The following is a 288,358-nucleotide window of genomic DNA, read 5'->3' on the forward strand; positions in this document are numbered from 1 at the left end:
TTTCTGCGATTCCCCAGTTAACAGAGGGGCCACCTGTCCAGCCCATTGCTCCTTAGGCCACTTTTCCCTTTCAGCAGTCCTTTCAAATGTGGTCAAAAACACCTCCAGATCATCCTCTCCAGTCATTTTTGTCAATAAACAGCTCACACCAAAGGATGCGGTATTATTGTAACCACTTGCTTCATTGGTCTGCGGACGTTGCTGTATTAATGTCTCTATTTTCTGTTGAAAATTCTGCTCTTGCTTCTGCAACAGGTCTATGAAGCGGGCTTCAGATTGCTGCTGGGCTTGTTGCTGAGCTTCCAGACTCTGCAGGTGAGCTTTCTGCTGAGCTGCAAGGCTCTTTTGTAAAGCCGCATTTGTTTGCTGCTGATTTGCATTTGCTAGAGCCAGCTGTCTCAGTATCTCCTCCATGCTGGCCTTTAAAAAAATTGAAAAAAAACTGCCAAAATTCTCCACCAACTGTGAGGGGTTAGCTCGGCAGCGGGTGTGTGTGACCCCCTGGATGGGTTCACAACACAAAATCAGGCACAGCAGACAGCGTTATAGGTGCAAAAAACAAAAGATGTGGTTTATTTATGCTACATGCAGTGATACATATAACAGCCAAACAAAAATAAAACATGAAAATAAATCCTGGTCAGCTTGACCTCTAACTACACACTTAGATTCCCTGTCTAACAACTGAGTGCAGCCTTGTGCTGCACCAGTCCCTGTCTCTGTTGTAGAGGTTTGCCACACAGGCGTTAACTCACCGCACAGAACAGATATCACACTCCCCAGTCTATACAACACAAAACTGGTTCCAGGATGGAGCATCTCCCTAAGCATGTTGGGGTTTTTTGTAGAGGTCTTAATGAGCCCACTTACTTCAGCTGGGCTCATTAACTCTTCCCCTCTAATTGTAAAGGTCTGCATAAAGCCTGAATCTAGGGCACACATATTTCCCATCCTGGATACAACCAGGTGACTTTACCTGTGTGCTGCCACATACCCCCCCCCCCCCTCTTGTTTCAACCTTGGGGTTGTAACACAAGCAGTCAGACACGCATGTATCCGAGACAAAACATCCACATTCCCCATTTTAACACCAGGGCGATGCTTAACTGTAAAGTTAAATTCTTGTAGGGCCAGGAACCACCTATTTACCCTTCTATTGGTCTCCTTGTTCTGAGCCATCCACTTTAAAAGAGCGTGATCAGTCACCAGGTCAAAGTGCCTACCTAGCAGATAGTACCGAAGGGAATCTAGAGCCCACTTCACTGCTAAACATTCCTTCTCAATCGTGGGGTAATTTACCTCATGGGACTTCAACTTCCTGCTGAGGTAAATGACTGGGTGCTCTTCCCCGTTCCAGACCTGGGATAACACTGCTCCTAACCCAACGTCTGATGCATCAGTTTGTACAACAAAGTCCTTAGAGAAGTCTGGTGAGTACAACACTGGCTGGCTACATAAGGCTGTTTTTAAGGACTGAAATGCTTCTTCAGCCTCTGGGGACCATTTAACCATAACAGACTCTTTCCCTTTTGTCAGGTTGGTGAGGGGCACAGCCTGAGAAGCAAAATGGGGAATGAATCGTCGATAATAGCCAGCGATTCCCAGAAAGGCTCGTACCTGTTTCTTGCTGTTGGGACGTGGCCAACTCTGTATGGCCTCGACTTTATTGACTTGGGGTTTTATCACCCCCCCTCCCAATAGTGTACCCAAGATATTTGGCCTCCTCCTGTCCAATGGTACACTTCTTTGGATTGGCCGTAAACCCAGCTTCCCGGATAGTCTAGGACTGCTTGTACTTTTGGCAAATGTGAGACCCAGTCTGTGCTATGGATAATCACATCATCCAGGTAAGCTGCAGCATATTTCTGATGGGGCCTCAGAATCTTATGCATTTTCCGCTGGAATGTTGCCGGTGCATTCTGTAACCCAAATGGCATTCTCTTATATTGGAATGCCCCATCTGGGGTTACAAACGCAGTTTTCTCCTTAGCCGACTCGGCCAGGGGAATTTGCCAATAGCCTTTGGTGAGATCAAGAGTTGTCATATATCGGGCTGTTCCCAGCCGGTCAATCAACTCATCTATACGCGGCATGGAGTAGGTGTCAAATTTTGTAACTTTATTTAATTGTCGAAAATCGTTACAAAACCGCCAGCTCCCATCAGGTTTGGGCACTAGTACGATAGGACTGGACCAGTCACTCTGGGACTCCTCTATCACACCCAATTCCAACATCCTTTGAACCTCCCCACGTATTGCCTCCCGTCGGGCCTCTGGTATTCTACAAGGTTTTAGTTTTACCCTTTCTCCTGGCGGGGTGATAATGTCATGCTCTACGCCAGATGTTTGTCCCGGAAGCTCAGAGAAAATCTCTTTGTTACGAAGTACAAACTCTTTAACCTCCTGTTGTTGGGGTTTCGATAAGGTGTCTGCTATTCCAACCTCAGGAACTAAGCAATCAGGCTGTACTTGTGACAAAGTCTCTGCGACTAGGGATTCCCTATCCCTCCAGGCTTTCAGCAGATTGACGTGATAGATCTGCTCCGGCTTTCGCCTTCCTGGCTGTCTAACCCTGTAGTTCACCTCACTAATTTTTTCAATTACTTCATATGGACCTTGCCATTTGGCCAGAAATTTGCTTTCAACCGTAGGGACTAGCACCAAGACCCTATCCCCCGGGGAAAAAGTACGGGTCTTGGCCCCACGGTTGTACACTCTCTGCTGTGCTAACTGCGCTTGGGTTAAATGTTCCTTTTTCAATTGGCATTACCTGTGCAATTCTATCTTGCATCAGGGCGACATGCTCAATCACGCTCCTGTGAGGAGAACTCTCATTTTCCCAAGTTTCCTTGGCGATATCCAGCAGCCCTCTTGGGTGTCTCCCATAGAGCAACTCGAAGGGTGAGAAACCCGTAGAGGATTGGGGTACCTCCCTAATGGCAAACATTAGATAGGGTATTAGACAGTCCCAATTCTTTCCATCTCTATCCACCACCTTCTTTAACATTTGTTTAAGGGTTTTGTTGAATCTTTCAACCAACCCATCTGTTTGGGGGTGATACACAGATGTACGCAATTGCGTCACTTTGTACAACTTGCATAATTCTTTCATAACTCGGGACATAAAGGGTGTACCTTGGTCCGTAAGCAGTAACCAGTCTATACAACACAAAACTGGTTCCAGGATGGAGCATCTCCCTAAGCATGCTGGGGTTTTTTGTAGAGGTCTTAATGAGCCCACTTACTTCAGCTGGGCTCATTAACTCTTCCCCTCTAATTGTAAAGGTCTGCATAAAGCCTGAATCTAGGGCACACATATTTCCCATCCTGGATACAACCAGGTGACTTTACCTGCGTGCTGCCACAATATATATATATATATATATATATATATATATATATATATTGTATATACTTCTATAACAGTGCTGCCCACCATCAATGTGGCTGTTTATTTTGTGACAGTATATATTTTTTTGGTTTTACTTATAATACGTTAATGTTCTTTAGATTGATTTAGACATTTTCTTTGTTTCTTTATATTTATCTATAGTTCTATAAATGGCCTTACCTCTTTATTTTTCACTGGTTGGTTCTCCTCTTAATGGTTTACATATTTGATCCAATACTACGTAAACGGGTGACCCCGCCCCCCTCTGACATCACGGGGAAAGCCATAGGGAAGTTCCCGTGCGTCAAAGGAGAGCAGGGTCACCGGGAGTGTCAGAAGAATTGAAGTGTCACACGGCTGAAGACTCCCACTGAGGCGAATCGTGCAGACAGAGCAGAGAAGAAGCCAGAGCAAGATGCGGGACGAGAAGAGTAGAGGAAGAAGAAGATGAAGAAGATGGAGGAAGAACAACACGGAAGGAAGACCAGAAGAAAGAAGATGAAAGAAGAAGAAATTAATAAAGGACTTGTCAAAAACCGTCTCTTGTGTTTTTTAACCTTTTTGTCACTTTTTTTTGTGAAATGGTACATTTGTACCCCATTACCAATTCACACAGGGGGGGGGTGCCGGGATCTGGTGGTCCCCTTGTTAAAGGGGGCTTCCAGATTCTGATAAGCCCCTCGCCCGCAGACCCCTACAACCACCGGGCAAGGGTTGTGGGAATGAGGCCCTTCTCCCCATCAACATGGGGACAAGGTGCTTTGAGGGGCTACCTCAAAACACCCTCCCAATGTTGAGGGCATGTGGCCTGGTATGGTTCAGGAGGGGGCGCACTCTCTCGTCCCTCCTCTTTCCTTGCGGCCTGCCAGGTTGCGTGCTCAGATAAGGGTCTGGTATGGATTTTTGAGGGGGGAACCCAAGACTTTTTTTTTATTTTGGTGCGGGGTTCCCCTTAAAATCCATACCAGACCCTTCAGGTCTGGTATGGATTTTGAGGGGGCCCCCACTCCTTTTTTTTTTTTTTTTTTTGGCATGAGGTTCCTCTTAATATCCATACCAGACCTGACATTTTGCTGTCAGACTGTTCTAAACACGGGAAACATGTGCCACTTTATAGGCATACTATAGACACTCCCCAGGTTTGAAATTTAAAGGAATATTACACTTTTATTGTTTCACTTTAACCACTTCAATACAGGGCACTTAAACACCTTCCTGCCCAGACCAATTTTGAGCTTTCAGCGCTGTCGCCTTTTGAATGACAATTGCGCGGTCATGCTACACTGTACCCAAATGAAATTTTTATAAATTTTTTCCCACAAATAGAGCTTTCTTTTGTTGGTATTTGATCACCTCTACGGTTTTTATTTTTTGCGCTACAAATAAAAAAATACCAAAATTTTTGAAAAAAAAAAAGTTTTTTTTTGTTTCAGTTTCAAAACTTTGTAAATAAGTACGTTTTCTCCTTCACTGATGGGCACTGATGGGGCTACACTGATGGGCACTGATAAGGCGGCACTGATGGGCACCAATGTGGCACCAATGAAGTGGCACTGATGAGGTGGCATTGATGGACACTGATATGTGGCACTGATAGGCGGCACTGATAGGCGGCACTGATGGGCAACACAGATGGGCGACACGGATGGGCGACACGGACGGACACTGATAGGTGGCACAAATTGGCACTGATAGCTGGCACGGATTGGCATGGATGGGTGGCACAGATAGGCGGCACAGATGGGCATGGATAGGCGGCACAGATGGGCATGGATGGGCACTGATGGGCGGCACAGGTAGGCACTCATAGGCGGCACAGGTGGGCACTCATAGGCAGCATTGGTGTTATAATATAGTAATGGATGCCAATCAGTGCCAAACAATAATGCATGCCAATCAGTGATGCCCATTGTGGGCACTGATTGGCATCCATTATGGGCACTAATTGGCATCCATTGTGCTGACTGGCATCCCTGGTAGTCTAGGGAGGATTACCTTTTCCCTGGTGGTCTGGTGGCGTCCCTGGTGGTCCAGTGTGGGCATCCTCGGGGGGCTGTGCTGATAATCGATCAGCACAGACCCCCCCTGTCAGAGGAGCAGCTGATCGGCTCTCCTCTACTCACGTCTGACAGACGCGAGTGAGGGAAAGCCGATCATCGGCTCTTCCCATTTACACTGTGATCAGCCGTGATTGGACACGGCTGATCACGTGGTAAAGAGTCTCCGTCGGAGACTCTTTACCGAGATCGTAGTTGCCGGGTGTCAGACTGACACCCCGCAACAACGATTGCCGCGATGCGCAGCGGCTCATAATCCTGATCACGTCATATGACGTCCGGTCAGGATTATGAAACCACTTTGCAGCCGTCAATTGCCTATAGAGCGGGTGGCAAGTGGTTAAGCATTATTAAAATCAGTGCTCCCGAAAAAAATGCAATTTTGAAAACTTTTTTTTTCATTGATAGCCAGGTCCCCAAACACTTTTTATGACAATACCATGCACATAAGCCTTTACAATTAGAACCTCTGATTTCTCCCATAGACTTTGAAAGGGTGTTCTGCGGCTTTCGAATTTTCGGCGAACACCCAAAATTGTTCCCTGTTTGGCGAACTGGCAAACAGCCAATGTTTGAGTCTAACATGATTTCGACTCGAACATAAAGCTCATCCCTGGTGTGCAATACCAATCTATCCAATGCCTACGATTTTACACTATGGAGGCCTTATCTCTTTTTGGGGTTCATATGTGATCAGCCCTTCCGGGTTGTGGATGCTTGACAGAGGTTCTCTTGGATGACCAAAGGCCTTGGCTGGGTATATAGCCACAAGTGAGAAAGACCTCCTGTAGTAGGTCACAAGGAGATGGTAAGCATCCATTCTTATGAGGTGGAGACTTTCTTTGAAATTCACATACTACTTTGGTGAAAGTGTTAAGCACTGAGGGATTCACTGGACATCACGTCATTATATGGACTTCCTTCAATGTGTTTACTTTTGTTTTAATCATAACATTTTTTATATACTTTAGTGCAATTTATTTTTAGACTAAATAAAATTATAAGCCTTAATGCTTTTAACAATTTCTCAAAGAGTGTCTGTAGAGGTACACCAAAGAATAGCAACGTGGTTTGCCAGGCCTAAAAGTTACTGAATCGTCGAAACCAGGGCTTGCAAGGCAATTCCTCAAATCATAATAATAGGCACCATAATATATCAGCTAAATCTGCAGAGATGAACAGGAAATCAGCATTGTTTGCTCACCTGATTAAATCATTTTCAATCCATTCATATTTAGAGTGATATTAAAGTGGAGTTCCGCCTGGGTGAAAAAAAATTAAAAGTCAGCAGCTACAAATACTGTAGCTACTGACTTTTAATATAATAACACTTACCTGTTCACTTACCATTTGCCTGCGATGTCGGTGGCAAATGTGGCACCCAGTAAATCTGCTATTTTTAAACTTAACTTAGCAGACCAAGCTTGTGAGCAGTGTCATCCATGCCCATGCATGCGGGGGTACCTTTCATGCAGAGCACGCTCATCAATGCTTGAGACCAGGCGGAGACTGTGGTCATGTGACTCAAACATTAAGGCAGAGTCCCGAGCTTTCACACTGTGTGCAATAAATATAGAGTTTCCTCTGAAAAGCGAAACTGTAACTAATATATGTTGCATTCGGAAGGACATGCTAAGCCTGCGCCCACCCCGCCTGTCCAGTGTACCTCTGTTACCTCACACCCAGCAACAGAAAGAGGTCCCAAAGAGCACATAGCATGGACCTGATGCATGCTCTCACTTAACTCCTCCCTTCCTATACCTTGCGACCAGGCCATAGAACTCCTGAACGCGGGTTTGGGTAAAGATAGTTGAAAGTCTATTATGGCATTGTCCTTGGCTGGATGTCTTCCAAAAACGCTGGTGTCTTTAGTGGTCCCCGAACGATTCCACTTACAGGTAATCTGGAACCCACCAGACCCCGTGAACTCTTGTTGAGCCTCAGTCCCCCCCGCCTTTTTTGTATAAGAGGTGGGCTGGCTAGGACCAAAAGCCCGGGAACTGAGCTTGTAAGATTTAACCCTCCCCCCAGCCTGGACCAGCCACTGATTCACTATAACTAAGCACAGTTAAGCCTGTCTACAAGCTGTTGGGACAAAGTAGCAGTTAAAGTGTTGAGAACAAATATTTACCGCTGACATGGGGTGCTTACAATGATCAGCTTAAAAAAAAAAAAATAGTTTGCTGTAAATGTTTAGTGTTAGCTGTTCAGCCTCAATTTGCTTAACCATTTCCTGCCTGGCCTATAGCAAAATGACAGCCTGGGTGGACATCAGGAACTACGGCATGGCTGTGTCCATCAGTGTACTGGCTCTCTCCCACTACCGTGGGACCGCTGTGACCAATCACAGAAGATAACATGTCAGTTGTAAACAATGGCTTCCTTTCCTGTCATGTCCATGGCTTGCTTTCCTGTCATCCATTGTGTACAATTTTGTTGCTAGCTTGGTCAATGTGATCGCATTGTTTTTTTTGTTTTGTTTTTTGTAAAAGATAAAAAAAAACAGTGGTGACTAAATACCAACAAAAGAAAGCTCTAGTATTGTGAACAAAATAATAAAAATTTAGTTTGGGTATAGTGTTGCATGAACGCGCAATTGTCATTCAAAGTGCGACAGCGCTGAAACCTGAAAATTGGCCTGGGCAGGAAGAGGGTAAAAGTGCCCTGTATTGAAGTGGCTAAAATTCTGTTCAGATTTGCTAATCTAACACTACTCTCCCCCAGACTGCCAATGCTACTGTCCAAAGGTGTCAGCTTTACTACTTCATTCAGAATGTAGATGACCTAAATCTGGCCATAGATGGATTTAAATGTGGCTGGTTCAGCAGGGACAGAACAAAATTTGAATCCATCTATGGTCATTCCCATTCCAGAGAAGTTGATCTAATGATTGATTTCTCTCAAACCAGCTTCGATCAGCACTGTAGACAATAAGCTGCAGCATTGTTCAGTGTATTTTGACAGCGATGAAGTCCCCACTGTCAAAATACAATAACACAGTGTGATGGATTCCTCTCTCTCTACCTCTCTCTCCTGTGGATGGGGGAATCTGCCCAGTGTTTTTCCATCAGCCTGCTGGCTTATCAAGAAAAAAAAAAAAACTGATCCTTGTACAGTATGCCCAGCCTAAGACAGGAAGTATGGTATGACATAAAAAATAAATAAATAAAACTATTGCAGCCACCACATCCACAAATTTGTAAGCTACAATATCTTACAGCTTTGTTTTTATTTAAGTTATCACACTCCATTTTTCATTTTGTTTTTCTTGTTAAGAAAATATTAATAAATTTGATATACGCAAACATTTATAGAGCATCTTGGTAATGCATATTCGCATATCTTTAAAATCATGAAGAGGCACAAGCTTCCTACATGAGGACATGTTATTAGCTACTTTCAGAGTCTGCTGTTTTACGCATAGCTGGCACACAAACAGAGAGTTGTGTTACTGTGCGCTATTTACTTAAGCATAGGGCAGGAGGTCCAGGGTAGTCTAAATATGAAATGTATTCAGATTAATTTCTGACCTCATACAAATGGTTTGTAAACACTAGCCTGTAAAGCATCAGATTACACAAGGCATTTACAAAGCATCTGACAAGCTTTAGGAAGTCTATGTGGAACCTTACACTTCATGTTTGGAAGTTCTTCAAAGCTTTCTAAAAGTCTTCAGAAGCCTGATAAAAGGCCTCGTACAGGAGAGCAATATGAAATAAAGGGAAAAAAAGAAAATGATTGCAGCCACCACATCTAAGGATTTGTAAGCTGGAATATATTACATTTTTGTTTTTGGGTTTAATACCGCTTTCAGTTGCCGCACTCCATTTTATTATTGTGCAGAAAATATCAATACATTTGATATACACAAACATATGTATAGAGTAATGCATATTCACATATCTTGAAAACCATGCACCAGCAAACATATTTTGAGTGAGAAAATTAACATTTTATTTGTGGTTTCCTACTACATTTTGTGGTTTTCCTACTACCTATGAGCCCCCCACCCCTTTTACCACATCTGTTACTGCTACCGTCACTGACCAACAAACAAACACCGCCAACCCCCCAGCTGTCATGACGACCATCCTCTCACGATCCTGCAATGACAACATGAAATTTTAACACCAAAAACACAAAAAAATATTAACACCAAAAACACAAAAAAATATTAACATCAAAAACACAAACATAAGGGAGGGTGGGTGGGAAAACTGCCTCCTCGTGTGCCCACTTCCTCCGGACTGCCCTCGCTCAGCTTCGCCCCCTTTTATATGGCCGCTCCTCTTGCTCCGACCCCACCCCTTGATCCACCTAACCTACGCCCCTTATTCAAAGTGTATCACTAAACACACTGTCATGTCCGGACCTCCCCTACGTTCCCCTGCCGTCCACTCTCGCTCCGGTCCTCTCTGTACAAGTGCTGACAGAGGTGCACATTTCTAATTTGAAGCTTACCAGAGAAAAGAGGAGAGAAAGAGAAAGGAGCAAGCCCACTGGCAGGGATATTTTCACCCAAGTTTAAGTACCTATGCGAATAACAAACAATTCTGCCTGCTGAATGCATGTGATATGACTTCCTTAGAGTTAAGATGTAGCCCTATAATCACAAGCGATGATCAAAATCAGGGATACTGCTTATAGCTATGATTGTGCATAATAAATAGTGTAGCACCTCCTTACCCCTAGGCAATAGTGGTGAACTGCCTGGTGACAGCGGTCTAGTATTTCACATCAGGGCAGAATTCTTAACTCTTTGTGGGGGTGGAAGAAATTGGGGGCTGGTCACTTTAGGAAAATTTAACAGAGTTCATAATAGGACCATAAACTCAGGTGGAGAGAGATTAGGGCAATGGCTACCCATAAACATTTGCAGACTCCAAACTCTACTTTCAGTCAATACAGAACAAGGGCCATTAAGCTGGAACTGGCACTCTGTACTCTTCAGACTTTATAGCAGGTTTAAGGCAGCACATGTACACCTTATGCTGCGTACACACGATCAAACAATCGGGTGGAAAAGTCCGGCAAACTCAAGTCCGCTGGACAATCCCCCCATGTGTAGCCTCCGGCGGACTTTTTTTTACCGGAAAGTACGGCGGACTTAGAAAGTATTTTTGCACTCCAATCTTTCCGCCGGACTTGCATTTCGGTGGACAATTCGGTATGCCAGTCCGCCGTACTTTTGAAATGAACGGACTTTTCCCGCCCAGAGAAAAGTCCGCTCATTTTGAGCACGTCTCCAGGTAGGCAGGGCCCACGACGCATCCTTCGTGGGCCCCGCCTACCTGGAGACGCGCTCAAAATAAGCAGACTTTCCTCCGCGTGTGTGGGCGAGTCCGTTCATTTCAAAAGTACGGTGGATAGTCCGGCGGACTTAGTACGCCATATTAGTCCGCTGAAAAAGTGCCGTGTGTGGGCAAGTAGCCCATTCGGAAAGTCCGGCTGACAGTCCAGCGGGAAGTCCGCCGGATAGTCCGCTACGTGTGTATGCGGCATTAGAAGAACCTCCTGAAAGCCCCACAATGTTCTCTGGCAGTATGTAGGTAGGTAGTAGTTACATAGGGTACAGCTTGGGTCCCTAAGCACATTGGGGTATGAAGATAATGGTACAAGAGATAATACAATGGTTACCAAGGGTACTGAAGGTCTCTCTAGCAGCCTGTCATAAGCATGTACATGTGGCAGTGAGGAAGATGTTGTTGGCACTCCTTCAGCAGCAATGGGAACAGATCTGAACTGCAGGGGGCCTCATCCTGTACACAGGTAAGGAAGAGAAAAAGCATTAGTAAACCCTTCCACATAAATTACGATTTTCACAATATTATGAAAGAAATGGTAATTACGATTTGATTGATCACTTTAAATATATATAAAATTTTGTTCTTACTGCATATATTCTTTATCTTGTCAAAGTTTATTCAGCATATTAGCCGGCGCCATCTCCACTGTGGTCTACCACGTCTGAATGGATCTGTATTTCTGCCCACAGTACATACTCGTCTTGGTAATCTCGCGCATGCGCACTAATAACAAATTATTCAAGCCTCTTGAAACTTGCGGCATCTGTCTCTTCTCCACCCTGTGATGTATGAGTCACAAGGTAACCATGATCCTCATGGGGAAGAATTCAGAGAAAGCAGCGCGGGATGTCAGGGTTGACGTCTACAACAGGAAATGACGCAGCCCTAACATAGACACAGAATTTTTCCGGCAGGCTGGGCTTGCCGGAATTATCGAGGATATGGCGCACGCATCTTAGACGTCATTACTCAGCAATATATCGATAAGTCGGAAAGGAAGCAGGTAGAGTAAACATGAATAATGGCAATACATTGTTATTATTACGATAGAAAATAGATTTTGCTGCGATTTGCGTTTTGCGGTTTTAGTTTTTTTTTTCTTTGTTGTTTTTTTTTAGCTGTACATTCACTGTCTATACAGTTGTGCTCATAAGTTTACATACTCTGGCAGAATATATGATTTCTTGGCCATTTTTCAGAGAATCACTTTTTCACACAAAAACTTTTCTTTAACTCATGGTTAGTATTTGGCTGAAGCCATTTTTTTATCAATCAACTGTGTTTACTCTTTTTAAATCATAACGGCAACAGAACCAATTACCCTGATACTAAGTTTACACACCCCAGTTCTTGTGTATTGCCCCCTTTAAAATCAATGACAGCTTGAAGTCTTTTGTGGTATTTGTGGATGAGGCTCTTTATCTTCTCAGATGGAAAAGCTGCCCATTCCTCTTGGCAAAAAGCCTCCAGTTTCTGTACATTTTTGGGCATTCTTGCATGAACTGCACATTTGAGATCTCCCCAGAGTGGCTCAATGATATTGAGGTCAGGAGACTGAGATGGCCACTCCCGAAGCTTCACTTTATTCTGCTGTAGCCAATGACAGGTCAACTTGGCCTTATGTTTTGGATGCTTTGGATCATTGTCATGTTGGAATGTCCAAGTACGTCCCATGCGCAGCTTCCTGGCTGATGAATGCAAATGTTCCTCCAGTATTTTTTGATAACATACTGAATTCATCTTGCCAACAATTTTGACCAAATTGCCTGTGTCTTTGTAGCTAACACATCCCAAAAACATCAGCGATCCACCTCCGTACCTTTCATCATAGGCCTTGTTGACTCTTCTCCAAATGTAGCGTTCATGGTTGTGACCAAAAAGCTCAATTTTGGTCTCATCACTCCAAATGACTTTGTGCCAGAAGGTTTGAGGCTTGTCTCTGTGCTGTTTGGCGTATTGTAAGCAGGATACTTCATAGCATTTGCGTAGTAATGGCTTTCTTCTGGCAACTCGACCATGCAGCCCATCTTTCTTCAAGTGCCTCCTTATTGTGCATCTTGAAACAGCCAAAACTACATGTTTTTAGAGAGTCCTGTATTTCACCTGAAGTTATTTGTGGGTTTCACTTTGCATCCCAAACTATTTTCCTGGCAGTTGTGTTTGACAATTTAGTTGGTCTACCTGACCATGGTTTGGTTTCAACAGAACCCCTAATTTTTCACTGCTTGATTAGAGTTTGAACACTGCTGATTGGCATTCTCAATTCATTGGATATATTTTTATATCCCTTTCCTGTTTTATACAGTTCAACAACCCTTTCTTGCAGATCCATTGACAATTATTTTGCTTTCCCCATGACTTAGAATCCAGAAACATCAGAGCAGCACTGGATGAAAGATGCATGGGTCTGTCAGGATTCCAGAAACTCATTGACCTTTATACGCACACACTAATTACAAGCAAACAGATTACAGGTGAGGATGGTTACCTTTAATAGCCATTCAAACCCCATTGTGTCATCTTGTGTGCATATTATCAAATCACCAAGGTATGTAAACTTTTGATCAGGGTAATTTGGGTAGTTTCTGTTGCCATTATGATTTAAAATAGTAAACACAGTTGATTGATAATGAATGGCTTCAGCCAAACACTAACCATGAGTGAAAGAATTTTTTTGTGTTATCATTCACATTCTCTGAAATATGCCCAAGAAATTATAAATTCTACCAGGATATGTAAACTTATGAGCACAACTGTAAGTGGTTGCTAAGGAGGGGGCTGGGAAGCCAGCCGCCATGTCCTTGTACCCCATACTCATTCCCATAGGGGGGAGACGGGATCTGGGGGCCGCCTTGTTAAAGGGGGCTTCCAGGTTCCGATAAGTCTCCCACCCGCAGATCCTGACAACCACCGGGCAAGGGTTGTCGGGAAGAGGTCCTTGTACGCATCAACATGGGGCAAGGTGCTTTGGGGTGGGGAGGCAGAGCCCCCCTGCCCCCATGTTGAGGGCTTGTGGCCTGCTATGGTTCAGGAGGGGGGACACTCACTCATCCCCTCCCTTTCCTGACCGTCCAGGCTGCATGCTCAGATAAGGGTCTGGTATGGATTTTGGGGGGTTGATCCTACGCCATTTTTTTTTATTTTGGCATAGGGGGTCCCCTCCAAATCCATACTAGACCAAAGGGCCTGGTATGGACCTGGGGGGGAGGGGGGCATGCTGTTTTTTTTTCAAGATTTTTTTTTTAGCTGGCAATTTTTTTTTTTTACATTCAGCGGGGAAGCCTGCTGACGGCTGATGACTCATTGGTTGTTAACGACGCGCCAGCCACTTCCCGGCCCCCTCTTTAACAACCAGCTATATACACTGTGAAAAAAACGCAAATCGTGGCAAAATCACTGTAAAAACATGCGCTTTTCACTGTGCGTTGCGGTATGTTGTGCTGCACTAGCAAAAACAGTGTCTGCCCTGGAGGAGCAAAATGTAGCCTTGCCAGTCCACACCCAAAAGAGGAAGTTTCCTGAAAGCTAGACATATGCCCTGCACTGTCCCTTCTCCTCTGGAACCTGTCTGTATTTATAGTACTGTTCCTGACAGACAGGGTTCTTTTCTCTATGCTAGTCACTCGCAAAAAGAATGCCGAACCCAGGAGCCGGAGACTTAAATAGACTCAGCCTGACCAAAATGGGCACCAGAGTCACATGGGGCGTCGGCATTCAATCGGATGGATGCCTCCCCGTAACCAAGGAAATCAAAGAGGAGCCAAGTTCCTCTCAACTTGCTCCCCCCACCTGTATAATCATTGTGGTAAAGCACCACCTACAGTGGAGAACACAGACTGCACCTGCCTACACACTCAGCCAAGTTAAAGGAGTTGTAAAGGCAGATGTTTTTTTTTTAACTTAATGCATTCTATGCATTGAGAATAAAATACCTTCTGTGTGTAACAGCCACCCCAGCACTCCCCAATTACCTACCCGAGCTCCTTCTCTCTCCAGTGATGTCCATAATCCGCTCAGCCATCCAGTACACTCCTCCTGATTTGCTGAGACAGAGCAGTGGCACCATTGGCTCCCGCTGCTGTCAATCAAAGTCAGTCAGCCAATCAGGGCAGAAAGAGGCCAGGGCCAGGTCGGGCTCTGTGTATGAATGGAAAAACAGAGCTCTGACTCGGCTTGGGTGCCCCCTGTAGCAAGCTGCTGGCTGAGGGTCACTCAAAGGAGGGTGGGGCCAGGACCAGCAAAGAGGGACCCGAGAAGAGGAGGATCTGGGCTGCTCTGTGCAAAACCAAATGCACAGAGGAGCTAAGTATAACATGTTTATTATTTTTAAAAGAAAACAAAATGAGCCTTTACAATTACTTTAAATGATGTGACCCCCTCAACCATAAAGTGAGCTAATAAAGGCGTCCTTTGGACCTATTCCCAGTTTAACCTGCTTTGGGCACGTTACTCCCATAATCTTTTTATATGGGTAAAATATAAAAAAACTGATATTTCTTAATTACCCTTTTGCAACCAGTAGGGTGCATGTACAAATTCAGCTGTTTTACTACACTGTGAATACAGTCCTTAAAGTCCCTAAAGTGGAACCTCCGCTGATCGGATCCCTCCCCCCCTCCGGTGTCACAATTGACACCTTTCAGGGGGGAGGGGGGTGGAGATACCTGTCAAAGACAGGTATTTTCACCCACTTCCGGGCATAGACTCCTGTGGGAGTCTACGCCATTTCTTGCCCTGCCGCGCTCGTCCCAGTGACAGCACGGAGATTTCCTATTGCGCGCCGCAGCTCGCGCATGCGCAGTAGGGAACCGGGAAGTGAAGACGATTCGCTTCACTTCCTGATTCCCTCACCTAGAATGGTGACTGCAGCAGCCGAAAGCCGAGCGATCGATCGGCCTCGGCTGCCGGCATCGCTGGAACCCGGGACAGGTGAGTGTCCATTTATTAAAAGTCAGCAGCTGTAGTATTTATAGCTGCTGGCTTTTAATATATTTTTTTTTGGTGGAATCCCTCTTTAATAGCAAGCTCTGAGGTTACACACACACAGCCCTACATACAGGCTTTAGAAATTATAAGAGAAGTGTAAACAGCAAGCTTCAAGCAACGTTCTTGAAGCCTTTATAGCCCCCTTTATTTCTGATTCTAGGATGTTAAAAGAGAAGTGCGGAATATAAAAAAATTTGTTTGAAGGTTGTTGGCTCCAACTTGTCTTGCATACACATGGTCACATAAATGTTGGCCAACAATTACGAATGTAGTGACGTACAAGATGTACGGCGAGCCGATAAAAAGGAAGTTCAATAGTTATGTGCCACCCTTTGGGCTCCTTCTGCTAATATTGTGTTTGGTGAGCATTGATTCTGAGCATGCGTGTTTGTACTTTGCACTTTGTCTGACAGACTTGTGTACACACGATCAGAAAGTCAGACAACAAACATTTGTTGGCGGAAAATTTGAGAACATGCTAGCCAACATTTGTTGTCTGAAAGTCCGACAACAAATGTCCGATGGAGCATACACACAGTTGGAATTTCTGCCAACAAGCTCACATCCAACATGTGTCGGAAAATCCGATCGTATGTATGCGTCAAAGACCGTTGATCACTAAAATATTTGGAAAGAGTGAAAAAAAATGTTGGTCACTCAGTTCTTTTGTCTTCACTGAGCAGAGAGCCTCTCTAACCTGCCCCTCAAGGGCTCACAGGTGCCCCAAGTTGTAAAGGGGAGCGGCTGGCTCATGCTCATTGACTGGCTCAGGCTCTCAGCGGCATGCTGAGAGCTTAAGCCAGCTGCTGCACAGGCATTTGAGTGGATCCTGTCATTAAAGGCAGATCTCTGCAGAGTCAGGAGTGATGTCAGCTGGCAGCAGACTTTACCATAGCTCCCAACTGTCCATGATTTGGAACTATGTCCCTCTGTCCCTCTTTCCTCTTCATTTGTCCCTTATTTTGGTCTGATCTATACAGCTTTATATTTGTCTTTCAAAAAGTGTTTCCCAGTGCTAAACCTTTTATCCAATTTCTAAATGCATTTGTAAATTTCAAAAGCCAGTATAAAGGAATAGTAGTGGCAAAAAAAACTAACATATTTTTTGTTTAATTCTCCTTAGTTCTATGCCTACATACTTTAATAGGTGCCCCTTGTTACCATTTCAAAAAGATGGATCACTGCCTGTGATTATCGCTGCGCCAACTTCCTGGCGGGCTCCGCACATGGAGTATGCGAACACGCCTGAGCTCATCCTTAGTCCAGAGTTTTCTGAAAGTGCACCAAAGTTGCCACATGCGGGACCTTTGATGCACTTTCAGAAAACGCACTAAAAACACAGAACATAATATAAGTCTATAGTGCGTACATGTCGCTGTGGCTAAATCGCAGCAGAGCAGTGTGAAAGCGCCCTTAGCTCTGGTTCACACCTATGCATTTTTTAGTGCATTTTCAGTTTTGCAGAAACACACTACAGTTCATTTAACATGGCTTCCTATGGATGTAGTTCAGATCTTTACATTTTATGGAAAGTGCCAGGAATGTTTTTCCAGTTTTTGGTTCCATAGACTTCATTAGATCAAAAACATGTACTGAAAAACGCAAAATGCATCTGAAATATGCAAACTGCAACCTGCATAAGTGTAAATCATGCCCAAGTGTTAAAGACTCTGAACTATCTTCAGTGGAACAGTGAAGAGGTTAACAATTTAGGTTAATGAGGTCTACTTGAACCTGTGTTTGGAGAGACACAGAGACAGCGAGTATCATGCAGCCAGTCAGGTAATAGTTTATTTTCAGGTTTCCTAATTAAAAGTAAGCATACTGTATATTAGTAAAAGAAAAAGAGAGAGAAATCTCGTAAACGTATTGATCCACAGAGCATAATATTTTTTTATTTTATTTTTTACAAAGAAATAGTGCATTTAAATGAAGGCATTTGCTCCCTTTGTATCCTAAAGGCTGGATTCACACCTGTGCATTTTTAGTGCATTTTACATATTTGCACTACAGAACGTTTTCCATAGAAAACCGTGTTAAATGGACTGTAGTGCAAATATGCAAAAAGCACTAAAACTGCATTGGTGTGAATCCAGCCTTAGAGTAGTAAATGCAGGACTTCAGAGGATTGATGCAAAAACTTTAATCTTGTCAAGAGAAACATACAACACAAGGTGTGAATTCAGCCTTTCTTTTAGGGAAAGAAAAGCACGTCTGCTGTTTCCACTGCTGTTTTTACTGCTGGCTTTTAATATACTTTCCAACTCTCTCTCATTTGGAACCAAATCCTGTTTCCTCCTCAGTTGTCCCACTTTTTGGTTTTCTACATAGACCTTTTTATGAAAAAAAATAAAAAAATAAAATAAAAAAAAAACACAATTTAACTACCAAAGATGTTAAACTACACTTAGGCTGGTGGGTCACATTTATGCGATGCCAGACCTTGCATGTGATTTGCATTGCTGTGCGATGCAAATTCAGCCATACAGTTTGTATGGCTGAAATCGCATTGCATCAAATTGAGACCAAAAAAAAGGAGCCTTTTTTTTTTTTGGTACACACTGGAATCAGATCGTGTGGGTGTTTAGACCCATGCGATCCAATTTCACAGTTTGCATTGCATTCTGCAAACTGGTTTGGAGGTGCTGTTAACGTTACATTGACACCTGCAGCAGAGAGCAGTGTGAACTGCCTGCAAGTCAGACGCAATGTGGGAGCCTGCACAGGAATCGCTGTGGTTCCTGCATTGCATCAGTGTGAACCCAGCCTAAGGACCGTTCACACTATAGGCTCTATTTACACAGCTGTAATGACCTCTATTTTAGACATGCAATGGCAAATTTTAATTCATGTTGGACTTTGCTGAAAATAACTTGCCTTTTCTTTAAAATATGTATTGTTATTCTGGTGTGTTTTCTTTTGTGAAATAAGTTGCATGTGTTAATGCAAAACATTGTGCACTGGGAGACCCTGCATTTAGACAGCTCCTAAATGGGCATGTGCACTGTGGTGTGCTGCAATGCAGGTGCCTTGCACTATATCATAGTACTATGTTGGGGTGCTATTCAAAATGAATGTCATTGCAACGCACTACACCATGGGTTTATGTGTTAACATTGCGGTAATGTATGGTAAAGCACAAATTTTGTGTGCTATTGTACTACATCAGTATGAAAGGGCCCTAAACCTTTCATCCACTGTATAATTTACTGCATTTGCTATTTTTAAAAACTCGGTAAAAGAAAAAGCAGTGGTATGGATTTTGAAAAACATTTTTTATTTTTTTTGCATATTGATTATTTGGCGAGTGTAACTTGAGGTGTGACAGACCTTTTTCCTTTACTAACATACTTTCTTCTGACAGATGTCCCTATTTGTCATCTAAAAAAGTTGTGTGGTATGCTTTTAAGGGCTTGTTAACGCTGGGGGGGGGGTTGGTAAAACCATGCAGTTGATTTGCATTTTTTACTGCTCCCTCACCTTTAGCTGGAAAAACAGCAAACAGAGATGTTCACATGCTGCAGCCGTGATGTTTTGCCTCCCACCTCGAATGTGTGGATGGGGGAATCAGGTCAGTGTGTTGAACGAAAAAAAAAAAAAAAACAATGTATGGGCCGCATTAGGTCGTTAGAAATCCTCAAACCTGTACGTGTGTGGTGTAGCCTTTAGTGATTTGTATAAGCATCTGTCAACCTGTTAATGGATTTTTACTATAATAAACATAAAACCACAGCATGCACACCTAAAGACAATTTGCCGAAGGAGGGAAGTAGAAAAGAATAAATGGGCTAAAATAGAATTTTTCCTTTTCTCCGCACTGCAGACAAATGTTTACATTACAAATAAGAATACACAGAGTAAGGTCTTGGAAGTTCCCAGCACTAGACGTAAAGTGGATGTAAATCTAGCACCATTTCATTTAGTTTTGGATAGAGTAGGTAATGGTTAAAATACTACTAGATGCACACTGATTAATTTACATTATCCCTTCTCTTTATGTATATGGATGATATTTGTTTATTTGAATAAAAAAAAAATCAAAAAAAAAAAATCGAAGTGCCTTTTTTTTTTTAATAATCAATATACAAGGAAACATCTGCGGGAGGAGCTTTAGTCCTCTGCTGCTGGTCACAAAAAAAAAGGGGGGGCCCTTTTGATATAGAGGAAAGATACATAATTAATATCAAATGTTTAAAATCATTATACAAATACAGGAAGTCACCGAGTTACGAGCACAATAGGGACTGTAGGTTTGTTCGTAAGTCGCAACACTGCATTTGTAAGTGTTAGGGCTGATTCACACCTATGCATTTTTAGTGATTTTTGCAGTTTTTGTACTACAGAATATGTTCCTTAGGAAACCATGTAGTACTGCAATATGGGATGTGTCCGGCGGTATCCAGGACCAGCGTGGAGCACAAGTGCCCGGCATTTGAGGCCATTCGTAACTCGGGTGTTTGTAGCTCGGGGACTGCCTGTATGTATTCACTTGCTTACTGGGCACCTACAGTAAACCCCCTTCCTGCCCTGGCCAATTTTCAGCTTTAAGCGCTGTCACACTTTTGACAATTGCGTGGTCATGCAACACTGTACGCAAATTTAATTTTTATCATTTATTCCCCACGAATAGAGCTTTCTTTTGGTGGTAATTAAGCACTAGGGATTGGCCTAGCATAAGCTTGGGCAAAACTTTTGGTTGTTCGGGTGTTATGCAGAACACCGAACAATATGCAGTGTTTGGGGCAAATTCGAAAGCCGGCGGAACACCGTTAAAGTCTATGGGACATTAACATGAAAAGTGTTAATTTTAAAGGCTTATATGCAAGTTATTGTCATAAAAGTGTTTGGGGACCTGGGTCCTGCCCCAGGGGACATGTATCAATGCAAAAAAAAAGTTTTAAAAACTGCAGTTTTTTCGGAAGCAGTGATTTTAATAATACTTAAAGTGAAACCATAAAAGTGAAATATTCCTTTAATTTTCATACCTGGGGGGTGTCTATAGTATGCCTGTAAAGTGGCACATTTTTTCCCGTGTTTAGAACAGTCCCTGCACAAAATGACATTTCTAAAGGGGAAAAAAAGTAGTTTAACCACTTGCCGACCGCCGCACGACAATATACGTCGACAGAATGGCACGGGCAGGCATATGGGCGTACCTGTACGTCCCTGCCTTCCCGTGGGTGGGGGGCCCCCCCCGGTGCCAGCGGCGGTCGGTATCCGTTCAGGAGCGATCCGGGATGAGGGGGCGGCCATTCATTCATGGCCACCCCCTCGCGATCGCTCCTGACGATAGGAAGTGAAGCATTGCATCACTTCCTCTCCTGTAATGTAAACACAGGCAGAGGAAGTGAGGTAATCTCTCCTCCGTGTCGGTATTTTTCTTTCCGGCACCGAGGAGAGAGGATCGGTGAGTTGCACCAACACGACACTACACAGTAGACCATGCCAGGCACACTCACACCCCCCCAATTACCCCTGCCCCCCCCCCCCCCAGTCACAGTGACACCAATTGCATTTTTTTTTTTTTTGCATTGGTGTCATTTGTGACTGTAATAACTGTTAGGGCAGTTAGGGTTAGCCCCCTTTAGTTCTAAGGTACCCCCCTAACCCCCCCAATAAAGGTTTAACCCCGTGATCACCCCCCCCGTCGCCAGTGTCACTAAGGCTGGGTTCACATTGCAGCGGTTTATGAGAACGGATGTGATTCGCACCGCACTGTAGTGCAAATCACACCCGATCTCTGTGCGATTCGAGTTCAGCCATACAGATAGTATGGCTGAATTCGCACCGCACCCGCCGCAAATTTGCACGGGACCCTTTTTTTGGTCCGCAGCAGAATCGGATCGCATGCGATATGCGAACTGATCTGGGGGTGTCATTAACATTTCACTGACACTCCCAGCAGTTCGCATAGGGCAGTGTGAACTGCCGCCGGGAGGCATGCGATGCGGGAACCCGCCACGGATTCGTGGCGTTCCCGCATCGCTCCAGTGTGAACCCAGCCTAATAAGCGATCGTTTTTCTGATCGCTGTATTAGTGTCACAGGTGACGCTAGTTAGGCAGGTAGGTATTTAGGTTCGCCGCAGCTTTTTATAGCGCCAGGGACCCCCATATACTACCGCATAAAGCCCCCTAGTTAACCCTTTCACCAGTGATCACCATATAACTGTTACAGGTGACGCTGGTTGGTTAGTTATTTTCAGGGCACCCGCCATTTATTACCTAGTCTCACTAGTGTACCCCTAAATTTAGGGGTGTCTACTTTCCAAAATGGGGTCATTTGGGGGGGGGGTTTGTGCCATCTTGGCATTTTATGGCCTTCAAAACTGTAATAGGTAGTGAGGAGTGAAGTCAAAAATTTACGCCCTTAGAAAGCCTGAAGGCGGTGCTTGGTTTTCGGGGCCCCGTACGCGGCTAGGCTCCCAAAAAGTCCCATATATGTGGTATCCCCGTACTCAGGAGAAGCAGCAGAACTTATTTTGGGGTGTCATTTCACATATTCCCATAGCATGTGTGAGCAATATATCATTTAGTGACAACTTTGTGAAAAAAAAATAAGTTTGTAATTTTCCCCGCAACTTGTGCCAAATATAAAATATTCCATGGACTCAACATGCCTCTCAGCAAATAGCTTGGGGTGTCTACTTTCTAAAATGGGGTCATTTGTGGGGGTTTTGTGCCATATTGGCATTTTATGGCCTTCAAAACTGTGATAGGTAGTGAGGAGTGAAATTACAAATGTATGCCCTTAGAAATCCTGAAGGCGGTGCTTGGCTTTCGGGGCCCCGTACGCGGCTAGGCTTCCAAAAAGTCGACCACATGTGGTATCCCCGTACTCAGGAGAAGCAGCAGAATGTATTTTGGGGTACAATTCCACATATAACCATGGCATGTGTGAGCAATATATCATTTAGTGACAACTTTGTGTAAAAAAAAAAAAAATATTTTTTTGTCATTATTCAATCGCTTGAGGCAAAAAAATAAAATATTCAATGGGCTCAACATGCGTCTTATCAATTTCCTTAGGGTATCTACTTTCCAAAATGGGGTCATTTGGAGGGGTTTTGTACTGCCCTGCCATTTTAGCACCTCAAGAAATGAGATAAGCAGTCATAAACTAAAAGCTGCGTAAATTCCAGAAAACGTACCATATCATTTTTTTTCAAAATTTGCGGTCTTTTTACGTTTATATCGCAAAAAATAAAAATCGCAGAGTCAGTCAAATACCTTTAAAAGAAAGCTCTATTTGTGGGGAAAAAAAGGACGCAAATTATGTTTGGGTACAACATTACATGACCGCGCAATTACCAGTTAAAGCAGCGCAGTGCCAAATTGTAAAAAGACCTCTGGTCATTGACCAGCAAAATGGTCCGGTCTGAAAGTGGTTAAAACTACTCGCAGCTATAATGAATTGTCAGTCCCAGCAATATAGATAAGTCATTGAAAAAACAGCATGGGATTTCCCCAGTCCATTACCAGGCCCTTTGGGTCTGGTATGAATATTAAGGGGACCCCCCGAACCAACAAAAAAAAAGCGTAGGGTCCCCCTCAAAATCCATACCAGACTCTTCAGGTCTGGTATGGATTTTAGGGGAACCCTGCACCAAAAGAAAAAATAAAAATGGCGTGAGTGTCCCCCCAAAAATCCATACCAGACCCTTATCTGAGCACGCAACCTGGCAGGCCGCAGGCACATCCCCCCCCCCCCTCCTGAACCGTACCAGGCCACATGCCCTCAACATGGGGAGGGTGCTTTGGGGTAGGCCCCCCAAAGCACCTTGCCCCCATATTGATGGGGACAAGGGCCTCATCCCCACAACCCTTGCCCGGTGGTTGTGGGGGTCTGCGGCTGGGGGGCTTATCGGAATCTGGAAGCCCCCTTTAACAAGGGGATCCCCAGATCCCGGCCTCCCCACCTGTGTGAAATGGTAACTGGGTACAAATGTACCCCTACCATTTCCCCAAAAAAGTGTCAAAATGGTACAAATGACAAGACACGGCTTGGAACAAGTCCTTTTATTAAAAAATGTAAAAAATAAAAATTGTTCCACGAAGTCCATTCATCTGCCGACAGACCGAAAAAGCCACAAACGACCCGCCTCCATGGGAGGCACCCACAGTATGACACTTCAGCGCTGATGACAGTTCTTTTTATAGCTGAGGGCGGGGCCACACGGTGACGTTCCTGGGTGACCCCACCTCCTCTGATGCATGGGGACTTCCCCATGGCTTTCCCAGAATGTCAGAGGAGGCTGGGCCACCCAATTATGTAAACTGTCAGTGAGAGCAGAAAAAAAGCCGATTACCGATCTTTTGTTTATATCACGTGATCAGATGTAATGGGCTGACAGCTGATCACATGGTAAGGGGCCGGGATCGGTAGCTCATGCATGGGAGGACGTCTACTGACAGCCTCCCGACAATTAAGGTCCGCTCTGTAGCCATCATTCTGCTATATCGCAGGCAAGAGAAGATTCAACTTTAATCTTTATTTTTGTGCAAAAACGTGGTGTGGGCTATCTACCCAGGGCCGATCCTGGGTGGGTGGGTGGAGTGCTCTGCACCTGGGGCGACACAATCGGTTTTGGGAGGGCGTTGAAGTGTCTGAGTGCTCCCATCCTTCCCTCCTCCTCTCCTTGTCCTGTGAAGTAGCATCGCTATGGGGAGGCGGTGCAATCCGTCAGTGGACACAAGTGAGCCGTGGGATGTAAGCATATCTCCACTGCTCACCCCCCCCCCCCCCCTTCTCCTGTCAGCAGAGCACGGCTCTCATCTTGTTAGCTGCTCAGCTTGGTTGCCGATTTGCTTCCATCCCCATTGGCCACAGTGGAGGGCCAATCAGAAGATGTTAGCAGTACATCATGGGACATATAGTCCTGGAAGATCGTCTGCCCCATTGTTGTCCACAGGCAGCAGACTTCAGTCTTCAGCATGCACTCTGCTGGGGGAAAGAGCGAGAGGAAGAAAGAAATGAAGACGCTAACTACTAAAGGATAAAGAGAAGACTGTGCTGGGGGAAGCCAGAGATAGAGAGAGCGCCACCGCCACGCTGTACCCGCACCAGCAGAGAGAGCGCCACCGCCACGCTGTACCCGCACCAGCAGGGAGAGCGCCACCGCCACGCTGTACCCGCACCAGCAGGGAGAGCGCCACCGCCACGCTGTACCCGCACCACCAGAGAGCGCCACCGTCGCGCTGTACTCGTGCCGCCGCCACACTGCACTCGTACCACCAGAGAGAGCTTCACCGCCACGGTGCACTAGCACCACCAGAGAGGGAAAGACTGAGCCACTGCCGGGGTACAGACATGCTACACTACTGAACAGAGTCACCCTGGACAACCCAGAGTGAGCGAACGTCCAGCCAGAGGGATCACTGCTGCAGTTTCGCTGGGTCTAATAAGAGGGCCTGTTGGCCATTATCCATTACTGCTCCTAGGGAGTGAGAAATATGCAAAGTGTGTAACCTGATATCCTCTAGGCCAGTGGTTCTCAACTGCTGTCCTCGGGACCCACTAACAGGACAGATTTGCAAGATAACTGAAATACATCACAGGTGATATCATTTGCTGCTCAGTGATTGCAGTAAGTAAGTACTTAAATTCTGGCCTGTTAATGGGTACAGAGGACTGGAGTTGAGAACCAGTGCTGTAGGCCTTGCTGACTGCTGCAACATGCACCAATGAACTCCAATGCTGGGCTGCTGGCCCAAAAATAGGAGGGGGCTGACGCCATGTTTTACCGCAACAGGTGACACCAACCCTAGTGATGCCACTGCATGTGTGGGTCCCACACACTGCATGTGCTTTGGTTTGCAATGCCCAGTGCCACTGTAACAAAGTCCCACCTCCTGTGAGATAGACAGAACACTGATCCAGTGGAGTAAAATTGAATTGGTGTGACCTGTATCATAGAAGCTGCAAGCTGGTCTAGGAGGTGGAACTTTGTTACAGTGGCCTCCCAGGAGATTCAAATCCAAGCTCCGTATCAGCAGGAGATCGTCGCCGCTCTGTGATCCAGGGGCACTGACAGTCTGCAATTGGTGGCCACTGACAGGCTGCATTTGATGCATTGATATCAGTCTCTGGCCAACCTCGATTTGTATCATGTCTGTAGTCTCTGACCATCTCATGTCTGTAGTATGTCTGGGGGCTCTTTCTACCAGACTCTCTAACAGAAGCCCTCTCTGTGTGTCCATCAGAGAGACCCCCACCCCCTCCCAGTGTACCCTCTTCCTGTAATTTGTTTATTAAGAGATCATGGAAGAATGCCAGGGTAACGAAAACTCCTTAGGGGAGCAGCTCTGTGTTTGAGTTGTTGCCATAGAAACATTTCTAATGGAGAGGAGTTGGTAATATGACCACGCCCATGTGGGATTGCCAGAAATATTTCTGCACCCAGGCGTCAAGGACCCTAGGATCGGCCCTGGTTCTACCAATCGCAGCCTTTGTCACACCCTTATAGCTTGTTTCTATTGTTTGTATGTGTTTAGTATTAGAGGGAGGCGATGCCTACTTAAATCTACATGTAATGTCCCGCCCCTATAGTGTACAACTGTCTTTCGTGGGCATTGATGAGGGAGGGAGTGGGCTGTCATTTAATCAGAGCGTGTATGCCCGCATTTGTGTTTCTATAATCGTGTGGGCTACACGTATAAGAAAAAGGGGGACATTTACAACTTGGAAGTGAAGTGAAACTGAAGCATGCTCAGATGTGGCAAAGACGAGTCTACACATTCTCAGGTTGCAGCAGGGACACAGACAAGGAGGAAGGGACAGTGAAAAAGCAGGATCTACCAGTGTTTTGCAGAATACAGAAAACAAATCCCATAGTGAATGAGTATGAACAGAATGTACGGACAGCTTGTAATAATGTGGGTTTAAAGACTGTCAAAAAACAACAAACAAAAATTCCCAACTTACCTGCCAGCCTGCAACAAACTGAATTTACCTTGTCTAACAGTTCATGTTAAAACCAAGGGGTTTAGTTTGCACACATTTTGTAAATACATGCATTAGCTGCAGTGGCCACGTCACAGCACCCCAGTGTACTGCAGTCCTAACTCTATACTTTTGTGTCTCCTGAATTGGAACACACGTATAATGTATATTTTAAGGGCAGGTATGCCTGGAGGGAGCCCATCCCTCCTTTAAAGGTACAGGGATGCGCCAGATACTCAGCAATAGAACAATGGTCCTACAAAATGACCTCCAGCAGGCCAATGGTGTGAATATCTCTGACCAAACAATCAGAAACAGACTTCCTTGAGGGTGGCCTTAGAGCCTGACGTCCTCTAGTGGGCCCTGTGCTCACCAGCACTGTAGAGCTTGATTGGCATTTTGCCATTGAACACTAGAATTGGCAGGTCCGCCACTGTCACCATGTGCTTTTCACAGATGAGAGCAGGTTCATTCTGAGCACATGTGACAGATGTGGAAGGGTCTGGAGAAGCCGTGGAGAATGTTATTCTACTTGTAACATCAAGCAGCATGACCGGTTTGGTGGTAGATCAGTAATGGTCTGGAAAGGCATATCCATGGAGAGACACGCAGACCTCTAGAGGCTAGACAATAGCCCCCTGACTGCCATTAGGTATCAAGATGAAATCCTTAGACCCATTGTCAGATCCTATGCTGGTGCAGTGGGTTCTGGGTTCCTCCTGGTGCATGACAATGACCAGCCTCATGTGGCGAGAGTATGCAGCTGCCTCCTGGAAGATGAAGAAATTTATACCATTGCAATGGCACCCATGCTCGCCTGACCTAAATCCAATATAACCCTTTTGGGAAATTGTTTCGGTCCATCTTACGCCGCCAGGTTGCAACTCGATCAATTCTGGAGCTCCGTGATGCTCTGGTCTAGATCTGGGAGGAAATACCCTAGGACACCATGCGTGTGTCTCATTGGGAGAATGCCCCAAAGTTTTCAGGCATGCAAACAAGCATGTGGGGGGCCAAGCAAACTGAGTACCATTTTGAGTTGCTGCAATAAATTCCAGCAAAATGGACTAGCCTGCTGCATCTTCTTCCTTTTTTTTTTTTTTTTTCACATTGATTTTTGGGTGTCTTTGAATTCAGGTTGATTTTCGTTTCCATGAAACAATGTGTAATTTTTTTCATTCCTAACACATTACCCAGTCCGTATCAGTATACTGCAGATATCCAGCATGATATTTTTTCCCCATTGAGATCTGATGTGTTTTTCAAAGTGTTCCTTTAATTTCTTTGAGCAGTGTATATTTTGCAAAGGAGTCTGGTTTTGGGCAAAGAATGGGTTCTCTTAATCTTTAATCAATTCTTGGGTCTTGTTGTGTTGGCGGAGGGGGGGGGGGGGGGGCGACTTTGTACTAATTGCACTTTTTGCTTAAAGTAATTCAGACAAATAGTGGCTGCATTTTAGAAAAAAAACATGCCATTGTATATTGTGCATATTATGCGGCTGTCTATTCAGTAAAATAGCAGGTCCTTGTTGTGGGAATTTATAGAAGAAAAACAGGTTGAGTAGAGCTGCAGCAGTCAACATAGACTTGACAAGCCTAAGAGGTATTTACTTTCTTTAGCTGCCCTGCAGTTTCTCACATTGTGGACACTAAGATAATCTAACAGTTTGTGTGTGTGTGTGTGTGTTTGTGTTTGCATTTTATGTAATCATGAAATTAGGTGACTCGTAAAAGGTAACCCATTGATTGGCAAATATCTCCCTTACACGGTGCGACCCCCGATCTGTGTCCGCGGCTCTTTAACCATGTGATCGGCTGTGTCATGTAAACACGGAGATGCCGGTAATTGGCTCTCCTCGCCTCACACTGACAGAGTGTAAGGAGAGCCGAGCCGATCAGCGGTATCTCCTCACAGGAGACAGCTAGGGAAGTAATCGGGGCACTGATCATCAGTGCCCTGATTACAATATATAAAGTGTAAAAATACAATGACCACCGATGCCAGTGATCGGAGCCCACCAGTGGCAGCAATCAGTGCCAACAAGTGTCACACATCAGTGCACATTAGCCATGCCAGTCAGTGCTGTCCATCAATGATGCCCATCAGTGCCCATCTGTACCACTTATCCATGCTGCCTATCAGTGCCTGCAGCTGTCGCCTCTTAGTGCCCATCAGTGCCACCTAACAGTTCCCATCAGTGCTCATCAGTATCGCCTATCAGTGCCCATAAGTGTGGCATATTAGTGCCACCTCATCAATGCCTACCAGTTCAGCCTATCAGTGCCCATTGGTGCCGCCTCATCAGCGCACATCAGTGAAGGTGAAAAATTACTTAGTTACAAAATTTACTGACGGAAAAAAAAAAAAAAAATTCCAAAATTTTTGGTTGTGTTTTTTAAAAAAAAACAAAAAAAACCCCAGCAGTGATTACCACCAGAACAAAGCTCTATTTGTGTAAAGACTATGATAAAAATTTGTTTGGGTACAGTGTAGCATGACCACGCAATTGTCATTCAAAGTGCGTCAGCGATGAAAGCTGAAGAATGGCTTGGGCAGGAAGGGGGTGTTCGTGCCTGGTAGGCAAGTGGTTAAACACCCATGGCTTGTCCCCTTTAAGAGCCACCACAGTAATGTTCTATGAGCAAAGCTTTGCATTTATTCTCTTCCCTGGCATGTAGGAGCTCTGTGGATAAAGGTCCCTCAATATAACAGAGTGATGGGGAGGAATGTAATTAGCTGTTGCTGTGATGTAGCATTCTATGTGATCCAGATAATGGGTATCTGTACACAGTATTCAGGTGTGGTATCTTGTGGAATGAAATAAGTTTCTGGGCAAAGCCCTCACCAATCCTATATGCAATCAGTGGTCCTCCACAGATCTATCGACCGACTCTCCTGGCCGCAGGTGTGTCACAATGGCGTTCTGTCTCTGAGCTGTTGAAACGGCCAATTCCGTGAACGTTCCACGCGGCTGCAGAGCATCCAGCTGGAGCATGCAGGTTTTGTTCCTCTGGGCTGGGCTGTAGACTATGTGCCCCTTGGTAGGCTGCAATCCCACTCACACACAGCAACAGAGGGGATGCTCTCCTGATGGGATTTAGGAATAAGGCTTTTTGGCCTAGTCCCTCAGTATCTTAGTCTCTCCCACAATCCTCCTGACTCTGAGCAGTGCAGCCTGGGATTTGCAGTCCTGTGTCCTTGCACAGTTAATCAGGCTGCCCTTTAGACTTCATATTCCACACTTCCCCACTGCTGTTTCCTGGTGATTGGCTCTGTCGTGTGTGTGTGTGTGTGTGTGTGTGTGTGTGTGTTAGGCAGCTTTTTCCCTCATGGATTCAATCAGCCTGCTGCACTTGCACAAAGTCTACATAACCCAGGGAAGCAAGTTTATGGTCTTTAGGTAGGTGAGCAACAATCCAATCATAACAAAGCATGCTGAAATCAGGATGTCACATGTGATGAGCAAAGTGGTTTTTGACCATGTTTGCAGTTGCACTGCTGTAGAAATGATGATTTATTACTGTCCAAGCAGTAGTGCAAACACATTTTGAATTCCATTATGCTTGGTATGCAGAAGCTAAAAAGCTCCAAACTGAGGTAGAAGTGACAGCACTGTGGACCTAGAGAGTGTTAGAGAATGACCGTACAGTGACATTAATTGTTGGCAAGGGTCACCATGGAATATGCAAACTGCCCACAATCTAAGACTCCCTTCTTAACTATAATGACTAGAATGATAGTTTTTGAAAATATATGCATGGTACAATAACAAAAAAAAAAAAACTCTCCAAAAATACTCCAGTGCTAGACCCAGGGGTTTTCACTTTCACAGTGCTTCAATGCGCAATGCCTCTTTAGACTGAAGCCCTGCGTAGATTTGGTAATTTTCAACAAACTGCAAAAAACACAGAGGATGGCGCAAACACCTTGTGCGTTACCAGAGACATATTTATTTCAACATGAAAGACAAATGGATACTAGCAGACAGTAAAAATCAATAAGCATGAATCACAAATGCTTCGGCCAAACGTGATGTGGCTGTCTTAGGACCAAATCTGATTGGATGGTTAACATGTTTTTTGGGGACATACCCCCCCCCCTTCCTCAGAGCTAACAAAAAAAATTGTAATGCACAAAATGTTTGGGCCCTTCTTTTTGTATTTTTTTGCAGTATGGTATAATAACCACATCTGACAGGGTCGTACAGATAGTCACAACAATATATAGTCACAGTAATGTAATGGCAAAGCCAAAAGTGAGCATGCCATGTAAACAAAAAGGCTTTCCCTGAAAAATTTGAGGGAGTTTAAGCAAGTCAACTCAAACTAGTAAGCAGCAACCATTTTTAAAGCATTGGATAAAGGAGGAATGACACCATCTCTGGGCTGTCCATGGCTGCCAATTCCTATTAATGTGTCAGCTTATACATAGGCAGTACAGCCTTAATTGAATTCTCCCACAGAGGGAGGGGAGGGTGCATTCCACTTGCAGAGTATTTCTTTTTTAACCACTTCCCACCCGCCCTATTACAAATTGATGGCGGCAAAGTGGTTTCATAATCCTGATCGGCTGTCATATGACGTCCTCAGGATTATGAGCCGCTGCGATCGTTGTTGTGGGGTGTCAGTCTGACACCCTGCAACTACGATCTCGGTAAAGAGTCTCCGACGGAGACTCTTTACCACGTGATCAGCCGTGTCCAATCACGGCTGATCACAGTGTAAATAGAAGGAGCCGGTGATCGGCTTTTCCTCACTTGCGTCTGTTAGACGCGAGTAGAGGAGAGCTGATCGGCTGCTCCTCTGACAGGGGGGGCCTGTGCTGATCGATTATCAGCACAGCCCCCCCGAGGATGCCCACACTGGACCACCAGGGACTCCACCAGACCACCAGGGATGCCCAGGATAAGGTATGCCACCCTAGACTACCAGGGATTCCAGTCAGTGCCACAATGGATGCCAATCAGTGCCCACAATGGGCATCACTGATTGGCATGCATTATTGTTTGGCACTGATTGGCATCCATTAGTACAGTATATTATAATACAATGCCGCCTATCAGTTCCCATCCGTGCTGCCTATCCGTTCCCATCCATGCCGCCTACCCATGCCCATCCATGCCAGCTATCAGTGCCAATTTGTGCCACCTATCAGTGCCCATCCGTGCCACCCATCAGTGCCGCCTATCAGTGCCCATCAGTGCCGCCTTATCATTGCCCATCAGTGTATCCCCATCAGTGAAGGAGAAAATTTACTTATTTACAAAGTTTTGAAACTGAAACAAAAAAAAACTATTTTTTTTTTTTCAAAATTTTCGGTATTTTTTTATTTGTTTAGCAAAAAATAAAAACCGCAGAGGTGATCAAATACCACCAAAATACATCTCTATTCGTGGGAAAAAAATGATAAAAATTTAATTTGGGTACAGTATAGCATGACCACGCAATTGTCATTCAAAGTGCGACAGCGCTGAAAGCTTAAAATTGGTCTGGGCAGGAAGGTGTTTAAGTGCCCGGTATTGAAGTGGTTAACATAATACAATAAATGGGATACCAACACATTTAGTGCAAGGAGACCTTTGCTCATCATCTTGGATTCCCATCGGGAGACACAGGAAGGGACAGTTGAAGACTAACCTTAAGTTCAAAGACATCAGTCCAGAAGTGTGCCACCCTAGGACAACTCCAGAACATGTGGAAAAAAAAGTACCAACAGCTGATTGACAGTGCAGGCAGGAGACCTCTGAGGATAGATTCTGTGCAATCTTCGGGGAGTGTAGTACATCTTTTTATGAAAAAATTCAGCTTGAATGAATTTGTCTCTAGAGGCAATAACTAGTAGGGATGTCAGCCCTCTACTCCTCCCACAACCTCTCCATTTTGGGTGACTCAAGACTAATGTCAGGTAAAGAGAGGGTAAAGATTAAGCGAGGAGGTCCAAACTGAGATCCATCATCAACGTGGGGGGGGGCGGTAACTGAACTCAAGCGGCATGACGTAGCTGAAAGTAGTGAAAGTACATCCATCTTGGTAACCCAAATTTGTTGGAGAGATCCCGGAAGCAAAACAAGACACCAGCAGGCATGATATCCTGGAGTATTTTAATTCCTTACTGAGCCCATACCTATCATCTGTCATCAATCTAAATTGTGGTAAGCTGGGGTTACCCCATAATGGCTTATATGGTGACCAATAATAGAGGTTCAAAAATCATCTCCTAGTAGAGGCCGACACCCTAAGGATCATCCTTGTAGGATGCGGAAGATCAGCATAAGCCTTTGGGCCCCTGTATACCAGATTACTAAGCTCCTTCAGCGAACTCCGCAGGGCAGCCTCCAAACAAACCGCTGCATTAGCCCGAGACCCTGTAAACCACCATCGGACTGAGACCAAAATAGCTGCCCAGTAATATAAGAAGTAATTGTGCAATGCCAATCCTCCACACTGCACAGAAAACCCTAAGTTAGATTTAGGCAGGCTAGGGAGAGCGCCCACTTTTTTATAAAAAAAAAAAAAAGTTGGTATCCAAGTTGCACAATTATGGTAAAGAGACACAGGGCACGCACCACTCCAAGGCTATTATGGACTACTTAACTAAATTTGGGACGGGAAGGAGATTAATGCAACCCGTCAGTTTCAGTGGTAGGGTACCCCAAGAGGAGCATTTGTCACGTAACAGTTGTAGACTTGGGCCATAGAAACTCCATTGGATCCCATTGAACCCCAATACCCAGGTATCTAAACCCGTCAAGCCACATCGGTGGAGTGGCTGCTGCGGTTTCCCACACCTGGAGATCGAGAGGGAAAAGAAACAGACTTCGACCAGTGGATTTGGATGCACGGAGGGTGCAAGCGCAGCCCGTAAAGAGGAATCTGCATCATGTGTAGATACAGTGAGGGGAAAAAATTTATTTGATCCCCTGCTTTACATTTTGATTTAATTTTTAATGGGTGAAAGTATTTGAACCCTTCGCAAAACATGACTTAGTTGGTGGCAAAACCCTTGTTGGCAGTCGGAGGTCAGACATTTCTTGCAGTTGACCACCAGGTTTGCACACATCTCCGGAGGGATTTTGTCCCACTCCTCTTTGCAGATCCTCTCCAAGTCATTAAGGTTTTGAGGCTGATGTTTGGCAACTCAAACCTTCAGCTCCCTCCACCTATATTTTCTATGGGATTAAGGTCTGGAGACTGGCTAGGCCACTCCAGGACCTTTCATCTGCTTCTTCTTGAGCCACTCCTTTGTTGCCTTGGCCATGTGTTTTGGGCCATTGTCATGCTGGAAGACACATTTTCAATGCCCTGGCTGAGGGAAGGAGGTTCTCGCCCAAGATTTGATGGTACATGGCCCATCCATCAGCCCTTTGATGCGGTGACATTTTGTCCCTTTAGCAGAAAAACACCCCGAAAGCATAATGTTTCCACCTCCATGTGTGACGGTGGGGATGGTATTCTTGGGAGTCATAGGCAGCATTCAGTGGTGGCCCGTCCATAGAGTGAGCATGGGTAAAGCGCCCCTTTGAAAAAAAATACAAAGGTCCTTAAGTGCACTGTTTGGACGCTGGACACTGTGCACTTATGGGAAGCGCCACGTCTATTCAATCACGAGATTGCAGATGCGGCGCTTCATTTGCAGGCTTTTATCCCCGCCTCGCAGCGCTTTTCGAATCGCCAAGTAGCTTCCACCTGGCACTCATAGTATCTATTACTACGGCCAGGCGGTTTGATTGACATCGGAGTTTGATGTCCCTTCCTGTTTTCTCTCTCCCGTTGCCCCCTGTATGAGAGGTGCGGACCCCTCTATCGCCGCTGTGGAAGGAGACACCGCTGGAGAGGACAACAGGGTAAGTACCGCCGTGCTCCCTCAGAGAACGGGGGGGGGTTGATGTGACACAGGCTGCATTTTGTGGGATGCAGGCTGCATTTTGTGGGATGCAGTCTGCATGTAAGGAGGGACTCCGCTGGGGACACCTGATGGCATCTGGTGGCAGGCGACATGACTAGTGACACGCTCAGGGCTCCCACTGATTCTGCATTATGGTGACTTGAATGAATTCATTTTATATTAGAATGTAATAATAGAAATAATGCGCTTCAATCATCCTGACACCATAACAACCATGGTGCGGGGATGATTGAAGTACTAACACCAGGTGTTTGGAATATCTTTATCTGCTGATTCGTTAAACTTTCTAGAATACACATTTCTACTATTGTGTGGGATCTGGGTCTGTTGTCCCTCTCTCCCTCCATCCCTCGTTCATCTTCACTGAAACCATGCCCATTTTCACAAAGTGGGAGGAGTCAAAAAAGGGCGGGGTCTGGCGCCCCCCATCCTAAAATGTCACCAGCCGCCACTGGCAGCATTCCTCCCCCCTCTTCCAAACACAGCGAACTGAGTTGATGCCAAAGAGCTCGATTTTTGGTCTCATCTGACCACAACACTTTCACCCAGTTCTCCTCTGAATCATTCAGATGTTCATTACTAAACTTCAGACGGGCCTGTACATGTGCTTTTATGAGCAGGGGGACCTTGGGGTGCTGCAGGATTTCAGTCCTTCACTGCGTAGTGTGTTCCCAATTGTTTTGTTGGTGACTATGATCCCAGCTGCCTGGAGATCATTGACAAGATTCTCCCATGTAGTTCTGGGCTGATTCTTGAAACTCCACGAGGTGAGATCTTGCATGGAGCCCCAGACCAAGGGAAATTGACAGTTATTTTGTGTTTCTTCCATTTGCGAATAATCACACCAACTGTGGTCATCCTCTTGCCAAGCTTCTTGGCGATGGTCTTGTAGCGAATTGAAGCATTGTATTGGCCCAAAATCGTGTCCAGACATCCTTGGACAGCTCTTTGGTCTTGGCCATGGTGGAGAGATTGGAATCTGATTGCTTCTGTGGACAGGTGTCTGTCTGTCTTTTATACAGGTAACAAGCTGAGATTAGAAGCACTCCCTTTACGAGTGTTCTATACAGGTAGTGAGCTGAATTTAGGAAGACACCTGGGAGCCAGAAATCTTGCTGTTAGGGGATAAAATATTTATTTAATTTATTAAAATGCAAATCGATTTTATGACATTTTTGAAATGAGTTTTTCTGGATATTTTTTTTTGTTTTGTCTCTCCCTGTTCAAATAAACCTACCAGTAGAATTGTAGACTGATCATTTCTTTATCAGTGGGCAAACAAACTAAATCAGCTCGGCATCAAATACTTTTTTCCCTCACTGTACAAAAGGGCATCATCGGCATGAAGCAAAATCTTTTCCTCTAGAGGATCGACCCGCAGCCCCTGAAGCCGAGACCAACCCACAGCCTCTGAACCAAGATGGCCAAAGGCTCCAATGCCAAGGCGAAGAGGGAAGGAGACCAGCAACCCTGAAAAGTCCAACACTGCAAAGGAAAAGCCTCCAGAGACCCTGCCATATATATATATATATATGTATACGAGCGGCGTCCGGTAAAGCATACCTAACCATCTGAGAAACCTATGCCCAAACCTGCGCATCACTTCCCAAAGGTATCCCCAGTCAGCCGAGTCATGACAATTCCATTTTTATATATAATTTTTTTTTTTTTTTCTTGAACATTTTTGCACTTGGGTGTTGCGTCATCCGCCTCACACCGGTAAGTTGTCCTTGCACTGGGATATAACCTGTTCGTTATGCTATGCCATTGTATATCTTGCATTATAAACTGTTTTGCTCTACTAATTGTTATCTATTAGAATGCAAATTCTTCTATATTAATACTCCTGATGAAAGGGCTTTGAACCTGAAATGCATCAGGTACCGTAAAGTCTTCCTCGGATACTGAAGAGTAACTACTTGACATGTATACCAACATTTTACTGCAAGAACATATGTTTATTGTCTTTGTGTGTTTTTAATAATCATCATAATTGTCTTTTGAATTTATTAATTTTTTTTATCATTTTTTCAATAAATACCAATTTTATATACTACTTTGTGTTGCCATTTAAAGTCCCACTTTAGGAGAAATTCATTCTTTCCAGTCAACCGAGTCAAATCCCTTCTCGGCGTCTAAGGAAGCAATGACTCTTGTTCACGTCATCCAGGACCCCTGACGATTGGTTTGCAAGGATTTTGGCCAACATTGAGCAAAGAGATTGGCCTATAGGAGGCACAATCTTCAGGGTCTTTGCCTGGTGTGGGCAGCACAATAACTGGCTTCAGACCTAGACTCCGGTACATAGACACTAGGTGCTAATAAGTCCTGATAGAGTAAAATTCCACAGGGATCTCACCATTCCCATTGACCTTACTGGGCTGGAGATGGGCTATAGTTTCCTGTACATCTTCAAGGGATTTATCCTGATCTAGTTTGGCACTAGCATCCGGGTCAAGAGTGGGGAAGATCAATCTTATTGAGGTAAGCACTAAAGTCAGAGTGGTCCTAGTCTACGTGGGTGGAATATAGTGACTGGTAGTAAATGCAAGAATCTGTGAATGATACGGTCAGGGGCTGTAAACAGACTGCCCACCATGTTCCTAATCCTACCAATATGAGTAGCAGAGAATTGCCCCCTGGCCAACAGCCTGCCATTTTTATCACTATACTCAAACACCCGTTGGGTTGTGTAAAGCAGAGATTTAGGGGTAAGTTCAACATGAAGTAACACCCCGTAAAAGGTAATAGTAAGGTCAGCCACATAAGCGGCCTCAATCTGTTCTACCATAGAACCCCCTTTAACCATAGTTATACAACACATATATTCTCCAGGGAGCCAAGGCTTCCCACGTAACCAGGGACTGACCATGCCCTCATTAGTTAACCAGTACTGACCTAAAACCTCAGGCATAGCATCTTGAATTTTCTGATCCATAATCCAGTGTCTGGACAGCCTCCACAACCCCTGATGCACAGATGCGTGCAGCAAAAGACTAACTGGTAAGGGGGCATGGTCTGAAATGCCTATACAGGAGAACGTCTGAAATGTGGAGGAATGGCAGGTAAATTCTTTACAAGTGGGATTAAAGTGACACCAAATATCAGTTAATGCAGAGGTAGATGCCCACTGTGGGAGGCCACAAGACCATCTAGAAGTGGGGTGGAGCCTGTCAAATGTCAAGCAGGAAAACCAGGTTAAAATCACTCAAAACCTGGGTTTTAGCACCCCATACTATAGTACAATCTGCATAATTATGTACAATCGAGTAAGTTTTCACCTCAAGGAATTGAATTTGAAGAAACCTGTGCACCAAGATACTCGCTCCCCTAGAGAAATTAGAGCATGTGGCATGATGGTGGGAACCTACCTTGGCTTTTTAAAAACTAAGGATATGGAAGCCCACAAAGTGAGTGAAGAATACACAAATGGGGGGCAAATTTTTGGAGATGAATACCAGGGACCGCCTAACAGCTGAACTAAATCCATGGATATTCCATGATGGAATTGAGAACTTAACCATACTGTGAGAATTGAAATGTATGAAGGCACATCTCTGTGAAATCCTTAAACTATAGATAGTAAAGACCATGCTAGGTAATAAAACCAAACCATCTGCAATAGTTTATCAACCCCCCATCCCGCATGACCCTCAAAATGGGGAAATGCTTGGATCCCAAAAGTAGCCCCATAGAAGCAATAGTAATCTAGAGGCATGATACAACAGTGAGATATTAATGCCTCCCTCTACACAGTAGCAGTGAGGTCTATATGAACTGAGTGAAAGGAAGACCCACAAAACATTCCCAACAAGAGATGCTGGAGACAGTAGAGAGATATTGAACGTCCTATGAGTCATTTACACCTGGTCCAAACCAGGGGCACAAGTTTGAGTCAGTTGCAGAGAGAAACTTAAAGTCCAACAGGAACAGAAGTAAGTATCAGTAAAAGAAGTTGCCCGCTGACAGTCGCTACATTGAAGTTTTGGGGGCCACTGCAGAACTCGGGAACAGAGCAGGCAATATAGTAAGGCACTGTGGGAAGATCATCACAGCTGTAGACCAAACTATAAATATCAATCAGTACCTTGGCAAATGAGGGCAAACGAGAAACGTGAAAGGGCAACAAGCACATTCACTTTAGCAGGAGTAGAGTCTCAAACCAGGTTGCAGCATCTTTTAGGTGTGGTTAAAATTCATCTTCTCTCCATCCACTAACTGCAGCTTAGCCAGGAATAGGATACTACACTTGATTCCCTTTACCTAGTCAAACAACCTGCACAATTTATGAGAACAGCTGCAATCTTCCATTTTGGTAGGAGAGCTCCCCAACTGTGCGGGTGGCTCTCAGGATCTCCTCCTGGTCTCTGAAATTTAGCAGCTGCGGTATGAGTGTTTAAGGGGTGACCCCATGGGGCCTGGTTGAGGCGGAATATGTTGTGTCAACTCCACAGTAAAATGGAGGGGGGACCTGGGCAGAATGTAGCAGGGACTGCAGGAGCTGCTCCATGAACACACAGTTGAGTTCTTGCCCTCTGGCAGCCCCATCACAGCCTCAACAATACGAAGGTTGTTCCAACTGCTGTGGTTTTCAGAGTCTTCAGCCCAGTACTCTGGGTCCTTTCTTTTTTTTTTTTTTCTCCAACATGCGGATAACTGTTGTGTGCTCCGCTGCAGCATCCTCCACATGGCTGACCCTCTGTTCGACATTGGTTAGCTAGGAATGGACCTGATTCAGATCTTGTCTAATCAGGCCTATGTCAAGCTGCACCGCCTTGATCTTGTTGGTAAGAGTAGCCTGACTGGCAATAATGGCCGGCCTGACTTCAGGAATCTCAGGCTAAGAGGGAGCAGCATCCTCCACAGGATCCATTTGAGAGGCCATGTTGGACCCTGTCCATGGGTTTCCCACCTCCTCAGGACCCAGCTCTTGGATGGGCTGAGAGCTTGTGAGGAATCCTAAAGTCCAAGCACCAGTGCGGGGATAGGAAAAGTCCAGGTTAGGAGAAATAAACAAATCTCTACCAAAGCTCCAGGAAGCGTGGCTGCTCACTCTGCTGTCTTGGTTCCTCATAAACTTTAGAAATATGGCAGCTTGGCACAAAGCAACACTACTGTAAAGCCAGAACAAAGCTCTGTACAAAGGGAGCAATCTGCAAAGAAGGGATGAGAAACAGATTTAGTAGTAAAAGCAGCACATTTTACACACATTACATATAGTAAGGCACACATGTCACTCTTTGGGTGACCTAGATTTAAACCCCTTCCCAGCCAGTGTCATTGGTACAGTGTATAGTATTATCACTGATCGCTGAATTGATGTCAGTGGCAGTTGGTATCAGATTGTCTACCGCGCTATTGCAGTCCCATTTTAAGTCCCTGATCGCTGCCATTAGTAGTAAAAAAATCGGAGTTGCCGAAACAACAGATACAACTAACATTAAAGACGCAATAAAGACTTGGACATGACACAGACTTGAAGTGTGCCTTGGTCAGTATGTCTAAAGGGGGCAAAAAGAGGACCAGGTAGGAAAATGTCTATTGAACAAGTTGCATCATGGGTTAACTTAGTGAATGCTTGTGATATTTAAACCTGAGAGTTTTGAACGTAACAGGAAAAGCAAGAGGACCTTCACCTGCCCAACCTCCTGATGTGAGCCGGAACTCTGTGCCTGGATGCAGCTGATGGTGCACTCATGCGGAATGATTGCCCCGAATACTGACAGGGGTTAAGCCCTAAGTTTTATGGGTGAGATGGTAGATGCACCAACTAGAAATACTGCATCTACTGATTACCAACAATACAGACCTGATCACGCATGTGGAAATGCAGGACAATTTAGGTAACGGTGATCACAGGTCAATTTGCTTCAGTATAAATCACACAAATAGGAAAAAAGAAGGCCTTCAAAAAATACAAGGTTAAAGGATCATCATCAGCATTCAAACTTTTTATAAAGAATGCAACAAGAAATGTAAGGGTGCAATAAGGACAGTTAAGACAGAACATGACGCACAGCGGAGGAGAGTAAAAAAAATCCCAAGAAACGTTATTTTGTTACAATGGGACTACGTTCACGCTAGTAGCCAATAGCATTGGTGTAGGAATTTGATCTGAGCATGCGTGGCACTTTGTCCGATCGGAATTCTCTACACATGATCGGACAAGGTCCGATCGGACCAGTTTGTCGGAAAATATTTCCAACAAGTTGGAAAATTGGGTCCGACGGATATTCCGACGGAAACAGTCCGATGCATACCACACAGTCGGATTATCCGACAAAACGGTCCGATAGGACACATTCCGTCTGAATCTCCGACCGTGTGTACAAGGGCTTGGTCGTCACAAGGGAATGGGGGGGGGGGGGGGCTTCAGTAATCAAACCTGCAATGTTTATCCTTATGACACATCACAGGAAACACCTCCATGGTTAACGGAGGACAAAATTTAAAATTAGACTTGGGAAGCTTGACATTAATAAATCACCGGGACCAGATGGCTTGCACCCAAGGGTACTTGGGGAACTCGGTCAAGTAATTGCCAGACCATTGTTCCTAATTTTTACTGACTGGAATGGTACCAGCAAATTGGAGAAAAGCCAACGTAGCAGCACTATTTAAAAAGGGCCCCAAATACATCCCTGGGTATTAGACCAGTTAGCCTAACATCAATAGTATGCAAGCTCTTGGAGGGGATGATAAGGGGCTATATACAAGATTTTAGTAATGAGAATTGTAACATTAGCAGTAATCGGCATGGATTCATAAAGAATCGTTCTTGCCAAACCATCTATCTACTAACCTTCTATGAGGAGGTGAGTTGCCAGCTAAAGGAAGGCCCATAGACATGGTGTATCTGGATTTTGCAAACGCATTTGACACCGTTCCCCATAAACGTTTACTGTACAAAATAAGGTCTGTTGGCATGGACCATAGGTTGAGTACATGGATTGAAAACTGGCTACAAGGGCGCGTTCAGAGGGTGGTGATAAATGGGGAGTACTCAGAATGTTCATGGGTGGGTAGTGGGGTCCCCCAGGGTTCTGTGCTGGGACCAATCCTATTTAATTTGTTCATAAATGACCTGAAGGATGAGGTAAACGGTTCAATCTCTGAATTTGTGGACGATAACTAGCTAAGCAGGGCATTAACTTCTCTGCAGGATGTGGAAACCTTGCAAAAAGATCTGAACAAATTAATGGTGTGGGCAACTACATGGCAAATGAGGTTTAATGTAGAAAAATGTAAACTAATACATTTGGGTGGCAAAAATATGAATGCAATCTATTAGAGCTGCATGATTAATTGTTAAAATCGCGATCTCGATTCACCCCCCTCCCCCATCTCTCCTGCTGGGAGTAGGCGATTCTTTTCATATAAACAAGCGGAGAGATTATCTGCTCACTCAGCTGTCAAAAGAAAGCATCCCGGCAATCTGCCAAGTTTAGAACTTGAAACATTGTAACTAATGCTTATTTCTTAGATCAAAGGGATAGAACTTCTTGTGTAAACAAATAATCTGGGCAGTCTGGCAAGCTTTCAACCACCTGTAAATGCAGGAAGTTTTAACCACTTAAAGTCTAAATCTTTTTCTGACACTTTTTTCTTAAAGTTTAAAGGTGTCCCTTTTATGAAGCAGTGAAATCTATTCACTGCTTCATTCTCCGGCATTCACAGAGGAGATCTTTCTCCTCTATGTGCCAGTTTATGAAGCGGAGTAGATCGCTTCACCCTTGGAGTGAAGTGATCTACAAACGCTTCTAACACTGGAGAACGGCCCCTGATACTGCAATCTCGTGAGACTTTACGAGCTTACAGTACTAGAAATGCACAGAGATGTGTGCATAATATATACATAATATATACATGTGTATATACACACACATTCTATATACGTGTGTGTGTGTGTGTGTGTGTGTGTGTGTGTGTGTGTGTGTATATACACACATAATAAATAAAATATATAAAAATGTGTATACACCTACATCTGACAGGGGGACATGGTTACTGTCTTGGGGGGTCTGAACGAGGCATAAGGAAGTTAATTATCTTCCTCTTTCCTCCTCAGATCCCCCACATTCCCTCTTCACTCCCCGATTCTCCACCTCTAAGATGGTGAATTGGGGAGGTGAATTCTGACACAGATCACCAGTGAAGCACTGAGATCGCAGCTTCATAAACTGCCGTTATTGTGTCATTCAATGAGGATTCTCAGTGTGCGGAGATAATCGGCGGGAGAACAAGTTCAAACAATTCTCAACCGATTATCTCTGGTTCATAAACTGTTTATGGGCCGTGATCCGCAGCGATCCTCGGGATCTCTGCAGATCACTGCTTCATAAACGGACACCAGAATCAATATTTTTTGCTAGAAAATTACTTGGAACCCCCAAAAATGCAATTTTTTGGGAAAAAATACAGTTCAATAAATAAAAATGAAACAGTAAAGTTAGCGCAATTTTTTTTTTTTTTTTTTTTTATGTGAAAGATGTTATGCCATGAGAATCGTGATCTATCTTCTAAGCAAAAAAAAAATCATTATTCTAATTTTAGCCAGAATTGTGCAGCTCTACAATCTATACACTGAGGGGAGAGCCTCTGGGGGAATCTAGGATGGAAAAGGACCTGGGGGTCCTAGTAGATGGGTTCAGCAATGGCATGCAAGCTGCCAAGCTGCTGCTAACAAAGCAAACTGAATATTGGCATGCATTAAAAAGGGGGATCAACTTCAGAAATAAAACGATAATTCTCCCTCTCTACAAGACTCTGGTCCGGCCTCACCTAGAGTGTCCAGTTCTGGGCACCGGTCCTCAGGAAGGATGTACTGGAAATGGAGCGAGTACAAAGAAGGGCAACAAAGCTAATAAAGGGTCTCGAGGATATTGTTTATGAGGAAAGGTTGCGAGCACTAAACTTATTCTCTCTGGAGAAGAGACGCTTGAGAGGGGATATGATTTCAATATACTGTTGACCCCAGAATAGGGTTAAAACTTTTTTTTTTCTCAGAAGGTAGTTTAACAAGATTCGTGGCCACTCATTAAAATTAGAAGAAAATAGGTTTAACCTTAAACTATGTAGAGGGTTCTTTGCTGTAAGAGCGGCAAGGATGTGGAATTCCCTTCCACAGGCGGTGGTCTCAGCAGGGGGCATTGATAGTTTCAAGAAACTATTAGATAAGCACCTGAATGACCGCAACATACAGGGATATCCAATGTAATACTGACATATAATCACACACACACACACACACACACACACACACACACACACACACACACACACACACACACACACACACACAGGTTGGACTTGATGGACTTGTGTCTTTTTTTTTTTTCAACCTTGTCTATCTATGTAACTCCCCTTTTTTTTTTTTTTTTTTTTTTTTTTTTTTTTGTCTTCTCTTCTTTTTTTATTCTTCTTCTTTTTCATACAAATCTGCGAATGGGCAAAAGCGTGTATGATGGACCTAATACGAGACAACTTGCCAAGTGGAAGGCTGGCCTGCATGGAATGGGTATTTAATGAAATGCCTAAAAAGGGTGATGGACTGTGAAGGACCTACCACTTTTGTGTTCTGTGATGGGCACGTTGAGATACCAAGACTTCTTTTAATCCGCGGAAAACTGTGGGGGTTCTTCAGGCCTCTCGATCATGCGAAAATGGTTAAATGAGGGATGACCCTCTGCAGAGCAAAGCATTGTAGGATTTGTAGTTCAGAACGCTGAAGTTTCCATTCCAGTGGGACTGGCTTGAACTACAAAATCCAGATTGTTGGGAATAGAAGAACAGACTGCTGGGAGAGGATATTCAAAGGGCTGCAGTGGCCTGCATAGATCTCTTGGGAGGCCTGTGTGAATCTGCCAGCAGGGTGCTCTGTGTCATTGTGAGCTGCTGCCGACTTGTGGCCTAAACAGCGGGGAGCCATTAAGCTGTACTCGGAAGGACCTCTGCAGACAGCATTGTTTCTCTTCTCCAGCAGACTGGAGGCTGTTCATTTATCCAGCGACGCCTGAACTTCAGATTCAGGTAGGCTGCAGCGTGGTGTGGTGGACTGTGGATGCCAGATGCCATTTCCCAGAGCCAGGATCCAGAGAGAGTTCCTGGAAGTCTCATCCATTGCCTTTATTGCTCCAGCAGCTTCTTTATCCAGGGTGGTGAGCGGGCATAGCCCAGTTAGATTAAGAACACTGCATACAGACATCTATTTCCTCTGCCCAGGTACCCTGGTACTTGTGTCACTGGATATTGGCATACAGTGTCCTAAAGAATAATATATTGATATGCATGCCTGTTTACATCTTTGCTACTAAATTTTACCAGATACCACACACAAAATCATACAGGAGTTTAGAGTAAAATAAGGATCCACTCCAGATCCACTAAATCTCTTATACACTATTGCCAAGGATACCTTTGATCACATGATTACAAAGCTAGCTGAAGACTTCTGGATTTCACCTGCTCAAGTTACTAAAGTTTGGCATGGAAAGTCTGCTATTTTTTTCTCTGGAACTTTATTTAACCACTTCAGGACCGCCGTATTGCCAATGTACGTCAACACAATGGCACAGGCAGGCACAATCACGTAGATGTACGTGCCTGCCTTCCAGCGAGTGGGGGGTCCGATCGGACCCCCTCCCGCTGGTTACGGCGGTCCGGTTCGATCCAGGAGCGCTCCGTGATGAGGGGATGGCCGTTGGTTTTCGGCCACCCCCTCTGGATCGCTCCTGGCCAATGAGAAGCTTCCTCCCACTGTGTATTGTTTACACAGGAAGGAGGAAGTGATGTCATTCTCCTCGGGGCGGTCTTTTTGACCGGACTACGAGGAGAAGACTAATAGTAAGTGTGCACCAACACTACACTGACATGTAGGTACACACAGGCACACAAACCCCCCCCGATCCCCCCCCCCCCCAGTCACAGTGTCACTGATTGCATTGATCATTTCTTTACTGATCAATGCATTCAGTGTCAGTTGTGACAGTAAAAACTGTCAGGACAGTTAGTGTTAGGTCCAGGGTAGCCCCCTATCACCCCCCAATAAAGATTTAACCCCCTGATTGCCCCGAGTTAACCCTTTCACCCCCTTTTGCCAGTGTCACTAAGCGATCATTTTTCTGATCGCTGCATGTGTCGCTAGGTAGCTAGTTATTTTTTTAGGTTCACCGCCAGGTTTTTATATCGCTAGGTACCCCGATATACTACCCAATAATGGTTTTAACCCCCTGATTGCCGCTAGTTAACCCTTTCACCCCCTTTTGCCAGTGTCACTAAGCGATCGTTTTTCTGATCGCTGCATTAGTGTCGCTACAGTCGCTAGGTAGCTAGTTATTTTTTTTAGGTTCACCGCCAGGTTTTTATAGCGCTAGGTACCCAGATATACTACCCAATAATGGTTTTAACCCCCTGATTTCCGCTAGTTAACCCTTTCACCCCCTTTTGCCAGTGTCACTAAGCGATAATTTTTCTGATCGCTGCATCAGTGTCACCAGCGATCACAGTATAAGTGTCACTGGTGACGCTGGTTAGCCAGTTAGTTATTTAGGTTCCCCGTCAGGTTTTTATATAGCGCCAGGGACCCCCATATACTACCTAATAAAAATTTGAACCCCCTGATTGCCCCTAGTTAACCCTTTCACCACTGATCACCGTATAAGTGTTACGGGTGACTCTGGTTAGTTTGTTTTTTATAGCATCAGGGCACCCACCATTTATTACCCAATAAAGGTTTAACCCCCTGATCACCCGGCGGGTGATATCAATTAGGTTTTAGGGTCAGGGTCTGCGTCGCCCCAGGCAGCGCTAGGTTAGTGCCAGTACCGCTAACACCCACACGCAAAGCATACACCTCCCGTAGTGGTATAGAATCTGAACAGATCAATATCTGATCTGATCAGATCTATACTAGCGTCCCCAGCAGTTTAGGGTTCCAAAAAAACGCATTGTTAGCGGGATCAGCCCAAATACCTGCTAGCACCTGCGTTTTGCCCCTCTGCCCAGCCCACCCAAGTGCAGTATCGATCGATCACTGTCACTTACAAAACACTAAACACATAACTGCAGCGATCGCAGAGTCAGGCCTGATCCCTGCCATCGCTAACAGGTTTTTTGGTAGCATTTTATATTCAAATCCGGAAGGCAGTGCTTGGTTTTCGGGGTCCCGTACGTGGCTAGGCTCCCAAAAAGTCCCCCACATGTGGTATCCCCGTACTCGGGAGAAGCAGCAGAATTTATTTTGGGGTGTAATTTGACTTCTGCCCATAGCATGTGTGAGCAATATATCATTTAGTGACAACTTTGTGCAAAAAAAAAAAAAGTTTGTAATATTCCCGCAACTTTTGGCAAAATATAAAATATTCCATGGACTCAACATGCCTCTCAGTAAATAGCTTGGGGTGTCTACTTTCCAAAATGGGGTCATTTGGGGGGGTTTTGTGCTATTTTGGCATTTTATGGCCTTCGAAACTGTGATAGGTAGTGAGGAGTTAAATCAAAAATTTGCACCCTTAGAAATCCTGAAGGTGGTGATTGGTTTTCGGGGTGCCGTGCGCGACTAGACTCCCAAAAAGTCCCACACATGTGGTATCCCCATACTCGGGAGAAGTAGCGGAATATATTTTGGGGTGCAATTCCACATATAACCATGGCATGTGTGAGCAATATATCATTTAGTGACAACTTTTTGTAAAAAAAATTTTTTTTTTTTTTTGTCATTATTCAATCCCTTAGGACAAAAAAAATAAATATTCAATGGGCTCAACATACCCATCAGCAATTTCCTTGGGGTGTCTACTTTCCAAAATGGGGTCATTTGGGGGGGATTTGTGCTGCCCTGCCATTTTTTAGCACCTCAAGAAATGAGATCGGCAGTCATAAATTAAAAGCTGTGTAAATTCCAGAAAATGTACTCTAGTTTGTAGACGCTATAACTTTTGCGCAAACCAAAAAATATACGCTTATTGACATTTTTTTTACTAAAGACATGTGGCTGAATAAATTTTGCCCTCAATGTATGACTAAAATTTAGTTTATTCGATTTTTCTTATAACAAAAAGAAGAAAATATCTTTTTTTTTCAAAATTTTCGCTCTTTTTCCATTTATATCGCAAAAAAAAAAATCGCAGAGGCAATCAAATACCATCAAAAGAAAGCTCTATTTGTGGGAAGAAAAGGACGCAAATTTCGTTTGGGTGCAATATTGCATGACCGCGCAATTACCAGTTAAAGCAGCGCAGTGCGAAATTGCAAAAAGACCTCTGGTGTTTATTGGTCCGGAGCTGAAGTGGTTAAAGGAGCCAGCCAATGCTAACACACAAGTTTGCATATTGTCTGTCGGGATGTAAAACTGTTAATAGCCTGTGGGTTGAGGACAAAGAAGGGAGTGAGTTTGACATAGGAAATAAAGTGCTAATTCCGCTAATGCTTATATAAATAAATCTAAATTATGCACAGGATTGTTCTACACAGCGGAACAGTTAGCACACATAATTACAATGGATAAAAAAACACTTTAATTCATATAAAGCAAAACAGAAATTGAGTTAAGAAAGGAGATTCATTATAGAAGACCATATGAATATACAAAAATATTAGAGTTAATGATAAAGGAATTGTCTATTGCGAATATATTATTTAGAAGTTAACTAATTTAATAAGAATGATAATATGTATAATAATAAAGGCTAATAATATGAAAATTAATGGGTAATGATTAGGAATACCTCAACGATCAGGAATTATTAAATGTATTATTATGTAAAATATATGAAAATAATTGAATTTAAGCTATTTTTAATATATTCAATAAATTGAATATTTTTTTGTCTGGGGAAAAAATGGGTATAGTGCCATTTGGATATGCACATATGAAAATTATAAGAATTAATAGTGGGTACAAAAATAGTGGAAAAAATATATATATTGCTTAATTCAGACATAATTATGAAAAAAAATTATAAAATTCAAAAATAATAAATGGAAAAAATTAGAGTGAAAGTAAACAAAAAGGCCAAACAATAGAAATAGAAAATGGAGCAATGAAAAAAAAAAAAGAAAAAATCAATAAAAAATATATGGAAATTAAATTAAAATGAAAATAGAGATAGAAATAGGCAAATAACTGATTGGCAAATCAGTAAAAGATACACATGAGAGAGAACAAACATGAAATATTATTGGGATATATGATGTATGAAAGATGTGGTAAGTGGTAGTAAACGAATAAAAATAATGGTTAAGGAGGAATATATTACAGGAAAAAGGAAGAGTGTATCTGGGCTAAAGGAGAGCAATATATAACCCAGTGAAGGGCAGGCATATACGCCCATACGCCCCAAATAAGTGCATATTATATATGCATAATATATATAAATGCACATATGTATAAATAAATACACTTCCATGCAAGCCACACATCGGGATTTAGATGACAGTATTGATTTATATTTCTTCGTTTAAGCCATGAGGTGACATAGTATTCAAAGACTATTCAAAGACTCTTAAATCTCTCCGCTGGGGTGAATTTCTCTGGCATTGATTCAATTATCCAAACATTTAAGATCTGTGTTTTTTTTTTTTTTTTTTTTTTTTTTTTTTTTATTCTGATGATGTGCAGCAAAGTGTCAAGCAACACTATACTTAGGATTTCCTGCTTGGACAACACGGCGATGATCTTGAAACCTTGCCCGTAAGGCCCTGATGGTTCTACCTACGTATAAAGGGCCACAGGGGCAGGAGATGCTGTAAACCACATATGAAGTGGAACAATTTAAAAAAGGAGCTTGGGGTATAGGTCTTACCGTTCATTGTAAAAGTTTTCTTACCATGAGTGACATGCATACAAGTGAGGCAAAGTGCTTTTTTGCACTGAAACATGCCTAAGAGTGGGATTAGTGTAAGCTGTTTCAGCATACCATTTTTACGGGAAATTGAAGATTTCGTTTTGCTGGGAGCAATCTTGCTCTTAATGTTTGGGGCCCTGGGGTAGGCAAACTTTGGTTTGTCATGTATACAGTGAAATAAATGTGGGTCTTGTTTAAGAATAAACCAATGTTTTTTGCGAATGGACTCCATTTTTTATTTTTTTTTGTAACTTGAATAATATTGTGTAATGAACCGAGTGGTGGGTGCTGTGTTCTGTTTTTTAGAATCTGGTAAATTTTCATTTTGATACATGGTACAGGCCTCTTCCTTGAGTTTAGGCGGATAACCTTTTATCAAGAAATTTTTCTTTCAGTGATGTGCTTAGGGAAATGTAATCGTCCAACCTTGTACAATTGCGTCTTAGCCTATGATATTGGCTTTTTGGCACATTTATCCACCTGGGGTGATGGCAGCTGGAATAATGCAGAAACGAATTTCCAGCCATTGGTTTTGTGTAATTTTTGGCTATGATAGTGTTGTCAGAATGAGAATTCCAAATCCAGGAAGCATATTGATTCAGAATCCATAACAGAAGTGAATGTTAGGCCGAAGTCATTATTATTACAGTAAGCAATGAAATCGTTGACCGAACTTACAGGGCCATCCCAAATAATAATGTCATCAATATATCGGCCATAGAAGACCAGGCGTGTCGAGAAGGGGTTATCTATCCCTACACACCTGGTCTCCCACAGCCCCATGGTCAAATTTGTATAGCTGGGGGCAAAATTTGCCCCCATAGCTGTGTCCTGTTTTTGCAGATAGAAGTCACCATCAAATATAAAGTAATTATGCTCTAGACAAAAACGGGTGACAAGGAGAATAAATGAAATTTGTTGTATATTGAGAGAGGGGTCATCAGTGTTGGTCATCTTACTTTAAAAAAGTAATTAGTTAAGTTACAAATTACTTCTCCCAAAAAGTAATTGCGTTAGTTAACTCAGTTACTGAATTGGAAAAGTAATTAGTTACTCAGCAAGTAACTGCCTTTTTAAAAAAAAAATATTCTAAGAGGCTGGTCTAGTATTACTGTAAGCAAGGGGTGCGTTCCCCCCTGCATGTCTGTTCCCCCCCCCCCACACATATATCTGTTCCCCCTCTGTACCCCACTACACGTCTGTCACACCCCCCCACAAACATATGTTTCCCCTCTGTACATCTGTTCTCCCCCCCCCCCCCCCCCAAACTCAAGGATCAGATCATTCCTCAGATCAGAGTCACGGATTGGATCATTTTTCGGATCAGCAGATAATTGAATTTGCAAAAGCCTGTGAAAATTCTACCCCCATATAGTCCCCACTGTAATATATTGCCAGGGTATTGCCAGGGTATGGATGCCATCCAATTTCTCCCCTCCGCTGTACAGATCTGTACACAGAGGGGGAGAGGAACCGGCGTCGTCATGACGCCGGTTTGTTAACAAGTGATCGCTCCATTATTTAACGAAGCCACGGCCTTTCCTAAGGCCGAGGCCGCAGAGTGCTCCAGCACGTGGTGCACGACCATTCGTTGCGCCCCTAGTGGCAGTAGATGTAATTGCGGTAATGCCACCCAAGTAATGGGAACAGCGTTAGGATGAGGGGAAGAGTAATCAGTTAGATTACTTGTTACCCTCTAAAGTAACAGCGTTTACTTTAACTCAGTTGCTTACATCACTGGGAGTCATTATCAAGGGAATGGGCTACAGCCTGGAGGCCAACCGTATGGGGTATCGTGATGTATAAAAATCACACGTCTAGGGACACCCTCCTGTAAGCTGGTTTCCAGGTGTATGGACTAAGTAAATCTATCGGGTGAGTCCCATCTCGAATAAAAGAGAGGAGACCCTGAGCCGGGGGTTAGAGGAAATGGTCTATGTAGAGTGAGAAGCTGGTAGTAATACTATCCATAGAGGCTACTATAGGACTGGTGGATTATTAGTATCTTTGTAAATTTTTGGTAAGTGATATAAATATGGTACTTGATAAAATGGTATACCTTCAGCAAGAGCGTGTGTGACTATAGCATTAGATTCCTCTATGAACCTAGGTAGGGGATCTGTTTTCAGCTTTTCTTAAGTTTTGCTATCGGAAAGGAGTCTGTATGCTTTCATCATATAATCTGCCTCATTTTGTAACACTATTCCTCCACCTTTATCCGCTGATCTTATGATATCTTGATTATCGATTAAGGCTTGGTATTCCAGGGGACTAAGATTATTGTGGAAATGATGAAAATGATTGTGCATCCGAATCCTCCAGGCCCTAAAATCTGTGAGTTCTGAAAAGACAACTTGGTAAAAGGTGGATAGGTAAGGACCTTTTGACTGAGTGGGATTAAATATCGATTTTTGGCCTAAATGGAGTATGTACTATAGGAGTAGACTGGGAATATTGGGACCACATTAGAAGGTCATCATCTTCATCTGAACTCCAAAGATCACAAAGATCTTGGAATGCCTGTTGTTCAGCAGAAGTATCCATGGAACTGGTTGTTTCTTCGGAAGCCGTACTGGTGGTAGTATTGGATTTCATATTATAATGCCTCTTCAAGGTTTAATTGTGAATTAATTTATTAAGATCTTTAAATATAGTAAAAGAATTGGGGTGTGTGGTAGGAGCAAAATTTAAACCTCTAGATAGTAATGAGATTTCATGTGTATTTAAATTTAGTGAGGATAGAGTGTAGATTTTCAGTTTCCGAAGTTTGTCCAGATTTATGTTTCCTCTTCTACGTGTTCTTTCTTTTTGATGTCATCGGCGAGGGACTGAGAAGGGTGGTCTGGACTAAAAAAGAGGCCGGAATAAATATTAGAGGGCCTCCAAAAGTAACAGGAGATGTATTGGAGACAGTAGATCTTTTCTGTATACAGTCTGAAGAGCATGCGTGCAAAGCAGTATTGGGTTCAACACTGGCCACTAATTCAGTAGGTACATGATTAGGGTCAGCAGAGACCATAGGCTTAGTAACTGGGGGTGTGTTGGGTATTAAAACTGTAGTAAGCCTACCTTTTTAAGCATGGACCCATTCTGAGAGATTTAAGCATCTCTGTAAACAGGAGACCTATTGGATATTTTCTTTGAATACTATGTCGCCTCATAGCTTAAACGAAGAAATGGAAATCAATACTGTCATCTAGATCCCGATGTGTGGCTTGCATGGAAGTGTATTTATTTATACATATATGCCTTTATATTATGCATTACATAATATGCACTTATTTGGGGCGTATGTGCATATATATGCCTGCCCTTCACTGGGTTATAAATTGCTCTCCTTTAGCCCAGATACACTCTTCCTTTTTCCTGTAATATATTGCTCCTTAACCATTATTTTTAGGCGTTTACAACCACTTCCCACATCTTTCATACATCATGTATCCCAATAATATTTCATGTTTTGTTCTCTTTCTCACATATATCTTTTACTGATTTGCCAATCAGTTATTTCCCTATTTTTATCTTTATTTTGATTTTATTTTCCATTTCTTTTTATTTTTGTTCATTGTTCCGTTTACTCTATTTTCTCATATCGTCTTCCAGGACAGCCTCTGAGATATAGGGCTCCTCCCTCCAGGACAGGAAACACGTCAACCCAACCAAATAAAAGGTGTGGTCCTCCAGGCCCTCCTCAGTTTTTGTGTTTCCTGCCGGACGGGAAGGAGCACGTCGGAACTAGTAAGGGGAGCTCCTTCTCAGGGGTTGGTCCTGGGGGGAGCACCTGGTGGACCTGACCATTAGCACCCCTTGGTCCGTTCGGAGGGAGGAGAGGGTAGCTATCAGTCCCCGCTGCCATTTAAAGGTTCGGAGAGAACGGGACCCCGATGGGCGGCAATCTCCCCCCTCTGTAGCGCTAACCGCTCATACCTGGTCGGTCGGATGGTGGGCGAGAGATGTTCGTTTCACCGGCTGGCGTTCGGGTACTGTGAGCGGTGCGTTCGCAAGGAACGCAACGGCGTTGGGGCGGAGTCTTTGCGTTCCGGCATCCGGAAGTGGGAGAGACGCACTTCTGCCGGATTCGCGTCATCTGGGGGCGCCGCAGGACCTGTTCCAGTCCTTTGGGCGCGGCGGTGTGACTACAGGGTTGCCTGGAGCGGTGTGAAGGCTCAGAGAGACTGAGTGAGACACAGGAACCATGGAGAGTGCAGTTGTGCAGGTGGACTCCGGTTCAACAGGCTCCAGTACCTCTCAGGTAAGCTTGGTGAGGGCAGACCAGGACTTACACTGGGGGGTGGAGGGGTCACTCTGACCTTAGTACCTTCCCGGGGTGGAGAACCTGCTGGTGAAGGGGGGCACTTCCTAGGCAGACCCTAGAAGCACAGTGGTGTGGTCAGGGGTGGTATTGTAATGGGACCCTGTTTTTTCGTTGTTTTTTAGGTTAAACAGGACAGAGCCCAGATGCCTTTGCCCAGAAGGAAATGTGCTGTGTGCGGGGCTAAGTTAGGCACCGGTTGGGAGAAGCCGCTTTGCCCGGATTGTGTCAGTAGCCTGGTGAAAGAGGACTCGGTGGCAGCTTGTCACAATGTTTTGACGTCCGTAAAGGATGAGATAGCATCCACCTTCCAGTCGTTTAAGAGCATGATGGATAGGGTGCAGGGTCCTTCTGTCTCTTTACCCAGGGCCGTGAGTATGCCCTCCTTATCCGAACCAAGTCAGGAGGAGGAGGTGGATAGGGAGAGGTTACCTAGGTCATTAGCCTCCTCTAGGACAGAATCTACTTCTGAGGGGGAGGAAGAATCCATTAGATCGGCCAGATACAAGCTGTCTTTGGACGATGTGGGTGACCTCCTCAAGGCTATATATGACACTTTGGAGATCAGGGAAGAACAGGTCCAGCTTTCAAAACACGACATGATGTATCAGGGGTCGAGTGTGCTGAAAGACAGGGTATTCCCCGTCCATAAATCGCTAGTTGAGGCGATTCTGCTGGAGTGGGAACAACCGGAAAAAAGGCAATTTTTTTCAGGTAGCCTTAGAAGGAGGTTCCCTTTTGAGACGGATGCGGTGCATCCCTGGAACAAGGTTCCCAAATTGGATGCTCCCTTGGCTAAAGTCTCTAAGAAGACAGATTTGGCCTTTGATGATATGGGTTCACTCAGGGATCCTGTGGATAAGAGGGGAGATGTGCTGCTTAAGAGAGCCTGGGATGCCTCTTCCATTGGGCTTAAACCAGCCTTAGCAGCTACCTGTGTGGCCAGAAACTTAGAGTGTTGGCTTACACAGTTACAATCGCATATTTCTGCGGGCACTTCTAGGCAACAGCTGTTGAAGTCCTTTCTGCTACTGTTCAAGGCAGTGGGGTTTTTGGCCGATGCCTCTGCAGAATCAGTCAAATTGGCTGCTAGATCTGCAGCACTAGTGAACGCTGCCAGAAGGGCCGTTTGGCTTAAAACCTGGTCAGGTGACGCAGCTTCAAAATTGAAGCTATGTGGATTACCCTTTTCAGGGGACCATTTGTTCGGGCCGGGCCTGCAAGAGGCGTTAGAGCGCACGCAGGATAGGAAGAAAGCTTTCCCAGAAAGGAAAAAGAGACCTGAGGGGAAACGCCTTTTTCGAGGCCCTAGGCAGCAGAACCTGCAGGAAAGAGAGGTTTGCCCCAAAAAGCATTGGACGGGTCACAAGGGAAGGGGTAGAGGAGGAATTTTATTCAATCCTCCTCAACCCTCCCCTAAAACCCAGTGACTCCTGCGTCCCGGTGGGAGGAAGACTGGGGAAGTTCCTCCCACAATGGGATGCTTCAACCGAAAGTCCGTTCATTCGAGATGTAATAAGGAACGGCTACAGGTTGGAGTTTGGTTCAGTTCCCCTCCCAAATTTTCAAGTAACAAGGTTACCAAGGGACCAAGAGACGGCAAAGGCTCTGGGTCTTCTTCTGGGGATCTGGTGGACCAAGAAGTACTGGTGCAGGTGCCTCAGGAGGAGCGAGGCTTGGGGGTTTACTCCCACGTATTCGTGGTAAAGAAACCTTCGGGAAAGTTCAGGCTAATACTGAATCTCCGCCCCCTGAACAGATTCATAAAATACAAGCGGTTCCGGATGGAGTCAATCTTCTCGGTAACCAAGTTTCTGTTTCAGGGCTGTCACATGGCCACCGTGGATCTCAGGGATGCATATTTGCATATCCCGATTCATCTGGAATCTCAGAGATTTCTCAGGTTGGCGGTGAGGTTGAACACGGGTGTGTTACACCTCCAGTTTCGAGCTCTCCCTTTCAGGCTTTCAGCCTCACCAAGGATCTTTACAAAGGTTCTGGCAGAGGCACTGGCCCCATTAAGGCTCAAGGCTATAACAGTGATTCCATATCTGGACGATCTACTGTTCATAGCCCAGTCGGCCCAACAGCTGCAGAAGGATGTACAGGAGGCCTTGGGTTTCCTGCGCTCACTGGGGTGGCTAATAAACCAGGAAAAATTCCAGTTGACCCCCTCACAGGAGGTCCTGTATTTAGGATACAGGATTTCTTCGGTGGAGATGAGGGTATTTCTTCCTGCGGAGAAGATCAGCAAGCTAGAACAGGCGGTAGCCCAGCTTCAATCAGGTCGGGAAGCCCAGATCAGGGAGGTTATGAGAGTCCTGGGGTTGATGACATCATGCTTTCCAGCGGTGGCCTGGGCAAGGCACCATCAGCGTCCTTTACAGAGACTCATGCTCCGTTATTGGGATGGCAGGCAGCAGAGCCTGGATCAGGTTATGCCCCTATCCTCGGCAGTCAGGAGGTCTCTGTGGTGGTGGCGGGCCCAGGTCAACCTAGACAGGGCTCTTCCCTGGTCCCCACAAGCTACGGTGGTGGTCACGACCGATGCCAGTGCGCTGGGTTGGGGTGCCCACCTAGAGGGAATCTTAGCCCAAGGTACCTGGTCGAATCTAGAGACAGGTCGTTCCTCAAACCAGAAGGAGCTTCTGGCGGTTTGGAAGGCTATAGAAACCTTCCAGTCCCAGTTACAGGGCAGGGACCTGCAAGTTCGTTCAGACAATGTAGCAGCAGTAGCCTACCTGAACAAGCAAGGGGGAACCAGAAGCCCTGCGCTGCAGGTAATTGCGGACAGAATCTTCTGCTGGGCAGAGAAGAACTTGTCCTCAATATCAGCCATTCACCTGAAGGGAACTCAGAATTTGCTGGCCGACTTTCTCAGTCGCCAGAAGATAGGTCAGGACGAGTGGTCCCTCAACAAGGAAGTGTTCGAGGAGATTGTGTCATGCTGGGGAAGGCCAGAAATAGACCTATTTGCAACAGAAGGCAACAGGAAGGTGACGCAATTTTTTTCGGTTCACCCACAGGATCGGGCCAGGGGGATAGACGCCCTAGCCAATCCATGGCTGTTCGGCCTGTGTTATGCCTTTCCTCCTGTAAGGATGGTGGCGGAGGTCCTGCAGAAGTTCCGATCGGAAGCTACGGACCTCATTTTAGTGGCTCCTTTCTGGCCAAGGAGACCCTGGTTTGCCAGCATAAAGAGATTGGCTGTTCATCCTCCGCTGTTTCTACCAGTCAGGGAGGATTTACTTTCCCAGGGGCCGATCCTGTATCCTCAGAGAGGCTCAAGCTTGCGGCCTGGTATCTGAGGAACAGATCTTAAGATCACAGGGTTTTTCAGAAAGAGTGGTTAAGACCTTGTTAGAATGCCGTAAACCAGTTACTAGGGCAATTTACGCCAAGATAGGAAAGAGGTTTAATTCCTGGTTGCGAGAACAGGGGATTGCAAGTCCTGGGGTCCTGGCAGTCCTAGATTTTCTACAAGCAGGGGTAGAGCTGGGCCTATTTATCAGCACTCTAAAGGTACAGGTGGCGACCTTAAGTGTTTTCCTTCAGTCCTCCCTTCAGCAGAATCCCTTTGTCAGGAACTTCTTCAAGGCTTTATCTAGATCCAGGCCTGTGAGAATGAAGACCTGTCCTACTTGGGATTTGGCCTTGGTTCTTAGGGCTTTGACCCAAGATCCATTTGAACCATTAGAGGGAGCATCACTTAAGTGGATGGTACTAAAGACTGTGTTTTTGATAGCGATTACGTCAGCTAGAAGGGTCAGTGATCTGCAGGCGCTCTCGGTCAGAGAGCCATTTTTGTTAATTTTAGAGGACAGGGTAGTACTTAAGACTGACCCTAGTTTTCTTCCTAAGGTTGTGTCCACTTTTCATAGGACACAGGATATTATTTTACCAACATTTTTCTCAACCTCAGGAGAGGAGGAGGCGAGATCTTTAAGTTTGTTAGACGTCAGGAGAAGTCTATTAATTTTTTTTAGAGGCCACTAAGGCCTTCAGGAAGTCAGACTCACTTTTTGTTAATTTTTCGGGCGCCCGCAAGGGCTGCAAGGCGTCCAAATCATCTATCGCCAGGTGGATACGAATGGCGATAGTTAAAGCCTATGAATTGGAGGGGAAGCAGGCACCCTTAGTTAAGGCACACTCTACAAGGGCGTTTTCCGCATCATGGGCAGAGAGGGCTGGAGCCTCTCCGGAGGAGATCTGCAAGGCAGCAACGTGGTCCAGCTACTCAACGTTTGCAAGACACTACCGTCTGGATTTATGGTCTGATAAAGAGCAGACTTTTGGACGTAAGGTCCTCCAGGCAGTGGTCCCGCCCTGTCAAGGTGAGCTCCTTGCTTATCATCTCAGAGGCTGTCCTGGAAGACGATATGAGAAAACCGGAGTTAGACTTGCCGGTAACTCTTTTTCTAGGAGTCTTCCAGGACAGCCTGGTTTCCCACCCAAAGTTGTTTAAGTTGGACTAAGTGGTGAGGATGTGTACTAACGTGATTGTTAGTGTGTTATGTCTTTCAGAGCCTTCCGGCGGTTCTTGGAGTAAAACTGAGGAGGGCCTGGAGGACCACACCTTTTATTTGATTGGGTTGACGTGTTTCCTGTCCCGGAGGGAGGAGACCTATATCTCAGAGGCTGTCCTGGAAGACTCCTAGAAAGAGTTACCGGTAAGTCTAACTCCGTTTTTTTTGGTCGTTTTGTTTACGTTCAATTTTATTTTTAATTTTTTTTATTTTTTCATAATTATGTCTGAAATTTATATATATATATATATATATGTATATGTATATGTATATATATATATGTATATGTATATGTATATATATATATGTATATGTGTGTATATATATATATATATATATATATATATATATATATATATATATATATATATATATATATATATATATAAATATTTTTTTTTTTTTTTTTTTCTTTTTTTTTTCTTTTCCCCCCTATTTTTGCATTTCATACCCACTATTCTTATAATTTTCATATGTGCATATCCAAATGACATTATACTACAAGAAAATATTCCATTTATTGAATATATTCAAAAATTGCAAATTTTTTAATAATTCATGATAGTCGTGGTATTCCTAATCATAACCCATTAATTTGCGTATTATTAGCCTTTATTGTTGTACGTATTATCATTATTACATTAGTTAACTTCTAAAAAATATATTTCCAATAGACAATTCCTTTATCATTAACTCTAATATTTTTGTATATTCATATGGTCTTCTATAATGCACTTCTTTCTTTTTTATAATGAATCTCTTATATTTTTTTTTTACTCAATTTCCATTTTGCTTTATATGAATTAATCTTTTTTTTTTTTATCCATTGTAATTATGTGTGCCAACTGTTCCGCTGTGTTTAATAATCCTGTGCTAATATATATATATATATGTCCCACTTCCTACTCTGACCTATAGAACTGAGGAAAAAATGGAATTCACGCAGAATCAGACCTCGACCCCTACAACCCTGGCAAACAGATGACACTAGAATTCTCAAAAAACGTAGTCGCGCTCTTGAGCGTCTGTGGCACAAGACCAAGTCTCTCAAAGACTTCAACCAATACAAATCTGCCCTTCAAAAATACTACTTTTTCCTCCACACTGCCAAGCAGACCTACTTTACAACTCTTATTAACGCTTCCTCGTCCAGTCCCCGTAAACTTTTCTCTACGTTCAACTCTCTACTCTGTCCTCCGCTGCCTCCACCCACTGACTCACTCACTGCCCAGGAGATTGCTAATCACTTCAAAAACAAGATTGATACAATCCGTGATGAAATCTCCACTCTACAGGTATCTTCCCCCAGTTAAGACCCCACTACAACAGGTACTCTCAACACTCCCCTTATTCAAAACTGCTACTACAGATGAAGTTGCTAAACTCCTTTCTAACGCCCACCTAACCACCTGCCCCTTGGATCCTATTCCCTCTCAAACACTACGGTCGCCATCTGACTCTATACTACACTCTCTAACCCACCTCTTCAATCTCTCCCTCACCTCTGGCATTTTCCCCAATGCTCAAAAACATGCACTGGTCACCCCCATACTTAAAAAGCCATCCTTGGACCCTACCAATCCTAACAACCTACACCCTATCTCCTTGCTCCCATTTTCCTCTAAACTCCTTGAGCGCCTGGTTTACAACCGGGTGACTACCTCATTAAAAACAACCTTCTTGATCCCCTTCAATCTGGATTTCGCCCCCAACACTCAACAAAAACTGCTCTTTTAAAACTCACAAATGACCTACTAACTGCAAAAACCAACGGACACTATTCTGTACTCCCACTTCTGGACCTTTCAGCTGCCTTTGACACGGTTGACCACCCTCTCCTCCTCGAAAAACTTTACTCCCTTGGTCTCCGTGACTGTGCTCTCCAGTGGCTCTCATCCTACCTGTCCCAACGCACCTTCAGTGTCACTTACAATTCTACTTCCTCCACTCCTCTTCCCTTCTCTGTCGGAGTCCCCCAAGGTTCTGTTCTTGGACCCCTTTTATTTTCAATCTACACCTCTTCCCTGGGTCAGCTGATAGCCTCTCACGGCTTTCAATATCATTTCTACGCTGACGACTCACAAATCTATCTCTCCACCCCTCAACTCACTCAATCAGTCTCCTCACGCATCACCAACTTACTAACAGACATATCTGTATGGATGTCACAACACTTCCTTAAACTCAACTTGTCCAAAACCGAACTTATATTTCCTCCCCCATGCGCCTCTTCCTCTGACTTCTCTGTCAAGAGTAATGGCACAACCATCCACCCATCCCCACATGTCAGGGTTCTAGGTGTTATCCTGGACTCTGAACTCTCCTTTCAGCCCCACATCCAATCGCTTTCCAAAGCTTGCCGCCTCAACCTCGGCAACATCTCTAAACTACGTCCCTTTCTAACCAATGAAACCACAAAGCTCCTGATTCACTCCCTGGTTATTTCTCGCCTTGACTACTGCAACTCCCTCCTCATTGGTTCACCTTTAAATAGACAATTTCCCCATCAGTCCATCATGAATGCTGCTGCCAGACTCCTACACCTTACAAACCGCACAGTGTCTGCTACCCCTCTCTGCCAATCCCTCCATTGGCTGCCACTTGCCCAACAAATTAAATTTAAAATACTAACACTTACTTACAAAGCCATCCACAACTCTGCCCCCAGCTACATCACTAGCCTAGTCTCAAAATACCAACCTAATCGCCCACTTCATTCCTCCCAAGACCTCCTCCTCTCTAGCTCCCTCCTCTTCTCCTCCCATATCCACCTACAGGACTTCTCCCGAGCCTCGCCCATCCTCTGGAACTCACTACCCCAATCTGTCAGACTGTCTCCAAATGTATCCACTTTTAGGCGATCCCTGAAAACTTTCCTCTTCAGAGAAGCCTATCCTGCCTCCATCTTAAACTTCACTATTGTCTCCATTAGCTCATCCCCCACAGCTAATACCCTTTTTAAAAAATAGCGCTTTTTTACTGCCAACGCTGCTCCCACCCCAGTGTGAAAGGGGCCTAAATGACTCCTCAGAAAAATACCACTCCAGCCCCCCAAAATTATTATAGGCCTCCAAAATATGGTACAAATACTGAAACAGACCACCACACACTTCTGGGTGCTTCTCGGCCATCACTTCAGCGTAGATACAAAATGCCTGTAGCCAATTATGAAAAGATCTAGGTACCGGTCTGCACCTATCCCCCTCCTGCTTGTCCTCTCCTCTTCTATCTCATGTAAATGGGAAATCCTTATGGAAAGGGAGAAGCGACAAAATCTCTATAAAATCCCCATCCTTCCATATCTTCTCCTTCACAGACTAGCTTAAATGATAACCTAGGGGAGAAATTTCACACGGCATTACATCCTTCCTTCATATAGGCTTCAGGTACACTACCCCTACCCGCAGCTGCCTGCCCTGTGCTAGAATTGTGTCCACTATCCTGCACTGACCTAACCAGGGCTGAGGCAATCTGTTGTAGATTAGAAGCAAAGCTAGAAACAATAGCAGGGGCTGAGGAGAGCAGAGCATTAGGAGCAGCAAGGACAGGGTTAACAGCAGGAGATAAAGATTTCACCAGAGAGGACATGGAATCCACAAGTTCAATAAGAGCATGAAACTGTGTACACTCTCCATTTACTGGGGGCTGCCCTGTACCTTGCTGAGCCATCCCTTCCAGCAGCAAACTTTGCATCGGGACCCACGCTCTCTGGCCTAAGTGCGACCTGCCAGAACACCTATTGTAGGTGTGCTGGCCCCAATTAGTGCACCCCCCCCTGTCAATTCATATCCATTGGGTGGGCCGTACCACTGCCAAACATAACCCATTCAAGTAGTTTGCATTTGTAACATAGCAGGGCTTTTTTTTCCTCAGAGAATAGGTGCAGGACCCCCCCCCCCCCCTTCCGAGTTGCCTCTTCTTGTCTTTGCCCCCTCCCACCCCTGAGAACTGTTCTTTGTTTCCACTGCCCACCCACCTCTCCAGTAGCTCCCCTTTTAGAGAATAGAGCCAAGTATCATTTTGTGGTGCTAAGTAATTTGTATGTAATTTGTTTATAATAACAAGTGTAGCACCTTCCTAGGTGCTAGAAGAGAGCATTGTTTTGGCATTTTTCTGTTTATCAGGAAGGCTGCCAGATAACTTTTAGATGCTCTCTGCCTACCAGGGAGCAGGGATCCATTGATGGGGTCTGCTCATGGTGCTGAGATGCTGCTCCGGTTGTCTGAATCCAATAGGTCCAATAGGATAGGGCATATAGGACAGTGGGAGAAAACCTGCCAAATGAGAGCATAGGCATAGTTACAGCCCTGGCCATTGACGGATGCCTCAATGCATGCTGGGTGACTGTATATATGCCAAGGGAACATGTGCTCGGAGTCTTCGGATGAAGAGCGGGTGGTGAGTGGCGACTGCCCCTATGCACAGGCTGCCATGCCCCCTCAGGTGGTCGATCTGAGGGCCTGAATCTGAGTAAAGTTGCAACCCACATGTCCTGCAAAGCTGACTGAAAGGAAGACAAACCAGAAAGAAATGGTTCCTGCCTAATGCGAGTAGAGATCTGTGTCATGGGGCCTGTCCTGTGAGGGCCATCCCTTCAGCTAATAGTCAGTGGACAGGTGTTGGCCAAAGGGGATTCTAGTGAGTGCCCTGAAGATAAAACCATTTCATCAAGTCTGCTGCCGGAGCAAGCAAATTACTTATTTCTCCCATAGGAGTGCAGTATGGTATAGCAGAGGGTCTGCTACCACATACAACCTGGTGATGCCAAGTGAGAATTGTCCTCATCTGTAATTGGTCTCAGTTGGAGTATTCTACTATTCACTTCTCCCATCCAAGTTCCAACTATAAAATACAAAAAAACCAAACACCGTCGATTGATTATTGGATAATGAGCAGATGAGAGTATGGTTGGTCGTGTGAAAATGCCTAGTTACTGGCTGTAAGATAAAGGGGGGGGGGGGGGGGGTCCAGGGAAGTCTACACACAGCAATCCCTACGGAGCAGTGCTACACATGAAAAGTAGTCAAATATATCCCCCACAGCCAGCAGCAATAGCCCCCAGCAACAAGAGAGTTGCCCAGAAACAATGGACCCCACAACAACATACCACCCCAGCAGCAACAAAAGAGTAGACGGCATCAGTAGACTCTCCAGCAGTCAACAGTAGCCCCCCTCCCTCAACAGTAGATCCCTCCCAGCAACAATTGACCTCAGCAACAGTAGACCTTTCCAGCAGCAATAGGCCACCACGCAAAAATAGACCCTCAAGCACACCCCAGGACCCCTTACCATTATATACATTTAGTGCTGGAACTGTGTTCCCCCCGTGTTCTCGCTAAAAAAGCCTTGCAACATAGTATTCCCGTTCAAAATAAACAGCCATTCAGAGGCGGCAGTATCGCCACCTGGCATCTGTTGCTCTACCACTCTCTGAAAAGCGATTCACCACATCACTTTTTTTAGAGTGGTGCTCATGTGTAAAATTGAAAATGAAATGCTTCACAGTACAAATGGCTAGAGAGATCAGGGATGGCTTGTTTTAGGGCCCGTTACATGCGATAAAATGCAGGCATTGCAGTGCTCTGGATGGCACCGCATGTCACTGTAACGCACTGCGTTGCCATGCAGTGACATGAATGAAGTGTCACTTGGTGCACTTCAAGTAAAGACCAGATAAAAAGGGGGGGGGGGGAACTGTGTAATGCGTTGACTGACAGCTGCTCACACACTAAACTTCTCTCCTGTTTAGTGTGCCGGCAGTGTGAATTGGCCCTGAAAGCTCTTTTACTGCTAGTAAAATATGTAAAAAATGTACCGCTTCAAACCTATGTGTAAAACAAATGTTAATGCCTAAGTTCAATTTTGCAGATTTGACTTGTGTTAGTAAAAACCGTATGTAGCGGTGGCTCCTGAAGAGCCCGCGCTATGGGGCTTTTCATAGTTAAAGTTTTGCCTGACCTGCAGTTTGGTTTAGGTACAATTATCTAAATTAGACTGCAGCATCTGTCTGACTGGACTGTGAAATGTTCAGCCTGGCCACAGGGGGCACTGTCTCTTCTGGCAGGCATGGAACTATGGTCTGGTTAGGTGCTTAAGTTGCTCTCTCTTGGAGCCTGCCCAGTGGGAGTGACGCTCACTGTGCTTTCTGGGAGAGGGTATTTAAGATGTGGATGTCGCGTGGTTCGGGGTTCCGGTCCAGAATGATGTACTGACTTCATGGCCCTAGTCCTCCTGACCAGCCCCCAGGAAGGCTATAGCCTGGGGTGCGGATCCACCCGATTTTGATGTCTTGGGGCTGGCTAGCCCGAGGCAAGGAAACTAAAGAAGGATTCTGAGGTGATTGGGTGCCGTCTCCGGTTTGGGAGAGACCCAGTAACTTCAAGCATTCCAGGGGAGGACTCTTCAGAAGAAGACCACATATGGGTTGGTTTCTTAGGAGCCTGGAAGGGCTGAAGTACCCGAGAGAATCCGGTCTTGTGGATATCGTCAAGCTGGCTGAAAGATCCAGGTATCCTACACGTGTTTTCAAGCTTAAGTTTCCCTATGTGTTCTACAATGTCTGTGGCAGAGACATTATCTTGTACGTTCTATGACAACGTCTGTGGCAGAGACTTGTTCCTGAGTAACCACCTTGTTGGCTGCTAGGCCTTGTGAGAGGGGGACTGTCCAACTTGAGTGATCATCCAGTTGCGAATGGCTATTCTCTGGATGCAGTCAAAGTAAGCAAGTTCTTCAACATTTTAACTTTGACACTAAGCCCTTGTACACACGGCCGGACATTCCGATAACAAAATCCGTCGGAAAATCCGATCGTTTGGAACGTGATGACGTTTGTTTCCTTACCACTGGACTACGTTGCGGCTAGTAGCCAATAGCTTTGGTCTCGTAATTTGATCTGAGCATGTGTGGCACTTTGTCTGATCGTAATTCTCTACAAACGATCGGACAAAGTCCGATCGGATCATGTTGTCGGAAAATTTTATATCAAGCTCTCAAACTTTGTTGGTCGGACACTCCGACGGAAAAAGTCAGATGTAGCCCACACACGGTCGAATTATCCGGCAACACGGTCCGATCGGACCTTTTCCGTCAGAATTTCCGGCCATGTGTGCATGGGCTAAGAGTGCCTGAATTCCCTTTCCAACCCTCTGCTCCCAATTTAAGAGATTGTTCATTGTTTACATTTGCAAATAAAATCCATTCAAGTGTATCTGTTGTCGGTCTCTTAAGTTACTGGGCCATTTACCACGGAACACCCCTAGACGTGCAACAAGGAAAACAGAAGGTAAGTCCAAATCTAGCCAGCAGCTCCGTTGGGGGTTAGTGCTACATGTATATATCAACATAACTACTTTGTGCATCCAGGTGGATTACAGTGTGTGTGTGTGTGTGTGTGGGGGGGGGGCTTTTTTATTTTGTTTTGTTTTTTTTCCAGGACAAATTGGGCTTTCATTTGCAATGTATCTGTTTCGTCCATTCACAGAGACAGAAGACACCGGGCAGGCTTCATGACTGATCACAGTGATTGGGTCACCCGGAATCGGACGTTCTGGGTCCCAAACATTGAATCTGGGCCCGGGGCTCTCGGTGGGAGCACTAGCAGCACAAAGGGAGATGCGCAATTATGTGGCCCCATGGCAAAAAGCTCCAGTGAGAATGCATATTTGCGCACGGTCGGTGTGAAGCGGTTAATGTCTGTTGTCTGGGAACAGGTGCACTTTGTTTTTTGGAGGACTGACCTTTTTTAGCAGTTAGGTTTGAAAAGTAAACCCAAAAATGTAAATGTTGTAATGCAAATTAAATGTCATTTTTGTTATGCTTGCAAACATATAGGATGATTTATTTTATGTTTTATATTTTTCAGATCTGTAAAATGGAAGTCCCCTCCAACTGGGTAACTTTTATTCAACTTCATTTTATATGCGTTTATCATATCATGCTTAATGGTTAACTTAGATTATAACATAATAAAAAGATTGTGTATCTGTACAACATTGCATACCAAACGTTTTAGCTGCACCTGTACCTTAATGCAGCAGAGCAGACCTACGAGGTATTTGTTTAGATTTACATGGATGAGAAATCTTATTTAACGCTTTTGCTAACTTTTTGTGTAACTACTGTACGTGCCATTTGTAGTTCGCATGTGATATTGGTGACTCGGTCTTCTTTTCTATTGCAAGCCGCATTACCTACTGAATTTGAATCGTAAATTGTTAAAATGCCAGATAAATAGAAGAAAAATGTACATTGATAAGCAGTCAGGTATTTGGAGACATACAATGCGGAAGTTGTGTGACATTTTATGAGTGACTGCAAGAAGGAGCGACACTGCAGGACTTTCTCCTCGGACACTGCTGAGTAAGATAAGGTAGGTTTGCCAGCCAAGCAAGACGGCCTACGTTATGCATATGTTTCATAGTGCAGAACACTAAAAGGCAAGAGAAGGGGATTAGATCAGTGTGATTTGGTGTTTTAATTGCCGTCTAGCAACTTTTTTTAAAAATTGTATCCCAGACACAACATAACTACTTGGTGACTAGTCACTGGCCTCTGCCAAGGGAGGGGCGCCACTCCTAGTCGTGAATGGAATTTGCACAGTTCATTGAAGGCTCACTTCTTTGTTCGTGTATGGGCTATACAAATACGTCACCACGGGCACTCAAGAAATTGGATGCAGAATCTGGAAGTTCAGTGATACAGTTGTACAGTAATGTTTTTTTTAATTTGTGTTGCTTCTATTTTTTTATGATACTGCTGCTACTAGCTCTTATTAATTCTGACACTGCCAATTAGCCTATCAAGTCTGCAAGGAAAAATTAACTGTTTATCAACTTTGTGCTACAAAAAGGATGTGCAAGCACAAACTAAGTGGCTGTATTTTACATTATTGGATGGTTGACATCAATTCTTTGCACTTTAGAAAATCAGGTCCATATAATCCCCCCCACCCCCAATCCACGGGTTATAGGAAGAGAGAGGTTTACTCAAATCGATACCCTTTTAACTCACACCCTTAGTCGTAAAGCTGTGAGTCAGTCCCAGGGCTGGGCTCACAGGTAGTTATATTGTCAGCGTAAAATAGGAAATGGCAGTCACCATGAAATAATAGTGTTTTCCATGTACAATATTCCAGTTTCGCTGGGTATGACAATCACTTGTCTCTCTCTGTTAAGCCTTAATATAAATTTTATTAAAATCACCAGTTTCATTTTCATGCCTATTTGAAAAATGTCCATGATCTATTATAAAATCCCTTGTCTGTGCACCCTATTAACCACAGAGAAAATGTCTTAAAAAAAAAAAAAAAAAAAAAAAAAGTCTGTCTAGGCATTACTGTGAGGGATAAGCTGATGGGAGAAATAAGATTCAGTTGTTACAATGCCTTGAAAAAGTATTCACACCCCTTGAAATTTTCCACATTTTGTGACGTTACAACCAAAAATGTCAATTTTTATTTTTTTTGGGATTGTATGTGATAGACCAATACAAAGTGGCACATCATTTTGAAGTGGAAGGAAAATGATCAATGGTTTTCAAATATTTATTTGGAAAAAATTTAGAAAATTGTAGCGTGCATTTGTATTCAGCCCCTTTTTTTATTCTGAAATCTCTAACTAAAATCTAGTACAACCAATTGCCTTCAGAAGTCACCTAATTAGTAAATAGAGTTCACCTGTGTATAATTTAAGCTCAGTATACATACGGCTGTTCTGTGAAGCCCTCAGGGGTTTGCATTATGAAGGCCAAGGATCATACCAGGCTAGTCAGGGATAAAGTTGGGGAGGGTTAGGTTATAAAATAAATATCCCAAGCTTTGAACATCTCAGAGAGCATTGTTCAATCCATCATCCGAAAATGGCAAAGGGTATGGTACAACTGAAAACCTACCAAGACTTGAACGTCCAGCTAAACTGACAGGCCGGGCAAAGAGAGAGTTAATTTAGAGAAGCAGCCAAGAGGTCCATGGGAACTCTGGAGGAGCTGTGGAGATCCACAACTCAGTAGGAAGACTCTGTCCACAGGACAAATATTAGTCATGCATTCCACAAATCTGGCCTGTATGGAAGACCGGCAAGAAGAAAACCATTGCTGAAAGCCTTAGGAAGTCCAGTTTGCGGTTTGTAAGAAGCCATATGGGGGACACAGCAAACATGTGGAAGAAGGTGCGCTGTTCAGATGAGACCAAAATGGACATTTTTGGCCTAAAAGCAAAACGCTATGTGTGGCGGAAAACTAACATTGCACATCACCCTGAACACACCATCCCCACCGTGAAACATGGTGGTGGCAGCATATTGTGTGGACGCTTTTCTTTAGCAGGGACAGGGAAGCTGGTCAGGGTTGATGGAAAGATGGATGGAGCCAAATACAGGGCAATCTTAGAAGAAAACCTGTTTGAGACTTGAGACTTGAGACTGGGGCGGGGGTTCACTTACAGCAGGACAATGACCCTAAACATACAGCCAGAGCTACAATGGAATGGTTTAGATCAAAGCATATTCATGTGTTAGACTGGTCCAGTCAAAGTCCAGACCTAAATCTAATTGGGAATGTGTGTCAAGACTTGACAATTGTTGTTGTTCAGATGCTCTCCATCCAATCTGACAGAGCTTGAGCTATTTTGCATAGAAGAATGGGTTCAAATTTCACTCTTTAGATGTGCAAATCTGGTAGAGACGTCCCCAAAAAGACTTGCAGCTGTAATTGCAGTGAAAGGTGGTTCTACAAAGTATTGACTCAGGGGGGCTGAATACAAATGCACGCCACACTTTTTTCATATATTTATTTGTAAAACATTTTGAAAACTATTTATCATTTTCCTTCCACTTCACAATTATGTCCTACTTTGTGTTGGTCTATCACATACAATCCCAATAAAATATATTTAAATTTTTTGTTGTAACATGACAAAATGTGGAAAATGTCAAGGGGTGTGAATACTTTTTCAAAGCACTGTCCCTGAAGGCAGGATAGGCTTCCCTGAAGAAATGCATTTTCAGGGATCCCCTAAAAGTAGGCACAGTAGAAGCCAGGCAGATTGGGGTATTGTTTGAAATGATGCACAAGGCTCTGGAGAAGTCCTGGAGATGAATATGGGACGAGGAAGCTAGAGAGCAGGAGGTCTTGGGAGGAGTGGAAAGGACTGTTTGGGTGATTATGCAGAGAAAATTTTGGTAATGTAGCTTGAGCCAGAGTTATAACTGGCGTTGTATGTTAATATTTTGTAAGGACACTATGCTCAAATGTGAATGGGCACAACTGAAAAAAAGACTTTTAGATGTTGAGTGTTTTTGGAGCTTCAGGGTACAAATCACTTGTGTTTGAACGGGACCTAAAGCCGGCCATAGACAGGGCAAGAAAATTGCTAGATTCCCCCACCAACACAGTCAGTGTTGATGGAGATTCCCTCCTGAGGAGTCATTGCATTCTCCCAGTAAGGGGGGGGGGGGGGCAGGGGAAGCCATCCCGAGTGGAAGAACACAGTGATTACTGCTAGCGGCAATAATGGCTGGCAGCAATAATCGCATGAAAAATCAGACCAATCTGTCAATCAGTGTGGGTACTTTTCAGCCTGTCCATACATGGCTCGAATCTATGCTGGTTCTTGCTGAACCAGCCAAGATTCGAACATTGTATAGCTGGCTTAAAATGGGAGTAAACTGGTGTCTGCCATTTTTTAACTACAGTTAAGCTTATAATAAAGCTTACCTGTGGAGGTAAAATGAATATCTCCTAAATGTCCACTGTTTAGAAGATATTCCATGGAGCAGCAGCCGGTAACGTCACTGACGCATGCGCTCCTGAAGGAACAGCATATTGTGCAGTTCCTTCAGAGGTTTGTACCATAACCAATGACTCCCGTATGCATGCACGGGAGTGACATCATCGCGGCTAGTCCAGTCAGGCGGCCGATGTTCCCTAACGCTGAAGGAAGACCGGGTGAAGATGGAAGCCCTATCAGCAGCAACAGCTTGCCACTGGATTGCTTAATTTTAAGGCAAGTCTCTCACGATGTGCTAGTATGCAATACATAGTTGAGTTTTATTTTTTTTCCGCAAAGTTTACTAGTGCTTTAAAGTGGGTTGTAAAGGCACAAGGTTTTCTACATTCATGCATTCAAGTAAAAAACCTTCTGTGTGCAGCAGCACCCTCTAATACTTATCTGAGCCCACTCTTAGGGGGCGGGGCCGCACCACTGTTCCGGGTGTGAATGGACACACAGAGCCGATGATCGGGAGTGCGGCTGCTTGGGCACCCCCATTGCAAGCTGCTTGCCCTGGGGGCACCTGGCAGGAAGGAAGGAAGGGTCAGGAGCTCCAGCAAGGGATCTGAGAAGAGTTAGATCCGGGCTGCTCTGTGCAAAACCAACTGCACAGAGGAGGCAAGTATAACACAACAAAAAGATTCCACAAATAATTTAAGTTATGTGTTTTTTTTTTTTTTTTTTTTCTTTTCTGTTTTCTTTTTATATGTGGGCTTTTAAAAGAACAGTTTTTTAGAGGAAAAACATGGCGCTGTCATTACTGTTTCCTTCCACAAATACAAGTATACAAGTAGCATTCTGCAAATACTAGTTTTCTGGATGTCATACTGGACTTTGCAAACGTAGAATGTAGTATGGAAATAAGATTTTTTTTGTTTTTTGTTTTTTCTTATGTATACAGGGTCAGTGACTCTGAAAGTATTAATGCTATCTTTTTAAAAAGAGGTCTGGAAAGTTTTTTTACTTTCATTTACTTGCATTTTTAGGCTTGTTTACATGGACAACAGGGGGGTGGCAAACATAAGGTTGAGCCATGGTTGTACTGCCCCCTTACTAGCAGCGTAAACTAGGACATGCAGCCACTCAGGGCTGTACATATATTACAGGAAGAATGAAATGGCCTGTTGCTTTCAGCTGGTGGTACCGCTACCAAATGGGACCCATTCAAATGGTGCCATGCAGCAACTGCAGTGCAATTGGTTGCAAGGTATGGCATGGTGGGCATTCCTCTTCACTGCCAGTCAAACATCCTCTAAAAAGTGATCCCATGCAGTTTAAGACCTTTTCTTAAACTCACCTCCTGCACTGCCGCTTCAAAAAACAGTGTGACTCCAAATATCCACACTAACAGCCGCCAACACCTATATCTCACATACTGTATGTACATGACTTTCAAACCAAATAAAAAAATGTAGTGCTATAATCACACTATTTATCCCAAAAATGAAGTGTCCATGTGCAATTAGTCTCTCTTCAGTCCTTCTTGTAGCGTTTGTTCATTACACTTGTTCACCTTTATATGCCAAACATACTCCACTAGTTACATTTACGACCCACACTTTTAAAGTAACGTCATAAATAGCTTGTGTCCCTTTTTAAATGGGACCCTTCTTATTCCAACTACTTCTCTCCTCTCTAACTAAAAGAGATGCCTGGTCCCCTTTGTAAATGCAATCCTCTTGCTGCACCAGGTGTCCTTACTCCTCTGTTCCCCCCAGGATAATAAGGGATCACCACAAAGAAAAAAAACTGTGGTCCACTTTACATACTGTACACTCTATTCCAATGTGCATAAGCGCACTACTTGTTACAGCCTTATCATGTTATTGACGGAATTCAACTGATAGATACCGCACTTTGGGATTCCGTACTGTGCATTGACTTCATCCAAAAGCTCCACCCAACGTGTTTCATCACAAACACCCATGATCTTACTATTACTATAAGACATCTATACCAAGAGAAAGGACTGCCTCTCCAACCACCTTGATTTTAATTGAGAAGCAAAGCTTTAGTTCAGGTCATAGCACTGAAAAATTGAGTGCCAAATATTTTTGTCAACTAAAATACAGCTTAAGCTAAAATTGCATTTTAGTCAAGACTATAACTATGACTAAATTGAAATTAGACTGGCCCCCCTCTGACATCCACAGACTGGCCCCCCCCTCTGACAGATCCCATCCACAGACTGGCCCCCTCTGAAATGACATCCCATCCACAGACTGGCCCCTGAAATACCGTTGTTCACGTTGCCACGCGGAGACTAACTTTGAACTGTGGTGCTGTCCACTGCACATTACACACACACTGGCAGTGGGGGTGGGCGGCACCACAGGTTCTCTATTGAAGACCAGCTTCTGGTCTTCTTAAAAATGGCGGCCGGCGGAGACATTGTCTCTCCCGGCCGCGGACCTCTAGCGGCCAGCGGTGAAAAACGGGAAATTTGAATTTCCCGGGACATTTCCCGGGACAAAATTAATTCGGGACAAATGTCCTAATCCTGGGAATGTCCCGGGAAATTCGGGACCGTTGGCAACTATGGTCTTCCTAACTGACGTGCACATGGAAAATCCCCAGGGCAAGGTTTGATGAAGACCTGGCAAACTAGCGCGGTACTACAGCTGACACGCTTTCTCCCCTTGTCTGTCCCTGCTTCATGCTGATTTACTCACTGTGTCTCCTTGCTCTCTCCGCTGTCTCTCTGGCCTGAATCCCTCTAAGTGCCTCCTGTGGTGAGATCCTTCCAGGTCGGCCTCCCGAGCTCCAGCCCAAGGCACCCCCCCAGTAAGGGGTCCCTCAAGGGCAACTGAAGGCCTCCCTTAGCACTGCTTCTCCATCCGACTCTCCTTCCCAGCATGCCTCCAATCCTCAGTCCCCTGCCAGGCCCACTCCTGGGGATTGACTAAGGACCCATAAATATGAAGAACAGCCCCTCCTCACCTCCACCCACTAGTTCTGGAGTGTTCTCCAACTTTCCAGATATCAGGGGGAGGCACCTGAGGGCCTCTAGTAACCCTGACCCAAATTCAATGACTCAGGTGTAGCCTAGAGCCAAACTATATTTTGCCTGTACCAACACTAGAGGGTGCTACACATGTATTGAAGCTCACTGCATTTTGTCGAGACTGGATTCTTAGCAAATGGCAGTAAAGGGATGCAAAGATGCAAAGACGTACAGTAACCAACAGCAACTAAATTAACTACTTCTGGACCACCCACCTCACATATACTGCGGCAGGGTGGCCCGCCTGCGCAAACCTGTACGTCGGTCCATGCGTTCGATAAGGCAGAAGCTTGCCCGCGCATCCGGAAGACATTGGAAATTGTAGAAAAGGAGAAGTATAGCCAAAACTAGTTTGGGATCAACCCAGATGCCTGGACTGGCAGCTGGCTCAGCCTGCCTCCCCCCCCCCCCCCCACAGCCCAGTGCTCCAGTGGGCTTTCTGCTCCAATGAAGGCTGAGAACTGAGCAATCTGCAGTCTTTGATCGGTTCTCAGTCTCAGCCCCCCCGTTCACATGGGCACGCAGCCTATTACTGGCAATGGCACTGTCCCAATAGGTGTGTCGCCGACTTTGCGGCGCAGCATCGACTTCCTAAAGTAGTCCCTGCACTACTTTTGGCGACTTTGGGGGGCGATTTCAATAGACATCTGTGCATGAACCTGCACAGATGTATTTCAAAATGCTCCCGAACGGAAATGCGATTTTGAAATTGTGAGAGTTCAGCTGAATTCTAAAAGAAAACCTCTTTTGGACAACGTCAAGAGGTAACTGTATTGATGTCTGTGCCCCAGTAAGGAAGATTTACCCTCTCTATTTGTCCTACTTTCTATTACAACTGAGAGTGAAAGAGGGTTTGACAGCCATGTGGGTGCCAGTCCCTGAAAGCACACGGTCTGCGTTGGGTAAGGTAACCAGATTTTCAAAATGAAATCCGGGGACATATTTTTAAAAATTTTTTATTGCCAAATGGTAAACTATTTTATATGCATATTTTCCTCAAATGATATAGGCAGTGTATGTGGTATGTGTTTATGGAATTCCCCCCCCTCCCTCCCCAGTCTGCACAATTCCCTCCCCTCCCTCCCCAGTCTGCACAATTCCCTCCCCTCCCTCCCCAGTCTGCACAATCCCCCCCCCCTCCCCAGTCTGCACAATTCCCCCCCCCCCCTCCCCAGTCTGCACAATTCCCCCCCCCCTCCCCAGTCTGCACAATTCCCCCCCCCCTCCCCAGTCTGCACAATTCCCCCCCCCCCTCCCCAGTCTGCACAATTCCCCCCCCCCCTCCCCAGTCTGCACAATTCCCCCCCCCCCCTCCCCAGTCTGCACAATTCCCCCCCCCCCTCCCCAGTCTGCACAATTCCCCCCCCCCCCCTCCCCAGTCTGCACAATTCCCCCCCCCCTCCCCAGTCTGCACAATTTCCCCTCCCCCCTCCCCAGTCTGCACAGGGGGAAAAATTAAATGAGAATGGAAAGACGCAAAGAGGTCTGGGGAGAGAGGAGAGCTGTTCATGGAGAGGATGGCTCACTCACCAATTATGGCCCCCTCTAAGGCTGGTTTTTGCAAGTAGGCTGAGCACAGTGCATGCATTGCTTGTAGGGGGCTGCAGTGTGGGCATGGTTGGGCGGACACCAATTTGAGGCAGATTGTCTAATTGGATAGGTGGCGGAGTGAGGAAGGAGCCAGGAAGTGCTGATGGGATGGGCAACAGGCGATACAGCCTGACTCCCATAGCTAAAATGCGCAAGCGCCTGAGACTAAACCGAAAATGGTGCCATGGCTGCTGCCCTGCCTTTTTGGGGACATATTCCGTCCGGGGAGAACGGGGATGTCTGGTCAGCCTAGCGTTCGGGGGCACGCACCCATATGAATGCCAGATTGGGAGCAGTGACTGTCCATGCAGCCACTCAGACCCACCTGACTTGAATGAGATTGCCTGCATGGAACACCTGTGCATCACTGTGCGGGCGAAATTGCCCCTTTCATGGGCATGTGCATGGAACTGTTGGTGTGCCATCACCTATCTGAATTTTTGCACTAGTTGTCAGTGATAAGCTGGACAAGAACCCCTTTGAAGCGGACTGACAGAGCGACACTTTTTATGTACAACGATGCAATTTGCACCTTGTTATTTAGCTTAATAAATCTGCATCTAAAATGTAAAGGGAAATATAGTTGTCTATGTTCTAAATAGATTAATTAAAATGTAATGACTGCAGTTTGCCATATGCCAATATCTTGTTCACAATCGCAGGGAACCCTTTCGAATTAGAAAATAAAAACAAGAAGAGTGTGTGCAGGCACTGTGCCTGCATTGTGTAGAATGTGCTGTGCTCAGGTGAATAAAGCTGTCATACCAGAGGCAGGGCTAAGACAACAGATATTTAGGGCGTCACCAGCAACCACAATACTTCTGGGTGGAAAAAAAAGAGAGAGAGAGGGAAAGGTGTGTCTGGCTTTTCACAGGAGAGTGCTGGATAAGACCTGCCACCTCCTACTCCTCCCCCAGTCTCTGGCTTCAGGCTCTCCCTGATCAGAGGCAAAGAGCTGCACAGCAAACAGGACGAAGCTCTCTGCTTGGTTTTTGTCCATCCTGCACATACAATAGATTTTTTATTTTGGCTTCACGCTCTTCTGGTTTCCAATTTCTCGCCATACCTGGGAATTGTGGCCTTGGGTTGGGCAAGCCTACCTGTCTAACTACGGACGCGTACGCAACTTCTTCTTTTCTTAGGGCAAATGCTTTGCTAGTCGCTGATCTCAGAACAAAATGAGTATGAACGGGTCCCACACTCGGATCAACACCCTAGGCCGGCTGACCAGAACAGAATCTGGCCAGGATCTTTCCGGCAGGTATGATATGATGAACAACCACAAGATGACTGTTGGAGGAGGAGTGCCGCAGAAGATGTACTATGCCCAACAAAGTTACAGCGAACAAACCGGAGATAGCTACGGGTGAGAGATAAAATTTTACAAAATTTTGCTTTGCACAAATTGTGTATGAAATTGCAAATATTTAAAGGGAATATATAATCAATTCCGTCGTCTTTACATGTATATGATCTATACATTTAACACAATTGATCTACTACTACTACTACGACTAACTACTTTTACAAATAAAAATTCTATAGCACTGTGCTCCCAGGGTTCTCAAGGCACTTGTCAGGTTGATGCTGCCATCTTTGAAGAGGATTGGTCAGGTTTTGTAAAAGGTGTGGGTGAAAAGATGAGTCTTGAGGAGTCCTTTTTAAAAACTTTCATGGAGGGAGCTTCCTGAACAATGGATGACAGCAGGTTCCAGGTTGTAGGTTCCGAATGCATAAGATCCAAAAGATTTTAGGACGAACAAGAGGTGTGAGCTTAATCTATAGTTCTAAAAGTTGTTCATGTTTTCAATACCCTATGGGGTTTAGTTACGAAAGGCAGATCCACTTTGCACTGTAAGTGCACTTGGAATTGCAGTCGCTGTAGATCCAAGGGGGACATGCAAGGAAATTAAGAAACAGCATTTTTGCTTGCACATGATTGGATTATAAAATCAGCAGAGCTTCCCCTAATTTCAGAGCTCCCCCTTGGATCTACAGCGATCTACAATGACTGCGCTTACAAGTGCACTTTCAAATGCACTTGTAGTGCAAAGTGGATTTGCCTTTAGTAAATCAACCCCATTATCTAAGCAAAGTTGTCATTGCAAAGCACGTTAGAACAGCCATGTTTGCTTGTTGCATATGCACACTCTGCTTCCAGCTATGTTGTGAAACATTTGGTTGTGTTTTTACTGCTCCTGATCACAGTGCAAATCTATGGGTCAGCCAGTCGACTGAAAACAATGCACTTTTTATGTGACTGATATCTTAGCGTTAGGTAGGGAGGCTAAGTGACTGACTGCCGTGAAATACAGAGCTCCCTCTAGTTGCTAAATCTCTATATTTAACACAACAGTAGCGTGGTTCAAGGAGCATGTAGAAAAGTAAAGGACGTATTAAAAAAAAAAATTACCTAAAGGAAAACTCTGCAATCATACAGTAATCCAAATATGTGCTGACTGCAAATACTCCATACACTTCCTTTTATTGCCAATGAAAATGTAATTATTTGCATGCACATGGGGGGGGGGGGGATTATTTACAAAAGGCAAATCCACTTTACAAGCGCAAAGTGCACTTGGAAGTGCAGCCGCTGTAGATCCAAGGGGGACATGCAAGGAAAATAACAGCATTTTAGCTGGAACGTGATTGAATAATAAAATCAGCAGAGCTTCCCCTCATTTCTGATCTACCCCTCAGATTTACAGAGAATACACTTTCAGTGCAATTTCAAGTGCACTTTGCACTTGTAGTGCAAAGTGGATTTGCCTTTCGTAAATAACCCCCATAGTGTGCTTTGGAATATGTGAAGGCGGCAACATACTACCAGGGAATCTCCACAGGGGTAGGGCATTATCATTTTTAGAAGTTTAAACCTCGCAATTAACATGCCTAGACAAATAGTGTTGTGTCTGTTTGCGTGTCTATTGTCATGCATATACTATACAAATACTTTTTGAAAAGAAACCTGTAGGAAGAATGAAGGCTGACCCTCTGGCTTCAGTACTTTCTGAGCAACTGACCCAGAGCAAATATGCTGCACAGTAGTTGTTAAGCTGGTCATACATTTATACAATTTTTCTTGTACGATTTCTGTGCAATTTCCTTTAGGTTTCCCATCAACTATGTAGTGCAAGGGCCTACCTGATTGCATACAAATTTAAAGTGTTGTTTAGGCTTGAACTCATATTTATTTGGTCTTTGGTAAATGTAAAGGAAAATTTATACCAGAAAATTGTATAATGTATAAGCAGCCTTATGATGGCTATACACTGGTTCCTGCTGAACTGGCAGAGATTCGAACCGTTAATGGGCAGGCTGAATGTACCAAGTTGATTGATCAACTTGGGTACAAGCAACCTGTAGGATTATCTTATGAAAATCGCTAGTGGCTACTATAGCCACTAGCAATCATCACTATCTTCTCCTGGCGGGGACTGGTTCCCCTGTCAAGAGAAAACAATTGCTGATTCCCCTGTCAGCACTATCTGTGTTGATGGGGGAATCGTGCAAATTTCTTTCCTGCAACCTGTGGTTGCAGAAAAGGATTCGCACTGTGTATGGTCTGCTTTAGGTCTCATTCACATGGGATGTACATACTGCGAATACATTCATGTCTATAGGGACATAGCGGCTACATGGATACATCCACTGTGTCCAAATATGACATCTGTGTAGATGTGTATCCCAGAATGCAGATAGCGTGAGCTCTGGGAAACTCTGCTACATCCCCACATGTCAATATGGGACAGCCTGCACAGGGATGCACAAAGCACCTGTGTATTCCCATTTGGTTAAACATGGCTCTGCACTGGCATATGGTATAGTACGCCCCATGTGAACGAGGCCTTATTTCTGCATGCTTGTTCTGGATCAGTGTCTTTGAAATTTTTAATGCCAGGGAAAAAGCATTTCCAGAAGGATTTTAGCATTGGCAGTCTCTTTACTCCTCTTTAGTAGTGGTCCAGTGCAGTCGTATTCCTTTTAGGTTGTATTTTATTACTCTTGAGTCTTTATAAATGTAAATTTTGAAGGGCTTTACAACATACTGCCATTTTATGGTGGAAGTAAACTCCCATAGATTAATTTTAACTATAGGTAAGTTTTCATAATGAGGCTTACCTATAGGTACTGTAAATATATCCTAGGAGATATTTAGAGTACATACAGTCGGTAACATCACAGGCATGAATGCGCTCTGACAGAATGGCCACCCAGAGCCCTATGCTGTAAACGGTGGCTCCCGCGTGCATGTGCGAGAGTGGCATCATTGCGGCTCCGGACACTCACACAGCCTGAGTCTGCAAGGCCGGAAGGAAGATGGGTGAAGATGGAAGCCCAGTCAGCGGAGACAGCTTGTCGATGGTAGGGCTTTGTTCTAAAGGCATGTTTCACATGCGATGCATACTAGCGCATTATAACTTTGCTTTGCAGGTAAAAAAAAATAATCGCTGGCGGTTTACTACAGCTTTAAATGCTAGACATGAAAGTCTGCAGCTGACTGTTAAGCCCCATACACACACTCAGATTTCCTGCTGATGTTTTTTCCTTCAGATTTACCAAAACCATATAATATGAGGTCAAACCTTAGGACTTTCAATTTGTATGCAATCAGGAAGGACCTTGCACTACTGGGTTTTGGTAAATTTGAAGAAAAAAAATTGTCAGAAAATCTGATAGTGTGTATGGGGATTTAGGCTGTCATAGTTGGCTCAAATTTTTGATTCCTGTTGAAAATTCAAGCAGTGGATGGCACTGTCGGCATCAACCAGCTTGACGAAACTGCCAATAGTATCTGAACCTGCTGTGCTTCTCTCTAGCTTTTCACCTCACACAATGCTGCACCCCCTTCCTTCCTGTACACAGGTATATAAACAGGCTCTGCATAGTGCAGCTAATTATTTTAGATGAGTATTTGCATGTGTATACATCAATGATCATGCATTTACATGTATATGTTACACAAGCTGCAGTATAAATGGATTATACACATTGTAGCTGCATACTGTACCTACCCATGGACAGCAACAGCAGGTGTACAAAACATTAACTTGTCGGCCTTCTTTATTAGACCCCTTTCACACTGAGGCAATTTTCAGGTGTTTTAGCGCTAGAAATAGTGCCTGAAAACCGCACCCTATTAATTTCAGTGTGACTTTTCACACTGGGGCGGTGTACCTGTAGGACATTAGAAAGTCCTGCAAGCAGCATCTTTGAGGTGGCTTTGGAGTGCTGTATACAGCACTTCCAAAATGCCCTGCCCATTGCAATTTAATAGTCGGCGCTTTCAAAGCGACTGAAAAGTGCTCTGTAAGTGCTTTTAACCCCTTCAGCCGCTAGCGGGGGTTAAAAGTGCCCTGCTAGTGCCCAAAAAGTGCCACTTAAACAGCGGTAAAGCACCGCTAAAATGAGCAGCGCTTTACGGATAACGCACGGCGGCCCCTGTGTGAAAGGGGTCTTAAAATTCTTATTCTTAAATGTCACTTTGGAAAGTTTATGCAAACTCTTAAGAATATACTTCTCTTATTTGTTTCCTTTTGGACTTAATATACCATTGCAAGTGTTCTGTTTTTATTTGACCAAAAATATCTTAACAAACTCACTATCCAAAGGTGACAATGTTTCTCAGTACAGTTGGCACCCTAGGACTGGAAGTGAGTTACCAGGTTCCACCACATTGAAGAACTGGTAATCAATTTTTGGTCTTGGGTTTAGATGGACTTTAAGTACACTTATAAATAAAGTGGTTTGGTAACTGTAAACTTTTCAAGGCGTTGATATGATCTTAATATCATAACACTGACATATGTCTCTGATCGTGTTTACAAAGGTTGTGGTTGGAGAGCAGTAAAAACAGACTGTTAAGAAATGTTTTTTTACCTCATGCCTTAACCTACAAAGGTAGCTGGATGGGGTTCTACACATGCTTTGGCAAAAATGTATACCCCCATCGTGTGTGTTAGGCAATACCGAAATGAATAGGGCTGCACCACAACTGTCCTGCAACTGTGTGTAATTCACACAATTTTGGCAAGGTGCTGAGGCATTTATAGGGCTAAATCAAGCAGTGAGGAGGCGACTAATTGCTTCCTCACCAGCTTGTCAGCTTATATGTACGTTCTATATTCCTAAGCTACAGAATGAAGATACAGTACATGTATTTGTAGGTTGTATAGAAAGATCCAAGAACAGTCTGAGTTGTTTAAAGTGGACCACCTAACTAATCTTAAAACCGTCCACCCCCCCCCCCCCCCCAATTCCTACTCTGACTAACCTATGTAAGAAAGATCTCTAGACTTGCCTATTGACAGGCCAATCCTGTCATGTGACTCGGCTTCCCTGTGTCAGCTATTGGCGCTGCAGGGGAGAGGGTCTGCTGACAACAGATGAGCCATTGAAGCCTATGGGTGATATCACTACACCCAAGCATTACTAGCGATTATTGCTCACTATATCGTCTCTCCCCTGCAGCTGTCCCTGGCTGACACAGGGGAGATCATGTGACTGGACCAGCCTGAAAATAGGGAAGTATATAGATCTTTCTTACACAGGTTATTCTGAATAGGTTTTGGGAAGAGGAGGGGACAGATTTAAAAGTTAGGCGGTGACTGGAATTTCCACTTTAAGCGATGTTTACATATCATTCTTTTTATATTCTAGCTAGAGAACTGCCAGGCCCACTTGAATTTTCAGCAGTCCTGCTCATGAAATTTTACATGTAAGGCTTATCACTGACTACACTGCAGGTGGTGACTCTTTTGTTCCCAAGAGCCAACTTGGCAGGGCCAGGTAGAAAGCACGAATCCCCCCCCCCCCCTCCCCATCTAGGTAAAACCTGCAGGTCAGGTGACCAGTGTTTTGAGATCACAAGGCCCTCTTTTTTTTCGAGCAGCTGCTAAGCAGACAGGAATTTTTATCTTGCTCTAGGCTTCCTCATAGGGCAGATAGTGTGTAGGAGGTTTGGCAGGTTTCCCCGTATCTCTCCTTTTCCCACAAGATATCAAGCACTCCCTCAACAATCAGACAAATGTGCAGACTTTGTTGCATATGATTCACAGTAGACATTAGACAATATGAAGGACAGGTCTATTTTATTCAGAGAAGCTTGTGATTCATCTTATTCTTCCTCAAGTCTGAGTCCTTGGTTTCATGCTCTACACATAGTTGAGCAGCGGCATCTTTGGTTGGTTTGTTGCGCTTTTTTCAATGGAAAGCTAGTTACTAATAGGAGTCAATTATTAGGTACTCCTTTTTGAAGTCTGAGACCAAAAAACGTGCAAAACTGTGTGACAGAAAATGCTTGGATGTGGACATCTAAAACAAAATAACATGGAAATCCGAAGCACTTCTGCAAATGTGCTCCAAATAGCTCAGGTGTGAATGGAAGCTTTGTGGTGGATTGGCCATTAAAGCTATCAGATTGCCCTCTGCTGATACCTGAACCTAGGAGGGCATGTTTACTAAAATGAGGGAGAAGCCAATTTATTTTCTTCTAAGGTGTAGGGAACCTTGGCTCAACAGCTGTTTTGAAACTACAAATCCCATCAGGCCTCTGCCTCTAGGAGTCATGACTGTGATTGTTAGGGTCTTGCAATTTCTCATGGCACTTGTAGTTTCAAAACAGCTGGAGAGCCGAGGTTCCCTACCGATTATTCTGCACAATAAAGATATATATATATATATATATATAGATAGATAGATAGATAGATAGATAGATAGATAGATAGATAGATAGATAGATAGATAGATAGATTTTAAAAAAATGTAATTCCTGTTTTTGTGTCTTGTATCCTCTGGTTAGATTCTCCTGGATATTTAGTTCTAATTGTACCAGTGTTGACTGTCAGAGAATTTGTAGTAGTTGTTATAGCTTTTAAGTTGACCATACCCATGAGAATATGAAAACTCTTTCCCTGGACATGCATATCCATTGTGTTTTGGACAATATCTTTTTCTTTATCAGCAGAGACTTGGACAAAATTAATAATGCTAATAAATAATTTGCTTTATCACTTAAGTCACAGACCTCATCTCCCAAATAAAATGTTTCCATGCCATTCACAAAGAAATTGTTGGATGATAGCTTTTATTGTGCAGCATCGTGTTTGTGTGGTACAATCGATAAATAAAAAAACAGACCACTCAGAAACTTTATTGTACTATCTACCAATCATAATTGTGATACTAGCGAACTACATGCATTTACATGTCTGTAAATGTATAACCCAATCCCAAAATGTTTTTTATGCCAAAACATAAACAGAGATTTTGTAATTTCTTTGCAAAAACTGCTGAAAAAAATATTTAGTCAAATGGATTTTGGAAATTCATTGATGTCAGGTAGGGCAGTTTTTTTTCACTTGTCTTGCTACCCCAACCCCCACATGTTTTAGAGGCAATTTTAATCTCTGGATGTTTGGATGATCTTTCCTTCTGAATGTGTTGCTGCTGTTAGGGTGACCTTACATTCCAGGACAGTACTCGCCCTCCCCGCCTCTAACAAAAGAATGTGTCCAAGCTAAAATGGACTGCACTAAATCTCAAGGCACTTTTCTTTGTTTTGCAAACTTTGTGACTATGTGATGCATGGTTGAAAGATATTCAGTTGTGAGTTTGCAGTAACTGAAAAAGGCAATATTTTCAAGGCTTTTACCACTGCTATAGCAACCACTTTCAGTTTTACGCACAACAATCCTTTTAATGTGCTTAGTTCAGCACATTGAACTTTAATGTATCACTAACTAGCTCTATCGTAATGAAACTGGAATGTGATCTTTGTTCACTGGCTTTTACAGAGTCTGTGATGGTTGAGAAATTCCCAGTATGGACAAAACCCAAAAAAAGATTATAATCTTGAATCCCGGTTAGCTTTTAAATAAAAATGGCATCAATATAAACCTGAGATTACAATACAAATAAAATAAATAAAAACTAAGCTAGTGGCGGTTACAACCATTTCAGGAAATGAGATTGTGACTACGATTTATTGGCGTGATCAGCAGAGAAATGCAATGGAACTGATAAAGGGCAACTCTAATCAAGATAAAAGTCAACAAATATCTGAATGAGCTATAAAACATGCAAAGAACCTTGCTATTGTGATCAACATTTTAAGAAGATCATGGAGAATGAAAACATGTGCTGAAGTTTAAAGGCTACCTTTTGGAGATCCTGCCCTTCTGAAAATGTTTTTTTGTTCAACTGTCATGATGCTGTAGCTTCAATATTTTCAGTCACTGACCTAGAAGGTGCATTCTGGTTCCAAATCAGGGAGCCAGAAATTGTAGTGGTTAAAAGATTAGACTAGCCATTTTTAACCAGATTGCAGAGAGAAGAATTTCTTAAATGGTGCCTGTAGCTCCACTCTACAGCCATTGTCTGTGGAAAAGGTTAATCAGCTAGGTTAGAAAAGTTGTCCTGACAACTATTCTTGCCATTAGATAAGTGGTGTTGTAGACATCATTCATCTCCTCCCTCCCTTTCTTGTTCAGTAGAAATGTTCTGCCAGGCAGACAGCATTTGTTTATGGTTCCTCCAGCCAATCTTGTTGCCCAAAGGTTGACAGGTCACACATTTTTTTTTGCAGGAAGGACATTTTCTTTTTTCTTTGTTTGGAAACAGGTGAAGTTGGGAAGAAAGGCCAATTATCCAAGATTGAATTTCCCCTCAATTTTGTTTGGAACTGTAACTATGGGGTTGATTTACGAAGGGCACCTTGTCTGCGCACTTGCTCTAGATCTGAGGGGAACATGCAAGGAAAATTAAAATTTTAAAATTAAAATTTGGCTTGCGATTGGATGATAGAAATCAGCAGCGCTTCCCCTCAGATCTTGAGCAATTGCACTTGTGGGTGCAATTGCAGTGCACAGTATTTTTGCCTTTAGTAAATCAACCCTTATGAACGTTTTAAACGGTCCCAATAGCTCCACCTCCTCCATTTTTAAAAAACCTCTGTTTCTGTAATCTAGAAGTCTAATGAATTTCAAAGCAATCTTGCACATGTTCCCAAACATGTACATACATTTTGTCAAATTGCTACTGCAACCGGTTTACTTCACTGTGCAGCAGGACAGCCTACGTCCCCCTGTGCCACTGGGCCTTGTAGCAACTACATTGCCTGCTATGTCTAAAAGAAAAGTTCAGGAATATGTACAACCCCAATTCCAAAAAAGTTTGGCGGCTGTGTAAAAGCTACATAAAAACAATGCAATGATTTGCAATCTCCTAATCCCATATTTTTATGCACAATAGAAAATGGAAATCATACCAAATGTTTAAAATGAGAAAAAAAAAGGTAATTTTGAAATTGATTGCCGCAACACATTTTCAAATGTTTTCTATTAATAAAATATGGGTTTAAGAGCTTGCAAAACATTTTGCATTTTGTTTTTATGTAGATTTTGCTGTGTTCCTACAGTGTCCCAACTTTCTGGAACTGGGGTTGTAATATAGGGTCACTCTATACTTTTGAGAAATCTTTTAATTTTCTGTTGTGTATCAGGGAAAGGTATTAAAAGGGAAATATCCACAGGAGTTTAACAGTTCCGTTCCTTGATATAAGTTTTGTCCTTGTACTTCAATGGTAACTGAACCGTAAATAATGCCTTTTTATAATTGCTTTATAAGCTGTTAAAAACACAAAACTGTGCTTTGCATAATATGATCCAGATATTAAACCAGAATCAACCTGCACTGTAACCTTTTGTAGGAAAAGCTTCCACAACTCCCACATCCTGCTTATTTCCTACCCCTGTCTAATACTGGCAGACAAATACACTTTACATCATTTACACAAGAATGTTTGATAATAAAGCCCCAGAAACTTTACAGTGGACTGATATGACCTAGTATATCTATGGTCAAAATGAATCGTATCTTCATTTTCACATTGTATTTAGGTGATTTCTAGCATAGTCCTAATAAAAGAAGTGTGGGATTACAAAAAAAAAAAAAGTTGTACTCGCTTGTGTGGATTTAGCATCGAACCCCCACCACCCCTAAGACCGAGAACTGAGCGGTCAGGCGCAGCTAATCGCTCCGTTTTCGGTCTTTAGTGAGCACAGAGGAGTGATTGTCATTGGTTCTCTGCTCTGCCTCTTCAGCTCTTACTGGAGCTGCTGGCTCAGACCTTCAGTGCCGTGCTAAGAGGCTGAGCCACCTGCCAGTCGGGCATCTGGGCAGATCCCTTCATTGATGTCAGGATCCCTCCAGAGTCTGGAGCAGCTGAGTGGTGATAGCTGACAGTGGCCCGCTCTGGGTTAAAGAAGTGCAGAATGAAGTGTACTCCTGTGACCCAGAGGACAAGTGGAAACAAAAATAACTTTGGCCTTGTTTCTCCTTTAAATTTGATCTTAAAGTACAAGATTATCTTTACAGAAAAGGTGAAATTACATTGGACCCCCTCCCTATATCCTGGGTCCCGCTAACATGGAGTCCGGAGATCCCCTGTACTGACAGCTCGTATCAACGCTGGACCAGTCCGGGGATTTGAAATCCCGCGGCTTTATCTCCTCTTCGCCCGCAAAGGCGGGTCCTGATTGGTCAATGCCGCCCAATTAAAATTCTCCTAAACGTACCTCTTGACTAGGTACATTTTGGAGATTAAGCTGTGGGGGAATTCTAAGCCCTGAAGCGGCGACCCAATGTCTCCTAGCGGGTGATCTCCATGCTCCAGGTCAGCGGGACTGGGGGGGGAGGTTACAAGGACGTCCTGTAAGTTCACCTTACAGATCTTTCTGTAAAGTTGCTTTCTTATGATCCCCACACAATTACTTCCTTGAATTCTGAGACCTATTCGACCTATTCGCTATGCTATGTGAGTAAGCACTGCTGTGTCACAGAAGTCAGGACCTTCCTTTTGAACTACAGAGGTGTTGAGAGGTGGAGTTAGTACAGGAATCACAGCTTGAAGGTGGCGGCAAGGTACCATGGTATAGGTAGTCCTTAGAAATTGAAGGTAAACAGCAGAAGAGAAGCTGCAAAGCATGCAGGGAATCCAGAAAGTTGTGGAAAGAGATGGACAGCAGACAGGCCGAACTCAGAACTCCAAAAAACATTTTCCAAGTAAGCTTATATTGGATTGTCAAAAACTGTTTTGTATTGATATTTCAATGCTAATATAATTAAAGAAAGTCTATTCTCTCAGCATACACTTTCATTTTAAGGATGCCATAAGGATGGAAAAAGTAGGAATTAAGTGTGTGCATCTTCATATCCGTATCCCTATAATAAATATATATATATATATTATAATATAATATGTGCTGCATTCCATGGGGGCACTCGTGTGGGCATGCTCCCGAGTCCTGCTGCTGCGTTCATCAACACAGACTGCAGTCAATATGGCTCCTGCTGCTATCAATCTATCCAATGAGGACCCGAGACATCCGCTGGAGCTGCTGGGTTCGTTCTCGTTCCTGGAAAGATCAGGTTCAGGTAAATAAAAGGGGGGCTGCTGCAGCACAAAAAAAGGTTTTTCACCTTCATGCATAAAGGTGAAAAACCTTGACATTTTGCAACTCCTTTTAGGGGGGGGGGGGGGGGGGAATGGCTCCTCGCATATCAACACACTTGAAAATGCATATTTCTGAGTCTGCCAGTGACCAGATGAAAGAAGATCTCCGAAGGAGGAAGCAATGTATATACGTTAATTGACCTTTTAACAACATTCCACTGGAGATACTTTGTTTGAAAACAGTTAAGGCCTTATGTATCAACATGTTAAGAATTGCAATTATTTCCCCAGAACCAGTCAGATTCAGACTTTTAGGCTAGGCTTACACCTTCCCACACCCTCTCTAAAAAATGCACTGCTGTTTAGCAGATGTGTGGGGTTGACACACACTAGAAATTGCAATGCGGTCTCCTGTGCTGGGAGCTGCAGAGCACTGTGCGGTTCCCTGCGGCTGTGTTTTTGAAAACGAAGCAGGGACACTTTCCCTACGTTTTCTGTAAGTTCTAACAAATGGGCTGCTGTGCCCGCGCCCTCTGGAAAACTGGCATAATGTGAACCTAGGTCTTCTGCTACCTTTTTTAAACCTAAGATTTTTTTTTTATATGTTATATTATGTGATGTGTAATGTAAATATAAAATGATATGGTAACCAGGGCCATATTTACATCTCAGGAGCCTATAGGCAGATAACTATGAAATCCCCCCCCCCCCCCAAAAAAACAAAAACAAAATACTTTTTTTATATCTTGAGAAAATATTATAACTCAGAACAAAAATGAAATATTGCAAGTTTACAAACCATCAAAAGGACAAACTTGTGCAAAATCCTCATCCTCATCTCTCTCCACAATGTAACTCCATCCTCACCTCCCCCCCCCCCCCCCCTCCAGAATCATCCTCGTGCCTCTCCACAATGTAACTCCATCTTCATTCCTGAATTTTCAATACACACCTATCCTCCTCATCCTCCTCATCCTCCTCTCCAACTTCCCTCTCCATAATCATCCTCATCCCCCTCTGCTTTGTAACCCAATCATTATTATTTTACAGGATTTATATAGCACCAACAGTTTACGCAGCGCTTTACAATATAAAAAGGATCCTCCTTATCCTTTTATTTTCTATCGTTCATCTATTATCACCACGTGATCCATCTTCATGCCGCTTTCCATCACCATCCTCATTCCTCCAGCAGTCTCTATCCATAATCGCTTAACATCCTCATCCCCACCATCCTTTTACCATCATCTTCTCATCCCTGACCCTGTACCATGCTTACAGTGCCTAACTGGACTTCAGCTTTCAGCGTAGCTCCATTCTTCATACACCCAAACTTGATGCCTTTCTGGGACAAAGGAGGGTGATCATGTAAACAAGTAAATTCCTTTAGAAGCATAAAGACAGAGAGTGGGTCAATCTTGGTTCACTGCTTTTGATCCTCCATTAATCTAATGGTAAGAAAAGCATTACCGTGCCAAAAGCAGTGGTCTACGCTAACAATTGTTTTGCTTGATTCAAGTATCACTCAAGTTATCTAGCTCAGTGTTTCTCAACTCCAGTCCTCAAGGCGCCCCAACAGGTCATGTATTCAGGATTTCCCTCAGATGAAACGGCTGTGGTAATTACTAAGGCAGTGAAACAGATCAAATCACCTGTGCAAAATAATAGTGAGCCTGAAAACATGACCTGTTGGGGCGCCTTGAGGACTGGAGTTAAGAAACGCTGGTCTAGGTTAATAATGCAAAACAAGACCCTGTAGTAGAAGATCTTTGTACCTTTCATGATGGTACACTTTTTACAAAGCATTACATCATCCCTCCCATACAGATAGCTTTTGTATTTATTGGTGTGAGTAACATACCTGCCTCCACCCCTGTAAATGAATCCTGTATTAGTCCACAGCGTGCATTGCAGTGAATCACCATTTCTCGGGGGAAGCAACTCCCTCAGAATCAGTTTCACAGGCCCTGTTTTACATGTGTTAAATGTAGAATATCTGACTTATTGTTAATAAAGTGTGAAGACTGTCCTATTCACAAGACTCTTTCGGTGGATCTGTTACAAAGGTAGTACTGGACAAACTGGCTTTGCGTATTTTGGTCCCACCATAAGAATTTGGGCTATGGCTTTTAATTTTGTATAACGGCTTTACTTTTTTAGGTGTAATTGTATTAACTTGACATTTGTTTGGTGTTTTTTTGTTTTGTTTTTTTTGTTTGTTTTTTTAACATACATATTCCAATGAGTATTTGTTATTGTAGTTTCTCACTAGAATTCTTAGTAGGTCAATACATGAAATGACTGTACAATGAGTTGAGTTGAATCTAATCTTGATATAGCGCGGTCTTACTTTCCAGACTTGGATGTACCTCCTCCTTACTTGGGTTCTCTTGAGCATCATACAGTGATTGAAAAATCGTAGTAACCGGTTCCTTAAAGTGTCTGACTAATTTTCTTTGACACGAGAAAGTGCTTCTCCATACAACTTTTTTTTTTTGTCCAATTTCAGATGCTGGGGGAAAGGTTCGAAATGCTGTCACGTTTACTTTAACATTTGTGTCCCCATTGAGAAGATTTCCTTTTACTGTCCAAGTATACTTTAGCATTTGTCTCCCCATTGATATTTCCTTTTACTGCCCAGGTAAACATTAGAATTTGTCTCCCCATTGAGATTTCCTTTTACTGTCCAAGTATACTTTAGCATTTGTCTCCCCACTGAGGGATTTCCTTTTACTGTCCAAGACAGGACCATCACCAAGATAAACCATGAAGGTACATCTCCCTGCCATGGTCCACACAGAAATAAAATATGATGAAGGTCCTGCTTTCACTTTGCTTAAAAAATATGTTTTTTGATGGAAAAATTTCCAAATGTCAAAAAACTAACTAAAAAAAAGTTTGGTTTTTAATGAAAAATGCTCCTCTCAGTGTAATATTGAATACATAGTAAATGCTAATTTAGCATTTTAGTGAAATTTTAAATTCTTTTTCAACTGCCAACCAGCTCTGATTTTCTATTCTTTGTTTTTATATATAAATGTCAGTTCTCGCAGCAATGGCAACCTGGGTGTTCCCTGTTTTGTAAAATATGCATACAGAATACCCCTAGCCATGTCATTTAATTGTATCAATATATTTGCTAGTAGCTTTACTTTTCTTACTTTGATGATATGATTTTAGCAGATGGGGACCCTCTAATTAGTACAAAAGCAGGTAAGGCCTCATGTACACTGATTTCTGTTAAACGGGCGTTTAGGAGCAGTTGGGCATTTTTTTTCAACTGCCTCTGAACTCTCCTCTGTTATGTTATCAGTACATGTACATGGGGTCATTTATAGTCGTTTCTAGGCAGATGAGTTTAGAGGCCCTTTTGGAAAGCAAAAATATGAGTTCAGAAGCTCAGTTTAGAGGCATTTCAAGCGCCAAACACTTCTAAACCTGGTAAGTCACATTTAACCACATTTCATTTACCGGCATTTTTTCATTTTTGGCTATTTTGAAAAAAAATAACTTTTGCGTTTTTAGAAGCATTTGAAAAAAAAAAACGCAGCAAAACAAATATTTTAAATGTGGGTTACAATCTGTCAAGTTAAATTGTTCAGAGGTTGTAAAAATGTCCTGTGTACATTAAAGTGGAAGTAAACTCCCCCATCGTTTTCAGCCAAGGAAGCTGCCATCTTTGCCTCTGTTTAATCTTCAACTGCTATGGTGCTGCACATAGTTTGGCTGAGAGCACAGCCAATGTGCTGTTAGCATTCCCGGCATGCCTTTTTTTTTTTAACTGTTTAAATCGATGGGTTCACTTCCACTTTAAGCTAGTCTGCAACAGTTTTCCAAAATCTTTTAATGTATATAATTTTCCTACTGAAGCATTTCCTTTTAAGTGAATGTCCTGCCCATTTTTTAAGGTACTCCTCCATGTAATCATTATACCCAGCAGTCTTGACTGCATCTTTGGATAGTTGTTTGCATGTTTGCCAGAGATTACCGTACTACCTTAAATATTTCATCTTGTACTTTGTAGCAGTGATCCTTGGGTAATATTACATTGCACATTTTATATTCTGGAGGCAATGGTGTTTACATAGTGAATATTTAAGTAGAAAGATTTTCTTATCCACTTTGTTCTATAAGCTGCATGCAAATATGTCAAACAACGACTGCTGTTTGTTTTAGGAAAGTTTTTGGTTTCACTGCAAGTGGCATCCCTGTCCTAAAACTAGTATGTGACCAAATAAATGGAAAATAATTACATTTGCACACTGAGCATGTGATATCTGATTCCCTTCTGAATAGTCGGGGCAACAAAACACTATGTACAGGGAGTCCCCGAGCTACGAACGGCAAGCGGTGGAAAACTGAGTTTAAACATCGGAAACTCCGTTCTGCGCATTCACGTCTGGATTACGAACAAATCCGACTTCAGAACGAAGAGGCAGTCCCTAACCTGTTCATAACTCGGGGACTGCCTTTATAAGCTATTCTTTTCCAAAACAAACGTCAGCAATTTTATTTATTTTATTTATTTTGTAGGGTATCGGAATGAGCAGTGATGGCATGTGAAATGCAGTATCCCACAGCAACCAAGCTTTATATTATTGTTGTACGATCAGACATTTATCTCTGGGTGCTATGGGAAAATACATTTTGCAATTGTTGTATTCCTTTTTTACTAAACAGGCCAGCTTGTGTACTTTTTACATTACATTTTACAAGTTTTTTTTTAAACTGATGTTTTAACCTAATTTAATTATTTTCTGTAAAATCTTAAATTTACAGTTAATCATTTAAAGGGAAAACCTGTTTTCCATTTTGTAGAGTAAGGGAGGGTTATAACCTCTGTCCGGGTTTTTCTTTCTTTTTTTTTGTTGCCATCTCTGCCTCACAAGGGAGATTTCCCTTTCATTTCCCGCCCCATGGCGGAATAGGAAGTGGAAACCCCCCCCCCCCCAGCAAATTTAGGGAATCCATTGGGGCCTTCCAGGTCACCAAAACGTCTTTCTCTCTCTCTCTCGATTTTCTCTCTCTCTCTCTCGATTTTCTCTCTCTCTCTCGATTTTCTCTCTCTCTCTCGATTTTCTCTCTCTCGATTTTCTCTCTCTCTCTCTCGATTTTCTCTCTCTCTCTCTCGATTTTCTCTCTCTCTCTCTCGATTTTCTCTCTCTCTCTCGATTTTCTCTCTCTCTCTCGATCTTTCTCTCTCTCTCTCTCTCTCTCTCGATTTTTCTCTCCCTCTCTCGATTTCGATCTCTCGATCTCTCTCTCTCTCTCGATCTCTCTCTCTCTCTCGATCTCTCTCTCTCTCTCTCGATCTCTCTCTCTCTCGATCTCTCTCTCTCTCGATCTCTCTCGATCTCGATCTCTCTCTCGATCTCTCTCTCGATCTCTCTCGATCTCGATCTCGATCTCGATCTCTCTCTCTCGATCTCTCTCTCGATCTCTCTCGATCTCGATCTCTCTCGATCTCGATCTCTCGATCTCGATCTCTCTCTCTCGATCTCTCTCTCTCGATCTCTCTCTCTCGATCTCTCTCTCTCGATCTCTCTCTCTCGATCTCTCTCTCTCGATCTCTCTCTCTCTCCAATAATGTCTTGGGGACAACCCAAAATGAGGGAATCTAGAACACCAGAACTAGTGTCCCCATTGGAAGATTTTTCCTATATTTCTGTTCTGGTGTCAACCTAAAATTTTGGGATTTACTTTCAGTTTAAGTGATAACTGTAAACAGACAGACAGAGAGAGTAAATCTCCCTAACGGGCACAGACAGAAATAAAAATGGACATATTATCTAATCCCTCTCCATTCTATCCAGAGATTAAAAAACAATTTATAAAAAAAAAAAAAATATATATATATTTGGTCTTTACTTTAATACAGAATGCACTCATGACACTGGTTTGGCAGAGCATTCTGTTCTACAGCATGCAAAGCAGCAGCTTCTCCCTTGTGTTGACGTCTCCAGTTGACATACAGAGCTATACGTATCGGGAAGGGAGGCAATATTTCATTTAGTTATGTGTTTGTACTTTGAGCGTCATCTGTTTTCTTGTCGGGCTGGCCGATCATTTTCTCTAAAGTTTAGGAATCTATGTATTAAGAGACCATGCCCTCCTCCCTGTGAGAAAAGAGTTGCATCATCCTTACTAGGTGTGTCCTAAAGCATATATAGCATGGGAAACCAAGCTGTATATATTAGCTAATACACCAGCCATGAGTCTCAAGCACTAAAGCACAAAAAAAAAAAATACAATAAAGTGGCATTCCCGACATGACTAAACATGCATGAAATGCACATATGAGAGCAGTTTTACCTGCCATAAGATTTGTATTTCTGTCTATCCAGTTCTTAGAATTATACAGCTATGCCACACAGCTCAGCCCCGTCTGGCAGAGCAGGAAACCTGATTTATTCTTTTGCAGTAGCGAGCAAATGACCCTCTGGGATTGAGACTATGTAGGCACTATCCAAAAATTGTCAAGTAATAATTAAATACAACATTTATTGATATAAAAAAAACGCATCTAAAAGTACACATTGTGGCAATAGGGATATAGATAATAGTACTGTACATAGAAATATAATACATGACACCGTGTCATTATTTCTACATACTAGTACCACTTCATCTGTATCCCTATTGCTGAAATATGTGTACTTTCAGATGTGTATTTATCTTTTTTTGTATCAATAAATGTTACATTTTTTAATGCTTGATAATTTTTGGATCGTATCTACCTACCGGTAGTCCAAATCCCAGAGGGTCATTTGCTCACAACTGGCACAGTGGTATGGTGGATAGAACTTTTGCCTAGCATTAAAAAAGGTTGCTGGTTTGAATCCCAACCACAACACTACCTGCCTGGAGTTTGCAAGTTCTCTCTGTGCCTCTGTGTGTTTCCTCCCACGCTCAAGACATGTTGGTAAGTTAATTGGATCTTGTCTAAATTGTCCCTAGTACCGTATGTGTATATATGAATGTGTGTTAGGGACTTTAGAGTGTAAGCTCCTTGAGGGTAGGGACTGATGTGAAATGTACAATTTATATGTAAAGCGCTGCATAAATTAATGGCGCTATATAAGTACCTAAAGAATAAAAATAAATAAAAAATCAGGGATGAATTGTATTTAGCCGATTTTGTTGTATTCTGCTTTTCTCAGACCCGGTTCACACTGAGGCAGCACGACTTGCAGCGCGACTGCCTCAGGCGACCGGGATCCGACTTTAGCGGTGGCTTGCAAAATGACTTCTGTATAGAAGTCAATGCAAGTCGCCCCAAAAGTCGTACAGGAACCTTTTTCTAAGTCGGAGCGACTTGAGTCGCTCCGATTTAGAAGGGTTCCATTGCACAGAATGGGACGCGACTTGTCAGGGGGCTAAGTCGCCTGATGAGTCGCCCCTGTGTGAACCGGCTCTAAAAGTGGGTTATTTTGAAAATTATAAAATAAAGATTATATATAAAAGAAAATACAATTCAAGGCCAGATTCCTTTTTTCTCTTTTTTTTTTTTTTTTTCTTCTGCAGTACTACTACTTTCAGGGTTTACTCCTTGCCCTTAGCCTTTTCTCCTATGACGACACCATAAAAGGAGAAGCAGTGATCTGATCTCACTTTTCTTCCATTCTGGACTCTCACCACTACCAGCCTGTCTCCTCTTAGCACATTAGAGCCACAGTAAGCTTACTTGCTGCTTCTCCTTCCTCCAGTCTATGCACTGCTGTAAGCAGATTGCAAGAGGCTCCTACAAAGACAGATTAAGAAATAGATTTTAACAATACAATTAATGAATATAAAGATGCTATAATTTGTGACTGTGTGGCATCTATCCAAATTCTAAAGCAGAACTCCAGACAGAGTGGGAAATTACAGCAACAATCAAGACATTCCTTCTATAAGGATGCAAATAACAAGAGGTTCTAACCTTTTCCAACCTTTACCTAACACCCAGATCTAGATTCATATGGATTTGACTCTCATGGTGTCTGACTCTTGGAGCTGTGCAACACTTACTTCTTGAATAGTGCACCCATTTTCCTGCCTTTTGTAGCCACCATATTGGACACACATCTCCTGGCCATAGGCCCACTTACAACATCCACGTCCAGAGGCCTTAATGTTCAGAATAACAGAATGTGATTGCACAAATGCATTTTCAGCACTTTACTACATCTTCATGTAACTTCCCGTGACATTTCACATTTTACATACTATCAGGATCTTTGGCTCAGATCGTCATGTGCAAGGTTAAACATTCTGAAGCAGTCACTTAAGTGCGGAGCACAAGTACACATCTCTTAGTTAAGCCAACTTCCCTGTTCTACTTCGGGAGCACAATAGTAGCGGGACCTCCTCCCTGTGTATACTACGTTTACAACCTTCAGCTTCCATCACAAAGTCACAGGACCACAGCTGAGGCTCTCAGGGGGACCAAGGTGCTATCGTTATTATAGTCATCTCTTCCTAGTGTCCCTTCTATAGCCTGTCCAGCCAGGCATGCTCCCAGATAACAATCACATTTCCAGGCTTCCACCATTACTCACATATGAGAACTCTGTTCCAGGCCCTATGGCCTTGCACACCCCTACAGGACCTGCAGAAGGAGGTCAGGGAGACAGGACTTCTTCAGCTAGTTCTCCCATGATCTGTACCACCTTGGGACAGCGCTTGTCTCCAGTTACCAGCACTTGCCTGAGGAAGGTGGGACGTGTCTGCCTACTGTCCCTCTGCATCCCTCTTGCTGGTGCTTCCCTCTGGCAAGTACTGGGAGCTGGAGAACGGCACTGCAAAGCAGCTATCGCACCTAGACATCATTTCTAGTATTACAGGGCACCTAGGGAGATGAGACGAGGCACTACATGTACTTTGTAGCATCAGGAACTCAATGTAGGAAAATAAAAATCTTTCTCGTATGAACATGGTGATGTACTTTGTCAACTTCCACCTTCTGACTGGACAGTGAAAGCACAGCCACAGTCTGATAGTCCTCTTCCTTTCTCACATGGTTTTCTCCTCCGATCAGCATGTTTCTTGGCTGCACATTGCAGGGACACCTGATTGGCTCCCAGTCCTGTACCTCCCTCTCCCAGTCTAAGTGCTGCTGTGTCAGTGATTTGCAAGAAGCTAACACCAAGTTTAATTCAGGTACTTGAATGCTGCTAGCATTGAAAAATACTTATTATGTGCTAATAAATCTGCCTGGAGTTCAGATATAAATTAAAAACATGGGTATGTGGGAATTGAAGTTGAGATGTTTGTATTCCTTATTATGGTGAAGCCTGCTGTGCATAAGCCAGTGGTCTCCAAACTGATACCCGAGGGCCGGATGCAGCCCTTTTGTATGCCTTTGTCAGGCCTTTGGGGCACTATTCTGCCCACTGATTCTGGACTCTATTCTACCATCTGACACCAATAATGGGGCACTGTTCCTCCCTCCCTATGATACCAATGATGGGGGAACTATTCCTCCCCCTAATACCAAATGTGGCAATGTTTACTCCCACTGATGCCAAGAAAATTTCCACTGCTGCTGGCCAAAGTCTGGCCCTCCTAGAGTATGAAGGACAACAAACTGGCCCTTTGTTTAGAATGTTTGGAGACCGCTGGCATAAGCCAAATCTTGAAAATAGTAGGTTTCAATTTGTTGTACAGACACTTGGCACGTAGACCTGAGTAAGCAGCACACAGCTAATATTCTCAGCACAGCTGTCCAGCCCCGTTTTAGATTTCTCCTCCATACACACCTCTTCAATTATATTCATCAGCAAAAACAGAGTACAGCATATAAAATGTATGACTTTTTTTTTTGTTGAGGAGGGAGTCAGGATATCATTGGCTTTCTAATGACTAGCTTTTACAATCCTCACTGACACAAGTGTTTTATGTGATTTTATATTTGTGATAATAAGTGGTTATGCATCTCTATAATTTCACAACTAAACGCCAAACAATATGACAATTTTTTATTTTAAAACTCGATGTAAGCAATTACAAAATAGCTATATGGATTTCAAGGCTTTAACTAGCAGGGGAGATTATCCTAAATAAATGCTATGTGCTTCATGGTAAAGAGCAATTCATCTTCGTCAAGTCTATATGGCAAAGAAGGCTGTATACTAAATTAGAGGTGGTGGATGGGTTATCAAAGTGCTGTTCTAGATGGGCTTGACCATGGATTTTTTTGTGTGTCCGTTTTTAAACCTCTAAACTGATTACTGACTGCAAACTTTAAAATGAAATCTGGGATGCTTAATTGGTAATAAAGTGGAAGGCAGGTCAAAACCTAAACTAACCTTAGGGGCCCTTTTCACACTAGTGCATTTTTACCTTGCTGTAAAAATGCAGGAAAATTGTTTCCCTTTTCAAACCCTATGGAATAAGGGGTTTAGGAGCCTTATCCCCAACCAGGGATCACCAAAGACAGAAGTGGAGCAAGTGAACCATCTTGGAACAATGCAAAAAAGATACAATTGAATGTATAGACAATCATATAAAATTTTGAAAAGTTTATTACGGTAATACATAATGCATGACAAAGAGTCAGTAGCAAATTAAAAACATAGGGGACTTGGTCATGGACAGTGTTTCAACCAAATTCAAGTGTTTTTTCCTGATGAAGCAGCCCAGTCCGCGAAACTAGTTGAAACACTGTCCATGACCAAGTTGCCTATGTTTTTGTTTTTAATTTGCTACTGACTTTCTATATCGTGTAATATGCATTAATAAGCTTTTCTAAATTTTATATGATTTTCTATACATACAATGCAAAAAAGATACAATTGAATGTATAGAAAAATCATATAAAATTTTGAAAAGTTTAATACATAATGAAGATACAATGCAAAAAAGATGCAATTGGATCTTCATTATGTATTAATAAACTTTTCAAAATTTTATATGATTTTCTATACATTCAATTGTATCTTTTTTGCATTGTATCGTGATGATCCACTTGCTCCCCTTCTTTCTTTGGTGAGTCTTGGTTGGGGACCAGGCTCCCAAACCCCTTATTTCTTTAAGTCTTGGATGATGGTAAAACCCTTTTTTTAACATACTTATTGATACTGCGCTTAGAGGCTACCCATATTTTTCGAAATCCTATGGGACTGTAAACACCATTGTGCCGTAGGTGCAGTGCGATTTTGAAAAATCCTAATTTCAGCTTCTTTGATGCGGTTTTCAAAACTGCTCCAAAAACACAGGTCACTGTTGAAATGGGGCTTCAGTGTAGAGGAGGGACAGTAATCAATTGAAAAAGGGTGTAAATTATTGTTTAAAAAAAAAAAAAAATTAAGTGATCCTTTAAAATGCTGTTAAGGTAGCCCATGCATTTGAATGGGCTGTGAATGCACCATGGTGAACAAAAACGTAACTTCATTTTTTTTCCCCTGAAGTATTTCAATTCTGGTTTCAGAATGCATGGCATAAACCGATGCATGTAAATGGCATTACAGCAACACATTGGTATGAAGGGGCCCTAAAAGTAGTATAAGCACCTGAATATGTCTTTATCACCTCTTCTGTAATTCTTTGAACAGCAGGAAAGCAGCGTAAGAGAGGGAAGGGCATTACTCTGAGACAGTCAGGTCTCTTGTGCTTTGCATATTGTTGACAGTTCTGCTTCTTTCCTGAGCATGCTTACAGACGTGATGGAGTAGGGATGACTTCATCACTGCTGCTCCTTTGTTGTCCAATTTTAGGTTGGAATGGGCAGGTGACATAGTTCACTAGTACAGCTTTGGTGCCTGGTAGGGGTAATTAGACTACTTGTTGTTTTATATGTATTTTAACTGTGTTATTAGCTATATTAACTGATGTTCCCCTTTAAGCTGCTGTGAATAACTTTAATTCGTCACTGTTCTCCCTTGAATTTATTTTCCTCACCTTTTCTGTTAAATCTATTATCCGCAAAATGCATAATGCATGGAAATGCCCAAGAGCCCTTTCACACTGGGGCATGGACCACATTAGCGGTAAAGCGCCGCTCGTTTTAGTGGTGCTTTAAGAGGAAGTAAACCCTGATGAGTTTACTTCCTCTTTCATTCCCTGCAAAGGCAAAGCATAATGGACTACTATGTATCGCATAGTAGTCCATTATGTGTCACTTACCTGACACAGGAGCCAGCGATGTCACCGCTGTCCCCTGTAGTCCGGCGCATCCATCTTTTCAGTGTGGTCTCGCAGCTCCGTCGCTGTCATTCGGCGAAGCCGTGATGACGTTACTCCCGCGCATGCGCACGGGAGCCGACACGCGCGGCAGCTCCATTGTTGGAAATGCCGCGCTCAGTGCGCTTGCACGCCGCTGTCTACAGCGCCTGCGCCGTAGACAGCGGTGCCTGTCTTCGGGCAAATATCTCCTAAACCGTATAGGTTTAGGAGATATTTCTTGGACCTACAGGTAAGCCTTAATCTAGGCTTACCTGTAGGTCAAAGTGGTTTGTAAGGGTTTACAACCACTTTACTGGTGCTGTGCGGGTGGGGGCGGGGTGCTTTTAACCCCAAAGAAGGGGTTAATAGTGCTGCTGCCGAAGCACTTTGCAGGTGCTTCGGCAGCGCTGCCCATTTCTTTCAATAGCAGGGGCGGCGCAGGAGCGGTGTATACTGCGCTCCTTCACCACCCCAAAGGTTCTGCTTGCAGGACTTTTTGTAACGTCCTGCAAGCACACCACCCCAGTGTTAAAGCACTCAGTCTTTTACATTAGGGTGGCATGGGAGGCGTTTTTCAGGAGCTGTTTTTAGCGCTAAAACGCCTGAAAAATGCCTTCAGTGTGAAAGGGGTCTAAATATCAGTTACTGGGAACCTTCAACGGCCATTTATCTAAACTCTAGTCCATGTCTGCCTGCTTAAAGCATTTGTTATGCTAAAAAAAAACATATTCCCATAGCCACCCTGGTGGTATGATTAGGTCAGATTTTTACAACTCAAAGCGGTACAATCGTTTTGCATAGCAATTTGGCGTTTTTATATTGTAGGCCTGTAATTCTTAGTAATAACACACTTAAATCTGTCCAAAACGAGTCTAGTAGACCTCCCGGGTATGATAACGTTTGAAACACGATATCATAAATTATAATTAAATTATTTAAAAAAATGTTTTTAATTTCCCCAAGATTCACTATTGCTCAACTCTGCAGGTGTTCTAATTTACTATTGCTGTTTTCTAGCTGCTCTAAAAGGGCATTGGACAAAGCACTGGGGACAAAAGGGATGTGAAATGAGAAATGATTTCATACAGTAATGTAATCTGTAAGAGACTGTACAGTATGTGTTATGAATTTAGTACTTTTTGAATTTGCTGCCAGGCTCCGCCCCTGTGCATTGTGATGCTCTCAGGGAACGGAGCCTGGCACACAGAGGCAGAGGACATCGCATCCTGGGGACAAGGTCAGTATACTGCACCAGGATCCTGCAATGCAATACCGAGTGTGGCTCGGGGGTTACCGCTAGTGGTACCGAAATTTAACCCCGAGCCACACTCAGGATTACCGCCAGGGAGGTTAAAGCATGAATACCAGCACAGTGTTTGCTGTGTAATTTGGCCCTTTGTAGCACCTAAAGTACCTGTCTGGTTCTGCCCTCCACTCTGTAAACTGACCACAGTGTATCATGGCTGCTGAGCCCTGACACCATGGTAAGTTTACGTGCCTCCGTGATCTGCAGTTCTCCCGGGGGGGGGGGGGGGGGAGAGGCTGTCCTCTCTCCTCCCTGCCTGTTGGTTGTGTCAGTCAGCCCACCCCTCCCTCCTCTCCTGCAGAAATAACTGTAATTTTCAGACACTCGCTTGTCTTCCTTAAAGCTATGTGCCCAGTGCATCTGTTTTTTATTTTAAAAAATGCCATCCTGTACTGTTTCTGAGCGGTGCTCACATGACCGGCCGCCTCTCTCCTCCTACTCGCCACTAATATCAGCGGGGGATTCTCAGCCCCTCCTGCTGTAACTGTCTAATTGGGAGAGGAAGCAGGGACCGGTCACGTGAGCGGAGCTAGGAAATACCGTATAGAACAGCATTAAAAAAAAAAAAAAAAAATGATACATTGGGCACATAACATTTAAGGAAGGCAGGTAGTGCCTGAAAATGACCAAGTGGGGTTACAACCACTGATGGTGCATGTGGCCTTTGCATTATCAAGTAGGTGTATGTACCAAACTAGCCACTGTGGGATTGATTTACTAAAGGCAAATGGGCTGTTTATTTTGCAAGGTAAGTTGCACTTTTCAAGAGAATTTTCCCCAGAGCTTAGTGAATGTGGTAATATTTCACTTTTGCAAAGGATACCCAATAACGTGAAAGGTTTAAAAAAAAAAATAAAAAAAAAAAAAATTTTTGCTTGCATGTGATTAAATAATGAAAATCAGCAGGTCTTTACATGATTCAGTAAGCTCTGGGGAACATTCCTTTACAAAGTGAACAGTCCATTTGCCTTCATTAAATTAACCCCTGTGTGTTTTTATGGGACATGGTGCATTTTTCATTTATTGTCCATTGTCAAACCTGGATATCATAACCTATGGCTTTCAAAATTCTCTCTAAGCAAATGATCACTAACCTAGAATCTGGTTTCTTTACATATAATATGTTTTACATGGCAGTGGTCATTGGATAGGTTGATACTAATAAAAAAAAAAGTGACCTGGAAAAAAAACAGAATTTACGTTTTTTCCAGGTGGGATGGGACTATACGGGGACACTGTCACTTTGCCTTGAATATGTGTATTGATGACATTCACTCCTCCTTGGTTTTGGCTACAGACGTACTCCTGGTATAGATAAGTAGATGGACACACTAGCAGGTGTCAATTGCCTTCTTTAGGCTTGATTCGCACCTATGCATTTTTAGTGCTTTTTGCATTTTGCAGATTTGCACTATATTCCATGGTTTCCTATGGAACACGTTCTGTATAGCAAATCTGCAAAAAGCACGACAAAAATGCATAGGTGTGAATCAAGCCTTATGATCTCTTTATAAAACATACCTGCTTAATAACCATTTGCTATATTTATTGAAGAGGAGTGTGCAGGGAACGCCTGCATAAAAGTGGAGACCCATTGAAATTGGGTAGCTGAACAAACTCTCCTATTGTGTTTTTAGCAAAACGTATTGTCAAGTCAGGATTTTTTTTTTTCCTCCTTTTTTTTTTCTTTTTTTTTGCCAATTTATGCTCAGATTTGTTCTTCAAATCACTTCATTGGTTTCAGTACCAGTTACTTAAATGTGGATGTAAGTAAAGCAGACTTTGCTGAATATTATAAAGCTCCTCTAATCTGCACATCTTTTAAATGAGTCAGCATAATAAATCAGGCTTTTGTTGCTTGCAAGTTGAGACATTGTTCAAATGAAACTATGCCCACCCACTGCAAACCAGCAAAGGCTTGTTTTGGCATATGTGTTCGGCTTCTATGCAAGGTTTTTTTTACGTCAATGAATATTTGACAAAGTGGAAAACTGCATAATGTTCATGTTATTGTGTGACATCATCCAAACGCAGATGGTGTATTAGCATTATCAGATTTGTGTGTTTATTTTATTTTTTTGTTTTGTTTTTAGTATAGTGTAAACCTTGTTTTCACATTACAAAGTTTGAAAGCATTTTACCAATTATTTTCTTAAACCTCCCTTGAAACAGTTGTAGCCAAAAAAAATTATACTACATTGTATAAACCAATAAAATCAAGCAACTGGAGAAATACTTTGTAAGGCCTTATGAATACTGAGGCTCAAAAACTCCTATTTCACAGGTGTCTGATGTGTTATTTATTTTTTTGCCTGCCTCTAAGCCTTCTTTCACATATTTTGAATATGTTTAATAATAATATTTCCTGCTTTAAAAATTTTTTTTTTTGCTAGTTTTTTGCAATTTTCTGCTTTTGAATGGGCTGTCCTACAAATGCACCAAAGAAGCTCCAGGATCTTTTCATGCATGGCACTTCTTTTACTGTGTGTTCTGTAGTGTGGCAAAACAAGCATCCTCTAACTGTACTTTGGGTGCCATTAACAATTTCCAGCGCATTTCCAAAATGCAGGCAAAACGTGCATTTTCTCTGGGCTTTATCACATGTTCTAGAAACACCGCATGCCAATGGAGCCTAAACGTTCCTCCATGGTTTCTTTTTGCTTATGTGGAGCTAGCTGGAAATATATTCTGGATGTGAATGCTGCAAGCAGTGCTTAAAACCTAACTCTCTTCTTGTCCTCACAGAAACTGAGGGTTATCTTCCCCCCCCCCCCCCCCCCATAGCTATGTATGTGGATAGCAATAAAACGGCTTAGAGTCGCACTGCCTCCTGTTGGCACACCTTCAAGAACAGTATATGGACTTGTCACGTGCTGCCTTCCTGCTTTGTCATTATAATGGATCTGAGATTCTGGGTATGGAGGAGGAGAGTATTCAACCTCTGCTATATGACAGTACTCGAGCCTGAGCAGTCTTTTTCCAGACCCAAACACTTTTGTGGGGGCAATGAAATCCATATAATATTCAATACTGGTGCTTACTTGAGATGGAATCCTACAACATAGGCAAGGGAGTTTAAATCAGTGAATATAGTTTGCTGGGGGAGTAAGCTATCAGGAGGCACTGTCTATCTGTCCTTATCGGGCAGGTGATGACAGTCCTTTAAAATCTGTTGCTTAGTATATATGGTATATTAAATATAGATCATAGTATTTCATTTCAAATCCTCTTGTGCTAATTGAGTATTTTTTATTTTTTCTGTTTTCTTTTAACAGACAAATTGGCACTATGACCCGACGGCCCAATACTGTTCAGGATATGATGCAGAATATATCCGCCAGCTTAGCAAGAGCAGAGATGATTGTGCAGCATGTAAGTAATCTGATTTAAAAAAAATTTTTTTTTTTTTATTTCATTGTATTCCATTGGAATTTTCCTTTTTAAGCAATACTTATCTTGCCAATTTAGAACTGTAGTAAATGTTAAAAAGTGTCATTTTTGACAAACCAGGCATCCGTTTTCTATGTACGTAAAAGATTTATTTTCAGCGCTCTTAGAAAATGAAGTAAATAAAGGCTAATGTAACTATGGGAACGTGAATATTGTGAGTGAAATTTAGCATGCTCCTGTGTAGTGATGGACGAACTTCCGACGGGACGTTTCGCGAACGCGAAACGCGAACGGACACAAACGTTCGCGAAAACGACCGTTCGCCGCGGGCTCCATTGACTTCAATGGGAGGCGAATTTCGCAAACCTTTAGGTCGAATTTGCGGCCACGGGGTAATTATTAGGGGGTAGCACGTAGTCCCACCACCTGGACAATAGCATAATACATGTATGAGGTGAATTTGGGATCGATAACTACAAGCATTTTTTTTTTATTTGGGAAATTGTTCTGACAATTCAGGACTATGGAGCTAATGAAGGCAATGGAGGAGAGGGAAGGTCAGGGACCAGGGTAGGCAAACAAGAGGGTGCAGGAGATACAGAGCACTGACAGCAGCACCGTAATACAGAGCACTGACATCAGCACCGTGACATACAGCGCTGACAGCAGCTCCGTGACATACAGCGCTGACAGCAGCTCCGTGACATACAGCGCTGACAGCAGCTCCGTGACATACAGCGCTGACAGCAGCTCCGTGACATACAGCGCTGACAGCAGCTCCGTGACATACAGCGCTGACAGCAGCACCGTGACATACAGCGCTGACAGCAGCTCCGTGACATACAGCGCTGACAGCAGCTCCGTGACATACAGCGCTGACAGCAGCTCCGTGACATACAGCACTGACAGCAGCTCCGTGACATACAGCGCTGACAGCAGCTCCGTGACATACAGCGCTGACAGCAGCACCGTGACATACAGCGCTGACAGCAGCTCCGTGACATACAGCGCTGACAGCAGCTCCGTGACATACAGCGCTGACAGCAGCTCCGTGACATACAGCACTGACAGCAGCTCCGTGACATACAGCGCTGACAGCAGCTCCGTGACATACAGCGCTGACAGCAGCACCGTGACATACAGCGCTGACAGCAGCTCCGTGACATACAGCGCTGACAGCAGCTCCGTGACATACAGCGCTGACAGCAGCTCCGTGACATACAGCGCTGACAGCAGCTCCGTGACATACAGCGCTGACAGCAGCTCCGTGACATACAGCGCTGACAGCAGCTCCGTGACATACAGCGCTGACAGCAGCTCCGTGACATACAGCGCTGACAGCAGCACCGTAAGCAGCCCCAGGAGGAAGTCAGCACAGCACAGGGATGGTGTGATCCCCTCATAATAAGAACCCCCAGGAGGAAGTCAGCACAGCACAGGGATGGTGGGAGCCCCTCATAATAAGAACCCCCAGGAGGAAGTCAGCACAGCACAGGGATGGTGGGAGCCCCTCATAATAAGAACACCCAGGAGGAAGTCAGCACAGCACAGGGATGGTGGGAACCCCTCATAATAAGCAGCCCCAGTAGAAATATGACACCGCTCAACCTCTTCAAAGAGGAGGGTAGGGGCATATAGTACGGTGTGCTTTTTTGGGTCAGGGAAGTGAGCCAAATGAATTAAGAAGGTCTGTGTGCTTGATTCCAAAAATTGTTTATAGACATATACATGGTCTACTGATCACATGTGTTGAATTCCTCCGAGATCCATGCCTCATTCATTTTTAGAAATGTGAGGTAGTTAACACTGTCGTGAGCTAGGCGAGTACGCTTATCGGTCACAATCCCCCCTGCTGCGCTGAACGTCCTTTCGGACAGGACACTGGATGAGGGGCAAGCCAACAGTTCGATTGCAAATTGGGCAAGCTCTGGCCAGAGGTCAAGCCTGCCCACCCAGTAGTCTAGGGGTTCATCACTCCTCAGAGCGTCCACATCGGCCGTTAACCCAATGTAGTCGGACACCTGACGGTCTAGGCGTTCCCTGATGCTGGATCCGGATGACACCTGTCGATGGGTCGGCTGAAAGAATGACCTCATATCCGAAGTCACCAACACATCTTCAAACCGGCCTCTTCTTGCAGGCGCTGTTGGATTGGTACCCGCAAATCCTTCTCTGGGAGTGGGAATTGCTCCTCTGCCAGCGCACGCAAAAGCAGAATGCAGCATTTCTCGAAGCAAGGCCTGGAAGTGCTGCATTCTGACAGCCCTCTGCGACGGCGGTAACATTTCCGCCATTTTGTGTTTGTACCGGGGATCTAAGTACGTTGCCACCCAGTACTGGTCCTTGACCCTCATGCTTTTTATACGGGGGTCCCTATTAAAACACTGGAGCATGAAGGCCCCCATTTGCACTCAAGCGGAAGGTATGTGGTGGTGGTGGTGTTGTTGGTGGTAGTGTCTTTGGGGGTGCACATAGCAGAGAGTGAAGAAGAGGGTGCAGATCGAGAGGATGAGGAGGGTGCAGAAGAATAAGGCTGAGTGAGCCACTCAACCAAGTCTGGTGCGTCCTTTAAAGTAATTGAACGCACCTTCTGCAACTTCCCACTTTGGCTCAAGGCTGTTGCTCCTGCCCTACCCCTACCACCCCTGCGGAAGGGCCTGCCTCTTCCTCTGCCTGTCATTTTTTAAATCACCCTGTGACAAAACTCTTAGTCCCTATACCGCTGAAGGACTGCTGCAGTATAGGGCAGCGGTCAGCAGTAGTGCACGTCAACCCTATGTATTGTGGACCGATAGCGGTCCTTACAGAACAGCAGACTGTACTGCACTCAGGCCTATGTACCGTAGCACCCTATACCAAGTTACCAGTCCTTATAAAAACTTTTGTGGACCAAGCAGGTTGTGTGTTAGTGATTAGCAGACTGTACGTCAGTCCCTATACCAATGAAGGACTGCTGCAGTATAGGGCAGCGGTCAGCAGTAGTGCACGGCAACCCTATGTATTGTGGACCGATAGCGGTCCTTACAGAACAGCAGACTGTACTGCACTCAGGCCTATGTACCGTAGCACCCTATACCAAGTTACCAGTCCTTATAAGAACTTTTGTGGACCAAGCAGGTTGTGTGTTAGTGATTAGCAGACTGTACGTCAGTCCCTATACCAATGAAGGACTGCTGCAGTATAGGGCAGCGGTCAGCAGTAGTGCACGTCAACCCTATGTATTGTGGACCGATAGCGGTCCTTACAGAACAGCAGACTGTACTGCACTCAGGCCTATGTACCGTAGCACCCTATACCAAGTTACCAGTCCTTATAAAAACTTTTGTGGACCAAGCAGGTTGTGTGTTAGTGATTAGCAGACTGTACGTCAGTCCCTATACCAATGAAGGACTGCTGCAGTATAGGGCAGCGGTCAGCAGTAGTGCACGGCAACCCTATGTATTGTGGACCGATAGCGGTCCTTACAGAACAGCAGACTGTAACGCACTCAGGCCTATGTACCGTAGCACCCTATACCAAGTTACCAGTCCTTATAAGAACTTTTGTGGACCAAGCAGGTTGTGTGTTAGTGATTAGCAGACTGTACGTCAGTCCCTATACCAATGAAGGACTGCTGCAGTATAGGGCAGCGGTCAGCAGTAGTGCACGGCAACCCTATGTATTGTGGACCGATAGCGGTCCTTACAGAACAGCAGACTGTACTGCACTCAGGCCTATGTACCGTAGCACCCTATACCAAGTTACCAGTCCTTATAAGAACTTTTGTGGACCAAGCAGGTTGTGTGTTAGTGTTTAGCAGACTGTGCGTCAGTCCCTATACCGCTGAAGGACTGCTGCAGTATAGGGCAGCGGTCAGCAGTAGTGCACGGCAACCCTATGTATTGTGGACCGATAGCGGTCCTTACAGAACAGCAGACTGTAACGCACTCAGGCCTATGTACCGTAGCACCCTATACCAAGTTACCAGTCCTTATAAGAACTTTTGTGGACCAAGCAGGTTGTGTGTTAGTGATTAGCAGACTGTACGTCAGTCCCTATACCAATGAAGGACTGCTGCAGTATAGGGCAGCGGTCAGCAGTAGTGCACGGCAACCCTATGTATTGTGGACCGATAGCGGTCCTTACAGAACAGCAGACTGTAACGCACTCAGGCCTATGTACCGTAGCACCCTATACCAAGTTACCAGTCCTTATAAGAACTTTTGTGGACCAAGCAGGTTGTGTGTTAGTGATTAGCAGACTGTACGTCAGTCCCTATACCAATGAAGGACTGCTGCAGTATAGGGCAGCGGTCAGCAGTAGTGCACGGCAACCCTATGTATTGTGGACCGATAGCGGTCCTTACAGAACAGCAGACTGTACTGCACTCAGGCCTATGTACCGTAGCACCCTATACCAAGTTACCAGTCCTTATAAGAACTTTTGTGGACCAAGCAGGTTGTGTGTTAGTGTTTAGCAGACTGTGCGTCAGTCCCTATACCGCTGAAGGACTGCTGCAGTATAGGGCAGCGGTCAGCAGTAGTGCACGGCAACCCTATGTATTGTGGACCGATAGCGGTCCTTACAGAACAGCAGACTGTAACGCACTCAGGCCTATGTACCGTAGCACCCTATACCAAGTTACCAGTCCTTATAAGAACTTTTGTGGACCAAGCAGGTTGTGTGTTAGTGATTAGCAGACTGTACGTCAGTCCCTATACCAATGAAGGACTGCTGCAGTATAGGGCAGCGGTCAGCAGTAGTGCACGGCAACCCTATGTATTGTGGACCGATAGCGGTCCTTACAGAACAGCAGACTGTAACGCACTCAGGCCTATGTACCGTAGCACCCTATACCAAGTTACCAGTCCTTATAAGAACTTTTGTGGACCAAGCAGGTTGTGTGTTAGTGATTAGCAGACTGTACGTCAGTCCCTATACCAATGAAGGACTGCTGCAGTATAGGGCAGCGGTCAGCAGTAGTGCACGGCAACCCTATGTATTGTGGACCGATAGCGGTCCTTACAGAACAGCAGACTGTAACGCACTCAGGCCTATGTACCGTAGCACCCTATACCAAGTTACCAGTCCTTATAAGAACTTTTGTGGACCAAGCAGGTTGTGTGTTAGTGTTTAGCAGACTGTGCGTCAGTCCCTATACCGCTGAAGGACTGCTGCAGTATAGGGCAGCGGTCAGCAGTAGTGCACGGCAACCCTATGTATTGTGGACCGATAGCGGTCCTTACAGAACAGCAGACTGTAACGCACTCAGGCCTATGTACCGTAGCACCCTATACCAAGTTACCAGTCCTTATAAGAACTTTTGTGGACCAAGCAGGTTGTGTGTTAGTGATTAGCAGACTGTACGTCAGTCCCTATACCAATGAAGGACTGCTGCAGTATAGGGCAGCGGTCAGCAGTAGTGCACGGCAACCCTATGTATTGTGGACCGATAGCGGTCCTTACAGAACAGCAGACTGTAACGCACTCAGGCCTATGTACCGTAGCACCCTATACCAAGTTACCAGTCCTTATAAGAACTTTTGTGGACCAAGCAGGTTGTGTGTTAGTGATTAGCAGACTGTACGTCAGTCCCTATACCAATGAAGGACTGCTGCAGTATAGGGCAGCGGTCAGCAGTAGTGCACGGCAACCCTATGTATTGTGGACCGATAGCGGTCCTTACAGAACAGCAGACTGTAACGCACTCAGGCCTATGTACCGTAGCACCCTATACCAAGTTACCAGTCCTTATAAGAACTTTTGTGGACCAAGCAGGTTGTGTGTTAGTGATTAGCAGACTGTACGTCAGTCCCTATACCAATGAAGGACTGCTGCAGTATAGGGCAGCGGTCAGCAGTAGTGCACGGCAACCCTATGTATTGTGGACCGATAGCGGTCCTTACAGAACAGCAGACTGTAACGCACTCAGGCCTATGTACCGTAGCACCCTATACCAAGTTACCAGTCCTTATAAGAACTTTTGTGGACCAAGCAGGTTGTGTATTAGTGTTTAGCAGACTGTGCGTCAGTCCCTATACCGCTGAAGGACTGCTGCAGTATAGGGCAGCGGTCAGCAGTAGTGCACGGCAACCCTATGTATTGTGGACCGATAGCAGTCCTTACAGAACAGCAGACTGTACTGCACTCAGGCCTATGTACCGTAGCACCCTATACCAAGTTACCAGTCCTTATAAGAACTTTTGTGGACCAAGCAGGTTGTGTGTTAGTGTTTAGCAGACTGTGCGTCAGTCCCTATACCGCTGAAGGACTGCTGCAGTATAGGGCAGCGGTCAGCAGTAGTGCACGTCAACCCTATGTATTGTGGACCGATAGCGGTCCTTACAGAACAGCAGACTGTAACGCACTCAGGCCTATGTACCGTAGCACCCTATACCAAGTTACCAGTCCTTATAAGAACTTTTGTGGACCAAGCAGGTTGTGTATTAGTGTTTAGCAGACTGTGCGTCAGTCCCTATACCGCTGAAGGACTGCTGCAGTATAGGGCAGCGGTCAGCAGTAGTGCACGGCAACCCTATCTATTGTGGACCGATAGCGGTCCTTACAGAACAGCAGACTGTACCGCACCCAAGCCTATGTACCGTAGCACCCTAGACAGACCAAGTTACCAGTCCTGATAAAGAGCTTTGTGGAACAAGTGAGTTGTGAATGATTAGCAGACTGCAGCAGAAGGGCAGCAGTCAAGTATAATATTCTTTCTATATTTGGAAGAAAGAATATTATACGTGTACAAGCCTATTACCGTACCACTGATACCAGTCCTGAAAAGAACCTTTGTGGAACTAATAGTAACAGCAAGTCTTTAAAATTATCCTCACTGCCTGACACACTGCTTCCTGCCTGTCCCTATACAAATTGGCAAAAAAGAGTAGGCTGGAACGATTAGCTGGAACAGCTCTTTTGTGGACCTGATAGTAACAGCTAATGATGATGATGATGATGATGATGAAGAAAGACTAATCTGGCTGAGCTGTCCCTAAAATAGCAGCATACAGCGCTCTGTCCCTTTATCTAAACTGACAAAAGAAACTCAGGCTGCTGACCTAACACCTATACCAGTCCTGAAAAGAACTTTTGTGTACCAAATAGCTAGCGTTTTCTCTGTCCCTACTCCACACAGGATCCTTTCCCTACAGTGACAGAAGAAAGAATGTAAAATGGCCACCGGATCGGGTGTATTTATAGGTTAGGGGGAATGTCCAAGTGTCCATGAGCTGTCATGTCTCAATTGGTTGTCCTGTAACACATGATAAACGTGTCACGAAAGGTTAAAGTTCTTGTATACATTAAACACGTAAGTCCGCCGGGGCGAACGACGGAAAAAGGCGTTCGAACCCGCGGACGGCGAAAGTCGGAAATTCGCCGCGAAACGACCGCCGGGCGAACCGTTCGGCCATCACTACTCCTGTGATAGTTTGTAAGATCAGCCTTTGATGACTTGGTTTAAATTAGACTTTTAGTTTAGTACAGTGGCCTTTTATAAATCCACATGCTTTGTGCAACAAATATGGCCGCTGGTTGCTTACAAGTATGACTGTTGGGCTCCTACCGTCTTGTAATCAAATTACATCCATTATAACTCTTGACAACAGCTGTTAGAAATCTGCCCTAGTGTAATTTCCCCATGCTAGTTGCACATAACAAATGGAGTGCAACGCTTTTCACAAAATTTGTTCTAACAATATCAAATTAACTGTAACCTAACAAAGAAGACAAATTAATTAGAAGTGCTTTTGAATTGTAGTTCTAATATTTCAACAGAAACTGATTTGAGGGTTGCATAGTGTATCGCCTATGTGTCACATTCCTCTTACTCCCTTGGATTTTACGATATGCTTCTTTCCAAGTCTTAAGCTAATTTGCAGAATTTCACAAGAAAAAGGCCAGATGAAAGAGAAATAATGTCATTATTTGTAATTTAAAGTGCATACATACATCTACGTGCAGTGGGCTAATTAAACTAATAATAAAAATAGAATCTAAAGCATGCTTCACGGTCCCATATAATTTGCATAAGCTCCTGCACAGAAAAAATGCTGCTAATGGTGAACAATACACTGTTTTGTGCCACAAATAAACAGGGGGCAAAAAAAAGAGCACAGGAGAGTATGATAGAGATATCTAATATATCTATATATATATATACATAGTTGGTAGGGTTGAATAAAGACACCAGTCCATCCAGTTTAACCTGAGTGAGTGTCTACAATTGTCCCTATCCCTGTACATTGCACACTCACATTGGTCCCTGCCCTCAAGGAGCCCACAATCCAAGGTCCCCATTGATATACTAGGGCCAATTTTGGACAGAAGCCAATTAACCTACCTGCATCTCTCTCTATATCTTCAACTATGATGTACGCTTGTGCACTTTTATTCATTCACCAGATTGTATTCTGTGTCTTATCTACAGTGCCTTGAAAAAGTATTCGTACCCCTTGACATTTTACACATTGTCAGGTTACAACCAAAAACGTAAGTGTATTTTATATGATAGACCAACACAAGGTGGCACATAATTGTAAAGAAGTGGAAGGAAAATTTATAAATGGTTTTCAATTTTTTTTTACAAATGTGTGAAAAGTGTGGCGTGCATTTGTATACAGCCCCCTTTTACACTGATACCCCTAACTAAAACCTAGTGCAACCAATTGCCTTTTAGAAGTCACCTAATTAGTAAATAGAGTCCACCTTTGTGTAATTTATTCTTGCTATAAATATAGCTGTTTGAAGCATTCAGAGGTTTGTTAGAGAACCTTAGTGAACAAACAGCATCATGAAGGCCAAGGAGCACACCACACCGGTGTGGTGTGTTCCTTGGCCTTCATGATGGGAACACATCGGTCAGGGATAAAGATGTGGAGAAGTTTAAAGCAGGGTTAGGTTAAAAAAAATAAAAAAATATCCCAAGCTTTGAACATCTCAGAGAGCACTGTTCAATCCATCATCCGAAAATGGAAAGAGTATGGCACAACTGCAAACTTACCAAGACATGGCCCTCCACTTGACAGGCCGGGCAAGGAGAGCATTACTCAGAGAAGCAGTCAAGAAGCCCATGGTAACTCTGAAGGAACTGCAGAGATCCACAGCTCAGATGGGAGAATCTGTCCACAGGACAACTATAAGACTGGGTTCACATTGCTGCGGCAGCGAGAACCGGATGTGATTCGCACCGCACTGCAGTGCAAATCACATCCCATCTCTGTGCGATGCGAGTTCAGCCATACAGATAGTATGGCTGAATTCGCATCGCACCCGCCGCAAACTTGCACGGGACCCTTTTTTTGGTCCGCTGCAGAATCGGATCGCATGGGTGTTCACACCATGCGATCCGATTCCTGTCCGAGTTTGCAGATCGCACTGCGATATGCAAACTGATCTGGGGGTGTCATTAAGGTTTTACTGACACTCCCAGCAGTCCGCATAGGGCAGTGTGAACTGCTGGCGGGAGGCATGCGATGCGGGAACCTGCCGCGGATTCGCGGCGTTCCCGCATCGCTCCAGTGTGAACCCAGCCTTAGTCATGCAATTTATGGAAGAGTGGCAAGAAGAAAGCCATTGTTGAAAGCCATAAGAAGTCCCGTTTGCGTGAAGCCATGTGGGAGACACAGCAAACTTGTGGAAAATTGAACTTTTTGGCAAAATGCTGTGTGTGACGGAAAACTAACACTGATGTGCACTATCACTGCACATCACCCTGAACTCTCCATCCCTACCATGAAACATGGTGGTGGCAGCATCATGTTGTGGGGATGTTTTTCTTGAGCAGGGACAGGGAAGCTGGTCAGAGTTGATAGGAAGATGGATGGAGTCAAATACAGAGCAATCTTAAAAGAAAACCTGTTCGAGTCTGCAAAAGACTTCAGACTGGGGCAGAGGTTCACCTTCCAGCAGGACAACGACTGTAAACCTACAGCCAGAGCTACAATGGAATGGTTTAGATTAAAGCATATTCATATGTTAGAATGGCCCAATCAAAGCCCAGGCCTACTGTATTTACAATTGAGAATCTGTGGTAAGACTTGAAAATTACTGTTCAGATGCTTTCTATCTAATCTGACAGAGCTTGAGCTATTTTGCAAAGAAGAATGGGCAAAAATGTCACTCTAGATGTGCAAAACTGGTAGAGACAAACCCCAAAAAGACTGGGAGCTGTAATTGCAGGGAAAGAACAAAATATTGGCTCAGCAGGGCTGAATATAAATGCACGCCACACTTTTCAGATATTTACTTGTACAAAATGTGAAAATTATTTATCATTTTCCTTCCACTTCACAATTCGTGCCATTTAGTGTTTGGTCTACTACATAAAATCCCAATAAAAGACATTTACGTTTTTGTAACCTGACAAAATGTGGAAAATTTTAAGGGGTATGGATATTTTTTGAAGGCAATGTATTTTGCGTCCTGCCCCCCAGCGCCCGCGCCATTGGATTTGATAGCGCAGCCATTGGCTCCTGTTGCTATCAATCTATCCAATCAAGAGCCGAGAACCCCGGGCAGAGAGGCCCAGCGAGTCTCCGTCCGGAAACGAAGGGCTCAGGTGAGTAAAACAGGGGGCACGGTCACTGTCAGAAGTTTTTTCACATTAATGCATAGGCTGCATTAAGGTAATATGCAAGTGTTTTTAACCCCTTTAAGTAGCAGAGGGGGTTGTTAATCAGTTTCAGCCACTTTGTTGTTAATGAAATTAACAGGTGCACTAGATGAGCAACAATGAGTGGAACTCCAAAACAGGAATGGGTTTACACTGACCTTTCCCCCTACTCTTTTCTGACTGTTTTTAACTAGTTTTGCATTTGGCAGGGGTCAGTGTCACTACTGGTAGCATAAGGCGATACCCAGACCCTATATAGGTCACACACACAGTCCAACTCCTCCAGGATGGCACATCAATAGGTGAAGTGGATGGAGGAGAGTTCAAGAGACAGGCAGTTACTCTAGGGGAGCTGGACAGGACCATAAAATGTCCTTACCCATCGGTAGGACCGGTATCTGTTTTTTTGTGCAAGGAGGAACAAGATGAGCACTGCCAGAGCCCTACAAAATGACCTCTAGCAGGCCATTGGTGTAAATGTCTCTCACCAAACAATCGGGAACAAACTTCATGAGGGTCTGACATCCACTAGTGGGCCCTGTGCTCACTGCCCAACACCGTGAAGCTCGATTTGACATTTGCCATTGAACCCCAGAATTGGCAGGTCTACCCCTGGTGCCCTGTGCTTTTCCCAGATGAGAGTAGGTTCACCCTGACTAAACGTGAGAGACGTGGAAGGGTCTGGCAGAGCCTTGGAGAATGTTATGCTGCCTCTAACATCATTCAGCATGACCAGCTTGGTGGTGGGTCAGTGATGGTCTGGCGAGGCATATCCATGGAGGAGTGCACAGACCTCTACAGGCTAGACAATGGCACCCTGACTGCCATTAGGTATCGGAATGAAATCCTTGGACCCATCCTCAGACCCTATGCTGGTGCAGTGGGTCCTGGGTTCCTCCTGGTGGCTACAAGGCCTGGCCTCGTGGCAAGAGAATGCAGCCAGTTCCTTGAGGATGAAAGAAATTGATACCATTGAATGGCCCCCATGCTCACCTGACCTAAATCCAATAGCACAGCTTTGGGACATTGGGGGTTATTTACTAAAGGCAAATCCACTTTGCACTGCAAGTGCACCTGAATGTGCACTTGGAAGTAAAGTCGATGTAGATCCGAGGGGGACATGCAAGGAAAATAAAAAAACAGCATTTTAGCTTGCACATGATTGGATGTTAAAATCAGCAGAGCTTGCACTCATTTCAGATCTACCCCTTACATTTAGAGCGACTGCATTTCAAGTGCAAAAGCAGTGCAAAGTGGATTTGCCTTTCGTAAATAACCCCCATTGTGTTAATCCATCCGACGCTGCTAGGTTACACCTGAGGCTGTTCAGGAGCTCAGTGATGCCCCGGTCCAGATCTGGGAGGAAATACCCCAGGACACCATCTGTCATCTGATTAGGAGCATGCCCCTACGTTGTAAGGCATGCATACAAACACATGGGGCCATGCAAACTACTGAGTACCATTCTGAGTTGCTGCAATGAAATTTCAGCAAAATGGACTAGCCAACTGCATAATTTTTTCACTTTGATTTTCAGGTGTCTTTGAACACCTTTTTGAACTGTAGGTTGATCATTTTTATTTCCATCAAAGGATGTGGCATTCTCTTGTTCCTAACACATTACCCAGTCCATATCAGTATAGATATCCAGCATGATATATTTTTCCCCCATTGATATGTGATATATTTTCAAAGTGTTCCTTTAATTTTTTTGAGCAGTGTATTTAGACAATCAATTTATCTAAAATATTGCACTTTATTAGTTACTCACATTGGATGTTTATTTGGCTACCCACATAAATTTTTATTAGTGCAAGCACTGCACCATATTTGATATAGTAGTGTACAAATGAGAGCAGCAGCTCGGTAGTTATAGGTTTTGGGGGAAGTTTAATTAAATTTAAGATAATTCAGAGTGCATGTTAAGGCCAAAAAGTATGCAGTACATATCTCAAATACATGTGCATTTTCCCATGTTGTATCCCTTTATAAAGGCCCTACAAGTACAGAAAAATCCCTCTTAATCTGCCAGATATGAACTTGACTATTAAACTCTGCTGTGGACTGTGTAGTATCACGCCTGTCCATTGTTGACATACTCAACCACTCAGATCTCTACAGCATAAAGGTTTACCATTCTGTAGTTCAAGATAAGCACTAGGAGAGCTCTTTGAAATAAGAGGACAACGCCGAATTTCTGTCCAAATTTTTTTTGCAGTTATCAAGCAGATCAAACAAAATGCTTCCAATGGTAATTAAGTAGACCAAAAGGAAACAAATAGAGGTTAATGTTTATGGTCTCCATGCATTTTAAAGTAGCATTCCTGCTGAACACTATATATTTTTTAAATGTTCCCTCCCACCTACCACTACCTATGTTGTCTAACCTGTGTAAAAGAATGTGTATATAATCAAAGCGGAGTTCCTGACATTTTTGTGTTCTAATAAGTCAGCAGCTACAAAAAAGTTGTAGGTGCTGACTTTTAATAAACACACTCTCGCCTGTCCCGTGATTCAGCGATGCGGCCGCCTGAAGCCTTGGTTCTCTCCCCAGTGCCAGAATCACTAATGTGGGCACCCGGCTGGGACAGCTTGTGGCTTCACAGCTGGGTATGCACTGTGCATGCGTAAGTCGTGTTGCGCATTCTGAATGGCCAGGCAATCTTCTGGGACCTGACACGTGTCCCAGAAGATTGCTGGGAGGGAGGGGGAGAGGAGAAGTTAAGCGGCCTGAGCGGAAGTGCGCGCTGGGTACCTGTCAAAACTACAAAAGGACTCCACCTCCACCTGGGTGGAACTTCACTTTAACCATTTTTAGCCCAGTTTGGTCACATGATCCTGCAGCTCCATCTCCTGCTCGTCTGTTAGCCAGGGGCTGCTGTAGGAGAGAGGAGCGAGTGCCAACAATGGCTGCTACTGATGCAGATGATTATGTGCCTGGACCAGAGCAGGCTGAAAATAGATTTAAAAAAAAAAAAACTGTACTTTCAACACGGCTAGGCTGCAGGAGGGGAGAGGGGACATTTTTAAACATAGTTAGCGTTAGGCAGAAATTCCACTTTCAGTTTCTAATTCTACTCTCTTGTATACAAATGACAGCCGCAATCTAACTGGATGCTGCTGGCACTACCTCTTCTCCCTTTTGTTGTATAAATCAGCCTGAATAATTTATGTACTGTTTTTACTATTTGAGCAGTATAGTGAAACGTATCCTTTGGTGCATGCTTTTTAATATACAGGGGCCAATTCTTCACCAAAGTGAAATTCATGCACTTTGAATGAGACAATTCTCCTCACACCTTGCTTATGTACAGTATCCACATAAAGGTAGGCCTTCTCTATACCCCTCAACAGTTAAAGGGAGGTTCCAGCTTTGGAATAATACTACATGCGGTCCTCCTTTGAGTAGGTCCTACATAGTTCTGAGCCTTTGTAGACGCCACTGACCAACAGATATGCATGATTTTCTGGTCTCTGCAGCGTCAACCTGAGTAGAACTAATTGAATTCTCCATTTTGGGGTCAACCTGAATTGAACAAATTTAAACTCTCCTTTTCAGAAATCTGAATTCTATCCAGTCTGTGCATTCTACAAAAAAAAAATCTAAAATCTAAACTCAACATTTACATACTGTTTACCTGCCAGTGGACATACATTTCCTTCCATTCAGTCCTGGGATTTACACTGCACAGCCAGGTGGATAACATAACATTCTGTGATACAGTCAAGGAATACACTGGTTTTATTCTCACCCACAGCCTGGTATTTGAACAATGAAGGAACACCAGCAGACTGTTCTTTAACATCTAATGGTTAATAAATGAATACAGAGCTGGATTTATGCATCTGCCTAAAATTCAGCCTTTAAAAATCTTCGCTTGGGTGTGATTCCTTTTTTTTCGTTATTTTGCAGGAACTGCAGTATGGAGATGGAGGGTCCTTGATTCGTAATAGGGATCTGGAAGATTGTCTTGGGAGTAGCCAGGAGCAAATGGAAATGGTGGAGGGACTGATCAAGGAAATGCGTATGATGGGACAGCCATGCGATACATATCATAAAAGGTATCCTCAGAGTAAAAGTTTTTGCAGCAAACTTGGAGTGATGTGAACATTTTATGGACTCACCGTAATGTATTGTGTTTTTCTAGGTTGCTTCAGCTTCATGATCAGATGCGTGCCATTGATAAAGCCATCCAGGCTCCACGCATACGAAAGGGATCGAAGGGGGGTGGTGGATATTCCTCTCAGAGTGGCTCAGGATGGGATGATTACACCAAGCGTACAACTACGGAAACATTGAACCAAATCCGACAGCAAAGGGTAAGTACAAAAATGATTACAACGCACAAATATCATCATTTATGCTGATTGTTTATTAAATAAGTGCTTCACTTTGCTTTTGCATGGTGCATTTGTTATAATCAATCTATAGCATACATTCCTGTAGTAAATCGCTTTCAAAATCTGTCTCGCTGCTCCTGTTTAGCGTTGCCTTGCTGTGCGACAGAACCCTCCTCTGTGTCGTGTTGGGGGGAAAAAAATGCCACAGGTGCAATATTTTATGTGTTGTGAAGCATTGAAAGCCCATTCAAAATAATTCACATACTAGCCCATTATGTTGCACTTGCCTGCAAACGAAGCCCGCTGGTGGCCACATCCATGTTTACCCCTCTTCCTTCTGGGGCCGTGGACTCCAGCTCTGTGGCTGGCCGAAGTTGCGTGACGTCACTCCCACGCATGCGCATGGGAGATGCCGGTCACGACACAGGCACTTTTAGAAATGGCACGATCATGCCTTTTCTTCAGTGCGCATGCGCCGATGACGTTGGCGCAAACGTATATGGTAACTATCTCCTATACCGTGCAGGTTTAGGAGATATTTCCAGTACCTACAGTTAAGCCTTATAGGCTTATCTGTAGGTAAAAGTGGTATAACTAAGTTTACAACCACTTTAAGGATCGAAACAACACGTCAGTGCATTACGGCAATGTAAATGGGACTTCAGACATTTTTACAACAGCACAAACCTAATAATGATTTATTCCATTATCCTACTGTTTTTCACAAATCCAGTACATAGGAAAGGGACCCTTTAAGATCATATAGGACCAATAAACTGCTTTAAGTTTTAATTATTTTTATATAAGCCATCAGTTTTTATTTCTACTGTCGCAGTTCAAGTTCTCACTCGGGTTGTATAAATGCTTACTGCTTTGTGGTGGAAGCTTCCAGAGCTGTAGTCCTACAACAATGGGCAGTAGTTTTAAGTGTTAATCATGAGCGTTCTCACCAATGAGCCAGAATATGACGCCTATGACTCCAGTCTTGTCTGTCTGCATTCATTCCACTCAAGGTCCTATGTGTCTCTGTATGTACAGAATGGGTTCTCTTGTTGGAAAGGTGCCAAAACCCCTGCAGGTATGGGAGTGCCTCTGTGCAACATGTTGTTTCAATGCACCAATTACTGCTTTAAATTATACACTGATCACATCCCCACCCATCCCTTTTAATTTCAGTGCTTCTAGAATATTTTTTTTTGCTACAATCTGTAGAAGTAGAGTATTTCTTTTACAAAACTCCCAGATCTTTATAATGTATCAAATGTTATGCTGGTTAAATAAAATCTAGTTGTCTCATACATAATGTTGTTAAATGTTTTGCAGTACTGATTTGCACCTAAGGCCCATTTCACACTCTTGTTCCGATCAGGTCTGCCTATTAGTTTTTAAGGGGGACCTGATTGGAAGGTCCATTCATCCCTATGGACTTGTCTGTTTACACATGCCTACCTCCAGGTCCGTTTTTGTCCGCTAAAAATAAAAAAAACAAGGGGATCCATTCTCTTCCATTTATGCAGATCGGAGGGTAGTTGGGTGCAAACACAGTGGGGTTAGTTTACTCCTGGCTGCCCATAGAACGGAGCAGGATCTGTCCGTGTTTGCCCTGTAGAAACTAAAGACACACGCATGTGTAATCCGCTGACTCTGCTCCAGTCAGTAGGGGATCTGTGAGCTGATTCCCTGCTGATCTTTATGGAATCTGGCCTTGTGAAAGGGGCCTAAGTGTTGTAGGAATTAACTTTATGCTTCACACTTTAACTTTAGGGTTCACACTATGAACTACTTGTGAATCGCAAAGGAACTGCACTGCATTAGTGTGCAATTCACATATGATTCAGGGCTGTGCAATTCAAAAGGAATGGTATCAAATTGCACAGCATCGCACCAAAGACATGCATGCACCTTTTTTGGAGCCGCAAAGCAACCGGATCGCATGGTCAGCTTGTACTATGGGATCCTGTAAAGGCAAGCGTTTGTGACTTGAGTTTAGGGTGTTGTTATCTTTGTATTGGCACCCGCAGGTGCAGTGCACTTGGAATGCAGTGTGGGGAAAAGCACACAGATCAGAGTTTTCCACACCATATTAGTGTGAACGTAGGCTAAAAGATGAAGAGCATGACTTTAGACAGCTTTTATTTTTTTGTTTACTGTTTTTTTGTTCTCATTTTTTTAAGACGCAATGGGGGTTATTTACTAAAGGCAAATCCACACTTGAAAGTGCACTTGAAGGTGCAGTCGCTGTAGATCTGAGAGGAAGATTTGAAATGAGGGGAAGCTCTGCTGATTTTTATCCAACCATGTGCAAGCTAAACTGTTTTTTATTTTCCTTGCACGTCCCCCTCGGGTCTACAATGACTGTACTTCCAAGGGCACTTTCGGTGCACTTTAAAGTACACTTGTAGTGCAAAGTGGATTTGCCTTTAGTAAATAACCCCCCAATATATGGAATATTTCTATATAAATACAGAATGTATTTTGTACCAAAAAAAAATGGCAAATGGCCATTTGCAATTATGCGTCTTCTGTGTTACTTATATGCTATGTTAAAGTTATGTGTATTTTTTAACCTTAAATATCCTTAAGTCAAGCACAGGTTTTGTCAGGAAGAATTATTTTAAAGATTTGCTTTGCATCTTGAGAAATGACAAGTCTTTAAATTATGCATTCATGTCTTAGTATATCAGTGCTTCCATAGAAAAAGAAATTGTCAATGCCATATAATGTGAGTGGACAGCTTAGCCTTCTATTACAGAAGCTAGGAATATGTAAGAGTCTGTTGGTATTCTTGGCTATCCATACTGTATTATTTTAATGCATTGTCTGTTGAGAGGAGACTTCTGAAGTTTGGTCTATGTTGGCAAGTAAATCAGTGAGTACGCTTGTATCTGAAATCTATTAACCTTCTTGCATGCCCTTATATGAGGATCATATTGCCATTACCTAAAATGTCTAGAAAATGTAGCAATTTGTTCACGTGTAAAGTACTACCTGGACATGGTATTATAATTGGTATTATAATTGGCCTCTATTAAAGATTTATTAGAGAGATTAGCAGCTATCTCATACCACACTTGTAGCACAAGGTCTGCATTAAGATCAAAATTCCCATTGGGTCATATAGGACAATTTTTGGGAGGAAGGCTATAGCTAGTGTGCCATGCTTATCTGGTACTTTGTATCAACAATACAGCATTGGTAATCAATAAAAGTAAACAATGTCATTAAAATTCATTTGAACTCTTGTTTGTATTTGTAGCGTCAGATGGAGAGTGTTGATTGGGGGTTTGACGCCACAACTGTGGAACAGCAAATCAGTAATCACAGGAAGCTCCACAATGCAATTGCTGAGTATCGTTGGGAACTGGACAAAATTAAAGCAGATCTGGTAAACATTAGTTATTCTATACTTAAGAGGCTACTAACGTTTTTTTTTTTTATTATTCTCATAAGGGCTGCATTTACTATGTGGGTTAGCTGAAAATGTCTAGGGCTACTAAAAAATGTTTAAGTGTATGGTATACAATTGTAATGATGATGTTGATCCTTTACTTGTAAAACTCAAGTCAAAACTCTATTCATGTGTTTGACTGTCAGTTTCATACCTCTGTATCCCCCAAAATGAGTATGCATTGTGACCCTTACCTTGTCGTCGCCATTGCACAGATCAACGGTCCCTCATTCCTTCACTTTTGCTGTCCTACTTCCTGGTTGCAGGACAACCAGCATCCTTTAACCTTTTCCTCTTGGCCCTGACGTTATATTCCTGCCTTCTGTAGCCTTAAGAACTAAACAGTGCATCCCTGTGCTTTCCTTTCATCAATGAACACTCATGTCTCTCCTGCAGGGATGCCAGAGCATGCAGTGAAATGTAGTTAAGAACAGTGCTGTGTGTCCATACATGAGCACTTGGAAGCAATGTTTAAGACTAATTTTACATAAGCAACGAGCAGGGAAATGAGCAAGGATGATAGGAGAAGAAGGCTATGGTTTGTTATAAGAGTCATGGAGCAGGGTTTTAATGTACCACCTTTACCATAATGATGATAAACGAGGTGTTGGGCCCATTTTAGGCCAGAAACCTGTGTGAAACTTGATTTATACTTCCCTGGCATATTTGTCCAAAGTGCCCATGCCAGCACTGACTAAGGATACGGGGCGGCTTTGCACTTGTTTTTAGGGCACCTACAGTGGCCTCAGCAGTGTAATAGATTATCATCAATAGTCCAACGAACAAGCAGGATGATGCAGCTGTAAAGCTGCAATAGGAAATAATACTTCCACATTGGAAGCTATAGCAGGGGCGTGTGAATCTCAAGAGTGGCAATACAGAGTAACAAATGTATTAAAACCTGTTTAACTTCACGTCTTCTTCTATATATTTTAACCATGTGTACTGTGTATATTATATATAACTGTTTTACAGGAGGGTTGATTTAAGACTTTTTTTATTTATTTTTTAGGATAATTGTAGTCCAGTTTATTGAACATGCAATCCTTGATATTACAATATATTTAACATTGCGGAACAAACTAATTTTCATTTTGTTTTTCCCACAACAGAGAGAAAAAGGGGCAATTTACCAGCTAGAGGAAGAGTATGATGGATTGCTGGTGAGGCTTTTAATAACACTGCCCTGATCCTGTTCTTTGTTATGGTTTAGAAAAATTAAATATTACAAAATTGATAAAACTGATTCAAATTACATCTGTATTGCTCGCCTTTCTCTTATGACTCCCTTTCTTTATATAAACTAGAAAGTAGTACAGTTTTATATATACTACTGTGCAAAGTTTTTAGGCAGGTGTGAAAAAATGCTGTATATTAAGAAGCATTCAGAAATAGAAGTGTTAAATATATATATATTTTTTATCAATTAACAAAATTGTAAGTAAATGAACAGAAGAGGAATCTACATCAAATCAACATTTAGTGTGAACACCCTTTGCCTTTAAAAATGCCACCAATTCTAGGCAAGGAACTCTGCAGATTGTTCCAAACTTCTTGGTGACCTAACCACAGATCATCTGTGGATGTAGGCTGCCTCAAATCCTTCTGTCTCTTAACCTCAGACAGACTCAATATTGATCCGGACTATGGGGGGGCCAAACAATCACTTCCAGGACCCCTTGTTCTTTATGCTGAAGATAATTCTTAATGACATTGGCTGTATGTTTGTCCTATTGCAGAATACATTTGGGACAAATCACACGCCTCCTTGATGGTATGGCATGATGAAATATCTGCCAGGATTTCTGATCCTGACCAAATCTCCAACTCCATTTGCAGAAATGCAGCCTCAAACATGCAAGGAACTTCCTCCATGTTTCACTGTAGCTTGCTGTCACTCCTGATTGTACCGCCGTCCTGCCCTTTGGCATACAATCTGCCTCCTGCTACAACCAAATATTTCAAATTTTGACTTCTCACTCCACAGCACCTGCTGCCATTTTTCTGCACTGCAGTTCCGATGTTTTTGTGCATCATTGAGTTGCTTAGGCTTGTTTCTGTGTCTGATGTATGGCTTTTTGGCCACAATTCTTCCATAAAGACCATTTGTGGACAGATGTCTGTGGCCATTAGGTGGTTTGTACTTTCCCACTGATTTCCAATAGTTCTGTGATGATAGTACTGCTGTACATCTTCCAAGTTTGAAAGAAAGTAAGCATGATGTGTCGTCTTCTGTTGCATCTCCAAGTTTCCTTGGTTGACCACTGCGTCCTGAACATTGCCCTTTTGTTTGTGCTTCTTCAAAAGAGCTTGAACTGCACATCTTAAAAAAACCCAGTCTGCTTTCAATTCTTTTCCTAGGAGAGACGTTGCTGCTGCAGTATAACTACCTTATTTTTTCCACAACCTCACCTTGGTAGCCGAGTTTGGCTATTCCCTCACCAGGTTTTAAGCCTGCTACACAGTTGGTTGTTTCAATCTACATATAAAATTGATGATTTTTAGCACCTACTTGATATAGTTGATTAGTCATACACCTGACTCTAATTCTACACAAACCCTGACTTTGTGCAAATGTGCATGTGTAAGAACTGATGCCAAAGAGCAGTCACACTAAATATTGATTTGATTTTGATTTTTCTTCTGTTGGCTCACTTTGTATTTTGTAAATTGATAAAAATAAACAATTAAAATATATTATTTTGAAAGAATTTTCTTTACAGCATTGCTTCACACCTGCCTATAACTTCTGCACAGTACTGTGCATTTCTGTAATGTTGTACATTTAAACATTCTCATCTGTGTATAAATGCTAATCTCTTACCGGCAGTAATAGTCTCTCTTCAAGCCTTCACACGTCTGTTTTCCCACAGTAAATGGATGTCCTTTACTGCCCCTTAAAAGGAAAGGGCATTCAGTACAATGTACTGTATCTAGTTCACATCTATATATACAGTTTAAAAATATGATCTGTGTGTCATTTTTAGGCCCATGTTAAAGATTAAAACTGACCACCATTATCAGTGATGATATCATTCCTTCCCAAGTATAGGTAGCTTTAAAATTTTATGTATTTTTTTTTTTTATCATATGTAAATATATTTAGAAAGCTTCTTTTGAAAGAATGGACCAATTGCGGCAGCTGCAGAGCATCATTCAAGCCACATCCAAGGAGATCATGTGGATCAATGACCGAGAGGAAGAAGAACTGGTCTATGATTGGAGTGACAAGAATAGAGACATCTCAAAAAAACAAGAAGCCTTTTCTGTAAGTTATCTGTGTCACAATGCTTAGGAAACATGGTGTCCATTAACATTTTCTGGACCTCCTTTTGTGTTTGTGTTATTAAAGTTACCATAGTTACCAAGAATAGGATTTATAATTTGCAAACAAATTTAGAAGCATGTCATTTAATATAGGAAATTAATTGTGTTTTTATTGTTTTCCAGAAACTTATGAGCCAGTTGGAAGTTAAAGAAAAAGACCTTAATAAGGTGAAGCTAGACAGTGACCAACTGATTCTCAACCAGCACCCAGCAGCAGACAAGATTGAGGTAATTATAAATGTTTTCATACACCAGGTTGTGTATGCCTGCATTAATATTATTCCTGGGACAAGGCTTAATGATTAGGGTCAGCTATACGAGACTTGCAATGGCAGACCAGTTTCTAACAAAGAAAATGATGAACGTTGATTGTCTAATCAATTTTGGTATCTACCTTGCATAATTACAACCCATGTAAATAAAAATCTGAGTTGGAATAGAACAGATTCCTTTCACCATGCTCCCAACACACTGTATACCTTCTGTCGATACCATAGTGTGTATGAATGTACAGTATACCCTTTGATTGGACCTGGATCCCACTTTATTCTGAGTTAATATGTGACATTTACATAAACTAACTTTATAGATGAAAAAAACAGTTTGCAACCTAACATTGTGCATATGAATAAATATATTCAACATTTTTAATTTATTCATGTCAAATCAAACAACAAACAAATGTATATTCTTTGTTGGCAAAGAATTTGATCTCTGAATTTAGAACATAAAGGTCCCCAGTACTATGGTGTACTTGAAATCATGATAAAGGTGGTAAACGGCAAAAGCAAAACAGAAATATATATTTAACATATAAACATAAACATATATTTAATAGAGGGATTGGTGAAAGTAATCCGTAAAGATGTAGTAGAAAGGAGTCCAAGGAAAGGCCTTACTTAAGACATTTGTACTGCTTGAACTGGCTGCTTCATTGGGGGCCTTTCCAGACCTGTCTTAAAAAAAATTTTTGTGAGGAGATGGACTCTGGCAACCTGGTATCCAGTGTGACCTTGAAAATGTGTGCTGCTCAGGCTTGATAGGGAGGGGCTGTATAGGTAGTGCATCCGCAGCTGCTGCTAGAGTGCTGACAGGGGATGGAGCCCATCCTGGCTCCTGCAAGAGTTGAAGGAAAGAGGAGAAACCCCTAGAAATCGCACATCTATGTTGTTCTTCAGAGATGGATGGAGTGACAACCTCAACCAGGACTCCCACCAGGCCATGCCCCAGTGTTTTTCACTCTGCCCCGGGGCTTAGTCATAGGGATCAAATGACTAAGCTCTAGGGGGCGGAAGTAAACACATTGGGGCATGGCCTGGTTGGAATCCAGGCTGAGGTTGCCACTCTATCCATCTCTGTAGGACAACATATATGTGCGACTTCCGGGGGTTTTATTCTCTTTCCGTCAACTGGTATCGAGAGTGGAAAGTCAAAATCGCAGACATAAAATTATCTGCAATTGTGGGCTTCGGCACCCTTTTAGTATAGTCTGAGACCTGCTTTATTGAACAAGATCTACTCCAGTGATGAAACACTGGCACTTCCTACCCATTTCCATTAGAGGTCAGTCCCTAGAGGTCTGTTCTCCTTTGTCCCCTTTCTCTTTTAATGTTGATTTACTGCAGAACAGTCTTTGACAAAGGTTTTTCTCTTTAAGGCTTACATGGATACACTGCAGACTCAGTGGAGCTGGATTCTTCAAATTACCAAATGCATAGACGTCCATTTGAAAGAAAATGCAGCATACTTCCAAGTAAGTTAACAAATACAAGTTTTACACTTTTTAGTTTCGGAGTCATTCTACTCTATATGCAGTATATGTGAGCAGTTTTGGAATAAGTCAGACAATTAAATTTTTACCTTTTTTTATTGGCCCTTTTTCTGTTCTGAAATCTGAATTAAACATCGGACTATGAGCTAGCATGATGTAGAAAATAATTCAGGGTTTCAATCACGCCACACTTGCATTTATATTAAGCTAGTTGATTATACATACTGTATACTAAAAGTGGCTTGTTCTGTCTTGCATAACAAAGACCTTGGGGGTTAACAGTATATCATATTCAGAATACTGTATTCTTCCAAACAGGGAAATTATTAAATTACAGTTACACTCAAGGCAAAATAAGAACAATCACAACAAAAAATATAAAGTTACAATAGCACACAAATATAAACCACAATAAATACTAGTTAATATATATAATAACCATGAATTTAGAAAAATGTGAAGGCAAAGTTATTAAATACTATACAGTGAATGAACTGTGCAATCCCAATAAAGCACTTCACAGAATAAACAGCAATTGAACAAGTAGCAGAAAATGTCAGACTACAAAAATACAAATATTGCACCTCCTAACTGTAAATATTGCATTAATAATTATTGCTCATAAATTAAGCTAGTAATGGCATAAACATGACACACATCTGGATCATGAGTCCAGATTAATATCCTTGCATCAAGCACTCAGAGAGGAATTTATATAGCTTAATGGCCATAGTCAGAAATGATTTCCTGTGGTGCACTGTGGTTTTAACAATCTATCACTGAAAGTAAACCTCAGACTGGCCAGCGTATTGTGGAGTGGGAGGGAAGAGTTGCCCAAGAAAGAACATACCTTGGACAGCATCTCTTTTTTTTTTTTTTTAAGTCTCCTATCAAACATCCTCACTGGTTTCACAGATAAATTTGATTATGTTGCTGTCGGACACCCTAAGCTTGCTTCCCCAGCATGCCACTGCATACAAGAGAACACTGGCCACCACAGACTCATGAAAACATATTCAGCATCATCTGGCAGTTGTTGAAAGACCTTCGGTGGTCTTACGTCAGTCTAGTTTATTATTTTTGTGCACCCCTAGATACTTGTAATTCTGTACTACACTCATCTACACCAACTCCTCAGACAGACAGGAAATGGGTCACTGGTGCCTTACTCCTTCTCACATGCACAACCAGCTCCTTTGTTATAGTCACGTTTAGATGCAGATGATTATCTTCACACCATGTGCCAAAGTTCTCCACCACAGTCCTATACTCTGTCTCTTCGCCATCGCTGATACCTCCCACTGCCATAGAGTCCTCAGAAACCTTCTGAAGTTGGCAAGATTGTATGGTAGTTGAACTCGGTTCTATAGACAGTGAAGAGAAAGGGGGGGAGAGCTGTCCCCTGTGGGGCACCAACATTGCTGACCACACTATCCTAAACACAGTGTTGCAATTACAAATACAAATACTGTGGTTTTCCAGTCAGGTAGTCGACAATCCAGAATACAACACTTCAACCTGCATCGATGTTAGCTTCTCACCCAGGAGAGTCAGCCTGATGATATCAAAAAGCACAGAAGAAGTAATAAAAATAAATGACCCTCAGTGCTTGCTGGTTTATCCAGGCGTGCATACATATGGTTTAGCAGGAAGATAGCATCCTCAACTCTCAATCTAGGCTGCTAGGCAATTTTAAGTATTTACTAACCATGGGCTGTAACTAATGTAAAACTAGTCTGTCCAAGGTCTTCATTATGTGGGAGGTCAAAGCCAGTGGTCTGTAATCCTTGGAGTCACAAAGATGCAGTATTTTTGGCACAGGATCAGACATTTTCCACAACGCATGGACCCTTCACAATCCAGGTTAAAAACCCATTGCAGGACACCTTCCAGCTGGTTTGCTGAAGCCCTGAGCACCCTGGGGCCAATGCCATCAGGACCGGGTGATTTTTCCTCCCTCAAATCCCCACAGCTGTCTATTCTCCTGATCACCTTTAAAATGCATAGTTGTTGGTGCGAAGTCAGGGAGGCCAGGGGTGGGCTACTAAATTGAACCTTTTAAAAAACTGGTTCAGTTAATTTGCCCTCACCACACATCTCTCAGTCCCTCATCCAGCTTGCCTGAAACCTGTAAGACCCCTTTCACACTGGGGCTGCCCGTGCATTAGCAATAAAGCACTGCTTAAGCAGCGCTTTTTCGCTGCTAGCGGGACGCTTTCAACCTCAAAGAAGGGGTTAAAAACGTCCATGTTGCAGTGCTTCCGAATCGATTTGGAAGTGCTGCCCATGCATTTCAATGGGCAGTGCATTTTGGGAACGCTGTATACAGCACTCCAAAACCGCCCCAGGACTTTTTCTAACGTCCCTCAAGTGCACTGCCCCAGTGTGAAAGCATTTGGCCTTTCACACTCCGGCGACATGGGAGGCAGTTTTCAGGTGCTTTACAGGCGCTATTTCTAGCGCTAAAACACCTGAAAACTGCCTCCGTGTTTCCACTCAACCTTCCGCCTATATTTCTGCCTAGCTGCTTTAATCTTCAATTTTAGGTCCCTCTGGATTATTTTAACGCCCACTGTCGTGCAGGGAAGAGGAGGATATAAAACCTTCCCATTTAAATCAGTGCCAGAATTCAGTTATGGCCTCTTGTAGTTCCTTTTAATATATTTACATCATAGTACCAAGTGTATAATAGGCATGTTGAAAGGGAAAAAAACAAAACGGTCTGTTGTCATCTAGCATTAGCCTCATGTACAAGCTCCAGGTTTTCTGACTCGAACTTGCATCTGGAGTGGTATGGAGGCACTGCTCAATGTAAAGAGTCCTGTTAATATTAGTTCATATCGGGGCGTAATGAAGATGCGTTCTCTAGAGTGGGAGTGGGTACAGGGATCTTAAGAGCTATAGTAGGCAGTTGCATACAGAAACGGAGTAAATACAAGGAGCATTGCCACCCAGTAAATTTTAACAGAAGCATGCAGTACCACCATTATTACAGGTACAGCAAAGTATATTTTTCTGAGCACTTTAGTGTTGCAACAGGAAGCTGTTAATGTGAGCTCAAGCTACAGTAGGTGTTGCATGTGAGTTATCTAAAGCAGATGCAAGCCCTCCAGCTGTATGACTATACAGCCTGTGATTTATGATGCAGAGATCGAACATCCCGTGCAGAGATTAAGATGTCCAGATTGGTCACATCTTGAGATCTCTAAACTGTGTCTAATTAGATGGTCTCAGAGACTGAAGTACTGAATTCCTAAGGCCGCGTACACACGCGCGGACTGTTCGCCCAACCTTGTTCGTCAAACAGTTTCGGCAAACAGTCCGCTCAAAATTAGCATGGACGGACATGGCCACACACGACGAACGAACAGTTTGCTGAAACCGTGCGCGATGACGTGAACGGCACGTACGACGGGACGAAAAATACGACGTCCTATACACTGCATTATAACTTTCGGCGTGAAAATCCTTTCTGAGCATGCGCGGAACTTAGTTTGACGAACAAGCCTACACACGAGCGGACTGTTCGCTGAAACAAGGTTTCAGCGGACAGTTTTTCGGAAATTCCATAAAACCTTGTTCGTCAAACTGTCCGCTGAAACTGTCCGCTGAAAGCCCACACACGAGCGGACTGTCCGCCCAAACACTGTTCAGCGGACAAAGTTGGGCGAACAGTCCGCCCGTGTGTACGCGGCCTTAGAGTAATGTTCATCAGTTCCAGTCTTTTCTCTCTTAATAGGGAGAGGGAAAAAAAATACAATGATTTGGGCAAACAATGTCCCTTTAGGCCGGCCATAGATGGAGCAAATTTCCGAATTTCCTCTTTAACACAGACAGACGGTTATTATTGCTAGCAGCTATAACGGCCGCTTGCAATAATCGCGTGCAAAACCAGGCAGCCTGGTTGTACCGAAGTTGATTGCTCAACTTGGTGCATTCAGCCTGCCTATGCATGGTTCGATTCTTGTCTGGTTTCTGCTAAACTGGCCAAAATGAGTGTTCATTTATGAGCTTTGCTGTATTGTAACTAAACAATTCTGTTTATACTATAGTCAAATATTAATCAGAAGAGGTATGGAGATCCGTGAGGAATAGAGAGTATTAAAATTAATCAATGAGCAGTGAAATCCCTGGACTTCCTAGTGTAGGATCTGTTACTATTACTGGTAAAGGGTATATTGCTAAAATAGAAATTTAAAACATTACTGTGGTAAAGTAGTAGTAAAAGCAACATCTGGCTTGTATGATACATTTCATTGTGGCTTGTTATACAATTTATGCAGACATATTACTAGATAAAAATTAAGTTTCTTGTTCTTCTAAATTCATTTCGATACAGTTTTTCGATGAGGCACAGAGCACAGAAAGCTACTTGACAAATCTTCAAGATACTATCAGGAAGAAGTACCCATGTGACAAAAGTATGCCATTGCAGCGTGTCTTGGAGATGATTAAAGATCTTGAGGTATTTGAAGATTACCATACATTGACTGCAAACTAAAGAAAGTGGTTGTTTACAAAGAGCTGAGGAAAAGAAATTACTTTTGATCCACTAACATCTATCTTAATATTTATTGCTTTTGGTACACCAGCATCTATCCTAATATTTATGACCCATTCCATGATCTAGTTTATCCTGCATATACTAGGGACAGAAACGCCCTATCAGAGAAAAACAATATGAAACAGTGTATTTTGTCATTTTAAGGATTTGTGTAAGTAATTAACCCCAAAAGGCTTTACCCTCCTTAATGACCAGGCCATTTTTTGCGATACGGCACTGCTTCGCTTTAACTGACAATTGTGCCGGTCGCGCAATGTTGTACTCAAAGAAAAATGTATGTTCTTTTTTTCCCCACAAATAGAGCTTTCTTTTGGTGGTATTTGATCACCTCTGTGTTTTTTATTTTTTGCGCTATAACCAACAATTTTGGAAAAAAACTAACTTTTTTTTACTTCCTGCTGTAATACATAACCCAAATAAATATATATATAAAAAAAAATTATTCCTCAGTTTAGGCCAATCTGTATTCTATATATTTTTGGTCCAAAAAATCGCAATAAGCATATATTGATTGGTTTGCGCAAAAGTTATAGCGTCTACAAAATAGTGGATAGATTTATGGACTTTTTTCATTTTTGTTTTTACTGGTAATGGCAGCAATCTGCGATTTTTAGCGGGACTGTGACATTGTGGCAGATAAATCTGACCCCAAGTGACACTTTTTGGGGACCAGTGACATTATTACAGTGGTCAGTGCTAAAATCACTCATCAATGTATAAATGACACTGATGGGAAGGGGTTAAAACTAGGGGGCGATCAAGGGGTTAACTGTGTCCCCTAGGTGTGTTCTAACTGTGTGGGGGATGGGCTCACTGGGACAACACCGAGATCGCTGTTCCTGATCACTAGGAACAGCAGATCTCCATGTTGTCTCCTGTCAGAATAGGGATCCGCCTTGTTTACATAGGCAGATCCCCATTCTGACTCTCTGTGCAGCGATCGCGGGCCGGCGGACATCGAGTATCGCAGTATCTATTGCATGAAATATTTGTGCAATAGAGCCATCCTGCCGCAGTAGATGTGTAGTCAGCGGTCTTAAAGTGGTTAAAGTGTGGTACTTTTTTTTTTTTTTTTTTTTTTGTGATGAATAAAGTATATCTTCTGAAATGTTCAATGGCTAATTTGTAATCTGGTAATCCTTAAATTGGAACTTTAGTCAGAAAATTAAATCCTGCTAGATCACGTTAGGCTTGCTCCATTTGCAGGTTTACCTGTAAAATAGTAACAATAAGTAGCCATACGGTTTAAGATCTAATAATACACTGTCTCGCCCTGCTCTGCATATGCTCAGACTCTCTATTTTTCTGTACTGTGCTGAAAATAAAGCCACTAGAGGTCGATCTGCTGATGGTCTACAGATTTATTGCTCTTCAGGGGCTGTGGGCTTCAGCAAAATGGCAGCCTCCTGCAAAAAGAAACAGGAACATTATAATTAATGTAGAATGTGTGGTCCTTTTTAAATATTTTTTATCAAGTTGTTATGGGCAAAGTTCCACTCTAATATTTGGTCAATAAGTGTGTGTGTGTGTATGTATGTATGTATGTATGTATGTATATATATATATATATATAATAAATATTATTATACACATATATATAATATTATATACTTTTTTTTTTTTTTTTTTTTTTTTTTTTTTTTTATGTATGCGAAAGCTCTAAAAGTGGAATATCTAATAAACTTAGTAAATAAAGGATTGTAACAATAACTGTCGGACTCTTTAACACATCTCCTTATAATTTCTATAGTACCACTTGGGCTCACAGTATGTGACCTGGCCCTGGAAAATAGGGAAAACTTTCACACTTCCTGAACACTAGTCAGTGTATTAAAAATTCCTGCAAGGGAGAGGTAGCATGTAAAATGCCCCATACTAATATTTAAAGATCAATATAGATAGCATACAATAGTTATATTATATTTATGTAACGGAGCCTATAAACATTAGTAGTAGCACCTTTTTGGCAAACTGAAACCAGTGAGAGCGGTGGTTAGAAAACAAATAGGAAATATGTGTATGCTCCTCTAGTACCACAGTCAGTCAAAAAAAAAAAGGTATAGCAGAAATTATTTAGTAGAGGAAAAAACTCACCATTCCTACCAACTGGGGAGCACTCATGGTATAATTGCAGATGGAATAGGATGCAATCAATCTTTTAAATATATATTGCTTTTTTTTTTCTCCTTTTTTATTTAATTTCCAGAAAGAACGAGAAAAAATAAATGAGTACAAGAGGCAAGTTCAAAACCTAGTCAATAAATCAAAGAAAATAATACAACTAAAACCACGCAATCCAGACTACAGGAGGGACAAGCCAATTGTTCTAAAGGCACTCTGTGACTACAAGCAGGACCAGGTAATATAGCTTTATGCTTATTCTAACAATTTTTGGTGATTTGAGGTCTTTTTTTCTGGTTTACATATATGTATATGGTGCATTTTTAATCTTAGCAGGAGAGGTATAATGCAATATTGGGGGACTTAAAAAAGTGCAAGGACCAAACAGCTGGAACGATTTTAACTAGTGAGAATCTGTTGTATATTCTGCTTTCTTTTGAATCTAGAAGTTGGTATATTTTGCACTTAATATCTATACTTTACTCTTCTTACCCTGGTACGGTAAGTGAAAACCTTGCATGAACCCACTGAAAAAGCAGATGGGCTGGCAAAGCTGGGGAGGCATTATTCGTACAGAATTTAGTAAAATTAAATGTAGATTAGATCTTTGGATCCAGATGAGATCTCTTGTTCCATTATGTTTTTTTGTTTTGGGTGCAATATTATGCATTTTCTTTGCTTTCCTGAACACTTAATGTGTTATATTTGTATGCATAAATTTATACATACACATGGTATAAGAAGTGTTTAACAAATTTTAGTGTTTTGCAAAAATAACCAGAGCCTTGTGCTTTCCACACAGAAAGTAATACATAAGGGAGATGAATGCATTCTAAAGAACAACTCTCAACGCAGCAAATGGAATGTGACAGGTCCTGGTGGGTTGGATATGGTTGTTCCTTCTGTCAGTTTGATTATCCCACCACCAAACCCAGAAGCTGTGGATTTGTCTACTAAGTAAGTTTTCAGTGAGGGTTCCAGTGGCTCTGTGTTCAGTTTTGTTCCTTTTTAAAGCTACCCTGTCAGGGGATTAGAAAAAAAAAAAAACTCAGCAATACCCTGTGAAAGAAGATTTTTTTTTTTTTTTTTTTTTTTTTTTTTTTTACTGACCGGCCCAATGGCCATTTGCTGAAATGGTGAATGCTGAATTTGCTCTGCAATCAACACCTCTTGGCTGTCAAATAACATCCCCCCCCCCCCCACTTGCCACTGTGGTTGACACTAGTCCCTGCAGTGATTTAGGAGTTAATGGGAGAAACCTCAGCCAATGCATAGCACTCTGCAAGAGAGAAAAGCATCAGCAAATAGGCCACTGGACAGATACTGTAGGTACAAACCCTCTTTAACAGGGTAGTAATAGCCTCACTTTTTATATATTTTAATGTGGTGGCTTTAAAGTACAGTATAACTCTTGTGGTTGACTGAATGGTTTATCTTGAATTTTTATGTTAAGTGTATGTAAAACCAACATTTTAGTTTAAGTTTTGGATAGGTTAGGGTATGCCTAAAGTAGAACTAAAGGCTTGTGTATGAACGTCTAAAGAAGTAGCGAATCTAGTTACTATGCAAAGCACTAGCCTTCTAAAGTAAACAAAAAATGCCCCCTACCTTCATTGACTGAGCCAAAGCCTCTTTCATTTGTGTCTTGCATGCTTCCCCTCCAACCCACTGCAGCACACAGTGGGAGGGTGTCAGCAACACAGGCAGTGCTGTCAATTGAGAAAGCAGCAGGCAAGACTATATGTGGCCAGGTGCCAATTGACACACTGCATGCTTTTAAATCAGCAGTGACAATGCTGAAAGCCACTCGCCCAACAACCATTTTTATTTCATTGTAGTGCCAGAAGGCTCCGCTTACAAAAAAAGCAACTTTTGCTCTGAATGCTGAAGCAGTACAGCATTGTTGCCACCCCATCACAGGAAGCTGCATTCAGTGGACTTCACTGGCAAGTTCAACTAGTATTTGGATGACTAAGCGAAAAACTGCAGATGTACTCCTAACTTAAGTGACACAGCATATTTTTAAAGCAGATTTCCAATAGATATAAATGTAGGTAGGAGGAAATGTCCCAAAAGTAAGGGGAAATGTAGGCAGTTGCTAAATGTACAGGTACGGTATCTCCAACTGACAGAAACATTTAGAGATTTGGCTTCTTTCAACCATGGGAGCAGCGGAAGAATTCTGCAAGTCGTGATTATTATACTGTATTTCTAGTGGGTCTTTTTTCCTTAAAGTGTAGGTTTTTCTAGGTATAAATCACATACACCATTTAATTTTCCTATATACCATTTATCTGTATTTTTATTAACTTGTATTTATTTATTTTAGCATTGAGAAATTTTATGAAGCAATTCTAACCGTGTGGAGCCAGCTATATATCAACATGAAGAGTTTGGTATCTTGGCACTACTGTATGATTGACATTGAGAAAATTAGAGCCATGACACTTGCTAAGGTATTGCATTTGTCTAAATATTGTGAATTACGGTGTCTGCAAATATATCTTTTACTATAATCCTGCCATTTTGGTAGCCCTTAAGTGATTATAAGATATAAATCTCATTGTAACTAAATGCATGATTTCATGTTACAGCTGAAGACTATGCGCCAAGAAGACTACCAAAAGGTGGTTACAGATCTGGAGTTGCATTACCAGGATTTCATGAGGAATAGCCAAGGCTCAAACATGTTTGGCGATGAAGAGAAGAGGAAAATGCAAAGTCACTTCTCCGAAGCACAGAATCATTATCAGAAATTGGTGGTACAGCTACCTGGGCAAACTCGAGAAACCACTACAATTATAACGAAGAAGCCGCCCCCAACTACCACTAGTATGTAGTTATTGATAATATATACTGCAACCTTATTAAAGACCGCTTAAGGACTGTTACATATGTGTAGATTAATGCACTTTTGAAGATGCATTATAATGCTGAGTGGCATTAAGCGCTGTAGATGCATGTCATTATGTGTGTGTGTGTGTGTGTGTGTGTGTGTGTGTGTGTGTATATATATATATATACAGGCAGTCCCCTAGTTACAAACTACTCCTACTTGCAAAGGAAGGGAGACAACAGGAAGTGAGAGGAAATCTACCCCTAGGTAGGGAAATTCACTCCTATAACAGTTATTATGTGAAAAAGGTACCTCCACTGATGCTTTATTACCAAGTTTTGTTTCCACAACAACCCAAAAGTTTCTAAATTCAATTGTCCTTGGGACAGAAAGTGAGGTGAAATCTTCTGAGGTCTTCTTAACCCTTCCCTATGCTATCCAAAAAGCTTAAAAATAGTTATTTTGGCTGGAGCTACACTTAAAAAAATTTACCTGTTCTGACTTACAAACAGATTCAACTTAAAAACAAACCTACAGACCCTATCTACCCGGGGACTGCCTATATATATCTATATAGATATAACTCTCTCTCCATCTATCTTATATATATAATATATCTGTAATGTAAACGTGATGCAGATCTGTTCAGAATTCTGCACACACTGAGATGTGCTGGGAACTGAAACACATCAGATGTAAATAACAGTCTGCAAGTCCATAGATGTAAATGCAGTGTACAGTATGTATATCATCTGTAGAAACACACCGTTATGTTCAGTTCTCGTAGGCAACTACTCCTGCTTATGTAAGTGGTGGTGGAGAGTTTTTATTTTATTTGACTATTTTAACAGTTTACATGTATCCATATCCGTTTTGTTAGAAGTTCATTCAGAACTTCAAGCCATCTGTGGTGGTGGCTGGACAGGAAACTGTAAATTAATGACGTGAGAGGCAGCAGAGAGCTGTAACATGTTGCATATTGCTCACTAAATACTGGTGGAACACATAACCTGTTTCATAAAGGTGTACTTATCCTTTCAACTGGGTAACTATTACATTTAGTAATAAAAGAGAGTAACTTTTAAATACATTTTGTATTATTTTTTTGTGTCTCTAAGCTGAAAGAGTAGAATACGTCACCCAGACACAAAGTCAGAATGTGAAAAGCGGTTCCGGCAGTATTGGTAGTATTGGAATAGACCAGGAGAGGGTGAAGCAGGAAAACCACCTGTTATTGGAACTGCAAAGGATTCGCCAGCAACTGGAGATCTATGAGACTCGAACACTACAAAGAAATATCTATAATGTTGACCATGATACACTCCGAGAACTCTCTGGCAAAATAGATGATCTGGAGGTACCTTTGTACAAACCTTTGTTTGTTTTTACAATCTCTTCCTTTTTGTTTTTCTTTTCATAATTGTTACCCTTTTTGTTACCCTTTTTGTTTTTTCCCAAAGTACTTTGCATGGATCGGTTTTAATCTTAGTGTTGTCATATAGGATTAATCAAACAAGGTGATCATATCCTGATCTGCTTAGTTTCATCCAGATAAGTGACTTAACTTGAGTCTATGGTAGCTTTAGACACACCTAGCCATTCATTCTTTTGAGAACCAAGTGATCAGTCTACAAAAAGTAGCATGCATGTTTGGGAAACATAAGTATGTTTGCTAATGGAAAGCTCAAAGAAGAATCTTAGTCGGATCTTGGTATGCGCCAACCACATTTTTATAGTTATAAGCTGAGGAGACTATGTCAACAGGCTTTGGGCTTCTGACAATTGATGGTGGGCTTTGAAGATAATTTTGAGCACACTGACAGGTACTTTTGGCCTTCTTGCAAAGCTGCTTTTGATTTTTCTATCAACTTGTGCAGGGAGATAAGTAGATATGATGCATACAAAAGCCTGCAGAGACAGCTTCTAATGCAGGTCAGCCCAAAGTCTAGAGTTATCTTCAATTATCTACAGCAGCATAATAAACCCTAAATGGTATAAATGGCCCATATGACGTGGGCTATTTTGAAAAAATCTGAAACTGTTATATTTTGAAACTTGCTTGCCTTCTGCACATCCTATAGCAACCTTTCTCAACCTTTTCAACATGAAGGAACCCTTGAAATAATTCTCCAGTCTCAGGGGAACCCCTACTAAAAATTAGAAACCTACAACTCATGATACATTACTGTGATGGTCAGTGGGAAGAATGGCCCTTACGCTTGAAGTCATTGGGAAGAATTACCTCCTTACAGATAGCTAAAAAGATCAATGGTGTTAGTGGGAACTTATCTGAGAGGCAGAAATGGCCCAATGCTGAAGAAACCCCTAGCAACCTCTGGAGGAACCCTGCTTGAGAATCACTGTCCTATAGGCTAGTGAGACAGCCCACCATTGTGGACTAGGACATGTCAGTTATGCCAATTAGAACACCCTTGTAATCAGTCATAATGGCAAGATCTTTAAGGCTACTACAGGTATGTGCAGACACTCCATATTGTATAAGACATCATTTTATTTATTTTTTTGAGTCGCCAGTTATTGTTTCATATTGGAAATGACATTAATATAAACCTTTTGATAGGATGGCTGCCTATAGCTGGCCATAGATTGGGGAGATTTACTAAAACTGGTGCACACAGGATCTGTTGCAGCTGTGCATAGCTACCAATCAGCTTCTAGATTTTGTCGAACTGAAGCTAGAAGCTGACTGGCTGCTATGTACAGCTTCACCAGATTCTGTGTGTTCCAGTTTTAGTAAGTCTCCCCCTTTGTGGTTTTGTTTTGTTTTGTTTTTTTGACACACACACACACACACACACACACACACACACACACACACACACACACACACACACACACTTTTGTCAGCTACAGTACACATGGATTTGCTTGAACATACCATACAGATATCACCATTCTAACAAAGTGAAGTGGAAGTGATGTGTTCCTAGAATAAATGTTCTTTGCCTTTGTTTAATAGAAAGTTTTTTGTGCTTGCGTTTAACAGGCCTTGAGAGGAGAGGGACAAGGATTAACGACACAAATTAGCAGAATTAAAGACATGATTTTGAATTTAAAGGACTCTGATAAGTCTTCATATCTGCAGTCTGAGCTGACTGTGCTCCTAAAGAAACTTGAAAATATTCAAGGCTTTTCAAGAGATCACACTGAGAGGTATGATAAATATACACAGATAAGCCATAACCGTATGATCACCCATTCAGACATGGACTCCACTAGATCTCTGAAGGTATTCTGTGGTATCTGGCACAAGCTGTCAGTAGCAGATCCTTTACATCTTGTAAGTTGTGAGGTGGGGCCTCCATAAATCAGACTTTTCTTGTTCCTCAAGCCATTCTTGAATTCATCAGACAAGCCACCTACTTCCATTGCTCCATGTTCCAGTTCTGATGCTCACTTGCCCATTTTAGGTGCTTTTGGCTGTGGACACGGGTCAATATGGGCCCCCTAACTGGTCTGCGGCTACACAGCCCCATACGCATCAAACTACCATAAACTGTGTGTTCTGGCATCTTTCCGTCAGAACCAGCATTAACTTTTTCAGCAATCTGAGCTACAGTAGCCTTCACATCCCACGTTCATCAATGAGCCTTGGTCATCAATGACTCCCGTCGCCGGTGTTCATTCCTGGCACCGCTTTTGGTAGGTCCTGACAACTGCACACAGGGAACATCCCACAAGATCTGCAGTTTTAGAGATGTTCTGACCCAGTTGTCTTGCTGTTACAATTTGGCCCTTGTCAAAGTCGCTCAAGTCCTTACATTGCCCATTATTTCTGCTTTCAACACACCAACTTCAGGGACAGCATGTTCGCTGATTTAAAAAAAGTGTGCTGCTTAAAACAGATTAACCCTCCTCTGGTATTAAGTGAACATATGCATAGGTGCTTAAACAACTTATAGAAAATCTCTCCTATCAAAATCATATTCATATGACATCAACCCCTTATACACTTAATGACATTAAAAAATTCCAAAACATGAAAAACCAGCAATAAATTGAAAGTAGCACTCACTCATAAACTGTGCTACAGTTCAAACAAGTGTCAGTGTTTAGGGCTCTTCCCCCTAAAAACTATGTGCTTCACTGAAAAAAGCTTCCAAATAGTACAGTTTATATCCAAAGGCATTAAAAAAAGGGGGGGGGGGGGGAGTGCAAGTGTTGAGGGCTCTTCTGCCTTATAAAAAATGTACTCCACTGCCACACAGGTGCTCCACCACCAGCTAAAATGCTCGCTCACCTTGCTGGTGGATCTGTAAATTAAATTAATGCAGATCAAACTGGCTTTTAGGCCAACAATGCTTCTATAGGTATGACTATCTGGTGTCATCCACAAAGTATGGCTAATAGATGTATGTGCGGACCTCAGCTGGCTGTATTTCCATACATTCCACCGTACATATATTTAGCATCCTGGCTTTTCTTACTGCCACAAAGATCAAGGACACTCCCCGTATAATCTTGACTCTGGTGTCAATGAAGTTCTTTACATTGCACATTTTAGCATTATTTATTTAACCCATTTCTTTTTGTTAGACTTGGCTTGAATTTTCAGAATTTCAAAAATGCAGCTGTGTTATTGCTATGCAGAGCCACAGGATTTGAAACTGCCTGAGTCACTGACCTGAAATAATTATGCAGATCTGGAAAGTTAGAGAAAAGTTACAAGTCTTTGCATGTTTATTGCTGGTCAGTGACCTGAAATGCAAGAGGGTCAGCATGACAGCTAAGGAACTAATATGAAGAAGTCCGCAATGGCAGCCACCTTGTTATCTCGTAACAGATCGGTTTCCTTAAACAAAGTTATCAGATCTCTTGATCTGCATATTCATTTTGAGTTAGTGACTCAAAGTATCGAAGCTGCTGTTCAGTAGCATAACAGCCAGGCAACTACTGGCTTCCTTTTAAAGATGATCTCTAGTGTGGAAGCTGTGCCCAGAAAATGCAAGTAGAAGACAAAGGTCTAGCCATCAATATATTTCCTGTTGTCTACCTGCAGACCTCTTCATATGGGCGGTGGGCAAGTGGAACAGGAATAAGGCAATCAGGAAAAGAGATTGTCATCTCCTGAATGTGTTATTTATTTTTGACAGCTAAATTGAGCATACCATGCTGCAACTGCAGGCCAAGCATTGTGGCTACAGCACAGCCCTATTCACATTCAGCAAACGTGACATAGGGTAAAAAAATAAATCTGTGGAACATGTACAACCCTGTATGGTTGCCATCACTGCTTAAAGTAGAAGTCCATCCTAAAACTAAAATCCCTGCATCTGCAGAAATGCACGATCAAACACTAATCTAGCTAACCCTGTAAAGAAGAAATCAGTATATATACCTTTTCTGCAGCTGCTCTGACCTGATCACACGCTGAGCTGTCAGCCGCGGCTTCACTGTGGAGGCGGGTGCAAAGGACATGTCAGACAACAGAAGCCCCATAGTAAGTCTATGGGTGACGTCACTCTCCATTCGTTTCACAGCCGTTGTCGGCCGTGTCCTCTGCAGAGTTTCCGCCTCTGGAGATCGGGTCGGATCGACTTCAGAAAAGATTTGTATATTGATTTCTTCTTTGCAGGGCGAGATAGGTTAGCCTTAGAATGTGAATGTCTGTAGATGCAGGGGTTATAATTTTAGGGTGGACTTGTACTTTAAGAGCAGCGGTCTGTAGCGGTAAAAATGTGGCCCAGCTAACTATTTTCACTGCCCCCTCAGTTGTCAGTGCGAATGAGTGCTGCATCTGACCCTTTTCTTACTACTGACTTAGTGTGATTTGTTCCACACTATCTGTGTAGAACAGGGATATGCAATTAGCGGACCTCCAGCTGTTGCAGAACTACAAGTCCCATGAGGCATAGCAAGACTCAGACAGCCACAAGCATGACACCCAGAGTCAGAGGCATGATGGCGCTTGTAGTTTTGCAACAGCTGGAGGTACGCTAATTGCCTATCCCTGGTGTAGAGGGTCGTCATCCTGGTAGAGGTAGGACTTTTCCTTCTCATGTCGGCGTTGCCCTCTGTTGGCTGCAAGAAGCAGCAGTAGAGGTGTAGGAAACAAATACACAAAACATATGAAGCAGAAGCAGGGGGATGTGTGCAGTTTCTCAAGTACAGCTCATCTTCAACAAGAACAGCAGTGAGGAGAATCGTCAAATCTCACTTAGTCTTCTGAGGGTAGCAGTTTCAGGCAGCGGTGCCTCTCACACTATAGGTTTACAGCTCTGTAGGCATAGGCAGTGCAGGCATAATGTAATTCAATGCCCAGGGCGAAGAAGACAAATTGGGCCCCCCCTCCCCTCTTCCTGGGTGGACTTAGGGGGCAGGGCTAATGGTAATATAATGTCTTGTAATGATTGTGCCAGTGGTTTGTAACCCTATGCTGCCTGCACTGGGACAGAATGCTTACCTGGCTGGATGTCTCTTGGTTTGACTTGGCGGGACAGTGGTTGTCTCTGCTCGCCAGATTCAAACACTGCCGGGGAAAAAGGATAGACCGTTGAAATAAGCAGGCCTGGGGGGGTGTTACAGTACAGCATGGCTGTGTGGGAGTGCAGGAGGTGAGCATTTGCATCAGCGAGTAAGATGACCATGCTGAGAGGTTTGTTCATGGTGAGAAAAACGATCATTACTGTTAACATAGAAGAAAATTTTCTGTTTGCAGTCTAAAAAGTATTGAATTTTGTTAATGCATAGTGACCTATCTAACCACAATTAGAAGTACACACGAATCAGAAGTACAAAAAAACTTGCATTGCAGAGAGATACCAATGTTTGCTAGCAGGTTTTCAAGTAGATAATACTGGGGGGTTAGTTTAGTAAAGCTGCATAGTGCAAAATCTGGTGCAGCTCTGCATAGTAACCAATAGGCTTTCAAAGCTTAGTTGGACAAGCTGAAGTTAGAAGCTGGCTACCACGCAAAGTAACATTCTGAGCACCAGTTTTAGTAAATCTTCCCCATTGGATTAGTGCTTTACATACTTGTTTGTTTTTCGCCAAATCCAGTAATTGGCGTTGTACCGTAATTGATTTATTACAGTCTGCTATTAAAAGAATGTTATGAAATAAAATTACTATTCTCATCTTAAATTTGCAGCCAAAAATTTAGTTTGAATTGCTTTTCTTAAAAAAAAAAAAAATATGATGTATTGCTTTTCAGTGACTTCATGTGCTTATTTGCTTTTTAAGACTCAAGGCCCTGATGAATTTGCTTCAGAGTATTCTTCAGTTAGAAGATCTCATCAAGGTTTATGAAGCCAGATTGACTGAGGAAGAAACTATTTCCCTCGACCAAGGAAAACTTGAAGCATACAGAAACGCCTTAAAAGTAAGGACAGAATAGAATCTTTTTAAACCGCGAACTTGAACTGGTCATCTATTTTGCCGTTACGATGGTCATGGTAGATGTATGATATTTCTGAAGTATAACTCAATAATAATGATTTGCAATTCAGTATTAAAACTGCCTCTGTATTGCAGCAATGCTCAAGCATTCATGCAAAAAAAAAACAGCTTCACATGTATTGTATGTCTAATGGCATACAATAACTGTAATTAATGTTTTAGTGTCAATGTTTTTTTATTATTTCTGAAGTTGTTTTGTGTTCTAAATTTGATTTTTTTTTTTTTTATTTTTTTTTTTATGTTGCTTAATTATGAGAACTTTTAATTGACATATGAATATCATAAATATTTAATGTTTAGAAAATGAAGGCTGAGCTTGACCAGAAAAAGTCACAACTGAAGGGGTTGGATTCAGACCTGAATACGGCTCTACAGATCAATGATCGTACTTACCAGGCCTATCCTTATTGCGAAGTAGACATCTCCAAATTCTCCAATAAGGCCAATCAACTGACAGACCGCTGGCAAAGGATAGAGAAAGAAATCGACGACAGGTAACTTAGATTGGTTTATATTTTATGTTTAAGTATTCAACAAGGCACAGGATGCTGTGCAAAATACAGCAACTCAGCAGCTAAATGCCATTCATCAATATGCGTCCTAACTAATGAATAGTAAACATTACACGTTGTTTTCTGCTTCAGGGCTCATTCACACCATAGCACTAGCACACTCATAATCTCCATGTGTTTTGTAACATGCATTGCAATGTACTGCAGTGGATTATTATTATTTTTTTACTATCCCTTTGCTTTGAAATGCAATGCTGTTGCAGTGCACTGTGTAAAAAATCATGCTACACCAGTGCTGTGTGAACTGAAACCATAGGGCAAAAGGCTTCTTTTTTTTTTATTTTGGGATATGTGCCTTTTTAACAATACTGTACCTACATGTATTTATCAGGTTCAATTATGGAACCAAGTTCACACTGCAAGACCATTTCAATGCTATGAAAGAAATGGCCATAATTTTGTCTTCATGATGGTCCTTGTTTTTTTTTTGCTGCTAAGTGTAAACCTTTCTCTAAATTGAGCATTATAGTCTGCAGTGACAATAAAATAAACTACATTTCATGCCCCACAAAGTAAAAGTTAGGCTGCTTTCACACTGCGGTTTGGCTGCAGAGGAGTTATTTGCAATCCTGCAGTTTCCCATAGCCTTCCCATTATGTGTGTTCTGAAAGTGCACCAAAAGTCTTGCATGCTGCATCTTTGGTGCACTTTCATAAAATGCACCAAAAATGTGGGCTATAATAAGTCTATGGGAAACTGCAGGTACACTAAAAGGCTTTTAACCTCTTTACATTGTTGGTGTGTGGTTAAAATTGATTTTTCTTTCAGGTCATGGGAACTAGAAAAACAAGGAAAACAGCTAAAAATTTTTAGAGATATGTACCAGGCCTTGATGAGGTGGATTGGTGATACCAAACATAAGCAAGATGCCCTTGAGTCTAGCAAGCTCACAGATGCCAGCTCTGTTGCAAGATACGTAAATGAGCAAAAGGTATGTATCGCAGCAGTACAACCAAAGTACAGGGTCACCCAGAACTCCTTGGCTGTACCATAATGAAATTACATCCTTTTCTTATATAATGTAGTAGTTAATTTTTATTGAAAACCCGTCTTATGTACATTGTTTTCACGTTTTGTTTTTTATAACAGAATTTGAATATAGAAATACAAGGCAAGAGAAATAATCTTGAAGAAGTTGTAAAGACAGCAGATCAGTGTGCATCGGGCATCAAGGTAAGATGAGGCCAAAGCATGCATATTTTGTAGTACTTGGCAAATACATTTGAGAGATGTCTACGCTAGAAAACAGTAAACCATGTACAAATATATAATTTATAATGCAAAGTTGTTAGCCATATGGGCCTTTAACTAAGGTACTTCATTTTTACCTGGTTAGACTTAAGGTATTAGCCTGTCCTATTGAGTGTGTTTTTTTATTTTTTTGTTTTTTTGTTTTTTTTGCTTTTGCTCATGTGACTATATTTAATGTGCAGTACTGCACATAAGACTATACATTTAAATTGAGATTGTATATTGACTAACCGACATATCAACTCAGCTGTATTGAGTTGGGCTCATATTCGAGAATGTTGCTTGAATTAAGTTTATACTATCTTTAAGCAAAGATTGCATTACAATATGAAAGTAACTTTCCTGTTTTGATGTATTTGCTTAATTTTGTTTTCACCTCCCAGGATTATGAGCTACAACTGGCATCTTACAGCTCTGGACTGGAAACCCTGCTTAACATCCCAATAAAGAGGACCATGGTTCAATCACCATCTTCAATTTTAATGCAAGAAGTGCGTGCACCAATTTGATTTAGTATATTTTAAACCTTTTTTTAATAATTTCTATAACTGGTAAAAGCAGTATCTTTGAATATAGTTGTTAAAATGAATGCAGTTAATGTAAAAGAACAATATTTTCCAGTTCTCCTGCCTGCCCTGCAGGTCTGTGCTCTACTACTGCCAAAGAAACCTTGACATCCAACATACACTTCTGGATGTGTCAAATGCAAGGTTCCTTGCTGTGTGCTGTGGTTCCTTCCACCAACCCATATGCCAGTACTGTGTCCTGTAGTGACACATGGGTTGGTGGAAGAGTGGACAGTGGGAACATGTATCTAACACTCCTGGAAGTGTTGGATACTGAAGATATTTCAGGCAGGGGTAGCTCTGCAACATTGCAAAGATTGGTAGCACAGGCCTAAGGACTCATAAGTGTTAACTGTTCCTTTTATAGGCACTGCATTTTTTCCTTATTTGTTTTTTTGAGAGTGATAATCACTTTAGTTACAGTAGTAATTTGTAATGTGACACTGAATGGCTGTGAACACTAAACATTATAGTAAATCCACACAAGGGCTCCAATTCATAAAGCGGCTGATCATTTATGGCATAATAATGTTCTTGCAAACATTTTCCATTGTGGTAATAACACTTGATTCATTGAGAAGAGAAACCTTTGAAGCGATAATAAAGCTCAAAGTTTTTCAAGGTAAAAACTGAGTTTTAAGGCATGAAAGTTTTCCTAGGTAATTTTAACACCTGATTAGCAGACTTTTTTCACTGGGTTTCGGAAAAAGAGTTCTGAAATTTGCTTTTGCATTTCAAAGGCTGCAATCAGAAAGCTATAAAGGGTCAATGTTTTCTTATTGAAAATTTGAGTCATTTCCACACAGCCACCATTTATATTAACGCTAGTTCAACTAGTTGATCTTTTAGGCATCATTCACACTGGCACTGTATAACCAGCATTTATAGGTGTTTAGAGGACATTTCCACGTGAATATAAATGCATACAATAATTTTTCAATGGTGCCATTCAGACTGAATCACCATACACACTATCAGATTTTCTGCTGATTTTTGTCTTCAGATTTACCAACACCATGTAGTGCAAGGGCCTGCCTGATTGCATACAAATTGAAACTCCTAAGGTTTGACCTCATATGGTTTTGGTAAATCTGAAGACAAAAATCTGCAGAAAATCTCAGTGTGTATGGGGCTTAAGAGTTTACCTTGTTTTAGGTGCAGTTTAGAGAAAATAGAATTCCATGTGTCCATGATCTGATTAGAGGCTCTGAAGGTAGCTAAATGCATGTAAACTGGCTTTAGAGCAGGAACCTCTGGAAAAAGTGATTTTGGAGGTATAAAAGTTGTTTACAGTTTCCAGATAAATACATGAGTGCCAGTGTTGGAGGCACTGCAATGGTTAATTGCTCTTTGGTTTAGGATAGTGATGGTAAACCTTGTCACCCGATGTGTTTTGGAACTACATTTCCCATGATGCTTATGCACTTTGCAGTGTAGTTGAGCATCATGGAAAATGTAGTTCCAAAACTTCTGGGGTGCTAAGGTTCACCATCACTGGTCTAGGAGATTTGGAAAAGCAATTTTTACTTGCCCCATCCTCCACTCTAGGAGGTCCTTCTGCTCTGCTACACTGGTCCTTGCAGCCTTTTCTTTCCTGCACTTGAGCACTCTCAAAGGATAAGTTCATCTTTGAGAACAAGTTACATGTTCCACCCATTTTTAGGTGCATGTCCATGAATATTAACATGTTCCCACTTCTGCAGCGTCTCCCCAATCTGCTGCTTATAGTGACAGCGAGCTGGTGATCTTCTCACCAGTCTTGTGGTCACAATTTTAAAAGCTACGCTCGCCTGGTGGCGTCATTCACTCACAGAGCTCTGTGACTGGGAGCGCTAAACGCTCAGACAGACTTTGTGGCTGTTGGCTTGTAGTTCTCATTGAACTACCAGGGCACTGATGAGCAGTCTAAGTAGTTCATTGTTTCTTTCTATTAGTGTGTTATTGCCTGCTCGTACAAGGTACAAGCAGACGGTATACACAGTCTGTAAGACACAGAATTCTTGCTTTGCATATCCCTATAGCCCCTTGACCTAGTGCTGTTTGTGTTTGAACCTAATTGTACTTTAAGCATTCCATTTCCCACATTCTGAGAGATGGGTTGGGGGGGGAGGCTACCAAGTGCAAACTTGCGCTAAATAAGTTTGTGTGTGCGTGTATATATACTGTGTATATGTACAGTATCTCACAAAAGCAAGTACACCCCTCGCATTTTTGTAAATATTTTATTATATCTTTTTATGTGACAACACTGAAGAAATGGCAATGTAAAGTACTGAGTATACAGCTTGTATAACAGTGCAAATTTGCTGTCCCCTCAAAAAAAACTCAACACACAGCCATTAATATCTAAACCGCTAAACAAAGTGAGTATACCCCTAAGTGAAATTGTCAAAATTTGGCCCAAAGTGTCAATATTTTGTGTGGCCACCATTATTTTCCAGCTCTGCCTTAACCCTCTTGGGCACGGTGTTGACCAGAGCTTCACAGGTTGCAGAGACTCTTCCACTCCTCCATCATGGAGCTGGTGGATCTTAGAGACCTTGTGCCACCTTCCATTTGAGGATGCCCCACAGATGCTCAATAGGGTTTAGGTCTGGAGACATGCTTAGCCAGTCCTCAGCTTCTTTAGCAAGGCAGTGGTTGTCTTGAAGGTGTGTTTGGGGTCGTTATGTTGGAATACTGCCTTGCGGCCCAGTCTCCGAAGGGAGGAGCTCATGCTCTGCTTCAGTATGCCACAGTACGTGTTGGCATTCATGGTTCCCTCAATGAACTGTAGCTCCCCAGTGCCGGCAGCATTCATGCAGCCCGAGACCATGACACTCTCACCACCATGCTTGACTGTAGGCAAGACACACTTGTCTTTGTACTCCTCACCTGGTTGCCCAGACCACAGGACATGGTTCCAGTAATCCATGTCCTTAGTCTGCTAGTCTTCAGCTGTTTGCAGGCTTTCTTGTGCATCATCTTGAGAAGAGGCTTCTTTCTGGGGACGATAGCCATGCAGACCAATTTTATACAGTGTGTGGCGTATGGTTTGAGCTCTGACAGGCTGATTTCCCCCCCCCCCCTCCCCCCTCCACCCCTTCAACCTCTGCAGCAACGCTGGCAGCACTCGTACATCTATTTCCCAAAGACAACCAATGGATATGACACTGAGCACCCTCACTCGATTTCTTTAGTTGACCATGGTGAGGCCTTTTCTGAGTGGAACCTGTCCTGTTAAATGGCTGTATGATCTTGGCCACTGTGCTGCAGCTCAGTTTCAGGGTCTTGTCATTCTTCTTATAGCTTAGGCCATCTATATGTAGAGAAACAATTCTTTTTTTCTCTATCGTTCGTTGATGGACACAGCGGCTCTTCTTGACCTTAGGGTTATATCGGCCCTTTAGGAGCGGACTAGGCAGAAAGTGTTAAAAACGGCAACACTTGCACAGTACCGACCAGAGGGTGGTCCTCCTGGCTATAACCTCTCGCACTGCATCCAGCAGCTACATTTTTTTCTGCCTAGTATAGGAGAAGGATCTGGTTCCTGATGGGACCATTGGTCCTGGGAATTTTTTTTTTTCTTTTTTTTTTTTCTTCTGCATTTTTGATTCCTGTGATCTTCAATCAACACCTGGGCTGGGTGACAGGCTAGATAATATAGATCCTTGTAGTCTCCCCAGCCTGGCCATGGAGCGTGAGCAGGCCCTAGCTATGCGCTGGGTCAGCCACGACATGCCCCATCTAATCCAGGGGCGGTCGGTGAGCTATATGCTCCGGGGCACACACATGACCGGGCTACTGCTGTCTGTGTCAGTGTGCCATGGCCGGCAGCCACCCCGTACTGCTCGGGTGATGGGTCTGTCTGTGGAATGCGTCCAGCAGTTCCTGCAGGAGGGGTAAGTTGGTTCCACCTGTCTCGGGAGGATGGAGCAGCTGGGCACTCCCTGGGAGATCAACTAGCGGGTCTCTCACTCTCCCTTTCTTCTCTCCCTGTCCTTTCCCTCCTTCCCATGCTATGGGCTGCTGTTTGACTGGGCACATTGAGGTGTGGTGCACGTACCTGGCCGGGGGGCTCTGGGTCCTGGCAGGGGGCTGCTCTGGGTGTTGGGGGTCCGCTCATCCTATTCCCTTTTTTCTGGGCCACAGTGGAGCTCTGTTGTTAGCCATGTGGGGAGGCCGCCACGCGCTCTGCGGCCATTTTTGTGGTAGCCACAGCTAGTATTTTTGCCTTCAGCCATTTTCTAGTAGTTCGGCCACTTTCTTGGCTCTCTGATGTTTTTTGCTGAGGCGTCAGGCAGCCATTTTCTAGTAGCCTCAGGTGGTTTTGCGTCTAGCACTGGGCGCTTGTTTCCTTCAAGAACAGCGCGCTTCCACCCAGGCACCTCGTGGATGGCACAGGGGAAAGCTGACAGCAGCAGCCACACAGTGCAGCACCTAGGTCAGGGTGGTGAGTCCTGCGGGGGGCCTCTCAGTCTGTGCAGCTAGGCGGGGGGACTTTTGTGTGACTTGCCTTAGGTCCCTAAGTGGTGACAGACGAGCGTGGGTCAGCATGGCATCAGAAGCTGGCACTTCTTCCCCAGACATCCTGTGATTGCAACTGGTTCCCCTGCACCTGGAGTGGACGCTCTGTTGGCAGTCCTGGAGACCTTTGTTGCCAGGGTGGAAGTGGCGTGCGGGCTCAAGGGGGGTAAAAATGGCCCTTCCCCCACCATCTTCTGGGGAAAGCTCTGATTCAGACTCGGGCCCCGCTGTGACTGGCGGCCCTTGTTCTGATGTATCGGAGGATGCCGACCAGGACCGTTCAGTCATTGAGGATGACTCCGTGTCAGCACAGGAAAAGGCACATGTAGGAGCACTTATTACAGCAGTGCGGGATACCCTAAAAATGGAGGATACGGCGGGGGCATCTACAGAGGTGTCTGTCCCTTCTGGGTCCAACAAGCTGGCCCGCACGCCTAAGGTCTTTCCTTACCTAACTTATTTTGATGAGTTATTTACAAGGAATGGGAAAAACCGCAGCGGGCCTTTTTAATCCCGAAACGCATGGTGGTGCATTACTCCTTTGAGGAGAGTTTCCTGAAGAAATTGACATCTCCTCCAATTGTTGACCCCCCCCCCCCCCCGGTATCGAGGTTAAATAGAGCCAAGGTGGTTTCACAGTCCATGTTTACGGTGGTGGGGTCAGCATTGTGGCCAGTGTTGGCCATGGCCCTGGTACTGCAGACGCTGAATGAATGGGCTAAATTGTTGCACCAAGAATTGGAGAAGCAACAGGCTTCCCCGGTCTGCGTGGAGCTGGCAGACCAGTTGGTGCAGAGCCTTAAGTATGTCTGTGATGTGGCCTTAGATACGGCCCCCTTGCTTTCTAGAGTATCAGTAGTAGTGCTACGTTGCCTGATTTGGCTGAAATGCTAGCCTGCGGACCAGGCCTATAAGAAAGCATTGGTGGACTTGCCCTTCCATGGAGAGAGGCTATTTGGAGCCTCACTGGATGACATTATTAAGAATGTTACTGGGGTAAGAGTACGTTGCTCCTACAGTCCAGGAAAGGTAAGGAGCCACACCGTAGGCAAGGGCCCTCTTCATCTTCTTCCGGCTCGTCGGGAGGCCCTGTTTGGGGCAGTACAGGACCTGCTGCTGTGCGCGGTGATAGTACCTGTACTGACACCAGAAAGGTTTTAGGAGTTCTACTCCAATCTGTTTGTAGTCCCAAAGAAGGAAGGGGTCCGTCCAGTCCTAGACCTCAAGGCCCTCAACAGCTTTGTGAAAGTACAAAGGTTCAGGATGGAATCAGTTCTCTGTGGTCGCACTCCATCAGTGGGATTTTATGGCATCCCTGGACATAAAGGACGCATACTTGCATGTCCCCATATGCATCAAGCATCAGAGGTTTGCGATCAGAGACGAGCACTACCAATTTGTAGTTCTCCCTTTTGGCCTGGTGTCTGCACCGAGGATCTTCACCAAGGTGCTAGCCCCAATTTTGGCTTTGCTGAGGCAGCGAGGGAATACAATCGTGGATTACCTGGACAACCTCCTTCTGAGGGCAGCTTTCGCCCCAGAATTAAGGGAGAATGTGGCAATCACCATGGATACTCTTCAGGAGTTTGGGTACTGAACCTGCAGAAGTCGGTGTTGGTGCCGACTCAACACCTGGAGTAACTGGGCTTGCTTCTGGACTCCTCAGAGGTGAGAGTCTTTCTCCCTTCTGATAAGTTGCAGACTCTTCAAGCTGCGGTAAAGTTGTTGGTGTCCCACAGGTGGACATCGCTGCGTTTTGGCATGTCCTGGGTCTCATGGTAGCCACTTTCGAGTCAGTACCGTATGCTCATTTCCACTCTCGTCTTGCAAAAGGAAATACTGTCCAAATGGGACAAATCTCCCTCATTGTCCCTGGATTGTCAAATTCGGGTTAGCCAGCTAGTCAGGGATTCCCTGCTCTGGTGGCTAAGGTCGTGGGCCCTTTGGTCTGTGAAGTCGTTCCTTCCTCTTCATTGGACGGTGATCACAATGGACGCCAGCCTGACCTGTTGGGAAGGGGGGGGAGTTTGGGGCGTACAGTCAGTCCAGGGTCGGTGGACCCAGGAAGAATCCTGCCTGTCGATCAATGTACTGGAGCTTCGGGCAATCAGGCGGTGCCTCTCCACATGGTCACAGAGGCTGCAGGGGCGTCCGGTCCGGATCCAGTCAGACAACGACACGGCGGTGGCATATGTCAACCATAAAGGAGGCACAAGGAGCTCGGCTGCAGCACTGGAGGTCGCTCACATCCCTCCATCAGCCGTGTACATCCCGGGAGTAGAAAACTGACAAGCAGACTACCTAAGTCGTCAGATGCTGGACCAAGGGGAATGGTCGCTATACCCGGATGTATTTTGGCTCCTTTGCCTAAGGTAGGGCACGCCAGATGTGGATCTCCTGGCATCTCGACTCATTTGGAAGGTACAGATATTTGCGGACAGGTCAAAAGATCCCTAGGCGGACACAGAAGACGGGTTGGTGGCTCCATGGGGGCATTATCGGCTGATTTATGCCCTCCCACTCAAACTTCTACCGCGTCTGCTTTGCAGAGTGGAGGCCGAGGGGATTCCGGTGATTCTGATTGCCCCAGATTGGCCTCGGTGTCCGTGCCATGCCAACATATTACCAATGGTGGCTGATGTTCTTTGGCAGCTGCCGATGCGAGAGGACCTTCTGTCACAAGGTCCAATATTGCATCCTGCTTTACCATCAATGGCTTTAACGGTGTGGCTGTTGAAAGCCAGGTGCTAAGGGACCGAGGTCTGTCGGATTCGGTAATATCCACTATGTTGAGGGCACGGAAGTCCTCTTCTCGGAAGATTTATCATCGTACGTGGAAAGCCTACATCTCCATGTGTGAGGAGATGGGGTGGCGTCCGCGTACATATTCGCTTTCCAGGATCCTGCTGTTTTTGCAGCGAGGAGTGGATCAGAAACTTGCATTAAGCACCATTAAAGGGCAGATATCGGCTTTGGCTGTCTTTTTTCAGTGACCCTTAGTGGCTTATTCATTGGTAAGTACGTTTGTTCAGGGGGTTCAACATGTGGCCCCTCAGATTCGGCCACCGCTACCTACATGGAATCTGGTGCTCTCAGTGCTTCAGAAACCGCCGTTTGAGAACATTAGGGAGATTACCTTATTGACACCTTCTCAGAAAATGGTCTTTCTAGTGGCCATTACATTTGCCAGGAGGGTTTCTGAATTGGTGGCCTTGTATTGTAGGACTCCCTACTTGATCCTCCACAAGGATAAGGTAGTGCTGCATCCGCAGCCTTTGTTTCTTTCAAGAAGTTTCGGCCCTTCATCTAAATGAGGACATTGTGCTTCCGTCCTTATGTCCTCGGCCATCGCACCCTAAAGAGGTGGCTTTGCATTCCCTGGATGTGGTCAGGACTCTGCAGGTGTATCTGTCAGCTACGGCTCCTTCTCTCTCGTGGATCAGACAGACTGTAGATCAGGCTTATGCCATAAGGGGATGGGCGCCTTCCTTTCCTGCCACGGCGCATTCTGCCAGGGCAATTGGTGCCTCTTGGGCTTTCTGACATCAAGCGTCTGTTTCTCGGGTGTGTAAGGTGGCGACCTGGTCATCCGTTCACACTTTTGCTAAATTTTACAAGGTTGATGCGAGTGCATCTTTGGATGCTTGCTTCAGCCACAAGGTTTTGCAGGTGACTGTTTAAGGTTGCAACTCCTACGTTGAGGAGCTCTGGCTGTTTTGGGTGGAGTTATTGTTGTTTGCTGTTCCCACCCCTCGTTTCTTTGACACTGCTTGGGACGTCCCTAAGGTCAAGAAGAGCTGCTGTGTCCGTCAATGAACAATAGAGAAAATAGGATTGTTGTGCAAACCCTAAAATCCTTTTCTCTGAAGTTCATTGATGGACACAACACCCACCCCTCCTGTTTCTGTTTGTACTGCTTTTGACGAACTGAGCTGCTGGATGCAGTGTGAGGGGTTATATCCAGTAGGACTGCCCCTTGGGCGGTACTGTGCAAGTGTTGCTGTTTTTAAAACTTTCTGCCTAGTCCTCTCCTAAAGGGGTGATCTAACCCTAAGGTCAAGAAGAACTGCTGTGTCCGTCAATGAACTTCAGAGAAAAGTATTTTACGGTGAGTACAAAAATCCTAGTTCTTTGCCATGAGGTACCATGTTGAACTTCCAGTGACCAGTATGAGAGACTGAGAGCGATAACCTCAAATTTAACACACCTGCTCCCCATTCACACCTGAAACCTTGCAACTCTAACGAGTCACATGACACCAGGGAGGGAAAATGGCTAATTGGGCCCAATTTGGACATTTTCACTTAAGGACATACTCACTTTTGTTGCCAGTGGTTTAGACATTAATGGCTGTGTGGGTTATTTTGAGGGGGACAGCAAATTTACACTGTTATACAAGCTGTACATTCACTACTTTACATTGTAGCGAAGTGTAATTTCTTCAGTGTCACGTGAAAAGATATAAAATATTTACAAAAATGTGAGGGGTGTACTCACTTTTGTGAGATACTGATTCTTCTTGTAGACATATGGCCTTGAAAAAATAAAATAAAAAAAAAATAAAAAAAAACTGCATAACGTATTATTATTATTTATATATATATGCTTTTTTTATTTCTTTAGTCTGCTGAAGCCCAGGCTCGCTACATAGAGCTCCTCACCAGAGGAAATGATTACTACAGACTTCTACATGAAATATCAAAGAGCATGGAAGACCTGAAGGTAATTAGCGTACATTAGACCATGATCTCTAAATTCCAGGGACTAATGGCAACGTAGATCAGCAAGTATAATCCCTTTTCACAAGCACAAAAATAGTATTTTAGGCCATTAATTGGAGTAGCTTGGCAGTGCACCAGAAGGCACCATTTTTTTCAATGCAGTGCACCACAGCATAGGTGTGTTGGGGGTCATGTGGATGCACCAATGCACATAACGCTTTGCTGTAATGCACTTGTTATCACAACACATTAGTGTAAATGGGCCGCTAAAAATGCAGAGAAAAGATACTTTTTGCTATAGAATCCATTACCCTCATTCTTGTATGGACTCTGTCCAAGTGCAACCCTGCTATATATAATATGTACATGTACGTTCTGCACTCTTGTGACCCATTTTCAGCCAACAGCAGGCTAAAGTTCACTGTTGGCTGACGTCACTCAGCCGGTCCAAGATCTAAAAAAAAAAATTCCACCCAGAACCCTGGCTCAGCCTCTCAGTGATCCGCCGAGAGCCTGAGCTGGAGACCGGCACTATTGACTCTGCTCTGAGCAGAGGGGGAGAACTGAGCGATCAGCTGTGTTTGATCACTAAGTTCTCACTGCAGAGCCAGCGGGGAACAGATGTAGCATCAGATCAATGCTGCATCCACCTAGGCGTGTATGAGTTTTTTGTTTTTTTTTTATATCTCCATACTACTTTTAAGCTGGCAAAGAACAAAATTTGTCCAGTTGACTTCTGTCACAGAAACATGCCAGAAAATGTTCTGAAGATCAGAGGCTGCCGAGTATTAATACTAATTAGTCTGCAGTTACTGATAAGTGTATTCTGACAGCAGTGGGTGCCTCTGTCAGAATACAATGCCTCGTGGGGTTAAGGCTCCTTCCACCATGTTTTTGTGGATGGAGAAACCTGTTTTCATTTAGCCCACTGGATGAACAAAAATAAAAACTAACCTTATATGACCAGCCTTACAAGTACTCATTCTAAATGAATTGTATATATTTTAGATTCCTTTCCTTTTGAAACCATGAAATGATTGTCCTACTTATCGCCTACATTTTTTTTCCAGATGAAAAACACCAGGATTGAGCTACTTGAGGAAGAACTTCGACTTGTCAGAGATTCAAACAGTGACAATTCACAGAAGAACAAATTTCTTGATCAGAACCTACAAAAGTACCAAATAGAATGCTCAGAATATAAATCAAGACTTCTCCTTTTAGAGGACATGAAGAGGAAAGCTGAAATGGAAGGGTCTTCTGCTAAACAGAATGTTGACAAATGTTATAGTCAGATAACAGAATTAAATGAGAAGATAACAAGGCTTACCTATGAGATTGATGATGAGAAACGTAGGCGAAAAGCCCTGGAGGACAGATGTGAGCTTCAAAAGAATGAATTTGATCAAATACAGCAAAGAAGGCAAAGTGAATTAGAAGGTGCCAACCGTCATAAAATAGAAACTGACAAGACAATCAAAGAGAAGGAATACGAGATAGAAAAACTAAAACTTCTGCTTCAAGATGAAGGCCAAAGAAAGAGGGAATATGAGAGTGAGCTGTTAAAGGTAAGGAAGCAATGTAGTGAGGAAGTTAGTAGTTTGAGGAACAAGTATGAATCTGAGATAAACATTACGAAGACTACCATACAGCAAATTACTGTTCAGAAAGAAGAAGACACTTATGATCTCAGATCTCAGCTTGAGAAACTATCCAGAGAAAATCGTGACCTCACACAAGAAATTACCAGACTTAATGAGACCATTGTTCAAACAAATGAGCAGCGTAGAAGAGCAGAAGAAGACGTTTTCCAACAAAAGGCTTCAGGGTCTGAGCTCTCTCAGAGAAAGCAGCAATTGGAAATTGAGTTACAAAAAATAATCCGTGTGAATTCGGAGGAGATAACCGGGTACAAGAGGTCATTAGAAGAGGCCAGTAGGACAATTCAGGACAGAAACAACGAGCTTGACAAGCTAAAGTATCAACTTCAAGAGGAAGCTGCACGTCAGAGACAATATGAAAACGAGCTTAAAAAGGTAAGAAACAATTATGATGAACAGATTATAAATTTAAGGAACAAGTACGAGACAGAAATTAATATTACAAAAACCACCATCCACGAGATAACTGTTCAAAAAGAAGATAACATCAGCAGCTTGAGTGACCAAATTGATAATTTAACAAGAGAAAAACGGGATTTGTTGACCGAAGTCAACAGACTAAAGACCTCTCTCACACAAATGACAAACAATCTTAAAAAAACAGAAGATGATGCTCACCAGCATAAATCCTTTGTATCAGAACTCACTCAGAAAAGGCAACAGCTTGAAACTGAAATGAGACAACTTAGCCTTTCAAAGACTGAAGAACAACAAAAACACAAGAAATCTCTTGATGATGCTGCCAAAACAATTCAGGAGCGCAACAAGGAAATTGAACGTCTAAAAAAGCTGCTTGAGGTTGAAACAGACCAAAGGAAAAAACTTGGGGAGGAGCATATTAAATTGCAGAGATCCCAGTTTGACTTGCAGAAAGTCAACAGTGCTGCCACAGAGACCATAAGCAAACTGAAGATACAGGAACAAGAGCTAATAAGACTTAAAACAGATTTTGAAAAACTGTCAACAGAAAAACAAGGAAAAGAAAATGAGGTCAACAGACTTCAAGTCAATCTGAAAGACCTACAGACGCAAAAGCATAAACTAGAGGAGGAAATAAATCGTCAAAAAAGAATTGCTTCAGATGAGCATACAAAAAATAAAAAGCTAGAAGAGGAGCTGGAGGCACTTCGAAGAATTAACAGCGAACAACTGAAAAAGATTACTACTCTGACTCAGCAATTAGAGCACATTACTATTATTAAAAAGCAAACGGAAGAGGACTTGCACCAGCAAAGAGAATCTTTAGATGGTCAACTGAGAGACCAACAAAGAAATATTGATGAGCTGAGTAAACTTGTAGCTGAGGTGGAAAGTCTACGCCGTCAGCTACATGTAGAACAAGAAAACTTGCGCCAAGCTCATATCAGAAATGAGCACTTGCAAAAAACCATTGAAGAGAGAAACCGAAGTTTTAATGAAAGCAAAATAGAAATAGAAAGACTGCAGTCAATCACAGAAAATCTGACTAAAGAGCACCTAAGGCTGGAAGAGGAGCTGCGCTATATTCGACTGGAAAATGAAGAAGTCAAAAAGTGTAAAGATGAAGTGGATGGTGAAAAAAATGCAACTATTACTGAATTAAAGAACCAGCTACAAATCAGCAACAAGCGATCCCTCGAGCTTCAGGGCCTTATTAATGAGTTGCAGAAAGAAAGGCAAAATTTGAGACAGGAAATTGAAAAATTCCAAAAGCAAGCACTAGAGGTATTCAGATAAATTTCCTTAATTTGTCTTCAGATTAATTAGTAAATTCCCTGACCTATATAATCTGTTACTAACAGAGCCAGATTTATATCTGAGGTCTTACACATGTATCTACAGGTGCTTTGAGGACAAGGGCACCCAAATTAAGTTCAATGTAGTACATTATTAGCACATACCTGTTTGCTATCCTGATATAATATCGGGTACTAATCTTAAACTAATCTATCCCAATATCAGGTCAAATCTGTTTATTAAATGACTAGCAATTGTTAGCAGTTGCAAAAGTGAAACAAGACCAATGGGAATATGAAGTTTAAATCTGGCTCAGATTTACTAACATGTCATGATAAATATATAATTCAGTGGGTACCTTAGAAAGTAACTCATACAGACTTGCTGTATATCTGAAAATATTACATTATTATTTTACTGGTGTTAACAGTTCACTTTATTTAATAGGGGCATTATGTTTTATGCGCGGTTTATGCACTTTGAACAGGATTACATTGTAATATCAAATAAAGCAGCTATAACCTTTATATATGTATGCAAACATTATTTAGGCCAATCTTACAAATATAATGCAGATGAGAGTTAAAAAAAAAATGCTTTTACATTATTTATACTACCAATATTCTGCACAATATATAAAGCTCAAAACAATATTTTGCGTTCAATATGAAATATACGAATATTGTAATCCTTTTTATCATCTATCCTTGTATGTGTTGTGATTTGATTAGTTAATTTTTTACCCATTTGTTTTAATCATATGCATGGTCTGTCAATTGTTGGTAAAGTCCAATGTCTGTTTTCATTAAATGTTGTCCTTCAGAGCTTGTAATTTTTATTCTTTTTTTATTATTTTCGGTTACTTTGCTAATGATTCACTAATCCTACTACTAGAATAAAAGAGTTTTTTTTTTTTTTAAGTGAATAGCTGAAAATAATTTTTCTGTTTCTGAAAAAGGACAAAATATGAATCACTGAATAATAATTTCATTATAGAGAAATAAAGAATATAGCCCTAGAAGAAGGTTGAGTATTCTGCAGAAAAAGTGGTGGTGTTATTGGGGAAATGCATGATTGTGTTTGGAAGCAGTGTTAAAAATGTAACTAGCTGAACCATTAAATGTTTACAAATAAAGTTGTAGGTTGGATCAATAAACCTTTTTATATTTTTTTTGTCTTTGATCTAGGCAACTAGTAAGATACAGGAATCAAGTAGTAAATACTTAGAAGTCTTCCAAGAAAAAGAAAGCCTTCTCATGAAACTAAAACTTCTTGAACAAGACAAGATGAGGCTTCAGCGTCTAGAAGAGGAACTTAGTCGCGCAAAGGCAGCACTAGATGCTGAATCACGAAACAAGCAGCGTCTAGAAGATGAGAAGCAACAGATTCGAAATGACTTTAATCAGTGGAAAAGTCAGTATACCCGTAAGGAGGAGGATGTAAAGAGGTTTGAAAGTGAGTGGGAAAGAAGTGAAAGAGACAAGGCATCATTTAAAAGTGAAATTGAAAGATTGCAGGCAGAGATAAGGTCAATTGAAGAGAGGTACAAGCGTAAGATAGAGGAGACTCATCGAACTAGCCAAGCTGATTTTGAAGCACAGAGGCTGGCATTACAAAGGGAAATGGAAAATCTCAAGAGGCGTCCTTCTGGTTCCAGCAGACAGACACAGACTGATCAAGACATGTCAATCGATCCATCTAAGTTTGTTTTTGATGGACTGAGGAAAAAGATTACAGCTCATCAGCTTCTTGAATGCCAAATTATAACAAAGTCAACATTTGAAAAATTAATAAAAGGACAAAAGTCGCTTGAAGAGGTAGCTGCTGAGATCGAGCCCTACCTGAAAGGTGCCGGTGCAATTGCAGGTGTCTCTGTTACACCTAAAGAGAAGTATACATTTGTGGAAGCTAAGCGAAAAAAGCTTATTTCACCTGAAAGTGCAATAATGCTCTTAGAAGCTCAAGCTGCAACAGGAGGTGTAATAGATCTGCAGAGAAATGAAAAGCTGACAGTAGATAACGCTGTTGCTAGGGATCTCATTGATTTTCCAGACAGAGAGGCCATTTATACAGCAGAAAAAGCTGTCACTGGTTTTAAAGATCCTTTTTCTGGAAAGACCGTGTGTGTTGCAGAAGCAATTAAGAATAAGTTGATCAGCCGAGATGTTGGATTGCGGCTCTTACAAGCCCAGTTGGCAGCAGGTGGAATTGTTGACCCAGTGAACAGTGTCTTTGTACCAGTTGAAGTTGCATTATCGCGAGGCTTGATTGACAGGGATTTGAATCGATCAATAAATGATACCAGTGATGAGGCAAAGAAATTCATTGAACCTGTCACCAAGAAAAATGTCAGTTATGCACAACTTAGACAGAAGTGCAGAGTAGAACCTCATACAGGATTGCTTTTGTTGCCTGTAATGAAGAAAAGCCTCTCATTCCAAGGTATTAGACATCAAGTGCCCCTGACTGAATTAGTAGAGTCTGGCATTATTCGCTCTACCACAGTAGATGAACTAGAGTCTGGTCAGATATCTGTCGAAGAAGTCAGTGAAAGAATTAAAGATTTCCTGCAAGGATCAAGTTGCATAGCTGGAATCTATAATGAAGCTACAAAGGAAAAATTTGGAATATATGATGCAATGAAAAAGGGTTTGTTGAGGCCTGGAACAACACTTGAACTACTGGAAGCTCAAGCAGCTACTGGATTCATTGTGGATCCAGTAAATAATCTAAGGCTGCCAGTGGAAGAAGCCTACAGAAGAGGTCTTGTTGGAATTGAATTCAAGGAAAAGCTTCTGTCTGCAGAAAGAGCCGTTACTGGCTACAAGGACCCAGAAACTGGGAATATAATATCACTCTTTCAAGCTATGAACAAGGAGCTAATTGAGAAAGGACATGGAATCCGTTTACTGGAAGCCCAAATTGCCACAGGTGGAATCATTGATCCTAAAGCAAGTCATCGTTTACCAGTGGATGTTGCTTACAAACGTGGGTTCTTTAATAAAGAAATGAATGCAATTCTTTCTGATCCAGATGATGATACCAAAGGCTTTTTTGACCCCAACACAGAAGAAAATTTGACATACCTACAACTAAAAGAAAGGTGCATTGTTGATTCACAAACCAATCTTTGTCTACTGCCTCTAAAAGAAAAGAAAAAGTTGGTACAAGCATCACAAAAGAAGACTTCCAGGAAGCGCAGAGTAGTCATAGTTGACCCAGACACAAACCGAGAAATGACAGTACAAGAAGCATATAACAAAGGGCTTATTGATTATGAAACCTTTATTGAGCTTTCAGAACAGGAATGTGAATGGGAAGAAATAACTACTACAGGTTCAGATGGTTCAACGAGAGTTGTCCTGGTTGACCGAAAAACAGGAAACCAGTATGATATCCAAGAGGCTATTGATTTGGGTACAATCAGCAAGAGCAATTTTGAACAGTATCGTGCTGGTACACTAAGCCTTACTCAGTTTGCAGATATGATCTCCAATAGAAACCTAAGTGATGATGTGTTAATTACCTCTAGACAAGATTCTGTTTCATCTATTTCATCCCTTTCATCCCTGTCCTCACCCACATTTCGAACTGGTTCATGGTCTAAAAGTGGTTCATTTTCAGACACTTTAGAAGAAACCACACCTATTGCAGCAATATTTGATACTGAAAACTATGAGAAAATATCAATATCAGAAGGTATCAAACGTGGCATTGTAGATACAATTACTGGACAACGCTTACTGGAAGCACAAGTTTGCACTGGAGGAATTATTAATCCAAATTCTGGGCAGAGAATTTCCTTGCAAGATGCAGTTTCTCAAGGCATAATAGATCAGGATATGTTAGCCAGGCTAAAGCAAGCTCAGAAGGCCTACACAGGCTTTGATGGAGTAAGAGGACAAAAAAAATTATCTCCCGCAGAAGCCATGAAGGTGAACTGGTTGCCTTATGAAGCTGGACAGCGTTTTCTTGAGTTTCAGTATTTAACAGGAGGCCTTTTTGATCCAGAAACACAATCAAGGGTAACCACAGAGGAGGCTATTCGTAAAGGCATGATTGATGGTCGAGCCGCTCAGAAACTGCGAGACATAAACAACTACCCAAAAATTCTGACATGCCCAAAAACAAAACTGAAAATCTCTTACAAAGAAGCCGTAGATCGATGCATGGTTGAAGATATAACAGGTTTGCGAATGCTTGAAGCTGCTTCAGTGTCTTCTAAAGGCATAAGCAGTCCTTACAATGTTTCCTCAGCCCCAGGATCACGATCAGGATCCCGCCCTGGATCACGCAATGGATCTCGAAGAGGAAGTTTTGATGCTACTGGTTCATCTGCCTCTTACAGCTATTCCTTCCAGTCTGTTAGCAGTAGCTCTCTTGGGAACTAGGTGGCAATTTGATTTGTCTTTAAAAAAATAAAAATAAAATTGATGGTGAAATTACATGTTTTACTATGTTCCCATTTTGAAAAATTGTAAAATGTGCACTGACTATGGGAACAATTATTTTTGTTTCGATATGGAGAGCTTTGTATTTTTTATTTTTATTTTCTAAATTCTCCATTTAGCAAAATGGTTTAAATATTTGTATGTGTTTAGCAAATTTGTAGGGGGCAAAACAATATTTGTATTGTAGGTAAGAATTGCTGTGCCTTTTTTCTATGAACTATAGTCTTGTAAAAGAATTGGTACTGAATAGTTCCCTTCTATTGCTGTAGTCTCCGAAATGCTGACATTAGGGAAAAAGTATTGCATTCTAAATGGTAAAGGCTTAATTATTATATTTTAACATAGAACTGTTTATTAATAAAAAGTAGCTTTATATGCAATATTTCACTTTGTGGTGCTTTTGGATTTGCATCTTTTTATACTTTTTCTTTGCTTGTTAAATGTGCTGGCAATAAAGTTTAAAGCTTTAAATTTTTTTTTGATCTTTGCTTACATTTTTGGTCCTAACTCCAGGCACAAAAACTTTCATATTCCTCAGTAGCCACAAAGGATCTACATCCACCTTTGCTTGCACCAAATTCATTTTACATTATCACTGTACTGTACCTAACCTATGCAGAGAGCAGAGCTGTGGGAGAGACCCAGCAGGTACACCCACTACAGGCTGCCTGGAGTAAACTATGGGCAGATACTAGACCATTCACCCAGCACAATAGAGGGCAGCAGTGACTGGTCTTTATTTCAGGAAGCTGCACAAAGCAAAGTTTCACACTGGATTAATGCACAGATCTGACTAAAAAATACACAAAGCCCACCAAGATTTAAGTAAGAATACACATGCCTCATGTATTTAAAGCTGAAGCCCAAAAAAGCAAATATCGTCTAATGTGTTTTAGAAAGCATACCATTGTTACGGTCATATTATTATGAAAATACATTCTAATACAATTGATCTATATCACTGTATGGCAGAAAAAACATTCTGCAGAACAAAAAGACCAACTCGCAATCCCTAAAGAATGTTGTATTGTTAAGTTGACATTACACTTATATGGATACACACACATTAAAGGATAAGTTTACTTTTTAGACATGTTACACCTGTATTTAATGTGTAACCTGTCCAGCTTCCCCCAACCTCAAACCCCCTGCCCCTTCCCCATGACAGTGTGTGGGAGTAGTTCTCCCCCACAGCCACTGTCATGTTTTAAAATTGACATGGCTGTGCGGGGCTCCGCCTACACACCTGTATCATACATTCACAGGGACCTCATAGGCCATTCAACTCCCCCCAGCTTTCAAAATCAAACCCTGTACCGAGGTACTAGCAGAAAACTAGGAGTGTGTGTGCAGGAGCCTGACATTGCACCGCCAGCCCACTGATTGCGGGTGCAATACTTTGCAGGCTCCTCTAGGAAGAAACAATGAATGCACTTTTTTTTTTCTTAACCTGCAAAAATATGTGCATTTATTTTTTTAAGGTACTAAGGCCAACTTAGACTTTAAATCCTACTGGGCACTTTCTAGGATTACTAGGAGTAAGCAATCTATGGTAAACAATTCATCCTTGAACTAGAACATGACAATTGGAATGCAACAGTTTGAATCTGATTAATTTAAATTAAAAAGTTAGTTCACCTTTTACCAAAAAGCTTCCTAAGCAGAGAAGGGGTGTCTGTGGATAGAAATAATCTATTTAGCTTTGAAAGTTGAATGCTCTTCTTGCTTTAGGCGTAGGCTATTTACTTACCTCATGGAGTCTGACCTAAAAAAAACTCCTACGACAATGTTAGGCGAGGCATCATCTTCACCATCACAGGAGTGACCTCTCAAATGCTGAGCTCAGAGCTACTCCATCAGGGGAAAGAGAGTGCATGAGGAGGTTTGAATCTGAGAAAAAGCTCACTCTTGTGAAGGTGAACATAATAGGTGGACCTGCCATGTACCTGGTTGAATGAATGAAATACTTGTATAGCGCACAATGCGAACTGAATCACCTCTAGGTTATAGAGCCTGACATGAAGAAGGCCTCTCTTACAGCTCCGGAACCACTAGGAGAGCGACAGTGGCTGTGGGAGCACGGTGAGGTTTGAGTGCCTGAGTAAGTCCAGTAGTTCTGTGCAGATACAGTGGATATAAAAAGTCTACACACTCCTGTTAAATTGTTCAGTTTCTGTGATGTAAAAAAATGAGACAAAGATAAATAATTTCAGAACTTTTTCCACCTTTTAATGTGATCTATAAACTACAACTCAATTGAAGAACAAACTGCAACCTTTTGGGGGGGGGGGGGGGGAGTAAATAAAAAAATACATTTTAAAAAAATGTGGTTGCATAAGTGTGCACACCCTCTTATAACTGAGAATGTAGCTGTGTTCAAGATTATGCAATCACATTCAAACTCATGTTAAATATGAGTCGGTGCACACCTGTCATCATTTTAAAGTGCCCCTGATTAATCCCAAACAAAGTTCAGCTGTTCTAGCAGGTCTGACATTTTTCTTAGTCGCATCCTACAGCAAAAGCCTTGATCCGCAGAGAGCTTCCAAAGCATCAAAGGAATCTCCTTGTTAAACTGTATCAGTCAGGAGAAGGGTACAAAAGACATTTCCAAGGCATTAGCTATACCATGGAACACAGTGAAGACAGTCATCAAATGGAGAAAATATGGCACAACAGTGAAATTACCAAGAACTGGATGTCCCTCCAAAATTGATGAAAAGACAAGAAGAAACTGGTCAGAGAGGTTGCAAAGAGGCCTACAGCAACATTAAAGGAGTTGCAGGAATATCTGGCAAGTACTGGCTGTGTGGTACATGTGACAACAATCGGCCATATTCTTCATATATGTGGGTTATGGGGTAGATTGGCAAGACGAAAGCCTGTTCTTACAAATAACGTCCAAGCCTGGCTACATTTTGCAAGAACACATCTGGAGTCTCCCAAAAGCATATGGGAAAATGTGTTCTGGTCTGATGAACCAGGGTTGAACTTTTTGGCCGTAATTCCAAAAGATATGTTTGGCGCAAAAACACTGTCCAGCACCAAAAACACCATACCCACAGTGAAGCATGGTGGTGGCAGCATCATGCTTTGGGGCTGTTTTTCTTCAGCTGGAACAGGGGCCTTGGTCAGGGTAGAGGGAATTATGAACAGCTCCATATACCAGTAAATATTCACACAAAACCTTCAGACATTTTCTAGAAAGCAGAACATGAAGAGGAACTTCATCTTTCAGCATGACAGACCCAAAGCATACATCCAAATCAACAAAGGAATGGCTTCCCTAGAAGATTCGTTTTGCAATGGCCCAGCCACAGCCTAGACCTGAATCCGATTTGAAAATCTGTGGGGTGAGCTGAAGAGGGCTGTGCAAACGAGATGGTCTTGCATTCTGACAGATTTGAAGTGTTTTTGCAAATAGAGTGGGCAAATACTGCCAAGTCAAGATGTGCCATGCTGATAGACTACTGCCCAAAAAGACTGAGTGCTGTAATAAAATCAAAAGGTGGTTCAACAAAGTATTTGTTTAAGGTTGTGCACATCTCTACAGCCATTTTATTTTACTTCCCTCCATCTAAAATAGTTCAGTTTGTTTTTCAATTGTGTTGTACATTTTCTAGGTCACATTTAAGGTTGAAAAAGTTCTGAGACGATTTCTTTGTCTCATATATATATATATATATATATATATATATATATATATATATATATAATTTTTTACATCACAGAAACCTGACATTTTAACGGGTGTGTAGACTCTTTATATCCATGGTAGGTAGCAGATGCACAAACCAGAAGTCAGAGGCAGCAGACCGGCAGGTACTAAGCTGGCAACAGGATGTAGGTGATACTGGTCAGAAGGCAAAGTAGAAGCCTGGATGAGCAGGATGCAGGGTCAGACGTTCTGGGTCAGTAGCAGACAGATCAGGCATAAACTGCATGCAGAGAAATATTTAGGACACAGGCCAAGGTCCGCAGCAGTGTGGCAGATCAGGCAAAGACAGGAGACAAGCAGAGTCCAGGTACAAGCCAAGGTCAGGACGGGTAGCGTACAAGCGCGGTCAGCGCCAGGCCGGGATCAGGAAACAGAAGTCAAGCACCGAAACAGGCTACCGAGGACACAGAATGCTGTAGATCAAACGGCAATGAGCCACGGCAGCAGCTATGTTAAATATCCAGTTTGACATCAGCATTATTGACACACATGCCAGGCATGTGCGTGCCTATGTGAATGCAGGTGCACATCTGCTCTGACATTTGCTGGCCTGGGCATGCATGCACATGCGCTTGAACATTATCTGCCCAATGAGCAAGCCTTCCCTGACATTGCCCCTGCCTTACAAGCAGCTTCCGGATGCCCAACTGGTTCCTCTTCTGTGGATGACTGCGGAAGAATGCATAAACTTATTCTACAGCATGCACATTGTGTTCAGGCTTCCAAGAATTCTCCTCGGGGGGCCATATCCTTTCCATTTAATCAAGAACAGGATCTAGCTGCAGTCAAGAATGGCCTTTACCTCAAGCTCTTCGTCCCCATTGATAATCACGGAATCAGGTGGCCCCGATTTCCCAGAAACTGGTCTGGCACTGCAAGCTTCAGCAAGGATGCATGAAGCACTGGGTGGATTTTTTTTTAAAGATACTGTCCGTTCATAAGATACATCATCAATTTTTCTTCTTACCGGAAATGGTACCACAAAATTAGTTGCCTTCTTTGAAGAAAAGGCCAGCTTTAGATTTGTCGTAGTCAAACTCGATCTCCCTGGCTGCTAGATAAGCTCCCCCCTTCTCTGCTTATCAAATGCCCACTTATCTACTTGTGCCTTAGTCACTGCTTCCTGCCACAACTTATTCTTGGGAATGAACAAAAACCAGAGTGTTTTGGACAGCTGGAACCGAGAGCTCGGGAACAAGATCAGGTAAAAAGAATAGAAGCCATAATTAGCAAAAAAAGACTACTTAGTGGCTGAATAGCTGCAGTTGCTATAAGGGAATACTACTAGGTAGAAGTGGCACACAATCCTCTTGGACAAAGGAGGTAAAGATTTGAATGTACTGCTTAAGGCTTTGATTCATCCTTTGCCCATTGGCCTGTGGCTGAAGACAGTGACAGTTCAAATTTCAAGGTTCCACACAAGGCTTTTTAAGAACCTTGATGTTAATTGGACACCTCAATCCGAGAAAATATTTGTGGGAATCCCATGATGTCTGACAATTTCTTTGAAAAAACCCAGACAGTCTGAATGGCAGAAGGTGTGCCTATCAGGGGCAAGAAGTGGCCCATTTTGGAATATTGATCCACCAAAACAAAGATATCTGTACAACCCTTGGGTGTTGGAAGTTCCATTATAAAATCCATAGAGATTATCCTTTAGGGCAGTGATGGCGAACCTTGGCACCCCAGATGTTTTGGAACTACATTTCCCATGATGCTCCACTACACTGCAGAGTGCCAGAGCATCATGGGAAATGTAGTTCCAAAACATCTGGGGTGCCAAGGTTCGCCATCACTGCTTTAGGGTCTATGGAGAACAGGCAAAAATCTGAATAAATCCCAGGCTTTATTTTGGGGAGTCTTTCTTCGAATACAGATGGCACAAGTATTTACGTAGTCCTTGCAATCCTAGATTAGGCCACCAGAATGTGCGCTGCACGTGTTCCATGGTCTTATGAATTCTGAAGTGAGCCGCCAAAGGATAATCATGACCCCAGGACTGCTACCTGAACATTTTCTGGGAAAAAAATTTAATCTCCTCTCCATAACAGTCGATCTCTTGTTTGCGCCAGACAGGGAAATTAGTCCAAAAGGATTTATGGCACCAGATAGTAGCTCAATGGGGCAATCATAGGCCCTGTGTGGAGGGAGAGCATCTGCCCCATGCATGCTAAAAATGTACAAGTATTCATGGGTATGTTCCTGGTACTGCTTGGTGCAATTCAATCTGAGTCAATGCACAGCAGAGTAGCAGATGGCACAGATGACCCCAATGTGCAATGTTCTTGGCAGTATGGTGACTAGATTTTAATCCTCCCCGATTTCCAGTCGAGTTGCGGATTATGGGCCAGCTGCAGACTTCAGAATCAACAATTATAGTTACCAAGACGACTCTTTCCAAGATGTGCTCCAGCATGTAAAGTTAGCAACCTGGTCCTCGTCCGCTCTGTGGCCTTACTGGAGTGCATGAAGAGCAGCCTTTGATGTGGTGGTTCGCTGTGGGTCATTGTATAGTTGGGCTGTGGAGTCAAAGAAGGATGCCATGGTATGTAGTTGTGCATTGTTCTCTTTTAACAGTTGATGAGCCTAGGTGTGAGGTTTGCCTTGGAGCAGAGAGATAGTAAATCCCACTTTAATGGATTCCAAATGAAAGTGCAGCGGTTGCAGAGTGAAATAGAGCGGAAAATCTCTCAGGAGTGGGTACCCTGAGTTTAGGCAGTAACCTCACCATTGCAGGATTGGCAGAAGACTGAGCAGCAGCAAAAGAGGAAGTAGCAGTGGCAGAAGAATTTGCAAATGTAGCCAGGGACTGTATATGTTCCTCCAAATGAACATAGCCTTCATGAAGGGTCTTGACTGTGTGAGGGCTGCAAGATGCTGATCTCATCCAGTGGGGAAGCCCCTCTCACAGGCTCAGACATGGCTGTTTGATACTGTCGTGTACCTGGTTATAGAGCCTGGCGTGAAGAGGAAGGCCTCTTACAGCTCTGGCTCAGGAATCACTGGGAGTGAGACAGTGGCTGTGGGAGCCCAGTGAAGTATGAGAAAGTCCAGTAGTTCCACACAGGTAGGTACCAGGCACCCATGTGGAGTCAGTTTCTCCATCACTGGAGAAAACCTGGCAGTATGCTGCAGCTTGTGGAACCTGACTGCTAGATTGCTGTCCTTGAGCATCACCTCTCTCTGCGCTCACGCTAATGCCTTCCTCTAGCTGAGTATCATCATCAGAGCCTACAAAACACTGGGCATCTTCCTGGAGCATGTACCCAACACTGCTCAAAGAGTTCAGGGGACTCCTCAGGAGGACGTGGTGGGTCTAGGGAAGGAGTCACTGATGATGACATTGAGATGAGGGAAGAGGATGTGTTGGCAGCTGCTTTGCTAGTACCCTGAGCCTGGGTGAGAGAGGATGAGGAGGATGAAGAGGGCTTGGTCATCCACTCTACCAAGTCTTTGGCATGATGCGGCTCAACATGTCCAGCTGACGAAAATAAGGACAAGCGTGTCCCATGGACACGTGCTGATGATGATGCACCGTGTCCATGACCAGCACTGTTGTCTATAGACACAGAGCCTGCTTCCCCTCTTTTATTGGCTCGTGCCTGTCTGCCTCTCCTTGTTGGCCTTCCAGACATGGTAATGGCCTGAAGGGAGATGGGAAAACCAGCAATTGGGTAGTGTATATTGTGCTGGAGGCACAAAACACCCACTAACTCCTGCAGATGCCTTTATTATAGAACAACAGGAATTATAGGGTAGATACCGGTGTATACTATGCTGTGCTGGAGGCACACAACACCCACTAACTCCTGCAGATGCCTTTATTATAGAACAACAGGCATTAAAGGGTAGATACCGGTGTATACTATGCTGTGCTGGAGGCACACAACACCAACTAACTCCTGCAGATGGCTCAATTACAGAAGAGCAATATAGGTAGATACAGGCATATACTGTGCTCAAGGCACACAGACAACACCCACAAACTCCTGCAGCAGGCTGATGGCTCAATTACAGAAGAGCAATATAGCTAAATAGGTGGATACAGGTGTATACTGCGCTCAAGGCACACAGACACCACCCACAAACTCCTGCAGAAGGCTGATGGCTCAATTACAGAAGAGCAATATAGCTATATAGGTAGATACAGGTGTATACTGCTCTCAAGGGGCACAGGCAGCACCCACAAACTCCTGCAGATGGCTGATAGCTCAATTACAGAAGAGCAATAAAGCAAAATATGTAGATACAGGTCTATACTGCGCTGAAGGTACACAGACAACACCCACAAACTCCTGCAGACGCCGGAACACTACACAAGGCCGCCGTGCTGGCGGCATTATATAGTGTGGGGCGTGTACTACAGAGCCTGAGCTATGATGGGCCACATGGCTCTCCTCGCTGCCGGCGCTGTGATTGGCCAAGCATGCAGGGTCACAGTGCATGCTTGGCCAATCATGAGCCAGCAATGCACCGCGATGGCACAGTGCATTGTGGGCCGTGAGCGCCACGCGAATTTGGCGCGAATGGCCCACAGAGTTCTGGCTTCGCCGAACGGGCGAACAGCCGGTGTTCGAGTCGAACATGCATTCGACTCGAACACCAAGCTCATCCCAAGTCAGGAGGAATTGTCAGATATACCGGGTTGGTAGCAGACAGTCAGATCAGTCCTAAAAGGCTGGCAGAAGAGTCATGACACGGGCCGAGGTCAGTAATGGTGAGGCGCATCAGGCCAAGACAAGACAAGACTAGAGTCCAGGAACAAGCCAAGGTCTTAACAGGTAGCATTCAAGCGTGGTCAGAAGCAAGCTGGGTCAAGAAACAGAAGTCAAGCACAGGAACAGGCAACAGAGTACGTGGAACGCCGTAGATCAAACCACAATGAGCCAGTGCAGCAGCCCTATTTAAATAGCCCGTTTAGCCCAAGCATTAGAGACAGGCGTGTGCTCAGGCATGCAGGTGCGTGCCTATGCGAATGCTAGTGTACATCTCCTCGGACACTTGCTGGCCTGTGCATGCGCATATATATGCGCCTGGGAAAGTTATCAGCACTATGGGCAAGCCTTCACTGACAGGATTTCTCTTAGCAAGGTCCTGGGAGTTTTAATAAATGCAAGGGCATTATTCAATTTTCGTCAAAGCTGCACGGTTTTTCATCTACAGACATTCCTTACCTGCATAGGTAGTTTTTTTGTTAAAGGTGAGCTATGCCATTAAGGACCAGTGTCAAGGGGCTTTTGACGAGTTTTGCATTCTCATAAAAATCTATGGCAATATAAAACCCACTTGAAGCAGGTTAATTGACGGTTAGAGGGAGATCAACTGTAGGTATATATATTATATATATATATAATTTATTTATTAACAATAAGTGCTCAATCCTAAATATGAAAGACATATTTGACAAAAATACAGTCCACATTAATATTAAAATAGTCCATAGGTGCTCTTGTGTAGAATCATGACTATCCATACTTTGCTACAGTATGTTCCGTCAACAAATGAAAAATCAAGCCTCTTACCAGAAATTATGGATCCTAAATTTATAAGGATCAAAACACGCTTGGTTGTAATTGAGACCATCTGCGATGTTCTTCTCCTTCAGCTCAACAGAGCTAACTTCCCCTGGATATGGAAATACTTCTGATAAACTCCCAGCTCCACCAATAATCCTACTGAGTGCTCTCCAGCACTGGAAGATATTAAGAAGGGAGAAACTTCATGATGCAGTATGCAAACTAGCCTTTATTGAACAAATTCCCATTGCACTTGACAGAAAAACTAAGAAATCAGACAAATACAGCTGCGGAGCTCGTCCTGCAGTCTGGTGCGTGTTGATGTCAGATTGTAGCTCCACCTGGCGCATTTCCCCATAAGAGGCATCGACTGGGAATGGAGACTATCCTGAGATGTCACTCACCACATGTTATATACTTGAATAGGCAGCAGAGACACAGGAAGAAAAACCATCATACTTCGGTGTCACCTGAATATTGAATCCTGACCTTCAACATCCTTATTTTTATACACATACATTTTAAATACAATGACAAATATATCTGAAGGCCCACACACACGATCAGACTTTTTGACAACAAACATGCAAATTAGCTGTTTTGGAGCAACATCCGACCGTGTGTACGCTCCATCGGACAAACATTTTTGGTTTTCATTGGACCGATGGAGCAAAGTCTGATCGTGTGTACAGAAAACCATAGGACTTTTGTACAAAGTACAAACAGGCATGCTCAGAACCAATGCAAAAGATCAGACAACAATACAGAAGTTGACCAAAGGTGGCGGTAAAGAGCAGAAAAACCATTTGATTTGGTGAAAGTTGGCTGAAAAAGTCCTGCCATGTGTATGCAATACAAGTTCTCGGCCGACGCCCTTTGTACAAAAATCCACAGGAAAGTTTGTACAAAGTCCAATCGTGTGTATGAGGCTTTAGGAATTACTTTGTTTCTCTAAAGGCACATACACACGATCAGACTTTTTGACAACAAACATGCAAATTAGCTGTTTTGGAGCAACATCCGACCGTGTGTACGCTCCATCGGACAAACTTTTTTGGTTTTCATCAGACTTTTGTTGGCTGTGCGAACTAACAAACTTTCTGGCAACAAAAGTCCGATGTAGCAAAGTCTGATTGTGTGTACAGAAAACCATAGGACTTTGTACAAAAGTACAAATAGGCATGCCCAGAACCATTGCAGAAGATCAGACAACAATACAGAAGTTGACCAAAGGTGGCAGTAAAGAGCAGAAAAACCACATGATTTGGTGAAAGTTGGCTGAAAAAGTCCTGCTGTGTGTATGCAATACAAGTTCATGGCCAACGCACTTTTTACAAAAATCCAAGGGAAAGTTTGTACAAAGTCCTATCGTGTGTATGAGGCTTTATTCTTACAAAATGATAAAAACTTTTTCTTTAACATTTAAAAACAAAAAAACATTTTCTATGAAATTCATATTCTATTTCCAATACATAAAATCGTCTAAACCTAATTATAATATTATTTACATGTATAAATTCATATATTCAATGAAATTATGACTACGACTGACATAAAATTTATAAAATAACCCAAGGATTATTATATCAATCAAGCATACCCCAATCTGTTCACTACCATAAAATTGCTAAATTGCACAAATATCCAAATTTTGCCAAGAATGCATGAAATGAGCAATGATTATTTATATAAAAATAGTAATCACAAAAATCATTATTACGACAAACTATATACAGTAAAAATTGCAATAAAATAACAATAGAAATCAGTTATGACAACTCCGCCCAACAGCCCAAAAAATGGAGCAGTCATATACCATACCGATCTCAATTATTTATAATAAAATAACCCCTTGCCAGTACATCAAATAATCACCTTATCCGAAAAAAAGTTAATTCAGCCAAATTTATAAGAGTCTTGTTCACTATATATACCTTCAAAAATAGTTACGATAAGGTGTTTAACTATTGTTAATGTAGCAATTTATATCCAATTCCACATTGAGTCCTAGGGGGCTATATGACTGGAGGTCAAAAATTCACCCGGTTTCTCGACTTGAAATGTCTTTTTTAAGTCAGTCCTATCCCCCCTACAGTTAGAACAAACCTAGGGAACACAGTTAACCCCTTGATTGCCCCCTAGTGTTAACCCCTTCCTTGTCAGTGACATTTACAGTAATCACTGGCTAGGTTTAGCTCTGATCGCTGAATAAATGTAAATGGTCCCAAAATAGTGTCAAAAGTGTCTGATCTGTCCGCCACAATGTCGCAGTCCTGATAAAAATCGCAGATTGCCGCCATTACTAGTAAAAAAAAAAAAAAATTACATAAATCTGTCCCCTATTTTGTAGACACTATAACTTTTTCGCAAAACAGTGGTGGTGCATCCAAAAGCGCATAGGGGCACTGCCACCTCTTCCCGCTATCACCAATAGATAGATTCATGCATTGCATGAATCTATCCGTGACCACCGCTGCCCCCCCCTATATGAATTGCAGCATCAGGGGGTGTTTTTGAAGCACCTGTGTAAAGCCATAGGCTCTAGTCCATAGGCTCTAATAGGCGTCAAAAAAGGTAAACAGCAAGCGCCATGTTCACCCAACTGTGTTGGAAAAGCGAATGAATATTCACTTTCCTAACACTGAACCGCCTCTCCATCATTCAGGTGCTTAGGTCTGTTACTCATCACCTAATTGGCTGAAATGATGGGCGCTGTGATTGGACGCCTCTAAGAGCAGAGTGGGAGCACTTGATGGGCACAGTGGCAGCGTTTCATGGCACAGTGACTGCAATTGATGGTTTCTTTTTTTAGAGAATGTATCAGTTTGTTTGCGCCCCCCCCCCCTAAAATTTAGTGCACCAGTGGGCGGGGAGGGCACAGTGGGAGCATTTGATGGGCACAGTGGGGGCATTTCATGGCACAGTGGCAGCGTTTGATGGGTATAGCGGCTGCGTTAGATGACACAGTGGGTGCAATTGATGGGGTTTTTTTGTTTGTTTGCGCCCCCCAAAAGTCACTGCCAATCAATATACTCTTATTGCGATTTTGTTTTGCCAAAAATATGTAGAAGAATATATATTGGCCTAAACTGTTGAAGACATTTTTTATTTTTTTGTTTTTTGGGGGATATTTATTATAGAAAAAAGTACAAAATATTGTGCTTTCTTTTTCAAAATTGTCGCTCTTTTTTTATTTACAGTGCAAAAAAATAAAGACTGCAGAGGTGATCAAATACCACCAAACGAAAGCTCTATTTGTGGGGGAAAAAAAATATTTGGGTACTATGTTGCACGACTGCGCAATTATCAGTTAAAGCGACGCAGTGCTGTATTGAAAAAAAATGGCCTGGTTAGGAAGAGGGCAGATCCTTCTGGGGCTGAAGTGGTTAAGATTACTACCCCCTCCAGTTAGGAGTGTATTTCTCAATAGCAATGACTTGTAATGCAAAACGATTTCTTCTATGGTGCTCAAGAAAGTGTCTGGACACACTATGTGTCCATACATAGTGGGTTGGGGCCATCTCACACATCTGCGGTGACTGGTGGTGTTCTGGACTGGAAGAATGCCAGTTACCGCTAGGGCACACAGAAAATGCACTGTGCTGCTGTACAGTGACCTGAATGAAATAGCAAATAAAGTTAGTAATTAATTATAGAGAAAACTGCACTACGGAGAAATTGCACCAAAGTGCAAAAAATATCTAAAAAAAAAATAGGTCTCCTATGGAGATCTATGGGAAGCTGCAACTCTGCTGTATAACATAATCTACAGTAAAAGTAAACAAAAATATAAAGAATTATGCTAAACCTGTGTCACAAAATAATTGAATCTTGTGAAAAATTCCCCAATAATTGTGTAATCTATAGAGAAATACAACAGAATACAAAAGTGATTAAACACAAACCTATACATATATTTGCTGTGTATATAATATGCGATGAAAAGTATACATGGGAGTCCTCACAAAATGATAATCAACATCGATAATAACAAGTCCATGTGTTAAATGGAACAGCAACACCCGTGCAAAAAATGAAAAATAACAGGAAAAAAAACGTTGTAGTGTTGCAAATTACATAAAGTCCATCCGTGAGTGAGAAATCTTCATAAATGTGTGCCGTGTCTGATCCACCACCAAAGATATAAAGATTTACTTCTTACCAAAAGTCTATGACCCCCCATTACAGAGGGTCACAGAAAGCTTGTAATAACAACAGATCTTCTCCTAGGTCGCCAAATGATCTTACTGATCTCTTTGCTGCACAGCCTCCAAACTTTGGGCAAAACCACTCTGCACTCTCCAGTCCGCCATTCATCAACTCAAAAGTTTATCGGTATATGACCATGGCATGAAAGATAAAAGAGCTCTAATAGTGTAAAACCCACATTTTATTAAACATAAAAAAGCAATTGCACTTAGAAACATTAACAAGTTCCAGAGCCTAAAGTCCAGTGCATCGGCCGATACACACGCGGACAAACCCGTCCTTCCCGAATGTCCATCAACAAACATGAGGTGACGTCAGAGTGTCACTCCGCCCTATGCGTTTCGTAAAAGATTACGTCATCCAGGGGACCAGCCATGATGGGAATTGTAGTTCCTGAACAACTGGAGGCCCGTAGTTTGAAGACCCGTGGTGTAAGGGTAATAATCAGGCATCTAGCATCATCATCATCATAAGGAGGCCCCAACTCATCTGAATTCTCTTTTCTTCCCCTCAGCTCCTTTTGAGCTGTTAAAAAAATAAAGGAAATCTCTATGTAAGACAAGTTTTTGGGATAGTAGCTTATCTAGGTTGATCGTGAACAAATAAGTGATGTTAATTGCCGTATACCAAAAACAATAACAAATAGTTCTAAATAATTATCTATTCCTGCAACCTTATTTTACCTAAAGGATCGGTCCAGTTAAGTGCTGTTTTAATAAATTGAGCCCTGAGCCCTCCCAGTTGTGTAAAATTAGCGAATTAATATTCGCTAATGTCTTTCTGATTCTCCTCCTGGCCATTCAGGAAATGGGTCCTAGATCATAAGCTTAACCGGTTCCCGACCAGCGCACGCCGATGTACGTCGGCAGAATGGCACGGGCAGGCATATTAGCGTACAGGTACGTCCAATCTTCAATGCTGCCCTGCCATCGTGAGCACGCCGGCGCGCTCGCGTGCCAGTTGGGACCCCCGTGAGTCCAGTTGCGGGTCCCACGGACTCGATCGCCGCGGGCATACCCGCGATCGTCTCACGGGACGGCTGAATGGAGGAAATGCCGTGTAAACAGCATTTCTCCATTCTGCCTAGCAACTAGTGACGCTGATCTCTGCTCTATGTGATTGGAGCAGAGATCAGTGTTCACTAAATGAAAGCCCAACCCCCCCACAGTTAGTAACACTTAACCCCTACACTGTCACCCACTGGTTAACCCCTTCACTGCCAGTGTCATTTACACAGGAATCGCTGCATTTATATAGTAGTGATTACTGTAGAAATGACAATGGTCCCAAAAATGTGTCAAAAATGTCTGATGTGTCCGCCATAATGTCGCAGTCACAATAAAAATCGCTGATCGCCTCCATTACTAGTAAACTGAGGGAAAAAAATGTTTTTTTATATATTTTTGGGGGATATTTATTATAACAAAAAGTAAAAAATAATGCGTTTTTTCAAAATTGTCGCTCTATTTTTGTTTATAGCACAAAAAATAAAAACCGCAGAGGTGATCAAATACCACCAAAAGAAAGCTCTATTTGTGGGAAAAAAAGGACCTCAATTTTGTTTGGGAGCCACGTCGCACGACCGCGCAATTGTCAGTTAAAGCGACGCAGTGCCGAATCGCAAAAAGTGGTCTGGTCTTTGACCAGCAAAATGGTCCAGTCTGTAAGTGGTTAATAATACATGCTGATTATATGTAATGAAAAGCTGCGGTTTCCAAAGTGAGTCAAGTGCTTTCTTCTATTAACCCCCCTGATGGTATTCCCGAGTCTGACTCGGGGTGGAATTTTCATACCAAAAGCGGTATCCCCGAGCCAGACTCGGGACTGCATCGCTGGATCCAGGAGGAGGATTACTTACCTTCTCCCTCGGATCCAGCGTTGTCTCCCTGCTGTACGAGCGAGCCGTGTCTCGCTCGATGCATTACATCGCCGATCTCCGTGCCCTGCGAGCGTTGCGACGCACGGGCACGGAGATCGGCGCCAAATTCAAAAAGTGAAACAAACAGTAAACATACAGTATAATGTAATCTTACAGATTACATTGCTGTATGTAAATATTTCACATCCCCGTTGTCCCTTGTGGTCTGCCCAGTGTCCTGCATGCAGTTTTATATAATAAAAACTGTTCTTTATGCCTGGAAACTGGAGATTGCCCATAGCAACCAAAACTGTCACTGTACATCAAAAATGATTTTAGACCAGCTAGAAAACAGCGATAATAAATTAGAATTACTCGCAGAATTGAGCGATAGCGATTTGTGGGGAGATCCGTCATCAAATACTGAAAAGTAATGACAGTGACAATTCTGCAACTGAGCAAATTTCAGTGTTTTTGATTTGATTACATTATTGAATAATTTTTATTATTGTTATATTATTATTTGGTACAATTATTTATAATTATTTATTATATTATAATTTATGATTTAATTTTTCAAACTTTATCATACCCGGGATGTCTGCTAGACTCTGGTTTGGACAGATTTAAGAGAGTTATTCCTAAGAATTGCAGGACTACAATATAAAACGCCAAATTTTCATGCAAAATAATGGTACCGCTTTTAGCACCTAAAATCCGAAATAATCGTACCGCCAGGGAGGTTAAGAGAGGTGTGGACACCAGAGAGAGAGATATAATTTTGCCCCTGTACAAATCATTAGTAGGACCTCAGCTGGAATATGCAGTTCAGTTTTGGGAATCGGTTCTCCAAAAAGATATTGGCGAACTACAGAAACTGCAGAGAAGGGCAACCAAACTGATAAGAGGCATGAAGGATCTCAGTTATGAGGAAAGATTAGAGGAACTGAATGTATTCTCTTTTGAGAAGAGGAGATTAAGGCCCCTTTCCCACATTCGTTTGTCCTTCATCCTTTGATGGATGAAAAACGGGCATCCATGCATGTCTATAGAAAAACTGATATAAATAGATGATCATCTGTTTATATCAGTTTACATTCGCATCCATTAACATCAGTTTTTTGAAACAGATGAAAGCTCTATTTTTCTCCTGCTAAAAAATGGATTAGACGTGAAACAGATGTAAACTGACAAACGGTCCGTTTTTCCATCCGTTTTTGCATTGGTAGTGGATCTAAATAAACTGATGAGCAGCTGATGAAAAACTGCTGAAAACTTCATCCGTTTTTTTCTTTGAAAAGAAGTGGCTGAACAGATGAAATTAATGTGTAAAAGGGCTATAATCAACATGTATGAATTCATAAATGGTCCATATAGTAAACTTGGTGTTGAGGTATTCACTTTAAGGTCATCAGAGAGGACAAAGGAGTACATCTAGAGGAAAGAAATTTTATCTCCAGATACAGAAAGGGTTCTTCACAGTAAGGGTCCTTTCACACGGGGCGGATCAGTGCTGAACCGCCCCGTGGATATCCGCTTGATCGCTGAGCAGGAAGATGACAGATCCGTCTCTGCACACTGCGCAGGGACGGACCTGTCACAGCGCCGCTCTCCCCTATGGGAGATCGGATGACGTGGACCGCAGTGTCCGTCGTCACCCGATCCAATGACGGATGGAAAAATAGATTTTTCCTCCGTCACACTTTTTCGGATCGGAGTGGGTCGCATGCCAGCGGACTTGTCACTGCTGACATCCGACGCCAGACCTCTATGGAGCATCCTTTCAGGTCTGTCTGAAAAACTGACAGGTGGACCTGAACGGATTGTCCATGTGAAAGGGGCCTAAGAGCTGTGAAAACGTGGAATGGAATCCCTTAAGATCTGGTCCTGGCCAGCCCAGTAGATTGCTTTTTAAAAAAAAGGCCTGGTATTTCCTAGATACACATAATATAACTGAATACTAACATTTCTAGGTAAAGTTGATCCAGGGAATATCAGATTGCCTCTTGAGGGATCAGCGAGGATCTTTTTTCCCATGCTGGAGCAAATTTGATCATGTTTTGCTGGGTTTTTTTTTGCCTTCCTCTGGATCAACTGTGGGTATAGGATTGTCTATATAAGATTGTATTTTTTTTTTCTGATTTCATTAATTGCACTAGATGGACGTGTGCCTTTTTTTTTCAACCGGACTAACTATATGTAACTATAAATAATAACATGTAAAGGTATATTAGTAGAGAAAAGGCGTGTGGGTCTTGGCCCTGTAATATAAATAATAATTGATGTTTTAAAATTCCACACCAAAGGACTGACAGTGTCAGATTTGAGTGGCCTATGCCTGAAATGTCTACTACAGTAAAACCTTGGATCGTGAGCATAATTAGTTCCAGAAACATACTTGTAATCCAAAGCATGTGTATATGAAGCAAATTTCCTCATAGAAAATAATGGAAACTCAAATTCGTTCCACAACCATTTATTCATAGGTCCTTCAGTGTATAGTTCATATAAAAAGATTAGGCAATGTGACCAGGTTGTGTAACCATAAAATGCCCATTCACAAATGGAAGCCTCCACAAAAGGGATTAGAAGCAAAATCCAGCAGGAGCTACAGAGTATTAAAGACAGGAGAGGCGCCTATAAGTGTAGCAATATGTTACACCTTCATTACATGTAACCATATTGCTACACTTAGAGGCGCCTCTCTTCTCTTATGCATAGTTGTGACATGACGCTACTTATATATCAAGTCAACATTTATTTAATATTTTTGCTTGTCTTGCAAAATGCTCTCAACCCAAGGTTTTACTGTACCTTTTTCTTCATGTCAACTGGGACGCAGTGGCTGCACAAACACAGCAGGTGCTCCCAATTTGACATCCATGGGAGCGCTTGTCCCCGAAGTGTAAGTTCAGGGACACGTATCCGGGCCCACATGGATGTAAAAGTGTGAACAGCAACTGTGTCCCAATTGCCATGAATGGGACTGACTGCACATGGATGCACGAACACCTGTGCATCTTGTACAGGCAACACACAGTAATTGCATGGTGTGCATTTAGTTATGCCCATGTGAACGAGGCCAAAAAAGTAAAGCCTCCTGCTCTCACGTGCCTATTATTGATGTGATAATACTGTTGTTACGAAGAAGGGAGCAGAGGCACTAATTTGGGTACAGGAAAGAAACTAAAATCCAAGCATTTGGGGTTCCTAAAAGAAACCCAAATAAAGAGCAACTATAGCACATCCTTAAAAAGGTAGTAAAGTAAAAAATGTTAACACTGATAGGCAAGATTTTTATAACAGAAGAGTTATAAGAACCACAGAGGACATAGTTAGGAATTAGGCAGATATCACAGGCTATAATACTCCCTGGAGGACAGCAATCCGCATTGATAGCCTTTGTATCGAGAATGAAGGGAGAAAAGGAGAAAATGAGGAAAGGGAAGAAAAGAGAGAGAGAGAAAAGAGGAGAGCAGCCCCAGGAAAGGACGAATACCACCTATGCAAACAAGGTTTAACTACTTTCTTACTGGCCACTTAACCACTTCAGCCCCGGACCAATTGTCAGCCTAAGGACCAGAGGTCTTTTTACAATTTCGCACTGCACTGCTTTAACTGGTAATTGCGCGGTCATGCAATGTTGTACCCAAACTAAATTTGTGTCCTTTTCTTCCCACAAATAGAGCTTTCTTTTGATGGTATTTGATTGCCTCTGCAGTATTTATTTTTTACGATATAAAAGGAAAATGCCTGAAAAAAATAAATAAAAAAAAAAAGATATTTTCTCTACTACTTTACTAAAAATCGAATGAACTACCGGTAAATTTTAGTCATACATTTAGGCCAAAATGTATTCAGCCACATGTCTTTTTTTTTTTTTTTTAACAAAAGCAGCCACATGTCTTTAGTAAAAAAAAATGTCAATAGGCATATATTTATTGGTTTGCGCAAAAGTTATAGCGTCTACAAACTAGAGTACATTTTCTGGAATTTACACAGCTTTTAATTTATGACTGCCTATCTCATTTCTTGAGGTGCTAAAATGGCAGGGCAGTACAACCCCCCCCCAAATAACCCCATTTTGGAAAGTAGACACCCCAAGGAAATTGCTGAGGGGCATGTTGAGCCCATTGAATTTTTTTTTTTTGGCCCAAGTGATTGAATAATGACACAAAAAAAAAAGAAATAATGAATGATATATTGCTCACACATGCCACAGTTATATGTGGAATTGCACCCCAAAATATATTCTGCTGCTTCTCCTGAGTACGGGGACACCACATATGTGGGACTTTTTGGGAGTCTAGCCGCGTACGGCACCCCGAAAACCAATCACTGCCTTCAGGATTTCTAAGGGTGCAAATTTTTGATTTCACTCCTCACTACCTATCACTGTTTCGAAGGCCATAAAATGCCAAAATAACACAAAACCCCCCCCCCAAATGACCCCATTTTGGAAAGTAGACACCCCAAGCTATTTACTGAGAGGCATGTTGAGTCCATGAAATATTTTATATTTTGCCACAAGTTGCAGGAATATTAAAAAAAATGTTTTGCACAAAGTTGTCACTAAATGATATATTGCTCACACATGCTATGGGCATAAGTGAAATTACACCCCAAAATAAATTCTGCTGCTTTTCCTGAGTATGGGGATATCACACATGGGGGACTTTTTGGGAGCCTAGCCACGTACGGGACCCCGAAAACCAAGCACTGCCTTCAGGATTTAAATATAAAACGCTACCAAAAAAAACTGTTATCGATCGCAGGGATCGGGCCTGACTCTGCGAACGCTGCAGTTATGTGTTTAGTGTTTTGTAAGTGACAGTGATCGATCGATACTGCACTTGGGTGGGCTGGGCGGAGGGGCAAAACGCAGGTGCTAGCAGGTATCTAGGCTGATCCCGCTAACAATGCGTTTTTTTGGAACCCTATACTGCTGGGGACGCTAGTATAGATCTGATCAGATCAGATATTGATCTGTTCAGATACTATACCACTACGGGAGGTTTATGCTTTGCGCGTGGGTGTTAGCGGTACTGGCACTAACCTAGCGCTGCCTGGGGCGATGCAGACCCTGACCCTAAAACCTAATTGATATCACCCGCCGGGTGATCAGGGGGTTAAACCTTTATTGGGTAATAAATGGTGGGTGGCCTGATGCTATAAAAAGCAAACTAACTAACCAGAGTCACCCGTAACACTTATACGGTGATCACTGGTGAAAGGGTTAACTAGGGGCAATCATGGGGTTAAAATCTTTATTAGGTAGTATGTGGGGGTCCCTGACACTATATAAAAACCTGACGGGGAACCTAAATAACTAACTGGCTAACCAGCATCACCAGTGGCACTTATACGGTGATCGCTGGTGAAAGGGTTAACTAGGGGCAATCAGGGGGTTAAAACCATTATTGGGTAGTATATGGGGGTACCTAGCGCTATAAAAACCTGGTGGTGAACCTAAAAAAATAACTAGCTACCTAGCGACACCAGTGACACTCATGCAGCGATCAGAAAAACGATTGCTTAATGACACTGGCAAAAGGGGGAGAAAGGGTTAACTAGGGGCAATCAGGGGGTTAAAACCATTATTGGGTAGTATATGGGGGTACCTAGCGCTATAAAAACCTGGCGGTGAACCTAAAAAAATAACTAGCTACCTAGTGACACCAGTGACACTAATGCAGCGATCAGAAAAACGATCGCTTAGTGACACTGGCAAAAGGGGGTGAAAGGGTTAACTCTAGGGGCAATCGGGGTTAAACCTTTATGGGGGGTAGGGGGCTACCCTGGACCTAACACTAACTGCCCTAACAGTTTTTACTGTCACAACTGACACTAAATGCAGTGATCAGTAAATAAATGATCACTGCAATCAGTGACACTGTGATTGGGAGGGGGAGGGGGGCGGGGCGGCGATCGGGGGGGTGATCGGGGGGGGGATTTGTGTGCCTATGTGTACCTACATGTCATTGTAGTGTTGGTGCACTTACTTTCTCTGTTCTCCTCGCAGTCCGGTCAAAAAGAGCGCCCCAAGGAGAATGACATCACTTCCTCCCTGCCTGTGTTTACAATACACAGCGGGGGAAGCTTCTCATTCGCCAGGAGCGATCGAGAGGGGATGGCCAGAAACCAACGACCATCCCCTCATCCCGGATGGCTCCTGAAGCAAAACGGACCGCCGCAGCCAGCGGGAGGGGGTCCGATCGGACCCCCCACCCGCTGGAAGGCAAGCACGTGTACATGTACGTGCTTGTGTCTGTCGGTGCCATTCTGCCGACGTACATTGCAATGCGGCGGTCCTTAAGTGGTTAAACTCCCCTCCTGCCCAGACCAATTTTCAGCTTTCGGCGCTGACGCACTTTGAATGACAATTGCGCGGTCATACAACACTGTATCCAAATGAAATTTTTACAATTTTTTACCGCACAAATAGAGCTTTCTTTTGGTGGTATTTAATTAAAGCTGGGGTTTTTATTTTTTGCTAAACAAACAAAAAAAAAAGATGGAAAATTTTGAAAAAAAAAAAAAAAGTCATGTTTAATAGTTTGTTATAAAATTTTGCAAACAGGTCATTTTTCTGCTTCATTAATATACCCTGATGAGGCAGCACTGAGGGGCACTGATAGGCTGCACTGATGGGCACGAATAGGCACAGTTAAAGCAGCACTGATAGGCACAGATAAGGTGACACTGATGGGGACAGATAAGGCGGCACTGATGGGCGGCACGGATGGGCACTGATAGGTACCACTGATAGATGACACTGATAGGTGGCACTGATGGGCACTGATGTGCAGCATTGTTCAGGCACTGATTGTGGGCACTGATAGGTGGCAGTGTGGGCACTGACAGGTGGTGCTGGTGGGCACTGGTAGGTGACACTTGTAGGAGGCACAGGTGGGCACTGAGGAGCTGGGGCACATCGCAGTGATCGGGACTGATGTCCCTCTCGCTGCCGCCGTTGAGCGGCTATTTTTTTCTCCTTGCGCTATGTTGACATCACATGATCAGCTGTCATTGGCTGACAGCTGATCGCGTGGTAAGGGTCGGGATCGACCCCTTACTCTGATCTGTGATCCAGCGATTCTCATAGACTCGCTGATCACAGAGCGTGCCGCGCGCACCCTTCAGGGGGCACGCAAGCCGCTCAATAGATGTAGTCCCAGCAATGCAGGTCCGTGCTGTAGCTGTCATTCGGCTATAGCGCAGATCTCTAGAGGTTAAAGTTGAATATAGCTAGTCAGGGATAGTGATGGGAAAGGAAAACGTATTCATGGTTCCCAGATTTTCAAAAATTTTACATTTTTCAATGTACTGTACACCTGCTCTAAAAGTAGTATAAGCACCTGAATATGTCTTTATCACCTCTTCTGTAATTCTTTGAACAGCAGGAAAGCAGCGTAAGAGAGGGAAGGGCATTACTCTGAGACAGTCAGGTCTCTTGTGCTTTGCATATTGTTGACAGTTCTGCTTCTTTCCTGAGCATGCTTACAGACGTGATGGAGCAGGGATGACTTCATCACTGCTGCTCCTTTGTTGTCAAATTTTAGGTTGGAATGGGCAGGTGACATAGTTCACTAGTACAGCTTTGGTGCCTGGTAGGGGTAATTAGACTACTTGTTGTTTTATATGTATTTTAACTGTGTTATTAGCTATATTAACTGATGTTCCCCTTTAAGCTGCTGTGAATAACTTTAATTCGTCACTGTTCTCCCTTGAATTTATTTTCCTCACCTTTTCTGTTAAATCTATTATCCACAAAATGCATAATGCATGGAAATGCCCAAGAGCCCTTTCACACTGGGGCACGGACCACATTAGCGGTAAAGCGCCGCTCGTTTTAGTGGTGCTTTAAGAGGAAGTAAACCCTGATGGGTTTACTTCCTCTTTCATTCCCTGCAAAGGTAAAGCATAATGGAGTACTATGCATCACATAGTAGTCCATTATGCGTCACTTACCTGACACAGGAGCCAGCGAAGTCACCACTGTCCCCTGTTGTCCGGCGCATCCATCTTCTCAGTGGGTCTCCTGCTCCGCCGCTGTCATTTGGCGAAGCCGCGATGACGTCACTCCCGCGCATGCGCATGGGAGCCGACACTTGCGGCATATCGCCGATGACCGCGGCGCACTCAGTGCGCCTGCGCACCGCTGTCTACGGCTCATGCGCCGTAGACAGCGGTGCCTGTCTTTCGGCAAATATCTCCTAAACCGTGTAGGTTTAGGAGATATTTATTGGACCTACAGGTAAGCCTTAATCTAGGCTTACCTGTAGGTCAAAGTTGGTTGTAAGTGTTTACAACCACTTTAACTATCAGAGCGGTCATTCTGTTTTTCACCCCCTGGAGGGTAACAGCCGGGATCTTCCAGGCATGGGTAATGGTCCACTTGGCAGAAATAAAAAGGTATAAGGCCAATTTTTGCTGGGGTACAAAGAGGCCCGGTATAGGGCAATGTAAGAGAGCCGGCCGGGCATCCTTTCGGACTGTCCGATGGAATAACGTCTGCAGTAGGCCAAAGACTCTGGACCAGAATCCGATCTAACGTGGGTAAGACCACCATATATGTAAGACATCCCCACACTGACCACAATTCCGAAAACATCCATCACCACTTCCAAGATAAGTGTGGGCAAGCCTAGCCGGGACCCAGTACAACCGCAGGAGCACTTTATAAGCGGCCTCGACAGTGGCAGTGTTGAATAAACGTTTTTCTATTATTGTCCAGGCCTTACTCCAGTCCTCCCCCTGAATACGCAATTCAAGATCTCGCTCCCACTGAGTCACATAAGAGAGGGTTGATAAAGACTACCATTAAAAGAGGAGTAAAGCCTCTTGGAACACCAGATTGCATTCCAGATGGCCAGAGATAGACAGGACCAAAGGTGGGGAACATGTATCAAAACCCCAGTGCAATAAAAGACAATGGGCAACTAGGGCACCAACCTTTCATCCGAATACCACCACAAAGCCACCACAGAAGACGGTCCAGAAGGCAGTGGCTATTCATACCAAGTGGTGCAAACTACCCCCCTAAAAACTAAACTCCCACTACAGCACTAAAGGGAAGGTACAAAGGGTGCATACATAGTACAAGAAATAATTAAGTGCAAGAGCAACAAAACTGTAAAAACGAATACACATTACATATATAAGAAATAAATACAAAACTAATGTGTAAAAGACAATAACACGAGAATTACACAACAAACAAAAAAATATTGGCAACTAAATGTGCACCAAAGAACTTACACAAAAATGGAAAACCCCTAATCCATTTCACATGCTTATCAGTTTTGAAAGAGTATCCTTCAAGAAGAAGCCTTGAAAATAACAGCCTCATTTAACCCAAGGGCCTCAGTTTATTTGCAGCCCAGGTCCATCACTATAATTTTCCATGTATTTCCCTGATTGACCTTGACCACATTCATTATGACCCCCATGGGGGATATTGGGATAAGGCATTGTTGCATTGGACAATTATGGATCCAATGCATTGGGAATTGCATTGGCTCCATAAACTAACAGCAACTGAAGCCCCTGGGTTAAATGAGGCCATTAATTTTCAGCTTTTTCTTGAATGGTACTGTTCCAAAATTTGAGAAGCATGTGAAAACTGTTCTGTTGTATAAAAACTCATTGATGCACATTTAACTGGCAATGTCACCTGTTTCCCACTGTTCCTCCTACATACCTATTCCCCACTGTGCCCCCCCCCCCCCATATATCTAAGATATACGGTCATCAACTGGTTAAGGGAAAAAAAACCTTGAGCCTTTAGAACCACTTTAACACCACACACCCTTCCTAGGAAGGCTGATCTCACTCTATAGATGACTTCGCCAGTACTCCTTCCTCCTTTCCCAGCTCACTTCTTCACCCAAGGGAGTCAGAGTCCCACACAATAGGAACTTTAAAACAATAACAGGGTTATTTACTAAAACTGGAGAGTGCAAAATATGGTGCAGCTCTACATAGAAACCAATCAACTTTCAGGTTTTATTGCCAAAGCTTAATTGAACAAGCTGAAGTTCGAAGCTGATTGGCTACATGCACAGCTGCACCAGTTTCTGAGTGTTCCAGTTTTAGTAAATCTCCCCCTAAGGCAATAGGAAGGGTGAAGAGTTTTAAAGCCGTAGGGATCAGGCCACAGGGAGCAGCCGAACGACCTTGCACAGGCGCCCACCCGCAGACTTTTACTTGAAATGGGGACATATCCAGGAGGCCTAAGTCTGCTTATGGTGCCAGGATGGAGTGAGGGAGTGGTAAAATGCACCTGTATAGACAAAAATCCTTGCACCAGCCCTGGACATGCCTAAAAACTTCCTGGTGAAGAGAAATGAAAACTCCCTGCCTGTGTCCTACCGACTGTGGGATGAGTAAGAGGACACAGCATAGGCTGCCTCCCCTCCCTTGTATGAATGGTGTAAGCTGTGTCTGAGCAGAAGCCAGCTCCATACACCACCAGAGGCTCTCCTCCCCCAGCCAGCCCCAACCAAGCTGTCCCAGCTCCACCCTGCAGCCCCCGACTGGCCAGTTTGGGAACCCAGCGTCAGTGCAGCAGGCACTGTCCAGTCCCACCTGCCCGGTAAACAGAGGGTACCTGGAAAGTAGCTTCAGCCTGAGATGGGAGTCAGGAGGCAGCAGGAAAGAGGGGGAGCGGAAGGGAGTCCCTGCACCATGGGCCGCTGGGCCAAATGTTGCCAGACAGACCCTGACCAGTACTAGTACTGGGGTGTTGCATCAGCCATCAAGAATTATGGCCCATACAAGTCTCCCAGAAGTGCCCCAATAGCAGGCTGCAAAGTATAGTATAGAGTGCCCCATAGCAAGGTAAACAAAAACTGCCTTTAGAACCACTCACTTCCTGCCCAGGACTACATGTCCCATGAGGCATTGCTCCTCACACAGTCACAAGTTCTTAGGCACTTACTGACATGTATGGATGGTGTACTGAGCTGTGTGTGTGCGTCACTGTATTTTCTGATATTTAAACAAATAATGCATTCTATATGCAGGCCAACTAACTGGCTGGCCGATTCATCGATTCTGAAAATAGTTGACAATTGAGATATGAGTGCTGCAAAGGTTGAAGGGGTGGGGGGTCAGCCTGTCAGTGCTCAGACCATACGCAGCACACTGCATCAAATTGGTCTGCATGGCTGTTGTCCCAGAAGGAAGCATCTTCTAAAGATGATGCACAAGAAAGCCTGCAGTTTGCTGAAGACAAGCAGACTAAGGACATGGATTACTGGAACCATGTCCTGTGGTCTGATGAGACCAACATAAACTTATTTGGTTCAAATGGTGTCAAGCGTGTGAGGCGGCAACTAGGTGAGGAGTACAAAGACAAGTGTGTCTTGCCTATAGTCGAGCATGGTGGTGGGAGTGTCATAGTCTGTGGCTGCATGAGTGCTGCCGCCACAGGGGAGCTACAGTTCATTGAGGGAACCATGAATTCCAACCTGTACTGTGACATACTGAAGCAGAGCATGATCCCCTCATGAAACTTGGCCACAGGGCAGTATTCCATACATGATAAAGACCCCAAACACACCTCCAAAACGATCACTGCCTTGCTAAAGAAGCTCAGGGTAAAGGTGATGGACTGGCCAAGCATGACTCCAGACCTAAACCCTATTGAGCATCTGTGGGACATCCTCAAACGGGAGGTGGAGGAGTGCAAGGTCTCCAACATCCACCAACTCCATGATGTCATGGAGGAGTGGAAGAGGACTCCAGTGCCAACCTGTGAAGCTCTGGTGAACTCCATGCCCAAGAGGGTTAAGGCAGTACTGGAAAATAATGGTGACCATACAATATTGACACTTTGGGCCCAATATGGACATTTTCACTTAGGGATGTACTCACTTTTGTTGCCAGTGGTTTAGACATTAATGGCTATGTGTTGAGTTATTTTTAGGGGACAGAAAATGTACACTGTTATACAAGCTGTACACTCACTACTTTACATTGTAGCAAAGTGTCATTTCTTCAGTGTTGTCACATGAAAAGATAATATTTACAAAAATGTGAGGGGTGTACTCACTTTTGTGAGATACTGTATGTTTGTGGCAGGCCGCGGCTACAAATGAGGATGACGTTCCTGTGAAAAAAGTGCAGGAGCATCATTCCTACACGTTCCCACAGGACTGGAGCCCTGCTGGTCATACATTATACTATTTTCTTGTACAATTTTCCTTTAGATTTACCAAAACCATATATTATCAGGTGTAATGTTCGGGGGATCAGGTAGATCGCAGGACACAGCAAAGGGTTTATTAAACTTAAATAGCTTTACAGCAGCCAAAAACAAAAGGAAAAAGATCTGTAGTCTCACCGACTTGCAAAGTCCAGAACAGCTGTCCTTATCAAAACAGAGCTTGATCTTGATGGCAGGTAGCTTCCCCTGCCAGGAGCCTTCCAAACAGGACACTGCTGTCCACTTCAGTTGCTGCAGTCCAAAATAAACACCATCCACCATCCACCATGTCTTCTCCACTCCTCCACACACCACTCTACCACTTCCTGTCTTGTTTTTTAAAGGCACTCTGTCACGTACCTGATGGTTGAGCCTGGAATGCAGGGAGCGGCCCCTCGTATCCCCTGGCTATTGAACCCCTGAAGGTGGAGACAGGTATTCAACAGTCCAGAGGGCACAAGTGCCTGGTAGACGGTATTGGTCCGGGAGGTCAGCTGGGCACAGATAACAGGCTGGTATAGCGGATGGTGCTTGACTGTCGCTGGCAGGCACAAGTGCGGGAACTGGCTGGTGAGCAGATGTTCCGTAATGCAGGAACTCAGGTAGGTAGCAGGAACAGCGGAGTCAGATACAGGCCGGGTCAGCAGGAGACGATCAGCAAGGTACAAAGGGATGAGGCAGAAAACGTGGTCAAACAGGCAGAGGTCGTAGGCAGGCAGCAATCGATCAGAGTCAAGGAACAAGCCGGATGTCAGGAATCAGATAACAGGTTCGGATACAAACAGCACGGATCACGGACACGCTGTAGACTGGACAGCACAGATGGAAGGGAGCCAATGACTAAAGAAGGCTTCAGGGCGCCAAGCGAACGTACGACGGGTCAGCGCGCCCTCGCACGTAGACGTGCACCCGTTCGTGACCTACGTGTGCGCGTGTTCGTGTCGACGCGAGTACGTTCGTTAGCTTTGACGCGCGTTGACGGGAAACGACGGACTCTCCACGACAGGTTCCGACGGGTAAGGTTTCTATGTCTAGTCGAGACGTTAGGGCGATCGTGACATTGCCCCCCCCAAGGGGCAGCCCCCGGATGCCCAACCGAGCCCACTTGTTCGGGTGAGAATTCTTGAAGGCGCGGATAAGTCTCTTGGCATGAATATTAGCCTCTGGCTCCCAGGAATTCTCCTCGGGTCCGTAGCCCTTCCACTTAACTAAGAATTGGACCTGGTTTCCTCTTTTCCTACAGTCCAGGATGGCCTCAACTTCGAACTCAATCTCTCCATCGACCAACACAGGTTCCGGAGGGCAGGAGGTCCTGTCAGAGAAAGGATCCTCAACTGCAGGCTTGAGGAGCAATACGTGGAACACCGGGTGAATTCGGAAAGACTCAGGGAGTTCCAACTCAAATGCCACGTCATTTAGTTTCCTTTTGATCGGGAAGGGACCCAGGAATTTTGGACCCAATTTCTTGGAGGGACAGGATAACTTGAGATTTAAGGTGGACAGCCAGACCCTATCCCCGGTCTTGAGATCCAGCTCCCCTCTTCTTCTTCTGTCGAAGACTTTCTTATTATGTTCCTGCGACTTAGTCAAGGTTTCCTGTAAGAGTTTATTATTCTCTTCAAAGAAAGCAAGTCTCTTCTGAAGCGCTGGTACCGGACATTCAGGAAGATCGCCAGACAAGAACAACGGATGGTATCCGAAATTTGCATAAAAAGGGGACTGTTTGGTGGCTGAATGGACTGAATTATTGTAGGCGAACTCGGCCATAGGTAGCAGGGAGACCCAATCGTCTTGTGAGAAGGACGAGAAGCAACGCAGGTACTGCTCTAAGGTCTGATTCGTCCTCTCAGTCTGACCGTTGGTCTGCGGATGGTAGGCTGAGGACATGCAGAGGTCGATCTTCAGAGTTGCACAGAGTGCCTTCCAAAATCTAGATGTGAACTGCACCCCCCTGTCAGACGTGATATTGGCGGGGATGCCATGAAGTCTTATAACTTCCTTTATGAAGACGTTAGCTGTCTCCGCGGCAGAGGGAGTGCCCTTCATGGGCAAGAAATGAGCCATCTTCGTGAGCCTGTCGACTACGACGAAGATCGCTGTATGGTTCTCCGAAGGGGGGGAGTTCGACGATAAAATCCATGGAGATCATTCTCCATGGTCTATCAGGAACAGGTAGAGGTCTTAGTAAGCCCCAGGCTCTGGACTTGTTGCCCTTACTCCGAATGCAGGTCGTGCAGGCCTGTACGTAACTCTTGCAGTCGTTCTTCATCCGCGGCCACCAGAAGTTACGCCTGAGTAATTCTAATGTTTTGAATGTTCCAAAGTGGCCAGCCATGGGATGGTCATGACAGGAAGCCAGAACCAAGGTCCGAACTGTCTGGGGGACGAAGATCCTGTTCCCATGCCACATAAGATCATCGCTGGAGGACAGCGGGATACCGGATGGAGGTGAGGCACCTCTGGAAGCCTGTTTAACTTGAGAGACCACATCTCCTTCTCGAAAACGCATTTTTCAGGCTTGGCATACAGGCCGTGAGAGCGGAGGCGAGTCAGGACCTTCTTGACATGTTCTCTGTGGGTGGCTAAAGTGGAGGAAAAGATTAGTATATCATCCAAATAAATGATAACAAACAAATCTAAATAGTCTCTGAAAATGTCGTTCACAAAATGCTGGAACGTAGCCGGGGCGTTACATAACCCGAAAGGCATCACTAAATATTCATAGTGTCCGAAGCGGGTACGAAAAGCTGTTTTCCACTCATCGCCTTTTCTGATACGGACGAGGTTGTAAGCCCCCCGAAGATCCAGCTTTGTAAATAGTTTAGCGGAACCCAGTCTCTGGAAAAGTTCAGGTACTAATGGCAAAGGGTAGCGATTTTTAACTGTGATTTTATTTAGTGCCCAATAGTCCACACACGGACGTAAGGATTGGTCCTTCTTCTCTACAAAGAAGATCCCAGCGCCGGCTGGGGAGGTGGAAGGTCGGATGAACCCTTTTTTAAGATTATCGTCCAGGTAGGTCTTTAGAGTACTCAATTCGGATTCGGACAGTGGGAAGATCCTTCCGAACGGAATTTCTGCCCCCGGGAGCAGTTCAATAGGGCAATCATAAGGCCTATGAGGAGGGAGAGTTTCTGCGCCCTTCTTGCTGAAAACATCGAGAAACGCATGGTATTGCTCAGGTACAGCTTGTCGGGTTTCTTCATCCGCATCCAGACAGAGGAGGACTGACGAGTCCCCATTGGGAGTCGGACAACAATGCTGGAGGCAGTAGTCAGAGGGGAACTTGATTACTCCGGTGGCCCAGTTGATGTGTGGATTGTGTGCCTTCAGCCAAGGCATGCCTAGGATGATGGGGAACAGGGGAGACTGGATGACATCTAGGCAAAGGAGTTCTTGGTGAGACCCGGCGATGATGGCGGGTAGAGGACTGGTCTCCTGAATTACTGGTCCTGATTCCAAGGTAGACCCATCAGCCAGGTATACCGAGAGCCCCTTCCCTCGTGGTCTAAGAGGGATCCTGTTCATTCGGGCGAAAGACGAGTCAATAAAGCCACTGCATGCCCCGGAATCAATTACCGCGTGGGTTGAGATAGTCCTTCCTGGGAGCTGCAAGAGAACAGGAACAGCTAGATGGGAGATGTTATCTGGCAACATAGGAGACGAGACAGGTGGAACACGGAGGCACTTACGCATCTTCGCCGGGCAGGAACGAACAAAGTGCCCTGGTTCCCCGCAGTATAGGCATAGGTTATTGACCCGACGACGCTGGCGTTCTTCCGGAGTCAGGGATGGGCGAAGTAGCCCCAGCTGCATAGGCTCCGGAGCGTCCGATGTGGATGCAACTGGAACAGGCGGAGGTGGGTGACTAGGCACCCGTGGTAACATCCAAACCGGACGGGGAGTTGTGGTGGATCGTTCTTGGCGGCGCTCCCTCAAACGCCTGTCAATCTGGATAGCAATGTCAATCAGGGCCTCCAGGGTTTCAGGAACACCCACTCGTGCCAGCTCGTCTTTCAGGGCCTCGGAAAGCCCCATGCGGAACTGGTACCGCAGGGCCGCATTGTTCCAGTCCGTGTCTGCACTCCAACGTCGGAATTCAGAGACGTAGTCTTCTACGGGTCTGCGACCTTGTTGTAGGGCATGTAGGGCTGCTTCGGCAGTGGCGGCTAGCTGGGGATCCTCATAAAGCCTGGACATTGCCCGGAAGAAAGTGTCCATGGAGTCTAGGGACGGATCCTTCTGTTCCAACAGTCGGTGTGCCCAGGCCTGGGGTTCATTGCTTAACAGGGAGATGATGAACCCCACCTTCGTTGCCTCAAGGGAGAAAGTTCTGGGCTGTAGGGCGAAGTAGAGTTCGCAGGAGTTGCGGAATGCCCTGAACTTGCTCCGGTCCCCTGTGAACCGTTCCGGGGTTGGGACCCTGGGTTCAGGTGGCAGCATCACGACTGACGGCGGGGCATGGGCCCCAGGAGCCGCTGGTGCAGAGGCGGATAGCGCCTGGATTTGTTCCTCCAGTCTGCCGTAGCCCTCTTGTAGGTTCTTAACTGCCTGTGTAAGGCCGGCCAGATGGTGGCAGAGTTCGTCCATGGGGGAGGCTCCCTGCGCAGGCTCGGACATGGCTGTCCAGTACTGTCACGTACCTGATGGTTGAGCCTGGAATGCAGGGAGCGGCCCCTCGTATCCCCTGGCTATTGAACCCCTGAAGGTGGAGACAGGTATTCAACAGTCCAGAGGGCACAAGTGCCTGGTAGACGGTATTGGTCCGGGAGGTCAGCTGGGCACAGATAACAGGCTGTTATAGCGGATGGTGCTTGACTGTCGCTGGCAGGCACAAGTGCGGGAACTGGCTGGTGAGCAGATGTTCCGTAATGCAGGAACTCAGGTAGGTAGCAGGAACAGCGGAGTCAGATACAGGCCGGGTCAGCAGGAGACGATCAGCAAGGTACAAAGGGATGAGGCAGAAAACGTGGTCAAACAGGCAGAGGTCGTAGGCAGGCAGCAATCGATCAGAGTCAAGGAACAAGCCGGATGTCAGGAATCAGATAACAGGTTCGGATACAAACAGCACGGATCACGGACACGCTGTAGACTGGACAGCACAGATGGAAGGGAGCCAATGACTAAAGAAGGCTTCAGGGCGCCAAGCGAACGTACGACGGGTCAGCGCGCCCTCGCACGTAGACGTGCACCCGTTCGTGACCTACGTGTGCGCGGTCGTGTCGACGCGAGTACGTTCGTTAGCTTTGACGCGCGTTGACGGGAAACGACGGACTCTCCACGACAGGTTCCGACGGGTAAGGTTTCTATGTCTAGTCGAGACGTTAGGGCGATCGTGACACACTCCCTTAACAGGTGTGTTAATCAATCTTATTCATTTAAAAAGACCACAACCCAAACAGAGGGGAAATATAGCGTCCTTCCAGGACCCAGCCACGGCGTCCTGTACATATCCCCCCCCGTGCCCCAACGCCAAGGAGGTGGAGGCAACAGTGGAGCTCAAACAATGGACTCGGGAGAGGGCATCTGCATTTTGATGCAGTCTCCCGGGCCTATGCTCCACTACAAATTTAAATTCCTGGAGTGCCAGGAACCACCGGGTAACCCTGGCATTAGTCCCTTTTCCCTGTCTCAGCCATGTTAAAGGGGCATGGTCAGAAATCAACCTAAACTTCCTCCCCAAAAGGTAATATCTGAGGGATTCCAGAGCCCACTTAATGGCCAGACACTCTCGTTCAATTATGGCATAGTTTTTCTCCGCTGGTGTTAACTTCCTGCTGAGGAAGACTACCGGGTGTTCCTCGCCATGAATAACCTGTGACAACACCGCTCCCAATCCTACATCGGAAGCATCAGTCTGGACAACAAACTCTTTTGAAAAATTAGGTGCTACCAGGACAGGGTGTTGGCACAGCGCCGACTTGAGCTCCAAAAAAACCTTCTCAGCGTCTGCATTCCACTCCACCATGACCGATTTCCGACCCTTAGTCAGGTCGGTCAACGGAGCCGCCAACGTGGCAAAGTTGGGTACAAACCTCCTGTAGTATCCCACCATGCCCAGGAATGCACGTACCTGCTTTTTTGTGAGGGGGCGGGGCCAATTCTGTATAGCCTCTATCTTGTTGACCTGCGGTTTCACTACCCCTCTACCCACGATATAACCCAGGTATTTCACCTCCTCCATTCCCAAAGCACATTTTTCAGGGTTTATTGTAAACCCCTCCTTCCAAAGAGAGTCCAGCACTGCCTGCACTTTGGGCAAATGTGATTCCCAGTCTTTGCTAAAAATGACTATATCGTCCAAGTATACTGAGGCATACTTCCGGTGAGGTCGTAAAATCCTATCCATTGCTCTCTGGAATGTGGCTGGAGCAGTTTGCAATCCAAAAGGCATCCTTTTGTACTGAAAACTCCCCTCTGGGGTAGAAAAAGCAGTTTTCTCTCTAGCAGCCTTAGTCAACGGTATTTGCCAATACCCCTTGGTAAGGTCTAACGTAGTGATATACCTGGCTGGACCTAGTCTCTCGATAAGCTCATCTACCGGGGGCATGGGGTAGGCATCAAACCGGGAAACTTCATTAAGTTTCCGGAAATCATTGCAGAATCGCAGAGTCCCGTTGGGCTTCGGTACCAACACAATTGGGCTCGACCACTCACTCTGCGATTCTTCAATAATCCCCAGGTCTAACATCTTTTTTACTTCCTCTGAAACGGCCTTCCTTTGAGCCTCTGGGATGCGGTAGGGCCGGACAAAAACTTTGACTCCTGGTTCTGTGACAATATCATGCTGTATGACACTAGTGAGCCCTGGCAAGTCTGAAAATGTTTCTTTATTTCTCTGCAAGAACTCCTTTGCCTGCTGACTTTGGGTTTTAGACAGGGTATTTGCTACTTGGACACTCTCCACCCCAACCCGAGGCTCAAGTTTTGTACTAGCCAGGGAGGTCACTGGTTCCCTGTCTGTCCAGGGCTTTAACAAGTTTACATGATATATCTGAAAGGGTTTCCTCTTGCCTGGCTGGTGGACTCTATAATTTACCTCTCCCATTTTTTCTACAACCTCGAAAGGGCCTTGCCATCTGGCCAAGAACTTACTTTCCACAGTAGGAATCAACACTGCTACTCGATCCCCCACTTGGAAGTTCCTAATTTTGGCTGCCCTATTATAGACCCGTCGTTGAGCCTCCTGGGCTTTTTGTAAATGTTCCTTAACTAGCGGCATTACAGTTTGGATCCTCTCCTGCATTTGAGAGACATATTCAAGAACACTTTTATGCTGAATTGGTTCACTTTCCCATTCTTCTTTAACAAAGTCCAGTAATCCACGAGGTCTCCGCCCATATACCAATTCAAAAGGCGAGAACCCAGTGGATGCCTGGGGCACTTCTCGGATAGCAAACAGGAGGGCTGGTAACAGGCAGTCCCAGTCTTTCCCATCCCTTTGTACCACTCTCTTGAGCATAGACTTAAGGGTCTTATTAAAACGTTCTACCAATCCATCTGTTTGGGGATGGTAGACCGATGTGCGCAGCTGTTTAATCCGGAACAGTTTGCACACATCAGCCATAACCTTCGACATAAACGGGGTGCCCTGGTCTGTGAGAATTTCCTTGGGAAAACCTGTCCGTGTAAACAACTGGAATAACTCCCGTGCAATAGCCTTAGAGGAGGTATTCCGCAGGGGTAGCGCCTCAGGATATCGAGTGGCATAGTCGAGGATCACCAGTATGTAAGAATGACCTTGAGCCGACTTTACCAAGGGACCCACTATATCCATGGCTATCCTCTCGAATGGGACCTCAATTATGGGCAGAGGGACCAACGGGCTCCGGAAATGGGTCGCCGGAGCGGTCAACTGACAGGTGGGACAAGAGGTAAAGTATCTCCTTACCTCTGCTTTCAAGCCTGGCCAGTAAAACCGGTCGGCGATCCGTGCCTCCATCTTTTCAACTCCCAGGTGTCCCCCTAAAACATCATCATGGGCCAGTTCCAGGAACTTGCGTCTATACTGTTGGGGTACCAATAATTGTTCTACCACATTTTCTCTCACTTTAGTAACCCAATAAAGCAATTCATTACATATTGAAAAATGTGGCCACCGCCCTGGCCAAAGTGGGGTCCTGCATCTGGGCAGTACCAAATGCCCCCTGGGGAACACCCAAATCTGGCAAGTCAGGGGTAGAGGCCATTTCCTCATCCTCTTCCCCCAGCATTACCTGAAGCGGGGAAGGTTCCCCCCCCTCAGTGTTCAGGTAGGTCTGAGAACCCCACATATTGACATCCTTAACAGTATCAGCACTATTTTCATCATTATTAACCAAAGTCTTGGCGTTTTTATCAACTGGGTCCATATTACGAATATGTGGCATCTCAGGGTTATTACCCTCAACAACAGGAACAGAGGGACTAGTTTCTTCCCAGTCTCTGGACCTTTCAGACAGTTCTCCTTGTCTCCAAAGTTTTGCAAATAACGGACAGTCACGTCCTATGATAACGTCATGTACCAAGTTCTTTACCACCCCCACCTCTTGAGTACCAGTGCCACATGCTGTGGAGATGGACACCGAGATGAGAGGGTACTCTCTAGTGTCCCCATGAATGCACACAACCCGCAACCTTTTGCTTACCGGACCGATCTTCCCAATTACTCTAGGGTGAACCAGGGTTATCATGCTTCCAGAGTCCAGCAAAGCCTGTGCAGGGTGGTGGTTCACTTGGACTTCACACTCAAACTTCCCCTTTCCAAGGTCAAGATGTGTTGTACATGCTTTATGAGCATAAAAAGACCCCCTCCGAAGAACCTCGCATTCCATGGGTTCTTCCTGCAATGGGCAGTGGGCCCGGGTATGGCCCCAGGCATGACATCGCCAACATTGTACATCCCCTCCTCTCCGATCAAGAACAGGTCGCTGAGGGGGTAACGGGTGTGACTCTTGGCCTTTCGGGGTGTTGGTTCCAGGGCTCCTGGGGACCTCCTTTCGAAGGGCGGCAGTTGGTCGGAAAGGCCGTGGCAGACTGGGCCCTTGACGCTTGTTGGGGCCAAGCAGATCCTCCACCACTGTATATCGTTCCACCATCTCGACAAGGCGGTTCACGGTTTTGGGGTCTCCATGGCTGACCCACCGTTGAAGGTCGTCTGGCAGTGACCTTAAGTATCGGTCCAGCACGCCCCGTTCCACAATTTGGGGGCCAGACAACACTTCGGGCTGCAGCCATTTTTTTACTAGTTGCACCAGGTCATGCATTTGAGATCGCGGTGGCCGGTTTGAACGATACTTCCATTGGTGCACTCGTTGGGCCCGAATAGCCGTAGTCACCCCCAACCGAGCCAGTATTTCTGCCTTTAGCTTTTGATAATCTTTAGCATCTTCTGGTGGTAGGTCAAAATAGGCTTTTTGAGGATCTCCGGTGAGGAAAGGAGCAATTAAGCCGGCCCACTGGTCCTGGGGCCACCCTTCTCTCTCTGCCGTCCTCTCAAATGTAGCCAGAAACGCCTCTACATCATCACTCAGGGACAATTTCTGCAGAAAATGGCTTGCCCTTACGGTCACCTGGTTGCCAGGGGCAACAGTCACTTGTTCACGGCCCTGAGAAAGCTGTTGCACTGCTTCTTTTAAGGCAGCTATCTGAGCCTGCATAACTCCTTGTTGGGTCGCTTGCTGGGCTGCTAACTGGGCCACCAACAGGCGAGTATTTTCTTGCTGCAGAGCCAGCGCCTCGTTGTGGTGCATTTTTTGTACCTCCAGCTGGGTTGCTAAAGCGCTGATTAGCTTCCTCATGGCGAGTCTGCGCTTGCATATTAGCCAAGGACAGCTGTTTAATTAGCTCCTCCATTGTTTCGGCTTTCAACAGTTGTGCAGCTTTAACCCAGGACATAAATTCACTGTACTGTCCCTTTAAATGTCAGTTCAAATCCAATGCAAAAAAAAAAAAAAAAAAATAGCAAGAAAAACGCCTGTTACTTTGTCCTGCCCGCATTCGAGCACCACTTGTAATGTTCGGGGGATCAGGTAGATCGCAGGACACAGCAAAGGGTTTATTAAACTTAAATAGCTTTACAGCAGCCAAAAACAAAAGGAAAAAGATCTGTAGTCTCACCGACTTGCAAAGTCCAGAACAGCTGTCCTTATCAAAACAGAGCTTGATCTTGATGGCAGGTAGCTTCCCCTGCCAGGAGCCTTCCAAACAGGACACTGCTGTCCACTTCAGTTGCTGCAGTCCAAAATAAACACCATCCACCATCCACCATCCACCATCCACCATCCACCATCCACCATGTCTTCTCCACTCCTCCACACACCACTCTACCACTTCCTGTCTTGTTTTTTAAAGGCACTCCCTTAACAGGTGGGTTAATCAATCTTATTCATTTAAAAAGACCACAACCCAAACAGAGGGGAAATATAGCGTCCTTCCAGGACCCAGCCACGGCGTCCTGTACACAGGTCATATCTAAATATTTTCAATTTGTATGCAACCAGGCAGTCCTTGCAATACATAGTTGAAGGTAAATAAAAAGAAAATTGAATAAGAAAATTGTATGTTTGGCTAGCTTTTGTTATTCATAAATCCAAATCAAAGAAAGATATCTTTTGGTTTTGGTCCTCTCCTCCCGTACCTCTAGTTTTGGTCTACTCCTCTCCTCCCCTACTCCTCTTCTCCCTCCCTGTGTTTTTAGATTTCATTTTGTAACTATTTTATTTTAATTATTTAACATTTTTATTTTATATATATTATTTTTTATTACTCTATTCCTATTCTACTCTAATCTTTCATAGTCTACGCCTATTCCTACTCCAAGTCCACCTCTACTCCTACTCCTCTCCTACTTGTTTTCTACTCCTCACCTACTTCTCCTCCTTTTCTACTCCTCTTCTACTCCTTCTCCTCTTCTACTCTGAAATCCTCCTCCTCCACCTCCTATTTATCCTATTCATCCTCCTGCTCCTTCTTTTTATCCCCCTTCTATTCATTTTCCTCCTCCTCCTCCTATTTATCCTCATTCTCCTTCTCCTATTCATCTTCCTCCTCATTTCCATCTTACTGATTCTATTCATCCTCCTCCTCCTCCTTTTCACCCTCCTCTTCTCCCTTATCCTCTTTACCCCCCTCATCCTCCTCCACCTTCTCTTTCTCCTGTTCATCCTTCTCCTGTTCATCTTCCTTCTCCTATTCATCCTCCTCCTACTCCTATTTATCCTTCACATTTCTCCTTTTCATCCTCCTCCCTTTCATCATCATCCTCCTATTCATCCTCCTCCTCCTCCTATTCACCCTCCTCCGCCTATTTATCCTCCTCTTCATCCTCCTGCTCCTCTTCCTCCTTCTCTTCATCCTCCTCTTCCTCCTCATATTCATCCATCTACTTCTATTCGTCCATTTATTACATTTTATACACTTTTTAAAATAATACAAGGGATATTGTTTACGGCATTTTCAATTGTCATATATTACACAAATAACTGGTTCAAGATAAAGTTTTCATTTTGTGTAACTAATATTAAGACTTCCTTCTCTTATTCATCCTTCTCCTTCCTCATTTTATTCTTCCTATTCATCCTCCTCCTCCAACTATTTATCCTTCTCCTATTCATCCTCCTTTACCTATTCCTTCTCCTCATCCTCCTTCAACTTCTCCCTCTCCTAATTCATTCTGCTTCTCCTATTTATCTTTTCCATCTTCCTCCTCCTCCTATTTATCCTCCTCCTCCTCCTATTTCATCCTCCTCCTATTTATCCCCCTTATCCTCCTCCACCCCCACCTCCTATTTATCCCCCTTATCCTCCTCCACCTCCTCCTATTCATCATCCTTCTCTTAGTCATTCGCCTCCTACTCCTATTCATTCCTCATTTTTCTCCTTTTCATCCTACTCCTCCTATTTATCCTCTTATTCATCCTGCTCCTCCTATTTAACCTCCTGTTATTCATCCTCCTCCTATTTATCTTCCTCCCCCTTCTCTTCCTCCTCCTCCTCCTCTTCTTTATCCTACTCCTCCTATTCATCCTCATATTCATCCATTTCTTACATTTTATACACTTTGTAAAATCATACATGGCATATTGTATATGGCATTTTCAATAGTCATATTTTACACAAACAACTGGTTCAAAATAACTGGTTCAAGATAACGTTTTCAATTTGTGTAACTAATATTACGACTTCCTTCTTTTATTCATCCTTCTCATTCCTCTTGCTATTCTTCCTATTCATCCTCCTCCAACTATTTATCATTCTCCTATTCATCCTCCTTTACCTATTCCTTCTCCTCATCCCCCTTATACTTCTCCTTTTCCTATTCATTCTGCTTCCCATATTTATCCTCTCCATATTCTTCCTCCCCCTCCTCCTCCTCCTCCTCCTATTTATCTTCCTCCACCTCCTCCTTTTCCTAGTCATTCTGCTTCTCCTATTTATCCTCTCCATATTCTTTATCCTCCTCCTCTTATTTATCCTTCTCTTCCTCCTCCTATTTATCCCCTCATCCTCCTCCCCCTCCTCCTTCTCCTATTCATCTTCCTTCTCCTAGTCATCCACCTCCTACTCCTATTCATCCCTCATATTTCCATAGTTGCCAACAGTCCCGATTTTCTCAGGAGAATCACGATTTTTGGACCCTCGTCCCGATTTAAGCTGGTCCTGATAGTTTTCCCGGGATTTTGGTTTTGTTCCGAGTAAATTGATAATGTATTTGGCAAAAAACGGCAACTGATACACAAAAATGGCCGCTGCCACCGCCTCCATGAGTGTTGTTTCCCCTTGTTTTTAGTGCAGAGGAGAGGGGTAGCCAATCAGCTTCTCTCTTCAGTGTACAAATAGAAAATTCTATTGTACACTGATGTAAGAGGCACTCTGCTGGGGACACCTCATGTAAGAGGCACTCCACTGAGGACACCTGAGGTAAGAGGCACTCCGCTGGGGACACCTGATGTAAGAGGCACTCCGTTGGGGACACCTGATGTAAGAGGCACTCCGTTGGGGACACCTGATGTAAGAGGCACTCTGCTGGGGACACCTGATGTAAGAGGCACTCTGCTGGGGACACCTGATGTAAGAGGTATTGTCCTGGGGACACCTGATGGAAGGAGGCACTCCGCTGGGAATGCCTGATGGAAGGAGGCACTCTGCTGGGGGCACCTGATGTAAGGACGGACTCTGCTGGGGACACCTGATGGCATCTGGTGGCAGGCGACGTGGCAGGTGACACACTCAGGGGTCCCACTGATTCTACATTATGGTGAGTTGAATTATTTCATTGTATATTAAAATATAATAATAGAAATAATGCACTTCAATCATCCTGACACCATAACAACCATGTTTCGGGATGATTGAAGCGCTAACACCAGGTGTTTGGAGTATCTTTATCTGCTGATTGTTAAACTCTGCAATACACATTGCTATTGTGGTGTAGGCTATGGGGCTGCTGTCCCTCCATCCCTCTCCCTCTACTCCCCTTTCCCTCTCCATCCCTCATTCATCTCAGACGCTAACCACACCCCATTTGAGCCACGCCCACTAGTTCGCATTAACCACACCCATTTTGGTGTAGCGCACTTCGTACGTCCCATTTTTTATTTCCCCTATGCCACACCTACAAATGCATGTCCCGCCCCCTAATTATAGTGTGACTCTGCCTACAGCCAAAAAGTGTTCTGACATTTTTTTTTTTTACAATGTTGGCAACTATGTCTGAATAACGTGTCCAGGTTTCAATTTGCCTGAAACCCGAACACATAATTCAAAACCTGGACTGTCCGGGTGAATCCCAGACAGGTGGCAACTCTAATGTGATAGCTTCAGTATGCTGCCGTGGAGGCAGCAAGAAAAAGTTTCGCCTATAGTTCCACTTTAAACTGATTCAAGCTAGTGCAATGTAACAATTCATTACAAACCATACCTTGAATTCACCCTAAATAGTGCATTTTATAGAGGTCTGTGCAGCAAACCAAAATGAGGGACAACCTATTAGGAAGGAGGAGCAGTTAGATTTTGTTAAAAAAAAAAAAAAAAGGAGTGAGAGTTTCTCAAACTACAGGTATGGAATATAGGACCTAAAAGATAACGCGGTTATTTGCATATCAAAGAGCAGCAAGCTGAATAGGCCAGCTAACCATACATAAGAGGACAGTGCCCGGAAGTAAGATGGCTGCTGCAGACTGTGAATCTACTTCCGGACACCAGGGTGAGAAGGAGGCTTGGAGCGCGGTATCCCCGCCTGTTCCTTTTCGTCTCTTCCGTGCAGGCTATGTGCTGGTAGATGGGGGACATGGAGACTCTGAGTACCGGTAGCCGGCAGTCTTTGGTGCAGGAACTGAAGGAATACACTGAGCGATGTCAGAGCCGGCTTTACGATATGCTGCGGGAACTGGGTTGGGAGCAGAGCTGCCCGGGAATGGAGCAGGTGATAAAAAAGGGGGGGGGGATACAGAGACCACACGTCTGTACCGTATTGTCTTCACGTGGACACTGCTGTGCACTGATGAGGACTGCACTTAGCACTAACATTCAAATACGCATTTCCAGTCTTCGTTTTTTTTTTTTTTTTCGTTTTTTTTTGCTATTCAGCACAGCGCTACTGGTAATTGTGCGACCATGCAACACTGTATATATATATATATATATATATTTATTTATTGTAAAGCGCTGCGCAAACTGTTGGCGCTATATAAATCCTGAATAATATATAATTTTTTATTTTTTTTTATAGAGAGAGAGAGATAGAAGGGATATATATTTCTATTTTATGTTTTTTCACACAAATAAAGCTTTCGTTTTGTTTTGATTACCACCTCCTTTGCTTTTACTTCCCTTTTTTATTTTTATTTTTTTTAACCACTTCAGATCCGCGCTATTGCCAAATGACGGCATTAGCGCGGACCTACATTTTCAGGACTACGTCTATTGACTTCGTCCTGGTTACGAGCGGCCTGCGCGCCCCCTGAGGGGCGCGCGCGGCGCGCTCTGTGATCGGCGAGTCCGTGAGACTCGCCTGATCACCGATCCGTGTAAGGGGTCGATCCCGACCCCTTATCACGTGATCAGCTGTCAGCCAATGACAGCTGATCATGTGATAGAACGGAGCCGGTAATCGGCTATTATTCCTCCTCGCGCTGACAGCGCGAGGAGAGAAAAAAAAAGCCGATCACCGGCGGCCGTGATCGGGACATCAGTCCCGATCACGGCCATCAATACAAGGGACCACCTGCCACCTGCCTGTGCCCACCTGCCTCCCGCAGTGCCATCCTGAAGTAAAATAAAAGAAAAAGTCAGTGCCCCCCGTCAGTGCCCCCTGTCAGTGCCCACAGTGCCACCCACAGTGCCACCCACAGTGCCACCCACAGTGCCACCCAATCTGCCTCAAAGGTGCTGCACCCCAGTGCCGCCCATCAGTGCCCAGCAGTGCCGCCCATCAGTGCCCAGCAGTGCCGCCCATCAGTGCCCAGCAGTGCCACCTATCAGAGCCACCTATCAGTGCCACCTATCAGTGCCCATCAGTCCCATCTATCTGTGGTACCTATCAGTGCCCATCCGTGCCACCCATCCGTGCCACCCATCCGTGCCATCTTATCTGTGCCCATCTTTGCCCATCAGTGCCGCCTTATCTGTGCCCATCGGTGCCGCCTTATCTGTGCCTATTAGTGCCGCCTTAACTATGCCTATCAGTGCCCACCAGTGCAGCCCATCAGTGCCCACCAATGCAGCCCATCAGTGCCCACCAATGCAGCCTATCAGTGCCGCCTAATCAGCGCACTTCAATGAAGGAGAAAAATGACCCGTTTGCAAAATTTTATAACAAACTATTAAAACATGATTTTTTTTTTTTTTTTTTTGCATCTTTTTTTGTTTGTTTAGCAAAAAATAAAACTCCGAGCTGTAACTAAATACCACCAAAAGAAAGCTCTATTTGTGGGAAAAAAATGATAAAAATTTCATTTGGGTACAGTGTTGTATGCCCGCGCAATTGTCACTCAAAGTGCATCAGCGCTGAAAGCTGAAAATTGGTCTGGGACTGAGGGGGGTTTAAGTGCCCAGTAAGCAAGTGGTTAAACAAAGACTGCCAATTTTTCTGATAAAAAAAAAAAAATTCTACCTTTTTGTTATAAAGCTTATCCAGTAAAATATGCTACATGTCTGGTTAAAATAAATAATCCCAATCGGTGTATATGAAGTGGTTTTTATGAAATTTATAGCTTCTACAAACTATGGTGTGTGTGTGTGTGTGTGTGTGTGTGTGTGTGTGTGTGTGTATATATATATATATATATATATATATATATATATATATATATATTATTTATTTTTATTGGGATTTAGTTCAATAAAAACTGTTCAGTACATTCGGCCGCTTTACCACAAACACCGGTGGCGGCTCATTGTGAAAGAGGTCTTGCACACACATTTTTTTTTTTTTTTTTTTTTATAAAGAATCCACAGCCATAGTAGAAAAGCCTGGACTCTGCCAGTATGCTGTAGAGGAAGGACCCTTTTTCTGTGCCTGGAAGCAGTGGTCTCTCTGCAGACTTTTTATAAAGCTTATGCTCTCTGCTGATTGGAAAACTCAAACAGTAGGGGACGTGCCAGACCTTTGCACAAAGACAACTGCTTTCCTTCTCTATGCTGGTGGGACAGAATTTTCAGCTTTTTAAAGAAAATCTGTAAACTTTGCACATCGTGGTTTTGATGCACCTGGAATTTATTTTGCTGATTCAAACTGATCCTTCAATTTGGCTTTAAAATGTATCCCTTGGACTATTGTTTCATTTATTATAGATTTGCATACAGCTGAAACCCTGGCAGGTGTTTATTGCTGTGTCCCCTCTCTCTTTATTTGTCCTGCTGATCGCTGTCCCCAGAACAGAAAGTGATGGGAAATGCACAATTATAAAATTCTCACTGGAAGAGGAAGATGAGGGGAATCCTCCAATGAGCCACTTTCTATCATGGCACTGCCATAGGCCATGCACCACTTGCCGAAACAGCACCGATACCAAAATTGACTATTTAAAAATTTTTTTTTTTATACAGGAGATGGTCAGAGACTGGGGGCATGCTACAAGAGATTGCACACACATATAACACATACATGGCATACAAACATATTATATATTATGTGTATGTGTGACAGACTTTTTAAAAATTGGCAGCTGCAGCTCTGTACCTTTTTAATCTCCATGCTGGGTACTGCACTCTAGGGGAAGGCAGAGAGCACAGCACACACTGCTAGACACCTCTCCTTTGCTTTCACTTTCATAGTAAATGGTGTGCCCGAGCTCCTGCACAGCCGATTTACACATCAGCTGAGGAGCCATATGCAGCCACCGCTGTAGAGAGGGGGACTTTACAGCAAGACCCCACAGGCTGACTGCAGCATGGGTGAGAAGGGAGGGGAGGAGGAGAGCGTAAAGATGGAATGACACCCCCGCGATGGGTGGGGCCAAGCCCAGCAGGCCCGCCCCCTTTTCAGCACCAGTATCGGCAACAATTCTCTTTCGGCTTTTTGCCGAAAGGGCCATTTTCAGCCGATATGTTTTGGCAGAAAGGATGAACCACCGCTCCAAGGTAATCCTCGAGGACTGAAGCTCTGTCTCCTATTGATGAGCCTCAGGTGCTGACCATTACACACACACACTGAGCAAACAAGCAGAATAAAACTCTGGATAGCCGCACACTGGAAAAAGACTTGAAATCCCATCTTTAATTGAAACAAACAATGTGGGTCACATCAAAACAATATAAAAAATCCACAGCAAAAGGAATGACTGTACAGGAAAATGCTGACGCGTTTCGCACCGCAATCCGTGTTTACTCATAGCTAGATTTTTTTGATCTTGTTTTGATGTGACCCACGTTGTTTCAATTAAAGATGGGATTTCAAGTCTCTTTTCCAGTGTGCAGCTATCCAGAGTTTTGTCCTGCTTGTTTGCTCGATATGTTTCGGTGGCCGAAATATCGGTGCATCCCTAGTGGAAATCAACACCCGTGTTGGACAAAGTTTTATGTAAATTTCAACCAGCTTTGTTTCAAAGTTGGGCTGACTAAATATTTATACAATTTTGATGTCTTGAGCTATTCAGTAATTTTGTGTGATTACTGTTGGGTCAGTAATAGGATATCTATATTTTTTGAGTTCAGGGTCTGTGTAGGATTCTTGCATGTGCTGTCAGTTGCGTTACATATAGGCTTTAAGAGCCCACCTTCACACCCCTATTGCTGAATTTAATCGGGTGCAGGGGTATCTCAGTCCCAGGAAAATGATCTCTGTGACTTGAACTTTTGCTAACCTTGTATTCTTTGCTCTTTCTGTTAGAAGACGGCAATCTGTCCCTATGACTCTAATCACAGGATGCCTACATCGTCTCTGGAAAAGCATGTCGGTATATGCAGACTACGAAAGCTGGGCTACACTAAAGAAGAGGTAACTCTAAGGAAACGTTGTACATTATACATTCACATATAATCAGTATGCAGCAGGATAAGTACAGCCTATGACAACCACCCTACATTATATATCATTTTTTTAGCAGAGACCATAGAGAATAAAATGGAGATTGTTGCAATATTTTGTCACACTGTATCTGCGCAGCGGTCTTTCAAAAGCAATTTTTTAGGAAAATGTACACTTCAGTCAATTAAAAATAACTAAACAAAGTTAGCCCAATTTCCTTTTTTTGTGTAATGTAATTTTGGAATGATGTTACACTGAGAATCATGAGAGAATCGTGGTATTTGGTCTAAGTAAATGAGCTTGAGAAGTCCTGCAAAGAATAACGGGAGAAACTGGCCAAAAATAGGTGTGCCAAGCTTGTAGCATCATACTCCAAAAGACTTGAGGCTGTAATTGGCACCAAAGGTGCTTCAACAAAGTATTGAGTAAGAGCTGTAAATACTTATGTACATGAGATTTTTTTTTTTTATACATTTGCAAAGATTTCAAACAATTTTTTTTTTCACGTTGTGACAATGGGGTATTGTTTGTAGAATTGTGAGGAAAATAATGAATTTTTATAAATTTTGGAATAAGGCTGTAACATAAAATGTGGAAAAAATGAAGCGCTGTGAATACTTTCCGGATGCGCTCTAGGACCTAAAACGCAAGTACCACTAAGAACAGCTTTTGGCCACAGCCTGCTATAGACTTTGAAAGGCTGTAGGTGGTGAAGTTGGATGCAGTACCTGTGCCGCCCAGGTGCACAGCAGATGGATGCTCAGTGTGCAAGGGTTCTGTATGCTTTTGATTATTCTTGCTTAAAATGTTGCACAAAGTAACTTAATTTTTTTTTTTTATTAATGCAGACAGTGGCATATGACCCTAAGTTTTTCTATGAAGAAGAAAACAAACCTTGCATTGTTCTAGGTATGTGTAATGTAATTCTCAGGGTGTATGTTTGTTTATATAATTTTCTGTGTGTCAAGAGGAGACAACAGGGTGAATGAATAAATGACCTAAGTTTGCTGCTGTGTTGTCCACTTAGTGTTACTAAACCCACAACAGTAAAATCAGTCTGTATATGCAGTAAAGCATGCTTGTTTTACTCACTGTAGAGCCTAAGGGGTTATTCGTCATCATTGTATAAAAAGGCTGTTTGATCCTGTATGCACAGATCCTCCCCTTCTCCCACAGACGCCAAAACATGTCTGGATAAGACAGAGCCGTTGGAGTCAGGCTGCACATGCTCAGTTTGGTGTGTATTGCTAGAGAGTGGGTTTATTTTTATTTTTTTGGAAGAGTGCATGTGATCGGCACCCTCTAGACAGAGGGTCAGGGGTCCTGCATCCTGATAGGACAGCCAGTGTAGTATGAAAACTCCTCCTACAAGCTTTAACCAGACACTGATGGAAGTCACAAGACTGCTATATACTGCTGATGAGAAAAAGTATTTAGCCATTTTATTTACTTAAAATAATTGCATTTCCGTGTACTGTGGGAGACCATATATAGTGAATGCAGGGTCCTGGGTCCTGGATTTAGTAACACTTTTTAACATTCTGGGGAGGGGGGTTGAACAGTGTTCCTGACTACGCTTTGCTTCTGCAGTGGAGGTCATTTGATTTGGATACTATGCAGTGGCGTATCATTCATTGGGACAGGGAGTTCACTGCACACGGGTCCACTGTGCTCTGACCCAACCTGCACCTATGGATGAGCTGTCCCTGGCAGACAGTCAGGACAATTGGTGCAGGCAGTTACCGGCAATGATCTTCCTGTATACCTTTCAGTTAAGCAGCTAAAAGGGAGGGAGATGAGGAGAAGCTCCTCCTCTTAACTTCTCATCCTCTCATTCCTGCGGCTATCAGCTGCTTAATAGAAAGGTATACAGGATGATCAGTGCCTTTAACTGCCCACACTGATCGTCCCGACTATCTACTTGTGTCCTTCTCCGGCCCCCCTTCCCCTGCAGAAAACTGTTAGGATGGAGAGCAGAGGAAGGGGCTGGTAAACATGTAATTTACAGGCCTCTTCCTTTTCTGAATGAACAGTCAGTGATCACGGACTCCGTTCATAACTGAGACATTGTGAACTGTGTTTACAATACTTCAGTTTATGAATGAACAGGAGCCTCTAACTCCTGTTCTTTCTCCTGTTCAAAGGGAAGATGTCAGGATGCAATAAATAATAAAAACCCATATGAAAAAATAACTAAAAATAAAAAAAATGACTGACTCCGTCCACTGCCCAAAGCCCTCTACTCCCCCCCAAAAAAATAAAAAAAATTAAATGTTAAAATAAGTTTGAAATAAATGATAAAAAAACTAGTGACGCCGTCCACTGACATGCGTCCATGATACGCCCCTGATATGTCTGTCAGGTGGGCTTAAATTACATTCTTTGTACTGTAGATGCCTTCCTAAACTATTTTGTATTTAGCATTTTAGGCCCTCGTACAATGCAACTACTGTATTTTTTTTTTTCCCTCCCCCCCTTTTTTTTTTTTTTTTTTTATGGTACTCCCCAGCAAAACGACCACATACACTTTTAAATACATACTGAACTGAAAGTGTAATTCTGGCCAGTCTTTGTGATTGTCCAACCTCAGCCACACTGCATAGACGGTGGGGTGATAACAAAATTTGCTGTAACAGCTCTGCAGTTTCCTGTACTACTCGTTGGAGCATTGCACTATGGATGGGCATCATTACACTTTTGAATTAAAATAATTTTTTTTTAAGTCCACTTGTTTTTGTATGTGCAAGTTCCATAGCTGTCATTTTTTAACCTTTGCTTCACTAATAAGTTAATTACTTTGTCAATGCCCACCTTGCATTAACTCCCACCTATGCTATAGTCAACAGACAGCTACAGCGCAGCTCTCTGGGTCTGGGATGTGAATGGACGTCTTCCTGCGTGCACGACCCTCTGTGGCACGCTCTGTGCCCTGTGGACACAGCTGCTCACAGATGTTGGTAAAAGGCTATTTAATTTGGGTGCAGTGTTGCATAACCGTGCAATTGTCATTCATAGTGTGACGGTGCTGAAATTTGATAATTGGCCTGTCCAGAAAGGGCATGAAAGTTCCCGCTATTGAAGTGGTCAAAGAATAGGTGTGCATGTTCTTTTGGCCTCTTTATTTTGATATTAAACAATCCCATCTGCCAGCCTCCGCAGATGCATATTTGCCAATATCTGATGGCTGCAGATTTTTTTTTCTTTACATCCAGTGGTGAAAGACACTCTCCTGTCGCACCTGCACATTACAGCTTCATAGGCTTCTAGCCAGGAGACAGAATTAGATGACCCCCCTATAGAATGTTGTGGGGCTTTACTGCACAGGAACCGCTAGGAGAGAGAGGACTTGTGTGACTGGATGTCAAGAAGCCCAAGAGGCTGTGGATTCTTGCAAGTATGCAGCTGTGGAGGGGGAGGGTGGGATCTGTTAAATTCATATGAAATTTAAATCCTGAGCAAAGCAACAGGTTTGCTTTGCTGCCCCCCCCCCCCCCCCCCGTTTTCTTTTCTCTTTTTTTTTTTGAGTGGTCATCAGTTATGTGATTGCACCCCATACAGGTGCTGGATATGGTTATTGGTATTATGTGCTATAAAAAAAAAATGTGCTGCTGACCAAGAACTTTGAGTGTATTGATTTCATAATATGTGCTTCACTTCAACAGATAAAGCTACACAGTTTGAGATAATCAAACAAGCTAAAGATGCAGCACCTAATACAAGTGAAGATGGCTTATGGGAGAAAAGTAAGTGAAACCTTAACATGATACGTTCAATTAGAACTTCAGAAGTAATCTCCGGTAAACTGGAAATGTAAATGGTTTTACACAGCTGCCTAACAGTTGGCATTTTGAAAATTTATTATTGATTATAGTTTGAAGGGCGATATAATGAAATAAGACCTGGCAGTGAAAACAACAAAAGTAATTTCTGTCCTAAGCAGCTGAACACACACAAACATTCAATAATAATCCAGTTACAGATAACACAATCAATGTGCAGCGCTAAGAGTGAGGCTACCTATCTCCGTATTACAACCTATAAGCCCCTAAATCCTAAAAGTGAAGTTAGAAATTGCCTACTAACCTTCCTAAGGTGCATGAACACACATGTATTCATTCCCCTTTGAAATTTTCCACATTTTGTCATGTTACAATCCAAAACGTAAATGTATTTTATTGGGATTTTATGTGTAAAGTATGGCGTGCATTTGTGTTCGGCCCCCATGAGTCAATTTGTAAAGCCGCCTTTCATTGCAATTACAGCTGCAAGTCTTTTTTGGGGATGTCTCTACCAGCTTGGCACATCTAGAGTGGAATTTTTGCCCATTCTTCTTTGCAGAATAGCTCAAGCTCTGTGAACAACAATTTTTCAAGTCTTGCCACAGATTCTCAATTAGGTCTGGACCTTGACTGAGCCATTCTAACACATGAATATGCTTTGATCTAAACCATTCCATTGTGGCTCTGGCTGAAAGTTTAGGGTTTTTGTTCTGCTGGAAGGTGAACCTCTGTCCCAGTCTCAAGTCTCTTGCAGACTCTAATGCCCCATACACGCTATCAGTTTTTCTGCTGAGTTTTTCCATCAGGTTTACCAAAACCATGTAGTAAAAGGGCCTGCCTGATTGCATACAATTGGAAACTCCTAAGGTTTGACCTTATATATTATATGGTTTTGGTAAATCTGAAGGAAAAACTCAGCAGAAAAACTGATAGTGTGTATGGGGCTTAACAGTTTTTTTTCTAAGATTGCCCTCTTTTTGGCTCCATCCATCTTCCCATCAACTCCGATTAGCTTCCCTGTCCCTGCTGAAGAAAAGCATCCCCACATGATGCTGCCACCACCAAGTTTCACGGTAGGGATGGTGTGTTCAGGGTGATCTGCAGTGTTCGTTTTCTGCCACACATATAGTTTTGCTTTTAGGCCTAAAAGTTACATTTTGGTCTCATCTGACCAGAGCTTCTTCCACATGTTTGCTGTGTCCCCCATGTGACTTCTTGCAAATGGGACATCTTATGGCTTTCTTCTTGCCACTCTTCCATAAAGGCCAGATTTGTGAAGTGCACGACTAATGTCCTGTGGATCTCTACAGCTTTTCCAGATTTACCATGGGCCTCTTGGCGGCTTCTCTGATTAATGCTTTCCTTGCCCGGCCAGTCAGTTTAGGTGGACGGCCATGTCTTGGTAGGTTTGCAGTTGTACAATACTCACTCCATCATTGAAAAATGGAAAGAACAGTGCTTCGTGAGATGTTCAAAGATTGGGATATTTTTTTAAAACCTAACCTTGTTTTACATTGTAGGTGAGGTTGAAAAAGACAAGTCCATCAAGTCCAACCTATATGTGTGATTATATGTCAGTGTTACATTTTATATCCCTGCATGTTGCGGTCATTCAGGTGCTTATCTAATAGTTTTTTTAAACTATTGATGCTCCCCACTGAGACCACCGCCTGTGGAAGGGAATTCCACATCCTTACCGCTCTTACAGTAAAGAATCCTCTATGTAGTTTAAGATTAACCACTTCCTGCCCACCATCAAGGCTCTCGTTCTGGGTGGACATCATACGATGGCTCTCCAGAACGACCAATCTCGCACGCCGATTGGTGGTGTTGTCCGTCTGACACACCGATACACCGATCTCTGTAAAGAGCCTCTGATGGAGGCTCTTTACCATGTGATCAGTCGTGTTCAATCACGGCTGATCACGATGTAAACAGGAAGAGCTGTTGATCGGCTTTTCCTCACTCGTGTCTGTCAGACGCGAGGAGAGCCGATTGTCTGCTCTCCTGATTGGGGGGGGGGGGGGGGGTGGGGGTCTGTGCTGATAATCAGTCCCAGTGATTTATTAATGTTAAGTTTCCCAAGTCTATTTCTAATTCTTTCCTCTGTTAGCCATGAGGGTGCTTCCTGTGATGTGTCATAAGGATAAACACTGCAGTTTTGATTACTGAAGCCCTCCGATTCCCTTGTGGAGACTGAGGAGAAGAATAAATTCAATACCTTTGCCATCTCCCCATCCTTTTGTAACCAGATGTCCTTCCTTGTTCCTTATGGGGCCAGTATGGGCTGTCCTCCTTTTTCTTACTATTTACAAACTTAAAGCGGGATTCCGCTCTTTTTTTATTTTTTTTCTTACCTGTCTCACTGGTGGGCGAGTGCTACCTTCGATTGGCATCCACGTCCGGCGTTTATTTGACCCCCGGCGCGACTAATCTTTTCCTCAGGATGACTTATAAAAACCTGCTCTGGCGTTTTCCATTTTAACTGTGGGCGTCTGAAGCCCACAGGCATTTACTTCCTGGTATATGATGACGTCTGGCTCCCAGCATGCTCCGCTCCATCTTGCACATGCTCAGTGAGAGCAGTGACAAGGAAAGAAAAACTTTCATTGTCCCCCATGGATTCTTGGGAAATTTCCCAGGGACCATTGCGAGGACGATAACCATGCCTACTCCCACGGGAGGACAACCCGGAAGTCAGCTGAAACATCAGAAATAAAAGGTAAGTAAATAATATTTTTTTTTTTCAGGGTTCATTTAGGTAAGTATGCTATCTGTTGATTTTAATGACATGAACTTTCATTTTTAGGTACCAAACCACTTTAAAGAATTTCTTGTTTTTTTTTTTTGTTTTTTTTGCTCTCCTCCACTATGTGTCTTTCGTGTTCTACCTTAGCCACCCTTATTGCACCCTTACATCTCTTGTTGCATTCTTTATAAAGTCTGAATGCTGATGATGATCCCTCAACTATTTTTTGAAGGCCTTCTCCTTTTCTTTTTATATGCATTTTTACATGGGAGTTAAGCCATCCCATGACTTTTGTTTGCTCTTTTAAATGTATTACCCAATGGGATGCAATGCTCTTAAAGCAACCCCATCTCTCCTCCATGTTCTTTGTTCCTAAGATTTTATCCCAATTCATGCCTTCTAACAAGGTTTGTAGTGTAGAGAAGTTGGCTCTTTTGAAATTCAGTGTCTTTGTATTTCCCTTATGTTTCCTATTTGTGTGATTTTTATACTGAAGCCAATTGACCTGTGATCGTTGTTTCCTAAATTGCCCTGTATTTTCACATCCGTGATCAGGTCTGTGTTTGTTGGTAATCAGTAGATCCAGTAGGTGCGTCTACTATCTGAACCATTAAATTTTCCTGAAAGACATTTAGAAACTGGCAAGCCTTAGACGAATGCGTGGTTCCCTCCGCCCAGTTTATGCCTGGATAATTAAAATTCCCCCCCCCCCTTATGATAATGCTTCCCATCCTTGCTGCTAATCCAACTTGTGATAGATTTGTCTCCCGCTCCTCCCTCAGGTTAGGGGGCCTATAGCATACTACCAGTAATATTTTCCCCTTAGCTTCATCCCTTTGGAGTTCTACCCATAAGGATTCCACCTCCTCCCTAGCTCCCTTAGTGTTGTCCACAACTTTATCCCTGACCTGTCTGGTGTGTTCCTTTTCCCTTATGGTGGCGTTTGTTCATTAAGGTTCTCTAACAAACTCCTGAGGGCTTCACAGAACAGCTATATTTATGCTAAGATTAATTTATACACAGGTGGACTACTCATTGGTTAAATTCTGAAAGCAATATTATTGTGGTGTGCATGTGTATTCAGTAAAAGGGGCTGAATACAAATGCATGCCACACTTATTTGTAAAAGATGTTGAAATGCATGTATCATTTTCCTTCCACTTCCCAATAAAATACATTTTATGTTTGTTTACGGTTGTAACATGCCAAAATGTGGAAAAAAAAATTCAAGGGGTTACGAATACTTTTTCAATTCACTGTTGTAATATTAAGAAAATTTTTTTATAAAAAAATAAATAAAACACAAATAAATGAAGTGCAAACGTCAGAAAAACTGTTCTCTTCATGGGGCTGATGAACAAAGTAAAAGTAGTGAATGGTGGTGCTTGTGAGCCTAAAAAAATAATCCTTTTTGTACCATGTTTTCCTATGCCTTTGGGATTATTATGTGTGGCTTTTTTTTTTTTTTCCTCACTTCACGTTTAGCATATAGGGGCTTGTAGGTTGTACTATTGGATAGTCTCGCTCATAACGCTACGTAATACTATTTAGACCCCTTTCACACTGGGACCACCCATGTGTTTGCGGTAAAGTGCCACTCGTTTAAGCAGCTGCTTTTTGGCCACTAGCGGGGCACTTAACCACAAAAAAGGGGTTAAAAACGCCCATGTTGCGGCGCTTCTGAATTGATTCTTCTTAGTACAACCATCTTTTGAAAAGAAGGCTATTTCTGCTTGGTCTTCAGTAGGATACAATACACAGTCCAACCACTAGAGGGAACTGGTGTGTCTTGTACATAATTAGAGCTAGTATAAACCCTGCTTGGATTTAATATTGTACAACCATTACCGACTACTACTGCTTAATTTACGATTCAGAGTTCTTACAGAAAGGTGCTTACTTAGAATAGTGGGAAGTTGTATGCTTCTTCTGCCATTCAAAGACTAAATGATACATCACTTTAATGACTCTGGGACATACAAAAATATCTAACTAGGTGAATGAGTTGTAAAGAATAGGGTTATTTAAATGTTATATGGGTAATTTTTATGAGTGGGGGAAGTTTTTTGTGTGCAGTGAACGTGTTTTTTGGTTTAATGCTGTTTATTTTTATTTAAACAATATCTCTGTTGATTCTCTTTCCCTTTTCACAGCAGTGGTGAGTATAGGTCGGGATAAATCTTGATATTACACAGAACCACTGTGCTTATGTGCAGTATCCTTTTTCAAGTGATATCCTTTTAAAATGACCTGGGTTTTTATTTTTTATTTATTTTTTTGTTTATATAATATAGTTTAAAAAAAAAAAAAAATGTGACCACGGCTGAAATTAATTGGGCTGGATTTGTTTTCGTAAGAGGAATGATCAACATTTCAGTATTTGACTAATTCTAAGGGGTTAATATGTCAATTGGCTGTTTGTCTAAAATGGACACCCATTGTTTTTGTTGTACCTTCTCTCTGGGCATGGTGTATGATTGGGAGGTATGCTGTGTGTGTGTGTGTGTTCCTTTTTATACAGTGGTTCATCATGACTGAATTATGCAAAGCAAGTCTCCTATTGGAAGAGGTGGTGATTTTTGTTCTCGCCCCACCTCTACATCTCCTCCAGTCAGAATGCCTTCCATTTTTGAGGAAAAAATGCAAGGCATTCTGTGAATGATGCTGAGCAAGTTACCCCTTGTGGTCCCTATGCAGCAGGGCAGCATCAAATTGGGTACTGGGGAAAACCATGATCACTGTACTAGCAGCAACTACTAGTGATTACCCACTGCCACAGTCCCATGAGTATGTCATATGCATACTCAAATTGGTCCAAGCTAGACCAATATAACTATACAATAAATTCCATGCCAAGAGTTCAGCTTTAATCACCTTGTTGAACTGCTTTAGTAGGGAATGAGAGAAGACTAGGAAAATGGAGGTATTTGGTTAATAAGTAGGGTTGTACTGATATCAGCGCTGATACTAGGCATTTTCGTGAGTATCGGTGGACATTGATTACTGGAAACATGTTCTATAGTCTGAGACCAAGATAAACCTATTTGGTTCAGATGGTGTCAAGCGTGTGTAGCAGCAGCCAGGTGAGGAGTACAAAGACAAGTGTGTCTCTTACCTACAGTCAAGCATGGTGGTGGGAGTGTCATGGCCTGGGGCTGCATGAGTGCTGCCGGTTCATTGAGGGAACCATGAATGCCAACATGTACTGAGTATGATCCCCTGCCTTCGTAGATTGGGCCTCAGAGCGATATTCCAACATAGCAACCCTAAACACACCTCCAAGATGTCCACTGCCTTGCTAAAGTCTGGCCAAACATGTTTCCAGACCTAAACCCTATTGAGCATCTGGGGGGCATTCTCAAACGGAAGGTGGAGGAGCGCAAGGTCTCTAACCTCCCCCAGCTCTGATATCGCCATAGAGGAGCGGAAGAGGACTCCAGTGGCAACCAGTGAAGCTCTGGTGAACTTCAAGCCCAAGAGGTTTAAGGAACCTGCTGGAAAATATGGTGACCACTCAAAATATTGACAATTTGGGCTCAATTTGGCCATTTTCACTTAGGGTGTACTCACTTTTGTTGCCAGTGGTTAAAGACATTAATGGCTGCCTGTTGAGTTATTTTGAGGGGACAGCAAATTTACACGGTTATACAAGCTATACACTCACTACTTTACATTGTAGAAAAGTGTAATTTCTTCAGTGTTTTCACATGAAAAGATAGAATTAAATATTTACAAAAATGTGAGGGTTGTACTCACTCTTGTGAGATAGAGAGAGTGTGTGTGTGTGTGTGTGTGTGTGTGTGTGTGTATTTTGGGAGTTCAAAGTAATTTTCTAGCAAACAATACTGATTTCAGTAAATATTCAATGGACTCCTGCGCTTAAATGGGATTTGTGAGGAATGCTCTTATTTAGTGGATGCTGCAAGCACTTTCGTGAGACGCCAGCTCATGTATATAGACTAAAAGAAAAAATGGTGGTGCTGCGCTTCCAAAAAAAATGGGACCTTACACGAAAATGTTATAGAGCTAATTATTCAGATGGAGATATGTCAGATGGTATATATTCAAACTAGTATGGTAAAGTAGTAAGGAGGAACTCTTATCCTAATGTAGAAATTATTCTATCAATAGTGCCTGCAACAGTGTGTACACAATAATAACTGTCACAATCCCAAGTGCAACTTATATCTCTATGATATAAAAATAGTGCTAAGTGCAAAACCACATACAGTGGTCTAACTATAAATCAGACTTCTATGACAAAAAGTGCTGAGTGCATCATAGCAAAACCAAAGTGACTGAAATATAAACAGTTACTGGCTACGTAAGCGCAAACTAGTGACAATAATAAAGTGCAAAAAATACAAAACTACAGTGCAAAAAATGCAAGCAAGCAAAAATAAAGTGCAAAAATGCAAACAAAGTGCTTAGTGTAACACAAAATATTAATAAAAAACATATAATAATCGAACTATAGAACAAAACTCCATAAAGAGAAAGTGCTGAGTGCAAAAAATTGGACTATATCCAGCTGTTAATGACGTGAACACAGTCCCGTGATGATGTCACATAAACATCTAAAGTGATTCTGTGCTGGGAAATATCTCCAGAGGTTCTTCCTCCACATAAGTGATTCCACGCATAAGTGTGCACACTGGGTAATTACCTTCCCGCTATATAAAATATAGCGTATAAGCAGCCTCCTCTTGGATATACCAGGAGTCCCAGGAAAGGGGGTGGAAGGGGGGGCCTCAGGGGGTCACTCAGATCTCCGTCACCGTATACTCCAGCAAGATGTTCCAATATAGCTCAGAGAATAAGTATAAGAGCAACCATAGTGTAGTATGTTTTTAAAAATCACTACTTTATTAAAAGGTTAAAATTACTCACAAACGAAATGGGGTAAATGGGCAGCATTAGCAGCAAAACAGTTCAGATCGACCGCTCTGGTGCGAGCGTCACTTCCGGTCTCCGTATCCTACGCGTTACATCACTTCCAGTGACATCAACTGATCCCAAGTGTCAGAAAATGGTTTAGTCTTTAAGTGGTTGAACTGACCTTATTTACAGACGAGTTAATTCCTTTGAGATATCTATATATTTATCTATTTAATTTCTCAAAGGAATGAACTGGTCTGTAAATGAGGTCAGTTTAACCACTTAAAGACTAAACCATTTCCTGACACTTGCTTACAAGCTAAAATCAGTATTTGCTAGAAAATATATTTAAGCAGAGACCCCGGAGAAAAAAAATGGCAATCGTTGCAATATTTTGACACTGTATTTGCGCAGCAGTCTTAAAATGCAATTTTTGTTGGGGGAAAAAACACTTTTTAATAAAAAAAACACAATAGTTACCCTAATTCTTTTCCTAGAATGTGAAATCTGATGTTATGCTGAGTAGATGGATACCTAACATGTCAAGCTTTAAAATTCGGGCTTTCACACTGGAGACACAGCAGCGGCTGTTCCAAGGTGCTTTGCATGCGCTATTTTTAGCACTGTAGCGCCTGCAAAGCACTCCAGTGTGCAAGGGGTCTCAGTGAAAATGTCCAAATTGGGCCCAATTAGCCATTTTCCCTTCCTGGTGTGTTACAAGGTCTCGGGTGTGAAAGGGGGAGCAGGTTTGTTAAATTTATCGCTCTCTCTCTCATACTGGTCCCTGGAAGTTCAACAGGGCACCTCATGGCAAAGAACTGAGGATCTGAAAAAAAGAATTGTTGCTTTACATAAAGATGGACTAGGCTATAGAAATATTGCCAGACCCTGAAACGGAGCTGCAGCATGGTGGCCAAGACCATACAGTGATTTAACAGGACAGGTTCAACTCAGAACAGGCCTCGCTATGGTCGACCAAAGAAGTTGAGTGCGCATGCTCAGCGTCATACCCAGAGGTTGCCTTTGGGAAATAGACGTATGAGTGCTGCCAGCATTACTACAGAGGTTGAAGGGGTGGGGGGGTCAGCCTGTCAGTTCTCAGACCATACGCCGCACACCGCATCAAATTGGTCTGCATGGCTGATGTCCCAGAAGGAAGCCTCTTCTAAAGATGATACACACAAAAGCCCGCAAACGGTTTGCTGAAGACAAGCAGACTAAGGACATGGATCACTAGAACCAAGTCCTGTGGTCGAATGAGACCAAGAAACTTGTTTGGTTCAGATGGCGTCAAGCGTGTGTGGTGGCAACCAGATGAGTACAAAGACAAGTGTGTCTTGCCTACCGTCAAGCATGGTGGTGGGAGTGTTATGGTCTGGGAATGCGTGAGTGCTTTCAGCACTGGGGTACTACAGTTCATTGAGGGAACCATGAATGCCAACATGTACTGTGACATACTGAAGCAGAGCATAATTCCCCCTCCCTTCAGAGGCTGTGCCGCAGGGCAGTATTCCAAAATGACCCCAAACACACATCCAAGATGACCACTGTCTTGTTAAAGAAGCTGAGGGTAAAGGAGATGGACTTGGCAAGCATGTCTCCAGACCTAAACCCTATTGAGCATCTGTGGGGCATCCTCATACGGAAGGGAGAGAGAGAGAGAAGCGCAAGGTCTCTAACATCCACCAGCTCTCTGATGTCATCATGGAGGAGTGGAAGAGGACTCCAGTAGCAACCTGTGAAGCTCTGGTGAACTCCATGCCCAAGAGGGTTAAGGCAGTGCTGGAAAATAATGATGGCCACACAATATTGACACTTTGGGCCCAATTTGGACATTTTCACTTAGGGGTGTACTCACTTTTGCTGCCAGCGGTTTAGACATTAATGGCTGTGTGATGAGTTAATTTGAGGGGACAGCAAATTTACACTGTTATACAAGCTGTACACTCACTACTTTACATTATAGCAAAGTGTCATTTCTTCAGTCTTGTCGCATGCAAATTATATAATAAAATATTTACAAAAATATGGGGGATTTACTAACTTTTGTGAGATACTATACATACACAAACTTTTTTTCCTAGTGTGTGATACAACTTGGTTGGTTTTGATTTTACAGGCCTTTAATTTATTCATATAAACCATACAATATACTTGAGTATGTAAATAAATAAATCTTTTTGTACTTTAGGTGTATATTCATCTTCCCCTGTTGAAGTTCCTCAGAATCACAAGCATGCAATTTGTGATTTAACGTCTGCCGATCGCCTTGCCATCTATAACTACGTTACACAAAAGACAAAAGCGGATAGATCTGGTTCTGAGATGAATGAAGCAGATCTGTTTGAGGATTTAACTGCCAAGATCAAACAAGGTACATGTTTCTCTTCCTTGCTTCTTGGTTGCTTTATTTAAGCCACTCTGAATTAATTTTGTCTGAAATGTGTGGTTTTTAGTAAAAAAAAAAAAAAAAAAGATTCCTTTCTGTTAAATGTAACTGGTATCCATGTCTGTATTTTCTGCAAAGATGATGATCAGAAGTGTCCAAAGTCCCATCTTGAAATCATGGCAGAAATGAGGGACTACAAACGGAGACGACAATCTTACAGGGCAAAGAATGTTCACATAACAAAGAAATCCTACACTGAGGTAATACTTTGTCAGTTTACTGAAAATCATAATGCTTTTGGGGCAAATGTTTTACAAAAAACATGTAATGCATGTTAATGCATTCCCAGAGCGCTCTGGTTATCTAACTTAAAGAGGAACTGCAGTCTGCTCACATAATTTGTAATAAAAACATCTTTGCCATTCTGAAGCTTCCCTCCAACCACTTTGCATATTTTATATATACTGTGATTCTGTACTTGCCAAACATGCTGCCGAAAACTTCCTCCCACTGAGTCTGGCTGCAACCATTTTAACTATGGCAGCTGAAGCTGCTGCCTGTTCACTTCCTGGATTCACACACGCACACCGTGCAGTTCTCATTGGCCCTCCTTATGACTCATCCCCCCCTTCCTGGCAAACGCTCACAAGAGTTAGAGCTGTGCATGATGTCATAAGCCTAGGCTTTTTACCAGACAAGAAATTAAGTGGACTGTATAAGGTATTGACTGGCAGAAAAAAAATGTTTTACTATCCTAAGTTAAAACAACAAGAGCAGAAGATTTAATAGTTGGAAAGATAAATAGTTGAAAAAAAATGACTGAAGTTACACACAGGTGTCCAATTAGGGATAAGACACTGCTCTGCCTCATTCACGTGTGTGTGTGTGTGTGTGTGTGTGTGTGTGTGTGTGTGTAAATTTCAACTTGACCCAATGATCTTTGTAAGCTGACTTTACAACATAAACTGTTGTGACTGTAGTTGTGTAGTTTATTCATTTTGTAGTTTGTTTGGGAATTATTTTTATGAATTCCTCAGACTATCCCAACCAAAAATTGATGTGTCCACTGTGAATGGGTACCAGTAAATTGTGATTTCTACCTTTCTTCAAGGCCATATTAAGACGGTTGGTTATTTTTGTAGCTGAACGTCCAAATTATCTGGTAAACATTTTAAACAAATTCATCAAACTGCTGTAACACCCTCAGGTTCTCCTGTAACATACACAATAACCACTTTGCGCCCAGCCAATAGCAGATTGTCAGAATCTGCTATTGGCTGGACGGGAGCTTTTCCATCCTGACTGTCATATGACGTCCAGTCAGGATGGGCTTTTTTTTTTTTTCCCGTACTGTCACCAGTTATGCCGCGTACACACGATCTGACTTTCCGGCAGACTTGGTCCAGCGGACCAGAATCCGTCAGATAATTCGATCGCGTGTGTGGGCTCTGTCTGACTTTTTCTTCCCAAAAGTCCGGAACTAGAAATAGAACATGTTTTAAATCTTGGTCTGCCGGACCAAGTTCCTATTGGGAAGCCCGTTCATCTATATGCTGGTCCGACAGACCAAATACGATGCAAGGGCAGCTATAGCACAGGCCCGCGAGAGTGTTTCCAGCGCCATCCTATTGCGCTGGTTCTCGGCTACAGGGTACTGTACACTAGGCCCTTAGGTCTGGTATGGGTTTTAAGGGGAACCCCTACGCCGAAAAAAAGTGTGGGGTCCCCCCCCCCAAATCCATACCAGACCCTTATCAGAGTACGCAGGCCAGTCAGGAAAGGGGGTGGGGATGAGCGAGCAGTCCACCCCCCACTCCAAAGCCACATTTTTGATAAGGACAAGGGCCTCTTCCTGACAACCCTGGCCATTGGTTGTCGGGGTCTGTGAGCGGGGGGATTATCAGAATACGGGAGCCCCCTTGAATAAGGAGGGCCCCCAGATCCCGGCCCACCACCTTTTGTGAATAAGTATGGGGGTACATTGTAGCCCTATCCATTCACCTGGAGGAAAAAGTGTCAACCGTACACAGGTTTTTAAAGTAGTTTATTAGGCAGCTCCAGGGGTCTTCTTCCGACTTTAGGGGTCTTCCGACTTCTCTGCGCTTTCCGGTTCTTCCCCCCCCCCGGGCTCCTCCGCTATCTTCTGCTCTTTTGCCGCTCTTTTACTAGCAGTGGCCCGGCTTTCTTCTTCCTTTTTTTTTTTTTTTGTTTTTCTGATGTTTATACGATGCTCTCTACCACTGTAATGCCGTGGACACGGTGCGCGACGACTTATATAGGCATAAGGGGTGGGGTCACCCCGCCCCTTATGCCTATATAAGTCATTGCGCACGTGTCCACGGCATTACAGTGGGAGAGAGCATCATGTCAACATCTGAAGAGCAAAAGAAGAAAGCCAGGCCACCGCTAGCAAAAGAAAAAGAGCAGAAGATAGCGGAGGAGCCCGGTAGAAGGACCGGACAGCGCGGAGAAATCGGAAGAAGACCCCCCAGAGCTGCCTAATAAACTACTTAAAAACCTGTTTAGTGGGTGTGTGTGTTGTGTTTTTTTATTTTATTTTTTTACACTTTTTCCCTCCAGGTGAATGGGTACGATGTACCCCATACTTATTAACATAGGGTGGTGGGCTGGGATCTGGGGGCTCCCGGATTCCGATAAGCCGCCCGCAGAGCCTGACAACCAATGGCCAGGGTTGCTTTGGTGCTGCAGGGTGCTCCCCTTCCCCCAAAGCACCCAGGAGGAGGGGTTCGGGGGGAGGGGGTGCGCTCGCTCATCCCCACCCCCTTTCCTGACCGGCTGGGCTGCGTGTTCGGATAAGGGTCTGGTTTGGATTTTGGGGGGGACCCCACACTTTTTTTCAGCATAGGGGGTTCCCCTTAAAATCCTAACCAGGCGACGGGGCTTGCAAGGGGTCAATCTCGCCGATTGAAAACTGCAAGATTGACTTCCCTTTATAGTCCCGTCGTACCTGGAGTCACGTTCAAAATGAAAGGACGGGCAAGTCCGTTCATTTTGAAAGTCGGTCAGACCTAGTCTGCCGGAAAGTCTGTCTGTGTGTACGCAGGTCAGCTCGTTCGGAAAGTCAGTCGGACCTCCACCGAAAGTCCGTCGGGAAGACCGTCGGACCTAGTCCGTCAATGTCCGGTTGTGTGTACGTGACATTAGTGTCCCTGATCACCGCCGCATCGGTTATGACGCTGTACTGCACTAGTGACAGTATGTAAAGAAAGGGGGAAAAAAAAGATGAAAAAAAATGTTTTTCCCTTTTTTTTTTAATTTCTTCTTCCAAAAATTTTACAAGAATCTGCAACTTCAAAAAACCCGCCATGCCTCTTACAAAATACCTTAGACAGTCTAATTTCTAAAAAGGGGTAATTTCTACTGTCCTTGCATTTTTGGGCGTTAAGAAATGAGTCCATCAGGATTGATACATTTTCAGATATATACAATAGTTTGTGGACTTTCACACAGACCAAATAATATATGCAGATTTGGGTTATTTTCACCAAACAAATGTAGCAAAATACATTTTAAGCCAAATTTATGAAAAACAATTATTTATTTGCAACGTTTTATAACGGAAACACTTTTTTTTATTTTCAAATTTCAGTCCTTTTTAATTAGCAAAAAAATTTAAAAAATCTAGTGGTGATTAAATGCCACCAAGAGACGGCTCCATTTGTCTGAATAAAATGATAAAAATCATGTTTGGGTACAGTGTTGCGTGGCTGCGCAATTGTCATTCAAAGTGTGACAGCACTGAAAGCTAAAAATTGACCTTGATAGGAGGGGGGTAAACGCACCTGGTATTGAAGTGGTACTTCCAGCAATAATGAACAGTAAAATGTAAATTTCCGGTAGATGTAACCAGTAACTGACAGGCTGGTATCTATCAATAGTACTGTATTGCACTGTAGGTCAACAATTTGAATGGTGAAGATGGGAGATAATGCATTAGTTTGAGGAGATGTGTACAGACATTTGGGAAATAAAGTGCAAGGGGGTTACAATATGAAGGGAATTTACAAGTTTGCATGGTGGGAATGTTACGGTCTATACTGGTTAGTAGGGATGCACGCTACCGTGTGGGTTTTTTTTTTAAACTGGCGAGTATGAGTACCGATTACTTGTGCTCAAGTACTTGTGGATATCATTACCTTTTGTGGGTGCGATTTGAGCCCATACAAAATGATTGGGCTCAAATCGCACTGCAAAGAATTTGAACAGGAGTGCGGTGCAACTCCTGTCCGCGTCCCATGCGCTTTTCCGCATGGCTTCTGTGTGAACCTAAGGCAAAGTCACTATGACAAGCTTGGGTTCACACAAGAGCGCTCCTGTTCAAATCGCATGCGATTGAAGTGTGGTTTGAACCCATTTATTTTGTATGGGCTCTAATCGTACCCGCAAAGGTATCAGTAATTGTTATCTAAGCATTGGCACAACCCCACTGGTTAGTGATATGTAGTACTGGAGGTATTGATTTTGAATCTGGTGCCATGGAAAGGCACCCAATATGAAATATGTTAGGTAAGGTATAAATAGGGGGTGGTGTAGTTCTTTTTCCTTTCTTTCCTTCTTCCTTCTCTTCCCTATACTGTGCCTTTACTTGGTGGGCTTGTGTCCTTTCTTTTAATGCACAGCTACTTTTTTTTTTTTTTTTTTTTTTCTTCAGATAATACGAGATGTCATCAATGTTCATATGGAAGAGCTGACCAGCAGTTGGCGTGATGACATGCATGAAGATGCTAGCTCCTCTATTTCTTCCTCCTCAATTAATCGGTAAGCCTGAAGGGTATCTGCCCATATAACAATCATCCTAATTACATTAAACCCACTTCCTTAAAATCTATCAAATGCTGTATTGCATACCGCTCATACTCAGTCACTATAGGACTAGTTTTCTGTATTCTGCAGAAGACCTGCTGTTCTGTCTCCCCCCTCCTGTCCAGGTCTCCACTGCAGTTGGGGATTTTACAGAGCAGTTTTGGCAGCTAGTGCACGTGCTCAGTTTTCAATGTCTTTTCTACCCTAAATATTTCCTCCCTTTTACATCTGATCAGCCCTTGTGATTTATAGAGTCACACATATGGGTGTATACACAGTGGTAAAAGACAGCCTGCCCCCTACCTCCCTCCTTGCTCACTAATTGGCTTTTTTTTTTTCTGAAGTGTCAATCAGATGAACACTAGAGGCCCCTCGTGCCACTATTTCCGTGCAGACAGGCTGGGAAAGATCTGGGTCATGTGACAGCTGTGTATCAATTCGGAAAAACTATCCTTGGCTGTCCTCCCCTCCTTTTTATTTATTTATTTTTCTTATACGATTACAGTGCCATCCTCCACATACAGAAAGGGAAAGGACAATGTAAATTTAACCATGTGTGTTTAAGGAAATCATTAAAGTTATACTAATATAAAATTTCCTGTTGTAATGCTCTTATATTAATGAAATAACCTGATAAACCTTTTAACATTTTATCCACAGAAAGGAGCAGCAAAGATCTCCATCTGTTGAGTCCAGACAGTCTTTAGGAAGTCAAAGAGACAGGTATAGATCTGGTCGTAGAAAAGAGCGCAGCAGAAGTCCACGCATACGCCGAAGCAGAGAAAGAGACAGGGGATTTAAACCTAAAAAAGACAGGCAAGTGTGTTTGGTTCTGGTGGTTTATTTGTAGGGGGGTGGGTTGTATTTGTAGTTTTTACTGTATTTTATTTTTATTCACTAATATACAGCACAATGCCAAGTGTACCATACTGAAATTAAATGGTGGTAAGGTGCAGGGTAGCCAAGGTCTGCATTGGGTCCAAAACAATACAACTTTTTCAGGATTAATACATGAGTGTTTTAGCAATAATACCTTCTAATTGATTTGAATGTTTGATTGTATTCCTGCTTTTAAATTGGGGTGCAACAGACAAAACTGCAACATTAAGTCCAATTATTAGCCTCAATGATTTAAATGGCATGCAAAATCGCATGTCATGGACTTGTGCAGCAGGGCTCCTAATTTCAAATACTTCAATTTTACATGTACTCATGCTTTGTGAACAGTGTTTATATTGAAGTGCACTATATACTTGCTGTTACTTGACAACAGTCTGGGCCATAAAAGATGGTGATGGGAGCTGAGCAGATTGATTTCCACCTAGCGATTTCTGTCATTTGGTAAAACAGTACAAAGTAACCTGTTTGAATGCACTCCTTTTTATAAAGGCATTAAAATATCCCTGATAACCCATAGTTTACATGGATTAACAAAGCTAGCTGCTCATGTATATTTTAAAGAATGGAGGTTTTTATTTTTTTTGTTTAACCACAACGGTGAAAATCCTTTTCTCTGATGTTCATTGACGGACACAGCACCCACCCCTCATTTTTATGTTTGTACTGCTTTTTTATGAACTGAGCTGCTGGAAGCAGAGTGAGGGGTCATAGCCAGTAGGACCGCCCCTGGGCGGTACTGTCCTGTTTTTTGTGTTCTGCCTAGTCCTCTCCTAAAGGTGGCGATATAACCCTAAGGTCAAGATTAACCACTTTCAGACCGGACCAATTTGCTGGTCAAAGACCACTTTTTGCGATTCGGCACTGCGTCGCTTTAACTGACAATTGCGTGGTCGTGCGACGTGGCTCCCAAACAAAATTGACGTCCTTTTTTTTTTTTTTTCCCACAAATAGAGCTTTCTTTTGGTGGTATTTGATCACCCCTGCGGTTTTTATTTTTTGCGCTATAAACAAAAATACGCATTATTTTTTACTTTTTGTTATAATAAATATCCTCCAAAAATATATGAAAAAAAATTTTTTCCCTCAGTTTAGGCCGATACGTATTCTTCTACATATTTTTGGTAAAAAAAAACGCAATAAGCGATTGATTGGTTTGCGCAAAAGTTATAGCGTTTACAAAATAGCATTTTTATTAATTTTTTTTTTTTTTTTTACTAGTAATGGCGGCAATCAGCGATTTTTTATTGTGACTGCAACATTGTGGGGGACCCATCGGACATTTTTGACACATTTTTGGGACCATTGTCATTTATACAGTAATCACTGCTATATAAATGCAGTGATTCCTGTGTAAATGGCACTGGCAGTGAAGGGGTTAACCAGTGGGTGGCAGTGTAGGGGTTAAGTGTTCCTAGGGGTGTGTTACTAACTGTGGGGGGGGTTGGGCTTTCATTTAGTGAACACTGATCTCTGCTCCAATCACATGGAGCAGAGATCAGCGTCACTAGTTGCTAGGCAGAATGGAGAAATGCTGTTTACTCAGCATTTCCTCCATTCGGCCGCTCCGTGAGACGATCGCGGGGATACCCGCGGCGATCGGGTCCCGACCAGCGCGGGAGCACGCCGCCGGCGGCGCGCTCCCGATGGCAGGGCGGCATTGAATATTGGACATACCTGTACGCCAATATGCCTGCCCGTGCCATTCTGTCGACGTACATTGTCGTGCGCTGGTCGGGAAGTGGTTAAGGTGCTATGTCCGTCAATTAACATCAGAGAAAATAATTTTACAGTGAGTACAAAAATCCTATTCATATCCTGTGGATCTCCTCATTACCTAATTGTCAGCAATGTATGGGTATGGTCTCTGTGGGACCAGGTCAGTTTATGTATTCCTCTTCTCCCTTTTTTTTTTATTTTTTTGGTAATGACCAAACTTTTATTTTTTTTGCCTTTTTTGTGTTACTATTTTAGGTTTGCAGTACATTTTTCTAATGGTATTAAAAAATTTAAAAACGACTAACAAACTCTATACTTGCCTGCTCTGTACAATGGTTTTGCATTATGTACAATGGTTCGAGCTGTCCTTGCAGAGTGTTTTGTGATGTTTACAAATGCAATTTAAGCCATTTATGTGCTGATTGGTATTTTACACCGACTTCAGCCAGTCTTTAAGTTTCAGAGGGCGACTCACAGGGACAATTGTTGGGCGTTAGATTGCTATGTTTTCTTATATTGCTGTGTTTAATAAATATGCTTTATATTAACAGTGCAGCTGAATTCTTATGTAAAGGATTGTGGTGGTTTTAAAGCTGTCAATATATATATATATATATATATATATATATATATATATATATATATATATATTTATAAAAAATTTAAGTCTTCTTTTTTTTTATGCAGAAGGCCAAGATGTTGAAAATAAAACTGTCTTTTTAATTTTAGGAATGAAGACAGATACCACAGCCATAAGAGAAGAAAGGATAGTGACTAGACTCCATTTATTGCACTTTTTCTGTGCTCCTTTTTTTTTTGGATCTCCCCTGTGGTTTCATATTTAACCTGCACATGTTGTATTTTTTGTTTCACATTAAAAATGTTCAAAATTTGTGTTTTCTGTGGTATTGCTTATGCTTCGTACCAACATTCACCTCAGAATACAATTACTCACACGGTAAACTTCCAAAATTAAGCCACTAAACCAAAGAAAGCACTTGATTTTCTTCAAGCTCACGTTCAAATATATACTTAAAGCATTTGTTATCCTAAAAAAAAAAAAAGATCCTGTTCATTTAAAGCATGAATAACATCAGAGTGCTTGTGTTGTATAACTTGGCCCCCTGTATCACCTAAAATGCCTGGCTGATCCTGCCTGGCTATGTCCTCCTCCTGTAAACTGGCCACATTTAATCATGTCTGCTGAGCTCTGACACTGTGGTCAGTTTCTGCAGCTCTCCTTTCTGCTTTCCTGTGTACTCCTCTACCCTTCCCCTCCCTGCATGTAAGCTCCGTTTGTGAGCCGCCAGTCCCCTCCCAGTCTAGCAACGTTCCAAGCAGTGCAAATATTACTGCACAAAACCACTGCAAACATTGCTGCACACAAGCACTGCCAGTCCCTCTGCTAGGATTACATTTAGTGTATACTGTATGCCATTTTGTAAAATTCATCTTCTAAATACCTTATTTCTTCTTCCCGATCAGCGGTCTCACGTGACCGCCCGTCGCTGTCTTCCTTCGATGTATGCACTAGAGAGGGAGGGTCACATGACTGCCCGGCAGATGTCAGGGAGATTTTGCCCTCTCCCTCCCGTAGTGCATACATCGGAGAAAGAGAGAGAGCAAAGGGCAGTCATGTGACTGCTGATCGGGAGAAGAAATAAGATATTTAGAATAAGAATTTTACAAAATGGCATATAGTATAATACTACAGGTTATGCTAGCAGAGGGGCTGGCAGTGCTTGTGTGCACTGCCTTAAGAACCCCTTTAACTGCCATTAAATATTAAAAATGGTACTGCATGTTTGTAAAATTAGATATTTTAAAGGCCAAGTTAACCTTTAAGACAATGTTACTTGGCACCATGTTGCTATGTAATATGGTGCCACATGGACCCACTCCAAAAAAGGCATGTGCAGGAGTGACGTCATCCTGTGCGGGCCAATGAAGACTGCCAAAGAACGACAATGACAAGGGACAGGGGACCATTGAAAGAAAGGTACGTTTAGGTTCACTTTAATCTACGATTTTATATACATGCAGTTTAATTTGTCAGCACAGAATAATGTACTGAATCTTGCATCTCCATCTGCAATGTAATCCCATTCGTGGACTTGTACTGTGCAAAAAATGTAATGCATTTATAGAGATAAGATGAGTTAAGGATACCAATTGTGCTGCTGAAAAGATATAAAATATATACTATACTAATAGATTTTTTTTATTTTTTCAGTGAAAGATCCATATCCTCTGTAATTTGACTCTTCTCACCTATGTGGCACTTTTTAGCAAAGCATGACATTTCACAAGGCTGAGCCATCTCATAAGTCTTGCTTTTATGTGGATATGGGTAAAGGGCTGACCAGGGACTTTTAGTATATGTGAATATATTTGCATTTCCAGGGTCAGGCATTTCTCACTAGCTTAGGTGCTCCTTGAAGCCCCCAGCTCCCAGACACACTGACTGATATGCAGAAGGCCATCGACATGCTGCAGTAAAGACCTGTCTCTCCACACTCAAGAAAACCGTATAGCCTTCTCTTTAGCTGTAGATGAATTTAGGATATCTTTAGTATGAATGTAATAAATATATGCTAGAAAGAACGTGATTTTTTTTTTTCAAACTTAGAGGGCAATCGTTTAAAGAAAATCATGGTTTCAAACAAGGTAAGTCCTGCTTAAATTCTTTAGTTACCATGGCTTCTAAATTTTTAGTTATTTCCTTTTAACACATTGACATTCCTGCTATATTTTGAAAGTGTATGGTAAATCTGAGGACTGTATGGGTTTTTTTTTTCATTTTTTTTTTTCAGCACTGTAGAGTGTAAAATACTTGTTTTGTTGTTTTATCTCACCTGTATATGCAAAAAAAATTTCAGGTTCCTTACTTCAGGCTGATGTAAAATGAACAGTGTCATCAATACAGTAACTAATATACAAATGGAATTCTTGGCTGCATAGGCCATTTCATTGAAGGTGGAGGCACCTACGTTTTGATGTCCATACTTAATTTATTTTTGTGCAGAAAACATTAGATCATACAGAAAAACAATCTTGGGATGATATAGGTTTAAAGAAAACTGCCATGAGAAAAGTAGCAAGCTGGGGCTAATACTTGGCACTACTCCAGGGGGCAGCTTTAAAAAAGAAACAACTGGGAGACCATTGACTGATATAGGCAAGTGTTCAGCTTTAGATATATTTTAACTTGTTTTAATATGTCAGCGTCTACTCGTATTTTGATATTATTCTTGTACTAAGTTTTAGGTTTTCTTTACATAAATTATTGTTGCCCATATTTTTTTCAAAGGTAATTCAGTTCTTTGTGAGTGTAGGGTAATATGCAGTATAGAGCTGGATCACAAAATCTGGTGCAAAAATCTTTCTTTATATCTATCTTCATATGACAACTAAACAGGTTCCAGCTTTTAAAGCCCAGTTACAGAAAATGGGGCAGTTGCTCACAGTAACCAATGGACTTGTAAGTTAAAAAGGGAAGCAGTCAAATTTGCTGACACACTGAGCAACAGCTGCAGTTTTTCAGTAAATCTGACGTTGTACATTAAAGGAAATAATCCATACCAGGTTTCCTTTACCCAATTTTTAGACCTTTTGATACATAAAATTGTTATCTTTTTGAATCCACTACTCTACGTGCTAAATTGTTTGCCATGCATCTAAACTAAAGCAAAGCATTTAAGGGGTAGTGTGTTTGGGGTGTTTTTAGGACCTATATACACTTTTTTATTTAAATTTTTATTTTATTTTTTCCCTTTTTAGACAATGCATATAACGTGTTTAGGATATTTGAATTGCTTCCCAGCACACTATAGGCAGCACATGGCAATGTTGCAATTTAAAAAACAAAACAAAAAAAAAACTGTTGGGACTTTAAGGATGGTAGGTACATTGCCAGCCCATCAATTTTGAATGGGCTGTCTTAGCGCAGCGCACGTTAAAATATGACATTCAGATTACAAAGGTGTAGATGGGCCATTACTGTAAAAGTGGATCCCTGCGTCAGATAACCCATATTAGATTAATCGGATTTTTGTAGAGCACATAGGTGTTTTTGTTAATTTTTGTCTTGGTGAACTTTGATTCACATTTAATAACATTGAAAGATAATATTATATTGCAGTTGAAATCTGAGATCCTTGTAGACTTTCTACCTCTGATTAAACAATGGGAAATCAGGTTAAGGGATATGCTACATATGGGTTACAGGCAGTGGTTTGCTTTGATATCAAAGTGTAGCAGAGCTCCTAAGGAGTAATCTATTTCTGGGAAAGTTGGTCTTTGTATTGAAAGAATATTGTTAAAAAGGTGTCAGAATGTAAGGTTGCAAAGAACAGCTGTTGCCTTCTGTACTGTGGTTACTTCCTCTATTCTTGGGGAAAATGTACCTCCAAGCTTTTGCAGAGGAGCTCTGTTAATAGAAAAGACACGTTTTTACCCTTTCACAAACTCTCAAAGTACTAGGTCATTTTATTGCAAGACAAAAAGATATGCACACATTACAAAATAAGCAAGCCTACACATCTGTGGTTGAGCAATAAAACGTTTCTTTTGGAACTTGTTCACTTGTTAAAGATGATAAAGTTCTAGCGGAAATATTTTGCTATATAAATGTCAGCAAAAAATTAAATATATTTAACACCTATCTGTCTTATTTCACATGGTGTTGTGAACAAACAGCAATATACCTAGTCCTCTGCAAAATTAAACCGCTTCATTATCCTGGTTGTATTTAGACAACTCTTAGTGTCAATGACCTGTGAACAGAAATGTATAGATTTCCCACAGCTAAGATGTAAATTTCTGTCATTAGGAGATCTATCACGTACCTGTGAAAATCATACTTGTGTATATATTGTGAAAAAAAGTTTTAGCTGTAACTTTTTTTTTAATCTGCTCCCACCCCTACATTTAGTATCCCTTACTACATGGATGAATTGTTGGAAATTAGCACCACACCAAATATCACAAATCCGTTTTACTATGGCCTTTGAAAAAACTAAGATTTATATTAGTTTTCCAGGTTCCACGTTATGAAAAATGAGAATAAAAATCAATAGTATCAGTTATATAATTTCAGAGCCCAGTTATTTGTGACTGCCCAGGGGGATTCATGGCACCAATTGGGCTCCAAGGGTTCACATGGCCCATAGTTCAAGTACTTGGTGCTCTTTTCTGTCTCAGGTTCTAGCCCAACATTCAAGCTACTTTTTGATCAAAGAGATGCACAGTAGTCCAGATGGCATTTATGTTTAGCTTAGTGGCAGTTGAAAGGGGTGGTAGGCAGGTGAGGCAACCAATGGTGCAGTTCGCCAGAAAAAGGGGAAATCAGAGTTCCTAAAACCTGTATTTGAGAATTACAGTTAAATGTTAGCCAGATAGTTTAGTTTAACCAGTAATAAGTGCAGTTATTTAAAAAAATCATTACATGCATTTTAAGTGCAATTGGTCTAAAAAATGTAGTTTTATTTAGTATCCATCTCCTGTAATGTCCTGTACAGTAACACTCAGACTTGGAAAGGAAGGAGGGGCATCAATCAGTCAGTCAGCTGGGATGATATAAATAGGATTTCAATAAACTTTTTCTAACAGGGGAAAAGAGATAAGCTTATCAAGTCTGTTGTGGATCCTTTAGAGCAGATTCATGTACAGTATGTGCATGCGGGTAGATGTACCTACACATTGTCTTACTATGCATATGCATTTCGGTGTACCAGAATGCAACGATGTAATCCATCTGTGCATTGAGTTGAAAAATAGAGGGATATGAATTAAGCTGCTTTTAAATGAATAGCATATATAATATAATATAATATATATATTATAATTTTTTTTTTTTTTTAGCAGAGCCCTTAGAGAATAAAATGGCGGTTGTTGCAACTTTTTTTATCTTGCATGGTATTTGTGCAGAAATTTTTCAGAAAAAAAAAAAGTTTCAAGCATTAAAAAAAAAAACCCAGTAAAGTTAGCTACATTTTTAGCATAATGTTGAAAGATTATGTAAATGGACACCTAACATGCCACTCTTCAAAATTGTGATAAAATCAGTTTCAGCTGCCTTAACCCTGCAACACTTCTCATGTGTTTAAAATCAAACAAAAAAAGGTGTGGCACTATTATTTTAGAGTGATTTTACACAGAAAAAAATGTTCACATACACCAAAGTCTGCCATGTCTTTTTCAGTGCTTCATAATTGTGCATCAACACTCATCTACTCCACTGCTCACCCCTTGTGGTTCACCTAGTTGTGCTTTACCCTTATATTTGTGACCCACACATATATAAGGGTCATAAAAAGCATGTGTCCCCTTTTTAAATTGGTTCCTCTTGGATCCATCTGCTATTCTTCACCCAAGTAAGTAGTCAGGTCCCCTTGAAATATAATCCTTGGCCCAGCAGGCTCCTTATATTCTCCATTCCAGTGTTATAGCATTAGGGCAAAGACAAAAGCAACATAGTGCTTTCAACTTTTAAAACACTTTATTAAAACCCATTCACATTTGTAGTACACTCACTTTTTAAAAGTGCTCAAGTGCACCACTTTGACAGCATCCAAACACTGCTGCTATTCAGGCTGGCTACTATAGATACCACCCTTCTGAGTTTCGCTAACCTCATCCAAGCTCCACCCTAATGTGTTCTGTCACCAGGACACGTCATTTCCTCAGGGGGAATTTTACTAAATGACAGATGAGTCGAGTCTAGTCTTGGTTGGCCATGCCATTTTCTTGAAGACTGTAATAAATGATTTCCTACCTGTGAAATCTTGTCTTCAGCAATAGGGATGAGTGTGTGTATATAGTGCAGTTAGTGTACAGTATATAATACAGTCAAGAGTACAGTTGTGCTCATAAGTTTACATACTCTGGCAGATACTTTTTGGCCATTTTTCAGAGAACACAAGCTTTTATTTCACTTGTGGTTAGTGTTTGGCTGAAGCCATTTATCAATCAACTGTTTACTCCTTTTTAAATCATAATGGCAACAGAAACTACCCAAATGACCCTGATCAAAAGATTACATCCCCTGGTGATTTAGTACCGAGATAGAGAGAGCGCACTGACACCAGCACCGAGATAGAGCACTGATGCCAGCAACTCGCTGCGGGACCCAAAAATATGGGACACCGCTCAACCTCTTCAAACAGGAGGGTATGGGCATATAGTACGGTGGGCTTTTTTGTACAAGGAAGTGAGCCAAAGATAGAAAAAAGGTCTGTGTGCTCGATTAAATAAATCGTTTATAGAGTTATGCATATACATGGTCTACTGGTCACATGTGTTGAATTCCCCCTGAGATCCATGCTTCATTCATTTTTATAAATGTGAGGTAGTCAACACTGTTGTGAGCTAGGCGAGTGCGCTTATCAGTCACGATCCCCCCCCCCCCCTGCTGCGCTGAACATCCTTTCTGACAGGACACTGGATGAGGGGCAAGCCAAAAGTTCCATTGCAAATTGGGCAAGCTCTGGTCAGAGGTCAAGCCTGCCCACCCAGTAGTCCAGGGGTTCATCACTTCTCAGAGCGTCCACATCGGCCGTTAACCCGATGTAATCAGACACCTGTCGGTCTGCGTGTTCCCTGATGCTGGATCCGGATGAGACCTGTCAATGGGTCCGCTGAAAGAATTACCTCATATCAGAAGTCACCAACAGATCTTCAAACAGCCCTCTTCTTGCAGGCGCTGTTGGATTGGTATCCGCAACTCTTTCTCTGGGAGTGGGAATTCCTCCTCCTGCCAGCGCACGCGAAAGCAGAATGCAGCATTTCTCGATGTAAGGCCTGGAAGTGCTCCATTTTTACGGCCCTCTGTGATGGTGGTAACACTTCTGCCATTTTCTGTTTGTACCGGGGGTCTAAGTACGTTGACGCCCAGTACTGGTCCTTGACCTTTATGCTTTTTATACTGGGGTCCCTGTCAAAACACTGAAGCATGAAGGCCCCCATTTGCCCTAAACTGGAAGCGGTGTGGTGGCCTGGCTCCTGTTCATCATCCAGGATAATGTCATCCTCCTCGTTTTCCCCTCCCCATCCACGCACAAAAACAGGAATCCCAGAAAGGTTTAAAGCATGCTCTTCTTGCGCCTCCTCATCCGCCCCAGCACCATCCTCCTCTGACTCCTGTTCAGACTCCTGTTGCTGTCTGAGTAGCCCCCCCTGGGAATTCATCCAGCATTGCGACTTCCTCATCTTCCTGCTCCTGCTCCTCCACGGCTGGATCAATGACACAACGCAAGGCATGCTCTATAAAGAAGGCATAAGGTACCATGTCACTGGTGCCATGGCTGCGACTGACCAGTTTGGTGATCTCATCAAATGGCCGCAGAAGTTTGCATGCGTCGGGCATGAGCAGCCACTGGCACGGTGAAAAAAAACCAAGCTCTCCAGAACCTGTTCTGCCGCAGGGTTCGTACAGGTAGTAGTTAACTGCATGTTTCTGCTGGAGCAGTCTATCAAGCATATAGAAGGTTGAGTTCCATTGCGTCGGGCAATCGCAAATAAGACATCTGGCTGGCAGATTGTGTCGCCGCTGAATGTCAGCAAGGCGAGCCATGGCCGTGTAAGATCTTCTGAAATGGGCCAAGATTTTCCTTGCCTGCCGCAAGATGTCCTGGAACCCAGGGTATTGGACAACGAATCGCTGCACGACCAAGTTTAAGACGTGTGCCATGCATGGCACGTGTGTAATTTTGCCCTGTTTCAATGTGCTAAGCAGATTGGCACCGTTGTCACACACCACTTTACCAACTGTCAAATTGGGCGGTGTTAGCCACTGATCTGCCTGTGAAAGCAAAGCTGAAAGGAGTGCAGGGCCAGTGTGACTCTTGGCTTCCAGGCACAACAGACGCAGCAGAGCATGGCAACGTCTCACCTGGCATGTCGAATAGGTTCTGGGGATCTTGGGCGGCGCAGCGGAAAAGGAGGAGTCAGCCAAGGAGGAGAAGGGAGGTGGATGGAGTAGGAGGACTCGAAGAAGAGCCAGGCCTGCATGCAATCCGTGGCCATAAAACCAAATCTACACGGGTGCCACGGGTTACATGCTTGACGGCAGTCAGAAGGTTCACCCAGTGGGCAGTAAAAGTTATATACCTTCCCTGCCCGTGTTTGCTAGACCACGTGTCTGTGGTCAGATGTATCTTGGCACTGACACTGTGTGCCAGAGATACATTCACTTGCCGCTGAACATGGCCATATAGCTCTGGGATGCCCTTCTGTGAGAAATACTTCCTTCCTGGGACCTTCCATTGTGGTGTTCCAATGGCCACAAATTTTCGAAAGGCCTCAGAGTCCACCAGTTTATATAGCAGTAGTTGGCGGGCTATCGGTTCTGACAAGCCAGCCGTCAACCGTTGGGCAAGAGGGTTATCTGGCGTCGTCATTTTTTTACGCTCGAACATTTGGCCCACGGAAGCCTGCCTTTTTCCAGAAAAACTTGAGGATGGCATGATGGAAGGTGGAGTGGAGGACATTTGTGAGGAGAGAGGAGAAGTAAAAGACGAGGCTGGATGGTGAGAGCCTGGAGTGTGGCTTTGTGTGTTCCGTTGCTCTCACTGGGCTCGGTGATGGCAGCTCATGTGCCTTCTTAAGGCGGTCATCCCTAGGTGAGTGTTGGGCTTACCGCGACTTATGCGTTTACTGCAAAGATTGCAGATTGCAACACTATTGTCAGCAGCGGACACGTTAAAAAAAAGCCCACACTGCGGAGCCATGTGCCGCCATCCTGGGAGCGTCAGATGTGACCGTACATGGTTGATACCTCCCTCCTGATACGCTAGCAGTCTGGTTTGTCCCTGCTGTGCAATCTAAGTTCCGCCTGCTTCTCCTCCCTATCTGCTCGTCCATATCTCCCTCTGAACTCCCCTCCTCTTCCACTCTTATGGGCATCCACGTGACATCACTAGACACGTCATTAGCTACGTCACCTTCCCCACCACTATAATTAGAGATATCGGAGTAGGCAGCAACACCGGGGACCAACCTCCTCCTTGGGCTGTTCTGGGTACTGTTGTCAGACTGCTGAGTGATGGTTGTTGCTACCTCCTCTTCCTGATCCAATGCCAAGAGTGGCTGCCCATCGGCAATGTCTTGTGATGGATCGGAAAACAATTCCTGTGACTCAAGCAGGGGGTATATGGTGGTGCTGTTAGTGGTAGTGTCTTTGGGGGTGCACACAGCAGAGAGTGAAGAAGAGGGTGCAGATCGAGAGGATGAGGAGGGTGCAAAAGAGTAAGGCTGAGTGAGCCACTCAACCAAGTCTGGTGCGTCCTTTGACGTAATCGTATGCACCTTCTGCAATTTACCACTTTGGCTCAAGCCTGTTGCTCCTGCCCTACCTCTACCAACCCTGCGGAAGGGCCTGCCTCCTGTCATTTTTTTTAAATGACCCTGTGACAAAAGTGTCTAGAGAAGCGCAGTATGTATGTTGAAGAAGGTATATAACACCCCGCTTCAATCTGTCGTTTTTGGGGGCCACTAGGCTATCACACCAGTTATAATACTTTTTTCTAATTGCATTTGTCACTCTTTGTAGTATCGCTGCAGAACTGCTCGGCAGTCACCATGCTGCACAGTGGAAATGCACTATACTATGCTTTCTATATGTGCAAGTATTTTATACGGGTATTGCACCCCCTATATACTGCACACCAAATAGTACACTTATACCAGTCTTTAAAAGGACCTTTGTGGATCTAGTAGCTAGTGATTTGCAGACTGTCCCTGCTCCAAACACCAAACTGTCCCTCAGTCCCTACACTGATCAAAGACAGCTGCAGAATTGGTCACCAGTCAGCTCAGCAGCACAGCAGTCAAGTATAATAGGCTTTCTATATTTGAAAGTATATTATATGTGTACAACCCTATATACTGTACACCTATACCAGTCCTTAAAAGGACCTTTGTGGACCTAGTAGCTAGTGATTTGGAGACTGTCCCTGCTCCAAACACCAAACTGTCCCTCCCTCCCTACACTGATAAAAGACAGCTGCAGAATTGGTCAGCAAGCACTCAGTAGCACAGCAGTCAGCAGTGCACCATAATATACTTGAAAGAAAGTATATTATAGGTGTATTACAACCCTATGTACTGTACACCTATACCAGTCCTCAAAAGGACTTTTGTAGACCTAATAGCAATAGCTAGTGATTAGACTGACTGTCCCTGCTCCACACAGCGTCCTTTCCCTACACTGACAAAAGACAGAATGTAAAATGGCCACCAGATCCGGTCTATTTTAAAAGGTAGGGGGTATGTCCATGTGCTGAAATGTCTCAATTGGCTGTCCTGTACCCCATGATGGATGGGTCAAAGTTCTTCACACTGTAAACAAATATGGCCACTGCAAACAGCGCCAGAAGTCCACTGGTTTGGTGAATCGCAAACGAGCAAAATTTGCCGCGAACTGCAAGGCCATCTCTCTTTTTTTTTTTAATATTAATCTTTATTAGAAAGTTTTTTTTGTTTTTTTTTCCATATGTTATACATACAAACATCCTTTTACAACATTTTAACAACAAAAAAAAAACAATGTTACCAATAAACCCATACAGGTTCCTACCATACCAGAGTCTGGGGTTTTAGAGAGGTGGGGTGGTCATGTTTATGTTTCCATACTCCAAAAGGAGAAATGAAATAACAAAATACAAACATTTAAACAATACCATAACACCCCCACATCCCCCCTTAACTATATTTCCACTACTTTCCATTTCTCCCATTAACTTAACCCTCCCTCCTTTTCTCCCCTTTTATTCCTCCCTCCCTCCTTCCCCTCCCCACTTGTGCTGTATTTATATTACTACCCTCTCGTGTTTCTCTCTTCGTTCCTTTTCACCATTCTCTTTAAGTCTAATTGTTTTTAATAATACAAACTCCCCTGTTCTTCCCTTCCCTACACCCTCCCACCTCCCCTCCCCCCGCATCTTCTTATGGTTCTTATACTTTATATTGGGGTATGCATCTCCTCTAACCAGTCTTGCCAGTTCTTATTAAACTCCTTTCGATTATTTTGTTTTACATATACTGCCCTCTCCTTACATAAATACTCATTTACAGCTCTCACCCAATCTTCTACTGTGGGGGCTAAGTTTGATTGCCATCTTCTAGTGATCATCCTCCTAGCATGAAACAAACATCTTATAATTACAATGGTGACTCCCCTTTTCTCTGCTCTCTCATTTCTGTACCCTAGAATACACGCCACCGCATTTAGTTCTATTACAGTCTCGAATTCTACTTAGTATCTCTACTACTCCTTTCCAATATCGAAATAGTTTAGGACACTTCCAGAACATATGTATTAAATTTCCCAACCCCCCACACCTAGGGCAACTGTCATCTGCTCTTTTACCAAATCTAAATAGCCTCTGGGGAGTATAGTACGCTCTGTTGATCACCATCAGGTGCGATATCTTATGAGGGGGAGAGACCGAAACCTTTGGACACAACTCCAGTATCGTTTTCCATTGTGCCTGAGTTATATTACCTACATCTTGCTCCCATCTCTCCTTCTCAACCCTACTCTTCCTCTCACCATTAATCTAATCTGTTTATCTAATTGGGAATAGAGTTTTGATATTAGCCCTTTAGTAGGTCCTGCTTGCGCTACCAGTTGTATCAACGGCAGCTCTTCCCACACTAATATCAGGTTTCCAACCTGTGCCTTTATAGCGTGCCTCACTTGTATATATGCATATAATGAATTTTGTGATATCTTAAATTCTGTTTGTAATTCCTCAAAGGATTTAATACCCATGCCTCTATATAAATTATTCAACCTTACAATACCACATTTTTCCCATTCTAAAATTTTGCCAACTCGCCATAATTCTTGTAGCTTCTTGTTATTCCATAGAGGGGTGTATTTAGTTATTTCCCTGTATCCCATTTTTTTTTTTGTCCGTATGCCATATCTTTAACATCATTATTACTGTAGGGCATCTATACTGAAATGAATCTGCTTCTAAGGCCTCAATCAGTGTCCTATGTGGCGAGCCTGTTAACACCAATCTCCCGTTTGGGCTTCCTCCATTCACCACCTCAATTCCCCCTAACTGTTGAAGTTGTGCTGACAAAAAATAACACTCTGGGTATGGGACTGCAAAGCCCCCCTCCTCTACCGGTAGCTGGAGTACCCGCAGACGCAGTCTGGCCTGTCCCCCCCTTCCATATCAATTCCCTGAACAACGTCTCGATCTTACTAAACCAGCTTCTGTTAATCCATAACGGGGAGTTATGTAAAATATAAAGAAGTTGGGGCATCCAAATCATTTTTGTCAAATTACATCTGCCAGCTACCGATAGAGGAAGCCGCCTCCATATAGCAGTTTTTTGTTTGAACTTAGCTAATAAAGGGACTAAATTATAACTTATAAATTGCTTGGGATCCTTAGTCAAAATAATTCCGAGATATTTCAATTTATCCACTATCACCATTTGGGGTACTCCTAATGTTGTTTGTTGGTCAGCCGAGTCCATTGGGAGACATTCCGACTTTTCCCAGTTAATCTCCAACCCAGTAAAATCACCAAACTCCTGCACTGTACCTATTGCTTTTGTCAAGGCATGTCCCATATCACCCAAAAATAACAAAATGTCATCTGCGTAGAGCGCTATTTTTTCCTCCCCAGATTTTCTTAGAAAACCGACTATCTCCCGGTTTGCCCTAATTGCACAGGCCAAGGGCGAAGAGTAGGGGTGACAATGGGCACCCCTGCCTCGTTCCTCTCCCTAGCTCTATTTTATCGGAAAGCTCATTATTAATTTTTAATCTAGCACAGGGTTTATCATATAACATCTTAATCCAACCAATAAAGGATGGGCCTAATCCAAATTTCTCCAATACTTTCCATATGTACCCCCATTCTACACTGTCAAATGCTTTTGTTAAGTCTAGTGCCACTACTGCACCCGGGGAGTCGTTATCTGTTGGAATCTGTAAGTTCAAGAAGGCTCTCCTAATATTCATGCTGGTTGACCTATTAGCTATAAATCCTGTTTGATCCACATGCACTAATCTTACTATAACTCGGTTAAGTCTAATTGCCAATACTTTGGCCAGTATCTTTGCATCGGTGCAAAGAAGAGAAATTGGTCTATACGCTGCTACATTTAATGGATCTTTACCTTCCTTATACAGTAAAATTATAATTGCCTCCATCATTGATAGAGGCAATTTGCCCTCCCCACTTGCTCCTCTTAATATTTCCAACAATTCAGGGAGCAGTATCTCGCCAAAATTTTTATAAACTTCAATCGGAAGGCCGTCTGGCCCAGGCGATTTTTGATTTGACATGCTTGCAACTGCTTCCTGAAGTTCTTTCAAAGTGATTGGGGCTTCCAACCCTTCTTTCTTCTTGTTTCAAACAGGGCACCTCTAGATGGCCCAGAAATGACTCCATCTGCTTATCCATCCCTATTTTCTGTGCAGTGTATAATTTTTTATAATATTCTCTGAATGCTTAACCTATACTCCCAGTTTCCGTTGTAACCACCCCCTCCGTTGTTCTAATCCCCGGAATTGAAGATGGGCCAGAATTACTCTTCACCAGTTGTGCTAATACTTTTCCCATGCTTTCCCCTTCTGCAAAGGAGACTTGGCGATAGAACATGCGTTGTATCTCTGCTTTTTTCAAGGCTATCAACCTGAATTCTTCTTGTTTATCTAGCCACAATTTTTCTTTTTCCAGGGTGGGATCACTAATATAATTCCTTTCAGCCTCCAGCACTTCTCTCCCTATACTCGCCTCCTGCTCTCTTGACTTTCTATTAGATTTTGCAATGGATTGAATCAGGAGTCCCCTCCAAAAATGCTTTCAAAGCATCCCATAACATTCCTGGACATACTGTACCTTGGTTGTTTTTTAAGAATTCTTTTAGTTCCGTCTGGATTTTCTCTAGACCTTCTCCTGGCTCTTTTTTTATTAGTTCTAACCACAGAGGGTTCAATTTCCATACCTTCTGTCCCCTCCGTTCCCTCATTTTTAAGGTTACTAACATTGGGGAGTGATCTGATATACCCCTGGGCTGATATTCTATCTTTTCCACCAGCTGTAGGGCCAAGTCATTCCCCAATGTCATGTCTATTCTGGACAACGTGGCATGCGAGGCCGAACGACAGCTATACTGCCGGGCTCCTTTGCTACTCAGTGTTTTATATTTTTTCTTTGTTTGAGTTATCTCCTGAACCCCATTCAATAGTACACACATATTTCCCCCCCCCCAACCTTCCCCCCTTTCTCCCCTCCCCCCTCCCAACAACCCTCCCCCCACCTACCCAGGTGATATTCAGGGGGCTTCTTAGTGACCTTATTCCACTCTTTTCACAACATATATGCCACATATCCCTGCTCCACTCCTTCCCGCCGTGTATTACCACTCTTCCCCAAAAAAAAAAAAAAACCCCATTCAGACTCATCCCCCCCACCCTTCTGCCTTCCAACCAGACTCACACTCCTAACCAGGAACCATGGATGCTAACATTTTTCTCTATTTTCTTCAATCCACTTTTCCACCTCCATTGGGGAGCTAAAAACCTGCGTGTACCCTAATGCGTTAATCCGTAACTTTGCAGGATAAAGAAGAGCGTATGTCAATCTAAGTTTCTGTAACCTACGCTTCACCTGAAAGAACTTTCTCTGAAGTTCTGGGGAAAAATCGGCATATAATGAGATTCTAACCCCCTTATACAACATATTCCCAGTTTCCCTTGCTTTCCGTAACAACACCACTTTATCTTTATAATTTAGTAATTTCATCAATAATGGCCTAGGGCGGCTTCCCTCAGGTGGGACTCTAAAGGGGACTCTGTGCGCCCTTTCTACAGAAAACATTGTTGAAAATGAGTCTCTTCCAAATATATCAAATATATCAATTAATAAATGTTCCATGAACTCAGCGGGATTTACTCCCTCGCTTTTTTCAGGGAGACCCACTACACGCACATTATCCCTCCGGAGTCTATTTTCCATTTCGTCCATTTTTATTGTGTATCCTGTAAACTGTTCCTTCAAAGCTTCTAACTCTTTAGTTAGGAAGGTTGTATCATCTTCTAGCCTGCTGGTCCTTGTCTCAAGTTCTACTGTCCTCTCCACCACTTTCTGTAAATCTTGCTTTACCACCAGCAGGTCTTCCTTCACTCCCTTCATTTGGGTACACAATTCCTTCAATGAGGCGATACATGCATTTACGGCTATTAACACATCCTTAATAGTAGGCTCTTTTTCCAACGGGAGAGGATCTGCTGTTATAGTCTCTGAGTTCTCCAAATTCAATTCCCCTGCACCCGGATTCTTATTAGCTAAACCTTTTGCCACTGCGCCAACCTGTATATTGATACTAGTATTTAAATGCCCCGTACTTTTCCTTTCAAGCAGTATCCCTTGTTGACCCTTTGTTTGCCCCTTTTTTGGAGGGGTCTGAGATGTTTGTACTGGATTGTGGGCAAATTGTTCTAGTTTGGCTGCTGTGGCAGATTGTTGCATGCTTTTTTCCCCCCTCTCCTTAGCCGAGCGCAGATGCTGCATCTTTCTTTCTTTTTCCCTTTTCTCGCCACTTTCCTCCCCCTTCTCTTTAGGTATTTCCCTCTTTATCTGGCTTATTCCCATCCGATCTTCAAGTCAGTCCTGAGTATTGTATTTAACACTTTCTTAACATTATAACACATCCGTCCTCCACCACCACTCATTCAGAGGTTTAATACTATGTTAGTCCAGCATTCCAGTGAATCGCATTTAACTCTACTTTTTTACTTCACAGCCGCTACTTATTTCACAGGCACAAATTCAAAAAAATCAGTTAGTTTTTTCAGGATTGCCACAAACCCTTGATAAATCACTTAGTGCACCAGCAGTCTTTGCCTTATAGCCATTCCACAGGTATTCCAATATTCAACTCAAACGTCACAGATTTTCTGGCTTCGCTAGCTGCAAACTACTGCCTTTACAGCAGATGCTTAGTTGCATACACCGCTTAATACCATACATTTATCTTGATAGGCAGTACATCCTGGTGAGCCATACAGCCATACAGAGCGATACAGAGCAATGCAATACACCCCAGTGAGGGGAGGGGAAAGACAAATGAGAGACGCTCGAAGACCTCCTCACCCCAACCAGCGCTCTCCTGTTGACTTTTTTAAGTGTTTTTGACTGTTTTCAAGCACCGGAATATCCACTATGTCCACAGGGTTTTCCTTTTTTTTTTTTTCCTTTCTTTCCACACCTCGCTTCTCTATCTTCGCCCCCCCCCCCCCCCCCGCACGTCACTGCTTACCTCCCTCCTCCTGTCGCGGCTTACGGGCGGTCGGGGAGAGCCTCTCATTGCCAGCTGTATGTAAGGTTGGATGCCGAAGTTCAGCGAGACTCAGTGGCTCTGTAGCAGTCGGCTCTGGGGGGTGCTTGTGTATCCTCGTATGTCCTCGGCTGTTTTCGTCAGGGACTCGGAACCCGGAAGTAGACGCAGTTCCCCCGGAGGCTCGGCTCCTTAATGCGAACGTGTATCGTCGCCTCTCCTCCCGTTCGGCTTCAGCAAGTGGCTCCAGCCCTCCTCACAGTACATCCAGCCACAACGTCATACACGCCACGCTCTCCCCATGGGGCCATAGAGGAGGTAACACACGGCGTCTCACATCCCTCACTCCACCTTACACATCCGGTCACGCCCCCAGTTTGATCGTGTCAACCTCAGCAACTTTACATCGCAAGGCCATCTCTACTTATAAAATCCAAGAGTCTTTGGACTTGATGCACAGTCCACTTTTCATAAAATAAGAAGCAAAAATCTAAAAAAGAGATTAAAGGTGCTCCGCTCCAGAAGAAAAGAATTAGAGGTAAGTTTTATAATTCATTGATCCAGACAATTAACCATCTCCGTGACACTTGTATGACAATCCCCCAAAGGAAACTCACTTACCAGATCTTACTGGTTATACTGCATATCTTTGGGTGTGCTGTTGTCAGCAAGGCTCTGTGAATCTTCATCCAATATTGGTGGGTATGTGTATGGATGTCAGGTGGCTATAATCGGCAATCACTGCATCTTTTCATCTATATATTGCTCATTACAAGCAGAGAAAAAGGGGGTGCACATAGCATAATCCAAAAAGGTGTGTTTATTCAGTAATTCCTCATAGATGTACACTTACAATAAAAACATGTTAAAAGCATAAATCGAATTATAATGATGAAGTCGCTCCCTCCTGATATACCTCTACACCGCTACTGCGGCCTTCCCGGGTAAGGCAAACTGGAGAGCCAACAATGTGATTCAGTAGTGTGGGTTGCTGCATCAGATGAATGAGGGCTGCTAACCAACATCAAATCGTACCATCTCAAGGAACAGCCATTCCAAAATTCCAATTCCAGCAGATATGATTTTAAGAGGAGTACTAACTATGATTGCTCAGAGGGATGCCTATTTCTAACTTCTGGAGCTGTTGTCTCTGACATACCTCTGTACATGTGTCAAGACTTTATGCAGCTGTAGCACCCTCTACCAGAAGGTAGGTGCTAGTAAGGGTTGTTTTACTAGGTTTGTTCAGCACAGGCAAATTTAGGCAGGCTTATGTTGCAAGCTAGGCCTATCTGTTTTGATTCTGGGTCTGGGAATGGTTAGAGTAGCAGAAGGTGTGACCACCTGGGCTCCAGTGCTGAGGCGCCTCCCCTGAAAAGTGTCGGATGGACTGACACGTAATGTCCCAGTACTGTTCTATTGGATTTGGGTCAGGAGAGCATGAGGGCCTTTCAATGGTAACAATTCCTTCATCCTTCAGGAACTGGCTACATACTCTCACCACATGAGGCTGGGCATTGTCGTGCACAAGGAGGACCAAGGATTTCATTCCGATACCTAAGGTCAGGGTGGCATTGTCTAGCCTGTAGAGGTCTGTGTGTCCATGCATGGATATCCCTCCCCAGACCATCACTGACCCATCACCAAACTGGTCAGGCTGAATGATGTTACAGGCAGCATAACATTCTCCATGGCTTCTGCAGTCCCTTCACATCTTTCACATGTGCTCAGGTTGAGCCTGCCCTCATCTGTAAAAAGCACGGGGTGCAAGTGGCGGACCTGCCAATTCTGGTGTTCAATGGCAAATGCCAATCAAGCTCCATGATGCCAAGACTGCAGACTGCTTCATCTGGGTAGTCTGCATTAACTGATATTACTTATCCAGTAGCCAGCCTTTTAGTTCTCGCCACCAAGATATTATTATTTTTTTTATTTTTTATTTTTTTGCTAGATGACAAGATTAAAGGTACACTTGATATAAAATATTTTGATCAGCCTATAGACCAACACCATAAAAGGCTCATTCACCCTGATGGGTTGTGGTTAAAACTGTGTTGCAGTGCCAATAATTTAGAGTGGCATTCAAATGCAGTGATACAGTAGCTGTCAATGACTGCACCACAATTCACTAAATGTGTGTTGTTTTATGGTATATTAACATAATGCTGCATGTGTGTTTTTTCCTGCTTTAAGGTGCGTTGCTGGATCCCTGGCTGTCATAGGGATTTGATGGTTTCATTACTTTCTAAATTATGGTCTCAAAACAGAGAGGAGCCCTTTAAGTTGAATTACCGCAGAAAAAAAAATCAGGTGTCCTGCTCTGCCAGACAAGGAATTTGTAGTGTGACTGAGCTCCATAAATCTTAGAATTGGATGGACAGAAATACAAATCCATTGACAGGTGAACAGTTCCTTGACTTCTCTGACTACCCACCTAAACATAGCGTACAGCTAGGGGCAATTTTAAAGTTGACAGTCGGCACTATCTGTCAACCACGCTGCAACTGCAAGCCAAATGCTTGGCTCATGGTTGTGGTGTGTTCCATTTAAAATTCCACAAAGAAAAAAAAGATGAGGCAGGATTGCCTCCTAAATGCATTGAAGCTGCTGCTTAGTCACTCCCTGAAAAGCATTCCACTGCAGGTGCCCTAGTGCAAACCTTAAGCAGTTTGCCTGGAGTTCAATTTTTAAGTGAATGGTGACCTCATGGACTGATTTTACAGTAGCACAGGAACAGGACCCATTCCTACATCTAATAACGGTTTAAAGATTTTTACTAAAGGTTACCTCAGGTTAAAAATCTGCACACTCTAACAAAACTCAGGGCCCCGATGGCTTTTCAGCTTTATATTATAAAAAAAAAAATCAGAAACCCTGGCCCTAGAGCTAGCAAATTTATACAACCACTTAAATGCCCATTCAGCCCTTCACTCTTTTTGTCTATTGGCTCACATTGCTATGATCCCAAAGTCTGAGACCCATTAGACCCACATAACTACAGACCCAGCTCTCTATTGATTGTAGATATGAAGATCTTTTCCAGAACATGATTCTAGAGACACAAATCCGGGCTTCAGATAATACCTTCAAAATTATGAGATAATATCTTCAAAATACCTTCAAAATGTTTCACCTTACCCACTTTTTTTTTTTTTTTTAAATTAAACTTTATTTCTTTATTAAGATATTTATTTTGTTTACAAAATGCATCAAAATCAAACATCCCCTCAGCCCCCCTCCCTCCCATCGCCTTATCAGATAAGAATATAACAACAAAAAAAATCGTTCATATCTTAGGCCACCTAAGACGGGATTGGTATCATGGGGGCATCCTATCGGATGTTCCATTTAATCTAGATTCCTACTCTATCACACTTCCCTCTCATCCCCATTCTCGCACACTTCCATCCTCTGCATTTGCCCTCTTACTTTAATTCCTATTGGGTCACTTTTCATCGTTAGAATATTTTTCCACACTATTATTATTCACATATCAATCCCTCTGGCTTCCCACCAAGGTTTCCACTTGTCATATTTCTTTAAAGTCCCTTGTTTTGTATATAACGCTTTCTCTTTAAGAATTACAACATTCATGCTATTTATCCATTCTCTACTGGATGGAGGCGACACCGATAACCAACTTGGGGCAATCAGTTTCCTTGCCTGTAATAGGTATCTCAGAACCGCTGTCTGTTTGCTTCCCAGGTTTCCAACTCCTTCAACTAATCCCAGGAGACAATACTTCGCCTCCATCCTGGTGGAGGTTCCAAACACCCGATTAATGGTTCCTGTCACTCCGTCCAGTAGCGGATTAACTTCAGGCATCTCTAAAACATGTAAATCATGTCTCCCTCCATGTCCCCCACCTTACCCACTTCACCCACAGAAACACATAAGGCATTTGACACTATCTCCTGGGACTACCTATGCTACATTTTAACTAAATGGGGGTTTCGGGAAATTGATGTCATAGTTAGCTGCCCTCTACTGCATTGCCTCAGCATGTGTCTGCTATCTCAACAGCTTCTCTCAGAAATTCCAAACAGAAAGAGGTACCCGGGAGGGCTGCCCTCTTTCTCCCTTCCTGTTCTTTCTGACCATTGACCAGCTAGAACACCTTATGCAATCAAATGCAAATTTACATGGCCCTAAAGTTGGAAGTGAAGATCATAGACATAGATTATTTGTTGATGATTTGATCTTTACTGATACGCAACTGCATATATTGTTGCCAGATTTGTTTGCTATATTGCACTTACCTGCACAAATCTTAAGTCTAACTATCAAATTGATATTTCCACACTACCACTACTTCCCTTACTTAACAATATAGATTTTTCCCTGGGCATGGAGTCCTACGCAGTTTTCACCTAGAAGACCTCCCATAACTTTACTTTTGTCTATTCATTATTAGAACATTGGTCTCATGGAGATGGCCAGGCATTAATGCACATATACTTACCTCCATGCTGCAGCAGCAGTCCCATGTTGGCTCCAACACCAAGAACTGAGCAAACACATGACTGCTGATTGCTCAGTTCTTGGTCTTCCTGTCGTCACTGCTCTCCACTCTGCTCCTCCAGTGCTCACGAAATATGCAAATATGCTGATCCAGCTACTTATGTTTGTGGGCCTCCCCTTTTATTACTGTAAATATTCTACTACCATAAGAATGTATATAATATATGGTGTGCTGAGAGGCTGAGCCAGCTGCCAATCAAGCATCCTAGTGGATCCCGACAATAGTGGTGGGATCCTTCCAGACCCTGAAACAACTCTGCCACACCAGCTGCTAGCAGGAGTTAGATTGCTATTAGATGATTCTGGGTCACAGGAGTGCAAAAGTAATTTTTTTTTTTTTTTTTACTAGTAATGGCGGCAATCGGTGATTTTATTGTGACTGCGACATTACGGCGGACACATCGGACATTTTTGGGACCATTGTCATTTATACAGTAATCAGTGCTATACAAATGCACTGATTCCTGTGTAAGTGACACTGGCAGTGAAGGGGTTAACCAGGGGTGGCAGTGTAGGGGTTAAGTGTTCCTAGGGGTGTGTTACTAACTATGGGGGGCTGGGCTTTGTGTTAGTGAACATTGATCTCTGCTCCAATCACATGGAGCAGAGATCAATGTCACTTGTTGCTAGGCAGAACAGGGAGATGCTGTTTACAACGGCATCTCTCCGTTCAGCCTCCCCGTGAGAAGATCGCGGGGTATCCCTGTGGCGATCGAGTCCGCAGGACCTGCGACCGGACTCATGGGGGTCCCTACCGGCAGGCGAGCGTGCCGCTGGCAGGGCGGCATATAGAAATGGACGTACCTGTGTGCCACTATGCCTGTCCGTGCCATTCTGCTGACGTACATCGGCGTGCACCGGTCGGGAAGTGGTTAAAAAGTATAATTTTACATTGCAAATACAGCAGGAAATGTGATTTCTCTTTCATAAAGGCTACACTGTTACCTTCAACATGTTTCGCCGACAACAGCTACATCAGGAGGAATGTTGCCAAATACTGATAAGCTGCATAAATATATATATTTACAGTGTGTGTGTGTGTGTGTGTGTGTGTATATATATATATATATATATATATATAAGAACATCATATGGTCATGCCATGCTTAAGCCCACCACTGCTTTGTTTGTATATATATATATATACATCATACATACATACATACGCACAATTAGCCATTTTCCCTCACTGGTGTCATGTGACTCATTTAGTGTTACAAGATCTCAGGTGCGAATGGGGAGCAGGTGTCTTAAATTTGGTGTTATCACTCTCACTCTCTCACATTGGTCACTGGAAGTTCAAATGGCACCTCATGGCAAAGAGCTCTCTGAGGATCTGAAAAAGAGAATGGTTGCTCTACATAAAGATGGCCTAGGCCAGTGATGCTGAATCTTGGCACCCCAGATATTTTGGAACTACGTTTCCCATGAATGCTCAGCTACACTGCAGAGTGCATGAGCATCATGGGAAATGTAGTTGCAAAACATCTGGGGTGCTAAGGTTCGCCGTCACTGGCCTAGGCTATAGGAAGATTGCCAGACCCTGCAACTGAGCTGCAGTGTGGTGGCCACGACCATACAGCTGTTTAACAGGACAGGTGCCACTCAGAACAGGCCTCACCATGGTCAACCAAAGAAGTTGAGTGCAAATGCTCTGCATCATATTCAGAGGTTGTCTTTGGGAAATAGACGTATGAGTGCTACCAGCATTACTGCAGAGGTTGAAGGGGTGGGGGGGGGGGGGGGGTCAGTGTTCAGACCATAAGCCGCACACTGCATCAAGTTGGTTTGCATGGCTCTCGTCACAGAAGGAAGCCTCTTCTGAAGATGATGCACAAGAAAGCCTGCAGTTTGCTTAAGACAAGCAGATTAAGGACATGGATTACTGGAACCATGTCCTGTGGTCTGATAAGACCAAGATGAACTTATTTGGTTCAGATGGTGTCAAGGGTGTGTGGCGGCAACCAGGTGAGGAGTACAAAGACAAATATGTCTTGCCTATAGTCAAACATGGTGGTGGGAGTGTCATGGTCTGGGGCTGCATGAGTGCTGCTGGAACTGGGGAGCTACAGTTCATTGAGGGAACCATGAATGCAAACATATACAGTGACATACTGAAGCAGAGCATGATCCCCTCCCTTTGGAGACTGAACCTCAGGGTAGTATTCCAACATAAGCAATCCAAACACACCTCCAAGATGACCACTGCCTTACTAAAGAAGCTGAGGGTAAAGGTCATGGACTGGCCAAGCATGTCTCCAGCCCTAAACCCTATTGAGCATCTGTGGGGCATCCTCAAACAGAAGATGGAGGAGCGCAAGTTCTCTAACATCCACCAGCTCTGTGATGTCATGGAGGAGTGGAAGAGGGCTCTAGTGGCAAACTGTGACTCTCTGGTAAACTCCATGCCCGAGAGGGTTAAAGTGATACTAAAGGATATAACAAACATGTCATACTTACCTCCACTGTGCAGCTTGTTTTGCAGAGTGGCCCCGAATGTTCATTTTTGGGGTCCCTCGGTAGCTCTTGCGGCTCCTCCCTACATTAGATAACCCCCTTGGAGAAGCGTTCTCCCAAGGGGGTTACCTTGCGGGCGTGCTCCCGAGTCCAGCATTAGGCATCTATAGAGGCCGAATGCAGGATTTGACCCGCCCCAGGCGTCCGTGTCATTTGATTTGATTGACAGCAACGGGAGCCAATGGCTGTGCTACTATCAATCTAGCTAATCAAGAGCTGGGAACACGCTGGTGGAAATTCGAGGCTCAGGTAAGTAAAACGGTGAGGCTAGGGGTGACTTCAAAGGTGTATATTCACTTTAATGCATAGGATGCATTAACGTGATAAAAAACACGAGCCTTTACAACCCCTTTAAGGCAATGCTGGAAAATAATGGTGGCCACACAAAATACTGACACTTGTGATAAATCAGAACACAGTAGTCTAAGTTGGTGAAGTAAAATTAGAAAAATATATACATAAAACTATTTCAGAAATAAAAAACAGATAATTGACGTGTATGTATGTATGTATTCACACTCTGTGTCATGAAGCCCATAAAAATCTCTGGTGCAACCAATTATCTTCAGAAGTCACATAATTAGTGAAAGTGTCACATGATCTGTCATTACATATACACACCTTTTTGAAAGGCCCTGAGGCTGAAACACCTAAGCAAGAGGCACCACTAACCAAACACTGCCATGAAGACCAAGGAACTCTCCAAACAAGTGACAATGTTGAGAAGTCAGGGTTAGGTTATAAAAAAAAATCCAAATCTTTAATTATCCCTGGGAACACAATCAAATCTATCATAACCAAATGGAAAGAACATGGCACAACAACAAACCTGCCAAAAGACGGCCGCACACCAGAACTCACGGACTGGGCAAGGAGGGCATTAATCAGAGAGGCAGCACAGAGACCTAAGGTAACCCTGGAGGAGCTGCAGAGTTCCACAGCAGAGCAGAGACTGGAGTATCTGTACATAGGACAACAATAAGCCGTACACTTCATAGAGTTGGGCTTTATGGCAGAGTGGCCAGAAGTGGCAAAAAACGAAATGGCGTGTTTTGAGTTTGCGAAAAAGCACATGGCAGACTCCCAAAATGTATGGATGAAGATGCTCTGGTCTGATGAGACTAAAATTTAACTTTTTGGCCATCAAAGAAAGCGCTATGTCTGGCGCAAACCCAACACATCACACCACGCAAAGAACACCATCATGCTGTGGGGATGTTTTTCAGCGCAAACCATCTAACTTGAAGAAACTTGAGCAGTTTTGCAAGGAGGAATGGGCTTATCCAAAGTGACTTGGAGCTATGATAGCCGCAAAAGGTGGTTCTACAAAGTTTTGACTTTAGGGGGGTGAATAGTTATGCACAATAAGTTCTGTTATTTTTTCCTATTTGTTGTTTGCTTCACAATAAAATAAAAAAAATCTTCAAAGTTGTGGGCATGTTCTGTAAATTAAATAATGCAAATCTTCATACAATCCATGTTAATTCTAGGTTGTGAGGCAACAAAACACGAAAAATGCCAAGGGAGGGTTGAATACTTTTGTAAGGCACTGTAGGAGCAGCTGAAAAACATCCAGCATCCATGAGGCCAGTTAACCTCTTATTCTACATATTTTATTGTTGTTTTCATGTTTGAATCAGCCCGATTTTCTACGGGTTAACATTAGGTAAAAATCTCCAGTGAGTTTAATATATAGTATTAGTATCCTAATACACTTATCAGTGTTCCCCTATGTTGTGAAAAGCTGGGATGCCAGCATGTGTACAAAAAAAAAAAATTCCTGGCGCCAAATGAACATTTCTGTGTTTTCATTTAATTCATAACACAGAACAAAATGCAAGTTGTATTTTCACTAGGTTGAGTTTACTGATAGATTTGCTTGGCTAGGTCAATATTGAAAACAATCTTTGTTTTAGTTAAGCTCACTGCTTTTACGTTGAACAAAGTTTAATACATAGGCACGTTACATGGAATGCATTTGACTGACGTATTTACAGGTACAGTAGCTTATCACCGAAAATGTCAAAATGTTGATTATTTTGGTAAAAAGTTCTACTTTTCTGAACATTAAGATAAGATTCTTTTTTGTTTTGTCCCAGGATCAGTGAGTAAGGACACCACATCCCATATTATGCTGACAGCTCACACAACTAATAACCTGGGGAATTTTAAACTATCTTATCTATGTAGACATAGGCAATACATTGTGCAACAGATGTTTGTTTTCTGTATCTTTACTTGAAAATTAATATCATTGTTAGCAAAAAAAAAAATATAAAAGTAACTTTAAGGGATCACATAAGGTTATAAATAGATACTGCTAGTACTCACATCTGGAGGAAAAATAATCAATTAAAGGAGTTTAAATACCTATTGGGAAAATATCAGTTGACCGATATCTGGAGAGCCCAACATCAAACGGAAAAATAACTATTTATACTATTCAAACATCCATGGTTCCTATCATAGGAAAGATTACTTCTTTGTAAACCAAACAGGTCTGATGATGACTCCCTCAACAGATATAGGGGGATTTTTGTGGTCTGATCATGCTCCGATATATCTGGAACTTAGGATAATTCTTACAAAAAATGAGAGGGATATGGATGTTAAATGAGAATTTAATTAAATATAAAGAATGTGAGACGAAATTCAACAAGCAATTAGGGAATTCGTGTTAATTCATGAAAGGTATGAAACTTCACCCCCCATGCACTGGGAAGCATTAAAATGTGTCCTGCGGGGACTGTTCATTAAGCATGGATCAAGAATAAAAAGGGAAAAAGAACAAAAGAAATCTCAATTGGTGTTTGAAATTGAGAATCTCGAAAAAACATAAACTCTAACTTCATAACTCTAAAAGACAAACAAATGGGGTTATAAACCATGCTTGATGAGGAATCCCTTCTGTTAAGGGATAAGGAATAAGAATAGAATACAGTGGTATCAATGTGGAAATTAGCAAGAACATTAAAAACACCACAACCCATATCTTCCGTACAAATGGAGCCTGTCCTCCTAAACGAACGGCGTGGTGACGTCACTGCATGCCTTCCTCCAATATAATGGTAACATTATATTGCTCTGGTCAGTGTGTTAAAAAAAAAATCATAGGAAAAAAAAACAATAAAAAAAGTTTTTTTTCGTACTGTAACCAGTCAGTGTCCTTGATCACCACCACATATGATGATGCTGTACTGCACTGGAGACAGTATATTTTTAAATAAATCGTGAGAACATTTTTTTTTCCAATTTCTTCATTTTCCCCAAAATTAGGACAAAAAAAATTACAACTTCAAAAAACCCGCCATGCCTTTTACTAAGTACCTTGGACTGTCTGCTTTCCAAAAATTGGTTATTTGGGGAGTATTTGTACTTTCCTGTCATTTTAGGGCCTCAAGAAATGAGATAGACTGGATTGATCTATTTTCAGATATATACCATAGTTGTGAATGCTATAACTTACCTAGAGGCTAATTAATATACACCAATTTGGGGTATTTTCACCAAAGCAATGTTGCAGAATACATTTTTGGGCAAAATTTATGAAGAGCAATTATTTGCAAATTTTTCCAACAGAAAAGGAGAACATGCATATTTTTTTAATTTTCAGTCTTTATTTACCAAAAAAAAAATAAACCCAGTGATGAATATATACTAATACAAAAAGAAATCTCTAGTTGTGTAAACAAAATTATAAACATTTTGTTTGGGTACGGTGTTACATGACCGCGCAATTGTCTATCAAAGTGCCACAGTGCTGAAAGCTGCAAATTGTCCTGTGCAAGAAGGGGGTAAAAATGCCTTGTATTTAAGTGGTTAAGAAGTTCTGGCAGGTTGAACCATCAAGTCCAGAGAAAACATAGAACACCATTTTCTCTGGATTTGGTAATTCTGGATTGGGGGCCTGGAGCATGAAGATTCAAAAGAGTATTGACAAGGGCGGAACCTCCAATCCGGAGCCCAGGCTTTTATAATTGTTGGCAGCCTGTGTGAGTGCACAGGTGAGCAGGAGTGATAAAAGCTTAATAAGAGTTACTGCAGTGGCAGGTAGAGTTGGATTTGTAGCTGTTGCTGAAGCCAGGAGGGAGGTGTGCTCCTGTCTGGAGACCAAGGCAAGATGTTCAAGACAGAACACCATGTGGGAGAGGTTCCAGGCCATTGGCCAGAGAGAGTTGGGCCAGCCAAGAGATTATGGGAGATTACGAGAGTCTGGGAGACTAGATCTGAGGCAACTCGGAGAGAGTCCAGGGGAGCCAGAGGAATCTGTGAGACCGGGAGGAGTGAGGGCACCTGGGATATCAGGAGATCTTCTACCTAGTGGCTAAGAGTGGGCTTGTGCAGTTAGATTTTGCAATTAAGGCTAACGGAGCCTAAGGAACCTGTGGACAGGGAGACCATTGCCAACAGTGGCAGAGATGCTAAACATTGCCAGGTGGGCAAGTTTTGTTTCGTTACCCATTGTTGCTTTGTGAAGATGAAGCCCCTGCATGGGAAACCCCATGTTAAAGAGGCTTTGTTTCCTTTTTAATAAAAGTGGACTATTAGGCCCTTAACTATAATTCCTGTCTGTCGTGGACTTACTGCAGAAACACATCTACCATAAGAGCCAACATCCCCCAGATCACAAATCCCATACACATGACATTTGCCATCTACTTATTGGCTGGTGCACTCAGAATCTGGTGCAGCTGTGCATAGTAACAAAACAACTTCTAACCTCTGCTTGTTAAATAAGTTTTGGCAATAAAACCTAGAAGCTGATGGGTTTCGATGCAGAAGTTAGCCTGATTTTTGCACTCTACAGCTTTAGTAAATAAACCCCCATGTTTCATAAGTAAACAATCTTTTTCTTGAAGAATGCATCATTGAATTAAAACTGAGGTGGCAGCAATATGTTATACCTTTCTCAGAACCACTTCTGCTTCCTAAGAACATATGTGAGAAACATCCACATAAAGTATACATGTGGAAAAGTTAAATCATATGTTCATCTTATATACATCAATATCTTCATACACTAACTCCAATATCCCTTACATACTGAATTGCATATGTATGGTCCAATTACCCTTAAACAAAAACAAAACCATGGCTCAAAGAAAGAGCAACCCTTACTATATCCACAGAAAAATCTGAAAAAAGTAACATTTTATAGAAATGGTCTTAAACTGAACTTGCCATTGAGACTAAAAGCCTGGATGGATATCCATCTACTTTCTTTCCAAATGATGAGCTTCAAGAGACAATAAAGTGGTTCTAAAGTCTTAAGGTTCTTCACCTTAATGCATTATATGCTTTAAAGTGAAAAAGCTTCCATGCTACAACCCCCCCCCAGACCCCTCCTTTTTTCTTACCTGAGCCAGATCTGATCCAGTGATGTGCACGAGCGCAACCACTGTCTCCCTCCTCATTGGACAGACTGATAGGAGCAGGAGCCATTGGCTCCCGCTTCTGTCAATCAAATCCTGTGACATGGGGGGGCAGGACTGTGTCCTGTTGTCTGTGTCAATGGATGCAGCAGCAGGACTTGGGAGCGAGTCCGCACTAGTGCCCCAGGAAAAGTGGCTTTCCCTGGGGGCACCCAATGAGGAGATGGGGCTTGGAGCACCGGTGGGTGACCCCAGAAGAAGATCTGCGCTGGTCTGTACAAAACTACTGCACAGAGCAGGTAGGTATAGGCATGTTTTAGTTTTATGTATAAAAAAAAAAACCTGATGGTTTACAACCACTTTAAATTATACATTCCGAAACCATATAAATGTTGATATAATCTTTACTTCACCATTTTCTGGATCTTATCCATGTGTTATGATCCACAATCACAGAGAAGGATGTAGATGACTCTGAGTTAGGGATGAGCCGAACACCCCCCGGTTCGGTTCGCACCAGAACTTTCGAACGGACCCCACATTCGTACGAACTTTAGAACCCCATTGAAGTCTATGGGACTCGAACGTTCGAAATTAAAAGTGCTAATTTTAACGGCTAATATGCAAGATACTGTCCTAAAAAGGGTTTGGGGACCTGGCTCCTGCCCCAGGGGACATGGGTCAATGCCTAAAATGTTTTTAAAAATGGCCGTTTTGGCGGGAGCACTGATTTTAATGACGATTAAAGTGAAAAAAAAGTGAAATATTCCTTTAAATATGGTGCCTGGGGGGTGTCTGTAGTATGCCTGTGAAGTGCCACGTGTTTCCCCTGTTTAGAACAGTCCCTGCACAAAATGACAATAAACGGAAATAACATAATTTAAAACTGCTTGCGGTTTTAATGTTATATCTGGTTCCTGCAATATGGTTGAAAATCATTGAGAAAAATGACATGGGTAGCCCTCCCTGCCCATTACCAGCCCCTTTGGGTCTTGTACGCATATTAAGGGGAACCCAGTACCCATATTAAAAAAAGGAAATGCGTGTCGCCCCCAGGCCCTATATACTCAGAACAGCAGTATACAGGCGGTGCAAACAAGACAGGGACTGTGTAGGTTTGTTGTGTTAAGTTGAATCTGTTTGTAATTTTCAACTGGTACATTTTTAAAGTGTAGCTCCAGTCAAAAAAAACTATTTTTAAGCTTTTTGGAAAACATAGGGAAGGGTTATCACCCCTGTATAATTTGTTTTGTCGTACATCTTTTTTCATCTCACTTGCTGTTGTCTCCTTCCGTTTGCAAGTAGGAGATGTTTGTAAGTTGGATGTTTGAAAGTAGGGGCCTGCCCTATATGCTCTGCAGAAATAGCGGAACAAGGAGTTGGTTTTGCCACAACATTGTAAGCCCTCAAAGTGACTCTTGGTGGGCGCTGGAGCGCCCTGCTGTGAACGATTATATCAAGAATTGTAATTACATGCCATTGTTTAACAGTGGTAGAAAAATTGACCTTTGGTGGTTGTGGTGCTGGTGCTCACAGTTACTCTGGGTGGGCACAGGAAGGGGCCCTCCTGTGAAATATTATATCAAGAATTGTAATTACATGTCCCTGTTAAACAGGGGCAGAAAAATTGGGCCTTGGGCACTGGTGCTGGTGCCACCACACTGCAACCTCTCGCATATACTCTAGTTTTATTGCAGGAATTAGCCCTGCTGCAAAGCATTGCATCAATAATTGTAATTAAATGCCCCTGTTAAACAGGGGCAGAAAAATTTGGGCTGATGGCATCACCCAGAACCAGAAATGTTCTTCCAACATATCAGCGGAGGAGGAAGAGGATAGACAATCAACATAACAGGACAGTCACTCAGCATCAGCATAGGCAGTCTTGAAGGGATGTGATATTTCAAAAAAAATTATTCGGTTACATCAGCTTCAGGTGCTTGGTAGCTGTGGGTGATCCAAGACTGATTCATCTTGATGAAGGTCAGTCGATCAACTGATTCAGTGGACAGGCGCACCCTTTGATCGGTAACAAAGCCACCAGCAGCACTGAAGGTGCGTTCCGAAAGAACGCTGGATGCAGGACAGGCCAGTAGCTCAATTGCATACTGTGCAAGCTCTAGCCAGTGATCCATCCTCAAGACCCAGTAAGCCAGAGGATTTTCGGTGGGAAAGGTGTCCAAGTCTGACCTTGCCCCTAGGTATTCCTGCACCATGTAAATCAGACGCTGGCGATGGTTGCTGGAACCGATCATACCTTGGGGCTGCGGACTAAAAAATTGTCTGAAAGCATCAGTCAGACGGCCACCTTCTCCACCGCTCCTTCTGACCGATGCCTCAGCAACACGTTGTCCAGGACCAGGAGTTTGTAACCTCCCAGTCTCTGGGAACGCGTTGCACAGACCTTTCTGCAAGGCCTCCCGGAGATGTCTCATCCGCTGCTCCTTCTGCGATGGCAAGATAAGGTCGGCAACCTTACCCTTGTACCGTGGATCAAAGAGAGTGGCCAGACAGTAATGGTCCCTCTCCTTGATCCGAAGAATACGAGGATCCTTCCGCAGGCTTTGCAGGATCAGGGAGGCCATGCAGCGTAGGTTAGCTGAGGCATTCGGTCCGGAGTCCTCTGGGTCACTAAGGACAACATGATCTGCAGCTACCTCCTCCCAGCCACGTACAAGTCCACGTGTTTCTTGGGACTGTAAATCATCCCTACAAGACTGCTGATGCTGAGTGCCAGCCTCCACCTCCATGCTGACACAATCATCCTCCTCCTCCTCTTCCTCCTCCTCATCCTCTTCCTGTGTGATGGGTGGCACAGCAGGAACACTGTCTGGATAAAAGGAGCCTTGAGAGGCAAGGAAGTCCTCCTCTTCCTGCCTCTGTTCTGCCTCAAGTGCCCTGTCCATTATTCCACGCAGCGTATGCTTCAAGAGGTGGACAAGAATTAAAGTGTCACTGATGCATGCACTGTCACTGCTCACCATCCTTGTGGCCTCCTCAAACGGTGACAGGACAGTGCATGCATCCCTGATCATGCCCCACTGGCGTGGTGAGAAAAAACCGAGCTCCCCTGACCCTGTCCTGGTGCAGTAGTCACACAGGTACTCATTGATGGCCCTCTGCTGCGTGTGCAGCCGCTGCAGCATGGCCAACGTTGAGTTCCACCTGGTGGGCATGTCACATATAAGGCGGTTCTTGGGCAGGTTCAACTCCTTTTGGAGCTCAGCCAGCCGAGCACAGGCATTAAATGATCGGCGGAAATGCACACAGACTTTCCTGGCCTGCTTTAGGACATCCTGTAAGCCGGGGTACCTGCCCAAGAACCGCTGCACCACCAGGTTAAGGACGTGAGCTACACAGGGCACATGGGTCAGTTGTCCCTGTCGGAGGGCGGAGAGGAGGTTGGTGCCATTGTCGCAAACCACCATTCCTGGCTTAAGCTGGCGTGGCGTCAACCACCTCTCGGCCTGCCCCTGCAGAGCTGACAAAACATCCGCCCCAGTGTGGCTCCTGTCCCCCAAACAAACCAGCGCAAGCACGGCATGGCATCGTTTTGCCTGCGTACTTGCGTAGCCCCTGGAATGCCTACGGAGCACCGCTGGTTCTGAGGACAGAGCACTGGAAGAGGCCATGGAGGAAGAAGAAGAGGAGAGGGTGGAGGAGAGAGGTGTGTCACAACCAATAGTAACATTTTGGAGGCGTGGTAGCGGAACAACCTCCAACACTACTGCACCTTGTCCTGCATCTTTCCCAGCTGCCAGAAGAGTGACCCAATCGGCCGTGAAAGACAGGTAACGTCCCTGTCCATGCCTGCTGGACCATGAGTCAGCGGTAATATGCACCTTACCGCTGACCGCCCTGTCCAGCGAGGCAAGGACATTGCCTTCCACATGCCGGTAGAGAGCCGGAAACGCCTTCCGTGAGAAAAAGTGGCGTTTGGGGACCTGCCACTGAGGAACCGCACATTGTACAAACTCACGGAAGGGGGCCGAGTCTACCAACTGAAAAGGCAGCAGTTGAAGTGCTAGCAATTTAGCCAAGCTAGCATTCAACCGCTGGGCATGTGGATGGCTGGGAGTGAACTTCTTTTGCCGGTCCAGCAGCTGGGGCACGGACATTTGCCTGCTATAATCGGACGTGGGTGTACTGCTAGCAGAGTGCCCGGAAGCACTTGGCTGTGACACACCTAATTCTACACCTTCATTCCTCTCAGAGCAGGTTTCAGAGAGGACTGAAGGTCTAGTGGGGTTGGAGATGCCAGCTGATGAGGAGCAAGGAGAGGTCCGCTTTGTTCTTTGGTGTGGGTCTTTGAGGTACGCTTGCCAACGAGCTGCATGGCAGGTCAACATATGTCTGGTCAAGCATGTGGTGCCCAAGCGGCTGATGTTTTGGCCATGCGAGATACGCTTGAGACATATGTTGCAAATAGCAGCGGTGCGATCTGATGCACTCGTCTCAAAGGCCCACACCAAAGAACTTTTAGAATAACGCGCAGAGGCAGCGCCCTGCACAGGCGGAGCTCTGCGGTATGATTAAGTCGGTGTGCTGCCCCTAAGCTGGCCCCCGGAGGGCATCCTGCCTCATTGGACATGTGCCTCCTCCTCTCTCCTACCAGGCACCCACGTGGAGTCAGTGCCCTCATCATCCCCTCCCTCTTCATCGCTGTAGCAAACCTGGCAATATGCTGCAGCTTGTGGAACATGACTGCCAGATTGCTGTTCTTCTTGAGCATCCCCTCTCTCTGCATTCACGCTACTGCCTTCCTCTAGCTGAGTGTCATCATCAGAGCCTACAAAACACTGGGCATCCTCCTGGAGCATGTACCCAACACTGTGCTCAAAGAGTTCAGGAGACTCCTCAGGAGGACGTGGTGGGTCTAGGGAAGGAGTCACTGATGATGACATTGAGACGAGGGAAGACGATGCGTTGGCAGCTGCTTTGCTAGTACCCTGAGACTGGGTGAGAGAGGATGAGGAGGATGAAGAGGGCTTGGTCATCCACTCTACCAAGTCGTTGGCATGTTGCGGTTCAACATGTCCAGCTGCCGAAAAGAAGGACAAACGTGTCCCATGGCCACGTGCTGATGACAATGCACCGCGTCCACGACCAGCACTGTTGTCTCTAGACACAGAGCCTGCTTGCCCTCTTTTATCGGCTCGCGCCTGTCTGCCTCTCCTTGCTGGCCTTCCAGACATGGTAATGGCCTGAAGGGAGTTGGTTAAAACAGCAGTTGGGTAGTGTATATTGTGCTGGAGGCACACAACACCCACTAACTCCTGCAGATGCCTTTATTATAGAACACCAGAGAAAGGGTTATACTGTAATGGAGTCACACAACACCCACTAAGCCCTGCAGATGGCTCTATTAGAGAACAGCAATAAAGGGTAGATACAGGTGTATATTGTGCTGGAGGCACAAAACACCCACTAACTCCTGCAGATGCCTTTATTATAGAACACCAGAGATAAAGGGGTATATACAGATGTATACTGTGCTGTGCTGGAGGCACACACAACTTCCAATAACTCCTGCAGATGGCAGATGGCTCAAATAGAGAAGAGCTATGTAGGTGGATATAGCGGTGTGTACTGGGTACAGAGCATGCAGACCGCATGCACAAGCTCCTAACACTACTGACTGCAAGCTCTATTATAAAAGATAGATCACTCACTATATAGGTGAGGTGAATATAGCGGTGTATACTGCGGTCAGGGCACGCAGACAACAACCACTACAGAAGAGCAAGATCGAAAATCGGCCGATAACGATCAGTGTATACTGTGTTGAAGGTACACAGAACACCCACTAACTGCTTCAGACGCCAACACACTACACAAGGCCACCGCGCTGGCGGCCTTATATAGTGTGGGGCGTGTACTACACAGCCTGAGCTATGATTGGCCACAGGCATCCTGCCTGTGGCCAATCATGGCTCTCCTCGCTGCTGGCGCTGTGATTGGCCAAGCATGCGGGGTCACAGTGCATGCTTGGCCAATCATGAGCCAGCAATGCACTGCGATGACGCAGTGCATTGTGGGCCGTGAGCGCCACACGAATTTGGCGTGAACGGCCCATAACGTTCGGAATTCGCCGAAAGGGCGAACAGCCGATGTTCGAGTCGAACGTATGTTCGACTCGTACACGAAGCTCATGCCTACTCTGAGTACTGAATGTAGCTTATATTAAACATTTTAACCATGTTTCTGTTGTCAAGATAATGCTTGAACCTTCCTGAGTGAAAGGATAGTATTTATAGCTGCCATATTTCTCTCTAGTTCTCTCTCATCCTACCACTCTCTCGTCTACAGTATATTACCTTGTAATCAAAAGGTCTTTAAGCCCTGGTTCACACCTGTGCAATTTGTCATGCGTTTTGACAGTTTAAAATTGCATAACAAGTCGCACCCCATTGTCGGCAATGGAACCATTCAAGTTGAAGCGACATATATTGCAGCGACTTTGAAGTAGGTTCCTGCACTACTTTTAAAAGTAGAGGTACAAATTGCACTGGTCTGCGGCTTTGAAATTGTGCTGAAGTAGTGCAATTTCAAAGCTGCACTGGTGGAAACCATAGCTCAGAACGGAAGCCTGTCTAGATGTTATCCTGGGATATTTTTCTGATCTTCTGCCAATAAATACCAATATTTAGTAACTATCTGCTTGACTCATTGGGATGCACAAGTATATTGAAAATTAAATCATAGAGTATTATAATTTGAATTAGTCCTTTTATCAAATAATTCATCCCTTGAGCTATCTGTGGCTCTGTTGTAAGCTTTAGGTGTTATCCTCTTTGTAAAAATAACTTTTGTAAGTTTAAAGCTTCCAATTCCAAATCTTCATAATCCGAACAGTTCCTGCAAACGCACATGTATTTCCTTGTAGGTATTCCATAGATTAGGGACTTAGGGTGAAAACTATTAACACATAATAGACTATTAGATGCTGTGAGTTTCCTATGAATTGTTTTACCACAACCATGTTCCACACTCTCAATCGTCAAGTCCAAAAAGACAACCTTGCTTTTATTGATTTCAAAATCATTTTTGTGCACCAGTTAAAAGTAAACTTGCAAGCAAATAGCGGCCAACGATCACTCCTATAATGTGTATATATAAGTGCTTTGTTGATAGTATAAGTCATTTAAAATCTGAATAAGCAAATTCAAATTCTTTGTATTATTCCAAGAGACAAGCAAAGCATAAATATATTGATGCCAGGGTAAAATTTGGAACAGATATACTGCAAGCCTATCATCAGCACAGATTATCTGCTCCCATTTCCATGGATATAGGTTTGCATAGGCCTGAGCACATTTGGTGCCAAATAGAGCTGCGTAATTAATCGTTAAGAATTGAAATTCCGATTATTTTCCCTTCCTTATCTTCAAAACAGCATTTCACAATTCTTTCTAACAAGTGCAGAGAGCTGACAAAAAAAATAACCAGGCAGCCTGCCAAGTTCTATCACAACATAGCAGATAAGTATAAACAAAGTAACATTTCTCCTTAGATCAAAGAAATGAACTTCTGCCTGGAGATGAGGGAAGTTTAACCACATAAATACTAAATCTTTCTCTGACACTTGCTGCTTACAAGTTAAAATCAATATTTATTGCTAAGAAAATTACTCAGAACCCCCAAACATTTTATATATATATGTTTAGCAGAGACCCTAGAAAATAAAATGGTGGTTGTTGCAATATTTTATGTCACACTGTATTTGTGTCTTTCAAACGCAATTTAAAAAAAAAATACACTTTAATGAATAAAAAAAACGAAACAGTAAAGTTAGCCCTTTTTTGTATAATGTGAAAGATAATGTTGCACCACAAGAATCGTGAGAGAATCGTGATCTTTATTCTGGGCAAAAAAATTGCGATTCTCATTTTAGCCAAAATTGTGTAGCTCTAGTGCCAAGCAGAATCCCGTTTCTGGATGGAATTGGAGCAATTAAACACAAATTATTATGTCTTGTGGACTCTTTCTCGTCTCTTTCATTAATAAAATGTTATGTGAGTAGAGTGCCTTGGTGTTAAGGGTTAGCCATTATAATATCAGGGGCTACAGCCCCCTGATATTTGGACACAGAAATTGCAAAACAAAACCACCAAAATTTTCAGTTCAACTTATACCCAATATATCAACAGTATAAACAAATGGCCACTGCCCATCGCCTATAACTGGCCTTTGCAGCAAGGAGCACATGGAAGGGCAGCACATGCAAAACAAAACCAGCCTCCTTTAAGGAGGGGTGGGCTACCTCCAGGCTCACCTGCCCTCTGCCCATCTATTATAATGCATATGCTTCTACTGTGTCAAAATTTAAAGTTCGGACTACAGAATGCTGGGGTGCCTTGGCAAAGCTCTATAGCTTACTCATGTATTTGAAAATGTGTGCAGACTAAACCCCTGTGTTTTAACGCATAGTGTTAGACAGGACAATTCGGTTGGTTGTACACTGGTCAGTAAGTTGAGCTGGGAATTTCTTTGGTTTTGTTTTGCATGCGTTGCCCTTCCATCCTTGCTGCAAAGGCCAGTTATAGGTGAGGGCAGTTCCCATTTGTTTATATTGTGGACAGAGAAATGCCATGTGTGGACATAATATTTTCTAGATATTTTTGAGAGTGATTAATGCTTTTGTTTCATATGTAATATAGGAAATTGAAATGAGAGACATTACTTGCAATTCAGTCTGGGCTCACTATAAGGTGGACAGAAAGCATATGATTGTGCCATTAGACTTCTATAGTAGGCTATAGTGGACAGTGCTTATACTGAATAATTGACCCTTCTTTGTAGATATTAACAAGTGGTCATTTAATACACAGGTTCTTCTTCTCCACAAAATTATTGAATGTTGTTGAGTTATAAACTATACATGTATTTAGATTCACAAGTGCTTATATATTCCCTTGGAGGACACAACTGTACAGTTGTGCTCATAAGTTTACATACCCTGGCAGAATTTATGATTTCTTGCCTATTTTTCAGATATCATGCATGATAACACAAAACCTTTCCTTTCACTCATGGTTAGTGTTTGGCTGAAGCCATTTATTATCAACAGAAACTACCCAAATGACCCTGATCAAAAGTTTACATACCCTAGTTCTTAATACTGTGTATTGCCCCCTTTAACATCAATGATAGCTTGAAGTCTTTTGAGGTATTTGCGGATGAGGCTCTTTACCTTCTCAAATGGTAAAGCTGCCCATTCCTCTTGGCAAAAAGCCTCCAGTTCCTGTAAATTCTTGGGCTGTCTTGCATAAACTGCATGTTTGAGATTGATATTGAGGTCAGGAGACTGAGATGGCCACTCCAGAACCTTCACTTTATTCTGCTGTAGCCAATGACAGGATGACTTGGCCTTGTGTTTTGGATCATTGTCATGTTGGAATGTCGACGTACGTCCCATGCACAGCTTCCTGGCTGATGGATGCAAATGTTCCTCTAGTATTTTTTAATAACATACTGCATTCATCTTGCCATCAATTTTTGACCAAATTTCTTGTGCCTTTGTAGCTCACACATACCCAAAACATCAGCAATCTACCTCCGTGTTTTTTCACAACAGGAATGGTGTACCTTTCATCATAGGCCTTGTTGACTCCTCTCCAAATTAAGCATTTATAGTTGTGGCCAAAAAGCTGAATTTTGGTTTGATCACTCCAAATGACTATGCCAGAAGGTTTGAGGCTTGTCTCTGTGCTGTTTGGCATATTGTAAGCGGTATAATTTGTGGCATTTGCATAGTAAAATGCCTCCTTATTGTGCGTCTTGAAACAGCCACACCACATGTTTTCAGAGACTCCTTTATTTCACCTGAAGTAATTTGTGGGTTTTTCTTTGCATCCCAAACAATTTTCCTGGCAGTTGTGACTGAAAGTTTAGTTGGTCTACCTGACCGTGGTTTTGTTTAAACAGAACCCCTCATTTTCCACTTCTTAATTAGAGTTTGAACACCGCTGATTGGCATTCTCAATTCCTTGGATATCTTTTTATATCCCTTTCCTGTTTTATACAGTTCAACTACCTTTTCCCGAAGATCCTTTGACAATTCTTTTTGCTTTCCCCATGACCCAGAACCAGAAATGTCAGTGCAGCACTGGATGAAAGGTGCAAGGGTCTGTCAGGAGTCCAGAAACTCATTGATCTTTTATACATACACACTAATTACAATAAAACAGATCACAGGTGAGGATGGTTACCTTTAAAAGACATTCAAACCCCTTTGTGTCAACTTGTGTGCATGTTATCAGGCCAAAATCACCAGGGTATATAAACTTTTGATCAGGGTCATTTGGGTAGTTTCCGTTTTCATTATGATTTAAAAAGAGTAAACACAGTTGATTGATAATAAATGGCTTTAGCCAAACACTAACCATGAGTGAAAGACGTTTTTGTGTTATCATTCATGTTCTCTGAAAAATGCCCAAGAAATCGTAAATTCTGCCAGGGTATGTAAACTTATGAGCACAACTGTATGTATGGTGCAGACTTACTAAGTTTTTTTATGTTTAGAATCTTATATGTATCCTCACTGAGCAAAACTCTTTATGGGAATTGGTAATAATAATTTCAAGTACTTAGTAGTAGTTGTCTATATTGCACATGGTAAAATTACATGAAGTAATACTATTTTTCTATTTATGTCACTTCAAAGTAGTTGTGGCATGTTGTTCCTAAAAAAATCTGAATACATTTTTGTATTTGTTTTGCAAATAAAATAATAATTTATTGTATGTTGCAGCCTTTTCTGATGATTCTTCTATACTGTAGAATATATATTTATACTTATACTATATATGATATTGGATATTTTGGTACATTAGTATCAAATTTATTGTGAAATAGTTATATTTTTGTCAACTACTGTTTGCCGATTGACTCTAGATGCTGTTTTGAAGCATTGGACAGCATTTCAGAAAACTATTGTTTCTAGCATTTTCCTTTGAAATCAATGGAGGATCACTGGAAGAGTAGTGATATTCTTCTAATGAAATACATTTGTGATACTTATAAATTAATGAAAAAATTGAGGATATTATAGAATTATATTTATTTTTGAAAACAGGGGTGTTCCCTATAAGCCTAGATTTACTCAAACCTGAGAGTATACAACTTTTTATGCCCTTTCTTTATTACTGTAGTTACCTTCCCAGCCATCCTGCAGTAATCTGGATCCTCTATGCACGTGCAGCCACCTATATTGAGAATTCTGAGTTGTGTACAAAGATGTCAACTTGGGAGAACAGTTTATAGGGTGATAAGGAAATGGAATGCAATTGTTCATTCTTCCAGTATCTACAACCTAGGCATGCCTTACACACCTAATCCTTTGCCACCCATCTAGTATATCATTTCTCTTTTTTCTTAAAATGGAGGCGGTTGCAAATTTGAGTGAAAAAAGCCTGATTGGGGACCTATAATTCACTCTATTGGTGGCAACTAATTCAAAGATACAATTGCGAAGCGATAAGACATTGGGATTATTGATGGGGAACAGTGGACGGAGGCAGTAGAAGTTATTGCTAAGGTTTCTTTATTTCCCTCTTAAAAATGTACACAATTATTTATAATACATAGGATATATCATACTCCTCAAAAACGTTAATCATGGGTTGAGCAACATCTCCCTACTGTCCCAGGTGCTCCAGAGATACTGGCACTTCAATACACATGTTATGAGAGGTGCCCTAAACTGTTTAGTTGTTAGTCATCAATCTTTTAGACAATAAATTATTTAAGCCCCTTCCAATTACCTTTTGATGCCAAAATAGCACTTCTAAGTAATATCCAGAATTATTTGGTACCCCCAATGTCTTAATGGCAGTTTTTTACGTTTACTTTTTCTTGCTCACAAATTGATTGCACAGAATTGGTTCTTTCCTACTCCTCTGTCATTCATGCTACGGAGAAAACACAATCCTATAAAGGGAAAAACTGACTCATCGGCATCAAGGTTGTCCGAAAAAATTTCACAAGATATGGTCCCCGTGGTTGTCCTTACCCACCCTAGGCCCATCTACTTCTCTATAGCTTGTCTCCCTGGTAATTGTTAAAAAGTATATTACATTGTTACCTGATGTACATTACCATGTTTTGTAAATGGAATGGCCTACATATGACTGTCTTTTCTTAAACTTCTTTAACTAAATGTTAAAAAAAATACTTGATATAAAAAAATATGATTGGTGGCTATACAGAATTATCTTTAGTTCTCTGTAGTGTTTAGCAAGAGGGTCATAATGAATATAGTATCAGCACTATAAAAGAAGCAAACCTTGTGTCCAAGAAGAAATTAATTTACCGTAGGTTCTGCAGAACCAAATCTGCAAAAATTTTATTTTTTTAATAAAAATCATCTGTAAAAATCATGCTACTTTATTAAACCATAACTAAACTGATCATATGCCAAACATACAACATGTCTCTAACAAGCAACATAGCTGTTTTTATTTATCGATTATAGCAGGCAATGTCAGCAAACATAAAGATAATGAATCCTTTTATTAACACCGCCATAAAAACTATGGGGGGTTTTACACACTGCAGAGTGTGTGTATATCTGACAAGCTGACTGTCGGCTGTTAGATGGAAGCAATCCGAAAGCTATGTATACATTAGATCACATCCACACAATGCCATTACTGCCAGTTCCCCCCCTCCCATCTCCCTGTTCACGCCAGCTGTGTTGCTGAATTTTTGATGCCGTGTCACGGATGTAAGCAATTTTAACCAGTTCCCTCTGGCCCATAGCAGATTGACAGCCGGGCTAGATGCTCCTCCTTCCGGGTGGACGTCACATGACTTCCTCCTGGCCACGCCGCTTGTGCACACCCTGAGGGTGTGCAGCATAACAATTGGTGGTGAGTTGTGTCCCTCAGAGCCTGACTGGTCAGGGTAAAGAGCCAATGATATTGGCTCTTTATCATGTGATCAGCTGTGTCCAATCACAGCTGATCCCATGTAAACATATGTCAAACAAATGTAATCTGCATTTCCTCAGTGCTGTCACTGCATAAGGAAAGGAAACTTGATAACTGGTTTCCTGTGACAGCAGAAATTTACACTGATAAACAGGGCACTGAACATCAGTGCCTTAAGTATCAGTGCAGCCCCATCAGTGCCAGTCAGTGTCCATAAGTGCAGCATATCAGTGCCTCTGCATCAGTGCTTATCAATGCAGCTTATCATTGGCCATCAATGTAGCCCTTATCACTGCCCATCAGTGCAGCCTCATCGGTGCCCATTAGTGAAGGAGAAAAAAATATTTTTGCAAATTTTAACCACTTCCCGACCAGCGCACGACGATGTACGTCGACAGAATGGCACGGGCAGGCATATTGGCGTACATGTACGTCCAATATTCGATGCCGCCCTGCCATCGGGAGCGCGCCGGCGGCGGCGCGCTCCCGCGCTGGTCGGGACCCCCGTGAGTCCGGTCGCGATCGTCTCACGGAGCGGCCGAATGGAGGAAATGCTGTATAAACAACATTTTTCCATTCTGCCTAGCAACTAGTGACGCTGATCTCTGCTCCATGTGATTGGAGCAGAGATCAGTGTACACTAAATGAAAGCCCAACCCCCCCACAGTTAGTAACACACCCCTAGGAACACTTAACCCCTACACTGCCACCCACTGGTTAACCCTTTCACTGCCAGTGTCATTTACACAGGAATCACTGCATTTATATAGCAGTGATTACTGTATAAATGACAATGGTCCCAAAAATGTGTCAAAAATGTCCGATAAAAAAATCGCAGATCGCCGCCATTACTAGTAAAAAAATAAATAATAAAAAATTATTAATAAAAATGCTATAAAACTATCACCATTTTGTAAACGCTATAACTTTTGCGCAAACCAATCAATAATCGCTTATTGCGATTTTTTTTACCAAAAATATGTAGAAGAATACGTATCGGCCTAAATTGAGGGAAAAAAATGTTTTTTTATATATTTTTGGGGATATTTATTATAACAAAAAGTAAAAAATAATGCGTTTTTTTCAAAATTGTCGCTCTATTTTTGTTTATAGCGCAAAAAATAAAAACCGCAGGGGTGATCAAATACCACCAAAAGAAAGCTCTATTTGTGGGAAAAAAAGGACGTCAATTTTGTTTGGGAGCCACGTCGCACGACCGCGCAATTGTCAGTTAAAGCGACGCAGTGCTGAATCGCAAAAAGTGGTCTGGTCTTTGACCAGCAAATTGGTCCGGTCTGAAAGTGGTTAAACCGAAACAAAGAAAAAGGTTGTGTTTTTTCAGAACACTTTTTTCGTTTGTTCAGCAAAAAATAAGAAACCTATGGTGATTAAATACCACCAAAAGAAAGCTATATCTGTCTAAGAAAATATAAAAATTTAATTTGGGTACAGTGTTGCACGACCGCGCAATTGTCATTTAAAATGCAACAGCACTGAAAGCTGAAAATTGGCCTGGCAGGAAGAGTGTAAAAGTGCCCAGTAGGCAAGTGGTTAAAGTTTGAATTGCTGGGAATCCATTTACTCAGCACAACCTCATCTTTTCTACTTTACTAAAAAAACATCTTGTTATTCCACATCCAAGAGGGACTGCACGCCAACCTAAGGGCCCCAACTAAGCCAGCAGAAGAATCAGCTTTTCAAATTGTTCATGTCTATTTTTGCAGAAGTACTGGTGTGCATGAGGTATAGCAGATTTTCCTTGAGTATTAAATCTAGACTCTTCTAAGTGAGGGCCTACAAGTGAGATAACCTGATTAACTCTCTTGAAATACTTATACGACTCACTTGGGGAGTGATTTCCCAGTCAGAGATCTACTGTTTATACACTCAGTCCTGCACGACATAGATGGCCACACTTCAAAGTGTTTTTTACCATACTGTATCATTGTTGTGTTGACTCACTGTACTTACTCATTAACCTTAAAACTGTTACATTGCTGTATTATTTTGTTGTTATCAATATAACCAGGTAATTTTTACCACAGCTGGTATGAATTTTTCTTGTGTGAGACTTTCCAGCCAAGGCATTTGTGGGGTGTCAGTAGGAGTGGGGCTCCAGCCAGGGCCAAGGAAAGAGCAGAGGATTCAAATCAATCAGCGGCTCCTTCAGGGGTCGCGCTACAAAATGTTTTGGAGACTTTATGTAATTCATGTGTGGAAAAACGCCTTTGTCAGCAAAGAGTTAAAATTAAAGTAAACATTACTGGTTAAATCTCAAAATTCTCCTTTGACGTGTATGTATGTACAGCAGATGGGAACAGTTACATTCTGCTTGGGCATATGTATCTATGTATAAACCATATTGGGGAGATTTCACTGGAAGCTGGAAATGCAGCAGTGTCTACTTAAATGATCTCCACTAGCTTCCAGGTCCCATGCTCAGTGGCCAGCTTAATACATTCTGAACACAGGAGGTTGGCCACTCAGCATGGGTATCATTCAGGAAATGCTTTGCACTTTCTAAATTAATGCAAAGTGTTCTCTGATTGAACAAGGTTTACCTATAGATAAAAGTCAGTAAAGGAAGTTTACCTTCTCTTTAATCATACCCTTGGCTCTAATCCTCTAAAATCCCTCCCTTTGTGCAAGTGTACAAAGTGTGCAAGTGTAAGAATTGATATTGATTTGAAGCCAAGTGGTAGTCACAACAAATTTTGATTTGATTTAGATTTTAATTCTGCCCACTCTCTTTGCCTTTTGTAAATTGATAAAAAAAAAAAAAAGACATTTGATTAAAAGCAGAGGGAGCCAATTGCTCCTGCTACTATCAATCTATCCAATGAGGAGAGTGCATTAAAGTGAAAAAAACATGAGAGTTTACAACCCCTTTAAACATAAACAAATAAAACCAAAGTGGTATGTGCTTCTTCAAACATTATGCGCCGATTTCAATAATGTAATGTCAGTCCCATAATTCAATTAAAACAAATATGATCAAAAGTGTTTCATAAGAAGATTAGTGTTGAACTGAGCAAATCCATTGTTTTATCAAAGCATTATTCTTCTAAATAGCTCATTAATGTGCTCCACCACCAATCGATGGTGTCCACCACCAAATACTCAAAAAACACTCTCCAGATGGAGTGGTATATATATATATATATATATATATATATATATATATATATATATATATATATATATATAAAAGCATATATAAAAAAAAGCATACACTCAAATCTAGAGATTTCATCAGGATACCTTCTCAGTACAGCACCTCCTCAATGTATCAAATCAAACTCAACTCTTCTAAACCTCAAAGAAGGAGGGAGATAAAGGAAACTTACATAGTGTAAAATTGTCTATTTATTAAAAAAATTTAAATATTCACCACACATTTACAGTTAATTAAAAAGTGTCTTCACCAACACTAGTAAAAACTGCACTGGGATATCAAATATGACCCGGCTCCAGTCGCTCTCCTATAGCTGAAAGCTCTAGCCCCAAAATCAGGTCTGTTTGGAGTGAATCATTCTTCTATATATGTGATCATTGACTTCCTGGCTACCACTCATTCATCTGTTGAGTCTGGATATTGGCAATGTATATATAAAATATGAAGTTGTTCTTACTTTCTAATATATGTATTTTTTTTTATTCTAGGACACATTTGAAAAATTGAAGTGTAGTGTAACATGGCTGCTTGTGGGTTCATTGCTCAGTGTACAATTAATTCAGATTCATGGACAGGAGGGTTCAGGAGACCATTCAGGTAATTCATTTTAATTTTCTCATTGAAATCTAAGAAGGGATTAATTGAGCCAAGAATGGATTTAGTCATAAACTACATTTAAAGAAGAGCATGTACTACATCTAAATGAACTATTATAAACAGTATTGTGATATTTACATTGCATCTTAATGCTTTGCAAATATGTAGGAATTACATCTTTGTATTGTTTCTGTAAAGCTATCAATCATCATGTCATAGCTGAGGTGACGTGTACAGGCAACCATATAATCTAAAGCCAATCTTTAAAGCTGAGCTCTGTGATAAGCAAATATTGTGTAAATATGGATATCTTGGTGTCTTGGTGTGCTTTGTGTATTTCGCCCAGATCTGTGCAGTAATCCAACATGAAACCTTGCCTCTTTGCAGGAGCTTCCTGTAATAAAGACTAGTGACCATTTCTCTCTCTCTTTGTGCAGAGTGACTGGTCTTGTCTCTACCCTCTCCTGTAGTTTTCTGCAAGAAACCTGTAGTGGGTGGGCCTGATGGCCCCTCCCACAGCTCTGCTCTCTGCACAGGCTATGAGCAGCACATGGGTGATGTCACTGACACTTGTAGAAGGTAATCACTAGGTTTGCAAAGGCATTTGGTACACACAAAGTGAATTTATATCCTTTGTGGCTATTGAGGAATTTATATTTTTTTGCAATTCACTTTATTCATAAAAATAAGTCACCGAGTACAAAAGAAAGAAAAGAAAAATGCAACTATTATTTGTATAAAGGAGTATGTCAGTCTTCCAATATAGCCAACAATACAATCATAAATGATCAACATCTTAACATTTTAATGGCAAGAAGATTATGGTTGAAATCGCATCCAAGGACACAACAGAATGTAAATATAAGTGGAGGGGAAAATATCTTTGTACAAAACCACATGTCAAAGACAACTCCAAGGTTCTGTTGATTCCCAGGGACTAACATCAGTACAAACTTGCTTAGCTCTATTGACAGGGATTATGGCCTGTTGTGTGTGTATATACACATTATTATAGGCTGAGTGATCTAACATCAGCAGGGGAGAAAGGCGGAGGGGGAGGGAGGGTAGCAGAAAACAGGCAAAGAAGGGAAAAGAAACGGGAGATTCTCCCTGGGCTGGGATGGGGGGACAATGGTATTGGTCACTCTGCGTAAGCATATTTAAGTAGGCATAAAGATAAAGTACTGCCAGGGCATCCATGTAGGCCTGAAGGTCTCTTCGGTGTTATGAAAAGGTGGCTGTAAGATCTTTCATGTCCATAATCTCATTGACCTGCATTGACCACCCATTGGGCTTATTTTTTTCCACCAGAGCGGAATACACTTCTTCACCGCATTTAAAATGTGTGTGGTCAAAGAGGCTTTATATTCCTAGATGGGTCTGTTTGAAAGGTGAAGTAAGCAGGCCACCAAGTTATCGCTCACGTCTACTGATGTGAGTGGTTTAATGACACTTGAAACTTTATACCTCCAAACGTAACCAGGGACCTTCGGAGAGATATGATGGAGGGTGGTCGGGACTCTGTACCATGTTGTGAGTATCTTATAACCCATGTCCTAGAGCCTGGTGGCAATGAAAGATTTGTGGGCAAAATGGAGAATTTTCTCTCATTGCTGGGCTGTCAATCAGATTCCCAGGTCAGTTTCCCATTTCGGGTCAGATTTGGTTAGAAAAGTGTATATGATGGAAGGGCAGTGGTGTTTCGGTTCCTGTTTATGGCAAATGCATTAAAATACTGTCAAGGGGTGGGCAATACCCTGTTGTTTGGAGAGCTTGCGAAGGAAAAGACTAATCGTCTTTTTTACCAAAAGTCTTTTAGGTTTTTCTTGAACTGATCAGTGTGTTCTGATGGCAGGGAAGGCTTCCTACTGTCAGAACACAATGGCAACAGTGGAGATTGGATCATTTAAAAAGAATATTAAAAGAGAAGTATGGCTTTTGAAAAAATAGAGTTACACTCACCTAGGTGAATGCAGCATCGGTTCCCTGCTCGCTCTGCACTGACAACTGATTGCTCTGTTCTCCCCTCCACTGTATGCAGAGAGTGGGGACTGTCAGTTACTAGCATTCTGCTCTGCCTAAAAGCAATGAAGCTGCTGCTCCAGGTGAGTTGATCCAAATGAAATTGTATGGGTAGGACTCTTCTCACGGATGCACGATTCGGCTCTCCAGCTGTGAAATAAAGAAGGAAAGTGGCTGCACACCGACATACCAAATGTCCTTTTTATTGCATAATCTCAATAAAATGTATGACACACATCACAGGACAAATAGCCAGTACAGAGGTTGACGCATTTCACACAGTTACATTGTGCTTACTCATAACTATGATGAGTTACTATTATGAGTAAGCAACTGTGTGAAACGCATCACCCTTTCAACCTCTGTACCGGTTATTGCTCCTCTGATGTGTGCCATACTTTATATTGGGATTATGCAATAAAAAGGACTTTCAGTATGTCGGTATCAAGCCACTTTCTTTCACATATTTATTCTGCTCTGCCTCCCCAGGGCTCACTGGTGCACTGGACTGTGGAGGGGGTGGAACTGGGTGGCTCAGTCTCCCAGCACCTTGCTGAAAGGCTGAGCCAAGTGCTGATCCAGGCTTCTGGGTGGATGCTGACTTTAAAGCCAGGATCTTTCCCAATCCTAGACCGATTGAGTGATGTCAGCATCAGAAAAAGGGTCACAGGAGTGCAGAACAAGCTACACTCCTGTGATTCCCAGGAGAAATATAGCCAAAATAGCTTTTCCTCTAGGAGAAAAGGATATTTTAAGACCAGATAAAACTAATAAAGAATAAGAACATACAGTAGTGCAGGAATAAAAAAATAAAAAGTCATGAGATTTCAAATGTCATGAAATGCCAGAGTCATCTTGTGGGTTTAATACCAGGACAGGCTTGCATTAAAGAATACAGAATGTAAACCTATTCACTAAAAATTAATATAAGTTCTGAAATGGTAATGTAATTTATTAAGTTATTTTAAATATTTTAAAACTGCAGCTTTAATTGAAATAATATCTGGTGATCCAACCATGAAGGTTTTTGTTCAGGAACTTCTTGTTAGAAAGTGATAGTGATCTTTCTCCTTATCCCAGTTAGTCTTATGCATGGGATTGTAGGTCACACTTTTCTTACGTTCAGAATAAAAAAACACACAGAAAACAACAAATTGGTGTTTCAAATGGCCGTGGCACCTTTATTGGTATTAAAATTAATCAAACAACTTTATTCAAAATAAAACAGTGAAAGAGTAAATAAATTATATTTCCAACATTTTTTTTTTTTAAACAAATTCTACATTCGCTCAGTCATAGGAATTGAGCTACAAATGAATCAATTTATAAAAACAAAGTCCCCCCTTAATCCAAGGGTGACATAACCACATAACGGTGCCAGTGACAAGGGTGGGGTGGAAAGGGAGCTCAAGCCTAAGCCACCTCAGGACAACTGTGAGCGGTCTGTCATACAGGCACTTATATAACCTCCTGTACTTGTGGAAAAACATTTTTCTCGCTTGTTGTCTCGTGACAAGCCCGCTTTTTCTCTCTCTCTCTTTTTTTGTATTTTATTAAATTATATTAAATATACATATATCTTTTTTTATTTTTTTTATTTAAATCTACTCCATTGGTGGCCACAATCCCATGTTGTGGGCTCCTTATTGTGTCCACTGTTCATTGTCATCTGTCAGTCACACATGCTTCCAATGAAGAAGTGGCCATTTCGATGCACAATATGCAGGCTTGATCCATTGTTGTCACTGTAAGGAACCCTCCTCTTTGAAATGCCATGCAGCCATTACTAGAGTGTATGCATATAGATAGGAAAGACAGGTTGTGGAAGATAAGCAGCACTCATACAACATATAAGGGAAAAATGGGAAAATACATTATGTTAGAATTTACATCTTTCTTAAGGTAGAAATGTTCAAAGTCATGGTTGAAAGAATGATTTATATCAAAACAAATCTTTATATTTTCATATTGCACACTACATTGAAAGAATAATAATATACACCTGCATATTGCATGTATTTTGATTACTTATTCAGGGTATGAGAAACCTTCTGACCTGTCCTGCAGAGTGACACGTGTCTGGATTTTGAAGACCTGAAACAGAATTCTCTCTCTGTTTTTCTCTCTACAGGAAATCTGTAACATGACATAAGAGAAATTAACGTATGCTAAAAGTCAATTAAAGTAATTGCTGCAATCATAGGTTGTTTAGAGTGTAAGTAATGACCAGACCACTCAGGAAAATCATATTTGATTGACATCATGCAACATTTTTGACCGAGTTTACATTTAACCACTAAAACAGATAAGATTTTGTAGGTACATAGGTGATATTTCCATACCTGATGTGTTTTTATACCTATTTTATAATGCTAGCAAAGAAAAAATGTTATCCTTGATATAAAACTATTAAAGAGCAGTCACTACATTCTACATGGTTTAATGTGTTCTCTATAAGTGCCTTCCTCAGCCTTCTAATGGAATCTCCATAGAAATATATAAAGGTTGCAGATGGGAGTTACAACAGATATCCTGACTGAAAAATGAACTATTGGCTTTTGGCTGTGTTTCTGTCCCATTTTTGTTTTTTGTTTTTAAAGTATCCCTGGTATCATATAGTAGGTAATATCAGGTGCCTACATGTCAACTCATCTTCCCTAGTAAATGCCCCTGGAGCTCTGAACTACAACATTTCATCCAGCTACTATGTTCAAGAGTCTGATCTGTACCACACTATATACCCATCACCGTAAAGTGTTTTCCTCAATGTCCAATGGTGTGCTGCAATGGACTGGAGGGTGTGGGGCTATATTCTGGACATTCTTGGTGTTGTTGAAATTTGCATAGCAAAGTGCTTCATTATTTAAGGTTCCTTGGAAGCCTAACAGGAAATTTATGCTGAAGTGCAGAAACCGTAGTGTGCTTGGCATGTGGCACCTGTAACCCTCAGTTTCAATCTTAATAGCATATGTCAGTATAAGTGCAGTAATTCACAGTGGCATTTCAAATTTTGTTTCTTATTTACTTAGAACCCTCAACAGCTTTTTCTACAATACCCTATAGAGAATCTACTTCCTTTCTATAGCCCTTCCTTGCAAGTGTAGACCTTCTAGTCACTTATTTGTTTTTAGATTTCATAGAAAACCCTGAAATTCCTGATATAGTGATATCTGACTACATTCCTGTTTCCATATGTGTAAAAGACAGAATGCAACTATTTTGAGATGCCCATACTATACTTAGATTCCATAGATTTGGCAGCAACGCAGGACACATTACATAGGACACTTTAAGCCAGCACACAGACCTCAATATAATGACAAAAATCACAACACATAATACCCCAGCACAAATAAATTCAGATTTAAGAGGTTTTATGAAACAGTTTGCAGAGACAGTTATGTTAACCCTTTGTTTTACAGTTTTTACTTACCTTATCCCTCACTTCCTGGCAGCCAGGGCTCTCTTCTTCCCTCTGGTACTCCAGGTTTTGTGTGTACTCTCAGCAAACCCATATATAATGCATGACTGCTGGCCCTGCATTGTTTGTAATGACTTCAGAAAGTGACTGCTGAACAGAGCAAGGATCCAGAATTACAGGTTCTGTTTTGACCCTAGACCATTACTACTCTTTGGATACTTGGAAAAGACTACCTCTTACAACAACTGTGACCTTCAGCCTTGGCAACAAGACACTGCATTACAAAACCATGGCTGTCCACCTTCCCTCTGAAAAGATCTCCACCTAGATGAAGCCTGTATATTATTTTTCTTGCAAATAAAAATGGATACAGAATTTAAAAAGAGACACATACCAAAAAAAATTCAGCAAATTATGAAAAGTCCTTTAAGAAGGCTGAGATAGGAAAAAAATAACGTGCTACATAAAATTTGAAGGGTACTTTGGGTGCTCTAAGGGCTGTCAGAAATATATAAGCAAATATAAAACCCAACAGCTCTATTACATATGTTATTTCATACTTTGCCTGAACAATTTTTAATCTCATTTGTTAATTTTCCTTTTCTTTATATTCTTTACATTCAAATCATTTAACCTTTGGATATGAAAGAACATTTCACACTAGTATAATTTGCCATGATGGTCTTCATGTTCAGTGGCTTGATGTTGACCTCAATATGTATGGTTTACTGCTCATGTCACTGTAAATTTCACAATTTTACCAACCTGTGGATGAAATGTATCTTTCTTTACTTAGGAAATATGTGAAAATGTATTAATGAAAAACAAAACATGATAAAATGTATTAGTGATAAGCAACATATAAAATGCTTCTTTCCTTCCACACCTTAGAGAATTAAAAGTTAGCAGTTTTGATGTTTTCTGTTTTCTACCACTAGGTGACAATGACTTCCAGGAAGAGATATATTCAGAATATGAAAGAGGACCTCACAGTAGATACCCTTCAGTAGATGATTATTTAATTACTGCAACAGATGTTCCATCTAATGAAGTTACATTTTCTGGCTACTATCCAGATACTCAGCTTGTAACAGAAGAATCAGATCCTTACCCTTCTCCTACAGAGTCATATTTTGCAGCAAGAGATGTCACTACAATTACTACAAGGTTTCCATACCACCGCCAGACTACACCAAGGGAAAATGAAAATATTATCTCAGCACCTGACGTTACCTACCAGGATGAAGGTATCTATAAACATTTCTGATTTTATTTTTCAGTTGGCAAAATGTTATTTATATTAAGAAACACTTTTTCCTGGGACGTTAGTTTAAGCTGAGTTAAACAAAGACAAATGTGATTTGTTTTATTAAAGAAAACCAGGATTGCTTTACTATATGACAAGTCAAGAACAGACATTGTGTTTGGAATGACCATTACCACATGACACATCAACGTACAATTTGTGATTTTATTAACCGTATAAAGAAATATAGAGTAATTTAGATACTGTTATTGTATTATGTTGTAGAGGCAAATTTATTGCAGAAATAATTCATGTGCCTCATAAACAAACCTGTTTTATAGTATGTAGCTAGAATATAGCTTGCGATGATTGAGCAAGGATTGCATTGCACTGTGTGTCCTAGAAACATTATTAAGTGCCCTAGCACTTTTGGCTATTGCAAATGCTCATTATTGCCCCCTAAGTTATACTGTCAAGTGCAGTTCTCACTCAGTCTTCACAGGCTATGCTCCAAGATGAGATGTTCATACAGATAAGCACCAAAAGTCCTCAATATTGTATGTGATGGTTCTCCACTTTTCGAAAAGAAAGAATGGGTTAACTGCATGTTGGCCGCTATTTTGTGTTGGTTCATGTTCAAGGACCGGCAGATAGCCAATCCTAATAATGATGTATGGCCTCCATTATGCAATACCCTTACATATTCATATTTTTTGCCAATTTTTGTAGCTACAAATTTGATAGAAGAATTTCGAGTGGGCAGCATATCTGGAGTTCGGATGATAACAGGAACACTAAACAATTTGAAGGCATATCAGATTGGGACAAGAGCTCATGTAACGAGGCAGTCAAGGTATTTTACTAAGATGAAAATTCAAGTTATTTTTTTTCATTGTTATGAAGAAACCTTGTGAATACCTGTTTTGTTTTTACTTACACAGACCTCCCGTTGCTTTTCACTGAGGCTGAGGTGTCTTAAAAGCTTTTGGTTCTTTGGAATACAAGTAGTTTTTATTATAGAATTAATTTCCCCAGTAGGTTGAAGGACTTGATTTTATACTGCTTAATTTTTCATTATATTTTTGAATTATAATTATTGCAAATGTAATTCACAGCACAGTCAGTTAACACCAGAGGGTTACTGTAGAATTGTGAATAAGAGTTTATAGCATAATTACCTTATTCATCGGTGTACAGTCACTTATTATGTTTTAAAGAAAAACATTTATGACTGGGATTATGCAAAGATCTGCCATGTCACCCACCTACTAAAAATGCATAACTTTCAAATACAAAAGCAAAAATGAAAAGGAGCAAATACCGCAAGGCAAATTTAAATTAAAAGTCTATTTTTTTTTCTCCCAAGTGACATGAAAAGTCAATACTAATGACCACCTAAAATGCTCCCTGTGACATGTTTTTCCCACAATTGGGGCTTAATCATAGAGGAAACAAAATGAGGCAGGAACATTTATATATTGATCCTAATAATGTGCTAAGCAGTTGTTCATTGAATTCATTAGGATGTGAGGTATTTTAAGGTGGAACTGTAGCTGCAAGATCTGCTTAGCACATTTTTAAGGATCAGTGGATAAATGTTCCTGCCTCTCCCTGTTTTTTCTATCTATATAATTAAGTCTAAGTTTTGGGCAAAACCGATCAGAAAGAAAGAGGATCCCAGGTGGGAATTAGTATAGACCTTTCATTCTATTCATGGCAATAAAACGAAAGTTTAAGCTGGATTTGGCATGCTTGCGAATTCTGGAATGTGAGTTTCGATGAGCTTGGGGGCTGTACCAGTACCTATGGTGGTCGATTAAAAAAAAGGGCTTTGAATGGTATTGCTTGCAATTTTTTGGAAGTAACAGAGCCCTATAGTGTTTTACATTCCTATTAACTATACAACTCAGGTATATTGTTGTGCATTTTTGTGCAGGTGTTGGAAGAACCCATGTCAAAAGTAGCAAATGCTGGTCTTCATGTAAACTCTGATTTCTTAACTCAAAGTGTTAGATTTAGACAGTGGGAAAAAGAAATTTTACATCCTTCACTAGCAAACTTGCAAAGTTATAACAGTTTAAATGACTAGTTATCCTAAACTTTCTAGCTTGTAGGTACCTTTAAGACTATGCATGTGTGATTTCAATACAGGTTGTTATTCCCATATGGTGTGCCCCAAGAGTTCACCCTGACCTCCACCATTAGAATGAAGGATAGGACATCTGAAGATGTGTGGAACCTGTTGGACCTGGAGTCTAGAAATGGACTTGAGCAGTTTAGGCTTCGGCTGTATGGGGAAATGAATGCAGTAGATGTGTACAATGCAGCTGCGGCTGGACGGGATAAGGTAACAACATTTGAGAATGTGGAGAAGCTGTTTGACGGCAAATGGCACAAGCTGTCTTTGAGTGTTCGAAAAGATCAGGTCACTTTGTATGTGGACTGTCAGCAAGTTGGATCTTCTCCCGTGAATCTGCAAGGTTCCCTAAAGACAGATGGAATCAGTACCCTGGCTCGCAGGATAAAGGATGATACCACAGCTAATGTAAGTTGTAATATATTAAAAATCTCTAACAGTTTTTAGTCAGCTGAAGATAAGCTAAGGATAAATGATTATCAAGATCTAACCCCCCCTCACACCAGTACTTAGACAATATACTGTACATTTTGCATAGATTTCATAAGACGTCCAAGCCTTCACTCAGCATTTTGCATACTAAAATAAAGTTAAGGAAATGATAGGTTGAGGACAAACTCTTATGAGTAGGCTCCCACTCCTGGTCTCGCCAACCTATCCTATTGAGTGCTTCTGTTAAGACTGATACATAGACAATACATTTTATAAGTGGGGGGTCGATGGGATTTACTAACTCTGGGGCAGACACAATCATTTAGAGCAGCTGTGCATGGCAACCAGTCAGCTCCTGGCTTTAATTTTCAAAGCTTAACCAAACAGAAGCTAGACACTGGGTGGTTGCCATGCAGAGCTGTTCCAGATTCTGCCTGCTGCAGTCTTAGTAAATTCTCCCTGTTTGTATCACATTTTACATTCTTCTTGAACATGTAATTATAAGAAAACCGCAAGATTTCTACTGGTCAAATAATTATGTTTTTTTGGTGTAGGTTGACATCCAGCAACTTGAACTTTCAGCAGATGCAGGAAGGGCCAGTGAAACCTTATGTTGTGAATTGGCTGATGTGGTAAGTATTATGGAGATCCTGGACAATATTTATTTGGTTCATAATTGAAACTCTGTATCTAGCTAAATAAAAATTGTACTCTTAATGCTGACCGTGGAGCTGAGGTTTCAGGATTCACCCTTAGTACAACCTAGTAGGATGCCTCACAACCTGGAATTAACATGGATTGTTTGAGGATTTGCATCATTTCATTTACAGAACATGCCCACAACTTTTAAGATTTTTTTTTTGTTGTGAAGCAAACAACAAATATGACAAAAAAAGCAGAAAAAGTCAATGTGCATAACTATTCACCCCCCTAAAGTGAATACTTTGTAGAACCACCTTTTGCGGCTATCACAGCTCCAAGTGGCTTTGGATACATCTCTATGAGCTTGCCACATCTTACCACTGTGATTTTTGCCCATTCCTCCTTGCAAAACTGCTCCAGATCCTTCAAGTTGGATGGTTGGCACTTGTGAGCAGCAATCTTTAAGTCTGACCACAGATTTTCTATTGGATTGAGGTCTGGGCTTTGACTAAGCCATTCCAACACATTTACATGTTTCCCCTTAAACCACTCAAGTGTTGTTTTAGCGGTGTGTTTAGGGTCATTGTCCTGCTGGAGGGGAACCTCCGTCCTAGCCTCAAATCACACACAGAGTGGTACAGGTTTTGTTCAAGAATATCCTTGTATTAGCACCATCTGTCTTTCCCTTAACTCTGACCAGTTTCCCACTGCTGAAAAACACCCCACAGCATGATGCTACCACCACCATGTTTCACTGTGGGGATGGTGTTCTTTGGGTGATGTGATGTGTTTGGTTTGTGCCAGACATAGCGTTTTCTTTGAATGCCAAAAAGTAAAATTTTAGTCTCATCAGACCAGAGCACCTTCCTCCATACATTTTGGGAGTCTCCCACATACCTTTTTGCAAACTCAAATTTTTTTGGGCTGAAAGTAATGGCTTTCTTCTGGGCTCTTTGCCATAAAGCCCAACTCTATGGAGAATACAGCTTATTGTCATCCTATGTACAGATACTCCAGTCTCTGATCTGCTGTGGAACTCTGCAGCTCTAGGGTT

At 42.9% G+C, this 288,358-nt stretch overlaps 3 protein-coding genes across 7 annotated transcripts in view; all 3 read left to right on the plus strand.

Annotated features, from left to right (window-relative positions):
• Positions 1 to 66,512: 66,512 nt before the first annotated feature.
• Positions 66,513 to 164,259, plus strand: DSP (desmoplakin). Of its 4 annotated transcripts, none has more exons than XM_077492153.1 (24): positions 66,513 to 66,636; positions 103,806 to 103,902; positions 118,431 to 118,579; positions 118,666 to 118,837; positions 122,115 to 122,243; positions 123,419 to 123,469; positions 125,413 to 125,574; positions 125,757 to 125,861; positions 127,291 to 127,386; positions 131,744 to 131,869; positions 134,175 to 134,327; positions 134,892 to 135,046; positions 136,419 to 136,545; positions 136,684 to 136,921; positions 138,044 to 138,282; positions 139,933 to 140,099; positions 144,129 to 144,267; positions 144,645 to 144,838; positions 145,685 to 145,847; positions 146,006 to 146,089; positions 146,551 to 146,658; positions 155,863 to 155,961; positions 157,031 to 159,325; positions 160,525 to 164,259. In XM_077492153.1, the coding sequence occupies exons 2-24, from the start codon at positions 103,819 to 103,821 to the stop codon at positions 163,726 to 163,728; spliced, it is 8,439 nt and encodes a 2,812-aa protein (XP_077348279.1). In that variant the 5' UTR covers positions 66,513 to 66,636; positions 103,806 to 103,818; the 3' UTR covers positions 163,729 to 164,259. The 4 variants fall into 4 exon arrangements, with proteins under 4 accessions (XP_077348279.1, XP_077348278.1, XP_077348280.1 ...); XM_077492152.1 differs by lacking the exon at positions 66,513 to 66,636 and adding an exon at positions 75,514 to 75,992; XM_077492154.1 differs by lacking the exon at positions 66,513 to 66,636 and adding an exon at positions 75,518 to 75,992 and having other exon boundaries at positions 157,031 to 157,996.
• A 41,273-nt stretch (positions 164,260 to 205,532) lies between these two features.
• Positions 205,533 to 231,877, plus strand: SNRNP48 (small nuclear ribonucleoprotein U11/U12 subunit 48). 2 transcript variants are annotated; one of them, XM_077492156.1, is made up of 9 exons: positions 205,533 to 205,704; positions 209,611 to 209,718; positions 210,597 to 210,657; positions 213,411 to 213,491; positions 223,346 to 223,528; positions 223,682 to 223,803; positions 228,216 to 228,322; positions 229,028 to 229,183; positions 231,713 to 231,877. In XM_077492156.1, exons 1-9 carry the CDS (start codon positions 205,561 to 205,563, stop codon positions 231,759 to 231,761), a joined length of 1,011 nt encoding a protein of 336 aa, XP_077348282.1. In that variant the 5' UTR covers positions 205,533 to 205,560; the 3' UTR covers positions 231,762 to 231,877. The 2 variants fall into 2 exon arrangements, with proteins under 2 accessions (XP_077348282.1, XP_077348283.1); XM_077492157.1 differs by having other exon boundaries at positions 209,614 to 209,718.
• A 1,469-nt stretch (positions 231,878 to 233,346) lies between these two features.
• Positions 233,347 to 288,358, plus strand: part of LOC143996868 (uncharacterized) — a 127,459-nt gene continuing 72,447 nt past the window's right edge. The window contains exons 1-6 of the mRNA XM_077492158.1: positions 233,347 to 233,650; positions 277,296 to 277,404; positions 283,786 to 284,094; positions 284,823 to 284,946; positions 286,245 to 286,638; positions 287,217 to 287,294. Of these exons, the coding sequence (XP_077348284.1) occupies positions 233,636 to 233,650; positions 277,296 to 277,404; positions 283,786 to 284,094; positions 284,823 to 284,946; positions 286,245 to 286,638; positions 287,217 to 287,294 (1,029 nt within the window). The 5' untranslated portion in view covers positions 233,347 to 233,635. The remainder of the gene's footprint in view (positions 233,651 to 277,295; positions 277,405 to 283,785; positions 284,095 to 284,822; positions 284,947 to 286,244; positions 286,639 to 287,216; positions 287,295 to 288,358) is intronic.

Source organism: Lithobates pipiens, unplaced genomic scaffold (assembly GCF_037356315.1).
Source record: "Lithobates pipiens isolate NorthernLeopardFrog02 unplaced genomic scaffold, aLitPip1_a1.2 Scaffold_19, whole genome shotgun sequence".
NCBI classification, from domain to species: domain Eukaryota; kingdom Metazoa; phylum Chordata; class Amphibia; order Anura; family Ranidae; genus Lithobates; species Lithobates pipiens.

Excerpts from the sequence above, each read along its gene's own strand:
- DSP (XM_077492152.1), top strand. The coding sequence starts at position 75,805 with ATGAGTATGAACGGGTCCCACACTCGGATCAACACCCTAGGCCGGCTG. Across the intron at positions 118,838-122,114 it reads ACCAAATCCGACAGCAAAGG|CGTCAGATGGAGAGTGTTGA; the intron begins GTAAGTACAAAA and ends TTGTATTTGTAG. Across the intron at positions 144,268-144,644 it reads CATACAGAAACGCCTTAAAA|AAAATGAAGGCTGAGCTTGA; the intron begins GTAAGGACAGAA and ends TTTAATGTTTAG.
- SNRNP48 (XM_077492156.1), top strand. The coding sequence starts at position 205,561 with ATGGGGGACATGGAGACTCTGAGTACCGGTAGCCGGCAGTCTTTGGTG. Across the intron at positions 205,705-209,610 it reads GCTGCCCGGGAATGGAGCAG|AAGACGGCAATCTGTCCCTA; the intron begins GTGATAAAAAAG and ends TCTTTCTGTTAG. Across the intron at positions 223,529-223,681 it reads AACTGCCAAGATCAAACAAG|ATGATGATCAGAAGTGTCCA; the intron begins GTACATGTTTCT and ends TTTTCTGCAAAG.